Genomic DNA, 249,322 nt, shown 5'->3' with positions numbered 1-249,322 from the left:
CTTTTTCACCCGAAAGTGGAAAGAAATGCAGCATACGATCGGACGCAACCGACCCCTCCACCACGACGAGCGATGTTCGTTTCGCACTTGTTACTAATTCACGGAGCACATATACCCCTCTTATATAGCAACTTTGAAGCAAAACTTCGATTAACGCAACGCCTTTTTACCCGAAGGTGGAAAGAAAGCCAGCCATACGATTGGACGCATTTGACTTCCTCACCAACAGCAATGTTGATTTCGCACTCGAACTCATTCACAGAGCACATGCCCCTCATATATAGTAAAAATATTAACCGGAGAACCGTTCGCCGCAACATCCTCCTTGAAGATCGATGTTGACAATGTTTCACAAACCGCATTCCATCTTCCCAAACATCCTCCTTGGTCATGACCCGAGCAAGCTAACTTCGGCGACATCGTTATTTCGCTCGAATCGACCACAGCGAAATCGCGACCTTTTTTCGAGCATGTTCGAGATACCTCGACATTTTCCCCAACTACTGCGGGTCCAAACCGGGACTTTTTTGGACATGTTCGGGAGAATTCGATTTTCACCCGTCTTAGTGCTGGTCGAAATCGAGACTTTTTCGAACTTGTTCGAAAGACCTCGAGTTTTTCCCTTCTTGGTCGGGGTCAAAATCGCTACTTACCCGAACATGTTAAAGAAGATCTCGAGTTGTTCCCCTCTTCTGCCGTTCATGTTAGAGAGACTACGACTTGTTGGCCTCTTCTGCCGAACATGTTCGATCGACCTCGAGTTGTTGGCCTCTTCTGCGGACATGTTCAAGAGACAAGGACTTGTTCTGCTCTTAGGTCGACTTCGCCGAGGATGTTCGAGTTTTGGAAAAAAAAACAAATCGCAGAAAAAGGGTTTAATCTCAGCAGATCATAGCAACAAGGCTACTTTCTATTGCTTACATTACCCCGTTCTTTATTTAAGTCGTCTGCAAATGATTTAGCTCTGGAAAATTTAGATTTTGATCGTTGTAGTGCTTGGGAGCATGGTCCGCTCCGTGGGCACGTTGTGACGCAGGAGGCGCGAAAGATCGCGTCTGTTATTCGTGTTCGCTTAAGTCGTCCAGAGAAAAGGAATCGTTGCGTTCTAGCACGAATTCTGGTTTAGAGGCGTTCAATCATAATTTAACAGATGGTAGCTTCGACCATTGTCTTTTCAGGCAAATTGCATGAAAATCTCATGTCAATATCAACTAACACATTTCGCTAACTCGGCGTTCAGTTGATCCCGCCACACCAGTTCTGCATACTAAAAATGGCCCACTAAGAGCTTGCATTCGAGCGTCCGGCTTCAATCGAGCGAGTGGGACTTCTTACCAATTTAAAGTTTGAGAATAGGTTAAGGTCATTTCTACCCTAAGACCTCTAATCATCCGCTTTACCTGATAAAACTGCATGTATGAACTCCATCTTTCCTGATGGAAACTTCGGAGGGAACCAGCTACTAGATGGTACGATGAAGCAAAACATCGATTAACGCAACGCCTTTTCACCCGAAGGCAGAAAGAAAGGTGGCATACGATCGGATGCAGCTGACTTCCCCACCACGACAAGGCGACGTTCGTTTCGCTCTCGTACTAATTCACGGAGCAAAGGCCTCTCATAATTTATAGGCAACTTCGAAGCAAAACATCGATCAACGCAACGTCTTTTCACCCGAAGGCCGTAAGAAAGCCGGCATACGATCAGACGCAGCCGACTTTCTTCCCACGATTGGCGTTGTTCGTTTCGCACACGCACTCATTCACGGAGCACATGCCCCTCATTCATATATAACTAACTTCGAACACAAACTTCGATAAAAACAACGCTTTTTCACCCGAAAGTGGAAAGAAATGCAGCATACGATCGGACGCAACCGACTTCCCCACCACGACGAGCGATGTTCGTTTCGCACTTGTACTAATTCACGGAGTACATGCTCCTCAGTTATAGCCCAACCTCGAACACAAACTTCGATAAAAACAACGCTTTTTCACCCGAAAGTGGAAAGAAATGCAGCATACGATCGGACGCAACCGACTTCCCCACCACGACGAGCGATGTTCGTTTTGCACTCGTACTAATTCACGGAGCACATATACCCCTCTTATATAGCCAACTTTGAAGCAAAACTTCGATTAACGCAACGCCTTTTTACCCGAGGGTGGAAAGAAAGCCAGCCATACGATTGGACGCATTTGACTTCCTCACCACAACGAGCAATGTTGATTTCGCACTCGAACTCATTCACAGAGCACATGCCCCTCATATATAGTAAAAATATTAACCGGAGAACCGTTCGCCGCAACATCCTCCTTGAAGATCGATGTTGACAATGTTTCACAAACCGCATTCCATCTTCCCAAACATCCTCCTTGGTCATGACCCGAGCAAGCTAACTTCGGCGACATCGTTATTTCGCTCGAATCGACCACAGCGAAATCGCGACCTTTTTTCGAGCATGTTCGAGATACCTCGACATTTTCCCCAACTACTGCGGGTCCAAACCGGGACTTTTTTGGACATGTTCGGGAGAATTCGATTTTCACCCGTCTTAGTGCTGGTCGAAATCGAGACTTTTTCGAACTTGTTCGAAAGACCTCGAGTTTTTCCCTTCTTGGTCGGGGTCAAAATCGCTACTTACCCGAACATGTTAAAGAAGATGTCGAGTTGTTCCCCTCTTCTGCCGTTCATGTTAGAGAGACTACGACTTGTTGGCCTCTTCTGCCGAACATGTTCGATCGACCTCGAGTTGTTGGCCTCTTCTGCGGACATGTTCAAGAGACAAGGACTTGTTCTGCTCTTAGGTCGACTTCGCCGAGGATGTTCGAGTTTTGGAAAAAAAAACAAATCGCAGAAAAAGGGTTTAATCTCAGCAGATCATAGCAACAAGGCTACTTTCTACTGCTTACATTACCCCGTTCTTTATTTAAGTCGTCTGCAAATGATTTAGCTCTGGAAAATTTAGATTTTGATCGTTGTAGTGCTTGGGAGCATGGTCCGCTCCGTGGGCACGTTGTGACGCAGGAGGCGCGAAAGATCGCGTCTGTTATTTCGTGTTCGCTTAAGTCGTCCAGAGAAAAGGAATCGTTGCGTTCTAGCACGAATTCTGGTTTAGAGGCGTTCAATTCATCTAAATTTAACAGATGGTAGCTTCGCCACATTGTCTTTTCAGGCAAATGCATGAAAATCTCATGTCAATAACAACAACACATTTCGCTAACTCGGCGTTCAGTTGATCCCGCAACACCAGTTCTGCATACTAAATGGCCCACTAAGCTTGCATTCGAGCGTCCGGCTTCAATCGAGCGAGTGGGACTTCTTACCAATTTAAAGTTTGAGAATAGGTTAAGGTCATTTCTACCCTAAGACCTCTAATCATCCGCTTTACCTGATAAAACTGCATGTATGAACTCCATCTTTCCTGATGGAAAACTTCGGGAGGAACCAGCTACTAGATGGTACGATGAAGCAAAACATCGATTAAACGCAACGCCTTTTCACCCGAAGGCAGAAAGAAAGGTGGCATACGATCGGATGCAGCTGACTTCCCCACCACGACAAGGCGACGTTCGTTTCGCTCTCGTACTAATTCACGGAGCAAAGGCCTCTCATAATTTATAGGCAACTTCGAAGCAAAACATCGATCAACGCAACGTCTTTTCACCCGAAGGCGGTAAGAAAGCCGGCATACGATCAGACGCAGCCGACTTTCTTCCCACGATTGGCGTTGTTCGTTTCGCACACGCACTCATTCACGGAGCACATGCCCCTCATTCATATATAACTAACTTCGAACACAAACTTCGATAAAAACAACGCTTTTTCACCCGAAAGTGGAAAGAAATGCAGCATACGATCGGACGCAACCGACTTCCCCACCACGACGAGCGATGTTCGTTTCGCACTTGTACTAATTCACGGAGTACATGCTCCTCAGTTATAGCCCAACCTCGAACACAAACTTCGATAAAAACAACGCTTTTTCACCCGAAAGTGGAAAGAAATGCAGCATACGATCGGACGCAACCGACTTCCCCACCACGACGAGCGATGTTCGTTTCGCACTTGTACAAATTCACGGAGTACATGCTCCTCAGTTATAGCCCAACCTCGAACACAAACTTCGATAAAAACAACGCTTTTTCACCCGAAAGTGGAAAGAAATGCAGCATACGATCGGACGCAACCGACTTCCCCACCACGACGAGCGATGTTCGGTTTTTGCAGTTTGCCGTCACCTCCGCAGTTTGCCGTCACCTCCGTAGCCCAGTTTGCCGTCACCTCCGCACCTCGTGGTCGTGTGTAGACGTGTACTTTGCTCCGCTGAAAATATTGTGAATTCGCCAAGTAATTGCTGCTGTAAAAATTTCTAACTACAATTGGCTTAGTACATATTACGGTTTTAATTTGCCTACACCATGGCGTGTATAAATCAAAGCGAATCTTCGACTCAACCTACTATCAACAATCAACTCGTAGTCGAGGGATCAAAAATCAAATGGAATGGCTCCTTCGAAGATCTGAAAGCTTTTACCGAGCTGCGCTTGGGTTTAGGAGGCAACTGGACATCACCTGGTGGATCAACTAAGCTCTTTAGCAGCGATGAAATAACAATAAAATACTCGAAGAAATCGTCAGTATTATCATTCGAAGGCGAAGCTTCTCTGAAAATCAAAGACCTAGTCAAAGACATATATCTAACTAATAAGGCAGCATCTGAACACAAAGCGGACGGTGAACCCTTGACCGAAACGAGAGAGACTGTGCAAAGCGATTGCGAATTACTCGAATCACAAACAGGCGGCGAAGCCATTGCAAAACATCAAAGCTCAAAGATCGGGAATTTGCATTTCATCTCGGAGTCAACAGACACTGATTTGCATACAAACTCACGAGACTGTAACCTGAACACTGATAAGGTACAGCTAAATGATCAAAACTACACAAGTAATTTAAATAGTACAAACTTCAACAAAAACCCAAAAGAAGTTTACGAAATTGAATCTAAGCTAGAGAAATATACCCAGAGTGTTACTCAAAAACTAGAGGCTCTTGCTGATGAAATTTCAACAATTAAAGAAACCAAAGAGAACAAAGCATATGCTATCCTGGTCTTAGAGGACGTTGTTAACGAGTTAAGGAAGGAAAAACTGCAACTTAACCGGGAAAATAACGAGCTAAAAGAGAAAAATAGGAACTTGTTCCAATCTCTGTCCGAAGCTAGAGCTAAAGTTCTGGACCTCCAGGAAGAGAAATCGAGTCTGATGACCTCACTGAAGCTGGTCCAACGTGAAAAAGTTCTACCGGCAGAGAGGGAGAGAATTAAAGAACTGGAAATTGAGAACGATAGTTTAAGAGCAGCTGCAAGATCCCTACAAGAAGACCTCAATGATGGAAGCAAAACACAGAAACGGGATTATACCAAAGTAAAGAGCTCTAGTAAAGATACATCTGAAAGCGTTTTTGAGTCAAAGAATCGGTACGAAGTCCTCAGCATCAGTGATCAAGAAGACGATGCCAATGATTCTGTGAGCAAAGTATCTTTAGACAAAACCTTGGAAACTGGTCATCGGAATGAGAACACTAACACAACTCATAAAGGCACAAAATCCAAGCGAAACATCCTACTAATTGGAGATTCAATGATCAAGGATATTAATCCTCACAAGATATCAAAAAGCTCAGTTCGAAAGTTAATATATCCTGGGAAAAGAGCTGAGGAAATAGCAAATGAATTCCAAAAAGCTCATGTGCATTCCTCTCCCACAGATGTTATCATACACGCTGGAACGAATAACTTAATACAGAACTCGAGTAAAGAATGCTGCGACAATATTAAGCATCTAAGCTCCACAGTACAAAACAAGTTTAAAGATGCCAGAATCGCAATATCTGGCCTAATATCGAGAGGAGATATTGACGTAGCAACAAAGATTCATGAAACCAATAAATTACTATACAATCTATGCAAGAAAAAAGGATATACATTCATCGCAAATAAGAACATAGACGAATCCTGCCTCAATGGCTCTAAGTTACACCTTAATACAAAGGGATCAGCGCTCCTGGCTGTCCATTTTATCAAATTTCTTCGGCGACTTTCACATCCAACTGTTGAGGATTTTCCGAAGGAACTTCATCATCTGGGGAGCTTCTGAGGATGATCATACCACAGACGCCAAGGAAAAGAATTCATCGTTAGACAAATCGTTATATAACGCGGAAAAGAGTACTTATGCCACAAATAACAATGATCTGGCGAACACACGTCAATAATAGGTAGTGTGGACGACCAATCTGCTGTGCGGGAGTCTGAATCTGTACCGAGTGTAAATCGTAAGTGTACTAATATTAATTATAAACCATTTGGCAAAGGTCTAGTTATGGCCTCACTAAATATTAATAGCCTTTTTGCGCATATTGATGAATTTCGAATATTTATGAAAGAATCTGATATTGATGTTATCTCAATTAACGAAACAAAGCTTGATTCTTTAATTGGAGATAACGAAGTCCATATACCCGGCTATGAAATAGTAAGGAAAGATAGGAGAACAAATGGGAGACATGGGGGTGGTGTTTGTTTCTATGTAAGATGCAACCTTAATTACAAAATTTGCGATGATTTAAGCTCTGACGATTTAGAATATTTAACAGTTGAAATAACTAAGCCTCGGTCTAAATCTCTTTTAATTAGCACTTGGTATCGACCTCCAGATCTGCCAACGTATTACTTTGATTATTTTGAGAAAATAATACAGAAGGTAGATTTGACGAATCATGACTACTTTCTATTAGGTGACATAAATGTGGACCTTATGCCGGGAGCAACATCAGCCAATGCTAATAAAAAATGATATATTTGAAATTTTTGGCCTCACACAACTAATTAAAGAACCCACTAGAACTACACCATATTCCTCAACGCTAATTGATCTTTGCGTTACAAATGCCCCAACAAAGATCATAAATCAGGTATAATTGATCTTTCCATAAGTGATCATGTTTTAGTTTATATGACACATAAGGTTCATTATAAGAAAAGCGGAAGCGCGATTAGTTGAAATAAGGAGTATGAAAAATTTTCATAGAGGAAACTTTATAGGAGATTTAAAACAACAGCAATGGTTAGAATTAAATTTGTGCAATGAACCTAATGAAATGTGGGTAAGATGGAAAGGGATGTTACTTAATTGCATTGATAAACATGCTCCACTCAGATTAAAAAGAATTGGGAAAAAGAAATCCCCTTGGATAACTAATCAATTAAAACAAAAAATGCGCCAGAGAGATTTTTTGAAAAAGAAAGCAAAAATGACTGGAGACACATTGATCTGGCAACAATATAAATCATTAAGGAACTCTACGAATAATGAAATTAAAAAAGTGAAAAGTCAATATTTTACTGATAACCTTGAGACCAACCAGAACAATCCAAAGTCAACTTGGAAACTTATTAATGAATTAAGCTCTCGTAATAATTCTAGTCATAAGACCATATCTAATATTACAATTGGCGAAGAAACAATAAATGCGCCTAAGGACATAGCCGAAATGTTTAATTCTCACTTTGCAAAAGTAGGTGAGAATTTAGCATCTGATATACCACCATCTGCTGTGGAACCGGAGGTTTATATTGAGCCAACTGAAACCACATTTTCATTGACACCTCCCACAATAAATACAGTTTGTAGTAAATTAAGAACGATTAACGAAAAGAAAGCATCAGGTCTGGATAAAATACCCTGCAAACTTTTAAAACTTGCAGCTGAAATCGTTGCCCCATCATTAACTCTAATATTTGATAAGATTATAACTACTGGCATATTCCCAACGGAATGGAAGTTAGCAAGAGTTACGCCGATTTTTAAGAAAGGTAGAAAAGATGATATGGACAACTATCGACCAATATCCGTAATTTCATGTGTTGCTAAGATTTTTGAAAAACTGATTTTTGATCAGCTATATGAGTATTTAAATGCTAATAATTTGATATCCAAAATTCAATCCGGTTTTCGATCGTTGCACAGTACATTAACTGCCTTATTAGAAGCAACGGACAAATGGTCAATCAACATAGATAATGGCTTACTCAATGGAGTGGTCTTTATCGACCTCAAAAAAGCATTTGATACCATTGATCACACCATTCTCTTACGGAAGCTAAGAATATATGGTGTTGACCAAAGCGGCATCAAACTCTTTGAATCATATCTAAACAACCGAGGCCAAAGATGTTGCGTAAATGGTGAATTATCTGAGGCTGTTAAAATAAGTTGTGGTGTGCCTCAAGGTAGCAACTTGGGGCCACTATTGTTTTTAATTTACATTAACGATTTGCCTAATTGTCTGGAAAGAGCCTCTCCGAGAATGTTTGCTGATGATACTAATATAAGTATTGCGGCAAAATCTGTAACAGAGCTTGAATCAATAATTAACTCTGAATTGAAAAATCTTAATCAATGGCTCATAGCTAACAAACTGAGTCTAAATGTCGCTAAAACGGAATTTATGATAATTGGATCTCGTCAACGGTTAATGATACACAATAATGAACAAATAAACATCGAAATTGACGGGAAGATAATCAAGAGAGTTAAAGATACGAAATCATTAGGATTACAAATTGATGAGCACCTAGTATGGGCGCGACACGTTGAAGGCATTTCCAAAAAGGTTGCGTCGGCAATTGGTGCTCTTAAAAGGATACGCCAGTTCATAGATACAAGCACTGCCCTCAAAATTTACGGAGCTTTGATTCAACCGTATTTTGATTATTGTAGCTCAGTTTGGGATGGTTTAAATATCACGTTAAATGATAAATTGCAAAAACTGCAAAATAGAGCAGCGAGGGTAATTACCAAATCTGGATACGATGCAAGTTCCAGCGACCTTTTCACTAAACTAGGTTGGGACAATCTTTCGACACGCCAGAAAAAACACAAGGCTGTAATAATGTTCAAAATTCTTAACGATTTAACACCAAATTATCTCCGTAATTTATTTGAATTCCACAGCACAGGATACAATTTGAGAAACTCTGAAAATGCTTTATTTGTACCAAAACCGCGAACAAATTATGCTAAACGAAGTTTTAGTTATAGTGGCGCGGTGTTGTGGAATGAGTTACCTCAAAATGTACGAGCATTATGCTCTCTTAACCAATTTAAAAGGGAGATTGACAACATTTTTTCCCTATAAAACAGACTCTCGCACGGCAATCTTGTAAATCAGTTTATATATCTGTATTTTAAATTGTATTGTATTGTGTTGTATTTAGTAATTTTGTCTCTAAATATCTAATGAATGTATATAATTATAGCCCACTTTTTATACTGTAGATTTTACCGTGCTTAAATAAAGTTTTGATTGATTGATTGATTGCACTCGTACTAATTCACGGAGCACATATACCCCTCTTATATAGCCAACTTTGAAGCAAAACTTCGATTAACGCAACGCCTTTTTACCCGAAGGTGGAAAGAAAGCCAGCCATACGATTGGACGCATTTGACTTCCTCACCACAACGAGCAATGTTGATTTCGCACTCGCACTCATTCACAGAGCACATGCCCCTCATATATAGTAAAAATATTAACCGGAGAACCGTTCGCCGCAACATCCTCCTTGAAGATCGATGTTGACAATGTTTCACAAACCGCATTCCATCTTCCCAAACATCCTCCTTGGTCATGACCCGCGACATCGCTATTTCGCTCGAATCGACCACAGCGAAATCGCGACCTTTTTTCGAACATGTTCGAGATACCTCGACATTTTCCCCAACTACTGCAGGTCCAAACCGGGACTTTTTTGGACATGTTCGGGAGAATTCGATTTTCACCCGTCTTAGTGCTGGTCGAAATCGAGACTTTTTCGAACTTGTTCGAAAGACCTCGAGTTTTTCCCTTCTTGGTCGGGGTCGAAATCGCTACTTACCCGAACATGTTAAAGAAGATCTCGAGTTGTTCCCCTCTTCTGCCGTTCATGTTAGAGAGACTACGACTTGTTGGCCTCTTCTGCCGAACATGTTCGATCGACCACGAGTTGTCGGCCTCTTCTATAACGTCACACTCTCACCCTGCGTGGAGACCACGCATAACTTCGGGAAAATCCGACAGTTTTCGATAAATTAAATTGGTCTTCTTCCTCCTCTCTTGTCGTTGGCATGTATCGAGGTAAATCTGACTTATCCCTATCATATGTTTCTTCGTACGAAGCGGGCTCGGATAGGATAGCAATCCCCTCTCTTTCTATAAACAGTTCCTTGAATGGATTTTCCCGATGTTTCCTTTCGCAGCTTTGTTTATTGTTCATTTCGTAAGTCACTTCTGAACTTTCATCTAATGCAAGGTTAAGAATGCTTTTCAGCTCATGTTTTGGTGGTATTTTCCCGTTTAAAAGTTTTTTAGAATATCTTGTATTATCAGGGCCGTAACTACAACGATAATTGGGGGGGATGTTTATTCATATATTCAGTTCTGCCCTACGGATTTCTTTTGTAAGTGCAATAGCTCGCAATGGAAATCCGTCGGGCAGAACTGAATAATTATATTCATTGTTCATTACACCCCCCCAATTATCGTTCTAGTTACAGCCCTTTACACCCCCCCAATTATCGTTCTAGTTACAGCCCTGCTTGTATAGCGTACACATGCTTTCGCAATAGCTACCAGTTTCAAAATCCGTTTATATCATAACTTTGATCTTCGTCCGCCTCTAAGAAGCTCCACTTCAATTTGACTCGTGATAGACTTTTCTAATTTCGATACAGCTGTCATCCTGCTTCTCATATTTGCTGTTCAATTTCCTTATTGAGCTTATTTATAGATTGTCTTTCTTGCCGTAGTTTAGACATTTCTGCTGCGTGAAATTTTTCCTGCCCACCGCTGTAAAGTGTTTCACAACTATCGAAAGGACAAGTACGAGATGAATGCCCCAACCGCATGTGGCAATTATGACATATCGAACCCCTTTTGCCGTTTTTGTAATTTTACGTTCTCGATTCTTTTTCTTAACTTTGTTTCATCGTCCTCAAGTTTCTTCTTAGCCTGGCATTTTAATTTTCATTTATTTTCGACTGGCAATTAGAAATATACCTTTGCAGAGGTGTATCGGCGTTTCAACTTTGCCCATTGGGTTCTGCCCGTTCTCCAGATTTATTGACAGTGGCAGTCACTATATGACATGCAGGGAAAGTAAAGTTTTCTTTTACTTGCAGCGTTCTTTCCAGCCAGTGGCGTGGGTTTGTCCTCGTCCATTGTTGTGCATTGTTTTTTTTTTCGCTGGCGACTTTGACGTCAAGGAATCGACAACTCTGATACTTAGTCGGAAGATGTTTTCATGATTCTGCATTTGGGTTATGCAATGAAGAGCATCTTAATTCAAAAGCGTCATCGTTACTCGTTGTTACGTATTTATTTTCGTCGTCCTTTTCGATGTAGAAGAACTCTCATGACACGCAATTTGACGAATTCGATTCGCGAATGACGCAAATTTCATATCACAAAGTGTATCCCGAACAAAGTTGATAATCGTTCATAACCACCCCCGTAAAACACTTTCACTAATAGTAGACATTTTCAGTTCAGACGATATGTACTGACATCTATGCATGTGTAATATATAGCATATGTATGTGTAATATTCTATATTTTCGTTATATTCTATATAATTGCGTCTGTCAAGTCAGGGATATTTTCGACACTTTCGTAATTTTGGTAATTTTTGGGGAATTTACTAATCGTAAATCCATTCAAGATTGAGCAATGAGATGTCTATATCTAACATGCCTGTTTATCTTGAACGCCATAACAAAGCTACAAATTTTGGTTACAATTATAGGCAAAAGTGAAATGTTTTGATCATGAAACTAATTGTTTCGGCCCATCCCACAAAAAGTTTGAAAGTCAAAACAAATGTGTTTCCGTTGAAAAACGCATTAATTCAAACTTTTTAAAACCTTGTTTCGAGTGCACGGTTAATGGAAGCTCGCAAATGGTTGTAACTGCCATTTTCAAATTCGTAGTGCAGGAATTGCACATTTAGTCGGTAACCTTTTAATCACATACCCCGTGACGTTATAATGTTAACATTCTTGTTAATGATCGTTAATTCCGAACGCACATCACTAATCTGTGATTACTATACTAGTTTAATCCATTATACCTACTGTACTCTAGCTTATAATTTATCAAGTGGCCAATGCACTACAGAAGACACAGATTGCTCGCAGATTTCGAATGCATTGTGGAATATAATATGGATCCAACTGTATATGAAAACATTCACTGTTGATTGCTTTACTCGATTTGTCCAGTGGTTTTATGCATTTTCTTCCAGGCGCTTCCTTCCCCGCATCCTCCCCAAAATTCCCTGTGCGCTCGCTCACCTTAGCCACTGATCTATGTAAAGGCCTGTAGTGTGCCTACATTTATAGTTATTTAAAGCGCCTGGGTACGAGGCTGCCAGGAATGTCTTCTTGGCCACTGCCCCTGATATTATATATATATTGTATGCATGATCCAGGCCTCCACGCGGAAATTTGGTAGGTAAATAGTGGCAGTCCTCAGGTTTTTCCGCGTACTGTGTGTGCCTAGAGCATACCCAGTAGGCGAAAAAAACCAGGAACGAGGATGTGCATGGACAAATACGGGAACATATACCATATACATTTACTTTGAGATATAGAATCTAATCATTTAAGAGGAAAGGGTACCTTTGCCCCGCTTGCCACTGCTGGTAAAAGGCAAGGGGGGCAGTTGCCCGGTGAAGATGGCTTGTTTATCATCAGATTGGAATATAGCTGTCATCTGTGCTTTCGAACTGATTCCTAGTGTAAACAATCCAAATGTCTACTACCACATTCTATTAATTCCGTTGTTAAGGCAAATATCAGACGATTTGGAATGGAGTGGCAGTCATGAAAAGCGCCGTCGACTTGGTTACTTTGCAAGATTTGCTTGGCCGTGAAAAACCGGCGACAATTATCGAATTTGGCAGTTATGCAGGAGGATGTGCCTTATGGTATGCCGACACATTAAAATGTTTTGGTGTGAAATCCCACGTTTATTCTCTCGACATTACACCCGAATACTTGCACGAAACAGCGAAAAAGAGAGATGAGATTACTTTCATCACAGCTGATGTCTCGAAAGATATGGAGAAGGTCCTCCCGGAGAAAATGTTGAAGGTATGCTCACTCACGTTGAAGATTCACTCAACGTCATTTGCCGTGTGCACATCTCATTATCTACAGTTTGAATTGCATACGACGCGACCAAAGTGCGACGTATAACCTAAGCTTAACCTACGTAAAATGCTTCTCAAAATTTTAGATGAAATATTAATTACAATAGTTCACATGCATCATGCAGGGCAGCAGAGCTTTTCTGATCGTATATATGTTATATATTAACACGCGTAAATTTTGCCATGCCTTACAAAATTTCCTTACAACAACCCCTAGACACGATTAACGGGAGGTTTTTTTTCTTTTCACGTTTAATATTTTTGTAAAATCTCGTAAACGAATGATTCATCCTAGCCTCTTTAATGAAACAAAGCATTTGGCAAATTAACGTGGTGACAAAGTGCACAAAATATACTTAATGGCAAACTTTAGAATCAAATACAATTGTTCTACTTCAATTTATTCTACTTGCCTTTCAAATTTCAATGAAATAAAAAGCAAAAGAACAGTGATATACGCATAATGCGTACTGCGATTGAAGACCAACCACTATGTGCGAGCGCCTGGGGTTGAAAACCACCCCAAGCACCCCAGCGCGCTTTTTTTGGCCACTGAACTCTATGTATTAGCTGAATGAAACCTATATAACTTTTGTTTTTTCAAAAACCGCCTGGGTACGAGGCTATATTTGAAGACTGTCAAATGACGTGGAGGAAAATCCTGGCCCCAAGACTATAAATGATATAATTGATTCTACCTGTACAACACATGATCAATTAATCATGTCAATGGTGTAGTAGACAGTGTGTAGCTATGTCATTGTTTGCAATTGTTTACAACGAAATTAAATCAGTGAATATTTGGGATCATTCAATTCTTAACGATAAACACAATGTCAATAAGGGAAACAGTTGTATAGAATTATCAACCAGTAAATAAAATTTATTTATTCAGTGTTAATTGAAGTTTTTGAGTCATCACCAATCACACTTCATCTTTCAGTGAAAATAGTCGACCATATGCGTTTAGCTTTATCGCAGCCAGTGCTTTAGAGGCTACCACATGCACGCGTTGCGTACGTGTTTTTATCATTCGGCACGAAAAGAGTAAAAGTGCAGCAGTAAACATTGCTCGTTATTAAATTCTAATGCATTATTAAAGCAGACATTTATGAACTCTCGCAAATTAACTAAATGTTAAATATTGAAGCTTTAAACCATTAAAACACTACAAAATCCTCAAGGACTACTGACTGGACGTCAAATCTTATCTCCCGAATATTCAATGTAATTCCTAATCTCCAGGCGGTGTAATTCCTCATCTCCAGAATTAGTACCCTCGCACGGTGCACTCTGTACGACATAGTCGACAGATAAAACGACCGTATAGTGCTTTTAAACCGACGTGAACGGACTCTTTATGTTTTATTATCGCTTTCCATTGTGAAGATTGATGTAGTAAAGTGAATTTACTCCATGATCGAAGAACAATGCAGTTTTATTCATGCCGATGTTGTGCTCTCCTAAGGTTATCCTTTTGTTTACAGGAGTTACCACATCCTTGGTTTATCTCTGAAGATTGTCATGTTCGTCTGGAAAAATCTCTGGGCCATTTAGAGCCGTTCATGAAACCTGGAGATTACATGCTAGTCGAGGATACACACCCGTTATCAAATGCGAACTATCCGGGTCAAGGTATTACGTAATAACAATTGTAGAAACTGACAATCACTTTTATTATTAGCATACTAAAATTACTGGATTCTATTTGGTCCAGAAGAGTATACTCATATTTTATTGATTTTGACTGCAGTGCAATGATTTTTCGAAGTATGGAATGGCGGAAATTTTGGATACAAACTAAACAGCCCAGGACCTGGAAGAACTAAAAATAACGGACAAAAGTTTGGCAGGACAATTTTGCAAATTTGGGCTCGCCCCCCGGCCTTTCAAATTTTAACAAAATTTGAAAGAGAGTTATCCAATGTAGAATTTGTACATGTATATAATTTCTTGTTCAGAAAACGATATACAACATAAATAACTTGGGCGGGAATTTAAGCTAAAAGAAATTTCAAAATACTCCCGTATTTTTTGAAGAGAAAATGCATACATTCTGCCAAAGCATCCTGAATTTAGCCGCGAACATTTCCGGCGGCCATCTTGCAAATTGCCTAATTTCTCCCTTTGTTGGATTGATTGATATTTGCACGCTGAAAACAGAATCAATTGGACATCCGAATAGCTCAATTAATACCCAGTTTTCTTTTGTAATCGCAGAACAAATGAAATAATTTAACTATACATGGTCACCCCCTTGCACGTGAATAAAATACAAAAACTATAAATACTTCTGCATCACAACTATATAAGAGCGGTTTTCCACTAGGCGGAATAAAAGTCCGCCTAGTTAACGCGGGATATCGATCAAGCTCGTGAATGCATGCATAGCAATAGTTACGCAGATCATCGTAACTGAAACAGGAAAGGATTTGATTAATGATTATAAATTTTTCACAATATAGGTTCAACTTCAAGCGATTTCGACGAAGCTGGTCTTGGAAAACACGACGATTTGAGAAATTTTTTGAAAGCTCGTCCTGGAAAATTTCTCGTTGACTGCCATTACACAGATTTTTTTGGGTATAGTTTTTCAATTCGCAATTTTTTTGCGTGCATGCATGCTTTATACAACCAACCACGCGCAATTGCAAAAGCAAAGAAAAATATAATGCATGTATCATGTATATATACATTATATATATTATATATATAATTATATATATATATATATTAATATTATATATATTATATATATATATATATATAATATATATATATATATATTTATATATAATATTCTGTGGGGCAGCTATATCGCACTAATAGCATGCATTTAAAATGCACTGCGTTTTTTGGTAAAAAGGTTTTTAAAGCCCTCAAGAAAAGCTTTGTTACCCCATCTTCATTTTCGCTTCGGCCCTAACTCCACTTAAATTAGCCTATAACTGCCAAAGTCAAGATTATATAATTATGAGAACACAGAAGTGAGATATAACAATGCTTTATTCCACATCAAAACGCTTAGACACCGGATGGAGGACTAACAAAACTGAATCAAAACGAGGTAGCCTCGACATCACCAAACCTGTGTAAATCAGCGAGCAAGGCACTGAACAAACAAGTTATCATTTATCTGTAACGATACCCTGAACAAAATAAATAACGCAAAGTCTATAACCACATCGATAAGCGATCCAGAAGATGAATGTAAAACCGTGTCACACTAACCTGGAGAAATATCCTGCATAACATAACATTCGAAATTTCCGATTCACTCGCCGACGAAGAAGAGCTGCTAGAGCTCGAAGAAGAGGAAGAATAGTCAAATTTTGACCTTCTTGACTTCTTTGAAGGTTTTTTCATACTTCTGGAAGCCTTACGCTTCCCTTCGTGAGCCCGAACGCCCAGCGGTCTTTGGCCAAAGTTTTTCCTAGTCGCTTCGAGACCGGTTGTTTTGGTCGCAAAGGAACTTGTGGCGTTGACTGAGGTTGATTCTCTGACTCCTCAGTGACCGATTCAGGCACTGCCTGACCATCGGGTGCCATATATAACCTTTCAAAATTCGCAAGCAATTTTTTACTTTGAGTTTTATTTCGGACACGACGAAAACACGCGTCTGCTGTGAAAGCGAGCTACCTCGTTTTGATTTAGTTTTGTTGGACTTAGTCCTCCTCAATTGTGTCAGCGTTTTGATGTGGAATAAAGCGTTGTTATATCGTGCTTCTCTGTTCGAAATAATAATCAATGATCGCAGTGTCAAATATTATCAAATATATTTCAAAAACGTGATTATTATGTGTTAACATGCAGTTTTATCTGAACGTCTTTTTTGTAGATATAATGGTTCCCCGATGATGAACAGTTATTTAAAGCGGGTCTAATTTTTGTGTCGTTGAAGGGCAAATATAGCTACATCCAAATGATCCAATTATTGAATAATATTTGACTGATTTTGAATAAAATGTACCGAGTATACTCCGGCTATACCAGACTCTGTGAAGTTCTGTTCGTAAGCAAAAAACTGCTGTGAGGACGCATTTTACTTTTTTATAAGCTTGGTTTATCGTTTTCAAAGCCATGATTCATTACAATCGACAGTGAACGACAATAATAATACCATCGCATTAATTTCGAAAAGGAGTCGATTTTGAAAGTGTATATTTGATAAATTATAAAAATGCCACTTCAAAAATTCTGAAATTTTGGGATGAAATTCTGAGATGGAGCACTAGCTCTTGCATACTCTTCTAAAAAAGGCTTGAAAATTTAGAGTACAGCAGACCAAATTCTTCCGTTTTTTCAGTGGGATAAGATTTTTTATAATGATATTAACTCGGGCCATGACCTTGGGAAATATCATCACTTCAGGAATATTTCGCAAAATCCCTCTCACTCCATGGTAATAAAGACTATAAAATGATAAAAACTCACCTTATGAAGTTATGAGTGTGGCAGGCTCTGCTTGTTATACGAAACAAATTTGTATAGGGAATAATATCGCTATATCGAACACTCTACTCGTATATGATTCTAAACGCAAATTTAGTATAGTTTGTATTTTAAGAAGATATATAGTTTAGTTTACATTGTACCGGAACATGACGCCACATTTACACTTTAGTCATGCGACTTCCGCGATTCGAACAACTTCAAAATATCTTCAAAGAATCCCTTATGCATTGATCTAGAATATCATGCATGCAAAGAAAGAAAAAGTCCATTGTATATGGGAAGAAGCGGAGTTATTCCGCATTTTGTACGTCAGATACCCATGCAGGTATTCCCATTTATTCTATACCCAGGTATTCTAAATGTTTTTGTATACACCCTGTACGTATAGATATATTAATTTCGAGAAATAATTCCGAAAAATAACTTAATTAGCCTAATTCAATTTTATACGGTCGCGCGAGCGAATTTTTCCCAAACGTTCACCATCACGAATAGACAATGTTGAGTAGCCAATCAGAATGTAGGATTTGTATACTAAAACAAAGTTAGTGCATGCGTAATTCGAGACAGTCTCTAGTGACTAAGGAGAGACAACAACAACGGGGGACTGATGGAGTATTATTAGTATAAAATATAGAGCGATTGAGAGCCGGTTAGGAAAGAGACGGACAAATAAAAGTTATTAAACAGCGCATAGTTCTTGTGTCTTACAAGCTGAAAAGGACTATTGTGATACGTCATATACTGCAGGCTTTGCGGACACATTTAAAAAGCACACACTCGCAAAATATCATGTCAATAAAAGGCGAAGATGAAAGTTATTACGGTGGGGATGTGTTGTCTTTAAACAAGGCATTCAAAGTCCGGAATATTGAGGAAAATCGCTTCGCCAAGTTTGAGGAGCGAGAAACCCGAAGCATTCTGACAATCGAAATTAATAAATTTCTGTGCACTGGTGAGTTATTGGTTTAATCCAAAACGTGATAGATATGGAAATATGCATGATCGTTCCGTATTTTATGCAGAATAAGTTACTCCAAATATAATAATATAAACCTTGAATGACCGGAATATTCTCGTAAATCGAAGTGTATTTTCGTGGCTGTTTACATAACCCCGTTTACCTGTGTAGTAAAATATAGGTAAACATAGTCATGCTGGCGATGGCTTGCGCTTATTTCGCTTCATATACTCATATGTAGAACATTTCCGGGAAACTATAGTATAGAAGTCTAGCTCATTAACACTGAGACTATTATCTTTGGATTTTTGACTCATTAATTTTGATTCAAAAACCTTTAAAATATCTCTTATAGCGGCGTGGTTTTAACTTTATAGAATTGAGAGACGAAACGTTTACTGACATTTGCTTTAGTTTAGTGCAACCTTGTCAGACTGGGGCGATTAATCAACAGACTAATCAAGTAAATCAACTATCTTCCCCCGCAAGCGTTTCATAATGCTGCGAGCGGGCGGGAAAATTAGGGAAAAAGCGGGGCACCATTAGAAATGCGGGTAATGCGAAGAGAAACTTCGTTTCCCCGTCTTTTCACTCGTTTGGTTTCTCTTCGCATTACCCGCATTTCTAATGCTGCCCGCGCAGTATTATGAAACGCCTGTGGAGGAGGTAGATTAATAAACAATCTGAATTCAATGAATGCCAGAAATGTCTTCTTAGCCATGCGGCAATTTACCGGAAATAGTAAACGTGTGTTTACCCTGCATGGGCATAATTTGAGAACATGTACCAGGGTATAAAGGTGGTTTTCCACTAGGCGAAATTTTCGATCGAACGAAATTTTTCACTCAATCTTCTTTTCAATTTGACCGGTGAAAGGAATCCGCTACGGTTGAATTCTCATAATTAAAAGAATATCAAACGAAAAATTCCTTAAAGGCGGTATTCCACTTATTTCCCCATACGTCTGCACGCAGGCTGTATTCCACTAGGCGAAGAAATTTTTCGATCGAACGGAATTTTTTGCTCGATTTCTTTTCAATTGTGTGAATTCGACATTAGCAGTTTACTTTACCGGTCACAATTGAAAAGAAAATCGAGCGAAAAACTTCTTTCGATCAAAAAATTCCGCCTATTAGAAAACCGGCTTAAACCCTCGCGTTTACCCAGATGTTGGGTAATGGGTACCCTGAAATGGCCGACACGCATTTTTACGACTGGCAACAGATTGTAGGGACCGTGCAACTGCATGTTAAATTACGTGTTTACCACAGTGGAATATATAGCTGTGCTCTCGGATTCCCAGTGTAAACAATTCTTCTGAATCCTGATTTCTACCATGTTCCATTTGCTGTTTATAAGGTAAGTTTCGGACGACGTGGAATGGAGTAGAAGTTATGAAAAGCGCCGTCGACTTGGTTACTTTGCAAGACTTGCTTGGTCGTGAAAAACCCGCGACAGTCATCGAATTTGGCAGCTATGCAGGAGGATGTGCCTTATGGTATGCCGACACATTAAAATGTTTTGGTGTGAAGAGCCACGTTTATTCTCTCGACATTACATCCGAATGCTTGCACGAAACAGCGAAAAAGAGAGATGACATTACTTTCATCACAGCTGATGTCTCGAAGGATGTGGAGAAGGTCCTCCCGGAGAAAATGTTGAAGGTATATAATATTTGCTTCGATTCATTTCCAAGTACGAAAAAAATTGAATAGCCGACATTTTGTTATACGCGCAATTCGGGAATTTACTCGATTATCGACGAACAATCCAGCTTTTTCATGTTGATGTTGTGCTCTCCTGAGGCCATTCTTTTGTTTATGTACAGGAGTTACCACATCCTTGGTTTATCTCCGAAGATTGTCATGTTCGCCTGGAAAAATCTCTGGGCCATTTAGAGCCGTTCATGAAACCTGGAGATTACATGCTAGTCGAGGATACACACCCGCTATCAATTGTGAACTATGCTGTTCGAGGTATTACATAATAACAATTGTATAGCAACTAATAATCACTTTCAATAATAGCATCTTAAATTAACGGATGCTAATTATCGAGAGAAGTGCGGAAATTTTATTGCCGGGTTTTATTGTATTGCAGCATACAATTAATAGTTTTTCAAAATAAACAAAATGGCAGAAAGTTTTTTGCATACAAACTAAACAACGCTGGACCTAGAGGAACTAAAAAAGGCCAGAAAGGCAAACGACGAGACTGGCAAAAGTTCAAAATAACGGAGAAACGTCTGGCTGGACGTTTGAACGTTCCGCGATATTAAACCCGGCCAGTCGGTACAACGGGTTTTTGTAAAAAAAGGAACTCAAGGAATTCGCATTCGTAAAAAAGGAAGGAATTCGCACGGAAAATTGCAGCAAATATCGTCAGAATTTTATATAAACATGCATGCATACTTGCAAGGAGATGTGTCCAGGATTTGAGCATGTTGCCATCACAGTTAATGGAGAGGGGATGGTTAGGCTAGGCGTACCGCGTGACAAAATATGTTATTGTTCATATTTTGGTCATGTGAGGCGTATTGTGGTTATGGGTGGGGGTAATTGCGCCTTTTTTGGCTGCCCTACTAGCGGAAAACAATATTTCGCTATTTCGGATTCCGCGTGTGTCTGTTTGTGATAGTGATCCCCCCTCCATTAACTGTGCTGCCATGCACCGCGAGGAGATAGTATAGGCTGGCGTTTTTTTGACCGAATTTAGACGGAATGTTATCTATTTGTTAAATAGTGCATGCATGATTTGATTATTGTAATGATTATAAATTCTTTACTAGGTTCACCTTCAAGCGATTTCGAGTTAGCTGGTCTTGGAAAACACGACGACTTAAGACTTTTTTTGAAAGCTCGTCCTGGAAAATTTCTCGTTGACTGTCATTACACTGATTTTTTTGGGTATAGTTTATTTCAATTTGTAATATATAAAGAACTAATACTAATAAAATTATGCTCGTCTCTTAAAAAATCGCACTATCCTTCATATCGCAAAATTAACGCAAAAGATTTGTCCGCTATATATATATATATAACAAGTGTATATATATAAACATATATATATATATATATATATATATTTATATATATATAAAAAGGTTGCTTGTCAACTAGAGATATATTATTAGAACATAACCACTGCTTTGTATTTTTTAATATCACTTTATTCACAAACGTTTTCGCTCTCTTAGCTCTTCAGGTGATAAATGATGACAGTGGTTATTTTGTTTACTTACATATAGTGTAATATGATACATCCTATTTAGTGTGACTATGTTAAAGTTGTGTTATTTACAAAGATAAAATTAGCATGCATTAAGATTAGGTTCTAGTGTTCTAATTATTTGTTTCTCTTTGGTCTCTCTTATTAGTCTATTAGCGTTGATACACTTATAGATCGGCATAATGTTAAAGTATATATTTTTATATATATATATATATATATATATATATATATATATATATATATATATATATATACACCCATTTGCAAAAACGTTGGCCGCAGATAGATAGATAGATAGATACTCGAAGTCTAATTAGAATTGCATATGATTACATTTGCATGGGATTTCTATAATATTATACAACATATGCAATTCTAATTAGATTTCGAGTATCTATCTATATATCTATCTGCGGCCAACGTTTTTGCAAATGGGTGTATATATATATATATATATATATATATATATATTATATATTATATATATAATATATATATATATATATATATATATATATATATATGTATATATACACCCATTTGCAAAAACGTTGGCCGCAGATAGATAGATAGATAGATACTCGAAGTCTAATTAGAATTGCATATGATTACATTTGCATGGGATTTCAATCATATTACACAGCATATGCAATTCTAATTAGATTTCGAGTATCTATCTATCTATCTATCTGCGGCCAACGTTTTTGCAAACGAGTGTATATATATATATATATACATATATATATAAGTATTTTTATACATTTCCAGGTGACAACCTGAATGATAAAGACTGTATATATATATTATATATATATATATATTATACATGTATTTACACATGTTATACACACACATATATATATATATATATATATATATATATATATATATATATATATATATATATATATTTATATATATATATGTTCTCATTTGCATTCCAGGACGGACGGCTCTTTGATCTCTTTGTTTTACACAAAAAATACTTATAATAATGTAGCGTCTTCAAACAACTTAGTATCAACTGTGGTATAAATAAAACTGCCTAAAATAGACAAAACACTTCTCGACGTTTCGACCTGAGCTAGGGCCTTCGTCAGGAGATACTAACTCTCCTGACGAAGGCCCTCAGGTCGAAACGTCGAGAAGTGTTTGCTATAATATTTGAATAATAGACCAACTTTTGATTTAAGCGACAAAAATAATTTCTGAAAACAGCATACTAAATTAACTTTTAGTAAAATTGCCAGGTTTGGCTGCGAAACTTGTAAAGTATACGGAATATATATATATATATATATATATATATATATATATATATATATATATATATATATATATATATATATATATCCATTCGAAGTAGGCAAATATTGTATACTTTTGTGTATTACGCGGCAGACGTGTATAATAACTAAATTAGTTACACACTTTTTACGGTAATGCAAATTCGCAATTCAATTTTCCGGTCAGATTCAAAAATTTGTTCAGTTATTCCGTCAAATTGATACTTGCTATTTTTTAAGCTACCCCATGATTTTCTCTCAATTCAGCCCTAACCCAGATATAACTCAATGGTCAATCTCTTACATGCCGCTTGTATCGTTCACATAGTTATTATTTCTCGTATATTTCGAAAACGATGTACACAGTTTTATGTATTCTTTTTCTTGTAGATATAATGGATCCCCGATGATGAACAGTTATTTAAAGCGGGTTTAATTTTTGTGTCGTTGAAGGGCAAATAGCTACATCCAAATGATCCAATTATTGGACAATATTAGTGAATTATTGAATAAAATGTGCTGAGCATACCAGACTCTTTGAAGTTCTGTTTACTGCTGTGAAAGAGAATTAAAATACGTATAACAGATCGCTAGGCGAAGTTAGCCTGTCAATTAATCACGATTTGATCGCTCTAGAACAAGCAAAATAATTATTTTGCACATACTATATAATTAGACGGTTATATCCAATCAGTGGCGTAACTATAGAACGACAATTGGGGGGGGGGGTGAATATTCATGTATCCAGTTCTGCCCTACGGATTTTTTTTGTAATGCAATAGCTTACAATAGAAATCCGTCGGGCAGAACTGAATATATGAATATTCACCACCCCCCCCCCAATTATCGTTCTAGTTACGCCCCTAAAATCCAATGCTGCCAAAACACTTACAAGATTTCAAGAGAGTCCTTTTGAAATTGAAATTACGCGTAATCACCTGTAAATATAGAAGATCGCAACTTTAAAGTGACCTTGATAATCTTTTACCGTCGCGCATTGCGCGCTGCGAAACAGGAAATGTCTATATTTTATCATTTTTATGTTAACATTATGTCAAACGAACTTGTACTAAGTCATTTACACAAGAAAAGCACCAAAAGTCTGCAATTATACGCGGGAAGGCTTTGGTATCCGAGGTATAATAGTATAATTGCATCCTATGTTTAGTGCGTGTTATTGACGATCACGTCCAGTCACTTGAAGTCATCGGATGCACTTTGAAATTATTGGTTTATGTCTTGCTTTTTTTCTCCTTTAATTCTTTGAAATAAGCTAACAACAACATCCTCCCGTGTTGTTGAACTTAATCAACTTAATCAAATTATTAATTCAGTTATTGGACCTGTTTCAGGGACTATCATATCACATGCATATTATATATCAAGGGAAGATACGATTTGTAGTTACTGGCAAGTGGTGCAAATTAATGCAAATTAATTCAATCTTCTGCTTTCTTTATCCCAGCCTAAACAAACATTTGCAGGTGCCCCCAAGGATCTATTCTTGGATCCTCGCTTGAAGCTAACTTGTGCTGTGCAGTGCCTATACCATGCGATCTTCTGCTTTCACTTATAAACTTTCTCCGGCAAAATCACAAGCAAAAATACTCCTTTAGCTCGAGGTACGCGCTTAGCAAGCATCTTGTTATCAGTAGGGATATCAAGTATTTTACTGGAAGATGAGTCTCCGGAAATGAGCCCCTTTACAGCTTTACCATACATGCCACTTATTGCCTTATTACTATTTCTCATTTGTTGAGGGTTCTTAGTAGCTAACATCCCCTGGCATGAAATTTCCTCTGCTAAACTCTTGTTTACCACTAAAATTTGACATATGGACCAGCAAGGGTCTTTGCATGGGTTTTTGTCGTAGAACTGAGTTGTAAATCATTATCATTACTCATAGACATCAGAGATGGTATAACGCCTGTATTCTAGAAGCGTCCACTGAATCTCTCTCTTAAACTTAGAGAGTTAGTTATTTCCACTCTACTATAAGTCTATATAGGAGCATAATTTTCACAGTGTTTTACATTAAATCTTTTAATTGATTAAACAATAACTTTCACGTCAATCAATAACAACAGAATTTCTAAGCAACATGCTCATTCTCAAAGAGTATATGAATGCGAGTAAGCTTAATTTATGAACACAGCGTAATTCACCGGATATCGATAATTTACAACCCTGGGGCCGGTTGTATCAAGCCCGTTTAGCTTAAACGGTGGTTAAGTTCAAAATAGAAAGCAAGTCTATCGCTTTATTCTACAAGCAAACTAAATGTTTTTAACCCTAATACAAAGATACTGTTTACAACTACATATTCAGTGCATAATATTCAAGTTGACTCATTCAAGAGAGATCTAAGAGTGTTATCTAAACGGGCTTGATACAACCGGCCCCTGGTGACCGTGGTGACAGTTGGGTGACGTTTCGCTCTGTAATCTATTTCAGATTCCTTACATATATTCGTGCAATTGAGCACACCTTGCGGTGCAGTCAAACACACGTTGGTGTGTAATTCTACACACCTGTTTTTTGTGTGTGGGTGGCGAAAAAAAGCCAATCTGTATGATTGAGTATAACTTAAAAACTAGAAGGCCTGTTACACTGAAATAACTTCCTTTAGATTCGTGAATGTCGAGCTTAAAAATTGGTATGTACCATGTGTATTTGCATACAGTATTCCCCGAGATATCGGCGTTTTTTGAAGTACGTATCTTTGAAGAGTATACAAAAATTAGTCAAAAATGGTATAACAAATAAGAAAAGATATTAATGAGCGTTTTCAACTTTTTCATCATATGATTTCTTGAGCATTGTTAACCTTAGCCGGCATATTCTGTGCAAACCCGAACTCGCTGTGGTATCGTTAAGCGAGGCATATTAATAAAAGAACAAGCAGAATTCATGCGAAATTGTTTGTTAAATTTGCGCGCTTCCGAACCAATTTTATCTCCCATGGGACATGAAATATTTGGAACAAAGTCAAAACCAAAATAGTCAATTTTTGTTTTAACGCTTTTCAACAAATCATAACACAGACATTATCCATCTGTCAAATGTCTCTATTTAAACTTCATTGAAACAGACGAGTACGTGCGATAAAATACTAGGATTTGTCAACTCACAAGTTTAATATGCCATTTTTAGCTAACTTTTTACACTTTTGAATTTTGGAAAATGCATACTTAAATTGAACCGTGATATCTCAGTCAAAACTGCATGAAAAACCTCACGCTATATATCAAAATTTAATTTAAACATCAGAGAATATAAAAAACATAATATAATGTAATAACTCTTTTAAGTTATATACTCAATCAAACAGGTTAATGTTTTTAAACTTTCCCTCATATGACTCATTATAATCATATTAAATTAAAATTTTGGGAAAAACATGCATGTTTGTGAGAGATTATAAAGCACAAAAGAATATTGTTAGTTAAGGCCTTGTTTTACATCGTATACTATTTAATATCTATTTCTATTGCATCATTTGCATGTTAGAGTCTCTTTAAATGATAATCGAATCGATCGCCCCGGAACAAACACAATATTTCGCACATAATATATATAATTAAGCTAAAAGCACAAGCAAAAACACTCCTTTAGCTCGAATAAACGCTTAGCAAGCGTCTTGTTTATGATGGCATTCGTTTACGCAATTCATACCCATCGACTCGTGGGATGTTGTTGGGATCCACAAGAACAGTTCCTCCTTGGCAAAACTGTTCCTGTTTGGGTTTTTTATTTCATTTGCGTTGATTTGTGGGACATGCGTATAGAATTAAGCTCGTACTTGCTCGTTATTTCCCCTGTTTACAAGAGCTATGTTTAATGATACTTGTAATGGTAGCGGATTATACATGCGGTTACGCATTTATTATATCCCACTTGCGATTTATTATATCCGGTTGGGATTTATAGCGTAGCCATTATGTCGGAAATGTTAGCTATAAATAACAATTTTCTTTCGGAACCATACAAGACTTATATATAGGTCTAAATAACGCCAGAACAAACACAATCAATGGTAAGTAACAATATATTTTACAAACGGCGCCCCGAAGACCATAACATAGATTCACTTGAAGAAACCGGACGCACTTGGAAATTATACTCTGGCTTACTTATGCCTGGATTTGTTTCTATAACTACGAATAAATACGAATATATTGCGAACTAACAAGAACATCCTCCCGTCTAAGATCCTCTTCTGGCTAATTTCCCCCCTTGGAATAAAAGCGCTGGTTCTTCAGCAATTCACTCAATTCACATTTGGTTTGTTCTAAGCTTGGAGGATCTCGCCTTTGAAAACTTGCAGGTACGTTTATGCGTTGTTTGTAGCATGCGCGCGCAGCTAAGAACTGTCTCTGGTTCAGAAGGGAACGAGTTAGGACTAAATTATTTTAAATCATTTTAAATTTATCCCCTAAATGATTGCCCAAAACTGCATGACTTACTATTTCTATGAAGTGCGTGTCATCACCTAAAGACCTATTTAGAATACACGATAAGTTGTACTCAATTATATATCATTCTGACGAATATGCAAAAGAGGGCCTATGGCTATGCCACATCTTCATTGAATTTGGCTCAGGAAGCGATTAAGAGTGTCGTTTGTACGTTTGTACGTGTGTTCACACGTTCACATACGCCAGGGTACGAATCGTATACTACAAATCGCATCGTGTAAATGGGCCTTAACTTTATACTAAAATAGGCCCATATTGTCACTGTTTGCTTCCACCAGGAACAAATTGTACAGCTCTTTGCTGTAAATATATATGTGAAAGTTTGTGTCAAAACCAAAAACAGTATAGTGCTCACTCTTGCACCCGTGCATCAAATCCTGTTATTATAATTGTTAAGTGACCAGAACCATGAAAGGATACATGACCATTTTTGCCGTTTCGCTTGCTGTGGCCTCGTTATTGTTGGTCGATGCCGCACCTCAAGCTGAAGGTTAGTAAAAATATGTTCATGGCCACATTGGCGTGCTCTAAACAGTTAATTTCTCTGTTCACTCCAGACAATGACAAAAGAGCTTCCATTCCAAGCATTTGCTATTTGGGAACGAAATTAATGAAATGATGATGTATCTATCTTTACTATTATTTATACATAATTAAATTTTATCCCTCAATGCTTATACGACTTTGCCCTGCATGCGCATGAAATGTACTTCAGACCAGTTTTGTGCTGCAGTGCCAGTGGGTTTAGACTCAACCTAACTGGGACTCCCTAATTAATACATAACTAAAATTTTTCTCATTTTTTTAAGTACACTCGAGAGCGAAACGCGGTTTCAAATCGTATTTTGAGAATTACCTGGATGAAATGGCGACAAGCGCTTGTGTTGCGATGGGAAACTCTGGAAGTCTGTACTTCGCAGTTCGTCGAACTTGTAGTTCATCTAACACACAAAATTGTCATAGTCTGTGTACTTCGCATCAAGTCAGAAAGGAAGCCCAAATCTGGAATCCTAACAAGTAAGAAACGCCGAGAACCAATGAATACAAACAAAGGGCAGGGGCTAGTGGCCTTGCTCGGTCTTCCAGTTCCGGCGTCGCTGTATGAAAAATAGAAATGACCGACGAAAATGAATCATTTAACATCATCAGCTTTTTGCTTTCGAGTATACATCATTATTTTATCTGAAGTTCTAAATAATTTAGTCACCCTAGAGAAATAATTTGATATTTAGCAATAAAAATCGATCGACAGCTGTACTCCTCCCGACCAATCAGCACCAAGAAATTTTATCATGCTACTAATTATTGTATATTTTTTCGCTAAATTTCTAGGCTGCTTAATACAAAATGTGTGGAATCACTTCATGTCTACAAGGGCCGTCCATCGTTGGCTGACAATAAGAACGCTGACACAGATGTAAATAAAGTTGGCTTAGCAATTTACCGTTACCATTCTTGCCATTCAAGCAGTTGTGGTCCCAATTACTGTTGCTGTTCAGGGCCGTACGAAGGCTAAAAAAATTTGAACAATTTCATTCCGTTTAAATCGCAGATGTTTAATTTGTAATGAGAATCATGAGAAAAAATCGTTTTGTCGAAAATTATATTTTGTGATTGTATAATTCCTATATTATGTACTTCCTATATATGTAAAACCTATATGTACTTCCAAATATATAATCCCTCGGGCTCAAAAGATTGTGGATTTGTGGTCAACAAACGTTTGGATTCTCGTGGGTTTTCGTCGCTATGAATGAATCCAAAAGCTAATTCATTATGATACGTATATACAGGGGCAAACACCAAATAAAAAAAATAGACAACTACCATCTCAAGGATTATAAACTACGAGTCGTTCCTATTTTACTGACTGTTTTTGTGTTCTTCTGATAACCTTTTCCCAGTATTTGCATAATTTTATTTGATTCCATATCTTTCATTTTGATTAAAGTTTACGAAAGGGATTGATGCACCATTTCCCTTTTTAACACTTAATATATGAATAGATTAATTAAATTAGTGCGTCCTGTACTATTTTTTGTACATAACACAACTTCCCTTTGTGAAATAAGGGTAGAAATATGCCGAAGGGTATGTGCTAATTAACGTGTGTGCATGTCATTTTAGGACAAAATTAAACACACAATAATGAATAAAGATTCGCGAGAAAAATCTTTTATTTCTTAGGTTACGCAATTTCTTAGGTTACAACATTTAGCATGCTTTGCACTGTTCGAGAATTCAGCATAATCAGTGAAGTAATATAGTTTAGGCACTCTTTGACCATTAAATATATAGTAATTTACGATGTGATTGTATTTAAACTTCGTAACTTGTAAATACAATTGATAAGTGAGTATATTTTATATATAGTGTAGAACCCTTAAGGTATCATCGATCTACCTGAATTGAACCGTTTTTAGTTTTCCTCCTGGACTTTTTAACCGTATGATAGTAAGTTCGAAATGTAATATGTTTGTAATATTACTCCTTTCAACTTGCAATTCAGCTTATGCTGCAAGAAGTTTTAAATAAACCTCAATAATAATAATAATTACTGTAACTCCTAAATTCTTCTAAGAGCTACGCTGCTTTGGTGTGCCGTTAACGCCACAAATTGAACTCCACTAAATTCACTAACCACGATGATAGAATAACACGTGCGCGGATGATGTTTATAAATGTATCTTTAATGATAAAGTTTATAATACTGTGCGGTTGAAGATATGGTGACTGATCGATCCGGTAACGGAATATCGTGTATAGAGTGTTTGCGGAATAGAAAATATAGTGGGTAACGTTCGAACTAAAAATACAAGAATTAAACCGCACTAAGTCATGCAATCTAGGCAAATTAAATACTATAACAGGCATGCACTAAATACGAATAAATCAACTAACGTAGCTACATATGTTTACAAACTATAATAACACAAAGATAGAGTCTTACTTTAGTTGGCGCACACACCAAACTGCTGCTGAATACCGTCGATAGAGTTCGAACATAAACGTAAATAACCAATTGTAGAGTAGAGTGACCATACTCTAGTTGACAGTGATATACAATACAATGAAACATTAAACTGTGTGCAGCTGCGCGTGTAGTCGCAGGAAGTAACAAAACGGAAATTAACGACATACGATAACGATAACAAAGTTAGGGTTTCAAACCTACAATTACAACTATAAGACGGAATATTAACCAAGCTTTATATAATAACGTTAAAATTCAAGCAATTTCATTGGTCGAGAGCCATGATCTATAAGAGGACAGGCGTATGGAATGACGTCACAGAATATTCGCCACTTTTTTAGTTCTTATCACAAATACGTCATACCGTGTATCTATAAACTAGGGTACCCATAGGGTAGGGAGTGCTGCCTGTGAGTAAGCCATGCAATGAAAACATTAAACTTTTAGAAGAACAGAAATCACAACCACCGTAAAATTTTTTTACGTTCAAGAAGAGATTGGAAATATAAAATATAGTACAAAGTGCTTAGCCTCAGCTTATTATCATTATTTAAGGAAAATGACAAAAACAATATTGTTCCAGAACAGAAATGTTCTACGAAACCTATCAATAAATTGTTTTTTATGCAACGGAGCCCCCAACAGAACTTAAATTTGTCAATTATATTTTTAAATCTCTCGATATAGTTATCAAAACGTTATGAAAATGTTGTTTCTGTTAAGTGCAGTTCTTCAGTGTCAATCATCTTTTGCTGTAACGGATACGACGAATCCAATGAGATACAAAAACACACATGAAATAAACTTTTGATGATCTAGTGAGTGTCTTAACAAGACACAAAAACGAGGCGCAAATACAGCAACAAAACAGAAGAGTCAGCAACTGATGACAGATGACTGACAAAAATTCAAAAATCAATGCATTCAATTACTGATGCAACTGAGAACAAAGACTCGATTATATAAGAGTTGAAGCCTCACCTTCGGACCAAAATATCAACCTGGAAAATATAAATGAACAGTTAATAAACACCGCGCGCTAAACAAACAAAACAGACGCAATTTTTAATGATATATTCAATGATCGCTCAAATAAATGCACTATCCTAGTATTTAAGTCATAATTCGGCATAAAAGGCTAAAAGCCTATAGTGAAGTATATCGTTTAACAATATGAATAAAATATCGAATAAATAGGAACTCGACAGTAAAAAACTCACCAAAATACCTTATACCTCTAATACTTCGCAGTACTATAATATGTAGCCAAAACGTAGAATTACGTAAATTTCACCTTCTGTCTAAAATATCAACTTATAAAATATAAAAGAACAGTTAAATATGAATAAAACATTGAATAAATATGAACTTGATCACAAAAAACTCACCGAAATAGTTTTCCTTCTTCGAAATAAATTCGCCAAAGTTTATGCAGCCAACACGTGGAATGGTATAACCTGACACCGAACTCCAACATGCAATGCGTCAAAAATTTTCACCGCAGGTGACAAGAGTATTATGTTTCGTTTATATCGAAAATCTACTGGCACCCGAATACGCTAATACAATGTTCCAAAGCACGTTTTCACCTTTATTCACAATATGAATTAACATACCATACACGTGGTATCGTGCACCGCACCGCGCAAGGTAAAAATCGTAGCCCTCCCCAAAATACATGAAAGAATTTCACAAACGTGTAACAATAAGGTCGTCAACAATAAGGTCGTCAAATTGCTGTTCGCCTGCTAAAATACAAAAGAAATATCCTACATTGTGTTCAGGTGAATGTTAATTATTTCTCTCTTACGCTACATAACATATGCTCTCAGCGTGTCAACTATGGCCGGAACTTAAATTCAGCCACCCCCAAAATAAAATATGTTCCTCCATCCCTGCCACTGGTACCGTCATGCAATGCGCCAAAGACAAATTTTGATTTGCGCCCCCATTTCTAAATTAGGATCTGCTGCCTTGCTCGCTCGCTTCAGGCTCGCTCGCTGCGGCAGCAATTAACAGGCAACGGTTCAATCATTATTTATTTGTTAAATAGTGCATGCATGATTGATGATTTGATTATTGTAATGATTTTAAATTCTTTACTAGGTTCACCTTCAAGCGATCTCGAGTTAGCTGGTCTTGGAAAACACGACGACTTAAGACTTTTTTTGAAAGCTCGTCCTGGAAAATTTAAAATTAAACGAGACTTACCGTAAGTTGAAGTTTGATTGTAATTCTATGAGTTCTTGGACACGGAAACTAAGGAGTCATGTGAGATATGCGCACGCAGATCGAGCAGTCAGTTTTTAACGCAACGAGAGATTACAACAGTACCTTCAAAGGGAGGGAACAGTGTAATATGGGCGGGTGACTCCTTAGTTTCCGTATCCAAGAACTCATAGAATTACAATCAAACTTCAACTTACGGTAAGTCTCGTTTAATTTTAAATTCTATTTCGTCCTTGGACTACGTCACTAAGGAGTCATGTGAGATGTTCAAAGTGTTGTAATCACGAGTGATAACAATTTACCACAGAACTCAAACAACGAAGTAACTTTATTCCAATTTTACTAGAATGCATAATTAACTTGTGAAAGCTTGTAATAACGATGAACCAAAGTCCTCTTCCAACCGTAATGTTTTGTTATAATATTTTTGAAAAGTTTGAGCGTTAGACCACCCAGCTGCTTCCAATATTGTATCAATAGAAATAGATGTGTTAGTTGCGGCTGACGACGATGCCGCTCTTGTACTGTGACCACAAAAATCATTTATTCCGGCCAGTTTTAGAACTGTTTTCAGCCATCTCGAGATGGTGTCTGTACTCACTTCTTGATGTGGTTTTTGGAAGCTAATCAACAACTGTCGGGAGTTTCCTCTTAAACTCCGCGTTCTTTCGATATACTCTGTTAGAAGCTTGAATGGGCAAAGCGTGGGATCTGGCTGATATGGTTTAACCATTAGGGGCGCCAGGTGTTTTCCGGGTCTAGATGTTTTTAACAGTCTTTCAAAATGGAAGACATATTTCCCGTCTGCGCACGACATACTGTCAAGTGACAAGGCTTTAAAAGTTTGACACCTCTGTGCCGAAGTAAGAGCAAGAATCATGACCAGTTTTAGCGTCAACGTTTTGAGGGTTAAATTTCTGGTTGGCTAAAGAATTCGTAGGTAGTCTAATACTATTCGAACATCCCAAATATCATTGTGCCTTGGTAAGGATGGTCGACTTTCAAATACCCCTTTCAGGAAACGACAAACTATCGGGTATGTGTTCCAAAGTTGGTGTTATTTGATAAAAGTATGATAGAGGACAGAGCACTACGTGCTGTGCTGTATTCAATGCACTGTAACCAAGGCCCTTTTTAAACAAGTCTGCGAGAAAATTTATCCCTTCTTCAACAGTGGGTGCAAAGGGATTGATATTCTGTTCACTACAATATTGTTTCCATTTTTCCAAGTATCCTTCATATTGTTTTCGCGTATCTGTTCTCCACGCTGCTTCAAGGACTTCTTTAGCTGTTGTCGAAAGGCCTCTGTTTTCAAACTGTTCCCTGATAAGTGACACACAAGTAGGACTAGTTTCTCGTGGTGAGGGTGCTTCTCCAATGGGTTGCTTGGGAGGTGCAATGTTGATGTTGTGCTGGGAAGTATGATGGGTGACTGTATCAGCATTCGGATTGCCACTAGCCACCAAGATTGGGTTGGCCATTTGGGTATAACAACTAGGACCTCGGATTCTTCCTTTTGGATCTTTTGTAGGACCTGGCTAATTAAACAGAATGGTGGAAAAGCATAAAAATCATATTCAACCCATGGGTGGTGAAAAGCGTTAACTGCTATTGCTTCAGGATCAGCAGTGTATGACATGTAGGGCTTAACTTGGTAATTTATACGCGATGCGAAAAGGTCAATGTTTGGCTTAAAATCAAGCTTTGCGCAAGCATTGTGAAACATGTCTTTGTCTAGGCACCACTCCGTGGTACACCTAGTTTGTCGAGACTCGTAGTCTGCGTCAACATTATCTTTACCAGGTATACGGGCAACTGTGATCCATACATCATTAATTTTGCAAAACACCAGTCCCATATAGTTTTGATAAGACTGTTCAGGGTTGGTGAGTGGCTTGTTCCCATTTTATTTAAGGTAATTTGAACAGTAGTATTATCTACTAATACTTTAACATGCTTTTTTGGGACAAGTTTTTTATGTGCTTTGAGGCTAAAAAATACTGCTAGCAACTCTAAATAATTGATATGATATTTGCTCTCTTCCAGAGTCCAAAGTCCTCCCGTTTTAAGATTTTCAATTGCACATCCCCAGCCAATTTTTGAGGCATCAGTGCACATAGTCACATTTGGTTCTGGTTTATAGTTCAGATTGTTTGCTGTTTCTATATTATCTGCCCACCACTGCAGTTCAGATTTTGCATTGTTGGATAACTGCATTTGTGTGTCAAAATTATTGTGATTAAGTTTTAGGGCCTGAGCTTTTTCGCCATCTGTAATTCTAAAATAAAGGGGTCCGTGCATAACCCCTGGAAAGGTAGAGATTAACAGACCAATAACCTGAGCAACCTCTCTTATAGAGCATATCCTAAGAAAGAAGGCAAATGACTGCCGACTTCAACTTCTTTGCCTTTTCTGGTGTTAGCGAGACAGTAATTGTTATAGAATTGAGAATGAACCCAAAATACACAATTATTTGCTTTGGCAAAAACACTGATTTATCAGGATGAGGCACAAAATTCAATTTGTCTAACACTGTTACTGTGTCAATGACATTGGATACACACTCTCTATTAGTGCTACCAATCAAGATGGAATCATCAATATATGGTGATGAAATATGTCCCTTGTTTCTTAAGAATGAGTATACTGGTTTTAATAACTTTGTAAACTTTCTAGGGGCAAGAGCTAGCCCATTGGGGAAGCAAGTAAATTTATACAATGCCCCATTCCAGCAGAATTTTAAATATTTTTGGTGCTTGGCACTTACACGCACTGAATAGTAGGCGTCTTTTAGATCTACAGATGCCATATAGCAGTAATAGCACTGAGGTTTAATAAGCCTAATGGCATTCCAAATGGAATCCATTTTGAAATGCCGGTAAACTACATGTTTATTCAAACTTTTTAGATTTAAAATCATCCTGTATGACCCATCAGGTTTGGGTCTTACAAAGATTGGTGAGATGAATTCATGCTCTTCGTGTGCAGAATGAACAATAACACCTTTATTTAAAAGCTTTTTAATTTCCAGTCCAATCACAAGTTGCTCAGCTCTGGAAAATATATGTTCGCTTTTGGTGCCTTAAGTTGATGAGGTAAGGAAGAAAATTCTATTTCTTCCCCCATGACTGTCTGTAAAACTTCCGAATCAGAAGTGAGTTTGCGCCACTCACAAAGTTTGTGACTTAATTGGCCAGCTTGAAAGTTATCTACTCGGTTAGTAAAATATTCCACCAATGATGGTGAAAATTACTAACCTGTAAATTTTTTAAAACTGTCACCTTTCTTTCTTTCTCCATAGTCATTGGTTCTGTTGATGCTTGGGATATATAACAAGTGTATTGATAAACATATAGTATATATATATATATATATATATATATATATATATATATATATATATATATATATATATATATACAGTCGTTATTATTAAGGTTGTCTATGACAATATATGTATAGTATTATATACAAATATATAAATATCAATTGCGCGACCATTAAACATGGGTTATTTCGTTCACTTTTTTCTTTTTCTTTCTCATATTTAATATATATGCATTTAAGTATATATACTGATATATTTCCAGGTGACAACCTGAATGAAAACGACTGTATATAAATGTTCTCATTTGCATTCCAGGACAGACGGCTCTTTGATCTCTTTGTTTCACACAAAAAAATTGCCTATAATATAACCAGGGGGCAGCGTGGCAGCGTCTTCAAACAACTTAGTGATCAACTGTGGTATAACAACTGCCTAAATTAGACAAAAGACTTCTCCACGTTTCGAACTGAGGGCCTTCGTCAGCTAGGAGAGTTAGTATCTCCTGACGAAGGCCCTCAGGTCGAAACGTCGAGAAGTGTTTGCTATAAAATTTTCATAATAGACCAACTTTTGATTTAAGCGACAAAAATTTCTGAAAAGAGCATACTAAATTAACTTTTAGTAAAATTGCCAGGTTTGGCTGCGAAACTTGTAAAATGTACGGAACATGTATATATATATATATATATATATATATATATATATATATATATATATCGAAGTAAGCAAATATTGTATACTTTTGTGTATTACGGCAGACGTGTATATAACTAAATTAATTACACACTTTTCAAGGTAATGCAAATTTGCAATTCAATTTTCTGGTCAGGTTCAAAAATTCGTTCAGTTATTCCATCAAATTAGCACTTGCTATTTTTTAAGCTACCCCATGATTTTCTCTCAATTCAACCCTAACCCAGATATAATCAATGGTCGGTCTCTTAGCTACATGTCGCTTTGTATCGTTCACATAGTTATTATTTCTTGCATATTTCGAAAACGATGCACACATGCAGTTTTACTGATCTATCCTTTTTCTTGTAGATATAATGGATCCCCGATGATGAACAGTTATTTAAAGCGGGTCTAATTTGGTGTCGTTGAAGGGCAAATAGCTACATCCAAATGATCCAATTATTGAACAATATTAGTGAATTATTGAATAAAATGTGCTGAGCATACCAGACTCTTTGAAGTTCTGTTTACTGCTGTGAAAGAGAATTAAAATACGTATGACAGATCGCTAGGCGAAGTTAGCCTGTCAATTGTCACGAATTGATCGCTCTAGAACAAACACAATAATTATTTTGCACATATTATATAATTAGACGGTTATATCCAATCAGTGGCGTAACTATAGAACGATAATTTGGGGGGGGGGTGAATATTTATAAATCCAGTTCTGCCCTACGGATTTTTTTTTGTAATTGCAATAGCTTACAGTAGAAATCCGTCGGGCAGAACTGAATATATGAATATTCACCCCCCCCCCCCAATTATCGTTCTAGTTACGCCCCTAAAATACAATGCTGCCAAAACACTTACAGGATTTCAAGAGAGTCCTTTTGAAATTGAAATTACGCGTATAATCACCATGACCCGCTTGCAGATGTGGCTAGGCCTCATGATCTCCGTTTTCACTTTTTTGCTGATGATGGACAACTTTACATTGCATTCAAAACAAATGATCCTGGTGAATTGATTTCATCTAAGATTCGTATGAAAAAATGTATATTTGAATTTAGAAACTGGTTGATGCTGAATAAATTGAAACTAAATAGTGAAAAACAGAACTTATATTAGAGTAATTAAAGTGACCTTGATAATCTTTTACCGTCGCGCATTGCGCGCTGCGAAACAGGAAATGTCTATATTTTATCATTTTTATGTTAACATTATGTCAAACGAACTTGTAGTAAGTCATTTACACAATAAAAGCACCAAAAGTCTGCAATTATACCCGGGAAGGCTTTGGTATCCGAGGTATAATAGTATAATTTCATCCTATGTTTAGTGCGTGTTATTGATTGACGATCACGTCCAGTCACTTGAAGTCATCGGATGCACTTTGAAATTATTGGTTTATGTCTTGCTTTTTTTCTCTTTTAATTCTTTGAAATAAGCTAACAACAACATCCTCCCGTGTTGTTGAACTTAATCAACTTAATCAAATTATTAATTCAGTTATTGGACCTGTTTCAGGGACTCATATCACATGCATATTATATATCAAGGGAGGATACGATTAATAGTTACTCGCAAGTGGTGCAAATTAATGCAAATTAATGCAATCTTTCTTTATCCCAGCCTAAACAAAAATACTCCTTTAGCTCGAAGTACGCGCTTAGCAAGCATCTTGTTATCAGTATGAATATCAAGTATTTTACTGAAAGATGAGTCTCCGGAAATAAGCCCCTTTACAGCTTTACCATGCATATACATGCCGCTTATTGCCTAATTATTACTATTTCTAATGTGTTGAGGATTCTTATTATGGCTAACATCCCCTGGCATGAAATTTCCTGTGCTAAACTCTCGTTTACCACAAAAATTTGACATATGGACCAACAAGGGTCTTGGCATGGTTTTTTTTTCGTCTAAAGAACTGAATTGTAAATCATTATTATTACTAACAGGCATGCGCATGCATCGGAGATGGTATAACGCCTGCATTCTTGAAGCGTCCACTGAGTCTCTCACTCAAACTTATAAGTGGAGAGTTAGTTATTTCCACTCTACTATAAGTCTATATAGGAGCATGATTTTCACAGTGTTTTACATTAAATCTTTTAATTGATTAAACAATAACTTTCACATTAATCAATAACAACAGAATTTTTAAGCAACATGCTCATTCTCAAATAGTATATGAATGCGAGTAAGCTTAATTTGAACACAGCGTAATTCGCCGGATATTGATAATTTACAAGCCTGGTGACAGTTGGGTGACGTTTCGCTCTGTAATATATTTCAGATTCCTAACATATATTCGTGCAATTGAGCAAACCTTGTGGTGCTGTCAAACACACCTTAATTGGTGTGTTCTACACACCTATTTTTTGTGTGTGGGTGGCGAAAAAAAAGTCAATCTGCTTAATTGAGTATAACTTTAAAACTAAGAGGCCTGTTACACTGAAATAACTTTCTTTAGATTCGTGAATGTCTAACTTAAAAATTGGTATGTACCATGTGTATTTGCATACAGTATTCCCCGAGATATCGGCGTTTTTTGAGGTACGTATTTTTGAAGAGTATATACAAAAATTAGTCAAAAATGGTATAACAAATAAGAAAAGATATTAATGAGCGTTTTCAACGTTTTTTATCATATGATTTCTTGAGCATTGTTAACCCTAACTGGCACATTCTGTGCAAACCCGGACTCGCTGTTGTATCGTTAAGCGAGGCATATTAATAAAAGAACAAGCAGAATTCATGCGAAATTGTTTGTTAAATTTGCGCGCTTCCGAACCAATTTTATCTCCCATGGGACATGAAATATTTGGAACAAAGTCAAAACCAAAATAGTCAATTTTTGTTTTAACGCTTTTCAACAAATCATAACACAGACGTTATCCATGCATCTGTCAAATGTATTTAAACTTCATTGAAACAGACGAGTACGTGCGATAAAATACTAGGATTTGTCAACTCACTACTTTGATATGCCATTTTTAGCTAATTTTTACACTTTTGAGTTTTGGAAAATGCATACTTAAATTGAACCGTGATAACTCGGTCAAAACTGCATGAAAAACCTCACGCTTTATATCAAAATCTAATTTAAACATCAGAGAATATAAAAAACATAATATAATGTAATAACTCTTTTAAGTTAATATATATACTCAATCAAACAGGTTAATATTTTTAAACCTTCCCTCATATGACTCATTATAATTATACTAAATTAAATTAACATTTTGGGGAAAACATGCATGTTGGTGAAAGTTTATAAAGCACAAAAGAATATTGTTAGTTAAGGCCTTGTTTTACATCGTATACTATTTAATATGTAGTTCCTCCTTGGCAAAACTGTTCCTGTTTGGGTTTTTTATTTCATTTGCGTTGATTTGTGGGACATGCGTATAGAATTAAGCTCGTGCTTGCTCGTTATTTTCCCTGTTTACAAGAGCTATGTTTAATGATACTTGTAATGGTAGCGGATTATACATGCAGTTACGCATTTATTGTATCCCACTTGCGATTTATTATATCCGGTTGGGATTTATAGCGTAGCCATTATGTCGGAAATGTTAGCTATAAATAACAATTTTTTTTCGGAACCATACAAGAATTATACAGGGTGTCCCAAAAAAATGTCCCCTCTATTGAAATCAAGCCTTTGTTCGAATCTGATTGCCTTAATATTATGATAAACCCAATTGAAAGCAAGACGCTTTATTTGAATGCCTCAACCTAATAAATATGCTATTTACACACTACTGCGTTGATCATGCATTCAAATTCCAACAAAAGCTTCATTTCAATAGCGGGGACTTTTTTTTGGGACACCCTGTATATAGGTCTAAATAACGCCAGAACAAACACAATAAATGGTAAATAACAATATATTTTAAAAACGGCGCCCCGAAGACGATAACATAGATTCACTTGAAGAAACCGGACGCACTTGGAAATTACTCTGGCTTATACTTATGCCACGAATATATTGCGAACTAACAAGAACATCCTCCCGTCTAAGATCCTCTTCTGGCTAATTTCCCCCCTTGGAATAAAAGCGCTGGTTCTTCAGCAATTCACTCAATTCACATTTGTTCTAAGCTTGGAGGATCTCGCCTTTGAAAACTTGCAGGTACGTTTATGCGTTCTTTATAGCATGCATGATCATGTATATTTTAAACTAAAAATGCGACAATGCCTGAATGATAATCAGTAAATCACGTCAAACGCTAATAAAATACCAACTCCGCGTAAAACACAGAAATTATAGACATGTCGTTTCGCGCCATATAATTCATGCATGTACGCGCAGCTAAGAACTGTCTCTGGTTCAGAAGAGAACGAGTTAGGAGTAAATTATTTTAAATCATTTTAAATTTATCCCCTAAATGATTGCCCAAAACTGACTTAGTATTTCTATGAAGTGCGTTTCATCACCTAAAGACCTATTTAGAATACACGATAAGTTGTATGCAATTATATATCATTCTGACGAATGCAAAAGAGGGCCTATGCCACATCTTCATTCAATTTGGCCCAGGAAGGGATTAAGAGTGTCGTTTGTACGTGTGTTCACACGTTCACATACGCCAGGGTACGAATCGTATACTACAAATCGCATTGTGCAAATGGGCCTTAACTTTATACTAAAATAGGCCCAATTATTAATATATATATATATATAGTCACTGTTTGCTTCCACCAGGAACAAATTGTACAGCTCTTTGCTGTAAATATATATGTGAAAGTTTGTGTCAAAACCAAAAACAGTATAGTGCTCACTCTTCCGTGCATCAAATCCTGTTATTATAATTGTTAAGTGACCAGAACCATGAAAGGATACCTGACCATTTTTACCGTTTTGCTTGCTGTGGCCTCGTTATTGTTGGTCGATGCCGCACCTCAAGCTGAAGGTTAGTAAAAATATGTTCATGGCCACATTGGCGTGCTCTAAACAGTTAATTTCTCTGTTCACTCCAGACAATGACAATAGAGCTTCCATTCCAAGCATTTGCTATTTGGGAACGAAATTGATGAAATGATGATGTATCTATATATCTTTACTATTATTTACGTAATTAAATCTTATTCCCTCAATGCTTACGATTTTGCCCTGCATGCGCATGAAATGTACTTCAGACCAGTTTTGTGCTGCAGTGCCAGTGGGTTTAGACTCAACCTAACAGGAGCTCCCTAATTAATACATGACTAAAATTTTTCTCATTTTTTTAAGTACACTCGAGAGCGAAACGCGGTTTCAAATCGTATTTTGAGAATTACCTGGATGAAATGGCGACAAGCGCTTGTGTTGCGATGGGAAACACTGGAAGTCTGTACTTCGCAGTTCGTCGAACTTGTACTTCATCTAACACACAAAATTGTCATAGTCTGTGTACTTCGCATCAAGTCAGAAAGGAAGCCAAAATCTGGAATCCTAACAAGTAAGAAACGCCGAGAACCAATGAATACAAACAAAGGGCAGGGGCTAGTGGCCTTGCTCGGTCTTCCAGTTCCGGCGTCGCTGTATGAAAAATAGAAATGATCGACGAAAATGAATCATTTAACATTATCAGCTTTTTGCTTTCGAGTATACATCATTATTTTATCTGAAGTTCTAAATAATTTAGTCACCCTAGAGAAATAATTTGATATTTAGCAATAAAAATCGATCGACAGCTGTACTCCGGCCTCCCGACCAATCAGCACCAAGAAATTTTATCATGCTACTAATTATTATATATTTTTTCGCTAAATTTCTAGGCTGCTTAATTCAAAATGTGTGGAATCACTTCATGTCTACAAGGGCCGTCCATCGTTGGCTGACAATAAGAACGCTGACACAGATGTGAATAAAGTTGGCTTTGTCGAAAATGTTGCCTTCGCCAATATGTAATCTTCGACACAATCACAAGTTTTTATAATATTTATTTAAATAACAGAAAATCCCAATCAGCGCACGGGCTGCTCACATCACACTTTACTATCACACACTCACTGCTTTATAACTCCCCACACCCTCGTCTTAAATCACAATTATGTTTCTGACGTCACGTGCAATTGAAACCCTATATAACCCTATATTAATAGCGCCAGTCTCCCACACACTCCCCCATATAGCTTGGAATCAAGGTATATGTCACTAATCGAGACTGGCTTAACTTTGTGCGAAATCAGCAAAATAATCAAGTAAACTATTGTCCTGGAATCGGTCATGTTGTTCCGAACCTAACTGTCTATATAAATGTATTTTTAAAGTTTAATTAGTGCGAACGACTATTTGTAACAAAGTCAATTTATCAGTTCTCTTCTTCTTCTCTTGCTGTCTGCTGAATCCTAACATTCGCAGCTGCGGCGGCGTCTCGTCTTGGTCTTGGTTCAAATGCCGGTGCAGTTGGATCCAGTTTCTTTGGTTCGACTTCATCACAAGACAACTCCATAGGAAACAGGTGCTGGATGGCTCTGTCGAGGCAACCGTTAGTTGTCCTCACCTTGGCCGCACGTACAACTCCATCACGGCCTCTTATCAGCTCGACCACAATCCCCAATTTCCACAGGTTTCGGTTCTTCTTCTCGTCTTGAATGATCACGGCGTCTCCGGCTTTGGGATGTGAGATATTCTTCTGGCTTACCTGTCGATGACGTTCACGTAAACTTCTAATGTATTCTCTTGACCACCGCCTCCACATAGTTTCTTTGCACTTCTTGAGAAATTTGGCTCGTTTGCGTAAGTCCTTTTCGTCGATGAGGTGAGTTCTAATCTCGGGTAAAACGCTTGGGTTGATGTTTAACATGGTGTTAGGGGTGAGGACGGGTAGTTCGATATCATCTTCTAAATACATCAGCGGTCTGTTGTTGAGTGCCACTTCGATATCAAGGATTACCTCGCTCAGTTCTTCCCATTTTAGGTTGCCGTTCCCAATGGTTTTGTAAAAGGCTCGCTTGAATAGCCCAATAAGCCGTTCAAACTGCCCCCCTCACCAGGGGGCCCGACTGAGGTTGAATCTCCATTTGATTGACCGATCTGTCAGGAACGCGTGTAGACTTTCTTCCTTTTATACTTTGCTCAACCACTTCTTCGCAGCTTTGAAGGTCTTTGCGTTGTCCGAATATATTATCTCAGGACGTCCGCGTCGTGCTATAAGTCTCTTTAGACTCGGTAGGAACTCCGAAACTTCCAGAGATCTCAACAGCTCGAGGTGCACTGCTCTTGTCAAGCTACAGCCGTACAGGACCAAATAGGCTTTTCTGACTGCGTTCGCTTTCGTCTTGTACTGAATTGGGCCAGCAAAGTCCACTCCGAGGACTTGAAATGGTGCAGAGCCGTCAGTTCGGGTAGGTGGGAGGTTTCCAGGTGGTGGGTTGTTGTAGGCTTGGGTTCGAAACTTAATACACCCGTAACACTTCCTCCTAATTCTCTTCACGAGCTGTCGTAGTTTTGGGATCCAATAACGCTCTCTAACTTTGGACATGGTTGTGGCTACTCCTCCATGGAGTGTGGAAAGATGCGCCTTCTCCACAAGTTTCTTCGTGTATACATGATTCTCTGGCAAGTATATCGGGTATTCCCCTTCGATTCTTCCTCTACACTCCAAGATTCCCGATGCGTTGGGTTGTAGGTTGAGTTGTATCTTGTCTTTAGCAATTTCCCCACTGCGTTGTGCTTCGCGTTGGGTTTTCTGGATCCACCATAAGTTTTGCACTTCGATCTCTTGTGTTTTGAGTGGGCCACTCACTTTGTCAGTTCGACTTCTACAGTTCGTAAGGAATCTGTGGATCCATGCTCCAATCCTCAGGGTTTTCCGTAAAGAGAATTTGTTGATTAGCTCGTCGAAACTATCTAGAGATTTATTAGATGTCGTCAGGACCTGGGGACTCCGCTCTCGTTTCGCTTCCTCTTTCACCCTTTCGTCGGCTGTGAGCGTCACTTGCGGGGGCCATCTGCTTGGATCACTAAGCCATGCTGGTCCACGCTGCCAAAGCTCGTTTTCGTCGATTGTTCCCCCACGACTCCCAAGATCTGCTGGATTCTCATGAGTGGGAACATGGTGCCATTTAACGCGCTCGTGCTCTTGGATCTTCTTCACTCTGTTGGCGACAAATTGACGGTACTCGCCTTGGCCATTGATCCAGTACAATGCCACGGTGGAGTCTAACCAGCAATGTACCTCGGATACCTTCTCAACGCCAATTGCTCTTTCGACATTAGACCCAAGATTGACTGCCATGTGCCCTGCTACCAACTCCAAACGTGGAATCGTAAGATCACGCTTCGCCAGTCGAGACTTGGAACACACTAACCCTTGTGTCGTCGTTTCCTGCTGTTCAACCACGGCATACACGGCGGCAGACACCCCATTCTTGCTTGCATCTCCGAATGCATGGATTGATATTGACAACACTGGTTGATAACGTGGTGCTAACGATCGCGGAACCGAGAAGTGTTCTGGCATTTGCGAGTACCATTTCATCCAACGTTTCTTCAATTCCTCTGGGAGTTCGCTGTCCCACGCAAGATGGGTTTCGCAGATTTCGCGATACAACATCTTTCCAACAACCGTAGCAGGTGATACCAAGCCGAGCGGGTCGTAAACCTTCGCCAGTTGTGATAGAGCTATTCTTTTGGTATTCGCGAACTCCTCCTTGTTTACCACCACGCTGAGTGTATCTCGCTTCTTGTCCCATGGTAGGCCAAGTAATTTCGTTTCCGTTTGCTCGACTCCGAGATGCTGCTTCGCGAAGGTTGTCTCTTCCCCGTCATGTGTCAACACTGGTGTCCTTTCTTCAAGATCTTCGACGTTAGAGTGCCATTTGTGCAGTTTAAAGGTGGCGTCTTCGAAAACTTCGCTTGTCTTCATCTTCTTATCGTTGACTTCTTCAACAGTTGCACCCCCCGTCATGAGGTCGTCTACATACAGCCCATCACGGATTTCTTTGACCACATCTGGGTATCTCCCCTCCCACATCTTTAAGTGTTCGTGAATCACACCACCAAGCAGGAAGGGGAACAGGTCAACCCAAACAACGCTCTTGTGAACCTGTAGATGTGAACTTCATTGTTTTCAGGAGCCTTCCAATGGAATCTCAATGCGTCTCGTTCATGTTCTTTAATCCTCACTTGCAAGAACGCCTTTTGGATGTCACTGGTGAGTAGTACCGGGTAGAATCGCGACCGGACAAGAACGCTCCAGAGTAGGTTCTGAAGTTGAGGGCCAGGGTGTAAGCAGTCATTCAGCGAAGGCTTGTCGTTCGATTCCTTTGCCGAGGCGTCGTATACAATCCTAAGTTTGGTTGTTTCGGCTGTGTTCTTCGTTACGCCCTTGTGTGGTATGTAGAACTCGTTGCCTGTAGGATTCGCTGGCGCTGGTTCAATGACTCCTTGCTCAAGTTGTTCCGTGATAATGTCGTCGTAACGTTGATAATCTCCGTCGCGTTTTAGTCGCTTTATCAAGTTGTTTAGTCTCCGCAGGCTTCCAGTCTCGTTAGTTGGTAGAGGTGGATGGTTGGGCTTCCAAGGTAGGTTCGTCTCGTACCAACCCCCCGGATTTCTGACAAGTTGTTCTTTAAAGTCGCCAAACACAAGGTCCTGGTCATTCTCCATTGTATCTGCAAGGCCCAACACGTCTAACCTACAGAGATCCTCGAAATCGGCCTGCGATGTCTGGGTCAGCAGCATCGTACTCTTGTCGAACTCGACCCCAGGGCTCATGATAAACCACCCGAGCTTTGTTTTCTCCGCCACTGGTTCGCAATCGTTTCCTACGAGGGGCCTGGTGCTGGTCTTAATTCGAGAGTACTCCCCGCTTCCAAGTATGACGTGAATCGGAAATTCCTTCTTCGTGTCGCTGTCGTTTATCTGTACTGCGTTCAAGTGTTGATAACGCTTAATTAGCTTGTCGTATCCTGGATTATTGATCGATAATAGTTCGTCTTTACCGACCTTCGTCAATCTCACGTTCATGACGTAACTTCCGTCGATCGAGGACACCGAGGTGTCATACATCTCCATTCGTGAGGTCTTCGTACTCATTAACATGTCGACTCGTTGCAATCTCGTTTCGTTTGGCTTCAACTTTAGGGCTTCGATTAACTTCGCAGACGCGTACGAGCCACCGGCGCCAGAATCAATCAATGCTCGACAAGTAACGCCATTGACTTTCACGACAACAACCGGAAAAATGCCATCACCACTTCCTCCATCTGTCAACAACTTTCTCTCGTTCTGCTCTTTGTCGCTCGTCTGGTCGCAAATTGACGTGTGGTGACGTTTGCTGCAGTTGCCGCAGGACACTTTGCTAGAGCATTCTGAGGCGCGGTGCGTTTTTGTCGCGCAATTGAAGCACAGCCTTTTCTTGGACAGAATCGCTTTTCGCTCAGCTACTGTTGTCACGTTAGTACACTGGTTAGCTTTATGCCCCGGGTCCCCACAGTATACACAACCCTTAGGCTTGTATTCGTCGCTTCGAGCATGAAAGAACTTCTTTCGATTATCGTCTCGATCTCTCTCGCTAGACGTAACTGGATTTCGTTTTACCCATTGTCGTATAGCCTCAGTTAACCTAATAAAGTCCCACGTTTCCCATTCTGGATCAGTTCGGACCAAATCCCCCCGAATTCCCGATAACTTTTCCAGGGTCATAGAGACATTGCCGTTTATTTGGTCAAGTTTGCCCATAGTCTCGAGCGCTTGCACGCAATGTGATAACGTGTCACTAAACTCTGAGATCTTACGCGAATTGGAACTAGGAATTTGTGGTAAATCTAGAATTTCCTTGACATAACACTTAACAATCTCGGGCTCCTTGCCGTATTTGTCCTGCAAAACAGCCTTTGCGCGGTTATAACCTTCGGGCGTGAATGGGAGAGCTTCTACACAACGTTTAACTTTCGGAGCGAGAAGTTCGCATAAATAAGTGAATTTACTTATCGGAGCGATAGAGCTTTTGTCGATAGCTTCGGTGAATTGGCCCCAGAACCTGGGCCAATCCATAAATGAACCTTCAAACTTCGAGATAACCAACTTTGGTAGTTTGGCCATTTTTTGAGTTATGTTCTCACATTCCTGTATTTCCGGTCGAGGTTTTGAAATTTTGGCAAGTTCTGCTTGCATTTTTAAACGTTTCTCATGCAGTTCCATTTCGAATCTAAATTGCTCCTCTTGAGCTACAAGCTTTTGCGCCTGCTCATTTTTCGCGAGCCATTCCTCAAGCTCAGCCACCGTCGCGTCTGCTGCTTCAAGCTTAGCATCAATCTCATTGCTCCATTCGCTAATTTCAGAGAGTTCTGCCTTCTCGGCAATCTTTGTCGCTTCGACAATGTTTTTACACTGGTTTGCGTCCTTCGCAATAGCTTGTATCGTCTCAAGATGCCGTTTAATAGTTACTCTCTTACCTGAGTCCAGTATGTTATTCGTTCTTTCTACTGTAATCTTCAGCTGCGTCAACTTCGTATCCAAATCCACGGTTCCCATACTCTCATACGTTGTACACTTCCCCAGAAAGGATGTTTTAAACTAGACGGTAACGCTATCCCGTCGGAGGTACCACTATGTCGAAAATGTTGCCTTCGCCAATATGTAATCTTCGACACAATCACAAGTTTTTATAATATTTATTTAAATAACAGAAAATCCCAATCAGCGCACGGGCTGCTCACATCACACTTTACTATCACACACTCACTGCTTTATAACTCCCCACACCCTCGTCTTAAATTACAATTATGTTTCTGACGTCACGTGCAATTGAAACCCTATATAACCCTATATTAATAGCGCCAGTCTCCCACAGCTTAGCAATTTACCGTTACCATTCTTGCCATTCAAGCGGTTGTGGTCCCAATTACTGTTGCTGTTCAGGGCCGTACGAAGGCTAAATGAGAATCATGAGAAAAAATCGTTTTGTCGAAAATTATATTTTGTGATTGTATAATTCCTATATTATGTACTTCCTATATATGTAAAACCTATGTACTTCCAAATATATAATCCCTCGGGCTCAAGAGATTGTGGATTTGTGGTCAACAAACGTTTGGATTCTCGTGGGTTTTCGTCGCTAGGAATGAATCCAAAAGCTAATTCATTATGATACGTATATACAGGAGCAAACACGAAATAAAAAAAGACAACTACCATTTCAAGGATTATAAACTACGAGTCGTTCCTATTCCACTGACTGTTTTTGTGTTCTTCTGATAATCTTTTCCCAGCTTTTGCATAATTTTATTTGATTCCATATCTTTCATTTTGATTAAAGTTTACGAAAGGGATTGATGCAACATTTCCCCTTATTAACTCACTTAATATATGAATAGATTAATTAAATTAGTGCGTCCTGTACGTACTATTTTTTGTACATAACACAACTTCCCTTTGTGAAATAAGGGTAGAAATATGCCGAAGGGTATGTGCTAATTAACGTGTGTGCATGTCATTTTAGGAATAAATTAAAACACAATAATGAATGATTCGCAAGAGAAATCTTTTATTTCTTAGGCTACGCAATTTCTTAGGTTACAACATTTAGCATGCTTTGCACTGTTCGAGAATTCAACATAGTCAGTTAAGTAATATAGTTTAGGCACTCTTTGACCATTAAATATATAGTAATTTACGATGTGATTAACTTTTTAATCTTTTAAGAAAAATCTTTCAGAAATACAAACTTTTTTCCTTATCGAATTAGGACGTTGCTTCAGTCTTCACTCGTTTAAATTTCGCGCATGCGCAAAACTAACAAACATGTCAAACGTCGACCGTCCATTACATAGAATTTGGACGACTTTGGACTCGGCCATGTTCTGTTTAAATAGCAGGGTGTAATGAATCACCCAGCGGAGTCAGTACACTCGACGCTTTGCGCCGGATCGGGCACTAAATTCTACAAACGATGAAACAAACTAAATTGGCTATGAAAACGCTTGGTTTAGCTTAATCGGGTGATTTCGAATCGGTTCTAAAAAAGTTCGTAATGATCTTTGACATTTTGCGATAATTTGTCCCCAACCTTGAGGCGATACGATTAAAATGTAAGATAAGAACACCTCTATCATATGGAGAAAAAGTATAAAAACCTTACTATCGAAAGAAAAAAGGCGAATAACTAAAGAAGGAAGTTTGTAGAATATATTTGTGATCAGTCAAGCAGATTATTGAGGATTTTGAAACAGGACAGTTGGTGAACGGGAGATGGAATTTGGGCAAAGAAAAATTAAAATGCTTATGGCAGTTATCATTTGAATGATTTGATGCTCTCATTGAAAATTCTTACACGAAGCAACTTAGAGGATCCTAATACTTTGACATAATATTATGCTGTCACCACAAAGACTCGTTGGAACTTATGTTCGAACAGCCTGGTAGCTCCGATGTTGATCCAATTTGAGTTGAGTTGTTCTGCAAATTTCGACCTCTATCACACCCAATACCAGATACGCAATCATTCCTTTGCCAAAAATTTCTGATGTTACCCTCCATCAAACTTCGTTTTCTAAGGTTTAGAGGTTGGGCTGTAAACATATTCCTTTCATTGTGGAATTGCAAAGACATATCTGACGTTTCATCAAACAAGCAAAAGTTTTGGTGATTACTGCCAGGGCTTTCTTGAAATAAGGAAACATTGTCAGGCGTTGTCACTCTGGAGCAATTTGAAGAAATATGATCATCAGATTCGTCCTCATTATTAACTGTTTTCAAACAATCTTTCACGATCCCGTCTGCTAAGTTTTGACTCTGTTGAGAAGGAATCGTCCTACTGCTGATGGTTTTAGAAGGCCCCATTCCAATAATTTGGTGATAATTGTTTTCCTTATAGCAAGGCTTAATCGGTTGCATGGATACTTCGTACATCAACTGTTTGGGGGGTTCATCACATTTGACATTGACATCGAACGGTGAGGTGTCTGGGGAAATTCCGCTGTCATAACTATCATAATCTTCCTTCGAGACGGGAATATCTATATTTTCTACTTCTATACAAACAGAATTAGAAGGACTTGTAAACCGATTTTCGTAATCATCTTGCCGAGAAAATTCGTCTTCTTGGTAGATAAAGTTAGGTGATTTTGCACAATTCTTTTTGTTATCATCATTGGTAACAATACAAGAGCTTTCGCTGACACTTGATGATTATTTTCTGGAATTGAATCGCCATTTTTATTGGACGAAGATAACGGAGAACAAACTGCATCATCTCCCGTTTTTTCTTCATCGTCTTCAAATGTTACATCAAAATCAGTGTTTTCATACATGTACGTCCGTTTTGCCATTGTGCAGGGAGCATCGGACAGGGTATGATTGTGGGATAACAAGTCCCGATGTTTCTCAAATTTCTCATTGCAAACGTCACACTCGTAAATTTGGTCTGTATTGTGTATCCGTCTACAGTGCTGTAGCAGAGCACCCCTTTGCGTAAAGTCCTGTGGGCAGAAAATACATTTGTAAGGCCTTTTCCCGTTGTGAGTCCTTTGGTGAACAGTCAATGAGCCTGGTGTTCGAAACGACTTGTTGCAGTCCGTACAATTAAGAGGATTCTTTTCAGTATGAGTTATGGCATGATTCTGCAGCACGTTTGCTTCGGGGAACTCTTCGCCGCAGACATCACATTTATGAGTCTGCTCATTCAAACTGTTTTTTTCATTCTGATGTATCGCTGGCGTGTGACTATTGGGAAAAGACAAGTCTCTGTAATTAATCGTTTTTAATTTTTCGGAAACCATTGTCGATAGTTTCTCTTTAACCAGGACAGTTTTCTCCTTCTGTATAGCTTCGGATTACGGCCTCTCCAACTGATTTATTTAAACGAATCTTGCGACGAGGAGAAGACTTGGCCTGAACCTTTCTTTTCCTTTTTTTGCTGTTAATTTCGCTACTAGGTTCGGGTGCATCTCTTTTACTGCTTGTGGGAGTTTTGACTGCATCTGGATCGGAATCTTGGTCTATTTTCTTCAATTTATCTAAATTTTGGCAACAAACGTTTGTTACATGAATCGAAGCGTTCACACGCTCAGTATTAGATATACCAACATCTCCACATTGAGAGTCAGTACAAGTTTCCAAATGTGTTTTCTTGTGTGAGGATAATTCCAGAAATTTCTCGAATTTTTCCTTGCAAACATCACATTCATAAATCCTGTCTGACTGATGTTCTTTTCTACAATGCGCCCTCAGTGGTCCCAACTGAGTAAACGACTTCGTACAGAAAATGCAAGTGTGAGGCTTTTGTCCAGTATGTGTTCTTTCATGGTACTTTAAGGTAACTGCTCCCCGAAACGTTTTGCCACATGTTGTACATGGATAAGGATTTTCGCCAGTGTGCGTTCTCATATGATAACTTAACAAATGTTTTTGCGAGAAGCGTTTGTTGCAGATATCACACTCGTGCCGTTTTTCAACACTACTTTTTTCCTTCCCACCTTGTTCATCAGTTTCGGCGCGACTTTCGCTAGAAGAGTTTCGTTTCAAGCAACTCTGGTGCTTCTTGTGGATCCACAGCCCAGCGGGCTGACTAAAGGCTTTGCCGCAAATGTCACATTTGTAGGATTTTTCACCATGAATCTTTTCGTGCAATACGAGATACGTTCGACGGCTAAATGTTTTACAACAGACCCGACATTTATGTAATTCTTCACTGCTGGTATTATTTGACATATTTCGACACCTATTGATCTTGTATCAACCGAGGAAAACGCGGATGAGAGGGGGGTACATTCAAGGACCTGAAATAAAAATAATACAAGTTAAGTGTGTTTCATTCACGTCCTATACTTAGAATTGTTTTCGCTTTGAAACTTTGCCATCCTTTCCCCGAATTACGTCTCATTAGCGGTATATTTTCACTATGAGCTTACATGGTTGGCTACGAGTGAAATTGGCCTTGATTTTCCTACAGCATGCAAGCTGACTTCGACTTGGGAACTCAGGACTTACGGAAATATAAACACTTCAACCTTAGCGCTTTCTCGTTTCCATTTGCAGCTATCTCAGCAGCAAGAGCCTATGCACAAAAATAGCAAAAACGCGCTTACGAAGTTGTACACAAATTCCGATTTTATTTCATTTAAAAGCAATGTCGGCTAAAGCTCTGAGTACAAGTCAACTTTTATGTAACGGACATTAATTGGTTGTTTTTGTGAGGAATTAAAAATTCCCATTTTAGTTTCCATCACATGGTCTATAGCCGTGAAAATAGTTTTTTTCCATTGCACGCGGTGGCTTTCACTAAATCCAATCACTCACAGTATTAATCGTGCTGATATGCATTTAATCACAAAACGAATAATATAGCCGGTGGGGAGATCATATGTAAACTGTTGTATATTTAAAAAATAACTCAACAGCATAGGACCTATTTTGGTGTTATATGGCTATAAACAAATTATGAATGCTTTCATTCGTGCAATGGAAAGAATACTTTATTTGCTAAAAGATGCAATGTCCTTATAAACATTCCACCTTTCATCCAAATCAAAGTATATTCTTATCATTGAGCTCATAAATATTTATTGCAATATAAGATCAGGGATTAAAAATATTTTTACCCGGCTATGGTGTTCTTCCATGTAACCGAGTTAAAGAACTCTACCACCAATTTTCATCATTTTATTACAGATAACGTCACAAAAATTCGCCTTGAAAAATTAGAACCGCTTCTTTATTAGTTCGCGCGAATAAAAACGTCTATATATAGTGAGGAACTGGGTTTAAAGAGTTTTCATAGAGTTTTAAAGACATTTTCGCTGATGTCCGTAACTACTTTTAACTTTTCTTTGCTTCAATCTTTACTGTAATAAGATAATAAGATCTTAAAAGGATTGAATTAACATCCTATACACAAGCGCCGGATTAAACGAACACACACGCGCTATAGGTAAATCGGTGTATTTTGTCTATTTAGAAAGGAGTGAGTAGAAATTACGTGCAAATTAATGTTTTGCCACGTACGTATAAATGAGGAACATCGAGACTACATTTCCATGCGATAACACAATAATGAGAGTCGTTCATAGACTTCCGGGCAATTCTCATGGATGTTCCTTTTTGGCGCGAAGACCCTTGCCATGCAAAGATGGTGACAGGGAAACAGAAGCCGCAGGTTCCGGCATTTTAAAGCAGATTTTTATGGTGTAAACTACGAACAGACAGCCAAATTGACAAAAAGACCAGCGTTAAAAATTGATCTCGCATTCATAGGACATGAGAGGCGAGTTATTCAATCTATTTCTGTGAAATATCGTGCTGCTGATATGAAAGACCTCGCTCTAACTAAATCCATGATAATCTGAAAAGGTGTTTTGTACAACTTTGCATGAAAGACCAACAACTTACAGGGTGAGGAGTGTTGCCAACAATATAGAGACCTTTATTTCAGGGTCACTTTTTAAAATAGTCTTTTAACACTTGTGGGACACAATATGTCTCAATGATTAGTGATTACTTTCATAATGTTTGAACATAATCTACTGTTATTCCGGCTTCCAAAACGCAGTGGGAAAGATTGGCGAATGGACATTCACCTACTAGAAAATACGAAAATCAAACGACGTCTTAAACCACCAACAACTCCTGTTAACTCGAGCCCCCGGTATAACTCGAACAATTTTTCTTTCCCCTTGGGAGTTCGAGTTAGCGAGGAACTACTGTATGTATGTACGTAACCTTTATTTAAAATCTGATCGATGTTATATAGCCTCATCAATATTTGCTGGTCTCCATAAGGGGCGTCGATGCACATGCAAAAAGAAAGTAAAAAATAACTATTTACAGACAATAACATGAAAAGATAAAGTGAAAATAGAAAGTTAGTGGAAAATATGTACATTTAAATTTTTACCTATTATATTGGTGTGACCCTATTTAATTAATAATTCGTTTAAAAACGTATGCTGATTCTGCTTATTTTGCTTCCGGAGAAAGGCTATTCCAAAGTTTCGTGCCACTATATTGGAAAATTTTTTTAAGGAAATCTCTTCTCGGAATAGGAAGAGCTAGAGTATTTCTTAGATTATGATGACCTTGCAATGTGCTAATCCTGGTGAATGAATTTTTCAGGTTTGGCGCGCTCAAATTATTTAAAATTCTAGACATTAATATAGATTGATTACGTATTTGTTTACGTGTTTAATTATCCTAGCCGCACGATTTTAACACTTTTGAATTAGCTTGTCTTTTAAAGCTCCACAGCAGTTTCCCCATGGAGGGAGAACATGCAGTAATGAAATTATGGCTGTATCAGAGCATTATAAATCATTTGCATAGTATGAAAGGGAATAAAGGCCTTGATTCTTTTTATAACAGCTATCCCAGCCCCTACTTTTTTACAATTTTCTTCAATATGCTTGTCCCAACTCATCTTTTCAAGTCGAAAGATGCAGAACTTTAACACTTATCGGATGCAAAGAAACGAAGGGTATGGCCAATGCTCTTATTTGAAAATGATTGTGGAAAGTGAGAATTGAGAATCTACTGCTAGAATGTACTGCTCACTTGTTACAGGCGGATCTCGTATAGCGCCATGCATTAGAGATACATCTTAATCACGCGATTAGAATTACCGTGAATTAACAGCAGCGGTTGTCTCGATAAGTCACTGTTAAACTTCAACACCATTAGGTGTATATAGTCTACACCTTAGAGCCATAATACATGACGGATATGAAAGTTGCATAAATACATGATTTACCAATAATGACGCACGTCGCTTCTACACGTATTCGTTGCTAGTCGCGTAGAGCAAATACGCGAGATCAGTCCTCGAAGGATCAGTGAAATTACGATGAGTGAAAATCTAGAGATATGAAACGAGTGATACGAGTGATCTTGCGACTCCGCCATTTTTGCACGAAGCGCATTTTTTATTATTAAAACCTTCATTTAAACACGCTTGCCTCGACAGCATATATAAATATAGCTGATTTCCACGAGGGGCGTCACACATATAGTAAGATATAGATATTTAAAAAAGGATAAAGTTTAAAAAATGTAATGTATAAAAACGTATTTGGCACGTGTGGCACAGCATCTTCCCTTAATTTACTGCAATTTCCCGTTTAAAGCAGGCAAAAGTGTCTGCCGAATTAGCTTCTTAAACATTCGGTTCTAGGTTTTAGGAGAATTAAGTCTATAGCACTTCAACCAATTAGATGACAAGGCCTGTGACAAGGCTATAGCCTCAACTATTTCTTTCTCATTATTGTTTGGTAACCGTTTAATTAATGGGGCGAGCAAACGAATCACGACAAACGTGGTATTTAAGTGACGTGTTCAGCGCCTTTGGCGGATGCGGAAGAGATACCCTACATTTTCTCTCCTTCCTTGGTGCGAAGCTAGCTGACAAGAATCATTCTCCATCTATATGGTGGTTAGCTGGTTACGACGAAAGATCGCCTTTGCTTTGCTTTGTTTTGCTTAGAGCTCGCGTGGTGTTCGTTCGTGGAAGTCGAAGTTGAAGGACTGCGTCCATCGCATCAACTAATGACATTACTTTGTCTGAATGGAACTCAAACATTAGCGAGTAGTCTAGTTAAGTTGTTCTTGTAAACTGTTATACTTAGAACTATTATACCTAGTTTTAATGCATGATCGATTATTGTAATTTTCCCTAACGACAGAGCTATATAGATATAATGTACGATTTTATTACAGTTCACTGAGGTCAACTTTAAGTGACGTGTAGATGTGTATTCAGGTAATTGCACGAGTAAATTGCACTGATGAAGGCCCGGGCTAACGGACCAAAAACCTCGCAGTATTAAATACTTACTTAGAGTAACATTGTTGGTGCGAACATGCACTGTATTGGTGTTTCAAGCAAATGCACAATAGATAAAATCAAATTTTGGGCACGATGGAATTTGTTCATGGATTGGCATAAATCAAGAGAAATCAAAATCGCTTTTGAAGTAAAAAAAACCCTAACCCTAACCCTAACCATATTGCATTTTGCTCTAATAGTCAACTTTATTTGGTGGTACATAGAAAAGTCCAGCCTGTAGTTGGTATTCACTCTCTATTAATAAAATTTAAAAAGGCGTTAAGTTTTTTTTAATTTACAGTTACGACGTCACATTTTATAACAAATTTTTACACCTTTGCCCTTCGCGTTGTTATTACAGTCACTAGTTTTTCATCAAATTATACACAAGCAGGTGTACAATTTTGGAGGATGAATCATCCTAGATTTTAATACTAAAAGATGGCAAATAATTATAGGAGAGGTAAGCTGATGAAGGATAGGCTGATGGTATTTGATTAATATACCTCACTTTCTATATATCTTGATGCATAAATATAGTTCTATCCAGCTGATCTGGGTATAAAAATCAACTAATCAGAAGCCAGATCTTCGACAAAACTGAATTATCATTTCCTTCATTGCATATGACTTTGACACTCGAAAATATCAAGTTATTTTTTATATTTATGTGAAAACACGTTTATTCTTTTCCCAACTGCATATTAGAATTTAAATTTTTCACCCTTTATACTATTAGCTCGAAAAATAAGGACAAATAACACCAGGCACATGATAACTCAGTTTTGTCAAGACGCTTTATGACGTCATGATCTCAGATCAGCTGGATATATATAAACTGTATAGTTTTATATGTGGAAAGTTGGTTGCCCACTTGATTATTTTGTTAACTCTAAATTTGGCGTTTCAATTCGGGATGACTGTTGGGGGTGCATATATTCCCAGTCAGTGGAGGTGTGCAGTGACTGTGCACCTCTTGCACACCTTTCTTAAAATGCAGGCATGAGAATGACAGCTTCCGCTTTGAGCACATGATTTTCTTATATTTAATTACTATACACCAGATTGGGATGGAAAATTTCATATTTCATGCATAAGAGTTATACAAGGTAAAAAAACTAAATACAATATGTGATATGTGGCCATTAAATACTATACTAAAATTCACAACCCCACTGTATCCTATTGATCTAGCTAGATTATTACACTAATAAATCCATCCCTGGATTTACCGGTAATCAAGATTATTATGCTCTTATAATAACATAATAGTTCATCTGGGGATGGTTGTATAAAAATTTAGTTAACTTTTAACTATTGTTAATGGCAGAATTGGCCAATGAGAATGTATTTTCCAGTTAGCTATGATTTAACTACACAAAATTTGGTCAAGAGTTTATTCGACCAGCCCCTGAATGTGAAATGTTGCTTAAAAAGAAACAGAATAATAATAAGAAGAATCGATCTTTATAGCATTTTCCTGGCACTACCAAACCAATTCACCTCATGTAAGCACTGGTGGCTCTAAATATGTTCAAATTAATTATCTGGCAATAAAGTGTGGACAAATTATGGTAAAATTGGGATAAACATTTATGAAGGCAGTTAAGATTCGTATTATTTCTGGTTGTGAACCATCTGATAAGCAGGCTAGGGCTGATCTAATAACACAAAAGTTTACCAGAGAGCTCTATCAAGCCAAGTTGTATGATTGAAATAAAGATTTTGCTCAATATGTGTTGTAATGCAACATAGAACTTCTTGATATTGTCAACATGAATTCACAATCTTGACTAACATATATATGGCAATGAAGATTTACTTTTCGCAATCAGAAACCATCATTGAATTTCACAAAATCTAGTAATTGCTAAAGCATCACATTAATGCTTTAACCGATAGGACTAAAATGCAACATTAAATTTGTAGCTTTATAGTCAAAAATAAAGACATAAAGTATCAATACAACCACACTGTATTCACACAGACATTTTAACAAACTTCCTATTCCTATTCTTTTTTATTCCTTAGTTTTTACCTCACTTACCTATCGTGTTCCCAAAAGATTACACTTTTACACACCGGCTTTCAACGCTATTTCATGGCGAAATGTATCTTCGGCAGTTCGGCTTGACAATAGAAATTCACAACAACTATAATAGCACAGAATATGCCCGTTCGCAGGCTAGCCTTTCTCGATATTCAATCACAGAGAAATTATGCATAAAGAGCTGGAACTAGTGTCCCACTTTTTAGTGCGCATGCTCGGCAAGTGCTTGTAATTTATCTTAAGTGCGTAAAATGCTATATAAATGACGATATTGTAAAGCTTCAATTAATCGAAAATGTTTGAGCAAGAAATCCAAGCAATTTAAAAATTTCAGTCACTTGCCAAGCATGCCCACTTTTAGCTCACGCGCAAAAAAGGGATAAAAAAACGCCATACTCAGTTTACAATACGCCACCTAGTTCCAGCTGTGCATCCATCAGCCATTTCCCGATCAAGCAGGGTACTGGGTCTAGTCGCGAACCGCAAAGCGTCTATGGGTTGTTTGGAGAGGCAAATCACAAATGATTTCAGACTTCTATTTCCTGTCCTTCCAAACATTCCATACTCCATAGGTGCTTTGCGGTTCGCGACCAGACCCAGTACCCTGTTCGATTGGCTAATTGTTTACTATATGATTCCATGATGTGATTCAATACTACGCCAATTCATATTAGACCTTTGGCATTAAAGACTACTTCCTGATCTATGCAAGGAAATGCAATCAAATCTGAAAAGAGCGTACTGAAATTAGTAGAAATGCAAAGTTTGGCTGCGAAATGTTGTAAATTGTGGAAAATATAGCCTTGCAAAGATGGCAAATCAAGTATACTTTTTCAGAATAAACAGAAATTGTTACCATTTTTGGCCTAAACGTGCTAACAATTTGCGTTTGTAGTAAAAAGTAAACAAATTTGCAAATTTTGCGAGGCTATATTTTCCAACATTATTTTATTTTACAATATTTCGCTACCAAACTTTGCCGCATTTTTTCTAATTTCCGTACGCTCTTTTCAGCTGTGGCGATTTGATTGCATTTCCTTACATGCCATTAAAATTAGTCTATAATGCAAAAGGTCTATTTGTACACACAGTAGCCCGCTAACAGGCGCGCACGTGTGTGCATTGAATTTTTCTTAAATAAATTTCAATTCCCAACTTGTTCTTATCGACTTATCATACATTGTCTCCCACGATATAAGTTGCAATACCATAAATATACGCCACAGAACTCTAAAACACTGATTGGAACGATGAAATGAAATGCATGACGTCTCTAAAATCCTATGATTGGATGAAACAAACTTTAATCTGATTTTAATTACTACCAAAGAAAAACACTCTCAAAAAGACTAAGGAAAGTGTCTAATAGCAAAAAAAGGGGAGATAGCAAAGAGATGTTTTCCGTCTGCTACCATTCATTTCCAAGCTGATAGTTGTTGAATAATAAACTCAAACTTTTTTATGACAAATGACAAAACTGCGACCACTAACATGGTCAATATGGAACAGAGATTATTTTTGCTTCAGAACCGAAGACAAATATTTACTGCCAAATGTATGCCTCATTTATATCATTGGTAATTGCATTTTAATCCCATTCATTACTGTCTTGTCTTTTAAACAAGCAAAGATCAATGCAAATAACATGCTTTTAATTGCTTTCATCTGTGACATATGCCAATAATAATTATTTGGTGCAATGGTGCACGAACAAAGTGCTAAAAATCCCGACTTCTGCATGGTCGAATATAATGAAAATATGAAATATGGACTCCATAGAGGTGTTGACGTATGGTTCAAAACAGTGCATCAGTTAGCTAAAATGCTGGATCTGCCCCTGCATTCAATGTAAAACTGATTACAACAGTGACAATTTATTGTCAATGAAACCTGTACATTCCTGCTGGATCTGTGAAATCATACTAATATCTCGAGCTAAAGGTGACAACGTATTCTCATGAACTTTGCAAAGCCAAGTGTATAATCCTGCTGAAACAATAGCCTCCCACCATTATTTTCCACGTATTAACATATATTACCAGCTGTTAACGGATATTTCAAGCTGTTTCAAACGAGCTGACAATTCTTAGAGAATCTATGATGTTTGGATGTCGGACTTTTCTCTGTGATTAATTAACAATGATGCACTGAAACTAAGTGAATTTAATCAACATGCATGAAAATGTCTGAAACTCTCCTACCAAACTAAGGAGTGCCACCATCCTGCAACCTTACTCCTTTCTTTTTTGTTCTGTCCAACTTTTGTATACTCTCTCTCTCTCAACGTGTCGTATGTATAATCTCTATTCCGTCGTTTAAACCTGTTTCGAAAAATATGCATTTTCCTATCTTTTGTAAATACACTTTTAATATATTCAGATTATGTCGTTAAAATGTATTTATTACAATGAAAAATATTGTTAAATTGTTTTGTTTAATAAAATCTACTTTATTATAACTACTGTATCCAACTAGCTAACTAGCCCATTTTTGCCTTTGCGTATGGCATTAGAACGTAAAACTAAGCATCACTTGATATTTCCCCGCCATTTTAGCAACCTGTCGTTTAGGAATGAACACAACTTGAAAATCTTTGCCAACGGATAACTTTATCGCAGCCAATGCTTTAGAGGCTACCCACATGTACGCATGACGTACCTATTTTTATGGAGCGTAGAGAAAGTTCATACAAAATAAATGGAATGCGCATGACCTATTGACACAAGGCATCACATTCCTCAACTTCCACAATATCAATATTTCATTTATCTGGTTCCGTGTTTGCACGTGAAGGCACGGGCTTCAGTCGCCGTTTTCCTGTATTGAACGACAGAAAGACTAACTAGAAAGGAATAGGCACTTAATTTTGTAATAAAAACAACCGCATATCGATAAGGACGAAACATGCAAACATGATCACTTGCTGTCTCGCATATTCGCCGGTAATTGTTTGACATCAAACCATCATATTTGTTCAAGAGTATTAAAACAACTGCAAAAGATGATTGGGTAAATCACTTGAAAATAATCCAAAGGGAACAGCTCTAGGGCTGTGAAATAATACAGAAATTAGAGTGAATGTCTCACAGGGTTGATACAATTATTCGCGTATGCCCCCTGGAAATATGAAATTGATACAATATTGAGCTTTAGTTGCTTGCCTAATTATGTATTGCTAAGGACCTTCAGAACGAAAGGTCAAAAGGTCAAGGAATGTTTGATAAAGTCCTAAGAATGGATAAACACGGCTAACGCTTTATCTGTTTGTTTTTCAACAGTCTGCTCGAATTCCTGCAGTACCAGTTAAGTCTGAACCAAGCTAAGCCGTATCAAGATGAGCGACCTAAATCACGACCCCGCGTACCCGAGTTACGTTGAGGAATACTTTGATAAATCCACCGAACGAGAAGTGTTCACGGAATGGGTGCTTGCAAATGCTAGCAAAATTGTTGTATCTGATTTCTCGAGTGGAAAATATGCAATTCTCGACGTAGGCACGCCAGACGGGGACACCGATTTGCAGATTCTGTCGCTAATATGGCGGAATTTGGAACCGGGCACGGAGACCTCTTTCAGAATTGTGAATGCTCAGGCAGCCGTGTTGGAGAAATACAAAGCTGCCTTGAGTTCCAGCAAGAAGCGGGAATACAAGAAAATTGCGTTTGACTGGCGCGCAGCGAGCTTGCCTGATTACCTCGGAGGAAAATCAGGGGAGTCTGGTGGATGCAAGATGAATTTGGTTTTCTTCATGCAAAGTTTATATTACGAAGAACCCGAACAAGTACTGGTCGATGTCTACGACAAGGAGTTGGAACACAACGGTGTGATCGTTTGCGTTGTACAAGATGAAGGCAATTTTGCAGTCAGAATGCAGAACGAACTTCGGGGCAAGGATTTTCCGAAGTCGAAGAGGAATGTCAGCGGTAAGGATATCGTAGCAGTGGCGGAGAAACACGAGTGGAAATGTGAGGTAGACACACTGGAGTATATCGTAGATGTTGGCGAATGCCTCAAACAAGGCTCGAGCAAAGGCGATATGCTGTTGGATATGATGTTCAATGTCAAAGATCTTCGGAAGCAAGCCCCAGCCGATGTTAGCGAGCACATCACGAAGTCCTTAGAAAAGGAAGCCGCCTCTAGCGGTGGCTCGAGGATTCTCCGCGAAAAGGTTGCAATAGTTATGATCTACAAATGACTGAGGACATTGGCGTGTTTGCTATATATGGCTACTAGACACGGATTTGTTGGTTTTAATAGATAGGTGAGAACTTAACATAACATGCTCAAATGAACATAGCGAATTATAGAAGTGATTGAATTTGAATATCGAAATTGTTTTAAAATGCAGTAACTTCTCAATTGAAACTTTGCGAGTAACTTCTCCACGTCTTTTGTATTTCTTTTATATTCCATAGCCAGAATTAAAAAAATCTTATTTGAACAAGTTTACCTAAATATTTCTATACTACATGCAAGTCGAACTTACATGAAACAAGACGCCGTTCTGGCGTTAACTCCGGCGCACGTACCAGTCTTCAATATAGAGCTTCTGAACATAAACAATACAGTTCGCGTATTGTTTCGCATACAAATTCGCATTTAGATGCCTTGCGAACCTAAATGTTCGATCGCGAAATTCAGAAGCACATCGCAGTATAGAAGTTCATTTGTTCAAAAATGTAAATAAACCGCATGATACATTCGCTTCGTCTTACACTTTGCCTTTGGAATTCGTGCTTATATAGTTATATTAAATCTTCGATCCTGTGCAAACTACGCGACGTGTCAACGCGCCCATACACGACCACACATCTTGTTAAACGGCGAAATAGCAACGATATTATTAAAATAGGACCGGAATCTACATGGATTAAATATATTCTTACCCCAATTCAATTTAATCGAACAGCATTTAAAAGAACGGTTTATTTGTTCCTCTTGGAGGAATTGCTGTATCATGCGAGCGAAATCGAATCGCGCATTAGAAAAGAACCAAAGCTGTGCACCACAACTCTTGGGAGATAAGACTGGGACGAAGATAAATCCGGTCACATACACATTTTAGATACTGGAGTGTTTCGCGCCATTTCTGACTTGCGACGACGAAAAATAAAAAAAAAACAAAAACAAAGCAAAACCTGGGCGAATTTTCAACTCCGTCGCTGACGCCGGAGTAATTAATAAATATATGGTCTCGAAATGGTGGCACTCGCCACTCGATACGTGTAGTTGAAATATATGCGCAGAACGGACTTTACCTCATCTTTAATGATGATTATTGCAAACACGCGGAATTTGTCGTCTGGCTACTTTCCATTTTGAATTGTCCGCTGTGCCGAAATGAACGTAAAATCAAGAGATGTCGTCAACGCACTTGTAGACAAAATGTAGTGTCTAATCCGGTATAATAATCAATACTTGCAAATCTTACTACTCTGGTCATCCGGTGAAAGAAGATAGAACAAAATATCCGTAACGAGCCTATTTCGGTGTGAGATTCTGTTGAAAGAATTCTACAGTCTAGTCTTATGATCACATTGAAGTATATTTTAAGTTTTTCCAACTGCACTGATGATCAAATACTTACTAATTTTAACCGTTTAGCTTGATAGAGGGGAATGGGAATGGTTAAATACTCTTCGAGAATTACGCAATCGGGGTATTTTTGGTCGTTGTGTCATGGTGTTTTCCGAATATTTTATGACATAGACTCGCAGGTTTCTCCTATGGCCAGCTCTGGCTATGTCTCGGAAGATCCCCCTCCCTATGCTTTGTTATTTGCGTACATCATAAAGGCGAAACAAATGTATGACGAAAAGTGGTCAAAAGCGTATGCAGCAGGGGTGGCGGAACAGGGGGAGCTAGCCCCCAGAAGTAAAAGTGGGGGGGAGGCTTAGGGACCAGTCATTATTAATGCCGGGTAGGGGGCTGGAGGAAATTTATGAAAACAGCAAAAACTTTTTATGACCCCTTATTTTTATAACAAAATTGTTTTAGGCCCCCCCGTTATTGAGGCAACGTATTTCATAGCCCCCCCCCCTTCTCCTCCAATTTGGAATTAAATGACTCACAGTTTCGTCACTATTTCTCTTGCCCTCATACTTGTTTACTTGCATATCCTTGTTTACTTCCATATCCTCTAGAACACAACTATATGTACACTGTACACTGTATATATCCATTATTACTTTTTTGATATTACATGTTACAAACTATTCCATAGAATTTACTTTTTGTTGTCCCCCCCTTCGTGTTCAAAATTTTTGCTAGCCCCCCCTTCACTGGTCAAAAATTTTTGGTGGCCCCTCCAAATTTCCTCCGGCCCTCTACCCGGCATTAATAATGACTGGTCCCTTAGCCGTTTTCAGTTCATTGGCGTAGCCAGCCTGACGATTTTTTCCCGCTATGTAAATTTCGAGTTAATAATAATTATTCATGTCTTTAGAAAGCTATTGTTTTCACAGTCAGTGAACACAAAAAAATTAGCATAGCGGGACAAATCGACAGGCTGGCTACGCTATTGTTTCAGTTTGTGTTTGCCCATGAAAAACTACGATGAAAGCGGCAAGTAACACTCTGAAATGGCTATTTCCGAAGATCTAGAGCATTTTAATTCCAAGAAAATTTCGCTCGGCGCCAAACATGGTGGCGCCTTGTGAAATTAGCCCCCCAAAATAGATTATGTTCCGCTGCCGCCCCTGGTTTGCAGGCATTAAAATAGCGTGTCGTTGTACACACGTTGTGTCCTTGTAAAATGCGAATGTGTTCTTCTAAAAAGTGTGTACTTGAAACTAATGGACACTGTGATTGTTTATAATAACAGGACAGAGAAAGACTCATGCAGTGAGAGAGTACGCCTATGAGAGTCAGGGGCTGTTTACATGAGCCCGGTTACCCGAGATTCAACGAAGCATGAGAGGACTTTGAGGTATTGAAATAAGTTTTTATGACACCAAACAAGCACATGCTATTGTTGTGGTGATTATACGACTGCCAGGATCACGTTATCTGCTCATTTCAATACCTCAAAATCATCTCACGCTTCGTTGAATCTCGGGTAACCGGGCTCATGTAAACAGCCCCTAAGACTATATAAGAAATAGCTATTTTCAAGGATCTAAAGGGATCAAATCTAAAAAATTTTCTCGCTTGTTGGCAATAAAATAACGCCTCGTGGGAGAGAAAAGTGTGCTTTCATTGGTTCAGTCGTTAAAATAGGGAAAAAATATTTTGCAAAGGGTGCCAAAATTTGGTTTCTGATGGACTCAATTTCAAAAATTCTCCATCGAAATTTCGGGCCCTCTAAGCCGGTATACATGAAAACATACGCATTGAATTCCATACTCGGTCCGGAAACAATTTTTTTGGACGTGCGTCCCTCCTCATTGAAAATCATGCAGGCCTTGTTCTAAATAAAACCAGGCATAGCGACAGTGCGCAAATTTGCCTCCACATATTCATTTTCCAAGCGATAGTTGATCGCGTCGCGTAGCGACAGCGATCTATAGTTTCGGCTTGGTTTTTGTTTTGATCGCGTCGCGTAGCGACAGCGATGTATAGTTTCGGCTTGTTTTTTTTTATCGCGTCGCGTAGCGACAGCGATCTATAGTTTCGGCTTGGTTTTTTTTTTTTTTTTTTTCCTCTCGGGTCGACCCCCAGCGTCGCTAGCTGCGGGCCATATCACCCTAATCGGGAACCTGCGCACAGGTAAGTTGCTAGTTATATCACGTGTTGTATTCACTTTGGGCATATTTCGTTTCACCTTCGAACTTCGAAGCAGTAAAGTAGAATCAATAAAGCGATCAAAATGCTAGCAAGTGTTATCTTTATCTTTACACTCATTACACATACAACTAACTGCACACGCCGAGCAGAGTAAGCCTGCACTGAAGGATTTCAAGCAGTTTCGAAATGGGCTGTTGTGTGTTTCTCCTGCTTTCAACATGCGACTATAGTTCGGTATATTGTTCATTTTTATTATTAAGAACATTTACGACACAAAATTTGCATAGCTGGGCTGGCTACGCCGCTGTGAACGACGCGATCATAACGCCTAGTAGGCGTCTTGTTTATTTTCCTCTCGGGTCGACCCCCAGCGTCGCTAGCTGCAGGCCGTATCACCCTAATCGGGAACCTGCGCACAGGTAGGTTGATAGTTATATCACGTGTTGTATTCACTTTGGGCATATTTCGTTTCACCTTCGAAGCCGTAAAGTAGAATCAATAAAGCGATCAAAATGCTAGCAAGTGCTATCCTTATCTTTAAGGCTGCTTTCCACTTACGCGTTTTTTATACGCACGTACACGTACGGAAAATTTTAAACGCTTTTAAATTTTTATTATTTAACATCTAGGTCAACTAATGCATACTAAAATATGCAGAAAACTAAGTTCCTTCGATTTATTCACTTAGTTTTTTCAAAGGTAACATGTATAAGGATTCAGACTTTTACGTGCGTGTACGTGCGTATGAAAAACGCGTAAGTGGAATGCAGCCTTTACGCTCATTACACGTACAACTGCACACGCCGAGCAGAGTAAGCCTGCCTATAGTTCGGTATATTGTTCATTTTTATTATTAAGAACATTTATGACACAAAATTTGCATAGCTGGGCTGGCTACGCCGCTGTGAACGACGCGATCATAACGCCTAGTAGGCGTCTTGTTTCCTCTGAAATGTGTCCTTGTGAAAAATCTTTATTTTAATGACTGAGCGTATGCAAAGCTGATTGCTACACGGGCAGAAAGATGGGTTTTGATTGGCTAACGTACATAACAAAGGATGTTTTGAAAGGTCGTTGGCAATCTTCAGCGAGTTAGGTGGAATCAACCGTGGTGAAGTATTTATGCTTTTTATATTTATTTATTATTTGAGTAGAGATTTACGAATCACAGAAATGAATAAGCTTGTCTGCTTGAATACGGCCGCCAGTGTAACGATATTCGCTTGCAATAAGTAGAATTCGGGCTGTGTCCTTAATTCGAATTCGTTTCATACAAAAGCAGAATCCGCACCATCAATGAAACTGTATATACATCCAACCCTTTTAATACAGCGACAATTATTATTATTAGTGAACACTTCTGTGTAAACTAACTAAAAATTACCGAAAAAAAGCACACTCGCTCGACATACTCTGTGAAAGTTTACAAGAAACAATAGTTTAGTTACGAAGGTCTGTGTTCAGGCTAGACATCCAGTGACCACTGAGCTATACAGGGTGTCTCAAAAAAAACGCAACAACTTAACTATGCAAGTATAATATACAGCTCTAAAGCTCAATAAATAAACACCTCTGGGAATTGAAAATGTTAATCCTTCATTTAAAATGCTAAAAGTCATTTTAGCTGAACTATGGTGCAAACCCGAACAATATTGATATTTTTGCATATTTAAGTGGTTGCGTTTTTTTGAGACACCCTGTATAGCTCAGTGCCAGAAGCCCAGAGCTTTTCTAAAATGACGTTACAGTTATATAAATTCTAATTGCGCTTTTTTGTGGTGACAAAATTTCCTTAAAATAATCCCTGCTATGATCCCGGATGATATTCGGTACTCTAGTCTAAACTACTTGATGCTTATATATATATATATATATATATATATATATATATATATATATATATATATATATATATATATATATAGATAATGAAAACCCACGAATGTTTTACATTCATTTTACTTTCAACTAGTATCTTCAAATGACTCTACAAGAAAAAGCGAGATTTATACCGTGCATAACAACCCAAAGCTACACAATGCTCTTCACTACAACACTAGCTCGCCTACTGCGATTCGCCTTCCATCTCTCGGGGGACGTCAATTTTTCTCATGGAGCATTCTGATAATGAACCTGCACAAGAAATGCGCAAACTTTAAGTGAACTGTGAACACGTCATCAAAGTTATCATGATTATTAATTTCGAATTTATTTACTTACATACATGCACAGACAAACACGCTAAAACCATTACAAAGATGCGCTACCAATTATGTTATACAATAGACCTTTTTCATAAGGACGTCAAACGCGAAAAGTCTGATGTTACACAAAGTTTGATTGGCTCGGTAGTTTTGTCGAGTCCATCAAATTTCGTGCAACAACAGGCTTTCCTCGTTTGACGTCATTATAAGAAAGGTCTATTATATTAACTTTGGCGGGCATTGCGGTGTATTTTACAGGTTAAAATGATAAATTTGCCAGGCTGAAATATCAGTTTAGCCCGCAAATTTAAGCCAATCAGAAGAATGACTAAACTTGTTTACCATTGCATAATATTATATTTTATACAAAAATTGCCCTTTAAAGTTAATATAAAAGTAATATAGTTGATGTTCTTGGGCATAAATGTGTATGCAAAGGACAATTAAGAGACACTGAAGTACTGTTCTATCAGTTTGCTGCGTGGGAGTCAAACCAAAACCTAAATAGGGCTGGTTTCTTAAGATCGACAATTTTTACGAACCACATTAAAATGTTGCGAATAATGCTAATATACCAACCTCTAATTGGCCTGATTTTGGAACTCCACACAACTTTTGTAGTTGACAAACTAACTCTGAAAATGTTGGTCGTTTCAAAGGACTTTTGTACCAGCAGCTTGACATAATATTTGTTCTGCATATATGCACATATATGAAAAGAATAAAATAATCTGTAAATTTGGCATTGAAACGATCCACTATATAGTGTGCAGGGAGAATTTACTTCGTCATTTCGACACACACCCTTCGCCTCGAAGAAAATTTCTAAGCTATAAGTTGAGACGTTTGGACCAGGAGGAATTATGGAAAGGTTGCGACCATTTGGGTATAATTCTAATTTTTTTACAGTCGCGGCAATAAAAGCGTTCCGAAAAATATCGAGTAATTCATTTGCTCAAATATATCAGTTAGCTTACTGAGTAAGGAATTATTTATATTGAACAAAATCATCTTGCCTCGTCTCGCCAGTAGGCGCATAAGGCCGTAATATATCTAAATGAATGAAATTCGGAGAGCGGTTCCTATAAAGGCCCACTCAGGTTTCCGAAGCATATTAATTAAATTCTGGAAGCAAAATTTGGAATCTATGGACGCTAAAGTGTAGTCAAAATGTATTATCATTAAGTAATCTACAAGAATATTATGATGGGTTAATATTTATTTGCTTTTGGAAAGTAAAAAATTGGAAAAATGGGGCCGCGTTGCCAAATCGCGTCCTGTCTGTGTGGGCTTAAAAAAAGTAAAAACGTACACCCCCCTCATCCTGTGGCACGTTTGCGCCCCTTCCTTGACGTGACCCTGGACGTGACCTCGTTATGTAAACATGCCACATCCGCATTCTCCCTACTTACAAATAATTAGCCGAAGCATTATTGGGCAAATTTATTCCGCACATTTCAGGTCAAGCCCAAAGTAAACAAGATAAAAAGTGTACTTTTCAATGGAAGTACATATTCAATGCATAAGATGCAGGTTCAGTATAATAAACTCACAAAATGTATGAGCTAGAGTATTTTTAAACTTTAGCTTATCCAACCTTTCAAGATAAACGCCTTTCGAACAACCGGTCCCTTGTGCATAAAAACTCGCAGAAAGGTTGTTTAACTGAGCATAATTCAAGTCAAGTTTATTTATGCTTACATTTCTTGAGGACAGTGCATTGGAGGTTCCATTCTTTTTTCGTCTAACAAAGTTTGAAGAACTGACGCAGGATCAAGGTTTGGATACGGTGTTCCACCTGAAGTGAGAAATTGTTAGGGATAACCTGGAAATCTCAACTACCTATTTACAGAAGACGAGAAGAAGTAAACATTTTGAGCGTTCCCCAAATCATCAGGTTTGCACACACTACGATTTTAGAGTTAAAGCATAGTGCATGCATACAGGTGTAAACTTACCTAGAGTGAACATTTCCCACAAGACAATGCCATAAGACCACCTAAATCAATATTTCAACCGATTTATGATAATTATGACTTATCATTCATTGAGTTATATTACTCTATGTAACTAGAACTAGGGAATAAAGTATAGCCTCGAACTAAACTGAACAACGTAAAGATTCGAGGCTAGAGCAGCGAGAACCTACACCAACAACACAAATATGACGAACATTATTGTAGTTAAAACCGTTGTATGTAAAGGCCGGTCCTATATATACTACCACACGCGTGAATAAAAATAAAACATCCGATAACACTTGTCATAGAAAACTTATACTTGTCCGTAACCGGCGTAAACCAAAACACGGAAGAGCGCATGCTTTTTAATTTGTAAAGGGAGTTTAACATGTTATGAAAATAGAAAAAACTACTTCTAGTCAAGACATTCCTGGCGAAATCCCTGATTATTTCCGGTCGAATGTAAGTTTCAACAGGTTTTCGGCACACACAAAACATGCAGGTTCAGTGGCGAATTGGCAAATCAAAGTTTGACTTTCCGTATAGAAGATTAGCTACAACAATGACTTACACGTCAGTTTTCTCGTTAAATACACGATCTTGTATCGCTTCAATAGCCATCCATTTGATAGGAAGTAACCCCTGAAAATTTGTATGCGGTGACTAAAGTTAATCTGCATGTGAAGTTAAAAATGTTTCCCGGTTGAAGATATGAAATTTTCTTTCTGCTAAGAAATATATATAACTTTTATAGAATTGATTTTATTGAACCGCAATATTAAATTAGCAACCTGCATGGCATCTAGAGATCCCACTCATCTGTTGGACTGATGTTCCTAAACGCGGTGAGGTCCTCAAGAGTTCTTGTTGGCAAAATTTAGCAACGATTTTAAATAGGACCTCTTGCGTAATAGACCAACTTTTGATTTAGGCGACAAAAAGGGAATTTCCGAAAAATGCATCATAACTAAACTAAAACTTAGTAAAATTTCCAAGTTTGGCTGCAAAATAATTTTTGTAAAGTACCGAATCCAAGAAGCCAAGCGAAGTTGCCAAATTTTGTGGTCTTTTGTATTAAGCTATAATAAAACCTGGAACGCTAACTCCTCATTTTGGCTGCAAAATGTCTCCGTACCACTTGACATTTTGCAGCCAAAATGAGCAATTCGCGTTCCAGTTTTTATTATAGCTCACGGTCGGTTTTGACTTGGACAAAAGCCCTACAGGGGGACATCTTGGTGCCATTTAAGAAGTTTTTTATTTGGCATAAATCTTTTTTACAACACTCACTGCATGTGTAGAGATCTATTATAGTGCGCTTGTTATATCGTATATATGATACCAACCGAAGTTTTCTTCACATATTCCAGGTCATAGTACACATCGCGTGCCAAACCGAAATCTGAAATCTTGGCAATATACTCCTGGCTTATCAACACATTGCGGGCTGCTAAGTCGCGGTGAATGCACTGAAAGGAAAAGTAACTTTAATATTAGCACAATTTTGAACTTCTTTATGATTTTCAGTAGCGTAGCCAGCCTGACGATTTTGTCCCGCTATGTAAATTTCGAGTTATTATAATTATTCATTTCTTTACAAATTCATTGTTTTTACAGTCAATGAACACCAAAATATTAGCATAGCGGGACAAATCATCAGGCTGGTTACGCTACTGATGATTTTATCTATAAAACAAGACGCCTACTAGGCGTTATATGATCGCGTCGTTCACAGCGGCGTAGCCAGCCCAGCTATGCAAATTTTGTGTCGTAAATGAACAGCCCATTTTGAAACTGCTTGAAATCCTTTAGTGCAGGCTTACTCTGCTCGGCGTGTGCAGTTAGTTGTATGTGTAATGAGTGTAAAGATAAAGATAGCATTTTGATCGCTTTATTGATTCTACTTTACTGCTTCGAAGTTCGAAGGTGAAACGAAATATGCCCAAAGTGAATACAACACGTGCATGATATAACTAGCAACTTACCTGTGCGCAGGTTCCCGATTAGGGTGATATGGCCTGCAGTTAGCGACGCTGGGGGTCGACCCGAGAGGAAAAAAATAACAAGACGCCTACTAGGCGTTATATGATCGCGTCGTTCACAGCGGCGTAGCCAGCCCAGCTATGCAAATTTTGTGTCGTAAATGTTCTTAATAATAAAAATGAACAATATACCGAACTATAGTCGCATGTTGAAAGCAGGAGAAACACAAAACAGCCCATTTCGAAACTGCTTGAAATCCTTTAGTGCAGGCTTACTGTGCTCGGCGTGTGCAGTTAGTTGTATGTGTAATGAGTGTAAAGATAAAGATAACACTTGCTAGCATTTTGATCGCTTTATTGATTCTACTTTACTGCTTCGAAGTTCGAAGGTGAAACGAAATATGCCCAAAGTGAATACAACACGTGATATAACTAGCAACTTACCTGTGCGCAGGTTCCCGATTAGGGTGATATTGCCCGCAGCTAGCGACGCTGGGGGTCGACCCGAGAGGAAAATAAAAAAAAAAAAAAACCAAGCCGAAACTATAGATCGCTGTCGCTACGCGACGCGATCAATTAATGACCTTATTTACAAAATGATCGAACCTTAGTTACAGACAAATACCAACAATAGGTAATATATAGCTAGAGCTAGTTAAAAGGATTCGATTTTAATTTCACTTTCCAAAGCAAGAAGAGCTTTTTAGTAAAATTCCGACATATTTGGCTATTTATACTTTTTGGTAAACGATATCATAACCCTTCAGCGTTGTTTACATTATAGTTCATTGACCGACGTGCTTTTCTTGCACGTAGTTTCAGGTTTTTAAGGTAGCTGCACTAGATGTGACACCATTCGTGCGCGCTAGCTTTTATATAATTATAGTATTTACCTTTCTAGAAAGTAAATATTCCATTCCTTTGGCGATATGTAGAGCAAAATTCGCAATATTTATGACAGTTAGTTGACCATTGTCAATCGAGTCCTTCCATTCTGGTTCGTAAATATCCCGTCTTGTTCTGAGAAATTCCTTGAGATTCCCATGAGGACAATATTCCAGGATAATAAGAGGTGCAAGGTCTGTATCAACTAAAAAATATAATATCCATTCCTTCAGTAACTGTCTTGTTGCCCTAATTTACCAGGATAGCTAAAAAAATGAAAAAGATGGAAATGGAACTGAATTCGAAAGTTCATTGTTTATCATCATAGATTCAACATGCATAACGAAGCTCAGTTATCAAAATGGATAGTATAGATCTATCAGTACCATGCATCTAGATAAAACTGGCCATGGTTTCATACAGTACTATACCTCAAAATTTTATTTCTCTATTTTGTAATTATAGAATATTTTGCTGTAACTATATTATATAGAGTGCCGACCCATTATGATCACACGACATTGAACACACGACATGGCGGAGTGCCAGGAGATTTTGCGCTCTTCGATTAACTCGAATGCCAACAGTAATTCCCAACCATCGGATGGAGATATCGATTCTACACAATCAAACAACGATAACAACGTCATTTGTGGTCAACTAAACTCCCACTTGAAACTCTCCTGGTCAGGAGATTTCGAATCTCTCAAACGATTTGTAGATTTGAATATTGATCTTAACGGTACTTGGAAATCACCGGGAGACGAGCGAAAATCCTACAGCAATGGCCAAACGACAATAATGTGGTGGAGAAAACAGAAGAAACTCCAACTCAGTGGCAGAGAAGCCAATAGAATCAAAAAGCAGTTTTGTAACATCCTAATGGGCGAAGCAACGCTTGGCCTTGGCCTACCACGCTTGAATGACGAGAGCGGAGCAAGTAGCGAGCCACCCAAAAAACTTTCTGATCAGTGTTCATGTACTCAAATCACAACTGATCTCGACGGTATTAGACTCGATATCGAGATATTACAATCAAAAACCGATGCCCTACAATCTTTAGCAAACGTACAAGAAGGTCGTTCATTCCCTGGCCACAACATTAACAAATTTGAATTGCAAATGCAAGAATTCTCAAAGGAAACAGGAAAAATAAAACAGATGGAAAGAGACCTAATTGAAATCAAACGTATGGTCAATAAAGGAACAGGCGAACGACAGCTAAATCCGGATAAAGATCAAATTCCTAACATCATATTACTCGAAGATACGATACCCTCAACTTGCAAGCCTAACGAGGCCGAGGAAAATCCGGCAATTACCGCCCCCACAAATCCAAATGTCAAACAGGCTAATGATAACGACCATATGCACAAAGAACCCACCCCTCTTTCATATAAAAACAAAGGCAATACTCGAGCGATTAAAGATCAAAAGATGCAAATCAGGTCATATAGACAACAACAAAGCAAAGAATACACCCACTACCATCTGAACGAACAGCTACGTTCATATAAAGCGAAACACAGAGATATACATAAGAACACATATCCAAAAGAAACCAAAGTATCCAGTAACTACACTCAAACCAATCGGCCCCACATTTCTACAAAAAACCCAAAATCCCAAAAGTCCTCCTTTGGCTCGAGTAGACAGGACAACCGGCGGACTTTCCCACCAAAAGCCAACACTAATAACAGCGCTAACCGCCGGAAATCTGATCGCAGAAACAGGCCTCCTTTTCACCGGAGATTGACAAACCATACACCGGCCAAATATCGGACACGTGTAAACAGCCCACCACCATATCAGGTAAAACACCTAAGGAAGTTACCATCGTACCAATCACATTGCCTAAACAAACCACTTACCTACCAGTCATTGGGCCAGAACCAATTCCCGCCTTTCCATGTACACCACCCACAGCAGTCAACTCTGAGCCAACGTCCCCAATCACCCATTTACAAACAATACTTCCGCCAAGCCTACCAACCCATCAATCGTACTGTAGACCAGAATGGAACATGGGTCTAGATAACGATGCATGCCACGTCGATCCCTCACGAAATCCTGATAAAGTCTATCCGATACCTGTGAGGATTACGAATCACAATGTTAAATTAATTAACAAACGAAATACCAAGCAAAACAAGCTTTTACGAAATCCCAATATGATCGACATTCCTACCACTGAAGGCAGGTCTTGGAATGAACACTCGACCCTGAAAGACCTTAGTATAGAACGGGACACTCCGCAAAATTATAACATTTCAAAGTCCCCCCATTTCCGTCTGGTACACTTAAATATAAGGTCTCTACGAAATACCTCCCATTGGATCCAATTCGCCGAATTTGTTTCAAAGACAAGGATTGAGGCAATAACATTATCAGAGACTTGGTTAAACACAACCATACCAAATGCCGAGATCAACTTGGAGGGCTATAAAATTTATCGCCAAGACCGCCTCCACAAAAGAGGAGGAGGGGTAGCTGCGTACATTCGGAGTGATATTAAGGTCACCGTACTGAAGGAAATATCATCAGTTTCCACCGATTACTTCCAGCAGCTTTGGCTCAAACTTCAGACTAAAAAGTTAAGATCTATCCTGCTCTGTGTATCATATAGACCACCAGACTGCCCGCCGTCCTGCCTAGAAAACAACCTAAAAGCAAGTTATATGCAAGCCGCCATGCAGGACAAACCCATATTTATTTTGGGAGACCTCAATTGCAACACCATGAAGGTCACCGCTGAGACCACAGCATTGGAAAACTTCATGTACGAGATGAACTTAAAGCAATTGATCACTTCACCAACCAGGATCACAAACACTTGTGAATCACTAATCGACGTAATCATAACTTCATCACCCAACCTTGTCCATCAAAGTGGTGTTATGGACACACTCATAAGCGACCACCTACCAGTATACACCGCGTTAAACATGAAACTTCCTAAGCCATCAGTACAGAGCATCCTGACGCGAAGCTATAAAAGCTATGATAGTTCAAAGTTCATTACCCATCTTGGTACAAGATCACAAGAACTCATTTCTATCTTTTTCGATTCCAATGTCAATTCAAAACTCAGAAAACTTAATGATGTCCTCTCTACTACTTTGGCTGTCCATGCTCCAATTAAAGAGGTCAAGATTCGACGTCGATCCTGTCCATTTGTTACTGCTGACATCAAAAAACAAATGATCTACAGAGACCAGCTACATCGTCGATACAAACAGACACGAGAAATGGAGGACTGGAAGAACTTTAAAACAGTCCAAAAATCAATCAAATCCACCTTAAAAGTCGCAGAGAAAGACTACGTCCGCACTGAAGTTAATACACATAAAGACAAACCTGGGTCACTTTGGAAAGTAATTCATAGCCGCATTCCGTCTAGAGACAAAACAACCCCAATATACAGCAAAAACCAGGAAGAGGTTGCCAACGATTTTAACAGTTTTTTCCAGTCAGTAGGGATAACAGCCGCCGAAACAGCTACGCAACTGGCCTTAGATAATAACATCAATATATCTTCCATGTCTGCCTGTGAAATCAAGAACCTACAATGTCCGATCGAAGAGTCATTCCACTTCATACCTGTTACCTGTGCGGAAATTGAACGCATACTAACATCTATGCCATCAAATAAATCACCAGGTCCCGACAAAATCAGTATGAGAACTATTAAAGACTGCCTCCAAGTAATCTTAGGCCCCCTGACGGATATCATCAACAGTTCATTTACAACTAATACGTTTCCAGAAGCCTGGAAAATAGCAGAAATCATACCAATATTAAAAGAAGGGGATCACGAAATAGCCTCCAACAACCGTCCCCTCTCAATGCTCAATGTAATCTCGAAGGTATGTGAGAAAGCGGCCTTAAATCAATTCACGAGTTTTTTAACCGGACCGGCCACCTTACGGCACACCAGAGTGGAAACAGAAAGTACCATTCAACGGAAACCCTCAATATATTAGTAAACGATTTTTTCCTGAACGCAATGGATAACAAAGAGCTATCTGCCCTTATTCTGTTAGATCTGTCCAAAGCCTTCGATAGCATCGACCACACAATATTGCTTCAAAAACTAAGCAATATTGGAGTATCTCGTAAGGCTCTAAATTGGTTTAGAAGCTACCTTTCAGACAGAAAGCAATACGTACGCATTGGCTCTGCAGTATCAGAAACTCTTTCAATCACTCATGGCGTCCCACAAGGGGCAATATTGTCACCTCTGTTATTTTGCATCTATATAAACGACCTTCCAACAGCACCAAAAACAGCTAAGTTAGAATCATTTGTGGATGATTCGAAATATTCATGTCCTTTCCAATCACGAATATAATCGATGCAAAAAGTAACATAGAAGAGGATCTTAAGAGGATTGCAACATGGTGTTTCGCAAATAAGCTGTTAATTAAAACCCTGAAAAGACAAAAATTAATGCTAATAGGCACTCGACCAAGTTAATCGGAAACCTTACTGAAGGACTGGTTATCTCGTTCCTAGGAAAAGAGATCACACCTTCCTCTTACGCCAAAGACCTAGGGCTATTCATGGACAGTTATTTAAGTTATGATCATCATATACGACACGTCATATCATCTTCAATGGCAAAAACTGTACCAAATAAATAGAGTAAAGGACAGCTTTGATAGCGAAACCCTCCACACGATTGTCAATTGCCCTAGTGATGAGCAGATTGTATTACTGCTCTACGGTGTGGTCGAATACATCGGCAACAAACATAAAAAAACTCGAAAAAGTACAAAATTTTGCTTGTAGGATCATAACAAATACAAGGAAATACGACCACATAACACCAGTACTACAGGCGATCGGTTGGCTCCCAGTCAAGGAACATTTACAGTACAGAGATACACTAATGGCTTATAAATGCATGAACGAACTTGCACCGCCGTACTTATGTGACCAGTTTTTAAAACGAAATGCAGTTCACAACAAGAACACCCGGAATAAAGACGACCTTGACATTCCCCCATGCAAAACAACATCAGGTCAAAGAAGTTTTTGCTATAGAGCAATAAAAATCTGGAACATTTTAGATAAAGATTTTAAAAAACTACCTTTTAAAACATTTAAGAAGCACTTAAAGAAAAATATGTTAGCAAATAACGTTAACGGAAACCTATCTTAGTTAAAGTATTAAAATCTTAGTATAACTATATAACTAGGATTTCTCTTAATTGTAAACATATTTTATAAACATAGCATAGTCAATAACGTAATTGTAGATAGAAATATACCTATTTTTAGCCTTGTTAGTACATACTGAAAAGCCCTATTGGGAGTATGTTTTATGTATAATAATAATAATAATAATTATATCTTTCCACGAATTCTAGTCTGAGTTTGGGTTTTTTTTTTGTTCACAGTATACTAAGAGAAAAATCGTGCCTAATATATTGCCATGTTCTTCTCGCAAAAAATGTGAAAATCTAAAATATCATTTTAGCCACAAATGGATCATGTCCGGTACGTTAGAGCGATAAAAACTCCGTTTATCTCAGTATCAATTTACTTCTACCTTTGGTAGATGCACCAAGTATCCGAGGTAGCTGCATTTTCATGTTCACCAACGTGAATTAGACTGAATTTTTATTTCAGTACGTTATTTTATTCAACGTGAATTAGACTGAATTTTTATTTCACTATACATAGTACTGTATACTATATACCTCAAAATTTTATTTCTCTATTTTATAATTATAGAATATTTTGCTGTAACTATATTATATCTTCCCACAAATTCTAGTCCGGGTTTGGTTTATTTTTTGTTCACAGTATATTAAAAGAAAAATCGTGCGTAATATATTGCCATTTTTTCCTCGCAAAAAATGTGAAAATCCAATCAAATCTAAAATATCATTATAGCCACAAATGGATCATATCTGGTACGTTAGAGCGATAAAAACTCCGTTTATCTCAGTATCAATTTACTTCTACCTTTGGTAGATGCACCAAGTATCCGAAGTACATTTTCATGTTCACCAACGTGAATTAGAATTTTTATTTCAGATATAAGATCTGAAAGTTCCGTTTGTGTGTAATTGCCTATACAATTTGAAAAACATTACAATGATTAATGTGCCTTAATAGTGAGCTTAAGCAAGTGACGTTTTTGACAACACGTACGTTGACCGGAAGTAAAGTTTTTATTTTTCACCAATCACAATCCTTGACCCAGTCTTTTGGCGTTACTCATGCCGTTTGTGTTGTCAAAAACGTCGCTTGCTTAAGCTCACTAATGTTTCTAAGTAGGGAGATAGGTAGGCAGGTATATATAGGTATATAAGTGGGTGGGTAGGTATATAGGTAGATAGGCAGGCAGGTAGGTATATAAGTAGGGGGGTAGGTATAGGTAGGTAGATACGCAGGTATATAGGTGTGTAGGTAGGTGGATGGGTAGGTATAGGTAGGTAGATAGGTAGGTGGGTAAGTATAGATAGATATAGGAAGTGAAGATTTAATCACGTTAACAAATAGTGCATGGCAAGCCAACGTGAATGCAGTTTTTCATTTTCCTACCTTTGAGTGTCTTGACTGCGGTGTCGACAACATCGCCATCGTTTATACTGACAGAAAAACTTGGTTTCTTAACACGTCTAAGTGAAAAGCGGTGTTTGCGTGGTGCATCCCTTAATGCATTTCTTTGCTTCTGAAAGTGTGCCATCCCAACCGCACGAGCGAAGTACACAACACCGAAAGCGCCAGAACCTAATTCGTTTTCTAAAATAGCATTTGCAAAAGACGTAGAACTGAGAAATTTTGCATGTGACGCGCGGAAGAGCGAACCATTCTTGCACGCACAATTTGTAACATATTTACACCCGAAATATTATCATTATTATGTCGACAAAAGCAAGGGTTTCAAGATTGCCACCAGTTTTGAAGCTTGTTATACCATCGACAACTAACAACATTCAAGAAAACTAAACATCTTGACTCGATCTTGAGAACATATATCTTACCTAAAAGGATATTCTCTCTTGGAAACTCCCACTCTGACAAGTATGGCAACTTGTTTGTTTGCTCGTGGATAAATTTACCTTGATCGAGTATCTGGATGTAATCTCTGTAATGCGGCATCGTGCAGAGGTAAAAGCCACCAAGCATTTTCTTTCTTCTGTAGAGAATGGCGCCGAAGCACAAGATGAGCAAAGCGACGATACCGGAAACGACGATAATCACAATCAAGTACGATTCTGAGAACGATTTACCACCACTTGTTAGATAAAGTGCTAGAATAGAAAAAGGTATAGATTAATTATTTCTAAATTTGGAATGCATTCAGTGGGGTTGCAAGACTTAAAGAGGGCCTGCCCTTAATATACACTGCTTCGGTTCTTCATTCTGTTTGTTCTGTTCAAAACATCCCAAGTGAATTCATCAACTCCTAAACTGTTGTTTGCCACACATTTATACAGCATCCTGTAAACCATTTGCCCGTTCACGCGCAATGTGTTTTTGCGTACAATAACGGCAGTCCTGAGGCGTGCAGTAACGTCACTCCATCCATGCTTCTCATTTCTGTATTTCCACCGAATGGTAGGTGATGGATGTCCTTCATCCACCTTGCACACCAGATTCAAAGGCGAGTTTTCATTTACGCTTATCGTCTTATTTCGGGATGGCTCATGAACGTTGATTTTTGGCTTCACTACATTGAATTAGAGTACGTATTAATGGGCAGGGTGCTTGCACTGTTGGATCAGCATTAATTTTGACCATTAAAACAGCGTGATTATCCATGGTCGAGTATACCGTTTTCCCGCACATTCGATCACCTTGGAGTATACCGTTTTCCGGCCATATTCGATGCTTGCAAGTTGCAACTTTATATAGATGCTTGTATATAATCACCAAACATTCTTGAAAGTTTACAAAGCACCAGAATTAGATCATTAAACCTGCGTGGTTATATATATCAAAATATATTATTTGACATCATAACCAAAGCATGGTTATATTGTTTAATGTTTGTATGTGAGCGCCAAACATGCTGGAAACTTTACATAGGACATTAAGCATTTGACCATTAAAACAGCGTGGTTCCTCTTATAATTTAATCCTCCGCTTAAGACATACGAAGAACAACTACAGCGCCATAGTCAAACTTGCAAGAGGAGCCTCTTTGCATGGTTGTTTGTATTTTCAATGTTTGCATATGAGCGCCAAACATGCTGGAAAGTTTACATAGAACAAGCATTTGACCTTTAAAACAGCGTGGTTATCCATATCAAAATATTTGACATCATAACCAAAGCATGGTTATATTGTTTAATGTTTGTATATGAACGCCAAACATGCTGGAAACTTTACAAAGTATCTACTATTTCGAAAGAAACCTAAAATTTAGAGGCATTTGCGGCCATTTCAGATTAATTATTTAATTAATTATTAATTATTAATTATAGGTTAATTATTTCTAAACTTAAAACGCATTCTGTGGGGTTGCAAGACTCAAAGAGGGCCTTGCCTTAATATACACTACTTCGGTTCTTAATTTCTTCTCGGTATTTTTGTCAAGATCTACTGTGGCATGAAGTTATCTCAAAGGCAAATGCGCAGGATTTCGTCTCCTACCTTCTCTGTTTGTTTCGTTCAAAATATTCCAAGTGAATGCATCAACTCCTAAACTGTTGTTTGCCACACATTTATACAGCATCCTGTAAACCATTTGCCCGTTCACGCGCAATGTGTTTTTGCGTACAATAACGGCAGTCCTGAGGCGTGCAGTAACGTCACTCCATCCATGCTTCTCGTTTCTGTATTTCCACCGAATGGTTGGTGATGGATGTCCTTCATCCACCTTGCACACCAGATTCAAAGGCGAGTTTTCATTTACGCTTATCGTCTTATTTCGGGATGGCTCATGAACGTTGATTTTTGGCTTCACTACATTGAATTAGAGTACGTATTAATGGGCAGGGTGCTTGCACTGATGGATCAGCATTAATTTTGACCATTAAAACAGCGTGATTATCCATGGTCGAGTATACCGTTTTCCGGCACATTCGATCATGGTGGAGTATACCGTTTTCCGGCCATATTCGATGCTTGCAAGTTGCAACTTTATATAGATGCTTGTATATAATCACCAAACATTCTTGAAAGTTTACAAAGCACCAGAATTAGATCATTAAACCTGCGTGGTTATATATATCAAAATATATTATTTGACATCATAACCAAAGCATGGTTATATTGTTTTTTGTTTGTATGTGAGCGCCAAACATGCTGGAAACTTTACATACGACATTAAGCATTTGACCATTAAAACAGCGTGGTTCCTCTCATAATTTAATCCTTCGCTTAAGACATACGAAGAACAACTACAGCGCCATAGTCAAACTTGCAAGAGGAGCCTCTTTGCATGGTTGTTTGTATTTTTAATGTTTGTATATGAGCGGCAAACATGCTGGAAAGTTTACATAGAACAAGCATTTGACCTCTAAAACAGTGTGGTTATCCATATCAAAATATTTGACATCATAACCAAAGCATGGTTACATTGTTTAATGTTTGTATATGAACGCCAAACATGCTGGAAACTTTACAAAGTATCTACTATTTCGAAATAAACCTAAAATTTAGAGGCATTTGCGGCCATTGGGGTTGCAAGACTCAAAAATATACACTACTTCGGTTCTTAATTTCTTCTCGGTATTTTAATCAAGATCTACTGTGGCATGAAGTTATCTCAAAGGTAAATGCGCAGGATTTCGTCTCCTACCTTCTATGTTTGTTTCGTTCAAAATATTCCAAGTGAATGCATCAACTCCTAAACTGTTGTTTGCCACACATTTATACAGCATCCTGTAAACCATTTGCCCGTTCACGCGCAATGTGTTTTTGCGTACAATAACGGCAGTCCTGAGGCGTGCAGTAACGTCACTCCATCCATGCTTCTCGTTACTGTATTTCCACCGAATGGTTGGTGATGGATTTCCTTCATCCACCTTGCACACCAGATTCAAAGGCGAGTTTTCTTTTACGCTTATCGTCCTATTTCGGAATGTCTCATCAATGTTGAGTTTTGGCTTCACTACATTGAATTAGAGTGCAAATTAATGAGCAGGGTGCTTGCACTGATGTCACGAATTTCTCAGTAGCAAAACCTTTTAGAAATGACAGGGACCGCGGGGCAGGGTGGCTCGCCGGGCTTTAGCCCCACCAATAATTTTTCCGTAATTAGTCTTTGATTACGAATATTTTTTAGTTCGCTCAAATTTCAAGGAATATCTTTATAGCAATTCAGTGTATTTTTTCTTACAAGTATATGCAGTGTATCTTATCTTGAATGCTATCGAAACTTTTACTTCTTCAAAGTATATTTTAATAACCAAACAAATGAGTATTTCAACGATATCTGTCATGATAAATCCGCCATGTTTACAAATGGATTGAAATTAGTTATGTTCAGCACATAAATATGTTTGGCCAAAGTAAAGAAAAAAACAGAGACAAAAAGGACAAGCATTTGACCATTAAAACAGCGTGTTTATCCATTTCGAAATGATTTGACATCATAACCAAACATGCATGGTTATATTTTCCGGTATATTCGACCATGGTCTAATATACCATTTATACCCTTTTCGGTTTCGAATATACCTTTTCCGGTGTTTCGACCATGGTCGAATATACCGTTTTCCGGCCACATTCGACCATGGTCGAGTATAGCGTTTTCCGGTGTATTCGACCATGGTCGAGTATAGCGTTTTCCGGCACATTCGACCATGGTCGAGTATAGCGTTTTCCGGCACATTCGACCATGGTCGAGTATAGCGTTTTCCGGCACATTCGACCATGGTCGAGTATAGCGTTTTCCGGCCATATTCGACCATGGTCGAGTATAGCGTTTTCCGGCCATATTCGACTATGGTCGAGTATACTGTTTTTCGGCTATATTCGATGCTTGCAAATTGCATTTATATAGATGTTTGTATATGAGTACCAAACATGCTTGAAACTTTACATATAGGACCAGCAATTGACCATTAAAACAGCGTGATTATCCATGGTCGAGTATATTGTCTGTGTACCGTTTTCCGGCACATTCAACCATGGTCGAGTACACCGTTTTCCAGCCTATTCGATGCTTGCAAGTTGCAACTTAAGTTGCAACTTAATATAAATTTATATCGATGTTTGTACATGAGCACCAAACATGCTTGAAACTTTACATATAGCACCAGAATTAGACCATTTAACCAAAGCATGGTTATATTTTTCAATGTTTGTATATGAGCACTATAAGCATGCTTGCAACTTTACATAGGACAAACATTTGACCATTAAAACAGCGTGGTTATCCATGTCAAAATATTTGACATCATAACCAAAGCATGGTTATATTGTTTATAGTTTGTATATGAGCGTCAAACATGCCGGGGGGGGGGAACTTTACAAAGTATCTACTATTTCCCATTAATCCTTAAATTGAAAGGAATTTGCGGTCATTTCAGAGGCCTATGTGTTTTTTGAAATTTTCCCGGACTCTCCTAGCAGGCGCGCAGTTCCGAGCCCCAGTAATACGAAAAACGCTCCGCGGTCCCTGAATGAGTTATTGTGATGACCTTTTTAAACAACCTATTAATATGGAAAACGTAATTACCCAAAATGTTAAGCGAAAAATTCGCAGTAGCTTTTCCGTTCAAGTTCTCAGCCACGCAATGAATCCTTATACCATCGTGAAGTGAATATTTCACATTGGAGATATAAATATCGGGAAAATGATCTTTTGAATTATTTACAATGTCATTGACGTCTGCATCACTCTTAACACTGTGAAGTTCGCATTTAACTCGAGGTTTAGGATATCCGATGGCCATAATTGTCATATTCCATGATTCTCCTTCTTCCAGTGTTACCACGTTTGATGTTACATTGCTTATAACGAATGTTGGTTTGACATACTCTATTAAAATCATAAAGAAATGATCGATTGAAGTTTGGAAAATTGGTGAAAAGGATAAGGATAATATTTTAGTTGACAGGCAGAATCCTAGCTATTGACGTTTGTGCGTTATATAAACGAAACTTTATTGATGGACAGTAATGATCATTGTGCATCCGAGACCGGTTGTACGATCGTTCTAAAATTGCCCTTTGTTTGGTATAACTTTATTCAATTAAACCTTATATTATATGGCAAGCGTCACTTCCGGTGAAATGGAGCTCAGTGATTAGCTGAAAAAAATTTTCAACGCTCCATTACTTTCCCGTAATGGACCGGCGTTACAAGCGTTACCGGCGTTACCGACGATCCATTACGAGATGAAAAACAGAGAAATTCTGAATGAAAAAGGCACAAATAAATGCTCAAGAGAAAATCTAATTGATTTTGAAATTAATAAGGCGTCTCCAGACAGTTAGGTAAACTAAATAATTCAATATTTCGTTTTTATTTTTTTAAATGCGTACCAGGCTACTAATACGAATTCATGCAATTCTTGTTTGTTTTAAGTGCAAATACATGCCTTATGCCATATAATAAACTTTTTATTAACCTCGCTTGCTCGGTCTTTACCGAGAAATATCGGACCTCGATGTTTTTGCACAAACCTCACTCTTTGACCTCGATCCGATATTTCTTGCTAAAAACCTCGCGCTCGGTTAATAAGAAGTTAGTAATCTTAAATTAGGCATCCTTCTTAATTATTTTTAACTCAGATGAAGAGCTGTAATTTTATTGCTTAGTTTTATAGATTTCACTCTACAACACACCGTTTTAAATATATAAAAAGACTAATGCCGCTTTTAGTGGGTGAAACAGTTACAACAGTCCACGTAATTACCTTTGCTCGCGAGAAAAACACTGTCTTCAGCAGTCCATTCCACAAGAGACCTTCCAGCAACACATACGTACAGACCGCTTTCACTTTTGCCGAATTTATTTATGGTCAAAGATCGTGTCAATCTTCCTTTCTCACGAAAATTTAGTCTGTCACTGGCAATCTTTTTGGGTTTACCACCTGTGGCGCTTCCTTTTAACCAAGCAAGACTGTAGCCTTTATCTGATATTTCACATATTAGTTTCACTGTAGCATCAAATTCAATAGAGCTGTTTGGTTTGTTTTTGATAATCGGATACAGGAACGCTTTTCCATCTGCGAAGAAGAATATACAAAGTAAGAATGAACGTGATAAACGAAGGAAAAGTATAACAAATTAGGTAAGGATAAATAACCATATATACTAATGTATTTCCATTTAATCGCAACTAGAAGCTATTTTTCATGCCGTGTGAAAGATTTTGGATGTAAATTTTAATCAACCACTTTTACATCGTTACGACATGCAACTACGCGACTAAATTGAAACCAGGCTTGACGAATGTTAAACGACTGAGGTGATGGAAAGAAGGTATTTGGTTGCGCGATAAATGTGAGCGTGAGGTGTAGTGGAGTTGATGGAAGAGGGTTGAGTTGATTGGTAGATGGGTGAGGTTTAGTGGGGGTGGGCGAAGAGAATGGAAACACTAGAGTGAAGGAATGGTTAATTTTTCTGAACATGTACAAGTCTAATCTAATAAATATAAGACACACGAGAGTAACTCACTCATGTTAACCTCGAGTCCTCCAACCCGCTTTGTTTTTCCACAAACATCGCAAGAATACGACCCAGCATCAGCAACGTTTATGTTTGTCAAATTAAACATATTGTTTTTCATTCTTAATTTATTTCCGTCAACGATTCGTTTTGTTTTCGAACCATCAAGAGTTGTTTGCCAAAGTGTCACATTAACGTGAGGGTTATTCACGCTACAATCGAACGTGTACCATTCTCCAGAGTATCGTTCATAACTTCGTGTAATTGCTTTTTTTTTCCATTCTATGCTATCTGAATAGAATATAAAATTATTTCTTATAAAAATAGTGGATGGGTACCCATAGATTTCGATCAGTGGTCGATATATTAAAAATGACTGTTAATAAAGCCCCGTGTGAAATGGCCACGGGTACCCATGCATGTTAGCCGTGTCGTGGTAATAAATCGATTGTAGTGTAACCATATTAAACATATTTAGAACATTTTAAACATATTATCATTCATAATTAATTTCTATCAACGATTCGTTTCGTTTTCGGACCATCAAGAGGTGTTTGCTGAAGTGTCACATTAACGTGAGGGTTATTCACCCTATATACAACCGAACGTGTACCATTCTCCGGAGTATCGTTTATAACTTCGTTTAGTTTCTTCATTTATCCATTCTATGCGGTCTGAATAGAAAATAATTTTTTTTTCACAAATTTCGAATAATCAGTGGTCGATTACGATATATTAAAAATGACTGCTAATAAAGCCCGTGTGAAATGGGCACGGGTACCCATGCTTTGTAGCCGTGTCGTGCCAATAAATCGAGTGTAGTGTAACCGGGGCTTAAATCTTAGTAGTCGCTTTCCTTTATCAAGTTTCTTTTATAATCAAGTACGATTCTGACAACGATTTACCACCTAGATAACGTGCTAGAATAGGAAGGGGACAGATTACAAGTTATTATCTCAAAGGCAAATGCGCAGGATTTCGTCTCCTACCTTCTCTGTTTGTTCCGTTTAAAACATCCCAAGTGAATGCATCAACTCCGAGACTGTTGTTTGCCACACATTTATACAGCATCCTGCAAACCATTTGCCCGTTCACGCGCAATGTGTTTTTGCGTACAATAACGGCAGTCCTGAGGCGTGCAGTAACGTCACTCCATCCGGATCCATGCTTCTCGTTTCTGTATTTCCACCGAATGGTTGGTGATGGATTTCCTTCATCCACCTTGCACACCAGATTCAATGGCGAGTTTTCTTTTACGCTTATCATCTTATTTCGGAATGTCTCATGAACGTTGAGTTTTGGCTTCACTACATTGAATTAGAGTGCGTATTAATGGGCAGGGTGCTTGCACTGATGGATCAGCATTTGACCAGTAGCGTAGCTAGAACGATAATTGGGGGGGGCATATTCATATATTCGTGATACGCAGAATTAATTTCTTTTTAAATTAATTGTCTTTACAGTCTATTAAAATGAATATATGAATATGGCCCCCCCCCCAATTATCGATGCTGGCTACGCCACTGCATTTGACCATTCATATCAAACTCTCGCTATACAAATAGTCTATATCGCGTTACAAGCGAGGTTACCCCCAGCAGTGCGCAATACAAACTCGTCCAAAATAAGCGCTTTTTCTGTTCGTGTGCCTTAGAAACTGAAGCTATCTTTCACTTACACACGGATTACTAAATTTAGACCTATGCCGCACATTCTTTATTGTTTTTGGTAAAGATTCGTCGTATTCCGGAGTCGGACTTTGGGGGTTGAATGTTGCGGGCTATATAAGAATATTGGTCAAAAATCGCCGTTTAGAGCGGAAGTTGCGGGAAAACTCCTCGTACTGCTTCCACTATACAATATTTCTTTTCCTTACATTCGGAATTGAAATCTACATGTTTTGGCGCGTATTTTGATATGAATTTCGTACATATTCAACGTGAATTAGCTTCGGACCGATGGCCATGAACTGTAGGTATTTTGCGACATTGGTCGGCATTTGCATATGTTGTTCACACATTAATGCAGTCTCTGCTGTTGGTGATGTGAACACAATCAGAATGGAGGCCCGCCGTTTACTTACGAGATAAGCAGGCAAGAGAATTTTATATTTTCACCTTGTATGCTTTAATATAGTACTGTTTAATACCACAGTTGTGTATATTTTGCGTCGGCAATAAATAGCGTCGGCAATAGCCTGCGCTGCTGCAGTACACATTAATGATTTTCTTATTGATATATTGTGTATATATTATACATATAATATGCTGGAATAAGGGACATTAATATCATTCACATCGGCTACCTGCGCGTGTAAGGGCGAATTTTAATCAAAAGGTTTTATTGTAATTGTTATTATCGGCTCTATCGTCTATATTGACGCGGCGGCCAAAACACAAGGCTTTTCATGCTGAAGAAACGGGAAATATATTATCTTTGCCATAGCCCATAGGGTCGCCATTCATCAAAATGCGAATCGTATCCTTTAAAATGCCTACGAACACGTTTATTTTCTTGATCAATCTCTTTAATCTCAACCTCGTAAAGGTTATTGTCTTTCGCCTCCCGTTTAAATGATTTTTTCCACATCGAACCGCAAATTCGTGGACAAAACGTTGAGGTTTGCATAATGTGCGCTTTGGTCTAGACACCATATTGTTTTACAAGGCGCGCATTTTGTAACAGAAAAAAACTGGACACTAGTTTGAGCAAATGTTCATCTCAATAGGGAAAGAGTTTGATATGTAAAACAGCGTGATGATACATGGTCGAGTATACCGTTTCCCGGGCACATTCGACCATGGCCAAGTATACCGTTTTACATAGCATCAGAATTAGACCATTTATCCTGCGTGGTTATCCATATCAAAATATTTGACATCGTAACCAAGGCATGGTTATATTGTATATGAGCGCCAAACATGCTGGAAGCTTTACAAAGTGTCTACTATTTCCCAATAATTCTTAAATTGAAAGGCATTCGCAGCTATTTCAGAGGCCTATGTATATTTTAAAATTTTCCGGCACTCTCCTAGCAGGCGCGCGGTTCCCGAGCCCCAGTAATACGAAAAACGCTCCGCGGTCCCTGAAGGAGTTATTGTGATGACCTTTTTAAACATCTTAATAGTATAGAAAACGTAATTACCCAAAACGTTAAGCGAAAAAACAGAGAAATTCTGAATGAAAAAGGTACAAATAAATGCTCAAGAGAAAATTTAATTGATTTTGAAATTAAAAGGCGTCTCCAGAAAGTTAGGTAAACTAAATAACTCAACATTTTGTTTTTATTTTTTTTTAAATGCGTACCAGGCTACTAATACGAATTCATGCATTTCCTGTTTGTTTTAAGTGCAAATACATGCCTTATGCCATATAATAAACTTTTTATTAACCTCGCTTGCTCGGTCTTTACCGAGAAATATCGGACCTCGATCTTTTTGCACAAACCTCACTCTTTGATCTCGGTCTGATATTTCTTGCTAAAGTAAAGACCTCGCGCTCGGTTAATAACAAGTTAGTAATCTTTAATTAGGCATCCTTCTTAATTATTTTTAACTCAGATGAAGAGCTGTAATTTTATTGCTTAGTTTTATAGATTTCATTCTACAACACACCGTTTTAAATATATAAAATGACTAACTGATGCCGCTTTTAGTGGGTGAAATCAGTTACAACAGTCCACGTAATTACCTTTGCTCGCGAGAAAAACACTGTCTTCAGCAGTCCATTTCACAAGAGACCTTCCAGCAACACATACGTACAGACCGCTGTCACTTTTGCCGAATTTATTTATGGTCAAAGATCGTGTCAATCGTCCTTTCTCACGAAAATTTAGTCTGTCACTGGCAATCTTTTTGGGTTTGCCACCTGTGGAACTTCCTTTAAACCAAGCAAGACTGTAGCCTTGATCTGATATTTCACATATTAGTTTCACTGTAGCATCAAATTCAATAGAGCTGTTTGGTTTGTTTTTGATAATCGGATACAGGAACGCTTTTCCTTCTGCGAAGAAGAATATACAAAGTAAGAATGAAGGTGATAAACGAAGAGAAAGTATGACAAATTAGGTAAGGAAAAATAACCATATATACTAATGTATTTCCATTTAATCGCAACTAGAAGCTATTTTTCATGCCGCGTGTGAAAGAGTTTGGATGTAAATTTTAATCAACCACTTTTACATCGTTACGACATGCAACTACGTGACTAAATTGAAACCAGGCTTGATGAATGTTAAACGACTGAGGTGATGGAAAGAAGGTATTTGGTTGCGCGATAAATGTGAGCGTGAGGTGTAGTGTAGTTGATGGAAGAGGGTTGAGTTAATTGGGAGAGGGGTGAGGTTTTGAGGGGGTGGGCTGTGGGCGAAAGGAATGGAAACACTAGAGTGAAGGGATGGTTAATTTTCCTAAACATGTACAAGTCTAATCTAATCAATACAAGACACGCGAGAGTAACTCACTCATGTTAACCTCGAGTCCTCCAACCCGCTTTGTTTTTCCACAAACATCGCAAGAATACGACCCAGTATCAGCAACGTTTATGTTTGTCAAATTAAACATATTGTTTTTCATTCTTAATTTATTTCCGTCAACGATTCGTTTTGTTTTCGAACCATCAAGAGTTGTTTGCCAAAGTGTCACATTAACGTGAGGGTTATTCACGCTACAATCGAACGTGTACCATTCTCCAGAGTATCGTTCATAACTTCGTGTAATTGCTTTTTTTTTCCATTCTATGTTGTCTGAATAGAATATAAAATTATTTCTTACAAGTAGTGGATTGGTACCCATAGATTTCGATCAGTGTTCGATATATTAAAAATGACTGTTAATAAAGCCCCGTGTGAAATGGCCACGGACACCCATGCATTTTAGCCGTGTCGTGGTAATAAATCGATTGTAGTGTAACCGTATTAAACATACTTAAATATTTATTTTAAACATAATTGTTTCCATTCTTAATTTATTTCCATCAACGACTTGTTTTGTTTTGGAACTATGAAGAGTTTTTTGCCAAAGTGTCACATTAACATGAAGGTTATTCACCCTACAATCGAACGGCTACCATTCTCCATGCAGAGTATCGTTTACTTGATTTAGTTCTTTATTGACTATTTATTAATTCTATATGTTGTTTGAATGGGAGAAAATACGTTTTCTTGCTAACAGTGGGTTGTACCCCCAGGTTTTAGCAAATTGTTCGATATATGAAGAATAAATGTTCAAAAAGCCTTAGTATAATTAGAAAGGGGTAAAAGATTTAAAAAAAATTATTCTGCGTGGCCAACGATGTGTGAAGCAACCTCAGATTATTGCACGATAAGCCCAAAACTGAAAATTATTCGATATAAAAATGACTAAAAATATACGCAGACAATTGCCAATACTAAAGATTTTGTTTTTGTGTAAATATTCTTCACAAAATAGGGTTCCTTGGAAGCTTCAGTTTTATATACAGCCCAATGCTCCTCGGGTTCAAGTATTTTGGCTTAAAACTCTGAAAAATAATTGGGCTCCGAGAAAACGTCAGTTGTAAAATCTATTAACACAAACAGTTATCATCACGGTAGTCAGCTGTTATCGTTCACTGGTGCTCATGCAGTGAGTTCACTTAAATACAAAAAATCGCTTGTTCCTGTTCCGTATTACTAAAGTACATTATTATCCATCATTTCATCAAATATATCATTTTTGAATGAATAGAGTGATGCATAATACATCTAAAGCAGAAATATAGTAACTTGCCTGTATCTCCTGTGCAAATGTTGTTTTGATTGGCATGCAGGCGAGAAAGAGCTGATAAATAAAGCAATACCAGTACAAGAATATGTAACCCAATTTCCATATTTCTTCTGCATTCGAATCTTTCTCTCTTTTTCTGAAAAGGTAATACCAAAAGCAACGGTCAATCGTGCATCACGCGCGGCAGTCGCTAAAAGATTAATTCGATAACGTAATACATACGATCATTAGAAAATACTCAGAAACAATAATAGCGCTTCATAATCGATATTTTAGCCAAGCTGTTTCGCAGCTTGATTAAACTAAGGTGTTTAGTGATTAAAGCTCTACTATATATGTGCTTATAAGCGATAAAACCAATAGAGCAAGGATCTAAAAACACTGAAACTTATACGACCCCAGCTCGAGTATCTCAACAAATTTAAATCCATGCTTCGTTAGTTTGTGAAAAAATTTGCTTGGTACATGCTGAAACATAAAAACAGGCAGGAAATGCTAAATTCTTAATTGTTTTTAGTTGTTTTGAGTATCCAAGAGATAAAAAAAGAACCGTACTTTTGGCTCATTTAAAGAATTAGTCAAAACGGCGGTCGCATGTGTGTCCACTAATTTGAAATATCTATGCATATACTGGCTTTTGACTTGCATTGAGTTGAAATATAAAATTCGATCCAGACACATATTAGAAAGACCGCTTTGCAACATTTCGGTCAACTGTTTTCTTTCACATTACATGCGAGCTATTTCAATAAGCCCGCCAAATATATAATTTTCCCCTACTTTTCTCTCGGTCAAAATTTCATCAAAAAAATTTCATTAAAAATATTACTCTGAACAGCTTTTGTCGCGTAGAAAACCATGTAAATGTTCCTAGGCCTGGAAAAATTATTTTTTCAATGAAATTATACTTTTTGAAAAGTCTTTCTCAAGTAATACATAACACAATTTACATAAAACAATTAAAATGCCTTGTCTGGCGTCGATATGGCGTGATAGTGCGTTCAAAGGACGCTCAATTAAGAACATTTGATCACGAACGAGGGCCGCGGAGAGGGGTAGGGCTAAAATGTGGATACGGATTGCGGCTGGCGGATTGAAAAATGCGGATCAGGTGATAAAATGCGGATGAGAGGATAAAATGCGGATGATGGGGTAAAATGCGGATGAGGGGATATATTTCGGATTGGGGGATAAATTGTGGATGAGGGTCAAAAATGCGAAAAAAAGGGAAACGATTTGTATATGTGAAAGCTGGAATTTTAAAGAAATAAATATATTGCCTTTCCGAAAATTTGTTTATCACCGCAATGACTGCCGCTGTGCCGCATGTGTTTTCGATTTCGTGCAAGAGAGAATCTGTGGATTTGGAAAGGCATTTCATTTCCATCGATGTCTGTTTCTTTGGATCATTTTGAGCGAGTTCGCTGCAAATGTTATGCTATGGTACTGAAATCTGGTCACCATCCAATATCTCCCTCAAGGTCAAAATATACAACGACGGGCGACAAGATTAATCCTAAAATAAAAAGTAGGTGAAATATCTTACAAAGAGACACTTTATATTTTGGACATGCTGAGTTGTGTTATGACAGAGAAATTCGAGACTTGTTCTTCTTTTATAAGGCGCTATATGCCTATATGGTTATAAGTAATTATGTTAGTTTTATAAGTCATGATCGTTCTCGACTATAATGTTCAATCCTAGTCTATTACTTCAAGTTCTGTTATGCAGAACACTACATTCAAGAACTCTTACTTTAATCGGACAGTTCATTTATGCAACTCAGTGAGTAGAAATGCTTGACCTATAATGGCTTTTAGACTTTATCTAGTTTTAAGAACTTTCTTCGTCAGACTTATTTACTGTTACGTAGCTCTGTTTTTAACCCAGATATGCCATTTACACCTGGTCTCTTGATCGTGAGTGCCCATGCCTCAGAAATTAGAATGTAAATTTCTTTGATTGAAGTAAAGTTCGTTTTGTCTATGCCTAGGTCTTTCAAACCAAGTTACAATTTTTCTAATACCTGTCACAAATTATGTATTTGAATGATTTTGTGGTTATTGCGCAAATCAAGCTTTACCTCAACAATAGTTATATAATGTAATGTAAATTGTAATTGTAATGTTTATAAGAGGGGGGGGGGGGGTGTGTGCCCCGTTCGCACTTTTCCTTTTGGGTAACCCCTTTATTGTTATTGTTAATGTTTCCCAATAAAGTAATAATAATCGTAAATGGACGGATGACAGTCAAACAATAAAGGTGATAAAAAGTTCGTTGACAAGGCGACAAGTTGTGAACTAATTCATTGTGTGAGTTTCATTGAAAAAGGAGACGTCATAAAAACAATCATGCATGATCTCAGTGCAAGTTAATATTTTCCGGGAGATTACAGATGAAATCCTCCTGGGTTGATTAATGAATTCAGTATTTTATTCATTTGTCGGGCGTGACATGTCGGGTTTTTCCTTGCTGTTTTGCATTTCTGCAACGAGATGACTGTTCGATGGCTGTAATCTGGTTGACTGTTAAAAGAAGGCAACGAACGCAATTATTCTCATTTGTGCGAAGCAAACCAACCAGTTTTGATTAGCGTACTTAGTACCATGCTGAAGCAGTTGACGCTTTCCCATTATGTCTCTCAGTCTATCTTCAGGATTCACTGACACTAGAGTGCCTTAATACTGCTCGATACGGACTTCCTCCGTCATATGGTATGCGAAACGAGGCATAGGGACCAAATATGTGCACGCTTGAGATCATTCTGGAAAGCAACGTTTAGTTGATATAACAGTATTTCTGGGGTCTGGGGAAATATAATACAGGAGTGCTACACCAAATAGGCGTCGTCTTGGATTTCAGAACAGACTTCGTTTGTGTTTCAACACTAGCGCTAACTCGACCAAAGTCAGTTAGTATGGACACAGAGCTCTTTGGAACATTCTTTATACGTTTTGGCTAACTGAATTTCGTCAAATTTAAGATTGGTCAAATGCTGATTAGAAACTTGGATGCTATTCGGCTTTAAATTGCATGTGGTGAGCTTTTGTTATGAGTATGTAGATAGTCTAGTCTATTGACGACATCTTTAAGACACACGGGTAACACACCCGAGAATGCGGGAAAATTGTATTTATATCATCGACAAATTGAACGGAATCTGCCAGAGAGCCGAAAGAGGTGAGATTTGTCCACGCCGAATAGGGAAGATTCAAAACACGAATATTGCGTCATAATGGAGTAAGAACTGTTACCGAAAACCACAGAAATTCAGAAATATTTCGATATCCATAGTTTGTGATTCAACGGATCCGCTCTTAAATTTTTTCACTACAACATTTATGGGATGACAATCTTACCATCGTCTTTATATCTCGCAAGGTACACAGAACCGAAACTGCCGCAGCCAAGTTACTTTTGCATGCTTGTCTATGTTTCTCCATTCAAATTTAGGAGCCGGGCTTCCAGTTCTTTTATTGGCTTCTTTAAGTGAGCTATGGGAGTTTAAAACTTCCCTCCATATCAAATTGCCACAATACGGTAAAAAATTAAGGATAATATATGGCTTAAAATTTTGTAATTGTTTTGTTTGCGTACATTTTATCTATAAATTACACACTTGAATATACTGCTTTGGATGCATGTCAAGGTTATAAACAGCTAGTGGAACTGATGCGTATGATCTGTGGACATCTTATACAATCGTTAACTAAAGACGTAAATCAGCGATGTGATCATAACTGCATGGTATGCCTAGGTTCAAAATGATTGTCATTCAGTCAAAAGTTGCAGAAAGCCTTTATGTTTGTAAAGCCGTGGCGGACATCCAATACTCAGTTTTGTTTTTCCTGTATAACGGCAATGTAAATTAATATTAACCGCGAACAATAACCTTAAATAGTGCCAAAAAACCTGAATACCTGTTCAATCATAAAACAAATTCGCAACTCGGTTGGACACACAGCCATATTTTTACCCCCTATCCGCATTCATGCAGTTATCCCCTAATCCGCATTTTATCCTCTTTTCCGCATTTTCTATCCGCATTTTATCCCTACCCCCACGGAAGATCGTTAAAGGGGGTTACAGTCGCTTTGCATCGGTTCTGCTCATAACGGATTCAAAATGTAAGCAAAACGTTTCATTAAATTACGAAATGTATCCCGGAAAAAGTATACAAATGTGCAAAGTTTGCAAGGCTATATTTTCCACATTTTACAACATTTCACAGACTAGAAACTTTGTGTTTCTACTAATTTCAGTATGCCCTTTTCAGCTGTTGTGCATTTCCTTGCATGGATAAAAAAGTCGTCTATAATGCAAAAGGTCTATTGAAAAGGTCTCTTTAATCGATCTTGGGTATTTTTTTCCCTCCGAAATATATCAAAGTGCCACTAAATTGATGTGCGAACAAGGGAACGATGTTGTTCAATTATCTTCTCCTTCTTGTTCGCGATATAGTTTCTGCGTATTGATATAAATTTCGTGCGTGATATTGATCTCGATAAACGTCGAAGTCCATAATCTATACAAACATGCAAATTTTACAAGCTACAGACATCACTATACCTTTTCAAAAGGCAAACTAAGGGTTGCTTTCCACTGTCACATTTTTTAATATACGTACACGCACGCAAAAGCTTGAAACCTTCATGAAGTTGTTGTATATAAATTAATAGATAAAACACACGAAATCATCAACAGAATCCAACCTGATCTATTCAATCGTTGACTTTATAAGTATCATTGAAATTATGACATGATAACTCAAAATTTAGATAGCGGGACGAAATTGTCAGGCTGGCTACGCCACTGCGTGTAAGTACGTACAAAAAACGCGACAGTGGAAAATAGCCCTAACTATGAACGGCATTAATTAGTACGGAACGGTCGTTTAAAATGGCGTATGCCCAGACTAAATCGATGTTGCCGATGCTGTTTTATGACTACAGTTTGTTTCCTGTTTCAATACCTTATAATTTCTACACAACAAATAGGAATTTTTAACGAAAATATTAGTTTATTTCATTATTTCCCTGCCGATATCAATCTCGATAATAAATTCTGCCGTCGACTTCCTGTCATTTTCCCCAGCCAAGGATTATCAGCAAGTTGTGTGAATTTTGAAGTAATAATCTACTCTGCAAATATAGTTGAGTTTTGCCTCTTTGTTTTACCCCTTTTTCCGCGTTTTATCCTTCTTCTACCCTTTTTTGTACGTTTTATCCTTTTTCCCGCGTTTTACCCTTTTTTCCGCTTCCGCGTTTTACCCCGTTTTCCGCTTCCGCCATTCCACTTCAACGTTTTACCCTTTCTCATTTAAGACCTCCTTCACATTTAATCGTAAGTGTCATTATGAAGATGTCAAGATGATTGATGTGATAGAATATTTCTATATGTTCGTGCTGTCGTGCTTGTTCTGAATATTAAAATAAAAGCAAATCGACGTCCGGACTATTTCTAGCTGAAAATGACTTAAAATTACGACTAAATGAAAACCATGCAGAATTTCACAATTCTCGTGAAACGGTGAAACGTCACATGTTTTTCAATTAAATTTAGGACGTGATCCGAATTCCGGCGTATTTATCCCCTTAATTTCAAATTACTGGACGTTTGTTTGAAGTGCTTTAGCTACAATACTGTCCAGAAATCCACTACGCGCGGTTGCGGTTCGTTCGCGGTTCTATTGCGGTCGACCTATAGAAATCGCAGACGACCGTCGACCGCAAAGGAGAAAATACGATCGCGGTTGCCGTTCGCTTCCGAACGGAATGTCATGAACAGCTGAGAACGACAACACAATAGTTAAATCGAAAAAATGTCTGTCAGACCGAGTTAGGCCGAAGTTAAACCTCCGTCTCACCGCGGTTCGTCCTCTGTCTGCATGACCTCTGTTCAACCGCGATCAGACAGAGGTTTGACCTGGGTTAACCGCGGTTTTTGTTAGGTTATTTCTGGGCAGTACAGTATCTTTATAGTAGTAGGTTAATTTTCCGCCGATGCCTGTTAATTACTTTAAGCAGGTGTTGAAGCAACGTATACGGTGCGGGTTTGGCTTTTGTGCCAATTCGGGAAAAGTGTCCATGCTGGACCATGCACGATTAACCCGTTTGTAGAGTATAATGTATTGTTCAACATTTTAGTCGCGAAATGCAAAAATTCCGCGGAAACTTTGCCAATGTTTATACATTTTGCGAACCTTATATGCATTTCGCCGCCTTCATGCATATCATTTGGAAATAAGACACATTTTTGAAAAACTTTAAGCTTTAAGATTTCCGAAACAACAAAACGGCCGTTTTGCGTCGAATCAATCAAACGAGTTTTCCGGTTGTCCTAGTCTGAAACATTCTCGAAGATGCCAGCAAATCGGCAGATGCATGCTTTAGAGTTTCGCGCCGCAAAGGATTATTTACACCGATCAGTGCGCACAAACCCCGTGACGCCTCACAATTACGGAAAGCAAATATTCCTCAGCCGCAAGGTTAAAGGTACGACTTAGCTGTTAAAGTGATCCCATATATTAGGCGGTAATCAAGTTTATAAATGTGATCAATTTTAAAAAGAACCTCACAATAAGAATTTCAAAATACTTTCAATTACAATACCTCTTGATCACTTGCAGTTTATCCAGTTTGTTCTCTTTTTGTTTGTAAAGTAATATACGGTTCTAGTCATGGAGTCTTGACCTAGCCGCCAAGGCGGTGAACTTCATCTCTTAACATCAAAGCAAATACACTATAAGTCTTCTAATATGCGACGTGCATTACTTTAAGTATAACATTAATTTTTAAAGAGCTCCATGTGCACACTCATTTCCATTTTGTCTTTGATTCGACTCGTTTAATTTATATCTTCCGCGTTATAATTATAATAATAACAAGCACCTGCATATGCAAGACTGTTTTTAACCTGGGCCGACAGTACGTCTCACAAGAAAATCAAACGTAGTAAAGAAAGATACATGGCTGTTTTCCGTGTAATGCTCTCGAATCTGGCAGAAGTAATATCATGCCTATACAGTATTGTCCAGAAAAAAACTAACAAAAACCGCGATTAACCTTGGTCAAACCTCGGTCTGATCGCTGTTGAACCGAGGACAGACCGAGGTTGAACCGCGGTGAGAGGGGGGTTTAATCTCGGCTTAACTCGGTCTGACAGACATCTCTTTCCGAACCGCAACTTAACCCCAACCGCAGCGTTAAGTTATTTCTTTACAGTACTGTAAGTCATTTTGATCAGTTGATTAAAAGAAATTTAAAACTGGGAAATGGGCTCCAGATGTCAACTTGAATTGTCTGTCATCCAATTTTACACAATCATCCAACTCCTGATATTGCAAGAAAAGGGTCCTTTTGATCGAGACAGCTAGAGCGAATATATTTTTTTCGCTAGCTGTATGATTGGCAGGCTAAAATACATTTTGTCTGGCAAATTGTTCGGTTTTACGGCACGTGAAATACTTATTGTCGATTTCACATAACTTTTCAAAACATGGTTGCGAAGTTCGTTGCGAAGTTCGTTGCGACGTTTCGAATGTTCAAAGTTTAAAACGAAGCATTAAAATATACTGAAGTGTAAAAAATATGACTTATCAACGTAACTGCCTACGATAAGACCATTTTAAATGAAACAAAACTGTTTTAGCAGCAGTAAGTTCTGTTCAGTTTACTGAATAATAAGGTATTAAAATATGTGAAATTGACAATAGCCGAATTTATATTAGAAGACGAATTTCCATCTGAGACGCAAAAAGAGCAAAATTCGACGCAGACGGGCAACTCTCTTCTCTGTGCTCTCTTCTTGGACGACATTTTGTATCCCAATATACACCGCGAAGCTTAATTACCAATCTTTTATTTCGATTTATTCGTCATATATAAATTTAGGATGACTTTTCCGTCAAAGACAGGAAATTCATCCAATTTTTCCGTCGTTTGAACGGAGAAATTAAGACGAAGAACCTATAGTTTACCGAATTTATATCAAGACGAGTTACCTGTCTGCGTCGAGTTTTGCGTCTCAGACGGAAATCCGTCTTCTAATATAAATTCGGCTAATAAAGGTGTTGGTGAAACAGACATTGTCAGATATTTTGTTGAACAATGTGGTGCTGATGTAAATGACAATTAAGGATAAAGGAGGGTGGACAGCGCCAAACTATGCTGTTACTAAGATAGGTACGCTAGAAATGGTAAAATATCTTGTTGAACATGACGCTGATGTAAATGGCAAAATTTAAAGTGCTCTCGGGTGGGCAGCATTTCGTGTTGAAGGAGGGCAAAAGAGTCTTCTTGAATGCATGGAGTGTTCACCTTCTTCATAGTCTACTGATTGTAACTATCCTCAAACAGTCCGTAATTCGTAAATCATCGTGATTCAGATGTTGGAAACAATGAATTACAACCAGTTAGAAGAGGTAAATATTAAAAAAAACATGTTAAACAGTATATGAAGTTGTTTCAGTGAGCTTGGGCTGTAATCAAGAATCAAGATTAGCATATAGGACGTTTACGAACCACGACGCGGTAACTCGACAACGAGCATTTATAGGTTCCGTCGTCAATCGGTCTTTAATGGTTCGCTATAGCGAACTTTATAATTCGCTGCACGACTGCAACTACACAATTGTGTTTCGTCCCCCTTTAGCCATGCAGGCTCGCATTATGTGCGAATATTGTTACTCATTTATTTCCTTCATTTATTTAAACACTCAAACGTTTCTTGCTTTTTTCTTCTCACCACAGAAAACTTATTGTATTTTAATTATACGTTTTCTCCCCATAGACTGGAACAGCGATGCAGACTTTTGTTGCAAGAAATCAATTCGAAATTGCATGGCAATGGTGGTTTTTCTGGTGTCTATGTTGGCCTCATGAAGGATGGAAGTGAAGGCTGTTAAGAGAATTTTGGTACCAAGTGAGGATAAACTTGTTTTGAACATTTGACGTTTAACACGATATGGATTAATTAATATGAACATTTAAATAATTATCATTGTTGTGTTAGTAAAAATTAACTAATAGTTGCCCATAGTAACCGCGCGTTATTTGTAAACTGAGAGAAAAAAGGAGAAAGTTAGGCTGAGGTTGATGCGCCTCTATAGAGACTGAATATTTGAAGGAAATTGGTTCGAGCGTGAGGAGATTCACTTATCAGGTACCAACGCTATAGTTTATAAGTCCGTGAACTTCTCATATATTATTTGTTTTATTAGTTGATTTATAGTTGATTTAAGTGAACTTTATTATCGCGTATAACCATTGTACTTGTGAAATATGATTGGAATGAGCCACATGTAATCTTTGTAAATTTGTGATTTTAGGAATTAAAAAATGCTTAAAATTAAAAGGAAATCTCCTTCAAGTCGCAGTTCGTCTTCGTGGCATGTGTCTTTACCAAAACTGACAGTTGAAAACGAAAAGGAAGTCACGCAGTAAACAGCGATCTCAGCATGGCGAACAAGAAAAAACAACGTCTGATCAATTCTTATTAGGTGATCTAAACTGGCGGGAAAGGATTGGGTATTGTTGCCAAATAATTTCGCCAACACTTGGAAAATTGTCAAAGTAAAAATTCTGCAGATATCATGTGTACATGGCTAGCTTAAGACACGTGCTAAAATGTAATTGACAAAATACAACAAGAGATGACTGATCGAATTCGTTAAAATTACCTGTGACGTCATTCCGTGCGTTTGTTCTCGACCAATGACATTGCTTGAATTCGTATTATATAAATCTATATAACACCCTTGGAAGAGATAAATCCCATTTTATTTCATGCAATTTTAATCGGACATTCTTCGTTGATTTTCTGAACAAGGTGTACTGCCTTCGATACAACAGAAGATCCTCTTCAACAACGCTTTGCAATCATTACGAAACTCTGAACTATAAACACCGTAAAGAATAGGATTGACTGAGCAATTGGCGAACGTGAAGACAACCAGCCAGAAATGTGCGAGTCCATTAGCGTCGTTGAGGTTTATAGCTTGCTCAACGTAAAACTTACACGACCGGGCAGTCAACCAATGATAAGGGCAGTCGAGGCAGCCAGCGCTAGGATTGAAACTCGTTTTCTGATGGTTGCCCCACGGCCTTGCAGCAGATGTGGCATCTTCTTCACCTTGTAGAGCATGTGACAATACAAGCAAACCATTATTGAGAAAGGAATGATGCATTGGAGAATGATATCAATATACGGGAATGGACCTTCACCGATGCTCAATTTCACCCATTTACAAGACCCTGTCAAACAAAAAAATCGGTCGGGCTAAACTGATTTTCCCTACGAAATATCTCCCAAAATATAGCCAGTGAGCAGAGTGGAAGCGTTTTCAGGTTTAATAGGCACTTTTAGGACCGGTTGTTCAAAGCTATAGGTTTGCGCAAATCCTGCGGGATTAACAAAGAAGACTTATAAAAGAACACTTCTATATTGAGAATACTCATGAAAAAATATTCAAGTTAATGTAAAAATTTCTGTTAACCCTGCTCGGCCGGGTTACGGACTGATGTCCTTATATCCAATATATAAATATGTATAGGCATTTTAGGCAGTTATACCACATTTGATAAAAAGTTGCCTGAGAAACATGCGATTGTAAATAATACTGAACTGTACGCCGAACCCATAAGGGATTTCGCCCAATAGCCAATACTAAATTTTTACAAACCTTTCTCGAAATCAGGTTTTGCACGAAAAAATGTTGTCGCCTGAACCAAAAGCCCCCAGAACCAAACCATTCCAACCACCGCAACAGCGTGCTTCGGTTTCGCCTTTCCGGCGATATATGTTCGGCTTTGCGATTGCCAACCATCTTTCAATCGTTAGAACGAGGCAGGTGTAAATAGAGACATAACCCAGGCCGAATAAGACGCACGCGTTCCACATTGTTCTACAGAAGAGCGATGCTGCAAACTCATTTTGAGGCATGTCAGGAAGATACAGATAGCGGCTGAATATTAGGAATAGTGCTGTAACAACATCTGTACAAGCCAAACTACAAATAAATATGTTGTACGGTTTTTTGAGAGCGTCTCGTTTCGAAACCATGACTCCAAATACTAACAAGTTTCCAAAAAATGAGGCGATCACGATCAAAGAGAAAGCAAAGTATGTGCCAGGGTTATTGCCTTGAAGACCCATGCTGTAACAGAAATATTGCATTTTTTATACTCCAACAAGACGCCTGATCTGGCGTTAACTCCGGCGCACGTGCCAGTCTTTAATATAGAGCTTCTGAACATAAACAATACAGTTCATATTCGCATTTAGATGCCTTGCGAGTTGCGAACCTATAAATGTTCGATTGCGAAATTTAGAAGCACATCGTACTTTAAAAAGTGTAGAAGTTCAATTGTTCAAAAATGTAAATAAACCGCATGATACATTCGCTTTGTCTTACACTTTGCTTTTGGAATAGGCGTTTATACAATATACAGTTATATTAAATCTTCAATCCTGTGCAAACTACGACGTGTCAACGCGCCCATACACGACCACATCATCTTATTAAACGGCGAAATAGCAGCGATATTATTAAAATAGGAACAGAATCTACATGTATTAAATATATTCTTACCCCAATTCAATCTAAACTTAATCGAACAGCATGAAAACAACGGTTTATTTGTTCCTCTTGGAGGAATTGCCGTATCATGCGAGCGAAATCGAATCGCGCATCGGAAAATTAGCCAAAGCTGTACACCACAACTCTTAGAAGATAAGACTGGGACGTAGATAAATACGGTTACATACACAATTCAAATACTAGAATGGTTCCCGCCATTTCAGACTTGCGACGAAGAAAAATAATAAAAAAAAAAAACCAAAAACAAAACAAAACCGAGGCGAATTTTCAACTCCGTCGCTGACGCCGGAGTAATAACGAATTTGAAATACAAGCTAATTCGTATACTTATAATTCATCATTTGTAAGTTTCTTTCCCAAGCACATTTGTTACTATAGTTAACAATTTTTCGGACCGAAGGCGAGGTGAATATTGCTGAACAAAAATCGCATAAAAATTAAAAATTAAAATAATAATTAAATAAAAATTACATTTAATTTGTAAAAATAGTCGGTTCTCACTGCTTACATGCTTCCTTTAGACACTCTTATAGTGCCACGTGTTCGTCGGTAAAAGAGTAACCCCCTTGCGGGCTGCATCCCCCCCCCCCCGCAATTAAGATAGTCACGCTACGCCCCTGACAATGTTTATTGTAACTTGACAACATTTTACTTTTTATATAATAGCAATCCTTAGTAAAATTTCACAGCATTGAATAGGCCGACTATGCATGAAAGACTATTGAACATATAAAAGAAATCCGTTGGGCAGAACTGAATACATTAATAATCCCCCCCTCCCCCCCCCCCTCTTCCCATTGTAACATGAACAACAGTGAGAATCTGTTATGTCAATTAAAAAGCTATTTTATCAACAGACGAGGGAGACGACTTGTCAAATTAGCGCAAACTACTAGGCAAGTTGAGCAAAACGATCCTTTTATACCGACCGACGGCCTTGCCAAAAACCTGGGGGTGCAGCACAAGAAGCCAGAAAATTCTAAATTCGTAGCTTATCAAAAAGATAAATATGAGTTTGTACGAATTCCTTTAAAACTCAATTAAAAACATTTTTATTTAGGAAGGCATTTGAATAGACAAACTTCCTATTAAGTGTAAATATCGTGTTAATTTCTAGTAGGATAATTTTAGAATGGTTTTAGAGCATATTTATAACTGTAACTTTTAATTGTACAGCGCTTTAGAATATTTTTAACATAATTTAAGCGCTATATTTAAATGACTATATTATTATTATATTATTATTATTATTTGATTGCATAGACATCGATTGAAGTATATTTATATAAATGTCGTGAACTTTTATTAGATAGCTGTTGCTTATAATGTTGCGCGATTTAATTGCACAAATTAATATCAAATAAATATATAACCCAATAATATAGAATAAATAAAATAATATAACCAAAAATTTGCTCTAAAGGCCACAAAAATCTAATCAAGTTAATGCGTGGTTCCCATTTAATCGTAGCTGTGTGCAAGTGTCGTGAACAGGTCATGATGGCTGATGATTAATTTATATGTGCATGTGTGCTGTCAACAACGACTGTTCTAAATACAGAAATAAAGACAATCTGCACAATTTCTCATCGGTGAAAATGACTTGTTCAGGATAATCAAAACCAAATGGAAACGAGGCGTAAAGAAACGCTTCACAATTCTTGTGAAATGGTTAAATCGAGCTGACGCGAAACGTGACATGTTTTTCAATTAGATTTGGGACGTGATCGGGTTTCCCCGCCCATTTTGCACCCCCTCAATTTAAAATTATTGAACGTTTGTTGGAAGTGTTTTAGATATCTTCCGCCGATGTGTGTTGAGGCAACGTACAGTGCAGGTTCGGCTTTCGTCTTGTGCCATTTCGGAAAATTAACCCGGTGTAGCATTTCTAGTACTTGATTTCTTGTTCAGAAAACGAACATTTTATACAGTCGCGAAATGCAAACATTCCGCGGAAACATTGCAAATGTTTAACATTTTGCGAAGAATATAAGCCGCTTTTACACAAGGCATTACACAAAGCATCGTGAAGTACTGGTCAGTTAATCAAAATTGAAATTCTTGATAAAATATACTCGATTAAAAACCTTCTATATTCACATTAAAGCGACGCATTTTTGAAAAACTTTAAGAGCTTTAAGATTTGGGAAATAAGATCAGACGACAGCAGTTTTCCGGTTGAAGTATAGTCTCAAACATTTTCGAAAAAGGCAGCAAACAGCAGATGCTTTAACGCCAACACACGCCGGGCGCGATTCGGGAACGCGACGCGTTGCTTACGAATTTTTCAGTTTTCAAAAGCTGCTTTGAGATTTGACAATCTTGTGATATTCTTGGTAATACTGAATGATAATACATTTTGACTAGCGTGGTACCCATATCTCTCAAAATTTTCTTTCATAATTGAAACTATTTGCTTCTGAAAATGGAAAACTCGCGTCGCGTTAGCGAATCGCATCCAGTTTGTGTGCGCCTTTAGAATTTCGCGCCGCGACGCACTATTTACACCGATCAGTGCGCACAAACTCCGTGACGCTTCACACTTACGGAAAGCTATTATTCCTAAGCCGGAAGGTAAAAGGTACGACTTAGCTTTTAAGGTGATCCCATATATTAGGCGGTAATCAAGTTATAAAGGTGAATATTAAAAAGAACAAAAAATACTTTCAATTAGAATACCTTGCAGTTGATCCAGATATCCAGTTTGTTAATTCTCCTTTTGTTTGTGAAGTAATATAGTTCTAGTCATGCAGCCAGTATTGCCGTGAACTTCATATTTGAAGATCAAATTAACAAGCAGTGAACTTCAAAGTGCAAAAGCAAATTAATCTTTAAACTGAGAGCTCCACGCTCATATCCACTTTGCCTTTGTCTCTGATTCGACGCGTTTAATTTACATCTTCCGGGGTATATATAATAATAATCAGCACCTGCATGTAAGACTGTTTTTTTACCTTGGCCAACAGCACCTCTGACGAGAAAAGCAAACGCAGCAAAGTGAGACATATAGTGATATAGACCGTAGGGCATTCTGATCAGTTGACTAACAGAAATTTACAACTGGGAAATCAACTTGGATGATCTGTCATTCAGTTTTACACAATCTTCAAACTTCTGATATTGCTAGCAATAAAGGCAGAGAACTGATGTTCGCCTGCATTCCTTAATTTAGTTGCCCCCATAAGTTCACTTAAATGAATACACCAAGAGGGTCTCGGGTCAACAAAACACACTGTTTCCCTAGGCGTAGTGTTTGAAACTCGCGCGTCAATCGGGTTCCGTAGTATGAGTGATGGTAATATAAATGAAGGTAGTATGAGTGAAGGAAATACGAACGAAGGTACTATGAATGAAGGTAATATGAATGAAGGTACTATGAATGAAGGTTGTATAAATGAAGGTAATATGAATGAAGGTTGTATGAATGAAGGTTGTATGAATGAAGGTAATATGAATGAAGGTAATATGAATGAAGGTAATATGAATGAAGGTAATATGAATGAAGGTTGTATGAATGAAGGTTGTATGAATGAAGGTAATATGAATGAAGGTTGTATGAATGAAGGTTGTATGAATGAAGGTAATATGAATGAAGGTTGTATAAATGAAGGTACTATGAATGAAGGTTGTATGAATGAAGGTTGTATGAATGAAGGTAATATGAATGAAGGTAATATGAATGAAGGTAATATGAATGAAGGTAATATGAATGAAGGTTGTATGAATGAAGGTTGTATGAATGAAGGTAATATGAATGAAGGTTGTATGAATGAAGGTAATATGAATGAAGGTAATATGAATGAAGGTTGTATGAATGAAGGTTGTATGAATGAAGGTAATATGAATGAAGGTTGTATGAATGAAGGTAATATGAATGAAGGTTGTATGAATGAAGGTAATATGAATGAGATGAATATAATGAATGAAGGTTGTATGAATGAAGGTAATATGAATGAAGGTTGTATGAATGAAGGTAATATGAATGAAGGTAATTTTATTTTTATTAAAAATTATTATTATTAAAAACTTTATTTACCCACGCTAGCCTCGACAGCATATTTATATATAGCTGATTTCCACGAGGGGCGTCACACAAATAATACAATGTAATATAAGTACTTTAAAAAAGATAGAGTTAAAAAATAATGTAAAATACATAAACGTATTTGACACGTGTGGCACAGCATCTTCCACTAGTTTACTGCTATTTCTCGTTTAAAGCAGTTTAAAGTATCTGCCGATTTAGCTGCAGGTGAAAGGTTGTTCCATAGCATGGCGCCGTTCTGGGTTTTGGAAGAATTAAATCCTTTTCACTACTTCTAAGATTATAAGTATTTTGTTTCACACTCTTTTTACAGAAAGATTCTTTTAGACTTATGGCGGCGTAGCCATTTAACACTTTGTACATAAATACAGCCTTGGATTTTTCCCTTCTATTTTCGAGTGTTTCCCAGGACAAGGTATTAAGAATGTCTAGTGACCTTTCATCGTAGGTGGCACTAGTTATTACCCTTGCTGCGCGGGACTGAAATTTCTGCAGTTTATCTTGAAGCAATTTACCGCAGTTTGACCACAAGGTAGAACAATAGTCAAAATGCGGCTGGATCAGTGCTTTATAAATAGTTTGTAACGTATTAGGGTTGACGTACGGTTTAGCGCGCTTTATAGCTCCGATACCAGAACTTGCTTTCTTGCATATTTTATCAATATGTTTTACCCAACTTAGATTTTCATCAATTTCTACTCCTAAACTTTCAAAAGAATGAATTAATGGTACTGGTTTGTCGTCAAAAATTACAGCATTTTCACCAACCTTATTTTTAAGGTTATACGGTGATCCAATAAACATCAATTTGGTTTTAGTTGGGTGGTGTTGTAACTTATTTTTGAAAAGCCAACTATGCAAGTTTTTTAAGTCCTCATTTAGATTTTGGACAAGAGTATCATAGTCATGTGATGATGCAGAAATTACAGTATCGTCAGCATAAAGATAGGGAGTTGTAGATTTTAGGCACTTTGGCATATCATTAATATATAATAAAAATAGCAACGGGCCAAGCATTGAGCCCTGTGGAATTCCACATATTATTTGTTTAGGTGACGAAAACTGACTATTGACAAGGCACACTTGTTCTCTCTTGTGATAAGATTCAAACCATTTTAGCTCAGCCCATTAATTCCAAATTGCGTTTTCATCTTTTTTAGTAAAATAGAGTGATCAATTGAATCAAAAGCTTTTCTGATATCAAGAAAAACAACGCCATATAGCATGCCATTGTCCATATTCTCTAATCATTGATCGCACATTTGGATCAGTGCTGTCATGGTTGAGTGATTTGGCCGGAAACCTGATTGATGTTTGGAGAGCAAGAGATTTTGAGATAAATGGTCATATAACTGATCAAAAATTTCCTTCTCAAATATCTTACTTATTATCGATAGAATTGAGATAGGTCGGTAATTGTCACACTTTTGTCTGTTTTCAGATTTAAAAATTGGTGTTATCCTAGCCATTTTCCATGCATCAATATAAATACATGTGTTGAGAGATAAATTAAAAATGGCGGTTAATGATGGTGCTATTATATCTGCGGATATCCTAGGTATTTTAGCAGTTATATTATCCAAACCCGTCGCTTTTGAGATTTTGAGTTGCCTCAGACTTATGGTAACATTGATTGGGCTAATTAAGGAAAAAGCAAATCGAGGGCCAGAAAAACTATCGGAGCAATCCTGAGAATCTAAACTGTTTGTAGGTTCACACATTTCAGCCGCTAATTTAGGACCGATTTGTACGAAATATTCATTAAAAGCGTCAGCTATTTGTTTGTCGTCTACGATAACTGAATTATTGATATGAAGTTCGTTAACATTGGATGATTTTTTACTTCTATTTAATAGGGTGTTTATCAGATTCCAACTTTTTTTAACATCTTTACTATGTGAGCATTCTTCAATTTTGTCTCGAAAATAAGTTTTTTTAGCGCTTTTCATTGCAGCATTAACCCTGTTCCGTTCTGATTTATACTTATTTCAATGTGCCGTAGATGAATGTTTTATTGCATGCTTTTTATGAAAATCTCTGGTTCTCATTAATCGTTTAACGTCAGATGTTATCCAAGGCACCGAGCTGCCTCTTATTCTCTTGCACCGAATAGGCGCGTGCCTATCAAGTATCTCGAGAAAAAGGGATCTCCAAACATGCCAGGATACATTAGGATCGTCAAATTGGTGTACAATTTCCCAAGGGATTTGCGATATTTCTTCTATAAAATCGCTTTCAACAAAATTTTTGTAGTCACGGATTTCTTTATAAGTGTGCCTTAATTTCGGTACTTTAATACTTTTAACTGCAAAAATCAAACTGTGATCCGATATTCCAAGATGGATCACGCCAGAATTTATTATATTTTCAGATCTGTTTGTTAAAAAAAGGTCGATTAAAGTTGCCGATTCTGCGGTCACTCGTGTTGGTTCAGTGATTAATTGATCCAATTGGTATAAAGAACATGACAGTTGGAGTCTCCGCGTATGGGAGTCTGGAACTGCTTTAACAAGATCACAGTTCATATCTCCAACAATCATTAGTTCTTTATTTTCAAGATCGCATTTACACAGAAATAAATCGAGTTCATTAAAGGCGTCGTTATTGGAATTAGGCGGCCTATACCAAACACTTACTAAGAAAGCCACTCTATGTGGTCTACGTACTTCAATACATATTATTTCAAGCGTTTCTGGAAGGAGATCTTTCCTTTCAGAATATGAATGAAGGTTGTATGAATGAAGGTTGTATGAATGAAGGTAATATGAATGAAGGTTGTATGAATGAAGGTAATATGAATAAGGTAATATGAATAAGGGTAATATGAATGATGGTAATATGGATGGTGACAGCACGACTCCTCGAATGAAGGTAATAAGCATGAGAGTTCTTTGCTTTTCCGACCTGAATGTCCGATTCCTCAAGGTAATACCCGGATATTTGGGTATTCGTATACCCCCTGGCCGCGCTTGTATTTTGTCAAATTTCAAGCAGTGAAAAGACCTCATATAAGTCATATAACCTTGGTCCGCAGTCATTATATATAAATTATATTTACGTTGCGATCCTCGGTAAATAACTTACATATAATGTAATTAACTAACATTAACGGAACATTTCATTAAAAGTAAAACTTAATTTTTATTTTTAATTTCTTTCGCCTATAGGCTATTTTAACAAAGACATTTTCAAATGTTCTTGATAACTAAAGGACTTCTTGCTTTATATTACGTAGATTTCGTTAAATTTATAACAAGCAAAACTTAATATTAAACTATCAATTTACAGAAATACTCGATAATGACGGACTTCAATAAAATCCGTCTAAAAATAAGCCAGTTTGAAATAAAGATTCTGCACACATCCACCCAAAGGTGGACAAAAACGGAAGGAGCAGGTTCTGAGTAAATGAAATAAAATTCAAACAAAAAACGCATGAGTGAAGAGAATCAAAACTTCAAACTGGCACATTTACATGCAAGATATCAAACCTAATTCAAGGTAATATTAGTACGCCCCTGCGCAAACGAAGGCGAGATCTGAGTTTACAAGAGGATGTTCGAGTTTTAAGCAAGGGTCATCATGCATGGTGATCAAAGGTGCAGTGTTGCTTAATTCTCACTATAAATCTGAACAAATGCAAAGTTGATGGTCACATAGTTAACGAGTGGATCTTTATAGTTGGACAACTAGCACTCGTTTGCTGAAAAATATTTCGGCTGTGAACAATATATTAAGTGTTATATATTATATGCCAGATTAACGGGTAGACATTTAAGGATATTTTGTCCGCTTTTACGGCGTATCAACGTTTAACATTTGCACTTTCAGATATATCTCAATATTAAGTTTGATAGAAATATTCCTAGAGCGTATTTTTTAATAGTTACGGACGGAACGCAGGTTTAGTGGGGGGGTGCAACTTACATGACGTGTGCTCTTATATATCAACTCTCGTCTTCGCCTGGCAGAGGTTTGTGTAGTTTTGTAAAACAGAAGAGAGTACCCGATCGTCCTCTTCTATTTCAAAGTAGCGTATGCGCATCTCTTATATACATACATAGCGTTCACATATAATAAATATTTCGAGCCTCATTCTCTTGCAATGAGCAAACGCTCGATTCAAATTTATAGCCTACAGAATTAAATTACCTTGGAATATTTCTACCTATCTGTACAAAACCTTAGGAATATTTATAGTTCTATACAGCATCCCTATGTATATATCTATATAAATCGGTGCTGAGCAATGCAGCCGTTCTATATACCTAATCTCTTTTTCACTTGCGGTACCAATGAACTCGCTGGTGCGCTGCGAGCATGCAGTTACTGCATGCAGCCGGTAATGAAATCTTTAAACGGATTAGGTCTGGGTTGATTTCGACATCCAGGTGATCTCGTGCACATGCTTTAGCCAAAAAGCGCTAGTGTGTCGGAATAGAAACCATTCTGCTGTATTTGATCAATTACAGCTTTTGTCATTCTTTATGAAACAGAAATTTCGTGATTATGTTTAGTTATCAGCTATATAGCACTGTCGTATATTTGAAAACGAAATAAAGCATATTTCAAGAGACATTAAGTTTGCTTCAACCGAGAAATGGACAACTAGTTCCAGTCCTTTCCCGCCATTTTATATCACCTGGTTTACTATATCGAAGAAGTGAGGAAAATAATAAGTTTTTTTTCACTCTGGGGCGCTTGCAGCGAGTTGGTTTTGGTGTGACTGGCGGAAAAGAGCTTCTAAAATGCTTACACCAATCTTGCATAAGTTAAACATCGAATATTTATATGATAGGTTCTACGATATATAAAATAATTGCACACATGTGCATTGATACAAAAAAAGCCGCTCGAGTGACTCGACATGTGTCGGCCATCATGGAAACCGCTTCTGGGAATTCACAAAGCCTTGCTATTGACCGCGTTTTATTTCCCAAATTCGTGACGCAGAAATAAGCAAGGCGGGTGGCCAAGTTGAAATGTCAACAAAGCATCCATACAGCGGAATCGAGCAACGAAATATATTGAGCATGCATGAAGAAATATTTCACGTACGTGAAGGTATAATGGACAAAATATTTGATGTGGAAAGTTGGAAAAATTTTGAACTATATACTAGCAAATATGTGCAGATGCCGTTCGCACATATTGTAATTATGTGTTTTGAGTTTCAGTTTGAACTAATTGCCGTGAGTATATGTCATGGTGGCTGATGTAATAGAATGTTTGATTTCAGAATATTAAGACATATGTAGTTCCTTGTTCACAACAATTACGATCAAATTTATGGAATACTTGCATGGGATTAGTAATGTTTGGAACATTTTATGAATGCTTCATTTAAAGCAATGAAAATTGCTAATAAATCCACAAATATTTATGATCGTAAATATTTCTCTATATATTTGAATCATCATTTTAACAAATGTTTTAATACCCCCGAAGGGTCTCATTTCTCGATGAAAACAATCCTTTTGGTAATACGATGGTCAAATAAATTTGAAAATTTTAAATTGAACTAAATTGTCGAGTTGTCACTGCTGTGAAAATGTTTCAAACATTACGAAAGTGTATGTCTTCCTTGTCCTAATGTGCGTAATCTCCGAAAGCTCGCAAGATAGGATTGTTGTCACTAGGCCGATTCAATTATCGGTAGATGATTCAGTGCAGGGAAAAGAATTAACAATGTAGCATTTTAATGTAAACTCACAACTGTCCACTTAATTAATATGTACTATGAAATAAAATATACTAAACAGAACAAAAACCTCAAATGCACGCGTCGGATATGACATGAGTGGAAAACGGCAATTTCATAGGCAATTTCAAGCAGATATATGCATCGAAACGGCAATTTCATAGTTCTTTTTTGTAATTTTCCTAAACTTCTTTCATTCCTGCCGTATCTGCCTTCGTCGCAATGCAAACGTTGATCTTCTATCAAACTTACTTGTTCTTCTTTTAACAAAGGGCAAACAGCTAATCACTGGATTATCTCGATCAACATTTCAAAAGACGAACTGCCATCACGTCTCTCCACTTGTATCTTTGGTTTTGCCACCGCCACCGTTCAACTATAAGTTCCGTAAATACCAAACGTATTTCCAAGAGATTTTTATTCCGGAGACTTCAGAACGATCCATTTCACATTTTCGCCACTGTTATTTAAGTTTTTTTTTCAAACAAGAGCAAGAAGAAGTCCTTCGAAAACTGCAATGTCCACGTTATCAAGATTCAAACGTATAACTGAACACATTAACCCAAGTTAAACTGAATAATAAATGTTAAAGATGAAACGTGACACTGAAATACTTGTTATCAATTCCACCAGTCGTTCGAGCGACCGCCCATGTTGCCAGGATTACCACGTGGAGCATAGCCACCATAACCTCCATAGCCACCATAGTTTCCGCCACCTCCGTAAGGCGCACCGCCGCCATAGTTTCCGGCACCATAACCTTGACCATAGCCTTGCCCATAACCAGGGTTGCCCTGCATGTAACCGCCGCCACCACCACCGCCGCGGTTGGCTTGTTGACGATAATCACGCGAACCGAATGCGCTGTTACCGGTGCTGCGGAGAAAAGAGTGATGAAGATTATAAAATCAACCGAATTTGGAAAAATTATTCTACATCGGCTGAAGTGCAACTGATTTATCATCTGATTTTTTTGTCTACATTGCACGACTACATAATTATAATACGACCAAACGTTGCCTTTGGTAAGATTAACACCGTTTTGGTCAGTCCGGGTAGAAAAATATTTCCCTTCGGTCTCAAAGCACTAGGGGAAAATATTTTTCTCTATCTGGACCTCCAAGCCGGCGAATAATACGTATATATTGACAAAAGATCACTGATAATCCTTCAACCACAATGACAAGATATTTATAATTCACAGGCCTCTTTGGGTCAAACAATGACCATATTAGTGTGACCTTGATATTCGGATTACAGTGTGAACACATACCGTCGGTAGTTCTTGTTGCGAGAGCCGCCGCTGTGATACTCTCCTGCAATCGATTCCAACCAAGTGGGCACTTCTTGTTTTGCTTCAGTCAATATCTGCACAAGAACTTTGCTGATGTTCCTGTTGCGATCATTGAAGAATGAGGTCGCCAAACCTATATGTATATAAGCGGAAGGGGGGAGAAGTTTGAGTTTCACCGAAAAATGTATTGCATATGCCGCACCTATAAACAATGCTTGACCGCGCGGTTTCCCATTAAAGCGGAATTTTAGATCGAACGAAATTTTTCGTCTGATATTCTTTTCAATTGTGAGGATTCGACCGCAGCGGATTTCCTTCACCGGCAACAAAATTCCGCCTAGTGGAATACCACCTTAATGGGAATTTTTCGAACAAAAATTTCTTCGCATCATTTTCTTTCGTACGTTTCAATTCAACCGTAGCGGTCGAAACCCTTGACCCCCACAATTATTAAGAAAAAAAATATTTTTCGATCGATATAATTCTGGCTGGTGGAAAACCGGCGGAAGACGAACATAGAAAGTGTTACTTAAATCAAGCAATTTAGAAGAACTTATGCTTTAAGTTTGGCAACTGAAATCAGCAACGCATTGATTGGCGTACGAAGTCACAGGGGTTTAATTCTCGTTCTTGGTTTGCAAGTTATCCTGATCAGGCATTAATAGTTTGGTCGCAGGAGAGAACAAAATTAAGTGGATGAATAAATCTCTAAAAGAAAAAACTGTCCTATGTGAACTTCCATATGAAGGTATGGTATTAAAAAGGACGATGTGTAAACATTGTACCTGTGTTACCCACACGACCAGTACGACCAATACGATGGACATACTCTTCAATATCACTGGGCATGTCAAAGTTGATCACGTGCTTCACATGTGGTATATCCAAACCACGAGCAGCGACCTACAATACAAGAGTGGAGATCATGAAACTTTTTCATCATACAACTCACAGCAGAACATCTTTGACCATATTAAGTACAGGGGCTGGCTTTACTGTAGCTGATTAACTGTTATGCACACGCTGTTGTGCACTCCCCCGCTGACGAGAGTTCAGATAAAATGAATCTGGCGTTTTTTTCAAAATTGAAATTTTCGGTGGTTCCGACGGGCTTCGGAGAGTCGGCTTATATGCAGAGTATAATGATGCAACGTACATTAAGTCACTGTACTGAGTTTACTTACCGCAGTTGCCACGAGGATTGGGGTTCTGCCACTACGGAACGAATGCAACGAATCCTCGCGTTCTCTTTGGGAGCGATCGCCGTGAATGGAAGTTGCGGGATACTTTTCCCGGTACAAGAAATCTTCCAAGGCGTCTGCTCCTTTCTTGGTTTCCACAAAGACCAAAGTCAAAGACTCTGGACCTGGTTGAAGCAACGTTAAAAATTGCGATTAATGGATGATTTTACAGCCGATGGCTATAGAATACATTTTGGTCTGGGGGCGGAGCTCTAACAGTCGTAGAAGATTTTGTAACCGCAGCAAAACTAAAATTCCCGAGTACTAATATAGGAGCTGAAGGTTCGCGTGGGTCGCACCCTAGCTTTGTGAACATGCCCAAATTACTTTCTTTTGCAGTTTCTTATACTAACAACTGTGCCTAAAAACTCAAACTGAATTAACCTGCAGTGTCGTGAAAAATACCTGAAGCATTGAGTAAATCCAAAAGGAATGATCTCTTGTCGACATCATCAACCCAGACAATCTTTTGTGTGATATTTTCACTGGTGGAGCCAACGCGTCCGACGGCCAGGAAAATGTAGTTGCTTAAGAAATCGCGAGCAAGTATCTAATAACGTGCAAAAGAAAAGCAGTGTAACTAATATGATCATTGGCGATAACTTCATGTCCAATGTTAAAGTGGAAGATGTAACCATTTTAAGCTTCAAGAACATTTTAAAAATCGATGTGCTATGTGAAAACAGCACTGAAATATGTGGACCGTCACTACTCCACACTACGAAAATCATTGTCAAAATTGTTGATACAACTTGGCGAAGCATTAATTTTTTGTCGTTGTTTTTTACTTAAATTTAAAAATACCTCTTATTAAGATTTAACCTACATGTAAGTCACTTGAGACTTTGCGTCCTAACTTTTAACAAATACACTCAACATTATATACCTGTATTTCCTTCGGGAAGGTTGCACTGAACATGAGCGTTTGTCGATCACCAGTCTTTGGCATCGTATCTTGCTCCACAATTCGTCGAATCTGTGGCTCGAAACCCATGTCCAGCATTCGATCAGCCTCGTCCAACACTAGAAATCTGAAGAAGAGACACCAGACACCAGATCAGTCTGAGTAAAATTTAGTGGTTTCAGATTCAACGACCGTTTCCAACATGGTAAAAATTTCCATGCCTCATACAAAAGTACATATACAAATTTTGCAAACTTTGCAAGGCTATATTTTGCTGCAAATTTTTGCAATTTACTGACGATAGTCGTTTCTGGGAAGCCCATTCTGGGAATACACCTCTTTATACGTAAGACAAAGATTTAGTGAAATGATACAATTGTCCAGGTAAGCCGAATCATACGAGGTGAGCGGGCCCTGGGTTTCCCCAAGCGACTTTTGATAACGAACAGAGCAAATACACCTGAGCATAACATGGCGAAGTTAATTTTTTTCTCTTACTTGCAGACATCGAGACCGATTTTGCCGCGATCCAACATGTCCACAAGACGACCAGGAGTGGCAACGAGTAGGTGACAGCCACGGTCCAAGTCACGCATCTGCTGGCCAACGTCTGCACCGCCATACACTACTGATGGCCGTACGTGAGACCGGTAGGCAAACTGAAATAAGTGATTAAGCAGTTAGTCCTGTACACCTTTCTTAACCTGGCGTATGTGACACATACGGATTAACACATAGCTAGGTAAAACACGTCAGATTTCAAATTTCGACATCAGACAAAGGACGTTAATGTGGTATTGGCACTCGATTTAACTGGTCATAGTTGTCAATTGTAGACAACTATATACGTACTGTTTTTCTATCGTGCAAATGAGCCTTAACACATTTCAAACCAGGAATAAACCTTTGAACTAACGGGGGGAACAAGGTTAAAAAAGATGGAAATGGTGAACAATTATGTCAAGTCTTTGTGCACAAGTTCCTATAACAATGAACAAACTCCAGCCGAGTTCCCACGATCATGTCGTTCGACCATAGTTACATAAAACAAGCAGATAGGCCAGTTCTCTTTCATACCCGGTAAACTCTAAGGGAAACATTGTTGTGCAGAGCATTGTGTTTCCTTGTTCGCCCACTAGATAAAATCATTGTGGTGAAAACAAATTTGCTTCAGAAGAGCAGACATTCTTCTATTAAGTTATCAAAAGTGTTCAAACATTCGTATAATGAAAACATTCATACACAAGATAAACCGCCATGGACACTTTTCTTTTCACTCTTGTTCTCAATGTTTTAAATACAGTACCCAATATTTGCGATATTGTCTCTGCAAGAATGATTCTGCATGCAACCATAGTCGAATTCATATTAGAGACGGGAAACTCATCGAAGACGGGAGACTTGTCTGATATTTTCCGTTAAGACGGGAAAATTCCGAATTTTTCCGTGTTAACAGTCTTCCGTCTAAACAGACGGGTACGTTTGACGGGAATCCCGTCTGGGCGAAAAACGGGTTGTTTTGCAACAATATTTTGCCGCAATAGACTGCCTGAGCATGCTGTACAAAAGTATTACATTGCATGAACTCCAACCTTTTTAGCTTCATCCAGGATCTGAATGGCAAGCTCGCGAGTGGGAGCAAGAATAAGACCGATAGGGAACTGCTTTCTTCGGCCAAGATGTTTCATCTGAAAGAAAAAACCAAACTTTTTAATTTAAAACGAGGTTTCAAGGGAACGTGATTCCGAAACGCGACGCAAGTTTAAAAAATTCCAGTTGTCAGAAACCAACTGTAATGTACCCAGAGTACTTGTTGACTTGTTTGGTATCAACAGTTCTAAAATCCTGGGACGGGTAATTTCAAGATTCACGCACGCAGTAACCCGATGAGCCTAATTGAGGATTTCTTGAGGATAGGAACGAAACTAATTAAAAAAACCCCAAGAAATGTACAGGTACAGTGTGTTGAAATGTCTTCGTGCAATCGAAATCAACACTTTTATAAACTGTGAAGCCTTTTCCTTGATTTAATTGTACTAGAACTCTCGGCAATTTCCAAGGGTAAGCACCTTACGCAACTCAAGCTTGATTCCAAGGGGAGCACCCTGTACATATATATACGTAGGATTCGTATCGGGAGGAAATCAATGCAGGTTATCATTGTATACAGAAGCCTGTGCTCAAGCGTAATTTGGTCGGAATTTTCCCTGCATAGTAGCTACAATGAATCGTAACGACATACGTCTGGTGGAGCTGGCGGTCCTTCTTCAAATATTCTACTCAGAATTGGAATAAGAAACGCGGCAGTCTTGCCAGAGCCTAGGAGGAAAAACGAAGTTATTTAATTTTTACACGCTCCTCGAGGTATACCACGCTTTCCTAACGGATCAATGCGTAAATGCTATTGGTAATGAGGTGGAAACGATACCTGTCTGGGCACAGGCCATAAGATCACGCGAATTCTTGATGATCGGGATAGCATGCTTCTGCACCGGAGTTGGTTTGGAATAATGGCACAACTGGGATGAAAAAATATGCACTAAAATTAGCTATGACCCGTGCAGGGTAGAGAGCTTATGGCGGGCCGGGTAAGACACGACTGCGAGACGGGGTGACAACAGCAGGTTTGCATGTGTCTTAATCTAATCATAATAGCTTAATCTGGAAATCTTAATCTTATCGTGAAAACAGTCAAAAAAAAAGTTCCTCTAAATATTTCGCAGAAAAAACCCCAAGAAAGTATCGACTCGTGCTGCTTTTAAAATATCACGTAGTAAGGACTACGAAGTTTTCTCAAAATGCTGTAGTCAGATGAGGGACGAGTCTATGGCGTCAATATCACGAATAACACGTCAATATGACAAATCTTGTAGCGGTAGAGGTAGACATAATCAAATCTAAAAGTTGTTTTTTTTGGGGGGGGGGGGAAGACGTGGCTCGTGTCACGTTATATAGACACGCGGACGAGAAAGCATTATAGCCTCCCAACTAAAGACATACTGTAGCCTACATTAGGACGAATTTTAACATCCCACAGCTTGAAAAACGGGTACTTACACCAATGTTGTGCGTGATAACTTCCCCAAGATCTGCACAATCACCAAACTAAATGTGAAACAAACGATGCACTGGATTAAAATTGATGTTTGTCACTTGCGTGTGTTATTTACAGTCCCAACAAATGTTGTGAAAAATAAGTACTGTTAATTTCGAGACGATACAATGCACACTATCAAGAATTCGCAAGCTAAAAACTGAGACGGACGCAGAGTGCAGCAGGGGGGAAAGATGCTCTTTCATATCTTTCAAATTTTATATCTTAAGTGTTGAAATGCAACGAACGAGCCTCAAGAATAGCACATTTTAACAATAGTATAGTTTCTAGTCTTCAAACTTCGTAGGGGACCTCGTGTCCTATGTTTTTTCGCCTAATGTAGCTAGCTCATGTCCTATATCTATGCTAAATTCGAACAATAAATAATAAAATGTATGTAATGTACATGGTGAACTTACGTTATCAATATGAGCAGGGCATTTGTCACCGGTCGCTTCTACTGGGATATCCTCATATTTATCGAAGTTGATGCCGGTGTTGGATGCCGCAAACAGCTCTCTATAATACAAAAAAGTATCATTATCTGTGTGATCCAATAGCAAATATTAGCTGAATATCTAGGTCAGTCACACTTTCTTTCAAACTGACGTTTTTTTCAAACTGACCATAAACATGGGTAAAGTTTGTTAGCTGGCATACATCTCAAACAGATCTAAATTACCTTTCCAATCGGTCATTCCTCGGCAATAACTTTCCCCACTCTTCTGCGGGGGGAAGAGACGTCCAAGAATCTGCAAGTTAACACATTACAGTACACTTAAGTTTTGAGAAATTTGTGAACATTGAATCACGTGATTGTACGCAGTAGAAAGTTGCCTGCACAACATTCTGTAAAGCACACTGGGGTGAAATGGATCTCCAAAGTACCTTTGGGGGAGTCATAGTTCCTGTCTTTGAAGCCACCCCCACCACCACCACGTCGACCATACCCGCCACCATAACTGTTTCTATTTCCACCACTACCAAAGTTGTTGTAATGGTTGCCAGAGTAGCCACCTCCGTAACCACCACCACTATAACCACCATAACTATTGCCACCATAGCCGCCACCACGTTCATAGCTGGATGAACGGGAATAGCCTAAACGAAAGAATGTAAATATTCTAAACATTATGGGAATTTTTATTCAATAAGCAAAATTCTCTGTTTGACACATACATACAGTACAGTAAAACTTTAAGCGTAAGTTGGACAGGTTAAGAAGTAACAATTTTATCTCTGAAAACTCAATTTTCAAAGTTTGAGAGAAAGGAAGTTAGAACTTCTAATGTTTGAGCTGTTGGTCCAGGGATGTTAAGAAGTCTAGTGGCAATAAATGTCCAACTCTATAAAGTTTGAAAAAATTGTTCTTTTGCACTTTGTGAGAAAATTTCAATATCCTTAGACTGACTCTTCTGGCCACAAAAACCAGTTACCAAAATTATTAACTTTATAAATAACAAAATTATTATTTTAAAATTGTGAGGTGCAAGCCATCAATCAATAAACTGTGGTGAAAAGTAAACATGTTAAAAACTTCAATCATGTTGTAACATACCTCGGTTTCCACCTCTACCACCATGATAATTTTCCTGAAAAGAATCTGCTGAACGTTGATTGCTTCCACCTCCTCCACGGAGATGAGGAGGGATGTAAGCTGTGAAAAAAATATAATTGAATGTCATGTGAAATAGCCGGGTTCATATTATGTAGTAGAGAGATGTTTATTGCAGGCCTGACTTGCATTAGATGAAAAGGCTTAGTTGCTTATTGCTTGGATAGAAAAGTTTTATAAAATAAATGTTTTTTACCAAATTATAAAAACAAGTCTTACTACCAATATGCAATTTTAAATACAGCAAACCATTAGAAGTCCAAATCCACAAATAATTTTTTCATGAGAGTGGTGCAGATTATAAGAATATTTTGTGCAAAACATGGCAATATAACATTTCATAGGCATTTTAAATGTCTTGTTACATAAATCTGTCGGAAAATTTTTATACAAGGCTAAAAACTGTGAGCCTACAGTTTATCAGCATGGAACAATGCTGTGCTGCCAATATTGTTCACACATCAGGTGTAACAATATTGTTCGCTGTTGATAACAACTCTGAACAATGTGTGCAGCACAACATTGTTCCATCCCGTTCATATCAATATTGCATCAACTGTTTTTAGGTGTGTAGTCTAAAATGATTAAGTACATGCACTTTGCATGCTGTTTTTGAATTAATACACGGTATATTATACAGATGAAAAAACACAGATGAAAAGAGGAGTGCAATTACATTTGAAACTATGCAATCATCCATAATTGTTGAAATGCTATAAATTCTAATGAAGTTCTTCTAATAGTTTGTAAAAAAACTATTTTTTGACTTCTTAGTTATAACATTTTGACATTATAACTACACGTGTAACTACAACATAATATTTCAAATATATAACTACAAGTACTGGTCATTGAAATTACAAATCACACAATAGCAGAGTTTCTTTCACAAAAAAAATGAAAATAGACTTAAGTGGAGCATGTGGCAATAAATGTCGGCTGAAAAAGGCACACCTTGAAGCAGCATGTGTTCGGGCTACTTCTACCAAATCTGGATAGTTATAACTGTCAGATAGGGATTCAAAATTTCCCAAGATTTGGTACAACCCCTGATTACAAGTTAATATTTGTCAGGTTCTTCTAATAAAGTCAGGTTCTTCTTCAGTAATTCTCAAGTCTAAATCTATAATTTTATGGTTGTCAAACATTATCACATGGTTGATAAAAATACATCTAAATGTGATGGACAATGTTATCTCTACTTTGTACACCTTGCCTTTGTTGGCTAGCAAGGGGAAAATCTTAAAATAAGTTGATAGGCTTTCTATGAAGATTACAAGCAGGGAACCAGCACATGTTGTCAAGGACTGATACAATTCATTTCATCACAAAACTAAGTATAAGAATTACTGACTATGTTGTATTAAAATATATAGCTGTTGATGCTCAAAACATTTCAGGCTTTAATAAAAACACTCAAGAGATAAGCCCTGGCCATGTTGCAACACCATAAATGGCTAAATGAAAAACAATGAATACTATAAACGATTTTCTATTACATAAACGGTGCTCGTATAAATTTAGTTATGTAAAGGAATTCTACAAAACCGCTTTCTATGAGATTTCACCATTTTTTGTCGTCTAGATTATAGTCTCTCTACGCTTGATACAACAGGCAACACACTTAGAAGACATTCCAAGCAAAAAACTACCGATAAAACTACACAATAACTTACTGTTTTGTGGTGACTTTTGTGTGCCAGGGGTCCGGCTTTGCGGATCTCCGGCGTTCAAGTCTAGGCCAGCAAACTGTAAAATCGAGACGATGAAACATGAATATGAAACGTAAAATTTTCAAGGTATTGATAAATAGGGCGGCAGGCAACTCCAAACAGCCAGCTAGCTAACAGGGGGATATCTATAGCAGTCTATCAGTGAATTTTAACGATGACAAGGCTGTTTTATAGCACTGTATTCAATGGGGCAATTCTGCCAGCGAACGACGAGAATCGCGTTCATAGTTGGCCGACAAGATACTTACTTGCTGATCTAGACTTCGGTTAGAATCTGGGGCACCATGACTCATAACGGTAGAGATAATATTGTGAGAAAATTCAACTGTCGCTCCTCGTTGTTTAAAACAAGTGAAATTGTGAAAAGTGAAAATTATTCACTGAGCCTTCGAGCTTCGCTGACGTCACCTGCTTGGCATGCGCCAAATTTTTGCTAAATCACTGACCTCAAAACTGTGGCATGATCACAGTTGGAGCCGGTAGTACTTTAGCCTTTAGGTTGTACTGTGGTTGTACGAAAGCCGGAAAAGATATTAATTGTTTTCAACCCTTTTAAGCATACTTAAAAAGCAATGAAATTACAAATTTGGAGCTGACGGTTATGAAAGAGTAGTTTCCCAGTAGCCCAATAGATTGTTCTCAGCAGATTTTTGGCACCTTTTCGAACAAGGATTAGAACGAAACCGATCAGTAGACTTTTAAACTTTAAAGTATTTTTTCACTGTATTACTATTTTATTATATTAGACACCTTTAGGAATTTTTAACGGCAACATTTCGGCGTTTTTGATGCACGATCTTCTTCGCTTCGGGGCCGTTAATTCAACTTAATTGCATTTGCGCGTGTGTGTTTCCGGTTGCGCTGATCATGTCAATTTAACGGAAAGGCGCTGTAGTTTCCGAGCGGACTCAGAGACTGTCAGACTTTAAATGTGGTCAGTAGTTTGTTAGTCTAAAATGAGTAAAATCGGTACGTCACACAGTACGTCCGTACTCCAAAAAACATCATCTTAAGAACACAAGAGTTGCCTACGATCCGAGACAACGAATTTTACGGCGGGTTTCTAAAGTCCTAAACTATAAAAGGGAAGTTATCACAGCTAACTTCTTGTCTTATTTTGTCAAATCGTGGTTTGATCGACTGACGACGTTGGATTGCGAGCCGCTCAACACGTCGATCTCTCGTCGCATTCAAATCAATTAGCTATAGGTTAGCCACAGTGGTTAAGCGCATCACGCATACATATAGGTTTAACGTTATGTTAATAATGAAGTCGGACTTTTTAGACATCCTTTTTCTTGTTATTTGGCGGAATGAAATTAAATAATACATGAATGCGCACCATACTCTAAAGAATATAGAACGATCCAGATAAGTATGTAAAAATCCATCTTTTCCAGGTCATGATAATAAAACAGAAGACTTTGTGTGACTTGTATCACAAAAAATAGTGATACATTGTATGTCTTATTTGCATATTATTATACAGCAGGCTGCTCCATTTACTGTTCGGAGTACTCCAGATTTCAGGAGCAGTAATGGAGTGGAACAGAACACTGTCACATGAAAGTTCGGAACTGTTCTGATTACCCCTACTTTAGGGGTAGCTAGAACACAACACGTGACAGTGACACGTACAATTTTTACGTGTTTAAAAGTGACGGTAACAAATGTGTTTAATCGTAATGTTGTGTTGGCCTTATTTTAAGACTTTATCTTCATCCATGGACATACATCTATTGTCAGGAATGTGATGGCTATAGTTGTGTGAGATTCGATTTGTACAAGTGTCTAAAAATGTCTTAAATAGACACGAAAATACATGAAATCATTATACTGTTTATTTTTTTGGGAACAATTATAAAACGCATAGTAGAACACATATGTAATAGACTGAAACTGTTCCAAAAAAATGTGTGCTTTCCATTACACACACTTCTCGCAGAGTGTTTTAAATTATCAAGAACAGTAAATGGCGCACCCTCAGGGGAGTAAAAAAAGTGATGCCTTTTATATTCAAATGAGCCGCGAACTTATGACAGGCCTATTGTGACAATTCCAAGTGATAACCTTCAACATGACACGTGTGCTATAAAAACAATTTGATAAATGGTTTATTATTATTTACAGAGATTATAATAAAAAATGTTCACAAGCTATACCCCATGTCCTTCAACGTGACCACCGTTTCTTTCAGCACAAAGAGTTGTTAAAAATAATTTCCAAAGAGAGCACAATTTACGTTTTGGATTAATTAATGTTCACTTATTTGACATGCTTCGTATACTCGGTATACCCATGGGTTATTTAGGCAACTTCTGCTTAATTATGTGCCTAATTTGAATTTGAAAGGAATCAGCTTTTTTTTAATAGCTCTGTAGTATTAAATATTGCTATTTACATAAATTCATATTATATATATAAATGCACAACTGTGCTAGAATCCAATCAGGTCCTCAATGGGTTTGTACTTCCAGGCATCGGTTTTAATGTAATCAAGTTCCTGCCGAAGTTTTTCTAATCTTTGCTGATGAGCTTCTGCAGATTAAAAGGAAAAAAGTGTTCAGTAAGAATGTTAGATGGTCAACTTCATTTTAGCTCAGTCTAAATCGGCTTTATGACCACTCTCTAGTATATATACAAATTGTAATGTTTTTTTACCAAATCGAAAACCAAGTTGTATACATAGTTTTGAGATACATACCTTGTTGAGATGATGAGAGTATTGTGTCCACCTGCATGTCAACTTGGAAACTGTTACATTTTTTAACCCATTGGTCTGGTGAAAAAGTAAAACAATATAGTAACTTGAGAAAAACCTGTAGGAGTGTCTCGACAGCTTATTAGTGATGCTTGTCTGATTTGTTGCTGGTCAGTCTTAGAGGGCTGTGGTTATGTTTTGCCTTCTGAGGATAAGTTCTTATGTACAGTTCTTACAAAATTGATGTTGTTGATCTATAAATGTCAGAAATATGTGCCTAATTAACAGTTGGTGACAGACTTACAAGTGCTAATTCCATGTCCTAACTTGGCAACCAGGGGCCGGTTGTTCAAAGCTAGATTATCGCTAACCCTGAGTTAGATTTTCATCATAGGCAGCCCAGTCAATTCTGGGACAGTATACTATCTTATGTATATAATTATCCTAGGATACCCGCATTGACTTTTCAAAACTTTACAAAATATGATTTCTATTGAACCAGAAAATACTCTAAAAATATTCAACTTTTACAAGTGATGAAAAAAATTGATGTAAAAATTTGTGTTAACCCTGAGTTAAGTTAAGTTAGTTAACCATGAATACCACATTGTCTATTATAGTATTATTGGTACCAGCAATATATAAATAAATAAGTATAAAAAATAACAACTATCTTGTATATCCAAATATTTGAGATATTAAACAAACGATATATTGTACAGAGATGGCGGCACGACAATAGATAATCTATTACGTTGATAAGGGCTTATCTTTTCAATCATCGCATCTTCATAATCAGGTTTATAATCTACCCACACTAGTTGAAATCCCTTTATTAAATCATACAGTTTTATTGCTACCTGATTCAGAATCCTTTGATGTGTTCGAGAAAGGCGAATTAAAAAGACTCTTTCGAGAGTTATACAATCTCGCATATCTAAATAACGTCGTTCTACTCTCGTTTCTTGTGTCGTTTTCTGGTCTCTGACTGCTTTCCCCTTCGGACGCCATTTTTATGTGGTTTGAACTTTGAAATTTGAATAGTTGCTATCAGTGGTATAAATTTTTCCTTACAGACAGGAATGTCGTTTAGGGAAGTTTTCTTGATCGAATTCAGAAATATAAATTAGGACTTATCTGGGACTTACCGGATTGCCCTGAGCACTTTTTAATCACTTTTTTCATTTTGGAGCACTATTTTGCACGTTGAGCAACTTTGAGCACTTTTTAGCAATTTCGACAGCATCTGAGCAACATTTCACATTTCAAAGGAGTTTCGAGCAACAAAAAGTTAGCGATTATAAAATTCGATTCGTACCTCGATTACTGATTGGGTCTAAAACTCCTAGACAGTAGACAGACTAACAAAATAATACCAACGCCTGCCTTCAAAAAGATTCACCTCAAAATCATTGAGTAGACTGTTACATGATGGGGGTATTTTCCCTTAGCTGAGGCCTGAGGGTTTGATTTTAAATGTTTTACCATTGAACAATGTTTTACCCAAAATCTTGCTATTATTGGTTAAAATAATATAATCTCTCTCATTGATCAGCATGAACGAGTGCAAGTGCGCATGAGTAAGCTTTTAGTATATCGGTTCCCATTTTTGGCCTGAATGTGGTAACAATTTCCGTTTGTAGTAAAAAGTAACAAATTTGCAAACTTTGCAAGGCTATTTTTTTCGTATCAGTTTACAATATTTCGCAACCAAACTTTACATTTCTACTAATTTCAGTATGCTCTTTTCAGCTGTGGTAATTTGATTGCATTGCCTTCCACTAGATAAAAAACTAGTCTATAATGCAAACGGTCTATTGTCGACATAAATAGAAATGATATGTTATGAAATCTTTTATCTTGTTATTTCTTGCATTTTGTTCTATTATATTCAAAAATACTGACTTTTGCGTATTTAGCATGAACGCTGAACGAATATCCAAACAGACCCTTTCGATAATTACGTCACAACATTATCGTTTTAAATTTGAAACCACCTTACATGAGATTGATTTCAAGTTTTGCTCTCACAAGCTATGTGAAAAGATGCAAAACATCGTTCTCAAACACATACATGAAAAATTTTTTTATTTTGAAAAATAAGTGTGGAATTAAGTCATTACTCTGGAAACAGGCTCCCGGTCATGGCCTAGTAGCCTCGACTTGGTGTTACCGCTTATCCCCACATTTATTGGTGAAAATGCAAAATTCTTTCTCATGCATGTGTTTAATTAAGAACGATGTTTTGCATCTTTGTACATAGCTTGTGAGAGCAAAACTTGAAATCAATCTCATTAAGATGGTTCTGACGTTGTTGTGACGGGATAATTTTGTAGGAATTCTAGGAGAACTGAGGAGTTTCTTGAGCATGAAGCGAGGCATTCTCAGATTTAGGTGTAAATAAGGCGCCATGTTTGAAAAATGCTGAGCAGTTGTCAGGAAGCGATAATATTCAACGTTTTAAACTCTTCACTCATATATCCATATTTGACATGGAGTTTAAATGAAAACAATGGCTCATTGGTATTCAAATTCATTCGTACAGTTCACTTTTGGTGTTGTGGCTGGCGCAGGGGCAATCGTTTTGGCTTCGAGAGGGCTAGGAATTTTACACGCATTTCCTGAACGAACTGCCGGCATCGGAAATGAAAGGGTTGGTTTTTCTCAAAGCGAAAGAGAAAACCGTGATAGTGTTCTTGACAGACTTTCGCCAACTATTCCTAACGATGACCCGGGATATAACTTATCTGATGGAATGTTGTTTTCCCCCCCGGATACCGAGGAGAATAATGGACTTGTAGACATGCTATTTCAAATTGCAAAGGACCAGGCACACAGGGACTGCCTTATCCACCGTGGTATTACGTGCAACATTTGCAATGCAAGTCCAGTTTGTGGAACTCGTTATAAATGTGCTAACTGCCTTGATTATGATGTCTGTGAGGTCTGTGAAACGAATGATCATCACAATAGAACTCACGTTTTCTTAAAAATTAAATACCCAATACCACCACTGGCAAATCCAAAGGCAGTATGTCTGAAGCCCTTTTATACTGGTATGTGTTTGGGCCACATAAAAAGGTGTTTGTTTTGTGGGGTGTTAACTAATCCAATAGTAATTAAATAACAATTGGTGTATAATTGTATAAACAGACTTATTATTAACTTCCAGATGCCCCTTGACCGACACATAATTTTCACTCTTGACAAGTAAACCAATTATCATCTGGAATTCAACAGTTGAAGTTGCATCCTAGGTGATAATTAATTTACTTGAGAGTTAAAAATTATAGCTACTTGTAGTTGATGCATTGCATTTCAGCTAACATGATTGATATAAAAATTGTCTCATTTTTGATATTATTTTGTATCACCAAATCTGTCTAGTTAGAGTGAGCTTTTTGACACTTAATTTGGAATTTTTTGGATGTTTATTTAAACATGACATATATACAGTGGCGTAGCCAGCCTGACAATTTAGTCATGCTATGCAAATTTTATGTTATAATTCTTCATTTCTTTAGAAATTCATTGTTTTCACAGTCAATGAACACCAAAATATTAACATAGCATAAATAAATTGTCGGACTGGCTATGCCACTGTATATATACTCAAAATCACCAATTAGCATTAACTACACTTAACACTGCACCACTCAAAGCATCACATAACCCTGTCTCAAATACCTTTTTCTTGTATGTTGGATGCATTATAGATTATCTGAGGTCTGTTCTGTGCATATTCTCTGCTCACAGCAAATGAGCAACATTCCAGGTGTTTTGTTTTTGCGATTATATATTTCAAGTGCCAGTTTGGAATGTTGCTAATGAGCAGAGAAAAAGTGCAGAATAGAGTTTACATCATCTATAATTTGTTATATATTGTTTTGACAAATGCGTTCAGCACACGAAAAGCATCAGCTTTGAAACAAGTGAAACTTAACTTTCAGGCACAAATTTGGACCACGTGGCACTGTGTTGGGATGATATAAATTGTCTTAAAGACAAGACTCATTTTGATGAAACTGAAATTCAGACCCTACACGAACAATTTAAGACTTTGGCACCTCAGGAGCAAGGAATCTCAAGAGAGGCGTTCAACCTCAGTTTGGGACCTCTTGGCCGGCAAAGCAACCTGGTTATGGACAGAATGTTTTCTTTCTACGATCAAAACGGAGACGGTGTCATTTCGTTCGAAGAGTTCATCTCAGCTCTTTCAGTTTTGGTGAAGGGCAGCAAAGATGAAAAACTACGGTTTGTTTTCGAAGGTTACGACCTGGAGAAGAAGGGTTACCTTGTGTACAAAGACTTTCACGACATGTTCAAAGCGTATTTCAACGTGAGCATAGAACTGGTCAGGGATTACATAAAGACGCGGGAAGAAGAGATGAAGGCCGCGTTCGATGAGACCGCAGATAAGCCAGTCTCATCTGTATTTCATGCTCCAATTCCCAACGACGTTGGCGGCGCATCTGGTGGGGATATCAAATCCGTGCAGCAGCCACGCTCCGGAGCGGGCGGGAGCGGCGGTGCCAGACCCTTGATGGAGGCCATGTCACAGGACGCCATTGACGAGATGGTCGCGAATGTTTTCAAATGTGCCGACTTGGACCGTGATGGAAAGATCACATTTGACGAGTTCAAAACGTGGGCCGTTTTAGATAATACCGTGTTGGCTTGGTTCGATGCTCTTGGAACTGTCTTTTAGTTTTTTTTTTAACATTCCCTATTGCCTTATCAATAGCGACTTTGTAAACGATAGGATCTGAACTGTAGATTCATAATTTTTCAGTAATAATTTTTCAATAACTGCAGTCAGGCGCTACAAACACGATTTCTCGTTGTCTGTTTATATGATCCCGCTTAGCCGAGATTAGCCCCAAGGCCACAGTTACCGCGGATACCGAATTATGTACTTTTGTGCCGGACCGTTCCAGTGAACTCTACAACTGAAAGGATAAACTCATCCTGAGGTATATAGTGATATTGAAGCCAGTACGTTTTAGTTTTACGCTGAAAGCTGAACGGTTTGCTTTAGATGAAACTGAAACTATTAGGGAAACCTCATTATACCAAATAAAGATTTCAACGCTTTAGTTTAGCTGGCATGGGGTGATCGGGAAATTTGTTTTAAACAAAACGAAAGCAATTGCCTATATTGGTCCGTATATACAGTTACAGTGTAATCTTCCCTTTGAATCGCAATTGTTCATTATTTTATTTTGCGACGTCTTAATTAAAAATAATAATGTTAGCTCCATGAAGATATAGCTGTGTTTTTCATTTCATTTCATTTCATTTCATGTATTTTTTTATTTTGTTCATTTCGTTCCATATTTGCCTTAGAGTTCACTGGTGTTCATACTTTTTCACAAGTGATCCATCAAAGAGTTATGAAAGAAATTCTTAAATATCTAGGACTAGGACCACTTAATTACGTTATTTGAAGAAATGTGGGAGCTTTTAGCTAATGTTTCATGACGTACATATATGCTACAATACAATATAGAGACCTTTTAAAAGATTAACGTAAACGACAAAACGGAAACGGCAAGTTAACCCTACAGGTTGGTAAACCCTACAGCTTAAGCCCGTTTTCCATTAGGCGAATTTATTCGCGCGACGCAGAGCGATATTGGCCTTCGAAAAAGTAGAATCGCGAATAAATTCGCAAGTGGCGGATCTAGGCCTAGGGGTGAAAAAATGAAAATTAAAGGCCAGAAACTGACTTTCAAACACGAGATAACAATATGTAAAAATTTACTGGCTAACTTTTCGTTGTATTTTTTACAACAATTAATTAAACCTATTTATTCAAGGATGGGTTACATCAAACCGTCTAAAAATAATGTAACAACATTAAATAACATTAAAAAATACTACAAAAACTACATTAAAAAATAAATTAAGGGCACAACCAAACACTCTATTCATGCTTTAATAGACATCTTACCATGACGTTTTGCAACATTTAATAACTAAACCAAGAGTAGCATATGCTAGCAAATATCATTTTGCAATCACTGCCGGAGGCGTGAATGGCCACGCTGACATTTTGCTATGGTTTTCGTGCCTATGCCACCACGGTTAACAATAATTATCGCCCATGGTCTTCTAGTAATGTTATGGAACGGTATGATAAAATTAATAAGGTCTATTGATTTAAATTTTATATAATTCATTATGCAATCATTTGTGAGTGGATTTGCAGTTTAATATTTGTAGACTATATATTTATATATAAACCGAAAGTTATGCACATGCATATTTGCAATGCCAGATCAGATTCCAATTAACAGAAGGCTTATAAAAAAAAACATTGTGTCCGGGGCTTTTTCACGAGCCCAGTTACGGGGGGTTCAACGAAGCAAATCCTTATAAACAGCCTCTGAAGGCCGCATTATACGATGCAATTTCTCCTGCAACTTGCAATCCAATTCAACTTTTCAGAGATGAAAATCTGACAGCTACAAAACTTTTGTGCTACACTCCCGGGATGTTTTCTCATACATATACATTTCGAAAACTCTCCACTAATTTACATCTCTCTAAAGTAGAATGCAAGTTGCAAGAAAAATTGCTCGTGTAACACGGCCTTCACTCAGAGCAGCACCCAATCATGATCCGAACACATTCGGGCGACCCTGCCCTCCAACTGACGAATCTCCTCTCTTGAAACTTGGGCTTGTTCCTGTCCGCTTCCGCAAGCGATAGTGCTCAGCAAGTTCACGAATGCCTTTTTATTCGGGACTATCTCCTTAACACCCTTACACATTAGATTGGAGCCGCTTGTAAACAGCGTAAGAGCGAACGTCTTTGCGGCCAGCGAGAACCAAACAGCCAGCACGCCCTCGGCGAGTCCCGTAACCGTCGACAGCAGGAACACCAGGAGTGCTGCGCCCATGACAAACAAACCGATGCGCCCAGCACCTGTGCTACAAATCCGTCCTGCCACATGGAATATGCGCCATAACATGGCCAGAAAAGTTTCTTTATTCGTTATCCTCGACGCCAGCTGTTTCATGTTGCAAAGAAGTTTTCTTCCCTCCTCAGTTCCGACAAGCTCTTCCACGTATCGGCCGAGCCCTTCGACGACACGAAGTACATTTTCATTTGCTTTCAGTTTGCCAATTTTCATTATTCCTCTGATGAATTCACAAATCATCTTTGCCACATCTGTCTTTGCGAAACCCATATCGGCCGTAGTATCGCCACTTGTACTCCGTCTTGTGCTCCCACTGGAAGCCATAGTACCGGCTATAGCGTTCAATGGCAGATTGCAATTGCAATTAATTAGGATACATGAGCATATAACTTAGCGTGTTTGTATGTTTTGCAGACATATATGACAGCATACAGTATCAGAAATGAGCAAAATTTTAGTGATTGCGAAACTGAATTTCGGATTCGTGAGGATTGCTTACGCGAGACTTTCGATTTCGGATAATTTCAAATATAGCACTCCACGTAGTTGCATTCATACTTGCCATGTTTGATAATATCGTGATGTATGAAAGGTTATAGGAAGATGGAGTAACTGAGGTGTTATAATCAAAGAAAAATCGACAACAATATCTAGCCTCTAGGTGATTTTGGGCTCATATTTTAGTTAATCAGCACTCAAAAAGATTGTCGAAATAGAAATCCAAATCTATATTCAGTATAAGAACTGTAGTTCTAATGCACTTTAAAACCGAAATACAACACATTTTAAAAATATTACGTTGCCTCAAACGTAAAATGGCTTTTCTTCTCACCATTTTAGATCACCTGGATTGGCTGAACATTGTCAGAGGACGCAGCTCGCCCGTTTTGTGCCATCGGATTAATTTGAGTATATTGAAAAGTAAATAAATCACATATGTGTCAATGTAATTTCATCAATTAGCGGTCGCTTTGTTCAAATAAACCATTTGCTGTTGGGCTGCTGGTGGTTATGCTAAACGATTTTGAAGTCGTGTAAATTTTTCGCGAGTAAACAGTCCCCGCGAAAGCTCCGGGCCAGTGAGAAGCCATTAAACTACATTTAAGAAAAGTATATTTTCTCATTAGAAATTCAAATTTACTACCACTAGGTCTCTTCGGCTGCGAAGTGCAACCTCAAATGTACTAAAGCCTTTTTAGTTATTGCATGCTCGTTCCTTTCCTTCTCAAGGCAAGCCTCGCTTGTTTCCAACCTTTCAAGAAGATCGGTGATTTCCTTTTCATGGAGTGATCGTAGAGCAACATTTTGATTCTCTAAAAGTCTCCTCTCCAAGGCTTTTTGCTTTTCTAATTCCAACTGCAAAACCTTGTTTTGTTTCCCAACTTTCTCCAATTCGTGTTTGATTCTCGCCAGTTCAAGTTCTGCTGACTTTCTGTCCTCGATGGCCTTCTCCATTCGATCCTGACAAATCTCAAAGTTTTCTTGCGAGCTCTTCGCATCTTCTTTGAAAGCCTTGCAAGCTATTTTCATCGCTTTGTTCTGCTTTCTAACATCGCTATACTTCCTGTTCAATTTCATAATTTCGCTTGCTTGTTCTTCGCATGTTTTTCTCAAGCGCTCGCAGTCTTTTTGCAACGCTTGTGCGAGGACGCTCAAGCGAATATTGTGCAATTTCGAACGTTTTAAAAACTTACGAAGAATCTTTAGTTCGTCGGCGTTCCATATGCACTTATCCTGGATGTCCTCAGAACCGTTTTCTTCTTCGTTATGATCTCGATTTGCTTCTGTAAAATTACCCTAAAAAATCCAAAATTTGCTTTGTCAGCGTGTTTCCCCCTGGTCGTGTTAAACTAAATTGGTATATATGGCTACTAGGGACGAGGCAAGATTAGATAAACCAAATTGGGAGAGGTGAAAAAAGGTGCAGTTGTTATATATAGGCTGTCAATATACTATATTTTCAATATCAAAAGAGCATTATTGATCAGCATCTGTGCAACTCGATTGCAAGAACTTTAGCAACTCTGGGGGAGGAGAGAGATTCTTGGGGAGATGTGAATATTTCCAAGATGAATGCAAAACAATTCCAGAGCAAGTGTGGAACACCCTATGCTCTCTGAAGGGTCTATCGTTAAGCCAAGGGGCACAAAAATGTCTTGTGGTGAACTTTCAAAGTAAGTCACCTTTTCTTGTGCTCTGTTTTCCACAACATTTGTACATTTACTGTACTTAAAAGCATGGTATATGGTATGGCAAGTCCAGTAGGCAGTAGCTTCATATGTATAGACTCTAGAGCAAACAATTGGTATGTATACACTAGAGCAAATATGCTTTTATTTCAGCGCTGTTGAAATCACCATCTATTACACAAATTACCATGTATGTTAACTTTGTGTCTGAGCCGGTACATAAAACATAAATATACATTCATTGAGAGACTATAATTGGTGAAAACAACCAATTGGCGTTTTTATACAACCTCCTGTCCTCCAGAAGCATCTTCTTGTGAATCGTGTCTGTGTTCTGATTTGTCCTTCTCCTTACTAGTCGAGAGTATTTCTTCAAAAACCTTTTCGTATACCTCCTGAAAACTCTCGTTTAACCGAGCACGGGTTGGCCTTGTTCCATCATCGCGAAAGAAGTCGTTTACTTTAAATTTCGGAGGAAATAACTCTTCAATCCAAGCCGCCATATTTACAACGGCGAAACAGCAACACTCAGTGTTACATGAAGTATTGTCTACAGCCTACTACCGAATTATTTTTAGATTTGATGCCATAAAATTGGTGTTAAAAATACGCTTTTGATTTCTTTTCGAAGTTCTACTCCATAAAAAATGTGTGATTTAAAAGATGTTCAAGGGTTAGATTATTTTTGAGGTAGTGTATTAAGCCCCGCCCAACTGCCCACTCGAATAATTCTGGTAGTATTTTAATTTTAAAAATTTAATATTCACATGTCACTCAAAGCACATGTACCTAAGAACGCTAGTTAGAGACACAGCAAACAAGACATGAAAAGTTTCATGAAAAGTTCTCGAAATTTCAGGTTGGTCGATATCGAATATATTCCTACCTAATTTAATAGGATCACCGTGTTTCCCATGTTGACATTTACACCGGTAAATCGGTTGGGGCAGAGAAAAAAAGCTTTTGAAGGCGATCAGGAAGAATATGACAGCTGCAGTTTATGGAATTATTCATGTGTCCGTCTAGTCAACTTAGTTCTTTGTATCGTATATATCGCACAGCTCTTTCTAATTTGTATTGTATATTTGCCTTATTTGCTTTACGACATCTGCCTTAATTACATCTGGTACATTGGGTATATATTTTGTTTATATTATAAAAGCCTTCGTCGAAACAAATGGGAAAAGGAAAAGCCTTTGAGTGCAGGAAATCAGGAATGATTCCAGCCACTGAGCCACAATAAATGCAATTGATTTAGTCTACACTTTCGAGCTATGAGCAATGAAACTAAATGTTAGATAATCGTATTCTAATTTAACATTAGGCATTTCTAAGTTACAATTACAAGCCTGACTGTGACTGCAACCCCTCTGGCTAAGATATCCTTGGTGTAAATGTGCATTGGTCCCAGCAATGTAGGTGCTAATGAAAGTAAATTTATCAACTGAATTTAATGCTTGGCTGATATAAATATTTCGACCAACCAAATTGGTAAGGAGGGCACATGGGATGATGGAAAGCAATGTACAAGTTTGCAGTAATTGCTCTGTTCATTCAATTTATCAGTATGCATATTTGATCCTGCATGGCCTAAAAATTTTTATTTTATTATCTAATGGCATGGCACTGTTAAAAATGTACCTTGAATTGTTTTATGTTGAAGCATGCAGTCTCAGCATTACAGTTAGCTAATATAGTTCATGGTAGATGTTTCGCATGTTTTCTGAATAACCACATCATTAATCTCTAATAGTGACTATATATAGGCCAGTTTTGCTGGCAGCAGCCAAATGTTCCAAGGATATACCTGGCTCTAAGTTGAAATGTTACTGTTTTCTGGCTATAATTCCATTTCACATTGCGATGGGTGATGGAAATATTATATACTTGTTTTGTTATCTCGACAAACCATATACAAACAATGCATCCAATTAATAGTGTCATGTCTCTGAGGTGGAAAAAGAAGGCATGACAATTATGGATATTATATAATTATATAGACAGCCAGTGCTTGAGAATACCTGATAGACTGGATAAAACCAATGTTTATAAGGCCTGATTGACAAAATTTCAATACTTGGCTCACCAAGCAGGGCTTTAAAATTGTGCAAAACTGTACTGCACCTATAACCTATTACTCAGAGACATACCAAATTTTGCAAAATACAAAAGGCAGGTTTCTGCCAACTTCTCCGTTCTAGATACATATCTGCTGCACGCCTTCTTTAGCACATGTTCGTTTTCGGTCGATTGAGCCGCTGGCATTTATTTTCTTACATCCTCTTCCCTCTATAAACAGACGGGGCGGGGCACCCCCCAGATTGTGCACATTTGTTAATAAACAAGAGGCCTGCTCAGGCATGCACTCGGGCTACCGTTACCTCGCTTGAGCTTGTAACACCTAATTTTTGACACCTGCGCGAGAAACGATCCTAGGACGATTTCGATTCCTTCGAAGACTTCGTGCCGCCCACGCGAAATTTTCGTAAACTCGCGACGCAAAAGGAAAAACCGGGCACTATTTTCAACTCGCTCTAATGGGCGATTTATACCTGCAGGTCGGGCAATTTTTACCAAAATCCTCGAATGATCAAACAGTTAATTTGTACTCGAGAGTAGAGAAATTGTATCTGATATCATTTGTGATTTGTTCCCCCCTCAAATGATTGAACACGTACGTCTTTCTTTTGCCTATCTACCAGGGATGATGCTCGATTCCGTATCGGAAATCAACGAAACGTGCCTTACTTTTTTAATTCCTTTTAGATTTTTAGTGTGCTACCCATTATCGCGTTTGCAATACATTTGGAGAATTTAGATTGTCCGAGCAAATGCCATCGTCGTTTTTAGCCGTGTTGTCTTGCTTCTGCACATGGACAATTTCCTATAATTTTCTCTGCGTCTATAATAACAGACGCAGTCGAGAATGGAACTGTCGCTTGGTAACTGTTTTCCACGGTCTGCTTAGCTGCGTCATTTCGCTGTGCTGTGCGTTCTACACCGGACCGTGGCCGTTCGACGCCCTGGGGGAGCCGAGCACCCCCTTGCAGACCCTTTGCATTACCATAACCCTCGGGTACTTTTTATTCGATTTTATCTGGTGCGTTTTGATGGGAAGCGAAGGGATTGACATGTTGCTACATCACGTGACGTCGATATGTGGCCTGGCCCTCTCTCTCTATCTCGAGGAGTCTGGTGCCGAGCTCATCGCAACCATATTTGGCTCGGAGATCTCAAATCCCTGCCTGCAGGTCAGGTGGTTCCTCCGGGAAACGGGCAAATACGACACACCGCTTGCTAAACTTAACGACGTTATTTTTATTCTGCTTTTCCTGTGCATTCGCATCGGACTTGGGGCCTGGTTATTTATGGAAACGATGGCCTCTTCGAAGACATCTGGACTTATGAAACTTGGAGGTGTCGCCCTGTATTCGCTTAGTCTCGTGTGGATGGTGTTGATTTTACGTTTTGCGAGAAAACGATTTTTTGCCAAGAAAAGAAAACAGAAGTGATGTTGCTCACTTTTACTATTAGGATCCCATTTCGTACACATATAGTCCAGTTTAGGTAGGAATTAAAATTTGTCGCTATAATGCCTTCAAAAACGAAGATTTGTAATTTTTATGAAATGAATAAGTCTATAAAAATGTTAAAAAATTATAATCTTTTCAAAACCTGTTTCAAATTTGAGATTACTCGACGTGCTCGTATATTTAACAATAGATCTTCGTTCGAGTTTCGTGAAAGTATAAGCCGGCTTTCCGATTGGAACATGTCAATGTGGCTGACGTAATAGAATATTTCATGTTTCTGAGCATGTTTCGTCAACAATGATCAGTAAACTTACAATGACTGATTTGAATATAGAAAACTATAGACAACTGCACTAAATTTACAACTGCACTATTTTTGATCGGTGGCAATGCCTTGTTGCATGACGAGCCAATAAAGACAAAATGGGAACCAGGCTATAAAAAATTCGCGCGCCATACGGTCACATCATTCGTGTAAGATAGAAGACATCAAGTCATCATTTTATTTTTCAGTAGTTCATTACGTAAACTAGACTATTTCTATTAACTTTGGAAATCACTATTTTATTTCAAACACTGCCAGTTTCTATATATAGGTTCAGGAAACCATGATGGCTTTGGCAGTTTATCGTGACTAGCTTTCAAGCCTGGTTCTCATAAATGATATAAATCACCGACCGGTGACCTCTGGCTCTGACAAAGGGAATCCCAATTCTAGATTCTTACGATCCCTCACTGATGGATTTTCGATGTAAATGTAGCATTAAGTAGCAAATATCAAACTTGTGTTTATTCTCTTCCTGGCAATCCACGGAAATTTTCGTGTGCATACATTTCGAAAACTCTTCACTTATTTACATCTTAAACAGAATTGCATTGCAAGCTGCAAAAAAATTGCATCGTGTAACACGGCTTTTAAATGTACAAGAGGTGGCGCTTGAGGGGGAACTGGGAGCGTGCAACTATCATATCGGGTGACTCTAGCCCCCAACTAGGAAGGATATAATAGATTTGTCGGAAAAATAAGGAATTCTGAAAAGCATAATCCAGTCGCCATTCTTCACAAAAAACCACCTCCCCCCTACCCTTACACTAAAAACAAAGCTTTCTCACATATTGCCACTGTTCAACGACAACGGGTATTCTTTCATCTGCATTTTCACTTTCGTTTTACCATGTTAAAACGCTTAGCTTGGTTCTAAATACCAATTAACATCGTCATATTATACTAAAATAAAGAGGAAACAATCCGACATTAAGCGATTTCTTTCATGTACCCGTCAATTTTTAAAATGACCTGTATTTTGTTTTACTTATAAGTACGTGCGTTTATTTCTTTAAATATCTTTAATTATGTTGTTCACCTGTTCCCCGCGTATTCCACCTGTCGTAAATGGACTTTCTGATTGGCTTGCTATAGCCCGCATGCTGACATCGGTTGGGGCAACGAAGTATTGCCATGGCACTTTACTGTTGACATAATTCGAAAAATAAACATTTCAGGTTTAGTTATTAAATAGCAAGTTCAGCCAAACACAGGTATAATAAAGTTTCGACGACGGGCTTTGAGTGAAAACAAAACAGGTCGCTCTGTTTGTAATAAATATTAGACCGTATATATATACATCGTGCTGTCCTAACGTTGTCTTTACCAAAAAGTGTTGATGGAAAGTAGGTCTAGATAAGAAGTAATAAAAATACAGGTCTGAAGAAGCGTGGCGGAAGCAAACTGATAGCTGGGCAAATAGAATCGAAAATGAATGAATCGAAAATGACGAAGAAAAGGCGAGTGTCAAGAATAAGAAGACTGGAAATTCAAGAGGCAAAGCTAAGACGCGAACTGAAAGGCACGCTCAAGGACATAAGCAAGGACACGAAGTCAAAGAAGGGTGGTGAGGAAGGACACCTAGATGGAGTGGAACGCCAAAAACTTGCCAACCGCTCCGTGGATATTCGCTCAAAACTTCTCCGATTACAAGACGAAATCGGTACGCGCGAGGTGATCAAGCAGGACAAAATCACCAAGGATGTAAGGACGAGAATTCAAGAAAGCTATTCGACGGCCGCAAGGAAACACAGCAAGTTGCTATGGACAACAATCAACTTGGAGCGTATGAAAGAGGACGAGAATGCGATTCGGGCAATCGCAGGTGCCGATGCCGGATTGGAAACTCGAAAACGCAAGGTAACGTCGCCCGTTGAGAGGTACGTCCTCGACAGACGTGAGATATCATCGGCTACGAGCAGAATATCCGCTTCAAGTATGAGGCACTCTACGGAGGATCTCGATTACAAGGCTCTGGATAGGAGGGAACACTTGGAGCACGTTCGAGAGTCCTTGTCCACGTTGGGATTGCACAGCACGCGAGATCAACTCCAGAAAGCCGACGGTTTGCAGAACAAGTACGACGCGACTCGCGAAATGAGAAACCTGACGCTTGGTCAGATGATCTCGAGATCGAATAAGAATTCCTACTGGAGAATCAATCCACCGTACAGGCGAAAACGTGGCAAGGTGGCGCACGTACGCAGGGCTTACGCCAAAGACTTCTACGAGAACAAGATTGATATGACGGAAGCGAGGGACAAGAATATCGTTACTCCTAGAACGGAGGTATTGAAGGATTTAAGGCAAAAAGAGGAGGATGAACTCGGACGATTTACGATGAGTTCAGGACGAACAATGTCGATGCGAAAAATGAAAGGTTTCACCCCTCCTGGAATGAAGTTATCACCGCTTGTCGAGGGCGTCGCACAGTAATGACGCATGTCGGCATGATACAACTTTTTTGTCCTAATTTTTGTCCATGTGGAAATTGGGAGAACATTGCATGTCAATCGTGTATAATACGAAAGTATATATAAATTTTTAAGGGAATGGAAAATGCCCGGTTTTATAGGCAAAAACAGACAATATTGACACGTATACCCGAGGACTGAAATGTTATTAACCCAATTCGAAATGAATTTCATTTGCCTTTTTTACGATGCTAAAAAACATACTTTCAAATTCTATTAAAATAAAGCCAGTATCGCTCATGCATATGTTTTGTCCTTATCCATTAGTCAAAGAGGCCAGCATAAAATTGGATGAAAACTCATGAGTTTGTCAAATAATATAAAAACTAACGTCAATTTTCCTATATACGGCGGGTAGCTTTCCACTATATCCATTTCAACGCTTTGTATGATACAAAATCGACCACAACACTCGGACCATTAACATCTGTGGAAATGCCATGTTAATGTTGACAATACGAAAATAATAATTAAAAAGTTTGACACCGCCGGATCACAAATTGGCACTTGTCAGCATTAAGGGGTGTCATGCACTCACACCCTCTTTGAAAGAGGGTGTCAAACATCGCAGAATCGTAATTGCATGCAACTACTCATGGGTTTACTGCACAGGACCAGAGTTGCGCTTTACGCGGCGTGAAAATAAAGGGAGGAGGGAATCGATAAATTTTGTCAGAAGTGCTCTGTTAGAGCTATTTTGAGCGTGGATATTTCGGCCACTAAAACAACCATGCATGCCAGAATTGAAAATTATCGTGTTATGTTACATAGCTAGTAACAAATTTTATTTCAAATCTATAACATGCGTGGTAAAATACTAAACGATTATTTAAAAAATAAAGAACTATAACGTTAAAACTTAGCAGAGTAAAACTTAGCTAAGTGGAATATCACATATATTACATATGCATAAATATACTAAAAACTATTTCAAGTTCGCTGGTAAAATTCCAGTAAAAATCCACACAAAGGGTAAAAATCGCATCACATAGAATGAAAAGTCTCATGCAACGACGAAATACAAAAAGAAACTTAAAAGAAATCGCCCTTTTTTGTCTTTGTTAAATGCATCTTCGCCTTAACTCGTCTTAAAAGTAACAACATGGTCTGATTTCATTATTCTATATCAGTGTTGTTGATTGCTATACCTGTGCAGGGTCTTCGCATTGAAATAGCTCAATCTTCATTTCCAATATCTTACATTTATGGTCCGTCACAAAGATCTCGCTTCTAATAGAATCCTTCTTCAACTCTCGAGCGATCTGAAATTTAAGGGTCGTGGTATAGTAATACCCCGCATGCGCAATCATAGGCATACGGAACCAAATCCCACGGGATAATATAAAAAAAGAAAAAAATTACCCGACTCACGCAAAAATCAACAAACTTATCACTAATTACGGCAAAAATTTCAAAATTTTGGTAGACCAAATTTCTTAGATTTAAATGTTTGGGGGGGAAGTTTCCACTCTACACCATCCCCCCCCCGGCCTTGTACGCCTATGTGTGTGCAATGGAGCATCTTTCTAGCCCGAGGACACGCGGTATGGGGAAAAACTGTTTCGCCCTTTCACATTCTTGAGCACCTTCTAAACTAGGTTCTGAATATAGTGCAGTCCCGTGGCCTCTATAATCATCGTCCCAAATGACGATGAATGAAGGGGGAAATTTTCCTCAATCTTTTTTACTCTGTAGTTATAGCATTATTTTCGTCTTCCTTTATACAATGAAGATAAATACAATAAAGATAATATCCTTAATTAATCCTTAATTGCCTCTCGTGTGAGCCTGGCCATTTAGCCTTGAACAATTACATAGAATGACTAAACTACTTGGGACCGCATTTACTTTCTCAGTTCTAGGCACGTTTTTTTGACGAAAATGGCGAATAATTTTACCTGATTCATGAGTGGGTTATCATCCACGGAATGAAACACCTCTTTCTCGTAGGCAAGTTCTCGTTCGCTTGATCTGGCTGCCTGCATTTCCTTTCTCTTCTCCAATAATATCTCGGCATCATGAATTTTTCGTTCCAATTCCAAGCTTAAAAAATAACGGTGGCGTTTGTTTATAAGTTTATTATTTATTCAAGTGTCCACGACACATCTTTTCCGTGAAGAATTTATATCAATATATTAGTGGAATATCTAAGTTTTAATAATCACTGCTTTCCCCTCGAATATTTTAAAGCAAAGACCTTTAAAGCAATGTTATCACGATACACGATAAACAATTATTTTCATGCTAAACCCGTTGTGATTCTCATGCACACATGCTTTCTCACCGCTATATAGATATTTACAAAAAGCAGGGATGAACAGGTGTAATCGTTGTGTACATCAAGATGTCATAGTGTTCAATGAATGGTATGAAACGAAACGAGGAGAGTCGTAAGTACACTGTCGTATAGTTTCTGCGAAGCTTAGGTTCGTAAACACGGGCCTTCATCAGCTTCGTGTAGAAGCAAATACACGCGTGGTTGTACCTACTACACGTGATGCGTTTTCCATATATATATATATAAATATAAACAATTTTTAAAAAACCTTTGTACTCACCCTCGTGGATGATGATCAAACAAACAAAGTGATCTTTTGGGTCTGCGTTGTGGGTACTTATCCAACGTTCGTTGTAAATTTTCAAGCTTTAAGACGTGTTCATTTAGTTGGTCCTAGTCAATCGACATAAAAACATGGATTGAGGCAAGGTACATACAATGCCATGCATAAGAATTGGAGCTTCCATACAATTATTGGTCCGTGAGAAAAAATGGATTTTTTTAGAATTAAAACAAGGCAACTTAAATGAGAAAATGCCTTGCGTTTTATGGTTGGAAAGAAAAGTACTATATGTAGCACGGTTAAATTTTCATTGTATAATAATGTTGCGATGAAACATCTTAAGGATTACTTTAGACTCGATTGTATAAAAATGTTTCTACTTAAACTGTATAAAAAGGTAGTTAAAGATAGTTAAGTATAGTTAGTGATGTAGTTAATGCACGGCGATGGAGGTTGACTGAAAAACCGCGACTTTTAACAAGTTTTACGACCGGCACTGGATGTCTAACCATGTACAACTAGAATTGGAATAAAAGGGTTCAAGCCACATCAAAATTTTACATTCACTTTAATTTCTTCTGAACAATTCTTAGTCCCTAAGTTATCCACACGTCGGAGATACATGACTGGCAGGAACGTGAAAAACATTGTTCAATATTCCAGTAAAATAAGCTTTATATAAATGAGGGTATACCTTCAATTTTATGGTTTCAATATCGTCACTAGGGCACCTGGAATCCAACAAGCTTCTTGATTCAGATGCCGGTTTCTCCACTGGAGATGTCGAACCAGCTTCACTGTTAAATCCAAAATCGAATTCTGACGAGCAAAACGATGGATTCCATTTCTCGTTTTCAGAGATGTGAACAATGGCATTGTCTTCTACCATAACGTTAGCTGTCTCCTCGCTCCAGGGTTTCTCTGTTCCATCTGCAGCAGAAGAATCACGAACCGAAGATTGCTCAGTATGTTTAATTCCATCTTGGGTACAAGCTGTTTCACTGTTGTCGTTGCCCTTCACTTTCAGACATTTTCTTTGCGACAAGAACGAAAATGAAGGTGCAAGACGCCGTCCACGAGAGGACCTGACTCCGTTTGCATTTCCAAAATTGTGATCGTTGCCGGAAAGACGTTCGATTTCAGTCCCTTTCTCGTTGTTGCTAGAGCAAAACTTATCAAAAAGTTTTTGCACCGAGGGAGTTAGATCTGATTTCTCAGTATGGCATCCATTACTCGACGCTGAAACTTTAGTATTGTTCACCGACTCACCAGATGTAAGTAGGTTTAATTGTATCGAAGATAACCGATCGTTTGGTGGTAGCAAACTCTTCGTAGTAGTAATATTTTCAGGGGTCTTGAAATTTTCTCGCGTGTCTACGTTTACAAAGCTTGAAGATTTTCCTGTTTCGTACAATCCTGTTGAGACTTGTAAGAATTTGGGTTGAGCCCTATGGGACAGCATTGTGCTACATAATTCGCTTGGGGACTTCTGCTGCCGTTCCAACATCGATTCAGCATTAGCCGCCAAAGAAATGGATTCCTTTTCGCTCTTACCTTCAAATTTCGTACAATTCTGTGAATTGAACGGTTGTGGTTGTTCAAGAAATGTCCTGTTGGTCGAAGTTAGTTCTTTCATCTCCTCAGTATTTTGCAGAGGGAAAAAACACTGTCTGTGTGAATCAATCATTTCAACATTACTGCTTGTTAAAGAGGGAGACTTCTCATTTTTTCCCGCCTCGTCAACAACATTTTTACAGCGCATCGAATTCTTGCCGGTAGGGTTTGGGAAATCTGGGGGAGGTAACGCTTGATTTCGCGAAATCGAAAGGTCCTCCACAGCTTCTATTCCCTGGGATGAACATTGATTCAGAGGGAAATCCCCCCTATTCGACAGGGGTGGAATATCACTCACGAAACGAAGCGGAGCGTCTTTGTTGTATGACAAATTCTTCGCTATCGAAGGTGGTTTATCAATTTTTGTAGCCATTTCTTGTTTCGGTGATGCGCTGCTCAGATTACTCAAGGGTGACGGGTAGTAAGAACAACCTGCGATGGAGCTCGGCTGATTCAACATGTCGAAAGTCGTACCACGTGGAGGAGTCGAGTTGTTTTCAGGAATATCTGTCATTTCCTGGAGATTGGTATTTTCCGACAAACACTTTTCTTCAGAAAACGTCGAAGTAATGTTACTCAAAGGAATTAGGTAGGAATTGCCACGCATTTCTCCGAGCGATGGTTTCAACTTGGACGAGGTGTTTATGTGTTGCTCGACATCGCTGGAACTCGCACTTAGGGTATAATTTGAGTCCAAAATTTTAGATCTACGAGGCAATACACTGTCTTCCCTTGAACTCAAAGCAACCAAGATATTATCCTGCAATGCATTATTTTCTCTTAAGCTTGATCTAGCTAACACATTTTCTTCGCCAGAATTTGAAGCAGACAGTGCGTTGTATTCTCTAAAACCCGACCCCGTCAATAGATTATCTTCTCCTGAACTTTCTTTCTCGCTTTCACAATCTAAAAGGCCACTCTTCATCAATAATGGCGTAGCTAGGTTAGGCAAAGTAAGAAGAGGTTTCGTACTGCAAGTTCTTGTAGATTTTGTAGGTTCATGTGTGATGGTTTCTTGCTTTTCCCTGACCTGATTTGTGATTGATGGGGGACCACCAGATTCAGGAGGCATGTTTCCACCAAGGGAAGAGTTCATGCAAGTTGTATTTTTTGCAGTGTCGAGTGGAGGTGATGGTAGTTGACTAGCTGTTTGACGGAATTGGCTGGCTGTTTGACGGAGTGGCATAGTTGTGTTTTGTTCCCCGAATTCATCTGTTAGTAGTAACTTAGTACGAGCATTTGGAAGATAGTCCTTGCCAACAGCGGCTGTATCTTTTGCAGATGATGCAAAAGATGGTAGATAGCTAGTTGTTTGAGAGCTGGCTGGATGGTTGTTTTGCAAGGTTTGCTGTTGCTTTGCTACCTTACCAAACGGAATTCCAGGCTGTTTTACCTCATCGATTTTAAGGCCACTTTCCAAGGAAACGTCATTCGACTCCACTTTGCCCATCTCAGCCACCGGTGCTGCGAGTGTCATTGGATAGTTAATCAATATCTTCAAAATAGCCTTAAAGTTCTCGAAAACTTCCTCCGGATTTTGATGACCTGGTTAAAAAAGAAAGAAATGTTGCAACAAGTTGTCTGAAGCTGCCCTCCCCCCTACACAAGACATTCTAAAACCTAGGCGAAAAAGGCAACAATACTTGAAAACAAGAGTGAATGATGAGCAAGCGCAACGCCAGTTCTGCTTACCAAAAATGGCCCACTAAGAGCTCGCATTCGAGTGTCCGGCTTCAATCGAGCAAGTCGGACTTCTTACCAATTTAAAGTTTGAGAATAGGTTAAGGTCATTTCGACCCTAAGACCTTAATTAATTCGCTTTACCTGATGACAAGATGTTGTGCTGTACCCAGTGAACAGTATTGTTAACAATGTTAAAGGGCGATGCCGATGGTTAGTAGTAAATGCTTATTAGGTTGATAGATTTGGTATATTTACTTTGATCTCTGACAGTAAAATTTTTACTGCCTTTTAATAGCTACAAAATTTGACCCACTCCGGAAGCAATCCGGTATAGTGTAAACCGGGCCTAAATATATACAGCTAGTATGGCGCAGCAAAAAACCCCAAAGAACAATAAACCGAATTTAAATTCAAAGTGTGTGTGTGTGTGTGTAGACAGTAACGTAGCCAGCCTGACGATTTGTCCCGCTATGCTGATATTTTGGTGTTTATTGACAGTGAAAACAATCAATTTCTAAGGAAATGAATAATTATAATAACTCGAAATGTACACAGTGGGACAAAATCGTCAGGCTGGCTACGCCACTGTGTATCATCGTCGATAGAATCAATTTTAGTATCATCACAAGTTCTGTTGATATTCAATACAGACACTCGAAGGCTAGTCTTAACTGTTTAGAAGCCAAATGACAATAACGACACAGGTTATTTCGCTTTGTAGTACAGCAGCGCTCGATATTCAGTCCTTAGAAACACGCTGTTTCAACTGATGTGATTTATGCGACTTGTGTCCATCCCCACACGGGAGAAGCGTAAACAAAAGAATCACGTGACCAGCCTTAACCAGGGTCTTCGAGGTTGCATGAAGTATCACCTTCCTTCATTCAACTGCTGACATATTATCGCAAGCGCTAATTCGTGCGGTGCAGTGTAATGTATTATGTATATGTAATGAAGGAAGGTGATACTTCATGTCGTTTTGAATAGATTGTATTTAATATTCAACTAAAAGCAAACCCAATAGCGGGCTACCTGTGATTGAACTATCAATAATACTGTTGCAACTTGTTGCAACAACCTGGCATCAACATGAATGTTTCAACAAGGTTCAACAACATTGTTAACAATACTTGTTCATGGGGTGTTCACTCCTGATGCAACAACCGGATGCATCAATAATACATACCAACTGTGGACAAATTACTGTTTAACCGACGAAAATTCGCTTTGAGTTTCTCTACCACTTGTTTTTCGTCTTTTTCCGAAGGCGATTGTCGATGAACTTTTGGATATTCTCTTTGCAGCAACGGCCTGTTGTCTGTGGAGAAGTTAAAAGCAAGAAAGAGGTTTATCAGGGGCGCGTATGATTTTTAAAACGTGCATGCGCGGCAAGCGTAAAAAATTGTCATTATCATCCATCATACTAGTAAGCAACATTTTACTTTGCATGCGAAGTCTATTGTTAAGGTACCTCGATAGGAATAAATCATGGGGAAAAGTTTTTTTTCTTTTAAAACGTTTGACAGCGTACAATTGTCCTTCATTTTAGGTCATTGCACAGCCACTACAAGACGTTTTTCCGATGTGGACAAAATAGAATCTTGTAGTGTCGACATATCTTATAGTGCTTTAGACAGCAATTATGTTCGCGATGCAGTGTTTTAATCGACTGGTTTGTAGCAATTATTTGAATTGAGACCGGAGAATAACTGTACTAGATAAAGAAAGATGGCGACCAAATAACTATAAGTTATCCCTTCAGTGTTTATAGAGTTTATTGCAACATGCTGATTCAATCAAACAGGAGCACTCGTAATGACCTAAAAACACCTACCTTCACTCGCAGAGTTATTCTGTAAATCACGCCTAGTGGACGCGGAGAACTCTACATTGATTTGTCTGTTTCCAATGACTTTCATGTTTTTTTGTTTCACAGCGTCCTCGGCTTCCTCCAAAGTTTGAAAACGCACAAAACTAAACAAAAAATCACCGTTTAAAACAACTAATAGAACAATGCAGAGTGAACTGTCGAAAACATTGCCATTATGCATTCCAATAATTAGCTCCCCAATCTCATTAAAGCTACTTTTTTAAGAAAAAAAATTGGCAAGAACTCTTCTCCCCCTCTTCATTACGTCGCCCTACCCCTCCTCAATATATGCAAAAAATGCGTGTTTGGTCGATGATCAGATATAGAAAATTTTTGGATTAAATGTTTATTACAAAAGTGAACAGTTAAATCAAATTAGAAGGGAAGTTAAATTGATAACAGCACTCGATTTATAATTACCCATAGGTGTAAGAGTGTCCATTCGATGGTGGGAAGACAAACGAATCAGCAACATCGCCAATGTCACTGAACAAATCTTCTAATTCACCCTATAAAAAAGGTAATGCTATCAGCTAAATAAACTATCAGCAAAATTGGATGTCACAAGGTTGCGAGTACAACAACTGTATTAATTTTAATGGTCGGAGTATATAGTGTTTACAGAACTCGGGATATTTAGTTCATTTTTCGAAAATCTCTTTTACAGGCAATGTCAATCTACCGAATATGTTTTCCACCAATTGAGTTGGAAAAAGGTATTACCTGTTCACAGACCAGACTAATAGCAGAAGACAATTAAGAAAGAGGCTGAAACCTCGACACAACTGGGCTGCCATTTTTGCTATTTTCCTGTACTTAAAACTTCCTTGGTTTTTTATTTTCGGTCAACTGCAAATATCCTTTGGTGTCCTTTAAGTTTTTAGAAATAGATCGGACACAAATGCTTCCTGGCACTTTTACAACTCGTTTTCGGTGGACGACTAACATTTCCTTTTGAATATCGTGACTAATTCATGCAATAACAAAGCGAATCTTTTGAAAATTTATATTTCAAACACTTTAATGTATAGGAGAGTCTGAAGACGGTGCTTTCGACTGGTTTTGTTTACGGAAAAACGAAGGAGATTATAAATATGACTAGTTATTCACAATGATGCAGAAAGTTGAGAGTTGTTTGCATGTCGTATTACCTTCGTGATATCCTTGGGAAGATGACCAACATAAACCGAGTAAAGTTTCGTCGTATCGAGACTAGAACGTCGTGGACCTTGCACATTCGGAAAATAAGAAGGATATATGAAATAATGACTGGTCACGTGTTCCTCCCGAGCCAACTCACTAATCACGTTTTCCTTTCTATCTCTCAAATAAGACTACCGTTCCTAAATTTGTAATGTTTTAAAACAAGGAGAGCTTAACTAAATCCATACTATGGCGCAAGTCACAATTTCCATCACTGTATTTAAAGCGGGGCACTGGTAATTAAAAATAATTTAGTTTTCCTTTTACAAAAGGACTCTCCGAAAAAATTATATTCATCTCTTATTAGTTCTAAGAATCTTCAGTATTTCACGACCGTTCACAAATTTCAAATAACAAGGAGGAATTTCGTGCAAAAAAATTCTATACTTCTGTAATCATGTACATTTTTCGTGCACTTGTCTGAAGTCATGCGCACATTTGTGTACAACTTGTGTAAACTAATCGTGAAATGGGTTTACATTTTTCACGCACAGCCAATCAAAATGCCTTTATTTTTAATATTTCATGTGAAATGGTAAATTATGTACCTTTTTACCGGAATTAATCAAAATTTACCGAAATCGTAATTAAAACAAAATTGTTGATTAAACAAAATTCCTCCCCGTTATTGCAAATAGCTTTCGAAGTGAATTTTTAAGGTTCAAAGGATATAAATAACTCGAACGGATGTCAGAAAAGCGAAAACACAAGAAATTCTCGATTTAGGATTATGGGGCATACAAAGATTATCCAAACATCAACCGGACCAGTATAAATTACCTACTGAAATTTTGCCATTTGTTAACATACCACTTTTTTTTCAAACAAGAAGACATTATTGGTTGATGACAGTGTTTTTCACTCATTGTTAAAAAAAGGGTCGATTTGTGTTATAACTTATAGAGGATGAGATCGCAAATAAGATATATGAAAGAAAAGAATGATTGTGTAAACATTACAGGAACTTACCAGGTTCGGAATCGCGCCATTGATAACGAGGTCTGCCAAGAGTTGAGTCAATCACATTGTCTTGATTTGTTGTTTGGGATCCTTTCTTTTCATCAGCAAAAACTGAATTCTAGTCAAAGCAATAAATACAAATTAACCACGTTGCACGCATTGATGAAGCTAATGGAGGCCATATAACAGGATGACCGCCGCAGTTCGAAATCGAAGGTTATATATAGTTACAACATGTTAGTTAGTTACACAGAGAAATTTTCACCAAACACACTTCATATTAATTAGGTTTTGGCAACAGTAACGTTAGCCTACGTAAGCCTTAACTGAATTGGGCTTTTATTATAATTCAAATCTGCCTTTCCGCACATTCGACCATATTTTTCCCTAAAAAATGTGCAGTACGTCTTTTTGGGTGCAACATATTTTACACGTTCAGATTTCATTGGTAAAAGTCGTCGTCATTGTAGCTATAGTTTTTATTATAATATTTTGTCCGAAATGTAGTTGTTTTCGTCTTGTAAACACATTTTTCACCAATTTTCCGGAGGTCTTTTTAAAGACATCCGAAAAATAAAAATACCAAACCGCACTTTTTTAACAGCTTCATTAATCATTATGATATACAGCCCCGACGCTTAAGCCTTAGGGTCAGGCGTTTCAGCTCAGAAACAAAAAAAATCTTTGCTTCAGGCAAGTATGGGGCATGCATATTTCCAACATTCAGTCATTCACTAGCTACCAAGTGCACCAGCCTCGTACCCAGGCGCTTTAATAGTAAAATATATAATGTTTCATTCAGTTATAGTATAGAGGTCAGCACCCCCGCGCGCTCGCCTTTATTCAACTGACCACCCCAAGCACCCCCGCGCGCTCGCCTTTATTCAACTGACCACCCCAAGCACCCCCGCGCGCTCACCTTTATTCAACTGACCTCTATACTATAACTGAATGCAATATTATATATTTTACTATTAAAGCGCCTGGGTACGAGGCTGCAAGTGCACTCCAAGTTACTTATGAGGTCAGCGTGGAACTGTGGAATGCATTTTAAACATGGCTGTCAACATTACAGCGAAGAAGACCAACTGGAACACGAAAGATATACCTGAGAAAAGCAAAACAGTGCAAATAAATACCGGGTTTACAGAAGAGCAAATGGCGAAAATAAAGCTTGGTTTTATTCCCCAAGCAATGGAGGAAAAATGGTTTATATATTATGCCGAGGAGGAGGAAAGCCTGTATTTACATCGCAGCTGGACAGGAAATTGCGTATACATTGTAAAATTTAAGAAAATTGACAGTGGTTATGCAGCGATGACCGCTCTGGTCAATGATGATCCAGAACAGTATAGGTCTCGTGAAGATCCAAAAGACGAAAGGGAGTTGTGTCTCAATATAATTGGAGCGGTATTGCTTGGTGAATACGGTGATGTTGGTTCACCTCTCGAAGCTTGGTCACTGCTTGGCGTACACAGCTTGCAATGACTCTGCACCCAATCACAATATCACATTTCGAAATAGGTATACTGGCCATTCAACTGGATTTTCACTTTCAGAGAAATATATTTTTTTTGAAATGAGAATAGTTTAAATAGACTAAAATAGTTGAACATTAACATCTATGCAGTCAAAATTAGTGTAAGTGCAATGATTTACAAACATGCATATAACTTTCATAAATGCAAAGTAAGGAATTGCTTTAGAAAACAATTAATTTATTCAACTAATAGATTTTGTATAGTTAATCATTTGAGAACTAGGAAATTCTGTGAATATTGCTGACACCATGGTTATACATTAAAACGAGGAGTATAATGATGTATATATAATTAAACACTTATATATATTTATATAAAACAATATAAAGGATAAAGTCCAAAAATATTGTACATTTTGAAACAATTTAATCTGCATTTCATGCGGAGTATGCAGAAATGAGCAATTAGGTGCAGGATTACCACAATACTCAGACATTCACATTAGATATCTAATTGATTTGTCAAAAAAGTAAATTATTTATTAAATATCTCCCTGTTAACTATAAAGTAAAACAATAATGAAAAGTTTCTTGATGGGGTTCCCCATCAATGATATATTCTCATTGACTATGCATTTCAAATATATTATGCTACTTTTACGCCTGCAACCAGGAAGTAGCTACACTAAGCCGTAATTTACAGTGAGCACAACTTCCAACTATAGTTACTTTATACTTAGCTTATCACTGCTTATCATTTGAAAACTACTCACATCTACATTTTCCTACTTTTTTTTTGTGTTTGTTGTGAAGATGCCCACTTCTCAATACAATGAAAACAAAACATCTTTTTGAAAACAACACTGTACATTTCAAAAAAAAATTGTCACAAAAAATAATCACTGCAAATTATGAGATAAATTAATTAACCATTTCAAGGAATTCACATGGTTTATCATCAATTTATTTGCAATTCCTGATTTTACATATTTTCGCATTTACAAACCTTAAATTTAGTTTTGTAAATGAAACACTATTCAAGTTGTCTTGCATGCAGGTTATTGTTCATGACGGACTACTTTATATATCTAATGTATAGGCCCCATGAGATGGTCAAAGTTGCGTGATGTATGTGCACATATGTGATCATGCAATACTGTATTTAGTATGGCTATAGTTGTTTCGTGTTCTCTAGTTCGAACCTACTATCTACTACGTATCTACATTTCTGCTACCTATATCTACCCACTGTGATAAACCCACCCTACAACCTTTGCTACCACGCTGATCTGATATGCAATTTGCATGGTCATTGGTCAACCAATCATTTCAATATTAAAGTAATCATTTATTAACTGTCTGTGTACGCATTGATTGCTAATTCTATTCTGTCGAGTTCGACTGAAATATCAGCGCACCACGCCACCACCTACATCTCGCGCGAGCCCGTGACTGCGAATTATCGTTCGGTCCGTGAGACGTACACTAACAATGGTATAGGCACTTTAGTCTTTAAGACACATTCAGACAATCATATGAAAATACATAATTATAAGGTTTACCAGGTGCCTCAAACGGGTATTAAAAAATTTTGATTTACGATGTTAATGTATGTAAGCATGCCTGCAGTAGTGAATGAGATGTTTTAGATTTTGTTTAAGAAGCGATTCAAAAAAGTAAAAAAATGCCAAAAATTACTAAAATCTGCAACACAAAACGCACGACATAAAGGTTGTCATTGGATGATTTATATTCATTTGTAAATGTGCTTAGACATTTTAGTTGATACAGCATTGCGTGCTTTATTACCATGCCATGGCCCGGAAATATAGTTTTGGATGATTTGTGAATCACATGTGTATCAGAAAGACTATATTTAAGAGGTTGCATAAGGAACATGAACTGTGATTGTTTTTACTCTGCAATAAACGATGACTTTCTTCCAAAACCCAAAGACTGCATGTAATCATGCACAAATATGTCGAATGTGAATCGAGATTGAAGCATTAAAACATTTGAATCTCGCCAAATATTGATTTAAAAAGAAAATGCCGCGCGTATACCAAAATTGAAGGTTGTCCTAAACACTATAAAGTCTATATACATAAAATCTCTGTAGTTTAAAAGTCATAAATTATAATTGATACCTCTGAACCTCTTAAATGATACATCAATTCAAAAACTATAATTAATTTTGAGACTCGGTATGAGCTAATTCACCATAATTTTATTATACATATAAGTGGAAAAGGAGGTGTAGAATGACGCATGACTGAAAAGTTAGACAAGACATATTAGAAGACGAGTTTTTTACAAACAGTAAAAATCACAGGGTTACGCAGAATTGAAATACTTTCATCTTGGATGGTAAGAGAATGTTTATGTTTAGAAATAACGAAGGCTTTCCTGAATCTAGCTAGTATTTCGGAAGATTCGGCTAACGGAAAGATGAAATTTTGATATCATCATAGCAAAGACAAAGTGTTAAGTGTCCTGAAGGCTGAAGTGTTATAATTAAATGCCTAAGGGCTTTTAAAACACTCGACAATTGTGGAAGATAACAGATTCATCGCCCCATGCATTTAAAAATTATTTCCCTATAAAAATTCGAATTCATCATAATCAAGAATCAGCGATAAATTTATTAACCACTTCTTGGAATTCACAAGGCTTATCATTGTGCACAAAATGACTAGCACCTGGGATGATTTCTTGTTTGGCTTTTGGAAAAAGTTTTCTTGCCTCGTTAAGGTCAACAGTGCTGGAACAAACAAAAAATAATATTTTCAAATATTGATCAACTTAGTCTTAGAAAATGGTCGGCTTGCTTGTAAAACAATAGGATTTTGAGAAAGCAGCAAGAAAATGTTGTAAATTTATGTTGTATATTGCAAGATACAGTGTATGTCTACTTTCAATACGGATATAGCTACTTGTTTCCCCAGCTCTTTTTCATAGATCTCTGTTTATAGACTGAATGGACCACTTGCATAATATACCAACTTTTCATTTAAGCGACAAGAACGGAATTTCCGAAAAGGAAATGCTGCGAAATATTGTAAAGTACCAAAGATATAGCCATGCGAAGTTGGCAAATTTTGTATACTTTTGCACTATTGCTGAAGGAGTGTAATAGTGTATATACACACCTCTACCCCTAATGCAAAAGTATACAAAAATTGCCTACTTTTGCATGGCTAAATTTTCCGTACTACTTCACATTTCGCAGCCAAACTTGGCAGTTCGCAATTGTACTATAATTTCAGTATGCTCTTTTAGCTGTCGTGATTTATTTCCTGCTTGTTACCTAGATCACAAGTTGGTCTATTATTCAAGTCAAGTGGTCCATTGCATTATCTACAACATGCATGCTCTAGCACAAAAGCCCGTGGAAGGGGCGGTGGAATAATTTAATGAAACAAAATAATATTTTCCTACGGAACATGAGATTCTCCTCCTTCGACAAAGAGTGTTTCGCCTGGATAAGGAGCCCTTCACATCCACAAAAACATCCAGATTATTGTACATATTTTCCAGATCCGTTAGCCAATGAAACATTCCTTCATTATTTTCATGTAAATTTTTTAGCAAGTAGGCACGGATAACTGCACTCTGAAAGAAAATGAGATGTAGAATGAACAGAAAATAATTGCTAATTCTATTAAATTCTTTAATGAGGTCTGACAGTCTAAACATTTTTTCTTTGACTTTGGATAACATTAAACTTTAGTCTTCCTATAACTAACCAGGTTTTCACGCTAGAACACAGAATTGGTTTTTATTCAGTTTAAATTTTTGCGTCAGAGCTGAACCTACAAACAAATAAAACGTTTACAGTATTAAACGCTTGGCCGACTATAGATATAAAACTTCTACGATCTATTCAAAACATTTGCTATTTTACTTAGACTGAAGTTACGGAATACAACTCTTTAGGTTCACCTCTGAGCCAAATATCTTCAAAGTCAACCATGAAAATTTTATCACTTTAGCTGTATTACTTTTTGAGATATCGCGCTAAGAAAAGCGACAAAAAACATTTTGCATGTATTCATAAATTATAGAGAACAATACAATAGAACAATGAAACAACAGAATAAACCAATCGACCCCTTTAGTTTGCGTTCGTTGTATATTTTTTGAGAGAAAATATTCCGGGATAGATTAGGGAGAGATTTAAGATTGCATGCCTTGAGATTTTTATAACAGCATAAATCATGATTTTTAGTGTCGTAGACTACCTTAATTAAAGAACAAGAATTCGGTCTTGATAAGAATTATTAAATTTACTGTAATGGTTTCTCTCGCATTATAAAATGTAATACACTGCATACCACACATAAGCCCCGTTTACACTACACTAAAATCATTGGCACGGCACGGCTAAAAATGGTACTCGTGCCTATTCATTACTGTTCTACCAATACAAAGGCCGAGCTATGGCTCGAGGCACACATATAGACGTAGCCCAAATTCTTAATACTTAGTCTTCAAATTTGGTGAGCAAAAAGATATATAAATGCTAAACACAAAATATGTCTTTGCATTGAAGATTTGAATACGGTATAGCGACTCACTTGAATAGACTCCGCCAACATTGCATCGGCATTGCTATTGTTAACTTTGGTTAAATCCAGATTTCTCATTGCAGAAAATACCATAGGTAAAGTGCCTAGAGACATAGTAGCAGGCGGTTGGTCTTCTACTATTAACTTCTCCACGCTATCTGGCTTGTTCAAAGCTAACTCCATTGCAACTTTACCGCCCAAACTGTGACCAATTACAATAGCTTTAGAAACGTTCAACTGCTTTAATGTTCTGATAACGTCGCCGACCATTAATTGAAGCGTCATTGTTTTGCTACGTGGACTGCGACCATGATTACGAAAATCAACAGAGATCATCTGTATTTGAAAATTAAAAACTTAGTTCAGTTAACACTGTGTTTGCTGAATTATAGTCAAGTACATTATTATATTTTTAGGCTAATGTGCTTTATAAAATTTTGAGGCAATATGCATGCTCATTTTTTAAAAAAAAGGGTTGAAAAAATTCTTAATATCTTTTAATATTATCCACACCCTCCCCCCGCCGAGCAAAAGAGAATACGCATGCATTTCAAGTCAATAAGCGTATCGCCAGCGAATTGCAAAATATTTCGCGCTTTCCGCCTTGGAAATGCCATGCACCACCGAAATAAATTGTTTCTACTTGGCTGCCATGGAGTTTCAAAAAAAACGAACAAAATATTCGGTAAGTGGTGGCGGCGAATTCGAGAGGCTCTAGATAATTTAAACAGGGAAGTGCAATTTACATAATCCATGAGTGACATGGATAAGTATTACAATTAGAAAGTATTAAATAAAAAAAGTATTAAAAGATTAAGCCATCTTATCCTGCACTATCGAGCCACCTTAAAAATGGCAGAGGAGTATACATGGCAATTACCGTACGAGGTATCGCCAAACATCTGTCTCGAAATGGATCTTAGTTTCTAGACCGGTCATAACTCATAACCTACCTTTCTTCCAGTCAAATCACGGTAGGATTTGCAGAATTCGTGCCAATTTACAGTCGATCCAAACATTCCATGAATTAAAACGATAGGACAAAATTCCTCTTGTCTTTCGTCCCCGTATATTCGATAGAATAAAGGAAATGTTCCGCTGGCGATGGACTGGTCAGAAAGTGACCCAGCCATACTATTGTATTGAAATCTCGTTTGGAACAAACTCTGATATTTATTGCAGGATAAAGCCGTAAAGATGTCGCGACAGCAATTTCATTAGCGATAGGCCTTTCCGGTATTCACGTCATACTACAATTAAAGCGCGACTGAACCGCGAAATCGACAATTGATTGACATCGCTTGTTTTTCAAAGTTGCATTGCCGTTGCAATTTTCTATAACATTAGCAAATATTTATCATTTATAGAGCTGGAGTGAGGGAGATTCGGCAAAATTCCAATGTCGGTGAAGCCGTGAAGCGATGGTATATAATTATAATTGTTATATAGGTGCTGTGTACTTTAAAAAAATGTGATTGGTTTATTCGTTTAAATAAATGCAATTTTTTTTCCGCCAGGAAAACAAGTCTTTTTTAAATAAAATTGTCGTGTAACATGTATGTTTTCGTTCCTATATAACAAAAAAGTTAACGTACTCTACCTCGGGGAATAGTGAGTTTTGTTTTCCATCGAGTCTCACTTTTAGGAAAACATTTAGACTCTTCGGAAAACAAAACTCACTATTTCCCTCGGGAGCATACATTAAGTGTATATATAATATTATTACTGCATGGGGGAAATATTTCGCCGAATCCCCCGAGCAGAGAGTTTATAAATGATATACTGTATTAAACCGAATTTAAGGATATAAGCTAATAGCTTGTAAAATGGCCACATACAGTACAAATCTTCATAAAAGTATTTCCAGTATAGTGGCAGAAATCTCGGTGGGGTGGCGGGAACAGTTGCTGATGAGAGATATTCACCGGTGAATATTAAAATCTTCCGGTACCACTGTAGTGAATACAAATGATGTAAACGCGAACGATAAAAAATTTTATGATCACGTAGCAGAAATCTAGCTTTCCCATTGGACAGTTTGAATTTAGAAAACGCTTTCATCTAACACTGCTTGACCTGACGAAAATATTAAATATGCAATCAATAAACCATCAAAAAATTTGTAAATTCACACATTGTGGAATCAAGCGCTTGAATATTATAACAAACAGAGTCACTTTTAATCATTTATGTTCAAACTTAACCGCTGAAAAGGAATCCCTAATCTTTAATAACTAGGATTGTTAACTTAATAACCCACATGGGTACATTTTTGCACAGGTAAATTTCACAAAGGTAAATTTTTGCTAGTTAACTCAGGTTAAATATAACAGCTAGAACAATCCACCAAATACACGGCAGGCAGCCAATTGTTATAATTGGCTAGATTTAACAGAATACACCACACTGGTACCATATATATGGTTGTGTGATACAGACTACAGGAATATATCAAATTGTGTTGTCAGTAAAACAGGTCCCCTACAATCATGATACAACAGCATGCACTTTCATTCCCTCCCCCCAAATGAACAAATTCCTTAAACCTCGTATCATCCTACCTTAACAAATCCAACATCATCACTTTGCCATATAGGTACAGATTTACAAACTGGTGAAGTTTCATCCTCATTAGAGTGTGCACATTTTTTTTCTTTTCTATCAGTATTTGTATCTGTGGGGGATGCTAGTTGACCAAGAAGTTCATATAACACCTTTTCCAATTGTTCATTATTTCCCAATGACTTAAGAATGTCTGTCATGTTGCCACATCCTGAAAGATTATGAGTGGAATATGGAGTCACTAACTCCCACGTAAACAGGGGCCAGGGCTTTTCTTACTTTATCATTTTCAAAGATAATTAGCTTAACTAATCAGTATGCCTTACCGCAGCTTAAATGGGCTATATACTATATTTAAATAGATGATTCCCCATAAACTCTAATATGAATATCCAACTCATAGTCCAAAACGTTTTTGCAAATATGATTTATGGCTCACCGAAGATTATCTGTCCAATTTAAAATGTCTAAGTCTGGTTTAAGTTACATGTAAACACAATTGGAACTTCAAATAGGAAATGTATACATTTTTAAGAATTTGCCAGCATCGGTAATAGGGGGGAGGGGGGCTATATTCATATATTTATGTCAACAGACTGTAAATTAAGACAATCGATTTCAAAAGGAATTGGTCAAGCAAAACAGAAATGGTATTTAAATATCTCCACCCTCTAATTATTGAATTTGCTGGCTATGCCACTATCTGAGATAAATTTTATTCTATCTTGCCCTGAAAAGACCCACCATGATATTTATATTTTCAACATAACATTAAACAAATATGCAAATTTATATAAACAATCAATCAATTGACCTGGTTGATCAATTGCAAAGCTAAAGTGTAAAACGAAATAGGCTATATGTCTTGCCTATAGGTATATCAGCATTAGTATGAAACATCGCACTATTACATAACCAGGTTATATAAGCCTATATTGGTGCCAATCACTTACCAATTAAAAACCACGTATTGGCGTCTGGCGATGGTATAAAAATACGTATCCAAACGTTTTTAACATTAAACCAACGGTTTTTCCCCTTTCGATAACTTCAACAGTTTAAAAACAGGACTGAAAACTTAGGTATAAAAAAGCAAAAAAAAACAACACATCAAGCACTATTCCACAATGTATATATGTTGGCTATGAAGTTTATATGGCAAAACATCGATCGTGCACACCATAGAGGCAAAGACCACTGAGCTATATAATAATTCCTGGAGGACCGGCTCCTGTCAAAAAAGTGAAGCAAAAAACATGGCGGATTTTGAGTTTTGCTGACGCCACATGGTCCCCTTTGCCCATGGTAATTACCACTGACATACCGCGATACAAAGTCAAAAACGTGTCCATCACCCTCCCGATTTTTATGAAAATATTTTCGGTTTTCGGTATTGTTTTCGGCATATATTTTCTCTGCATTTCATCTAAAGTCTCTTTTTCACTGTTCAACAAGTTATATGGAGAAGTGGTTTCTTGCTCTACTTATGATGCTGTGAATGGCCTAATTAATCTATCGGGATATTAATTTTTACCTCAGGTAAGCCGGTTTTCACAACATTTTCGTTTTTCGCCTTTGGTATAGACAACTACCAAAGCGTCTGTTGCAGTAATTCCTTTGAAATTAATGTTAAAAACGGCAAATATGCTTCAGCCTTTTTGATCAATGGTACATGACTTAGTTACGCTATGAAAAACTATATTTTATGAAAAAGGATCAATAACTGATCTTTTAAGTTTTGGCTATGTTGTTTTTTTATTAGAACTCTTATGGGATTTGAAAATGTCAGGCACTGGAGCTTTCACTCATATTTAATGCCAATTCATGAGTATTTTCATTCAAACAATTAAGATAAATCAATATTCAATCCTCCCAGTAAATCTACTAGTCTCTCTATTGATCCTTAGTCTATTTTAGATGAATTTAAAACATTAAACATGATGACTGTGTGAGTGCTGATACAAAATATTTCACTGTTAGATTTCAACAGTGTTTGTTAAAAGTCTAGTATGTTATCTTGTTTGCCAAGTCATGGCCTAATAGACTTTCTAGCTTGATTCAAGCTTGTTAATTTGCAATGATTTCTACTCCTCTCTGGTTCTGTCCTCTGGGTGTACTCTATTGAGTACAGTTAAACTTGGTCTGATCTCTCTTTTTTAGGATAAAGAGGTTATGGAATTTGGGGATGGCTTTTTGCAAATTATTGGAGCATTAAACTGTTAATTTTACCATGTTGACTTTGTTAGTTATAGTTACAATAGTTATCTAAATGAAAAATAAATTTATACAGACATGCATTGACTGAGCAGTTTGTTTTCAATTTGCTGCAACTTTTATAATTTTCTGGAAAGTTTTACCCTCCCTACCATTACAAGGAATATTATCATAGGGATAATCAGGAATTGAAGGTTAATAGATTATAGACTAATGGAGGAATGAATAGGCTCAGTTGCATTTTCATTAATTCATAAGACATTTGTTGATAGCACAACTAGTACCATAATCTTCTTGGTACCATATATAATCAAATTTTTGTTATTTACCATAGCCTTTCTTTGCATTATCTGGAATATGATTCCACTCAAATTCTTGAGTCAAGCAGGGAACAATTTGAAAGTGCATTACTTGGGATACAGTACTTAAGATATGGGTAACTTATAGCTATAATGACCTAAATGAAAATATCCTATGCGAATATATCTTGAAATACCATTACTAATCAGCCACCCAGCATTTTGCATGAGGTTTGGCCTTTGTTTCCTTGAGTTATGCATGGGCTGATATGCATAAGCATGATGTAACATCACATAACCACATATTTTCTGCCGGTAACCTTTAGTCGGCCATTGATATCCGAAAGATAATCGAAATTTCCGACAAGTCTCGAAAAATATTCAAGTATTTTAAAAATTTTACACAGAAAATATTTATGAATAATGAAAATAAATAATTAAATAAAATAACCTGTCAGCTAATCGTATAAAAATCCTTCGTCCACAATTTTTTTTGCGTTTTAATATTTATTATTTCTGGCATTGGCAAAACAGCGTCAACGACTTGTATATAACTGAAATAAACGCCTTATTGCAAGCCTTTGTAGCAGAAAAATAAATCGAAAAATACAAAACAACAAGGTTTCACGGCAAAAACAAAAATATTCATACAAAACCAGGGGGGAGCATTCTCTTGTAGCGGGCTCATATTTGAGCCTGGTCAGTGGTAATTACCATGGGCAAAGGGGACCATGTGGCGTCAGCAAAGCTTCTGCGCAAGCGCAGAAGGGCGAAGTCCGCCATGTTTTTTGCTTCACTTTTTGAGAAAAAAACATTAGGAGCCGGTCCTCCAGGAATTATTATATAGCTCAGTGGCAAAGACACAGCACGTCAGCACGTGCTTTCGGTGAGCTCCGTACATATCTGGAGTGACAAGAAGATCCAAATACCCAACCCACTGAGCTATATTAAAATTCCTGAAGGATTATAGCTCAGTGCAGAGCTCAGTGCTCAGTGCTTGCTCCAGTGGCTTGCTCGCTTGCTTGCTTGCATTTTTCGGCCGCCATGTTTTTATGGGTTATGCAATAACCAGTGAACTCACTGGTGAACTCTAAATCAGGGCGCTTATATATAAGCGCCCTGCTCTAAATCCTCTAATGCATCTGCGATAACGCAGGGGGTGGACTTGAAGCCGACTTTGTGCTCAGTTTGCAGGTAGACCCAGTCTTTTTTAAATATGTTTGTAAAAAATAAACATTTCTAAATCGATGAAGTTTTCATATTAAATCTTGCACTAGCTTCGTATAATATACGTAAACCCGAAGAATTATGACTGAATTTCTCAAATATGCAATCACATTTAACAAAAATGCTACCGTTACGAAATAATATTGAAGTAAACACGAAAATGACAAAAAAATCGCGCGTTTTTTGAAAGAGTTTTTGAAAGTTTGAGGTACACCTAAATAGTGTAGATTGTTCTTAAATACACCTTCTTTCTTAGTTTGGGAAAATTTTGGCCCTTGTGGAGAGAAAAAAACGAAGTTTAATGGGGATAGGCTTGCTGATTTTAAAAAAGCAATCGAAGCTGACGAATGTGAGGGTATAAATAATAAATAGATACTGCTAATACATTGGTATCTATCGGTATCCACACCATAAATCGACATAGATGAACAGACGGACTTAACATCATCTTTAATGATATCTTAGGACGGAATCAGGATAAAAATGCAATTCATGAAATCAAATTATCTGGAAAATCTATCACCTCGACAGAAGAGTTAAAAGAGGTTTTTAATGATTATTTTACAGACATAGGTCCCAAGCTTGCTCAAACAATCAGTCATAATAGCGATAGTAACTTTGAGGACTTACACAAAATCGGCGCTTACTCTATTGCGTAATTATCTGACTGGTCGAACTTCAAAATGCCATCTTCATGGTATGTTTTCTAAACAAAGAAAAATAACTAGTGGCATTCCCCAGGGAAGTATACTTGGCCCTCTTCTATTCTCTCTCCATATAAATGACTTGCCAAATTGCCTCAAACACACAACACCCAGGCTGTTTGCGGATGATACTAGTTTAACAGCGGCAGGAGAAACATTGGATGAAGTGGAGAAGGGCAAATGAGGACCTAGAGAATGTCCGAATTTGGTTGTCAGCAAACAAGCTTAATTTAAATATTGCTAAAACTGAATACGTTTTAATTGGATCAACATATAAGATAAACTAATTTGAATGTTGAACCATCAATCAAAATTGATAATCAATTAGTAAGAAGACTTAAACATACAAAAGTGCTAGGAGTACAAATATAGGGCGGTTAGAATAATTAAGAACTTTAAAAATGAGACTGGGCAATCTTTACTAGCACGCAATGCACTGGGTTGGATAATCTTTGAAGAGCGTAGAGCTCAAATAAAATCCATGCAGACTTATGTTTAAAACGATTAATAATCTAGTTCCTCGAAGATTGAGAGATCTATTTCAACATTCTAATACGATGCATCATTATGATTTGAGAGGGTCCTCAACTAGGTTATGTCTTCCCAAGTCCAGGACGGATTACTTGAAAAAAAGTTTTAGCTACAACGGTGCTCATGGGAACAAATCCGGTGGACATAAGAACGTGTCATCTTATATATAATTAATTTTGTGAAAAGCTTTCCCCCCGACCTTTCTTATAAATCCTCTTGGTTTTAAAAGTACACTTTTTCTCCATTAATCTCATATAATATACAGGGTGTCCCAAAAAACCCGAAAACTATTGAAATCACCCATAACAATGCAATTGTTAGAGTTTGAATGCCTAAGCACTCTGTTGGGCCCACAAGTGTATAAATCGGGGTTGCCATAAGCATTTTTATGCATGCATATGATGCAGTCAAATTTGCTAGTTCGCAAAAATGATATTTACTAACAATATTTACAATTTACAAATATGGATAACATTATTTAAATGTGCATCTCAAGGACCATGTCCTTCGACATGTCCCCTTTCTCTAGCAACACAAAGCATTTAGCATTTTATAAGTTGCATTAAATCCCCACGGGCTGAAATTCGTGAACACAGCATTCAAATTTTAACAATGAGTGATTTCAATAGTTTTCGTTTTTTTTGGGACACCCTGTAGTTTACACTTTCATGTTTATATTATATGTTTATAAGTATTCTACGCATATTGCATGTACAGGGTGTCCCAAAAAAACGAAAACTATTGAAATCATTCATTGTTAAAATTTGAATGCCGTGTTATCGAATTTCAGCCCGTGGGGATTAAATGCAACTTATAAAATGCTAAATGCTTTGTGTTGCTAGAAAAAGGGGACATGTCGAAGGTCATGGTCCTTGAGATGCACATTTAAATATTGTTATCCATATTTGTAAATTGTAAATATTGTTAATAAGAATCATTTTTGCGTAGAAGCAAATTTTATTGCATCATATACATGCATATATATGGCAAACATTTATACACCTGTGAATCTCAACAGAGTGCTTAGGCATTCAAACTCTAACAATTGCATTTGTTATGCAATTGCATCAGTTTTCGTTTTTTTGGGACACCCTGTAGTTAGATTAAGGAGGTGGGTGGGATTTGATTTGGTAAAGTAGTGCACACCTCTTTTGAAAACCAGCTTTATTGTTAAAAAGACTTTGTGTGTGTAAATAGTTTGAACGAATGAATGAATGAAATCCGAGTGGAACTTTATGCGCTAGCGGGGAATCGAACCGCGGTCTCCCGCGTGGCAGGCGAGAATTCTACCACTGAACCACCAGCGCAACGCCACATATAGCGGTCAATTTCGGCAATCATGTTACTCCGCTGTATGAAACATATTTTATTCTCAAATGGTAGAGCGCGCGCTTAGCATGCGCGAGGTAGCGGGATCGACGCCCGCATCCTCCAAAATTTTACGCTTTGGATCTGAAATCATTCTTCAGAAAACCGTTGCTTTGCATTAAAAGTTTTCGTATTATAATATGAAGCTGGCCGTTATCAGCCTTCGATAGATGAGTTAGTAGATTGGGGGACTGTAGATAAGTAAGCAAACATCCCTAAATCACTGGTTCAAAACCGGTTCGAAGGATAGTTGCATGGAAAATATTTTGAAAAATATTTTACTTGCCTATGTCAAATTGATATACTGGCAATGGAGTAGAAATTTATTAAATATTTGTATCCATATTTATCATATGCTGACATTTTGTATCCTCCGTTGTTGTGTGCAGCCAGGGAACTAGGTGGATGATCGAAAACGCCTGAAGAATATGAATAGTCGTTCTCTGCTGTATGCCGAAATAGCTCAGGTGGGAGAGCGTCAGACTGAAGATCTGAAGGTCCCAGGTTCAATCCCGGGTTTCGGCAGGAACTAATTTGAAATATTTTGCCGGTTAGCTTGGTGTGTCTGCAAAATTTTGAAAATAACCCTTTTATTTTGCGGTTTAGGCAAATAGTTTGTTTAGGAAACCAAATGTTAAAAAAAACGAAAATAGATATGTGTCATTGTAAAAATGGATTTCAATGCGTTACGGCGGTTATGAGAGATTAGATCAAATAAGAGAGCGCGCGCTTTGCATGCGTGAGGTAGCGGGATCGATGCCCGCATCCTCATATTTTTTTCCTATATGATCAATTAAAAACACATTAAATTCTGGAAAACGCAACTCAACTTTATTCGTTCAAATATCAATTTCCTTTTTGACAAACCCGATTCTTCCAATCCTTGTCAGTGTTTGTGTCCTGCAATAATACTCATTCAGGTGTTAAATGTACTGCCGTAAACGGCTCTTTTGCCGGGTATTTATGTAAACGGATTTCCCACGCCGGGAATCGAACCCGGGCCATGGCGGTGAAAACGCCAGATCCTAGCCACTAGACCACATGGGAACTTGCGATGCCTTACGTAACAGCGTCGTTTTTTTTTAAAATTACCTCTTTCTTTTGATAATTTTGGTACGCCACAGTAAGTGTGAAAAAGAAACCACATGATGGGTGTTATTGGTCAGGACAATGCATCCGAGGGGAATTTTATGCGCTAGCGGGGAATCGAACCCCGGTCTCCCGCGTGGCAGGCGAGAATTCTACCACTGAACCACCAGCGCAACGCCACATATAGCGGTCAATTTCGGCAATCATGTTACTCCGCTGTATGAAACTATTTTCAAATTACACCCATAAATTAGGTCCCATGCTACACGAATCAAACTCAGAAATTATATTTTTAATTTCGTAAAGAGTGATCTATCTTTTACCGATTGCTCGAAAAGATGCACGAAACGGCAGCAACTGGGGGATTAGCTCAAATGGTAGAGCGCGCGAGGTAGCGGGATCGACGCCCGCATCCTCCAAAATTTTACGCTTTGGATCTGAAATCATTCTTCAGAAAACCGTTGCTTTGCATTAAATGTTTTCGTATTACAATATGACAAATATTGATTGATCAACAATGAAGCTGGCCGTTATCAGCCTTCGATAGATCAGTTAGTAGATTGGGAGACTGTAGATAAGTAAGCAAACATCCCTAAATTACTGGTTCAAAACCGGTTCGAAGGATAGTTGCATGGAAAATATTTTGAAAAATATTTTACTTGCCTATGTCAAATTGATATACTGGCAATGGAGTAGAAATTTATTAAATATATGTATCCATATTTATCATAACCTGACATTTTGTATGCTCCGTTGTTGTGTGCAGCTAGGGAACTAGGTGGATGATCGAAAACGCCTGAAGATATGAATAGTCGTTCTGTGCTGTATGCCGAAATAGCTCAGGTGGGAGAGCGTCAGACTGAAGATCTGAAGGTCCCTCAACTTTATTCGTTCAAATATCAATTTCCCTTTTGACAAACCCGATTCTTCCAATCCTTGTCAGTGTTTGTGTCCTGCAACAATACTCATTCAGGTGTTAAATGTACTGCCGTAAACGGCTCTTTTGCCAGGTATTTATGTAAACGGATTTCCCACGCCGGGAATCGAACCCGGGCCATGGCGGTGAAAACGCCAGATCCTAGCCACTAGACCACATGGGAACAGCATCGCACAGTAAGTGTGAAAAGGAAACCACATGATGGGTGTTATTGGTCAGGACAATGCATCCGAAGGGAATTTTATGCGCTAGCGGGGAATCGAACCCCGGTCTCCCGCGTGGCAGGCGAGAATTCTACCACTGAACCACCAGCGCAACGCCACATATAGCGGTCAATTTCGGCAATCATGTTACTCCGCTGTATGAAACATATTTTCAAATTACACCCATAAATTAGGTCCCATGCTACACGAATCAAACTGAGAAATTATATTTTTAATTTCGTAAAGAGTGATCTATCTTTTACGGATTGCTCGAAAAGATGCACGAAACGGCAGCAACTGGGGGATTAGCTCAAATGGTAGAGCGCGCGCTTAGCATGCGCGAGGTAGCGGGATCGACGCCCGCATCCTCCAAAATTTTACGCTTTGGATCTGAAATCATTCTTCAGAAAACCGTTGCTTTGCATTAAAAGTTTTCGTATTATAATATGACAAATATTGATTGATCAACAATGAAGCTGACCGTTATCAGCCTTCGATAGATCAGTTAGTAGATTGGGGGACTGTAGATAAGTAAGCAAACATCCCTAAATCACTGGTTCAAACCGGTTCGAAGGATAGTTGCATGGAAAATATTTTGAAAAATATTTTACTTGCCTATGTCAAATTGATATACTGGCAATGGAGTAGAAATTTATTAAATATATGTATCCATATTTATCATAACCTGACATTTTGTATGCTCCGTTGTTGTGTGCAGCTAGGGAACTAGGTGGATGATCGAAAACGCCTGAAGAATATGAATAGTCGTTCTGTGCTGTATGCCGAAATAGCTCAGGTTGGAGAGCGTCAGACTGAAGATCTGAAGGTCCCTGGTTCAATCCCGGGTTTCGGCAGGAACTAATTTGAAATATTTTGCCGGTTAGTTTGGTGTGTCTGCAAAATTTTGAAAATAACCCTTTTATTTTGCGGTTTAGGCAAACAGTTTGTTTAGGAAACCAAATGTTAAAAAAAACGAAAATATAGATATGTGTCATTGTAAAAATGGATTTCAATGCGTTACGGCGGTTATGGGAGATTAGATCAAATAAGAGAGCGCGCGCTTTGAATGCGTGAGGTAGCGGGATCGATGCCCGCATCCTCATATTTTTTTCCTATATGATCAATTAAAAACACATTAAATTCTGGAAAACGCAACTCAACTTTATTCGTTCAAATATCAATTTCCTTTTTGACAAACCCGATTCTTCCAATCCTTGTCAGTGTTTGTGTCCTTCAACAATACTCATTCAGGTGTTAAATGTACTGCCGAAAACGGCTCTTTTGCCGGGTATTTATGTAAACGGATTTCCCACGGCGGGAATCGAACCCGGGCCATGGCGGTAAAAACGCCAGATCCTAGCCACTAGACCACAAAGGAACTTGCGATGCCTTATGTAACAGCGTCGTTTTTTTTTAAATTACCCCTTTCTTTGGTAATTTTGCCACGCCACAGTAAGTGTGAAAAAGAAACCACATGATGGGTGTTATTGGTCAGGACAATGCATCCAAGGGGAATTTTATGCGCTAGCGGGGAATCGAACCCCGGTCTTCCGCGTGGCAGGCGAGAATTCAACTCTGAACCACCAGCGCAACGCCACATATAGCGGTCAATTTCGGCAATCATGTTACTCCGCTGTATGAAACATATTTTCAAATTACACCCATAAATTAGGTCCCATGCTACACGAATCAAACTCAGAAATTATATTTTTAATTTCGTAAAGAGTGATCTATCTTTTACCCATTGCTCGAAAAGATGCACGAAACGGCAGCAACTGGGGGATTAGCTCAAATGGTAGAGCGCGCGCTTAGCATGCGCGAGGTAGCGGGATCGACGCCCGAATCCTCCAAAATTTTACGCTTTGGATCTGAAATCATTCTTCAGAAAACTGTTGCTTTGCATTAATAGTTTTCGTATTATAATATGACAAATATTGATTGATTAACAATGAAGCTGGCCGTTATCAGCCTTCGATAGATCATGCAGTTAGTAGATTGGGAGACTGTAGATAAGTAAGCAAACATCCCTAAATTACTGGTTCAAAACCGGTTCGAAGGATAGTTGCATGGAAAATATTTTGAAAAATATTTTACTTGCCTATGTCAAATTGATATACTGGCAATGGAGTAGAAATTTATTAAATATATGTATCCATATTTATCATAACCTGACATTTTGTATGCTCCGTTGTTGTGTGCAGCTAGGGAACTAGGTGGATGATCGAAAACGCCTGAAGAATATGAGTCGTTCTGTGCTGTATGCCGAAATAGCTCAGGTGGGAGAGCGTCAGACTGAAGATCTGAAGGTCCCTGGTTCAATCCCGGGTTCGGCAGGAACTAATTTGAAATATTTTGCCGGTTAGCTTGGTGTGTCTGCAAAATTTTGAAAATAACCCTTTTATTTTGCGGTTTAGGCAAATAGTTTGTTTAGGAAACCAAATGTTAAAAAAACGAAAATAGATATGTGTCATTGTAAAAATGGATTTCAATGCGTTACGGCGGTTATGGGAGATTAGATCAAATAAGAGAGCGCGCGCTTTGAATGCGTGAGGTAGCGGGATCGATGCCCGCATCCTCATATTTTTTCCTATATGATCAATTAAAAACACATTAAATTCTGGAAAACGCAACTCAACTTTATTCGTTCAAATATCAATTTCCTTTTGACAAACCCGATTCTTCCAATCCTTGTCAGTGTTTGTGTCCTGCAACAATACTCATTCAGGTGTTAAATGTACTGCCGTAAACGGCTTTTTTGCCGGGTATTTATGTAAACGGATTTCCCACGCCGGGAATCGAACCCGGGCCATGGCGGTGAAAACGCCAGATCCTAGCCAGTAGACCACATGGGAACTTGCGATGCCTTACGTAACAGCGTCGTTTTTTTTTAAATTACCCCTTTCTTTTGATAATTTTGCTACGCCACAGTAAGTGTGAAAAAGAAACCACATGATGGGTGTTATTGGTCAGGACAATGCATCCGAAGGGAATTTTATGCGCTGCGGGGAATCGAACCCCGGTCTCCCGCGTGGCAGGCGAGAATTCTACCACTGAACCACCAGCGCCACGCCACATGTAGCGGTCAATTTCGGCAATCATCTTACTCCGCTGTATGAAACATATTTTCAAATTACACCCATAAATTAGGTCCCATGCTACACGAATCAAACTCAGAAATTATATTTTTAATTTCGTAAAGAGTGATCTATCTTTTACCATTGCTCGAAAAGATGCACGAAACGGCAGCAACTGGGGATTAGCTCAAATGGTAGAGCGCGCGCTTAGCATGCGCGAGGTAGCGGGATCGACGCCCGCATCCTCCAAAATTTTACGCTTTGGATCTGAAATCATTCTTCAGAAAACCGTTGCTTTGCATTAAAAGTTTTCGTATTATAATATGACAAATATTGATTGATAACAATGAAGCTGGCCGTTATCAGCCTTCGATAGATCAGTTAGTAGATTGGGGGACTGTAGATAAGTAAGCAAAACCCTAAATCACTGGTTCAAAACCGGTTCGAAGGATAGTTGCATGGAAAATATTTTGAAAAATATTTTACTTGCCTATGTCAAATTGATACTGGCAATGGAGTAGAAATTTATAAATATATGTATCCATATTTATCATAACCTGACATTTTGTATGTTCCGTTGTTGTGTGCAGCTAGGGAACTAGGTGGATGATCGAAAACGCCTGAAGAATATGAATAGTCGTTCTGTGCTGTATGCCGAAATAGCTCAGGTGGGAGAGCGTCAGACTGAAGATCTGAAGGTCCCTGGTTCAATCCCGGGTTTCGGCAGGAACGAATTTGAAATATTTTGCCGGTTAGCTTGGTGTGTCTGCAAAATTTTGAAAATAACCCTTTTATTTTGCGGTTTAGGCAAACAGTTTGTTTAGGAAACCAAATGTTAAAAAAAACGAAAATAGATATGTGTCATTGTAAAAATGGATTTCAATGCGTTACGGCGGTTATGGGAGATTAGATCAAATAAGAGAGCGCGCGCTTTGAATGCGTGAGGTAGCGGGATCGATGCCCGCATCCTCATATTTTTTTCCTATATGATCAATTAAAAACACATTAAATTCTGGAAAACGCAACTCAACTTTATTCGTTCAAATATCAATTTCCTTTTTGACAAACCCGATTCTTCCAATCCTTGTCAGTGTTTGTGTCCTGCAACAATACTCATTCAGGTGTTAAATGTACTGCCGTAAACGGCTCTTTTGCCGGGTATTTATGTAAACGGATTTCCCACGCCGGGAATCGAACCCGGGCCATGGCGGTGAAAACGCCAGATCCTAGCCACTAGACCCACTGAGCTATAATATAATTCCTGGAGGACCGGCTCCTAATGTTTTGAAATACAAAAAGTGAAGCAAAAAACATGGCGGATTTTGGCCTTTGCTGACGCCAGATTGACGCCACTGGTTCTTATTTGCAATGGTAGTTACCACTGACCAACCGCGATCCAAAGCATGAAAAAATGCGAGCACCCTCCTGGTTTTCGATAAAAACAGGATTTGGTTTTTACGAAATTTTTTGTTTTTGAACAAAAACATGGATTTTTTTCCTTTTTTGCTGGTTCTTTTCAACTTCAACAAAGAAGCAGCTATTTTCTGCTTGTTCCTACCGCAATTTACTCATTAAAGAGGAAATTTTTGGCGATTTGCACTCAGGTAAGAGTTTTTCGCAATTTTGATGTTTGAACTCTGAACGTCAAGTAAAAAATTTAGCTTCGTAGTTCGACGGCTATGAAAGATCTGAAAACAGAAATGATATATTTACTAACATTTAATTTGTTTACCTACAACATATTTCTATTAATATTTGTTTATCCATTATATTTTACACTGATTTAAATCCATGTAGTTGAGCCAAAACTCAGGTCTAACCAGATCAATCATCAATGTGTCTATAGCCCATCTTTTCATGAAAAATCATACAAGATATATTAGATCAAAGTATATAAGGATGCAATAGGAACAAAAATATAATCTGAAGGAGCGAGGTCTGAGAATAACTTGCCTAAATTCACCCACACTTCCAACTGAGGCATCATCATGGCCTCAGAAGCTGACACTAAATTATCTGTACTAATTTTGTCAACACTTACAAGGTGTATTATACATGCAGTTAATCTCTGACATATCTTTCTTTTTGCAGGGATAACATAGGGTTTGGTAGATCAAGTGGAGGCATGTTATGCAAAATTCTGGAGAATTAAATTGAGACAACCATACTATTATACCCAGGAACTACACACATTCTTAAATACAGAAACTGTTTTATTATTTTTACAAATTACAATGTTTTATTAAAAGAAAATAAATATTACAATTGGTAAGGCTTTGTTTATTTCATTTCCAAAGAACCTTTCCAGTCATTGCAGGCTAATCTGGGAGAAGCTGGTAAGTGGTAAGCCCCTTTTGCATATAATCAATAATAATTACCATGGCTATCTTGGCCTATAAACATCCCTGGTTCTAATCTTCCTTAATGCAGCCTCTGCATTATCATTTGCAAATATAGAAAAGCATATGACCTGCACAGGGGCCATAATTATTGGTTTTATACCATGGAAAGAGCATGGCCTGTGCAGTCAGACAATTATAGTGCTGACCACTGCATGGTGCTGACTGCTGGAAGCTTTCAATTTAATAGTTCATCCTTATAGGTTTAAGCTAATAAGCTCATCAATATACATGATATATGCTGATATAGTTCAGTACAGAAAAACTATTTCTTCTGGCTAATGAAATCCAGCTAAACAAATAGGCAGGCTACCCTTGGTTGAAATTGCACATCTTCATCCTCCCAATGATTCTTAGTCTCTGTTTCTTTGGATTTGAATTTACATCATGTTACCTTCTAGCGTTCTTTGGAAGAAAATGCCTGTAATATGTATGTAATATGTAAAATAAATTACTTCCAAAGTATAGGGTAATCTTTTTAGTAGTTGTTCAAACTTCAAACTATACATTTCACTTCTCGTGCCGCCGTCTTTTGGTCAAATATTAAAATATACAATGAAAAAAATGGTGAAATTTTATCTAAAAAATGAAATTTATGAATAATATATTTACCTGTCAGTCAACTGCATTTTCGTTTCGGCAAATTTCTTGAAGCTTTATTATTTATCTGTTATTTGTTTCCTGTTTTTGACAGAAGTAACGTGTACGACTTTGATATCTTCACAAAAACGTCGAACATATCTGATCAAAAAGTTTTCAGTTCAAAAATATCGACTGACGTTTAAGTTTTTTTCGTAAAATATCATAATGAGAACTGAATACTATTTTTAACAAAAACCAGGGGGGAGTGCATTTGTAGCGGGCTCAGAATTGAGCCTTGGTCAGTGGTAACTACCATGGCGAATAGGAACCAGTGGCGTCAATCTGGCGTCAGCAAACGCCAAAATCCGCCATGTTTTTTGCTTCACTTTTTGGTCGCGGGCCGGTCCTCCAGGAATTATATTATAGCTCAGTGCACTAGACCACATGGGAACTTGCGATGCCTTACGTAACAGCGTCGTTTTTTGTGGGTAGCCTGCGCATGCGCGGCTAACCACTATGTAGTCGAAAAAGTGTCCGGATGTGTGTGTGTGTGTCTGTGGCAATCTTCGGCAATCGTCGGATATACGAAAGATGACGAACGGTACGTTCTACTTCCGGAAAATTTCGTTGTTTTCGAAGGACGGAAGCAACCGAGGTTACGTTAATACGTTTGTCAAATTTTAAAGCGAAGTTGAGTACTTTAAAGACGCAAAAGCGGTGATCGGTGAGCGTTGAATCTACAACTACAAAGTTACACTAATAGGAAATAAATAGTAAAAAGTTGCCCTGTTTTATAACTTATAATGCAATATTTCACCTGTCAATTTCTTGCTTGTGGACATGCAGCTATTAAACCAAATACATTACCTTATTGCAAATGGAAGTCACAAGTTGCCCTGTTTTATAAATTATAATGCAATATTTCACCTGTCAATTTCTTGCTTGTGGACATGCAGCTATTAAACCAAATACAATTACCTTATTGCAAATGGAAGTCACAAGTTGCCCTGTTTTATAAATTATAATGCAATATTTCACCTGTCAATTTCTTGCTTGTGGACATGCAGCTATTAAACCAAATACAATTACCTTATTGCAAATGGAAGTCACAAGTTGCCCTGTTTTATAAATTATAATGCAATATTTCACCTGTCAATTTCTTGCTTGTGGACATGCAGCTATTAAACCAAATACAATTACCTTATTGCACATGGTAGTAACAAGTTGCCCTGTTTTATAAATTATAATTTGGCAAATGGTAGTAACAAGTTGCCCTGTTTTATAAATTATAATGCAATATTTCACCTGTCTTTCTTGCTTGTGGACATGCAGCTATTAAACCAAATACATTACCTTATTGCAAATGGTAGTCACAAGTTGCCCTGTTTTATAAATTATAATGCAATATTTCACCTGTCAATTTCTTGCTTGTGGACATGCAGCTATTAAACCAAATACATTACCTTATTGCAAATGGTAGTCACAAGTTGCCCTGTTTTATAAATTATAATGCAATATTTCACCTCTCAATTTCTTGCTTGTGGACATGCAGCTATTAAACCAAATACATTACCTTATTGCAAATGGTAGTAACAAGTTGCCCTGTTTTATAAATTATAATTCGGCAAATGGTAGTAACAAGTTGCCCTGTTTTATAAATTATAATGCAATATTTCACTTGTCAATTTCTTGCTTGTGGACATGCGGCTATTAAACCAAATGCTTTGGAGTTCAAAAACAATTAAACAAAGCTGTTAACAAAAGTGCATTTCAACTGATCAAAAATATTTAAAATATTGTTCAGATACATAGATAAGTCCTTAAAAAATGTTAATGCGAAACGTTTGAAACAATTTTGGACTCTTTGTTATGTGACTGTAAAATGATCTGGCAAATCAAGTAGTTTATCCTCAATGAAATCTTTGTTAAGATCTTTCTCCTTCTAAACTAAGCTTTATGTTATCAGACGATGTGTGCCACCATCCCGGAACCTTACTGTCTTTTTTGTTCTGTTCACCTATTCTGCTTAAAAAATTTCATTTCCTATCTCTTGTAAAATGCTTTTATATATGTTTTGATCTGTCCTAAAATGTATTTAATACAATAAAATATTATAATATATAGATTGCGTAATAAATCGACTTCGTTATAACTGTATTCAACCAGCTAATTATAGGGCGTTTATTCCGTTGTCTATGGCGTTAAAACATAAGACTAGAAAATAATATTTTATTGCATCAGTTGATATTTACTTGCCACTATAGCAGCTTTATCGCATTAATAATGTTTAACACACCACATGTACGCAATGCGTACCTATTTTTTTTTTAAATTACCCCTTTCTTTTGATAATTTTGCTACGCCACAGTAAGTGTGAAAAAGAAACCACATGATGGGTGTTATTGGTCAGGACAATGCATCCGAAGGGAATTTTATGCGCTAGCGGGGAATCGAACCCCGGTCTCCCGCGTGGCAGGCGAGAATTCTACCACTGAACCACCAGCGCAACGCCACATATAGCGGTCAATTTCGGCAATCATGTTACTCCGCTGTATGAAACATATTTTCAAATTACACCCATAAATTAGGTCCCATGTTACACGAATCAAACTCAGAAATTATTTTTTAATTTCGTAAAGAGTGATCTATCTTTTACCGATTGCTCGAAAAGATGCACGAAACGGCAGCAACTGGGGGATTAGCTCAAATGGTAGAGCGCGCGCTTAGCATGCGCGAGGTAGCGGGATCGACGCCCGCATCCTCCAAAATTTTACGCTTTGGATCTGAAATCATTCTTCAGAAACCGTTGCTTTGCATTAAAAGTTTTCGTATTATAATATGACAAATATTGATTGATCAACAATGAAGCTGGCCGTTATCAGCCTTCGATAGATCAGTTAGTAGATTGGGGGACTGTAGATAAGTAAGCAAACATCCCTAAATCACTGGTTCAAAACCGGTTCGAAGGATAGTTGCATGGAAAATATTTTGAAAAATATTTTACTTGCCTATGTCAAATTGATTACTGGCAATGGAGTAGAAATTTATTAAATATATGTATCCATATTTATCATAACCTGACATTTTGTATGCTCCGTTGTTGTGTGCAGCTAGGGAACTAGGTGGATGATCGAAAACGCCTGAAGAATATGAAGAGTCGTTCTGTGCTGTATGCCGAAATAGCTCAGGTGGGAGAGCGTCAGACTGAAGATCTGAAGGTCCCTGGTTCAATCCCGGGTTCGGCAGGAACTAATTTGAAATATTTTGCCGGTTAGCTTGGTGTGTCTGCAAAATTTTGAAAATAACCCTTTTATTTTGCGGTTTAGGCAAATAGTTTGTTTAGGAAACCAAATGTTAAAAAAACGAAAATAGATATGTGTCATTGTAAAAATGGATTTCAATGCGTTACGGCGGTTATGGGAGATTAGATCAAATAAGAGAGCGCGCGCTTTGAATGCGTGAGGTAGCGGGATCGATGCCCGCATCCTCATATTTTTTTCCTATATGATCAATTAAAAACACATTAAATTCTGGAAAACGCAACTCAACTTTATTCGTTCAAATATCAATTTCCTTTGACAAACCCGATTCTTCCAATCTTGTCAGTGTTTGTGTCCTGCAACAATACTCATTCAGGTGTAAATGTACTGCCGTAAACGGCTTTTTGCCGGGTATTTATGTAAACGGATTTCCCACGCCGGGAATCGAACCCGGGCCATGGCGGTGAAAACGCCAGATCCTAGCCAGTAGACCACATGGGAACTTGCGATGCCTTACGTAACAGCGTCGTTTTTTTTTAAATTACCCCTTTCTTTTTGATAATTTTGCTACGCCACAGTAAGTGTGAAAAAGAAACCACATGAGGGTGTTATTGGTCAGGACAATGTATCCGAAGGGAATTTTATGCGCTAGCGGGGAATCGAACCCCGGTCTCCCGCGTGGCAGGCGAGAATTCTACCACTGAACCACCAGCGCCACGCCACATGTAGCGGTCAATTTCGGCAATCATCTTACTCCGCTGTATGAAACATATTTCAAATTACACCCATTAATTAGGTCCCATGCTACACGAATCAAACTCAGAAATTATATTTTTAATTTCGTAAAGAGTGATCTATCTTTACCCATTGCTCGAAAAGATGCACGAAACGGCAGCAACTGGGGGATTAGCTCAAATGGTAGAGCGCGCGCTTAGCATGCGCGAGGTAGCGGGATCGAACGCCGCATCCTCCAAAATTTTACGCTTTGGATCTGAAATCATTCTTCAGAAAACCGTTGCTTTGCATTAAAAGTTTTCGTATTATAATATGACAAATATTGATTGATTAACAATGAAGCTGGCCGTTATCAGCCTTCGATAGATCAGTTAGTAGATTGGGGGACTGTAGATAAAGTAAGCAAACAACCCTAAATCACTGGTTCAAAACCGGTTCGAAGGATAGTTGCATGGAAAATATTTTGAAAAAATATTTTACTTGCCTATGTCAAATTGATATACTGGCAATGGAGTAGAAATTTATCAAATAATGTAATCCATATTTTCATAACCTGACATTTTGTATGTTCCGTTGTTGTGTGCAGCTAGGGAACTAGGTGGATGATCGAAAACGCCTGAAGAATATGAATAGTCGTTCTGTGCTGTATGCCGAAATAGCTCAGGTGGGAGAGCGTCAGACTGAAGATCTGAAGGTCCCTGGTTCAATCCGGGTTTCGGCAGGAACGAATTTGAATATTTTGCCGGTTAGCTTGGTGTGTCTGCAAAATTTTGAAAATAACCCTTTTATTTTGCGGTTTAGGCAAACAGTTTGTTTAGGAAACCAAATGTTAAAAAAAACGAAAATAGATATGTGTCATTGTAAAATGGATTTCAATGCGTTACGGCGGTTATGGGAGATTAGATCAAATAAGAGAGCGCGCGCTTTGAATGCGTGAGGTAGCGGGATCGATGCCCGCATCCTCATATTTTTTTCCTATATGATCAATTAAAAACACATTAAATTCTGGAAAACGCAACTCAACTTTATTCGTTCAAATATCAATTTCCTTTTTGACAAACCCGATTCTTCCAATCCTTGTCAGTGTTTGTGTCCTGCAACAATACTCATTCAGGTGTTAAATGTACTGCCGTAAACGGCTCTTTTGCCGGGTATTTATGTAAACGGATTTCCCACGCCGGGAATCGAACCCGGGCCATGGCGGTGAAAACGCCAGATCCTAGCCACTAGACCACATGGGAACTTGCGATGCCTTACGTAACAGCGTCGTTTTTTGTGGGTAGCCTGCGCATGCGCGGCTAACCACTATGTAGTCGAAAAAGTGTCCGGATGTGTGTGTGTGTGTCTGTGGCAATCTTCGGCAATCGTCGGATATACGAAAGATGACGAACGGTACGTTCTACTTCCGGAAAATTTCGTTGTTTTCGAAGGACGGAAGCAACCGAGGTTACGTTAATACGTTTGTCAAATTTTAAAGCGAAGTTGAGTACTTTAAAGACGCAAAAGCGGTGATCGGTGAGCGTTGAATCTACAACTACAAAGTTACACTAATAGGAAATAAATAGTAAAAAGTTGCCCTGTTTTATAACTTATAATGCAATATTTCACCTGTCAATTTCTTGCTTGTGGACATGCAGCTATTAAACCAAATACATTACCTTATTGCAAATGGAAGTCACAAGTTGCCCTGTTTTAAATTATAATGCAATATTTCACCTGTCAATTTCTTGCTTGTGGACATGCAGCTATTAAACCAAATACAATTACCTTATTGCAAATGGAAGTCACAAGTTGCCCTGTTTTATAAATTATAATGCAATATTTCACCTGTCAATTTCTTGCTTGTGGACATGCAGCTATTAAACCAAATACAATTACCTTATTGCAAATGGAAGTCACAAGTTGCCCTGTTTTATAAATTATAATGCAATATTTCACCTGTCAATTTCTTGCTTGTGGACATGCAGCTATTAAACCAAATACAATTACCTTATTGCACATGGTAGTAACAAGTTGCCCTGTTTATAAATTATAATTTGGCAAATGGTAGTAACAAGTTGCCCTGTTTTATAAATTATAATGCAATATTTCACCTGTCTTTCTTGCTTGTGGACATGCAGCTATTAAACCAAATACATTACCTTATTGCAAATGGTAGTCACAAGTTGCCCTGTTTTATAAATTATAATGCAATATTTCACCTGTCAATTTCTTGCTTGTGGACATGCAGCTATTAAACCAAATACATTACCTTATTGCAAATGGTAGTCACAAGTTGCCCTGTTTTATAAATATAATGCAATATTTCACCTCTCAATTTCTTGCTGTGTGGACATGCAGCTATTAAACCAAATACATTACCTTATTGCAAATGGTACAGTTGCCTGTTTTATAAATTATAATTCGGCAAATGGTAGTAACAAGTTGCCCTGTTTTATAAATTATAATGCAATATTTCACTTGTCAATTTCTTGCTTGTGGACATGCGGCTATTAAACCAAATGCTTTGGAGTTCAAAAAACAATTAAACAAAGCTGTTAACAAAAGTGCATTTCAACTGATCAAAAATATTTAAAATATTGTTCAGATACATAGATAAGTCCTTAAAAAATGTTAATGCGAAACGTTTGAAACAATTTTGGACTCTTTGTTATGTGACTGTAAAATGATCTGGCAAATCAAGTAGTTTATCCTCAATGAAATCTTTGTTAAGATCTTTCTCCTTCTAAACTAAGCTTTATGTTATCAGACGATGTGTGCCACCATCCCGGAACCTTACTGTCTTTTTTGTTCTGTTCACCTCTGCTTAAAAAATTTCATTTCCTATCTCTTGTAAAAATGCTTTTATATATGTTTTGATCTGTCCTAAAATGTATTTAATACAATAAAATATAATATATATAGATTGCGTAATAAATCGACTTCGTTATAACTGTATTCAACCAGCTAATTATAGGGCGTTTATTCCGTTGTCTATGGCGTTAAAACATAAGACTAGAAAATAATATTTTATTGCATCAGTTGATATTTACTTGCCACTATAGCAGCTTTATCGCATTAATAATGTTTAACAGGCTACCCACATGTACGCAATGCGTACCTATTTTTTTTTAAATTACCCCTTTCTTTTGATAATTTTGCTACGCTACAGTAAGTGTGAAAAAGAAACCACATGATGGGTGTTATTGGTCAGGACAATGCATCCGAAGGGAATTTTATGCGCTAGCGGGGAATCGAACCCCGGTCTCCCGCGTGGCAGGCGAGAATTCTACCACTGAACCACCACCACGCAACGCCACAATAGCGGTCAATTTCGGCAATCATGTTACTCCGCTGTATGAAACATATTTTCAAATTACACCCATAAATTAGGTCCCATGTTACACGAATCAAACTCAGAAATTATATTTTTAATTTCGTAAAGAGTGATCTATCTTTTACCGATTGCTCGAAAAGATGCACGAAACGGCAGCAACTGGGGGATTCGCTCAAATGGTAGAGCGCGCGCTTAGCATGCGCGAGGTAGCGGGATCGACGCCCGCATCCTCCAAAATTTTACGCTTTGGATCTGAAATCATTCTTCAGAAAACCGTTGCTTTGCATTAACAGTTTTCGTATTATAATATGACAAATATTGATTGATCAACAATGAAGCTGGCCGTTATCAGCCTTCGATAGATCAGTTAGTAGATTGGGGGACTGTAGATAAGTAAGCAAACATCCCTAAATTACTGGTTCAAAACCGGTTCGAAGGATAGTTGCATGGAAAATATTTTGAAAAATATTTTACTTGCCTATGTCAAATTGATATACTGGCAATGGAGTAGAAATTTATTAAATATATGTATCCATATTTATCATAACCTGACATTTTGTATGCTCCGTTGTTGTGTGCAGCTAGGGAACTAGGTGGATGATCGAAAACGCCTGAAGAATATGAAGAGTCGTTCTGTGCTGTATGCCGAAATAGCTCAGGTGGGAGAGCGTCAGACTGAAGATCTGAAGGTCCCTGGTTCAATCCCGGGGTTCGGCAGGAACTAATTTGAAATATTTTGCCGGTTAGCTTGGTGTGTCTGCAAAATTTTGAAAATAACCCTTTTATTTTGCGGTTTAGGCAAATAGTTTGTTTAGGAAACCAAATGTTAAAAAAACGAAAATAGATATGTGTCATTGTAAAAATGGATTTCAATGCGTTACGGCGGTTATGGGAGATTCGATCAAATAAGAGAGCGCGCGCTTTGAATGCGTGAGGTAGCGGGATCGATGCCCGCATCCTCATATTTTTTTCCTATATGATCAATTAAAAACACATTAAATTCTGGAAAACGCAACTCAACTTTATTCGTTCAAATATCAATTTCCTCTTTGACAAACCCGATTCTTCCAATCCTTGTCAGTGTTTGTGTCCTGCAACAATACTCATTCAGGTGTTAAATGTACTGCCGTAAACGGCTTTTTTGCCGGGTATTTATGTAAACGGATTTCCCACGCCGGGAATCGAACCCGGGCCATGGCGGTGAAAACGCCAGATCCTAGCCAGTAGACCACATGGGAACTTGCGATGCCTTACGTAACAGCGTCGTTTTTTTTTAAATTACCCCTTTCTTTTGATAATTTTGCTACGCCACAGTAAGTGTGAAAAAGAAACCACATGATGGGTGTTATTGGTCAGGACAATGTATCCGAAGGGAATTTTATGCGCTAGCGGGGAATCGAACCCCGGTCTCCCGCGTGGCAGGCGAGAATTCTACCACTGAACCACCAGCGCCACGCCACATGTAGCGGTCAATTTCGGCAATCATCTTACTCCGCTGTATGAAACATATTTTCAAATTACACCCATTAATTAGGTCCCATGCTACACGAATCAAACTCAGAAATTATATTTTTAATTTCGTAAAGAGTGATCTATCTTTTACCCATTGCTCGAAAAGATGCACGAAACGGCAGCAACTGGGGGATTAGCTCAAATGGTAGAGCGCGCGCTTAGCATGCGCGAGGTAGCGGGATCAACGCCCGCATCCTCCAAAATTTTACGCTTTGGATCTGAAATCATTCTTCAGAAAACCGTTGCTTTGCATTAAAAGTTTTCGTATTATAATATGACAAATATTGATTGATTAACAATGAAGCTGGCCGTTATCAGCCTTCGATAGATCAGTTAGTAGATTGGGGGACTGTAGATAAGTAAGCAAACAACCCTAAATCACTGGTTCAAAACCGGTTCGAAGGATAGTTGCATGGAAAATATTTTGAAAAATATTTTACTTGCCTATGTCAAATTGATATACTGGCAATGGAGTAGAAATTTATCAAATATATGTATCCATATTTATCATAACCTGACATTTTGTATGTTCCGTTGTTGTGTGCAGCTAGGGAACTAGGTGGATGATCGAAAACGCCTGAAGAATATGAATAGTCGTTCTGTGCTGTATGCCGAAATAGCTCAGGTGGGAGAGCGTCAGACTGAAGATCTGAAGGTCCCTGGTTCAATCCCGGGTTTCGGCAGGAACGAATTTGAAATATTTTGCCGGTTAGCTTGGTGTGTCTGCAAAATTTTGAAAATAACCCTTTTATTTTGCGGTTTAGGCAAACAGTTTGTTTAGGAAACCAAATGTTAAAAAAAACGAAAATAGATATGTGTCATTGTAAAAATGGATTTCAATGCGTTACGGCGGTTATGGGAGATTAGATCAAATAAGAGAGCGCGCGCTTTGAATGCGTGAGGTAGCGGGATCGATGCCCGCATCCTCATATTTTTTCCTATATGATCAATTAAAAACACATTAAATTCTGGAAAACGCAACTCAACTTTATTCGTTCAAATATCAATTTCCTTTTTGACAAACCCGATTCTTCCAATCCTTGTCAGTGTTTGTGTCCTGCAACAATACTCATTCAGGTGTTAAATGTACTGCCGTAAACGGCTCTTTGCCGGGTATTTATGTAAACGGATTTCCCACGCCGGGAATCGAACCCGGGCCATGGCGGTGAAAACGCCAGATCCTAGCCACTAGACCACATGGGAACTTGCGATGCCTTACGTAACAGCGTCGTTTTTTGTGGGTAGCCTGCGCATGCGCGGCTAACCACTATGTAGTCGAAAAAGTGTCCGGATGTGTGTGTGTGTGTCTGTGGCAATCTTCGGCAATCGTCGGATATACGAAAGATGACGAACGGTACGTTCTACTTCCGGAAAATTTCGTTGTTTTCGAAGGACGGAAGCAACCGAGGTTACGTTAATACGTTTGTCAAATTTTAAAGCGAAGTTGAGTACTTTAAAGACGCAAAAGCGGTGATCGGTGAGCGTTGAATCTACAACTACAAAGTTACACTAATAGGAAATAAATAGTAAAAAGTTGCCCTGTTTTATAACTTATAATGCAATATTTCACCTGTCAATTTCTTGCTTGTGGACATGCAGCTATTAAACCAAATACATTACCTTATTGCAAATGGAAGTCACAAGTTGCCCTGTTTTATAAATTATAATGCAATATTTCACCTGTCAATTTCTTGCTTGTGGACATGCAGCTATTAAACCAAATACAATTACCTTATTGCAAATGGAAGTCACAAGTTGCCCTGTTTTATAAATTATAATGCAATATTTCACCTGTCAATTTCTTGCTTGTGGACATGCAGCTATTAAACCAAATACAATTACCTTATTGCAAATGGAAGTCACAAGTTGCCCTGTTTTATAAATTATAATGCAATATTTCACCTGTCAATTTCTTGCTTGTGGACATGCAGCTATTAAACCAAATACAATTACCTTATTGCACATGGTAGTAACAAGTTGCCCTGTTTTATAAATTATAATTTGGCAAATGGTAGTAACAAGTTGCCCTGTTTTATAAATTATAATGCAATATTTCACCTGTCTTTCTTGCTTGTGGACATGCAGCTATTAAACCAAATACATTACCTTATTGCAAATGGTAGTCACAAGTTGCCCTGTTTTATAAATTATAATGCAATATTTCACCTGTCAATTTCTTGCTTGTGGACATGCAGCTATTAAACCAAATACATTACCTTATTGCAAATGGTAGTCACAAGTTGCCCTGTTTTATAAATTATAATGCAATATTTCACCTGTCAATTTCTTGCTTGTGGACATGCAGCTATTAAACCAAATACATTACCTTATTGCAAATGGTAGTAACAAGTTGCCCTGTTTTATAAATTATAATTCGGCAAATGGTAGTAACAAGTTGCCCTGTTTTATAAATTATAATGCAATATTTCACTTGTCAATTTCTTGCTTGTGGACATGCGGCTATTAAACCAAATGCTTTGGAGTTCAAAAAACAATTAAACAAAGCTGTTAACAAAAGTGCATTTCAACTGATCAAAAATATTTAAAATATTGTTCAGATACATAGATAAGTCCTTAAAAAATGTTAATGCGAAACGTTTGAAACAATTTTGGACTCTTTGTTATGTGACTGTAAAATGCTCTGGCAAATCAAGTAGTTTATCCTCAATGAAATCTTTGTTAAGATCTTTCTCCTTCTAAACTAAGCTTTATGTTATCAGACGATGTGTGCCACCATCCCGGAACCTTACTGTCTTTTTGTTCTGTTCACCTATTCTGCTTAAAAAATTTCATTTCCTATCTCTTGTAAAAATGCTTTTATATATGTTTTGATCTGTCCTAAAATGTATTTAATACAATAAAATATTATAATATATAGATTGCGTAATAAATCGACTTCGTTATAACTGTATTCAACCAGCTAATTATAGGGCGTTTATTCCGTTGTCTATGGCGTTAAAACATAAGACTAGAAAATAATATTTTATTGCATCAGTTGATATTTACTTGCCACTATAGCAGCTTTATCGCATTAATAATGTTTAACAGGCTACCCACATGTACGCAATGCGTACCTATTTTTTTTAAATTACCCCTTTCTTTTGATAATTTTGCTACGCTACAGTAAGTGTGAAAAAGAAACCACATGATGGGTGTTATTGGTCAGGACAATGCATCCGAAGGGAATTTTATGCGCTAGCGGGGAATCGAACCCCGGTCTCCCGCGTGGCAGGCGAGAATTCTACCACTGAACCACCAGCGCAACGCCACATATAGCGGTCAATTTCGGCAATCATGTTACTCCGCTGTATGAAACATATTTTCAAATTACACCCATAAATTAGGTCCCATGTACACGAATCAAACTCAGAAATTATATTTTAATTTCGTAAAGAGTGATCTATCTTTTACCGATTGCTCGAAAAGATGCACGAAACGGCAGCAACTGGGGGATTCGCTCAAATGGTAGAGCGCGCGCTTAGCATGCGCGAGGTAGCGGGATCGACGCCCGCATCCTCCAAAATTTTACGCTTTGGATCTGAAATCATTCTTCAGAAAACCGTTGCTTTGCATTAAAAGTTTCGTATTATAATATGACAAATATGATTGATCAGCAATGAAGCTGGCCGTTATCAGCCTTCGATAGATCAGTTAGTAGATTGGGGACTGTAGATAAGTAAGCAAACATCCCTAAATCACTGGTTAAAACCGGTTCGAAGGATAGTTGCATGGAAAATATTTTGAAAAATATTTTACTTGCCTATGTCAAATTGATATACTGGCAATGGAGTAGAAATTTATTAAATATATGTATCCATATTTATCATAACCTGACATTTTGTATGCTCCGTTGTTGTGTGCAGCTAGGGAACTAGGTGGATGATCGAAAACGCCTGAAGAATATGAATAGTCGTTCTGTGCTGTATGCCGAAATAGCTCAGGTGGAGAGCGTCAGACTGAAGATCTGAAGGTCCCTGGTTCAATCCCGGGTTTCGGCAGGAACTAATTTGAAATATTTTGCCGGTTAGCTTGGTGTGTCTGCAAAATTTTGAAAATAACCCTTTTATTTTGCGGTTTAGGCAAATAGTTTGTTTAGGAAACCAAATGTTAAAAAAACCGAAAATATAGATATGTGTCATTGTAAAAATGGATTTCAATGCGTTACGGCGGTTATGGGAGATTAGATCAAATAAGAGAGCGCGCGCTTTGAATGCGTGAGGTAGCGGGATCGATGCCCGCATCCTCATATTTTTTTCCTATATGATCAATTAAAAACACATTAAATTCTGGAAAACGCAACTCAACTTTATTCGTTCAAATATCAATTTCCTTTTTGACAAACCCGATTCTTCCAATCCTTGTCAGTGTTTGTGTCCTGCAACAATACTCATTCAGGTGTTAAATGTACTGCCGTAAACGGCTCTTTTTTGCCGGGTATTTATGTAAACGGATTTCCCACGCCGGGAATCGAACCCGGGCCATGGCGGTGAAAACGCCAGATCCTAGCCAGAGACCACATGGGAACTTGCGATGCCTTACGTAACAGCGTCGTTTTTTTTTAAATTACCCCTTTCTTTTGATAATTTTGCTACGCCACAGTAAGTGTGAAAAAGAAACCACATGATGGGTGTTATTGGTCAGGACAATGCATCCGAAGGGAATTTTATGCGCTAGCGGGGAATCGAACCCCGGTCTCCCGCGTGGCAGGCGAGAATTCTACCACTGAACCACCAGCGCCACGCCACATAGCGGTCAATTTCGGCAATCACTTACTCCGCTGTATGAAACATATTTTCAAATTACACCCATAAATTAGGTCCCATGCTACACGAATCAAACTCAGAAATTATATTTTTAATTTCGTAAAGAGTGATCTATCTTTTACCGATTGCTCGAAAAGATGCACGAAACGGCAGCAACTGGGGATTAGCTCAAATGGTAGAGCGCGCGCTTAGCATGCGCGAGGTAGCGGGATCGACGCCCGCATCCTCCAAAATTTTACGCTTTGGATCTGAAATCATTCTTCAGAAAACCGTTGCTTTGCATTAAAAGTTTTCGTATTATAATATGACAAATATTGATTGATCAACAATGAAGCTGGCCGTTATCAGCCTTCGATAGACAGTTAGTAGATTGGGGGACTGTAATAAGTAAGCAAACATCCCTAAATCACTGGTTAAAACCGGTTCGAGGATAGTTGCATGGAAAATATTTTGAAAAATATTTACTTGCCTTATGTCAAATTGACATACTGGCAATAGTAGAAATTTATTAAATATATGTATCCATATATTTATCATACTGAACATGATGCTCCGTTGTTGTGTGCAGCTAGGAACTAGGTGGATTGATCGAAAACGCCTGAAAGATAATAGTCGTTCTGTGCTGTATGCCGAAATAGCTCAGGTGGGAGAGCGTCAGACTGAAGATCTGAAGGTCCCTGGTTCAATGGTGCCCCGGGTTTCGGCAGGAAAGCTAATTTGAAATATTTTTGCCCGGTTTAGCTTGGTGTGTCTGCAAAATTTTGAAAATAACCCTTTTATTTTGCGGTTTAAGGCAAAAGTTTGTTTAGGAAACCAAAAATGTTAAAAAAAACGAAACGATAGAAATATGTGTCATTGTAAAAAGGATTTCAATGCGTTACGGCGTTATGGGGATTAGATCAAAATAAGAGAGCGCGCGCGCGTTGAATGCGTGAGGTAGCGGGATCGATGCCCGCATCCTCATATTTTTTTCCTATATGATCAATTAAAAAACACATTAAATTCTGGAAAACGCAACTCAACTTTATTCGTTCAAATATCAATTCCTTTTTGACAAACCCGATTCTTCCAATCCTTGTCAGTGTTTGTGTCCTGCAACAATACTCATTCAGGTGTTAAATGTACTGCCGTAAACGGCTCTTTTGCCGGGTATTTATGTAAACGGATTTCCCACGCCGGGAATCGAACCCGGGCCATGGCGGTGAAAAACGCCAGATCCTAGCCACTAGACCACATGGAACTTGCGATGCCTTACGTAACAGCGTCGTTTTTTTTTTAAATTACCCCTTTCTTTTGATAATTTTGCTACGCCACAGTAAGTGTGAAAAAGAAACCACATGATGGGTGTTATTGGTCAGGACAATGCATCCGAAGGGAATTTTATGCGCTAGCGGGGAATCGAACCCCGGTCTCCCGCGTGGCAGGCGAGAATTCTACCACTGAACCACCAGCGCACGCCACAATAGTGGTCAATTCGGCAATCATGTTACTCCGCTGTATGAAACATATTTTCAAATTACACCCATAAATTAGGTCCCATGCTACACGAATCAAACTCAGAAATTATATTTTTAATTTCGTAAAGAGTGATCTATCTTTTACCATTGCTCGAAAAGATGCACGAAACGGCAGCAACTGGGGGATTAGCTCAAATGGTAGAGCGCGCGCTTAGCATGCGCGAGGTAGCGGGATCGACGCCCGCATCCTCCAAAATTTTACGCTTTGGATCTGAAATCATTCTTCAGAAAACCGTTGCTTTGCATTAAAAGTTTTCGTATTATAATATGACAAATATTGATTGATCAACAATGAAGCTGGCCGTTATCAGCCTTCGATAGATCAGTTAGTAGATTGGGGGACTGTAGATAAGTAAGCAAACATCCCTAAATCACTGGTTCAAAACCGGTTCGAAGGATAGTTGCATGGAAATATTTTGAAAAATATTTTACTTGCCTATGTCAAATTGATATACTGGCAATGGAGTAGAAATTTATTAAATATATGTATCCATATTTATCATAACCTGACATTTTGTATGCTCCGTTGTTGTGTGCAGCTAGGGAACTAGGTGGATGATCGAAAACGCCTGAAGAATATGAATAGTCGTTCTGTGCTGTATGCCGAAATAGCTCAGGTGGGAGAGCGTCAGACTGAAGATCTGAAGGTCCCTGGTTCAATCCCGGGTTTCGGCAGGAACTAATTTGAAATATTTTGCCGGTTAGCTTGGTGTGTCTGCAAAATTTTGAAAATAACCCTTTTATTTTGCGGTTTAGGCAAATAGTTTGTTTAGGAAACCAAATGTTAAAAAAACGAAAATAGATATGTGTCATTGTAAAATGGATTTCAATGCGTTACGGCGGTTATGGGGAGATTAGATCAAATAAGAGAGCGCGCGCTTTGAATGCGTGAGGTAGCGGGATCGATGCCCGCATCCTCATATTTTTTTCCTATATGATCAATTAAAAACACATTAAATTCTGGAAAACGCAACTCAACTTTATTCGTTCAAATATCAATTTCCTTTTTGACAAACCCGATTCTTCCAATCCTTGTCAGTGTTTGTGTCCTGCAACAATACTCATTCAGGTGTTAAATGTACTGCCGTAAACGGCTCTTTTGCCGGGTATTATGTAAACGGATTTCCCACGCCGGGAATCGAACCCGGGCCATGGCGGTGAAAACGCCAGATCCTAGCCACTAGACCACATGGGAACTTGCGATGCCTTACGTAACAGCGTCGTTTTTTTTAAACCCCTTTCTTTGATAATTTTGCTACGCCACAGTAAGTGTGAAAAAGAAACCACATGATGGGTGTTATTGGTCAGGACAATGCATCCGAAGGGAATTTTATGCGCTAGCGGGGAATCGAACCCCGGTCTCCGCGTGGCAGGCGAGAATTCTACCACTGAACCACCAGCGCCACGCCACATATAGCGGTCAATTTCGGCAATCATGTTACTCCGCTGTATGAAACATATTTTCAAATTACACCCATAAATTAGGTCCCATGCTACACGAATCAAACTCAGAAATTATATTTTTAATTTCGTAAAGAGTGATCTATCTTTTACGCATTGCTCGAAAAGATGCACGAAACGGCAGCAACTGGGGATTAGCTCAAATGGTAGAGCGCGCGCTTAGCATGCGCGAGGTAGCGGGATCGACGCCCGCATCCTCCAAAATTTTACGCTTTGGATCTGAAATCATTCTTCAGAAAACCGTTGCTTTGCATTAAAAGTTTTCGTATTATAATATGACAAATATTGATTGATCAACAATGAAGCTGGCCGTTATCAGCCTTCGATAGACAGTTAGTAGATTGGGGGACTGTAGATAAGTAAGCAAACATCCCTAAATCACTGGTTAAACCGGTTCGAAGGATAGTTGCATGGAAAATATTTTGAAAAATATTTTACTTGCCTATGTCAAATTGACATACTGGCAATGGAGTAGAAATTTATTAAATATGTATCCATATTTATCATAACCTGACATTTTGTATGCTCCGTTGTTGTGTGCAGCTAGGGAACTAGGTGGATGATCGAAAACGCCTGAAGAATATGAATAGTCGTTCTGTGCTGTATGCCGAAATAGCTCAGGTGGGAGAGCGTCAGACTGAAGATCTGAAGGTCCCTGGTTCAATCCCGGGTTTCGGCAGGAACTAATTTGAAATATTTTGCCGGTTAGCTTGGTGTGTCTGCAAAATTTTGAAAATAACCCTTTTATTTTGCGGTTTAGGCAAATAGTTTGTTTAGGAAACCAAATGTTAAAAAAACCGAAAATATAGATATGTGTCATTGTAAAAATGGATTTCAATGCGTTACGGCGGTTATGGGAGATTAGATCAAATAAGAGAGCGCGCGCTTTGAATGCGTGAGGTAGCGGGATCGATGCCCGCATCCTCATATTTTTTTCCTATATGATCAATTAAAAACACATTAAATTCTGGAAAACGCAACTCAACTTTATTCGTTCAAATATCAATTTCCTTTTTGACAAACCCATTCTTCCAATCCTTGTCAGTGTTTGTGTCCTGCAACAATACTCATTCAGGTGTTAAATGTACTGCCGTAAACGGCTCTTTTGCCGGGTATTTATGTAAACGGATTTCCCACGCCGGGAATCGAACCCGGGCCATGGCGGTAAAACGCCAGATCCTAGCCACTAGACCACATGGAACTTGCGATGCCTTACGTAACAGCGTCGTTTTTTTTTAAATTACCCCTTTCTTTTGATAATTTTGCTACGCCACAGTAAGTGTGAAAAAGAAACCACATGATGGGTGTTATTGGTCAGGACAATGCATCCGAAGGGAATTTTATGCGCTAGCGGGGAATCGAACCCCGGTCTCCCGCGTGGCAGGCGAGAATTCTACCACTGAACCACCAGCGCCACGCCACATATAGCGGTCAATTTCGGCAATCATGTTACTCCGCTGTATGAAACATATTTCAAATTACACCCATAAAGGTCCCATGCTACACGAATCAAACTCAGAAATTATATTTTTAATTTCGTAAAGAGTGATCTATCTTTTACCGATTGCTCGAAAAGATGCACGAAACGGCAGCAACTGGGGGATTAGCTCAAATGGTAGAGCGCGCGCTTAGCATGCGCGAGGTAGCGGGATCGACGCCCGCATCCTCCAAAATTTTACGCTTTGGATCTGAAATCATTCTTCAGAAAACCGTTGCTTTGCATTAAAAGTTTTCGTATTATAATATGACAAATATTGATTGATCAACAATGAAGCTGGCCGTTATCAGCCTTCGATAGATCAGTTAGTAGATTGGGGGACTGTAGATAAGTAAGCAAACATCCCTAAATCACTGGTTAAACCGGTTCGAAGATAGTTGCATGGAAAATATTTTGAAAAATATTTACTTGCCTATGTCAAATTGACATACTGGCAATGGAGTAGAAATTTATTAAATATATGTATCCATATTTATCATAACCTGACATTTTGTATGCTCCGTTGTTGTGTGCAGCTAGGGAACTAGGTGGATGATCGAAAACGCCTGAAGAATATGAATAGTCGTTCTGTGCTGTATGCCGAAATAGCTCAGGTGGGAGAGCGTCAGACTGAAGATCTGAAGGTCCCTGGTTCAATCCCGGGTTTCGGCAGGAACTAATTTGAAATATTTTGCCGGTTAGCTTGGTGTGTCTGCAAAATTTTGAAAATAACCCTTTTATTTTGCGGTTTAGGCAAATAGTTTGTTTAGGAAACCAAATGTTAAAAAAACGAAAATAGATATGTGTCATTGTAAAAATGGATTTCAATGCGTTACGGCGGTTATGGGAGATTAGATCAAATAAGAGAGCGCGCGCTTTGAATGCGTGAGGTAGCGGGATCGATGCCCGCATCCTCATATTTTTTTCCTATATGATCAATTAAAAACACATTAAATTCTGGAAAACGCAACTCAACTTTATTCGTTCAAATATCAATTTCCTCTTTGACAAACCCGATTCTTCCAATCCTTGTCAGTGTTTGTGTCCTGCAACAATACTCATTCAGGTGTTAAATGTACTGCCGTAAACGGCTTTTTGCCGGGTATTTATGTAAACGGATTTCCCACGCCGGGAATCGAACCCGGGCATGGCGGTGAAAACGCCAGATCCTAGCCACTAGACCACATGGGAACTTGCGATGCCTTACGTAACAGCGTCGTTTTTTTTTTAAATTGCTACGCCACAGTAAGTGTGAAAAGGAAACCACATGATGGGTGTTATTGGTCAGGACAATGCATCCGAAGGGAATTTTGCGCTAGCGGGGAATCGAACGAACCCCGGTCTCCCGCGTGGCAGGCGAGAATTCTACCACTGAACCACCAGCGCAACGCCACATATAGCGGTCAATTTCGGCAATCATGTTACTCCGCTGTATGAAACATATTTTCAAATTACACCCATAAATTAGGTCCCATGCTACACGAATCAAACTCAGAAATTATATTTTTAATTTCGTAAAGAGTGATCTATCTTTTACCGATTGCTCGAAAAGATGCACGAAACGGCAGCAACTGGGGGATTAGCTGAAATGGTAGAGCGCGCGCTTAGCATGCGCGAGGTAGCGGGATCGACGCCCGCATCCTCCAAAATTTTACGCTTTGGATCTGAAATCATTCTTTAGAAAACCGTTGCTTTGCATTAAAAGTTTTCGTATTATAATATGACAAATATTGATTGATCAACAATGAAGCTTGCCGTTATCAGCCTTCGATAGATCAGTTAGTAGATTGGGGGACTGTAGATAAGTAAGCAAACATCCCTAATCACTGGTTAAACCGGTTCGAAGGATAGTTGCATGGAAAATATTTTGAAAAATATTTTACTTGCCTATGTCAAATTGATATACTGGCAATGGAGTAGAAATTTATTAAATATATGTATCCATATTTATCATAACCTGACATTTTATATGCTCCGTTGTTGTGTGCAGCTAGGGAACTAGGTGGATGATCGAAAACGCCTAAAGAATATGAATAGTTGTTCTGTGCTGTATGCCGAAATAGCTCAGGTGGGAGAGCGTCAGACTGAAGATCTGAAGGTCTCTGGTTCAATCCCGGGTTTCGGCAGGAACTAATTTTAAATATTTTGCCGGTTAGCTTGGTGTGTCTGCAAAATTTTGAAAATAACCCTTTTATTTTGCGGTTTAGGCAAATAGTTTGTTTAGGAAACCAAATGTTAAAAAAACCGAAAATATAGATATGTGTCATTGTAAAAATGGATTTCAATGCGTTACGGCGGTTATGGGAGATTAGATCAAATAAGAGAGCGCGCGCTTTGAATGCGTGAGGTAGCGGGATCGATGCCCGCATCCTCATATTTTTTTCTATATGATCAATTAAAAACACATTAAATTCTGGAAAACGCAACTCAACTTTATTCGTTCAAATATCAATTTCCTTTTTGACAAACCCGATTCTTCCAATCCTTGTCAGTGTTTGTGTCCTGCAACAATACTCATTCAGGTGTTAAATGTACTGCCGTAAACGGCTTTTTTGCCGGGTATTTATGTAAACGGATTTCCCACGCCGGGAATCGAACCCGGGCCATGGCGGTGAAAACGCCAGATCCTAGCCAGTAGACCACATGGGAACTTGCGATGCCTTACGTAACAGCGTCGTTTTTTTTTAAATTACCCCTTTCTTTTGATAATTTTGCTACGCCACAGTAAGTGTGAAAAAGAAACCACATGATGGGTGTTATTGGTCAGGACAATGCATCCGAAGGGAATTTTATGCGCTAGCGGGGAATCGAACCCCGGTCTCCCGCGTGGCAGGCGAGAATTCTACCACTGAACCACCAGCGCCACGCCACATGTAGCGGTCAATTTCGGCAATCATCTTACTCCGCTGTATGAAACATATTTTCAAATTACACCCATAAATTAGGTCCCATGCTACACGAATCAAACTCAGAAATTATATTTTTAATTTCGTAAAGAGTGATCTATCTTTTACACATTGCTCGAAAAGATGCACGAAACGGCAGCAACTGGGGGATTAGCTCAAATGGTAGAGCGCGCGCTTAGCATGCGCGAGGTAGCGGGATCGACGCCCGCATCCTCCAAAATTTTACGCTTTGGATCTGAAATCATTCTTCAGAAAACCGTTGCTTTGCATTAAAAGTTTTCGTATTATAATATGACAAATATTGATTGATCAACAATGAAGCTGGCCGTTATCAGCCTTCGATAGACCAGTTAGTAGATTGGGGGACTGTAGATAAGTAAGCAAACATCCCTAAATCACTGGTTCAAAACCGGTTCGAGGGATAGTTGCATGGAAAATATTTTGAAAAATATTTTACTTGCCTATGTCAAATTGATATACTGGCAATGGAGTAGAAATTTATTAAATATATGTATCCATATTTATCATAACCTGACATTTTGTATGCTCCGTTGTTGTGTGCAGCTAGGGAACTAGGTGGATGATCGAAAACGCCTGAAGAATATGAATAGTCGTTCTGTGCTGTATGCCGAAATAGCTCAGGTGGGAGAGCGTCAGACTGAAGATCTGAAAGGTCCCTGGTTCAATCCCGGGTTTCGGCAGGAACAATTTGAAATATTTTGCCGGTTAGCTTGGTGTCTGCAAAATTTTGAAAATAACCCTTTTATTTTGCGGTTTAGGCAAATAGTTTGTTTAGGAAACCAAATGTTAAAAAAAACGAAAATAGATATGTGTCATTGTAAAAATGGATTTCAATGCGTTACGGCGGTTATGGGAGATTAGATCAAATAAGAGAGCGCGCGCTTTGAATGCGTGAGGTAGCGGGATCGATGCCCGCATCCTCATATTTTTTCCTATATGATCAATTAAAAACACATTAAATTCTGGAAAACGCAACTCAACTTTATTCGTTCAAATATCAATTTCCTTTTTGACAAACCCGATTCTTCCAATCCTTGTCAGTGTTTGTGTCCTGCAACAATACTCATTCAGGTGTTAAATGTACTGCCGTAAACGGCTCTTTTGCCGGGTATTTATGTAAACGGATTTCCCACGCCGGGAATCGAACCCGGGCCATGGCGGTGAAAACGCCAGATCCTAGCCACTAGACCACATGGGAACTTGCGATGCCTTACGTAACAGCGTCGTTTTTTTTTAAATTACCCCTTTCTTTTGATAATTTTGCTACGCCACAGTAAGTGTGAAAAAGAAACCACATGATGGGTGTTATTGGTCAGGACAATGCATCCGAAGGGAATTTTATGCGCTAGCGGGGAATCGAACCCCGGTCTCCCGCGTGGCAGGCGAGAATTCTACCACTGAACCACCAGCGCCACGCCACATGTAGCGGTCAATTTCGGCAATCATCTTACTCCGCTGTATGAAACATATTTTCAAATTACACCCATAAATTAGGTCCCATGCTACACGAATCAAACTCAGAAATTATATTTTTAATTTCGTAAAGAGTGATCTATCTTTTACCCATTGCTCGAAAAGATGCACGAAACGGCAGCAACTGGGGGATTAGCTCAAATGGTAGAGCGCGCGCTTAGCATGCGCGAGGTAGCGGGATCGACGCCCGCATCCTCCAAAATTTTACGCTTTGGATCTGAAATCATTCTTCAGAAAACCGTTGCTTTGCATTAAAAGTTTTCGTATTATAATATGACAAATATTGATTGATCAACAATGAAGCTGGCCGTTATCAGCCTTCGATAGATCAGTTAGTAGATTGGGGGACTGTAGATAAGTAAGCAAACATCCCTAAATCACTGGTTAAACCGGTTCGAAGGATAGTTGCATGGAAAATATTTTGAAAAATATTTTACTTGCCTATGTCAAATTGATATACTGGCAATGGAGTAGAAATTTATTAAATATATGTATCCATATTTATCATAACCTGACATTTTGTATGCTCCGTTGTTGTGTGCAGCTAGGGAACTAGGTGGATGATCGAAAACGCCTGAAGAATATGAATAGTCGTTCTGTGCTGTATGCCGAAATAGCTCAGGTGGGAGAGCGTCAGACTGAAGATCTGAAGGTCCCTGGTTCAATCCCGGGTTTCGGCAGGAACTAATTTGAAATATTTTTCCGGTTAGCTTGGTGTGTCTGCAAAATTTTGAAAATAACCCTTTTATTTTGCGGTTTAGGCAAATAGTTTGTTTAGGAAACCAAATGTTAAAAAAACCGAAAATATAGATATGTGTCATTGTAAAAATGGATTTCAATGCGTTACGGCGGTTATGGGAGATTAGATCAAATAAGAGAGCGCGCGCTTTGAATGCGTGAGGTAGCGGGATCGATGCCCGCATCCTCATATTTTTTTCTATATGATCAATTAAAAACACATTAAATTCTGGAAAACGCAACTCAACTTTATTCGTTCAAATATCAATTTCCTTTTTGACAAATAGCTCGGGTGGGAGAGCGTCAGACTGAAGATCTGAAGGTCCCTGGTTCAATCCCGGGTTTCGGCAGGAACTAATTTGAAATATTTTGCCGGTTAGCTTGGTGTGTCTGCAAAATTTTGAAAATAACCCTTTTATTTTGCGGTTTAGGCAAATAGTTTGTTTAGGAAACCAAATGTTAAAAAAAACGAAAATATAGATATGTGTCATTGTAAAAATGGATTTCAATGCGTTACGGCGGTTATGGGAGATTAGATCAAATAAGAGAGCGCGCGCTTTGAATGCGTGAGGTAGCGGGATCGATGCCCGCATCCTCATATTTTTTCTATATGATCAATTAAAAACACATTAAATTCTGGAAAACGCAACTCAACTTTATTCGTTCAAATATCAATTTCCTTTTTGACAAACCCGATTCTTCCAATCCTTGTCAGTGTTTGTGTCCTTCAACAATACTCATTCAGGTGTTAAATGTACTGCCGAAAACGGCTCTTTTGTTGGGTATTTATGTAAACGGATTTCCCACGGCGGGAATCGAACCCGGGCCATGGCGGTAAAAACGCCAGATCCTAGCCACTAGACCACAAAGGAACTTGCGATGCCTTATGTAACAGCGTCGTTTTTTTTTAAATTACCCCTTTCTTTTGATAATTTTGCTACGCCACAGTAAGTGTGAAAAAGAAACCACATGATGGGTGTTATTGGTCAGGACAATGCATCCGAAGGGAATTTTATGCGCTAGCGGGGAATCGAACCCTGGTTTCCCGCGTGGCAGGCGAGAATTCTACCACTGAACCACCAGCGCCACGCCACATATAGCGGTCAATTTCGGCAATCATCTTACTCCGCTGTATGAAACATATTTTCAAATTAACCCATAAATTAGGTCCCATGCTACACGAATCAAACTCAGAAATTATATTTTTAATTTCGTAAAGAGTGATCTATCTTTTACCGAATGCTCGAAAAGATGCACGAAACGGCAGCAACTGGGGGATTAGCTCAAATGGTAGAGCGCGCGCTTAGCATGCGCGAGGTAGCGGGATCAACGCCGCATCCTCCAAAATTTTACGCTTTGGATCTGAAATCATTCTTCAGAAAACCGTTGCTTTGCATTAAAAGTTTTCGTATTATAATATGACAAATATTGATTGATCAACAATGAAGCTGGCCGTTATCAGCCTTCGATAGATCAGTTAGTAGATTGGGGGACTGTAGATAAGTAAGCAAACATCCCTAAATCACTGGTTAAACCGGTTCGAAGGATAGTTGCATGGAAAATATTTTGAAAAATATTTTACTTGCCTATGTCAAATTGACATACTGGCAATGGAGTAGAAATTTATTAAATATATGTATCCATATTTATCATAACCTGACATTTTGTATGCTCCGTTGTTGTGTGCAGCTAGGGAACTAGGTGGATGATCGAAAACGCCTGAAGAATATGAATAGTCGTTCTGTGCTGTATGCCGAAATAGCTCAGGTGGGAGAGCGTCAGACTGAAGATCTGAAGGTCCCTGGTTCAATCCCGGGTTTCAACAGGAACTAATTTGAAATATTTTGCCGGTTAGCCTGGTGTGTCTGCAAAATTTTGAAAATAACCCTTTTATTTTGCGGTTTAGGCAAATAGTTTGTTTAGGAAACCAAATGTTAAAAAAAACGAAAATAGATATGTGTCATTGTAAAAATGGATTTCAATGCGTTACGGCGGTTATGGGAGATTAGATCAAATAAGAGAGCGCGCGCTTTGAATGCGTGAGGTAGCGGGATCGATGCCCGCATCCTCATATTTTTTTCCTATATGATCAATTAAAAACACATTAAATTCTGGAAAACGCAACTCAACTTTATTCGTTCAAAAAATCTATTTCCTTTTTGACAAACCCGATTCTTCCAATCCTTGTCAGTGTTTGTGTCCTGCAACAATACTCATTTAGGTGTTAAATGTACTGCCGAAAACGGCTCTTTTGCCGGGTATTTATGTAAACGGATTTCCCATGCCGGGAATCGAACCCGGGCCATGGCGGTGAAAACGCCAGATCCTAGCCAACCACATGGGAACTTGCGATGCCTTACGTAACAGCGTCGTTTTTTTTTTAAATTACCCCTTTCTTTGGTAATTTTGCCACGCCACAGTAAGTGTGAAAAAGAAACCACATGATGGGTGTTATTGGTCAGGACAATGCATCCGAAGGGAATTTTATGCGCTAGCGGGGAATCGAACCCCGGTCTCCCGCGGCAGGCGAGAATTCTACCACTGAACCACCAGCGCAACGCCACATATAGCGGTCAATTTCGGCAATCATGTTACTCCGCTGTATGAAACATATTTTCAAATTACACCCATAAATTAGGTCCCATGCTACACGAATCAAACTCAGAAATTATATTTTTAATTTCGTAAAGAGTGATCTATCTTTTACCGATTGCTCGAAAAGATGCACGAAACGGCAGTAACTCTGGGATTAGCTCAAATGGTAGAGCGCGCGCTTAGCATGCGCGAGGTAGCGGGATCGACGCCCGCATCATCCAAAATTTTACGCTTTGGATCTGAAATCATTCTTCAGAAAACCGTTGCTTTGCATTAAAAGTTTTCGTATTATAATATGACAAATATTGATTGATCAACAATGAAGCTGGCCGTTATCAGCCTTCGATAGACAGTTAGTAGATTGGGGGACTGTAGATAAGTAAGCAAACATCCCTAAATCACTGGTTCAAACCGGTTCGAAGGATAGTTGCATGGAAAATATTTTGAAAAATATTTTACTTGCCTATGACAAATTGATATACTGCCAATGGAGTAGAAATTTATTAAATATATGTATCCATATTTATCATAACCTGACATTTTGTATGCTCCGTTGTTGTGTGCAGCTAGGGAACTAGGTGGATGATCGAAAACGCCTGAAGAATATGAATAGTCGTTCTGTGCTGTATGCCGAAATAGCTCAGGTGGGAGAGCGTCAGACTGAAGATCTGAAGGTCCCTGGTTCAATCCCGGGTTTCGGCAGGAACTAATTTGAAATATTTTGCCGGTTAGCTTGGTGTGTCTGCAAAATTTTGAAAATAACCCTTTTATTTTGCGGTTTAGGCAAATAGTTTGTTTAGGAAACCAAATGTTAAAAAAAACGAAAAGATATGTGTCATTGTAAAAATGGATTTCAATGCGTTACGGCGGTTATGGGAGATTAGATCAAATAAGAGAGCGCGCGCTTTGAATGCGTGAGGTAGCGGGATCGATGCCCGCATCCTCATATTTTTTTCCTATATGATCAATTAAAAACACATTAAATTCTGGAAAACGCAACTCAACTTTATTCGTTCAAATATCAATTTCCTTTTTGACAAACCCGATTCTTCCAATCCTTGTCAGTGTTTGTGTCCTGCAACAATACTCATTCAGGTGTTAAATGTACTGCCGTAAACGGCTCTTTTGCCGGGTATTTATGTAAACGGATTTCCCACGCCGGGAATCGAACCCGGGCCATGGCGGTGAAAACGCCAGATCCTAGCCACTAGACCACATGGGAACTTGCGATGCCTTACGTAACAGCGTCGTTTTTTTTTAAATTACCCCTTTCTTTTGATAATTTTGCTACGCCACAGTAAGTGTGAAAAAGAAACCACATGATGGGTGTTATTGGTCAGGACAATGCATCCGAAGGGAATTTTATGCGCTAGCGGGGAATCGAACCCCGGTCTCCCGCGTGGCAGGCGAGAATTCTACCACTGAACCACCAGCGCCACGCCACATATAGCGGTCAATTTCGGCAATCATGTTACTCCGCTGTATGAAACATATTTTCAAATTACACCCATAAATTAGGTCCCATGCTACACGAATCAAACTCAGAAATTATATTTTTAATTTCGTAAAGAGTGATCTATCTTTTACCGATTGCTCGAAAAGATGCACGAAACGGCAGCAACTGGGGGATTCGCTCAAATGGTAGAGCGCGCGCTTAGCATGCGCGAGGTAGCGGGATCGACGCCCGCATCCTCCAAAATTTTACGCTTTGGATCTGAAATCATTCTTCAGAAAACCGTTGCTTTGCATTAAAAGTTTTCGTATTATAATATGACAAATATTGATTGATCAACAATGAAGCTGGCCGTTATCAGCCTTCGATAGATCAGTTAGTAGATTGGGGGACTGTAGATAAGTAAGCAAACATCCCTAAATCACTGGTTAAACCGGTTCGAAGATAGTTGCATGGAAAATATTTTGAAAAATATTTTACTTGCCTATGTCAAATTGACATACTGGCAATGGAGTAGAAATTTATTAAATATATGTATCCATATTTATCATAACCTGACATTTTGTATGCTCCGTTGTTGTGTGCAGCTAGGGAACTAGGTGGATGATCGAAAACGCCTGAAGAATATGAATAGTCGTTCTGTGCTGTATGCCGAAATAGCTCAGGTGGGAGAGCGTCAGACTGAAGATCTGAAGGTCCCTGGTTCAATCCCGGGTTTCGGCAGGAACTAATTTGAAATATTTTGCCGGTTAGCTTGGTGTGTCTGCAAAATTTTGAAAATAACCCTTTTATTTTGCGGTTTAGGCAAATAGTTTGTTTAGGAAACCAAATGTTAAAAAAAACGAAAATAGATATGTGTCATTGTAAAAATGGATTTCAATGCGTTACGGCGGTTATGGGAGATTAGATCAAATAAGAGAGCGCGCGCTTTGAATGCGTGAGGTAGCGGGATCGATGCCCGCATCCTCATATTTTTTTCCTATATGATCAATTAAAACACATTAAATTCTGGAAAACGCAACTCAACTTTATTCGTTCAAATATCAATTTCCTTTTTGACAAACCCGATTCTTCCAATCCTTGTCAGTGTTTGTGTCCTGCAACAATAGTCATTCAGGTGTTAAATGTACTGCCGTAAACGGCTTTTTTGCCGGGTATTTATGTAAACGGATTTCCCACGCCGGGAATCGAACCCGGGCCATGGCGGTGAAAACGCCAGATCTTAGCCACTAGACCACATGGGAACTTGCGATGCCTTACGTAACAGCGTCGTTTTTTTTAAATTACCCCTTTCTTTTGATAATTTTGCTACGCCACAGTAAGTGTGAAAAAGAAACCACATGATGGGTGTTATTGGTCAGGACAATGCATCCGAAGGGAATTTTATGCGCTAGCGGGGAATCGAACCCCGGTCTCCCGCGTGGCAGGCGAGAATTCTACCACTGAACCACCAGCGCCACGCCACATATAGCGGTCAATTTCGGCAATCATGTTACTCCGCTGTATGAAACATATTTTCAAATTACACCCATGAATTAGGTCCCATGTTACACGAATCAAACTCAGAAATTATATTTTTAATGTCGTAAAGAGTGATCTATCTTTTACCGATTGCTCGAAAAGATGCACGAAACGGCAGCAACTGGGGGATTAGCTCAAATGGTAGAGCGCGCGCTTAGCATGCGCGAGGTAGCGGGATCGACGCCCGCATCCTCCAAAATTTTACGCTTTGGATCTGAAATCATTCTTCAGAAAACCGTTGCTTTGCATTAAAAGTTTTCGTATTATAATATGACAAATATTGATTGATCAACAATGAAGCTGGCCGTTATCAGCCTTCGATAGATCAGTTAGTAGATTGGGGGACTGTAGATAAGTAAGCAAACATCCCTAAATCACTGGTTAAACCGGTTCGAAGATAGTTGCATGGAAAATATTTTGAAAAATATTTTACTTGCCTATGTCAAATTGACATACTGGCAATGGAGTAGAAATTTATTAAATATATGTATCCATATTTATCATAACCTGACATTTTGTATGCTCCGTTGTTGTGTGCAGCTAGGGAACTAGGTGGATGATCGAAAACGCCTGAAGAATATGAATAGTCGTTCTGTGCTGTATGCCGAAATAGCTCAGGTGGGAGAGCGTCAGACTGAAGATCTGAAGGTCCCTGGTTCAATCCCGGGTTTCGGCAGGAACTAATTTGAAATATTTTGCCGGTTAGCTTGGTGTGTCTGCAAAATTTTGAAAATAACCCTTTTATTTTGCGGTTTAGGCAAATAGTTTGTTTAGGAAACCAAATGTTAAAAAAACGAAAATAGATATGTGTCATTGTAAAAATGGATTTCAATGCGTTACGGCGGTTATGGGAGATTAGATCAAATAAGAGAGCGCGCGCTTTGAATGCGTGAGGTAGCGGGATCGATGCCCGCATCCTCATATTTTTTTCCTATATGATCAATTAAAAACACATTAAATTCTGGAAAACGCAACTCAACTTTATTCGTTCAAATATCAATTTCCTTTTTGACAAACCCGATTCTTCCAATCCTTGTCAGTGTTTGTGTCCTGCAACAATACTCATTCAGGTGTTAAATGTACTGCCGTAAACGGTTCTTTTGCCGGGTATTTATGTAAACGGATTTCCCACGCCGGGAATCGAACCCGGGCCATGGCGGTGAAAACGCCAGATCCTAGCCACTAGACCACATGGGAACTTGCGATGCCTTACGTAACAGCGTCGTTTTTTTTTAAATTACCCCTTTCTTTTGATAATTTTGCTACGCCACAGTAAGTGTGAAAAAGAAACCACATGATGGGTGTTATTGGTCAGGACAATGCATCCGAAGGGAATTTTATGCGCTAGCGGGGAATCGAACCCCGGTCTCCCGCGTGGCAGGCGAGAATTCTACCACTGAACCACCAGCGCCACGCCACATATAGCGGTCAATTTCGGCAATCATGTTACTCCGCTGTATGAAACATATTTTCAAATTACACCCATGAATTAGGTCCCATGCTACACGAATCAAACTCAGAAATTATATTTTTAATTTCGTAAAGAGTGATCTATCTTTTACCATGCATTGCTCGAAAAGATGCACGAAACGGCAGCAACTGGGGGATTAGCTCAAATGGTAGAGCGCGCGCTTAGCATGCGCGAGGTAGCGGGATCGACGCCCGCATCCTCCAAAATTTTACGCTTTGGATCTGAAATCATTCTTCAGAAAACCGTTGCTTTGCATTAAAAGTTTTCGTATTATAATATGACAAATATTGATTGATCAACAATGAAGCTGGCCGTTATCAGCCTTCGATAGATCAGTTAGTAGATTGGGGGACTGTAGATAAGTAAGCAAACATCCCTAAATCACTGGTTAAACCGGTTCGAAAGATAGTTGCATGGAAAATATTTTGAAAAATATTTTACTTGCCTATGTCAAATTGACATACTGGCAATGGAGTAGAAATTTATTAAATATATGTATCCATATTTATCATAACCTGACATTTTGTATGCTCCGTTGTTGTGTGCAGCTAGGGAACTAGGTGGATGATCGAAAACGCCTAAAGAATATGAACAGTCGTTCAGGCTGTATGCCGAAATAGCTCAGGTGGGAGAGCGTCAGACTGAAGATCTGAAGGTCCCTGGTTCAATCCCGGGTTTCGGCAGGAACTAATTTGAAATATTTTGCCGGTTAGCTTGGTGTGTCTGCAAAATTTTGAAAATAACCCTTTTATTTTGCGGTTTAGGCAAATAGTTTGTTTAGGAAACCAAATGTTAAAAAAACGAAAATAGATATGTGTCATTGTAAAAATGGATTTCAATGCGTTACGGCGGTTATGGGAGATTAGATCAAATAAGAGAGCGCGCGCTTTGAATGCGTGAGGTAGCGGGATCGATGCCCGCATCCTCATATTTTTTTCCTATATGATCAATTAAAAACACATTAAATTCTGGAAAACGCAACTCAACTTTATTCGTTCAAATATCAATTTCCTTTTTGACAAACCCGATTCTTCCAATCCTTGTCAGTGTTTGTGTCCTGCAACAATACTCATTCAGGTGTTAAATGTACTGCCGTAAACGGTTCTTTTGCCGGGTATTTATGTAAACGGATTTCCCACGCCGGGAATCGAACCCGGGCCATGGCGGTGAAAACGCCAGATCCTAGCCACTAGACCACATGGGAACTTGCGATGCCTTACGTAACAGCGTCGTTTTTTTTTAAATTACCCCTTTCTTTTGATAATTTTGCTACGCCACAGTAAGTGTAAAAAAGAAACCACATGATGGGTGTTATTGGTCAGGACAATGCATCCGAAGGGAATTTTATGCGCTAGCGGGGAATCGAACCCCGGTCTCCCGCGTGGCAGGCGAGAATTCTACCACTGAACCACCAGCGCCACGCCACATGTAGCGGTCAATTTCGGCAATCATCTTACTCCGCTGTATGAAACATATTTTCAAATTACACCCATGAATTAGGTCCCATGTTACACGAATCAAACTCAGAAATTATATTTTTAATTTCGTAAAGAGTGATCTATCTTTTACCCATTGCTCGAAAAGATGCACGAAACGGCAGCAACTGGGGGATTAGCTCAATCAATCAATCAATCAATCAAAACTTTATTTAAGCACGGTAAAATCTACAGTATAAAAAGTGGGCTATAATTATATACATTCATTAGATATTTAGGGACAAAATTACTAAATACAACACAATACAATACAATTTAAAATACAGATATATAAACTGATTTACAAGATTGCCGTGCGAGAGTCTGTTTTATAGGGAGAAAATGTTGTCAATCTCCCTTTTAAATTGGTTAAGAGAGCATAATGCTCGTACATTTTGAGGTAACTCATTCCACAACACCGCGCCACTATAACTAAAACTTCGTTTAGCATAATTTGTTCGCGGTTTTGGTACAAATAAAGCATTTTCAGAGTTTCTCAAATTGTATCCTGTGCTGTGGAATTCAAATAAATTACGGAGATAATTCGGTGTTAAATCGTTAAGAATTTTGAACATTATTACAGCCTTGTGTTTTTTCCGGCGTGTCGAAAGATTGTCCAACCTAGTTTAGTGAAAAGGTCGCTGGAACTTGCATCGTATCCAGATTTGGTAATTACCCTCGCTGCTCTATTTTGCAGTTTTTGCAATTTATCATTTAACGTGATATTTAAACCATCCCAAACTGAGCTACAATAATCAAAATACGGTTGAATCAAAGCTCCGTAAATTTTGAGGGCAGTGCTTGTATCTATGAACTGGCGTATCCTTTTAAGAGCACCAATTGCCGACGCAACCTTTTTGGAAATGCCTTCAACGTGTCGCGCCCATACTAGGTGCTCATCAATTTGTAATCCTAATGATTTCGTATCTTTAACTCTCTTGATTATCTTCCCGTCAATTTCAATGTTTATTTGTTCATTATTGTGTATCATTAACCGTTGACGAGATCCAATTATCATAAATTCCGTTTTAGCGACATTTAGACTCAGTTTGTTAGCTATGAGCCATTGATTAAGATTTTTCAATTCAGAGTTAATTATTGATTCAAGCTCTGTTACAGATTTTGCCGCAATACTTATATTGGTATCATCAGCAAACATTCTCGGAGAGGCTCTTTCCAGACAATTAGGCAAATCGTTAATGTAAATTAAAAACAATAGTGGCCCCAAGTTGCTACCTTGAGGCACACCACAACTTATTTTAACAGCCTCAGATAATTCACCATTTACGCAACATCTTTGGCCACGGTTGCTTAGATATGATTCAAAGAGTTTGATGCCGCTTTGGTCAACACCATATATTCTTAACTTCCGTAAGAGAATGGTGTGATCAATGGTATCAAATGCTTTTTTGAGGTCGATAAAGACCACTCCATTGAGTAGGCCATTATCTATGTTGATTGACCATTTGTCCGTTGCTTCTAATAAGGCAGTTAATGTACTGTGCAATGATCGAAAACCGGATTGAATTTTGGATATCAAATTATTAGCATTTAAATACTCATATAGCTGATCAAAAATCAGTTTTTCAAAAATCTTAGCAACACATGAAATTACGGATATTGGTCGATAGTTGTCCATATCATCTTTTCTACCTTTCTTAAAAATCGGCGTAACTCTTGCTAACTTCCATTCCGTTGGGAATATGCCAGTAGTTATAATCTTATCAAATATTAGAGTTAATGATGGGGCAACGATTTCAGCTGCAAGTTTTAAAAGTTTGCAGGGTATTTTATCCAGACCTGATGCTTTCTTTTCGTTAATCGTTCTTAATTTACTACAAACTGTATTTATTGTGGGGGTGTCAATGAGAATGTGGTTTCAGTTGGCTCAATATAAACCTCCGGTTCCACAGCAGATGGTGGTATATCAGATGCTAAATTCTCACCTATATATATATACTTTTGCAAAGTGAGAATTAAACATTTCGGCTATGTCCTTAGGCGCATTTATTGTTTCTTCGCCAATTGTAATATTAGATATGGTCTTATGACTAGAATTATTACGAGAGCTTAATTCATTAATATTAAGTTTCCAAGTTGACTTTGGATTGTTCTGGTTGGTCTCAAGGTTATCAGTAAAATATTGACTTTTCACTTTTTTAATTTCATTATTCGTAGAGTTCCTTAATGATTTATATTGTTGCCAAATCAATGTGTCTCCAGTCATTTTTGCTTTCTTTTTCAAAAAATCTCTCTGGCGCATTTTTTTGTTTTAATTGATTAGTTATCCAAGGGGATTTCTTTTTCCTAATTCTTTTTAATCTGAGTGGAGCATGTTTATCAATGCAATTAAGTAACATCCCTTTCCATCTTACCCACATTTCATTAGGTTCATTGCACAAATTTAATTCTAACCATTGCTGTTGTTTCAAATCTCCTATAAAATTTTCTCTATGAAAATTTTAAATACTCCTTATTTCAACTAATCGCGCTTCCGCTTTCTTATAATGAACCTTATGTGTCATATAAACTAAAACATGATCACTTATGGAAAGATCAATTATACATGAGTTTATGATCTTTGTTGGGCCATTTGTAACGCAAAGATCAATTAGCGTTGAGGAATATGGTGTAGTTCTAGTGGGTTCTTTAATTATAGTTGTGTCAGGCCAAAAATTTTAAATATATCATTTAATTTATTAGCATTGGCTGATGTTGCTCCCGGCATAAGGTCCACATTTATGTCACCTGATAGAAAGTAGTCATGATTCGTCAAATCTACCTTCTGTATTATTTTCTCAAAATAATCAAAGTAATACGCTGGCAGATCTGGAGGTCGATACCAAGTGCTAATTAAAAGAGATTTAGACCGAAGCTTAGTTATTTCAACTGTTAAATATTCTAAATCGTCAGAGCTTAAATCATCGCAAATTTTGTAATTAAGGTTGCATCTTACATAGAAACAAACACCACCCCCATGTCTCCCATTTGTTCTCCTATCTTTCCTTACTATTTCATAGCCGGGTATTTGGACTTCGTTATCTCCAATTAAAGAATCAAGCTTTGTTTCGTTAATTTAGATAACATCAATATCAGATTCTTTCATAAATATTCGAAATTCATCAATATGCGCAAAAAGGCTATTAATATTTAGTGAGGCCATAACTAGACCTTTGCCAAATGGTTTATAATTAATATTAGTACACTTACGATTTACACTCGGTAGCACCGATTCAGACTCCCGCACAGCAGATTGGTCGTCCACACTACCTATTATTGACGTGTTCGCCAGATCATTGTTATTTGTGGCATAAGTACTCTTTTCCGCGTTATATAACGATTTGTCTAACGATGAATTCTTTTCCTTGGCGTCTGTGGTATGATCATCCTCAGAAGCTCCCCCAGATGATGAAGTTCCTTCGGAAAATCCTCAACAGTTGGATGTGAAAGTCGCCGAAGAAATTTGATAAAATGGACAGCCAGGAGCGCTGATCCCTTTGTATTAAGGTGTAACTTAGAGCCATTGAGGCAGGATTCGTCTATGTTCTTATTTGCGATGAATGTATATCCTTTTTTCTTGCATAGATTGTATAGTAATTTATTGGTTTCATGAATCTTTGTTGCTACGTCAATATCTCCTCTCGATATTAGGCCAGATATTGCGATTCTGGCATCTTTAAACTTGTTTTGTACTGTGGAGCTTAGATGCTTAATATTGTCGCAGCATTCTTTACTCGAGTTCTGTATTAAGTTATTCGTTCCAGCGTGTATGATAACATCTGTGGGAGAGGAATGCACATGAGCTTTTTGGAATTCATTTGCTATTTCCTCAGCTCTTTTCCCAGGGTATATTAACTTTCGAACTGAGCTTTTTGATATCTTGTGAGGATTAATATCCTTGATCATTGAATCTCCAATTAGTAGGATGTTTCGCTTGGATTTTGTGCCTTTATGAGTTGTGTTAGTGTTCTCATTCCGATGACCAGTTTCCAAGGTTTTGTCTAAAGATACTTTGCTCACAGAATCATTGGCATCGTCTTCTTGATCACTGATGCTGAGGACTTCGTACCGATTCTTTGACTCAAAAACGCTTTCAGATGTATCTTTACTAGAGCTCTTTACTTTGGTATAATCCCGTTTCTGTGTTTTGCTTCCATCATTGAGGTCTTCTTGTAGGGATCTTGCAGCTGCTCTTAAACTATCGTTCTCAGTTTCCAGTTCTTTAATTCTCTCCCTCTCCGCCGGTAGAACTTTTTCACGTTGGACCAGCTTCAGTGAGGTCATCAGACTCGATTTCTCTTCCTGGAGGTCCAGTACTTTAGCTCTAGCTTCGGACAGAGATTGGAACAAGTTCCTATTTTTCTCTTTTAGCTCGTTATTTTCCCGGTTAAGTTGCAGTTTTTCCTTCCTTAACTCGTTAACAACGTCCTCTAAGACCAGGATAGCATATGCTTTGTTCTCTTTAGTTTCTTTAATTGTTGAAATTTCATCAGCAAGAGCCTCTAGTTTTTGAGTAACACTCTGGGTATATTTCTCTAGCTTAGATTCAATTTCGTAAACTTCTTTTGGGTTTTTGTTGAAGTTTGTACTATTTAAATTACTTGTGTAGTTTTGATCATTTAGCTGTATTTTATCAGTGTTCAGGTTACAGTCTCGTGAGTTTGTATGCAAATTACTGTCTGTTGACTCCGAGATGAAATGCAAATTCCCGATCTTTGAGCTTTGATGTTTTGCAATGGCTTCGCCGCCTGTTTGTGATTCGAGTAATTCGCTATCGCTTTCCACAGTCTCTCTCGTTTCGGTCAAGGGTTCACCGTCCGCTATGTGTTCAGATGCTGCCTTATTAGTTAGATATATGTCTTTGACTAGGTCTTTGATTTTGAGAGAGGCTTCGCCTTCGAATGACAATACTAACGATTTCTTCGAGTATTTTATTGTTATTTCATCGCTGCTAAAGAGCTTAGTTGATCCACCAGGTGATGTCCAGTTGCCTCCTAAACCCAAGCGCAGCTCAGTAAAAGCTTTCAGATCTTCGAAGGAGCCATTCCACTTGATTTTTGATCCCTCGACTACGAGTTGATTGTTGATAGTCGGTTGAGTCGAAGATTCGCTTTGATTTATACTCGCCATGGTGTAGGCAAATTAAAACCGTAATATGTACTAAGCCAATTGTAGTTAGAAATTTTTTAACAGCAGCAATTACTTGGCGAATTCACAATATTTTCAGCGGAGCCCAAAGTACACGTCTACACACGACCACCTCCCAGTTGACCGCATCCTCATATTTTTTTCCTATATGATCAATTAAAAACACATTAAATTCTGGAAAACGCAACTCAACGTTATTCGTTCAAATATCAATTTCCTTTTTGACAAACCCGATTCTTCCAATCCTTGTCAGTGTTTGTGTCCTGCAATAATACTCATTCAGGTGTTAAATGTACTGCCGTAAACGGCTCTTTTGCCGGGTATTTATGTAAACGGATTTCCCACGCCGGGAATGGAACCCGGGCCATGGCGGTGAAAACGCCAGATCCTAGCCACTAGACCACATGGGAACTTGCGATGCCTAACGTAACAGCGTCGTTTTTTTTTTAAATTACCCCTTTCTTTTGATAATTTTGCTACGCCACAGTAAATGTGAAAAAGAAACCACATGATGGGTGTTATTGATCACGACAATGCATCCGAGTGGAACCTTATGCGCTAGCGGGGAATCGAACCCCGGTCTCCCGCGTGGCAGGCGAGAATTCTACCACTGAACCACCAGCGCAACGCCACATATAGCGGTCAATTTCGGCAATCATGTTACTCCGCTGTATGAAACATATTTTCAAATTACACCCATAAATTAGGTCCCATGCTACACGAATCAAACTCAGAAATTATATTTTTAATTTCGTAAAGAGTGATCTATCTTTTACCGATTGCTCGAAAAGATGCACGAAACGGCAGCAACTGGGGGATTAGCTCAAATGGTCGAGCGCGCGCTTAGCGTGCGCGAGGTAGCGGGATCGACGCCCGCATCCTCCAAAATTTTACGCTTTGGATCTGAAATCATTCTTCAGAAAACCGTTGCTTTGCATTAAAAGTTTTCGTATTATATAATATGACAAATATTGATTGATCAACAATGAAGCTGGCCGTTATCAGCCTTCGATAGATCAGTTAGTAGATTGGGGGACTGTAGATAATTAAGCAAACATCCCTAGATCACTGGTTCAAAACCGGTTCGAACGATAGTTGCATGGAAAATATTTTGAAAAATATTTTACTTGCCTATGTCAAATTGATATACTGGCAATGGAGTAGAAATTTATTAAATATATGTATCCATATTTATCATAACCTGACATTTTGTATGCTCCGTTGTTGTGTGCAGCTAGGGAACTAGGTGGATGATCGAAAACGCCTGAAGAATATGAATAGTCGTTCTGTGCTGTATGCCGAAATAGCTCAGGTGGGAGAGCGTCAGACTGAAGATATGAAGGTCCCTGGTTCAATCCCGGGTTTCGGCAGGAACTAATTTGAAATATTTTGCCGGTTAGCTTGGTGTGTCTGCAAAATTTTGAAAACAACCCTTTTATTTTGCGGTTTAGGCAAATAGTTTGTTTAGGAAATCAAATGGTTAAAAAAACGAAAATAGATATGTGTCATTGTAAAAATGGATTTCAATGCGTTACGGCGGTTATGGGAGATTAGATCAAATAAGAGAGCGCCGGCGCGCTTTGCATCCGTGAGGTAGCGGGATCGATGCCCGCATCCTCATATTTTTTTCCTATATGATCAATTAAAAATACATTAAATTCTGGAAAACGCAACTCAACCTTATTCGTTCTAATATCAATTTCCTTTTCGACAAACCCGATTCTTCCAATCCTTGTCAGTGTTTGTGTCCTGCAATAATACTCATTCAGGTGTTAAATGTACTGCCGTAAACGGCTCTTTTGCCGGGTATTTATGTAAACGGATTTCCCACGCCGGGAATCGAACCCAGGCCATGGCGGTGAAAACGCCAGATCCTAGCCACTAGACCACATGGGAACTTGCGATGCCTAACGTAACAGCGTCGTTTTTTTTTAAATTACCCCTTTCTTTTGATAATTTTGCTACGCCACAGTAAGTGTGAAAAAGAAACCACATGATGGGTGTTATTGATCACGACAATGCATCCGAGTGGAACTTTATGCGCTAGCGGGGAATCGAACCCCGGTCTCCCGCGTGGCAGGCGAGAATTCTACCACTGAACCACCAGCGCAACGCCACATATAGCGGTCAATTTCGGCAATCATGTTACTCCGCTGTATGAAACATATTTTCAAATTACACCCATAAATTAGGTCCCATGCTACACGAATCAAACTCAGAAATTATATTTTTAATTTCGTAAAGAGTGATCTATCTTTTACCGATTGCTCGAAAAGATGCACGAAACGGCAGCAACTGGGGGATTAGCTCAAATGGTCGAGCGCGCGCTTAGCGTGCGCGAGGTAGCGGGATCGACGCCCGCATCCTCCAAAATTTTACGCTTTGGATCTGAAATCATTCTTCAGAAAACCGTTGCTTTGCATTAAAAGTTTTCGTATTATAATATGACAAATATTGATTGATCAACAATGAAGCTGGCCGTTATCAGCCTTCGATAGATCAGTTAGTAGATTGGGGGACTGTAGATAATTAAGCAAACATCCCTAGATCACTGGTTCAAAACCGGTTCGAAGGATAGTTGCATGGAAAATATTTTGAAAAATATTTTACTTGCCTATGTCAAATTGATATACTGGCAATGGAGTAGAAATTTATTAAATATATGTATCCATATTTATCATAACCTGACATTTTGTATGCTCCGTTGTTGTGTGCAGCTAGGGAACTAGGTGGATGATCGAAAACGCCTGAAGAATATGAATAGTCGTTCTGTGCTGTATGCCGAAATAGCTCAGGTGGGAGAGCGTCAGACTGAAGATATGAAGGTCCCTGGTTCAATCCCGGGTTTCGGCAGGAACTAATTTGAAATATTTTGCCGGTTAGCTTGGTGTGTCTGCAAAATTTTGAAAACAACCCTTTTATTTTGCGGTTTAGGCAAATAGTTTGTTTAGGAAATCAAATGGTTAAAAAAACGAAAATAGATATGTGTCATTGTAAAAATGGATTTCAATGCGTTACGGCGGTTATGGGAGATTAGATCAAATAGAGAGCGCGCGCTTTGCATCCGTGAGGTAATCGATGCCCGCATCCTCATATTTTTTTCCTATATGATCAATTAAAAATACATTAAATTCTGGAAAACGCAACTCAACCTTATTCGTTCAATATCAATTTCCTTTTCGACAAACCCGATTCTTCCAATCCTTGTCAGTGTTTGTGTCCTTCAGGTGTTAAATGTACTGCCGTAAACGGCTCTTTTGCCGGGTATTTATGTAAACGGATTTCCCACGCCGGGAATCGAACCCAGGCCATGGCGGTGAAAACGCCAGATCCTAGCCACTAGACCACATGGGAACTTGCGATGCCTAACGTAACAGCGTCGTTTTTTTTTAAATTACCCCTTTCTTTTGATAATTTTGCTACGCCACAGTAAGTGTGAAAAAGAAACCACATGATGGGTGTTATTGATCACGACAATGCATCCGAGTGGAACTTTATGCGCTAGCGGGGAATCGAACCCCGGTCTCCCGCGTGGCAGGCGAGAATTCTACCACTGAACCACCAGCGCCACGCCACATATAGCGGTCAATTTCGGCAATCATGTTACTCCGCTGTATGAAACATATTTCAACACCATAAATTAGGTCCCATGCTACACGAATCAAACTCAGAAATTATATTTTTAATTTCGTAAAGAGTGATCTATCTTTTACCAATTGCTCGAAAAGATGCACGAAACGGCAGCAGCTGAGGGATTAGCTAAAATGGTAGAGCGCGCGCTTAGCATGCGCGAGGTAGCGGGATCGACGCCCGCATCCTCCAAAATTTTACGCTTTGGATCTGAAATCATTCTTCAGAAAACCGTTGCTTTGCATTAGAAGTTTTCGTATTATAAATGACAAATATTGATTGATCAACAATGAAGCTGGCCGTTATCAGCCTTCGATAGATCAGTTAGTAGATTGGGGGACTGTAGATAAATAAGCAAACATCCCTAAGTCACTGGTTAAACCGGTTCGAAAGATAGTTGCATGGAAAATATTTTGAAAAATATTTTACTTGCCTATGTCAAATTGACATACTGGCAATGGAGTAGAAATTTATTAAATATATGTATCCATATTTATCATAACCTGACATTTTGTATGCTCCGTTGTTGTGTGCAGCTAGGGAACTAGGTGGATGATCGAAAACGCCTGAAGAATATGAATAGTCGTTCTGTGCTGTATGCCGAAATAGCTCAGGTGGGAGAGCGTCAGACTGAAGATCTGAAAGTCCCTGGTTCAATCCCGGGTTTCGGCAGGAACTAATTTGAAATATTTTGCCGGTTAGCTTGGTGTGTCTGCAAAATTTTGAAAATAACCCTTTTATTTTGCGGTTTAGGCAAATAGTTTGTTTAGGAAACCAAATGTTAAAAAAAACGAAAATAGATATGTGTCATTGTAACAATGGTTTTCAATGCATTACGGCGGCTGTGAAGGATTAGCTCAAATGGAAGGGCGCGCGCTTTGCATGCGCGAGGTAGCGGGATCGAGCCGGCATCCGGCATATTTTTTTCCAAAATACAATTCCAACAATACCGCTCAGTAACCGCTTTAGTTTTCTTCCTGATCAACATACTAAACATACTAAAGAAGACCAATAAACTATATGAGCAACTCCGCGATAAAAGAAAGAGGAAATCAAAAACGAAAGAATAAGCTTTGTATGAACGAATCAAATGGGAATTTATCAGACGACAAAGCACAACTACCGATACTGCAAGATGAACAGCAACAATCAAAAACCAAAACATCGGTCGTCGTAGCAGATTACTCGATGTTAAAATATATCTAAGGTTAGGAGTTATAAACTGGTCAGCGAAATGTATCGGTTAAATCGTTTTCGGGAGCGAGAGTTGATGATATGAGCGATTTTCTGAAACCAACTTATCAGGATAAGTTGATTGTACATGGAACCAACGACAGTCGTTGTCGGAACCAACGACATACGCAAGAGTCAACCTATAAGCATATAGCAGCTAAAAGTCTCCGACCTAGCAAAGCAATTCAAGAAAGATTCTGGTGGTACGCCAGTTGTTTTCTCGTCCTTGGTAGAGAGAACTGATGGCCCTGAACTTGCAAAGAAGGTAAAACAGACAAATATTCTGTCAAAGTCACATTGTATTTCAAACGATTTAGTGTTTCTAGATAATAGTAATATTAATAGCTCACACTTAAATTATCGAAGATTGCATCGTAATCGAGATGGAAGTGCATTATTGCAAAATAATGTATCAAATATTCCAAATCCTAAGGATTGAATCGAGGAAAGGTTCGGGAATAAAGACTCCCAAACATGGCAGAGCTCAAAAAACAAGGGGATTCAAAATGGCTATGCTTAATATAGCTATATAGCCTACCAAATCACCTTGATGAAATACGCTTGCTGTTATTTCATTTTGTAATACGCTTGCTGGATTTCATTTTTTAAAGCAGTGCACACCTCTTTTGAAAACCAGCTTTATTCTTGAAAAGATTTTGTGTGTGTAAATAGTTTGAATGAATGAATGTTTGTCAACGTTATCGCAAGAGATGCACGCCATGCACGAGAACGAAAACCTTGCTGGCCTGCCTGGAAATACTAGCTACATAAGGAACAAGGGGGAGGAATGTTGACCATGCAACGATCGCGTTTTTTACATTTTGGTCTTTCCGCTAATCGGAAATTGGCAAAATGTAAACAGAGGGAGTGGTAAATTACACGTTTTTCTAAACTTTCTGCTGCAATGCTTTAACCCGTGTTCTTATATTAACTTTTTAATCTGAGATGTAAGAATGTCGGGATTGATTTGAATGGATCTATGAAAAAAATACTCGAATTTATTGCCTCAACATGCATCACTTTCTTTACCTTGGCTTTCACTTCTCGAGCAAAAAAGGTTCATCTTGTTTACCTTCTTCGAAGAACGACATCTCCTAGTTTACTTTTAGACAGTTGCCGAGCACATTTTATGAGATATTTGATATACTGCTCCAGGAGTTTATGGTGTAATGTGTTGTATCACGTTAAATATTACAATATGACAAATTCATATAGCCAGTACAAAACGTTTCTTTATTCGTGATCCATTAGGTTTTTGAAGGACGTTGGAAGCATGCGTAGGTTGATATACCAATTTGAACATTATTGACGATTGTCATCTTGAATATTTCTGAATTGGTGTCTAATATTGGGTTAAGTATGTGAAACAAAATATTTAAAAACTGTAAAAACTACCGGACAGTCACGAATTCTTAGAAAAGGCAATCAAAAACTACTTCCAACGTCCTTAAACCATTTTCCATATGACGCCGACGTCGGCAAAGTGTTACTGTCGGTGATTATTGATGAGTGAAATCTTTTGTCTTTCTGAAGTCATTTTCTCCTTGGATGATTATACAGACAATGAGTCGGCGACAGGTCGGCGTCATATGGAAACCAGGCTTTAATTCGTTCACGACTCTGTCTTCGGATATAAATGAGCGGAAATTGTTTTGTCTTTCTCATGAAACCGACACGGGCGAATCGTAGCCCATCGCCGATCTACGACCGATGACGAGGCGGCGACTGTGTAGCATTAAATGCTGGTTAATTATTATTTCATAAATAGGATAATTGTGCAACTGATATCGTATTCAGGCGTTTTTTATAGCTTCAAGTCTTCGCTCTAATTCCTCTTTCTCCCTCAAAAGTTCTTTGGTCTTCCTCTCATTTCTATCCAATCTGTTTTCAAGTGTCTGCATTAGTGGACCACACATGACTTCGATCACACGACACAGTGACTTCGTGAAAACTACAATAACGACAATAATTTAATCAAGGAAATTGGAAGCACGTACCACTTGCACAGGTAAATGTAACTTATGGTTATGGAATCTTTCTTTCAAAAGTTTTAACGCGGTCAATTTTCAGTGTTTTCATATCTTCCAAATTTTTAAGAAATTGGTTGCGTGATGTTGTAAAATGCGGGAGATGCGGCGTAGGCCGTGGAGCGTAGGTAGAAAAGCCTGGCTTGCAAGGTTGGATATAGCCTTGCAAAGTTAATAAACAACCACGTAATATTCTGTTTATTACATGAACAAATTATAAGCAAACGACAATTCTTAGTAACTCTAAAACAAATATGTATTGAAGGGCACACATTTAAAATAACAATGTTCAGTAAAATGCGCTTATATAGTTATAGTCTCTTGAACGTGTATATAAATATGGTATGGTAAATAAAACGAACGGAAACTCTGAGCTAGAAACATTCTTTGATTGGTCAAACATACTTCCTACGCGGTTTTTTATTGGCTTGCATGTAAAATTTTGATTTTTACACGTAAGATATCGTATTTTTACGTGTGTTTAAATACGATTTTTCTCGGTGCATGGCGTAAAACTCTATACAACACTCATGTTCATATAATAGAAAAGCAGTCCATAATCCAAAAGGTCAATTACTCTGCATGGATTAGCTATAACAGAACTTACTCACCTGCACCGTTGTGTACAATAGTCAAAAGATCATTTTTCTTAGTTGCTTTCTCCGGCTTGACTTTGCTAAATACAGAGAAAATTGCAACGAGTTAAACCTAAATGCCGACAAGTATTTTGTTATAAACTGAAATGCCGATCATGACGTTTTGAGATTGAAGATTTAGTACTGTTTATTATAGGTGGAAGTCGCGTAATGTAAACTAACGGTTCAATTCTCCATATTTTAAACTTCTAAACTTTTCAAGAAACAATGTGCTTTCGGAGTATCTAACACCAAACATGAACTATAGAGTTTATGATCAGAACAATTCGAAACATGCGAAATTTGGGCAATTTTACATCATCAATAATGATTTTTTTCGATTATTACTTGAGTGTCTTTTGATATACTTCTTCTTCCTCCTATAATAAAGTAAAAAGTGATCATTGAAAATTCGAACGAGACAGGTTACGAGACACGTTGCAAGACAAACATATAGGCTTCCACGTTCTAGGATCTTCGGCATTATAAATATGTAACGCCGATTTTTAATAGTTATAAAGTTTGTTCTCGAAACTACAAAAGCTCGCGTTCTTTAATGTCAGTTCCTTTGGTAGTGTATTTGGTAGATCCAACATATCTATATAGTCTCTGTGTGTGGGTGATTCCGCGGTGACATAAACGGCAGATGTAGAATGAATTTGCTCGCGCGTCGTTGTATTCGTTCCAAACGTTTGATGTTCTCCACAGATTGTGGAGCCCAGACTTGAGAAGCGTAGCATAGTTTCGAGCGTACAAAAGCCAAATATAGGGTGCGACGAACTGACATAGGCTTAATGTCTGGAGTAATTCTTCTTATGTAGCCTAACATTGTTGTTGCTTGAGCACAAATTTAGACCATGTTAGATTGGATGTGGTCCGCACGCCCAAATCACGTTTGTGATCAGGTCTTTCTCGGACAGAGTTATGCTTGTAAGGGAAATCTATTTTGTTGAGCTTTCTTTTTTCGTAAGACTTTCACGGTTCACATTGCTAAAGCTTTCTTGAAAGTTTGTCAGATCTTGCTCTAGCGACGATGCGGTTTCGTATCGTCCGCAAAGGTTGCAATGTTTGAGATGCTCACGGTTTCAGAGAGATGATTTTCATATAGAAGAAACAGCAAGACAGCAAGGAACCGAGAATAGAGCCTTGTGGCACACCAGATGTCACGGAAAGTGGTCGTGATGTTGCACCAGCGACAGTTGTCTGTTGGTAACGATTGCTGAGATATGCATGACGAAAACCAGTTAAGGAGGTTACCTTGAAAACTGAACTCACGTAGTCGGTGCATTAGCTTAGTGTGACTAACTTTATCGAACGGCTTCGACATGTCGAAATAAGTCACTTAGAACTATCTGTTTACCGTTATCTAATTCCGACCTATATGATCGAATACTTCAATCAACTGTGTTACACAGGACTTTCGTGGGACAAACCCGTGTTAATAAGGATTGATTTGATGGAAAACGTGATATTCGATGTTTTGACGCCGCGTTTATACGTACAACATTCGGCAATTTCCATTCGTCAGGAAGTACACCACAACGTAAGGATTTGTTAAAGAGGGCGCAGAGCGAAGAAGCGATGACGTTTCCGTTAATAATCGTGCCGGGATTCATCCGGACCAAAAGCTTTGTTATTGTCTAAATTAGCCAAAACCGCTATCGCTTCGTTGTTTGTCAGTGTCACGCCTTCAAGAATTATGTCCGGTTCCAAACGTTCTTCTGTATCGAGGTATATTTTACGCGTAAAAATTGATCAGGTTGTTCCTGGTTGATGAAAACAACACTGAACAATGATGTGGTGTATCGAAGGAACATGGTTGTTCTCAAGTTGAGGCAACTGGTTGAAGCTTAAAATGTTGATACAACTTGAAAACATCCATCACCTCGCGTTCGTTGAAAATGTAATAAAAATATTTCTCCGGTACTTCCTAGATTAACCATTAACCACAATCATAAAAAAAATAGCCGGGGAGCACCATACTGATGTTGGATTTAAAACGTCTACCCTGGCTTCGGAAAGGCTTTGGAGGCATTTGATTTGAAGCATATTATATATAAAGTTTATATATCATACCTAAGAATTTATACAGGTATGCTCTCTCTTAATATAAAATACAGTAAAATTCATTATAACTGATTTGCGATTGATAATACCTGTCCTAATATATCAGGAAGTTGTTCCAACGCTTCAAGACAAGCGTCGCTTATGGTTTCACTAGGGACGATCCTCACAGGAACTTCGACCCGCCTGTACCTAATAAATAATCGAAATACATTGGTGTAAGAGGGGGAAACTGAAATTAGCGAGTTAAGCACAGGGAAGGGTGTAGACGTATATGCGTTGGCTATTTGCAACTGCATGCCGACGCTCGTGCGAGCACAAAACCTGACCACGACCTGCACTGAAAACATGTCAAAATCATACCCAAATTTATCTTTCAATTTAATTTGCTTTTTAGATGGAACATGTAACGTTGCATTCAGCTACCATTTAGAGATCAGCTGACGAGTACTGTAAATCTCGTATACCCCAAATGTAACTTAATGCGATTATGCCACTCTACCAGACCAGCTTAAAAGTTAGCTCGACCCCGGTAGGATTGGAACCCGCGACCTTTGGTTTGCTAGCCCAGTGCTCTTTCAACTGAGATACTGGATTTGGACGGTTGGAATGATATTCCGGAATTCAATCTAAATCCATTTTGTGTCTTAAAGATGCACCATCACATTATTAATTTACCTGAGCCATGCACTATCACAGTTTATGACATTCTTATCCTGGCAATAATTCGACATACACAAGGAATATAATGTTAAGAGATATTACTTACTCCATTGATGAGTTTACATGCGACTGAAAACAAGTCAATTGTATCTGACCACGCTGCATATAAACAAACAAAGAGAAAACCGAAATTAGTCCCGTTTCAGAGACGTCAAATTTTTCATGTACCGAATCGAATGCATTGGAACATATACATACAAAGACTTCAGCTTATCAACATCAGGTCTGGTTTACACTGTCAAAGATCCTGTGTTCAGAGCAGTGAATTGTAATAAAAAACTGTAACGATACCTCTTCATTGTTTTTGTGAAGCCAAAGAAGCCAGACACGCGTGACACAAAAACAATGAGGAGGTATCGTTCCAGTTCGGTTCAATGGTTCAGAGTTAAAATTTTGCATTGGTAAATCCAATTGATAAATTACCTATAAAATTGTGAAAGTGCATGGGGCATGCAGTTTGTGCTGAACCTAAGGTATAGTCTCTGCATGCATTGTCTGAAAAGGATCATAAACGTTCCAAGCCATGGTGGTTGGTGTTGTATTATGAGTGCGAGGTTTCTTTGCTTTCAAATACTGATATAAATTTGCACGGTTATTATCTGTCATTATCATGTTTTATGACAGTAAAAATCATTTGGGAGGACGATTTGAGGATGACGAATCCACTTGAGACACAGCTGAAATGTATAGTACTCACCGACGAAGCAGTATCATCGTTAAAACATGAGAAAATCAAACCAACAAAACCTGGATCCATCATCTGGTACATGGCCTGAGTCTGAACGTCTGCAAGGAAAGGACGGCTTTGTGTGTGAAATATTTTGACTGTTCTTGATATTTTAAGAAATAGACAATTTCCCTTTAAGAAATTATCGGTACTTTGTTGCACAGTTGATCTGAACAGAGCAACCCCAGTGCAGTGATAGCGCATATGACTCGGGTGTTTAAATGAATATTAAAATGGTGCTACTCTAAAACCGGGTAGTCTAAAAAATTAGCTTGACCATATTGGCAATCGAGACCGCGGCCTTTGGTTTGCTAGCCCAATGCTCTTTCAACTGAGCTACTAGCTAGGTCAAGACATTCGAAAAGGTGATATTTCGATATGTAACTCGACCTAGTCCCGTCCCACACACAGATACGGAAGGCAAGGGGGGGGGGAAGCTTTGTTGCATGACCATGATACAAATTTTCAACTTGCATCTGTTGCTTACCAACATGAGATGGCCACACGGTTATGTGGGGATGCGAATGATACCAGCCTAGAATCCTCATGGGACACTTTCGGGTCGTTAGCATTCCTAACTGGTACTTGATCGTTAAGAATTGAAACTTGGCGAAGTGTTGAAGAATTGTTAATAAATGAGTAAATACAAGTACTATCATTATCGTATTTTACCATTCTTGTCACGTTGTTCAATACTAGGCAGCTTAAGCAGCTTGGTTATTTTTAGCTTGCTTACTAATGTAGTTAACTACTTAACTTTGACATGAGCCAGAGGTGGAAAACTATTTGATTTTAAGGTCTTTTAACGATCCAATTTTGTCGGATCCAATTCACTTCTGATGGATGCTTCATAGTCTGTTGACTTGCAATATACATACAGTATATGACAAACAAATGAACTAAAGCCAATGCAGCACTACTTTGTTAATAACAAGCTACATTCCATATGTCCAAAGTGAATTGGATCCGACAAAGTTGGATCGTGTGAACGGACCTTTAATTAACCAAAGTTTTTGCTAGAACTACTCGCTGTACATTAGCTATGCTGCACTCTGATTGGTCGAGATAAGTGGAGATAACCGCATGCAATACACTTCATAGTATAATTGTTAATTATTCTCGTGAAAAAGGATATTTCTGCTTGTGTTGAAGCATGAGATAGTTGTTCTGGCGATATTTCGACACGATCCTTTCTTTTATCAGATCGCCGCAGCATAAAAACGGTGAACACGTGAGATACGTTGAATTCGTCGATCTACGAGGAGAAAGTGAAAATTTTAATCACAAAAACTAAAAATATAAATACAGTTTTAATACCTTACCACGATAGACAGGTTGCATTGTGGCTTTCTACTACGCGGAATGTTTCAATCGAACAAAATTATTCGCTTGATTTTATTTTCAATTATTTGTGAGTCAGTTTATAAAAAAATCACTGTTTTGGTGGTGTATTCAAACAATTTTTAGTGCACCTACCACTTATCGCTCTAGTTACACCACTGGCTTGGTGGGTGAATATTTATATGTCCAGTTCTGCCTGATGGATTTTTTTTTTAAGTGCAATAGCTTACAATAGAAATACATCTGGCAGAACTGAATATATAAATATTCACCCAGTACCAAGCACAGTCCCGGTTGTAAAAAGTTTGCAGCAGGAATGCTTTGGACTTAATTTACAGGTTTTACAGGTCACCATATTTAAAAATGGTGCTATAGGGGACTGTTAAAGGGTAAAATCTTGTTGCCAATTTTTTTTGCAAGGCTAATATAAAGCAAGGTCATCAATGGCAATTAATTTCAACTTGTGACTCATGGATTCAATACACATCCTTAGATTCAGTTGACTTTGAAAAAATCAGAAAAAATTATCCCATCTACGTGGTTTATGTAATTGGCCTCAGATTGAGCCCTTTTCACAAGGCTAAATATCAGATTCATTTATCAGCCTCTGTGGTTAATTCAAACATTGAAATTTCACCCTGGTTTGAGCTACCTGAACTAAAGTGACAATGCTGCAAATGTAATATTTTCATCTTGGGGCTGAAACAATAAGTATAATAATAATAAATATAACAATGAAGCAATATTTGCTATTTGTTTATATATTTCCCTTGCATTTTTGTTGTCATCTGATTCTCCAAGGAATCACAGCAAAGTTAAAGTTCAGCCAATGAATATGTAAATGTAACAATTTTCTTCTCAATCAACAAGTAATCATGTAGTTGGCTCATAGGAGGCTGTGTTTGTGATAATGTCATGTTTATTGTGAGAAATCACGTTGGCCAACCAAACAAAGCTAATCCTTAATACTGTACACTCAGGAAATTCCATATAATGCAACTATAGTGGTTTCAGTGTTTGAGCTCCTCAGGGTAAAAGAATACACTTTAGATCTTTTTCATTTAGCGGCCAAAGCTCTAGGAATTTCTTTAAATTTAAACTAACCAAAAAAACCTCAATATATATTAGGGCCTATATGAAACAGCTATATATATAACCCCAAATATGTCAACCCTGGAGGCTTAATAATCAAACCAACAGACTTATTTTAGTATTGATGTTAATCATGTTAATGTGTTGATATCATGAAAGATTATTCCACGTATTTGTCTCTTGTTGATAAAAAATAGTCAGCACAGTAGCCCTAATTAACCCATTACCTAAAGGCTATATAAAGTCCATTAGTTCTGATATTATTATTATCTCCAAAGTATTAAATCATCGTTACTTCGATATGCAACATATTGGGAGAGTCAGAAGCTTCTCAAGTTAATTTTTTCAATTCAAACAAACGTGTATGATCAACAATAACTTGGACAGTCGGCAAAAGGAAAGAACGAACATGTATGCTCAGTATGGAAAGGGACCCCAAGATCTTTATAAATAAAACATCTTATTTAATCAGGGAGAATGTTTCATATTGAATATAAACCTACTTCGCCAATCAATAGTCCCATTATTTCCTCTCTGTCGGTAGAAAAAGCATGAGTTAAGCAAACCATGAAGGCATCAGCCTGAAATTTTACTTCCGAGACAGCCGCCATATTGTTTTGATAAGTGAAAGGGGGGGAGAAAGGTATTCTGAGAAGTGGGGGGAATTACTGTACTAGCCACTAGGCCGTCTTCGCCAACCAAAAACCATTATTTTCCTTTCTGAAAAAGTTGTTTAACGAAACCTTTAGCTCAACGTACGTAGCCTCAGAGCGACTCATTCAATGATTCGAAATAAAAATCAATGATAAATTACCCTCCCTCCATTTATTTTGACGATACGAGGTTATCTAATCTAGTGAATAGCCTGAAAATCCTTTGCCGGCTTTTTGAAATTAGTACAGAATTGCCAACTTTTAACGTTGAAACGTTGATAGCCTCATTGTGTTGCTTTAATTAGTTTAATTGTTTCTAAACATAGGAAATTGGATTTTATGCAGTGAAATCACCTCGCAGGTACACCATACAGATACCTGTTGCAATGACATGTAGTATATTGTCAATTGTCTGGGATATTAAAATAATATTATTATAATAATGTAACTATGACACGTGCGCTGGATAACTTTTTTTCAATTTATTTTCTCTACCGTTATGAGCATATGCCTCAGATGTCTACGTCTTTTACTCAAACGAGCGTGGTGTCTCATAGTAATTAGTATTGTATTTATAAGTATAAAATTTTGCCGTGTCTGGTTTCTACCTGAAACCACGTTTATGGATAATGCACTGATTACTACAAGATCAATGTAAGTATATTATTACCGAAATGTTGCCCAGTGCTCCTTACTATCATATTGTGATATTACTGCATGTTTATATACTAATTAAAAAGAGATCGGTTTCAGACCCTAAAAAAATGATACAACACAATATATGGATATTGAACAGGGTAGATTTTCATGGCTGGAAATTAGCCGGGAAGTTGACTCAATAATTTCTATCATTCTTAATATGCATGAATGTAGCATTCTTTGGTTGAATCATGCAGTAGCGTGGCCAGCCTGACATTTTTTCCGCTATGCTAATATTTTGGGGTTCATTGACTGTAAAATTTTTCAATTTCTGAAGAAACCATTCGATAGTTATGACAACCCTGAAATTTGTATAGCGGGACAAAAGCTTCACACTCGCTATGCTACTGTGGGCGATAAAGCATTCTAATCGATTTACCGCTAATTCCGCTTATGTTTGAATTGAACAGAACGAAAAAGATCAAAGCGAGAGAAACGTGCAGTTCAGCTCAAAAAAACATAATGTTTCTGAAGACGCACAAAACTGGAAGCAGCACAATCACGAACATTCTCAATAGGTTTGCCGATCGGCACAACTTAACCGTTGCGCTGCCCATGGACGGATTTTATCACTTCCTGTGGCCTCTGCCATTCCAAACTGACTTTGTACAGAACCGGGTTCCTCGACCGAATATACTCTCAAATCACGCGCGCTTTGATGCCAAATCGCTTGCGGAACTGTTGCCAGATACAACAAAATATATTTCAATCTTGAGGCATCCTGCTACGCAGTTTGCCTCCCTGTTTCAGTTTATGGATTTGGGCGGGTTGCTCGCTGCAAATGGAAATCGAAAATCCATTTCCTTGGAGTATTTTCTCGATAATGCCTTCGAGATACTCAGTTCTCTAAATCGACGGTATCCACAGATACTCATCGATAACCCAAGCCTGCAGCTGTTGCGTAATCCCCAACTGTTCGATTTTGGATTCGACCAGTCAAATGAAGCCATGACTCGCGAGCAGCTAGAAGTCATATCGAGAAAATTTAACTTGATTCTCATAATGGAGCACTTCGACGAATCATTGATACTTCTTAGAAGAAAGCTGTGTTGGACTTTAGACGATGTTGTCTACTTTAAACTCAACCAGCAATTGGGGAAGAACGAGCCCACGAGTGCGCGTGTTCGGGGAAAAATCCTCCATTGGATCAAAGAAGACGTGATGCTTTACGAATATTTCAATGCCTCGCTGTGGGATGAGATAAAAAGGGAAGGAGAGAGCTTTTGGAACGAAGTCGCGATGCTCCGTAAAAGGAACAGGGAACTGAGTGCGGAATGCCTGCGAACAGGTATTTTCATTGACAGACCGTACAATAGTTCCGCAGCTGTGATATATGGCTATTCTCTCAAGCCGAACATCTCAACTGCTTTAAAGTTAACCTGCGAACGCATGGTGCGTCCTGAAATAAAATATCTGGAATATTTTAGGACCATCTCCAAAAGATTATAACCAGGTTAAGTTTGGTTCTGAATTGTGATTTTTGTATAATAGAGGGCAGGAACTCAAAAGACTGATAATTGAATTATCAATTTCACGAAAATTAAGAAAATTATCAATGTTTTGCAATTAAATATTTTTTCCATTTTTTTTTCCTGTACATGGTAATTTTTGTATTTGTTTACATGGTTATTTTGTAGTCCCTAGGGGGTGCCTATTACTCAAATAGGATAATTCGAAGGGAATTTCAGTACCCTCAAATTTGATTGTACTTTTCATGTTGGAATTCATTCTACGTTACATCAATCCAATCGAAGTTCTCTACCGATTTATAACGGAACACATGCATATTGCAAATATAATAATTTAGGCAATTTTTATTGTATTCCATACATTTTTCTAATACATAATACGACATTGTGATTTCCCTCTTCGGGCTTAAATATTTTTTATCTAATTTTACACATCCTTCAAGTAATGATTACATACTTTGCGTTTTTTTTTAAATACATCGTAAAGTAGCTATTTTTGAAGGGAGTTCGCAGCTGAATTAAGAGACCCGTACTAGCACTAGTTCTCTATCCACCTTTAAAATTGGCATGAATTGCGGTCTCCAATTATATATAATTCTGGTCTAAATAGAGTTCATTCGCTTTCCCCAAACCTTGATAGAAAATTGAGTAACCGAGCAACTTGATTCCAGATAAACATGGCCTAGCCTGCACTGCAGTGTGCTTTATGCATTTGAATCAGATCCTTTAACCGCAGCCAGTTGTCGCTCGGCATGATTATTACTGGTTGTCCGGTTCCGTATGTCCCTCACGCGTTAGCCTTGCAAATCATCGACGCGAGTTCCTTGGCATAGTGCGCAGAGTTGCTCAGATCAATGGCCAATACGTCTTTACGATGCGTCGCAAGCCTTCTCAGCTCCTCGGGGATATAGCCAGAGTCGCTCACAGCCGTGGCTATGATTCGCACATCTTTTTCTTTCATGTAGCCTGCCTCTCGGTATGCCCGCGAGATATCGTGTGCTCGACCGTCACTGAAGATGACGAGAACATTTTCCACGGTGGAACGATCACCAGCTTGTCCGTTGAACACCTGTGAGTGAAACATCAATTAGTAACGCGGTGAGTAGCGATTTATGGAGATTGGAGAACAATATGTAGTAAGGAGGAAAGAAGAAGGGGGTTAGAGGGAACTTGGGAAAGACGCGGAGGGAGGAAAGAGGTGGTTAGAGAGAACTGAAAGAAAGATGGGAAGGGAGGGAGAAGAGGGTTGGGGAACTTGGGGAAAAACGCGGGGGCGGGGGGTAAATGGTGAACGGAATAACCCTGGAGGCTGTTCAAGAAAGATTTACTTTGTCATAGAAAACTTGTCTTCTATTTGTTAATAACATTTTTCCCCTAAATGATTTTTGGGGGAATATCGGTAAGAACGTTCCTCTTTTTGTTAATAAACTTAACGTATGTGATAGGAAAAAGGGACGTGAAAATTTTCTAGCATGGTCCGATACTTTCAGTTGTTTAATTTTAAAAAAGGGAAAATTTGAAAGAAAATCACTGCATGCGTACCTCGTTATTTATCTGGCTCAAAGCGTCTCCCAACATTGTATTTCTTCCAGAGTGATATTGCATATTAATAATTGCGTTCAGTTCTTCAGGCAAGGTGTGTTTTTGAAGTTGGAATAAATGTTCTGTTTTCTCGACCGTACTGAACTGCATCAACCCCGTATGCAGATCTGACGGTGGCGACTCTATTAAAAAGAACACGTCTTTCAGGAACTTCCGCTTCTTGTCAAACTCTTCTTGGTTGATGCTTCGAGATCCGTCCAGGAGGAATTGAACGTCGACTTTTTTGTTTCGACAAAGTGATACGACTAGATGAGAGAAAACTAAATGTTAGCACACTGAAGAGAAAATGCTTTGAAGCTGGTGTCCAGTCGTAATGTAAACGAACGTTTTGTTAACATTTTTAGCTGCTGTCATTTGAAAAACGACAAAGTGTCTGCGAATCTCGCAAATTATTGGTTCGCTGTGATCTAGAATCATGAATCACTAGAATCATTCGAAACCAAAGAGTTATTGCAAAGCTGTCAATCATAGATCTAGAATTCGCCTATTTAAGTAAAGGGCCCTTCAGAAAACTGTATTACATCCACTGTAATGACGTACTAAGTCAAGTAAAATTGTGCTCATCATCAAAATATTATTATCGATTATCGGTTCTTGACTGACCTCCAGGTAAATTGACTGACGTACAAATCTTCTCGAGCAGGTCCATTTTCTTGTCGGCTAGTTCGCTGTACTTGCACGTGATAGCATCATGCTTGAACGATGACATTTTTCCAACGGATTGCGCCAAATACCAGGGATATAGGCTCACTCCTACAGCAACGACTTGAACCCCCTTTCTTTTCAGCATGTCAGCCTCTGCCACCGCTTGCGCCCTATCCGTCGGCCTGTCACGCGTGATAAGAACGACAACGTCCTGTGCATCTTCGCGGTCGTAGATCGTGTTGAATTCATAGAACTGAAATATTTGTTAAAAGTTAGGATGTTTCAACATATTTCAACAAAGTTCATCCAAAAAAACTCGAAAGACAGCATGTGAGATGATATTTTCAAGCCTTCAAGGTTCAAACATATATATTGGTAGTATTTTTGTACGAAAGTCACCCACCTTATTACCGGCAAAAGCTAATGCTTCTCCGGCCCTTTTTTTCGTCCCACCAACTTGTTTCATATCATCAATCTGACGTTTCAAACTACTTGTATCAACTCCATCCGAAAGTTCAACTTCCATCCAGGGTTTGCCATATCCACCATATTGCATCACACCAATTCTGAACCTGTCCCCTTCCAACTCCGAAATCATTTCCTTGACAAAATGTTTCACTTGTTTCCATTCCTTTCGCCTGGTCGCTCTATGTTGTTGGTAACTATATGCACTGTCAATGATGAAGAGAATATCCTTTGCTTTGCTGTGACCGCATGCAGACGGACCCGGAACAAACTCCGTTGTCGGTGCAATTGTTACAGCTCGCGTTGTCGGTGCTGTGGTTGATGGCAAATTCGTGGTCGATTTCTCAGTTGTTGTCGATTCGGTCGACGTTGGGATCTGGGTTGTGGTAGGACGTTCAGTTGTAGTGTGTTTCAAAGTTGTTGTTACAACTGTCATCGGTTTTGAACTCGTCGTTGATCCCAAAGAAGTCGTTGCTTCGGTGGTACTTGGCATCTGAGTTGTGGTCAGACGTTCAGCGGTGGTAGGTTTTGAAGTTGTGATTTCCACTTCCTCCGTAGGTAACCCGCTGCCACTGGTGGATGTTTGCTCCGTTGTAATTCTTGCTGTCGTTCTTGGAGCTGTAGGACTTGGTTCTTGTGTGGAAGAAGGCTTTTCAGTACTAGTTGCTGTGGAAACAACCGTCGTAGGCGCCTTCGTGCTTGGTACAGTGGTAGGGGGGTTAGCGGTAGTTGGTTGCGGTACTGTAAAAGACAAGCATATATATTGAAGGCCAAAGGCACATCAATAATAATGTACTAATTTACAAGCCTATACTGACGTGGGGCTGTTTCAAGTTTGGATAATTTTCAGGTATTGACTATTGAAGTATATAACAATAATAACATAATCCTTTCAATTATATGTAATTATCCCGACAATAGCATGCGCTTATTTAGTTTCATATAGTTTCGTTTAGTTTCAAGACCTAGTGACCTAGTCGACTTCAAAATCATCTTATGTTTCGCTGAATCTCTGGTAAACTATCATCTTGCAACCAGACGGACATTCTACTCGGCCGACAAATTTTGGGTAGATTCCTCGTGTATAACGATATTCCTAACATTTCACTTACCGTTAAAATCAATGCAAATTTTTTTTCCTTTACACACATGAGGACAACATAAATGTACCCTCGATCCCATGTTTAAATGACTGCATTCGGCATCGTTCTTGCATGGTTCCTCGGGATCTCCTCGGCAGAATCCAGTAGGACGAGGACACGTGATCTTTGCAGCTATACAAAATAATTAAAGTTGGATTAAAGTTGTGTCTACTGATTGGTCAAGCGTTAAAGTGACCGATGAATAAATAAGCAATTTTAGAAAAAGATTCTGTATGTTAATGAACGGAATGCAAGTGGCTTGAAATTTTTTCGAGGTAAAAAGTAAGTTGTAGAATTCTGCCTAACTTTAACTCCGCTTGAAATATCGTTTTATTTCATTTGTCCTACAATTCTCGAGATATTTGTTTACGTTTGTAAAAAGTGTATTTTCTCTAAACCGATTAGTTTTTTTAAATATTAATTAACATAGCATTTAGCTAAAGTCTTTGGGACTAAACGCGATAATGACTCCATCCAGATTGGCCAATCATAACGTAGCTAGACTGCGGGGAAAATCCCTTAAGATGAACAACGGATGTGTTCTCTTGTCACAGCAAGTTAATTTATACTATTCCGCCCCGGAATATCTTAATACACTAGCTGTTTCACCGTTGAGACCCATACTGGGTAAACTTTGTCTTTTTCATCATAATTAGGATGATTGTCGAAATCAAACGCTAAATAATCAATATAATTTTCCCTCGTACAAACCTCTGTTATTCGAAACTGGTGCGCTTTGAATCTCCGCAACAATTTCCAGAAATACCACCAGAAATACGACAAGTTTTGATGTGATACCCTGTGTTTGGAGAAAAGATAAGAAAAGTATAAGAATATTTAATTTATCATCTCGAAGGTCGAATGTCAATGACCCGAATGTTTAACTTCTACTTGCATTAAGATAGGTAAAACAATTGACGCGGCTATATAGGTCAATTTGAAAGATTTGTTTCCAGAGTTGTATAGGTTATTTTAATGAATGACCTGCCCAAAATCAGTTAATAACGCCGTGTTTCGAATTTCTAGTAGGAAGTTAACAACTTATTTGCAAGCAGTAGAAAACTTCAATTATATAGCTTCTTTATCTTCCTATGTTCACAATGAAAAAAGTTATGCGAAAAGGCAATCGATTAAATGAGTTTGGCAGAGAAATATTGTAGCTTCAAATCCATGTGTCAGTGCCGGTATATTTCCCAATTGCCAGCATGCGCACTGCTTATCGAGTTAATAGTATAATTCATGACCCACAGTACCTTGTTCATTTTTAATATTCTTTATACAGCCTTGCTTGTGAATTATTCCCTTGCTTGTTCTTGTAGATGTATCTATGTCGATGCAAACTTGTGGATACAGTTCGACCATGCAACATCGCGATATTTATATACGCGCGCCGTCCAAACTTTTCCCAGTATGTAGGTTACGTCACCAATTGAATCCTGACCTCTTGACCCAAACAATATGCCAGGCCCAAAGATTTAATGAGTTTAACTGAACATTAATATACACCCCGGATATGCATTCCTTTACAAGTAGTGATATCATATCGAGTGCTTCACATGCATAACATCTATAAGTACATACATGTTTTGGTCCCAATCGCTTCTGGTCGATCGCTTCAAGAAATATCTGTGATTGTGAACTATTTGTATATAGATGCCTTTTATTAACCACTAATATAAAGGAAACCGCAAGGTCGCCTGGGACGTTCATATACGATACACGTCCCTGGCCCCTCTGATGAACAGGCGTGTCAATTTGCCACATATGTGCATGGAAGACAGGAAATAAAGTGTACACGGCAATCGTCCGACCTAATCGGACCGCTGTCATGCTGGGCCTTTTTAGAAACTATTATCCGAAAATAGAACGAAGTAAATAGCCGAAAGGTTGGCTGTTCTTAAATTTATTATCTGACTCACAAAACGTCGTAATCCTATTAACCACAGCAGACTGGAACAAAAGCGCAACCTAACACATACAAATAGGAAAGGCAATATTGCTCGATCCTTCTCCAATGTACAAAATGTTAAACAATCTCTCTTTGTTTCACATAATTCGTGATATGGACTTGATGCTGCCTAAACGAAAGACTAGTGAAAAACTTTTTTTTATAATATATTGGTGCATCTCACTCTAAGAAGTATTTTATCCTTCATCCGGAAGAAACCGAAAGTTAATGCATGGGCTGACTTCTGTTTAACTTATGTTTCAACTTTGTGTGCCTATATATGAAGGATTTCCCTGATATATAACAAATAGACGAGTGGTTTCATACCTAAAATGCATGACTAGCTAAAATTTGTAATTATAGCGGAGTTTCTTTTCTTTTCGACTGTCTGAAAGTAAGGGCGCCGGCATATTCCCGACACTATAATTATCAGTAAAATTAAGAACATGTGTGAATATATTGGTAAGTCTGTGTATGAAAAAGGTAACCAACTTAGTGCCAATAGAGCTATCTAGATAGAGAGTTCAGAATTAATGAAAATACATGCATAATATAGTATAGTAAAAAACCACAAAAATTTGAATTTTTTCACAACATTATATCACATTGACATAAAACGTTGGTGACATCAATCAGTTGCTTTATAGAATTTAATGATCGTACAAGTGCATTGCAATGTCTGGCTCGCTGCATGGGGCTTGTAACGCCCTGACCTAAATTGACCGTTCCTTGGACCCCTATAAAATAATAATTTATTAAAACATCGTATTGCTGTATTTCTATTATAAGTATTATTTAAGTCCAATGCGGTTGAATTCCGGCGTTAATTAAGGTTTTTTTCACGACATCTATAACGATTTCCGATGAAAAATATACGTTCACGCTGAGTGATGGCTTTCGCTATTAAACGATGTTTTCTTAGCAAATGAAATACACGCAGTGTCATTTTCCATATGGGAATTAAGAAGGCAACTATAGTGTTATTAGTGTATCAAGGTAAGACGGTAAGTGATTACGAATTATAGATTTATTGGGAGTTTTGCTTCACTGAAGTCTGCAAAATGTTCGATCACGCAATATATTTAATATATTTATATTAATTTTTATATTTACCTATCCAAGAACTAATTCTAGTGTATATATATAACACTCGATAGAAATATATACAGACAATATATAATATACTGACAGCTTTCGATCTTACTCATCTCAGGCTACAGGCTAAACATGCGGAAACTCAAAGCATTGAAGTAAACTATGCATGTCAATGCATGAGCCTAATTCGATATATCTTGTCTTGTGCGTAATGATGACATGACGCGAATGAAAGGTGTCAGCCTCTTTACAAACGCGCAAATCACGTAACTAACGCATAGATCGTATATGTAAGAACAGCAACTTTAGAAATAAGAATGACGAAACAGGAGTAGTTTGGAATTATCGTGTTAATGTTATCCTATTTTACTCCCTGTTAAGTAAATATTTCCGGCGCCATGCCCCAAAATACTGAATGACGGTATCTCTTTGTTCGGCAGATTATTCCACTCACACATGAATTGATTTGAATTGCTGGCCAAAAATTTTAAATTTTGTCGAAGACTGTCTATATTAGGCCGTGCATTGTGCAAAGGGCATTTTATTTAAGTATGCTCACTTATATATGGACGCGATCAACTCGCAAGTCATCTATTTTAATTTTTTTTTTATTAAGGGAAGGGCTATAAGCCTGTATGCTAGGTTTATATATATTACACACGTACGAAGAAGCTGAATTAAATCTTTCCAAATTGTTTTCATGACTTGTTACTCGATACAAATGATCGCGTGTTCCGGCATTTGATGCCAAGCCAAAGCCGAAAGCAAAGCTTTTTTCTTCTGCTGAGTGAAGAGTGTTAAGACTTAAGGGCTTATTGGCATTGCTTTTATGATTTGCTTCCCCCGACGTAGCTCAATTTTAAAAAAGATCGCGTGACATGTGGCGATCGCTGTAGCCACTTTATAGTTTTTCTTCGGTGTTTGTTTCAACTCTACCCATGCAGACGTATTACCTGAAACGTTCAGACCATTTATAAAGAAAAAATGATAATTATCGTTGTCTAATTATATATTTATGTTAATAGGTAGTTTGACTTCCATCTCGCACGTCAGGGTAAAAATCATACGACTTATGGTGGCTATCAATATAAATTGCTTTTAATATGAACCGTGTTTCGTGTTTAAAATTATTTAAAATGATCATTTCCTTGCTTGACCATGACGTTAACTCATATTAACTCATCATATATGACCCGAAGTGCTTATATATTCATTTCAATTTTCATATCACACGAGGCCTAGCTCAGGAAACGGGAAAGGCTGTGATGCAGGTAGCTATATGATTTTTTGATAGCGTCGGAAAAAAACCTGATTGAACCCCAAAGGCAAAGCACGCGGATGCACAGCACGACTGCACGTTTGAAATTAAATAAGACATTAATTTTGAATACTCTGAACCTTGATACCGAATACCATCATTTAACACTTAGCAGTTAGGGAGGAAATATGCACAGATAGATTGAGATACATATGTAGATATAGATATAAAACGTGGGAAAAGTATATATATATATATACATATTTTATATATCTCGGCAGAAAACCTTTTCCAGCTGAAAATGTAATTTATGAATAAGAATATAAACATAATCCGGAAAACATTATCTTGTAAGGTTATAAGATATTCGCTACTATCATAAACATTGTGCGATGGTATTATTCCGAACTCTTTTTAAGTCATTTGACAAATTTGACAAAAATTATTATATGTGATTCAATAGCGCGTTCCTTGATTTTACAAGATTTTGCTCTCAGAGAACATTTTTTAATACTGTTCGGGCAATACGTATAGGTAGAGAACACACGCTTGAGAAACGTTCTCTGGTGAATGAATTTATTTCAAGCTTTCAGCTATCAGTTTATAGCCTTCAATGGGTAGAATACAATTTTTTTGTTATTGACGTCCTGGCCTAGACGTTTACATGTTATTGCTTCCGATTGAGGCCCGGCAAGCGTGATGGTTCGCGTGACGCGAGCTAGCCTAAAATATTGAAAGAATCTTTGGTATTTGGACGCACCCATGCATCCTTTTTAATTTTGTTGAAATGAACAAGTGGCTCGATCATTCAAGGGCTTTTTTATACGGTACAGGCTGACCACTGTCCTCTCGAAACATGAGCGGACGAGAAAGATCGATCGCCGTAAGACAAAAGTTTTATTTGTTTAAAGGATTAATAATCGCGGTGGAAACGGATATTTATAACCGTGACTACGAGCTTCTTCCGACCGCATCGTTTAGGGTCACTGAGTTCGGGTCGCCTTGAAATTATACAATATTCAAAAGGAAAACATGCCCCTTCTCAATGACCAATGTTGGATGGATTTGATTAATCATGACCAGAAATTGCGGACATGGAATATGCAGATTGCCGTACTGAACAAATTTGCATATTTGTTCAAATTATTCGTTTGCAGCTATAAATAATATTGCGCATTATAAGTTACTAGTCAGCTATACATACACGACATCCATTTATTCTCCATTGGATTTTTTTCAGTTCGTAAGCGAGTTAGCATGTTTTTTAAAACACTTTAATTGTTGGCAGTTTCAAGCATTTGATACTTATGATCCTTCTCAAGCCTCACGGATTACTTCAGAGGTTACGTTTTTTATCTATTTGTATTTATTGTGAAGAATATAAAATAAAACTTATTAAAGCGTGTAGTATGAAAAGGATTGAGACAAACTACGGCGAGAAATCACCTCGATCCACAACAAATTAAACAAGTTTCTGAACGTGGAAAATTTGTGCAATTAAGGTTACGTCAAATGTTTTTAAAACTGTAGTGAATGCAATCTAGTACTTAGATCTATCTAAAAAGTTAATTGTTTCATTTGAAAAGGTACACTTTTAATAACTCTAGGAATTTTCGCCTAAAACACGATTTTGTCCAAATTTCCCACTCCTCGATAAATTCAAATCGGCTTTATCCAATGGCAATGATTGGACTCTTTTATGGAAAACTAAAACATGCGGAGTTTGCAGGCGTAGCCAGTCTGATGAGTGGATAGAAAAGGACCCCCTTAACCTTTATCAAATTAAAAAGAACTGCACGTCCGAAAAAATCATTCACATGTGGGTAAAAATATGAAATCATAAAAATCACGGCAAGCATAAATAAAACACACAGAATCAATGATTAAAGACTATATATAATCGAGGCATTATTACCATTATAGCAAATGGAACAGTCTACTACAACTGCTCATGAGAATTAATTTACTCAAACAAATTATTTTCAGGCAATTAATTAAAATTATGCTTTATATATATATATGCAACTAAAAACTGTGTATATCATTACCGTTATCTAATTTTAGGTATATATATGCAAAACGTATTTGAAACGTATTCAGTAAAAATCATCGTGTTGATAAACTAGTATTGAGAAAAGATTGAAATTAATTCGTTTCTTTTAAAGTGCCTATATCAAGTTCAGGGAGTCGATCAAATTTCCCGCCGGATTGAGAGAAGAAAAAATAGATATATCTCATATGCAACTCCCCTAGCTTTATTTCAATGGAGGATCTAGGGCCAGTCAGAGTAAATTGTACAGCTAAATTTCAAACTCAAAACACCTTAATAACAGCGCTATTGCTTATGAATTTCAAAGGCAATATTAAATAAAAATCTATCAATGCGATTTTAAGCTGTACGAATTTATTCTGACTACCCCTAGATCTGCCACTGCTTTATGTGTAATTTCAAAATTTACCTATAGTTAAAAGCCCAAATTATATAAGTATGTGCAATCCCTAACGTTGATATGGGCACTTCAACCATGTTTGCACTTGATCATGAGTTTAAGTGAGGCATTTCATTTCACTGAATATTACTGATCTGTATTGTTATTCATCATGCTTAGCTATGGTTCTGTCGGGTGATAAATTTGACATGCATTAGCTGTATGATAAAATTTGAATCAAAACGTACGATAACCAGTGTTATTAATATTGACCATTCTGCTGTCATCACCACTATCACTATCACTGTGACTGTCACCTTCACCATCACCATCACCATCACCATCACCACTATAGCGGTCACTGCCGACTCCAAAATGCTCCTTGCGGGATTTAAACTTCTGCCATGGCATAAACAAGATATAACAGAAGACGCCAATTGTAAGTATCACTGATTGAGCCCAAATTGTTTGCGGTATCTGTCGGAACGCTGATTCCACTTCGTCCAGAAAGAATCTCAAAATGAGTGGTACATTCATACACAAGGTAAAGAATAACCATAGTAACAGCTTAAATCGAAGCAACGTTTTCCCCTCCCATTTCTTTGCCATCCAAAGCATGATGTAGGAAACGATAAAAAAGCCAAAATTAAGCATTTTGAACAACAAATATGCAGCTGCCGCGGCAATAAAAGCTCTTTCGGGGTCAAAAAATGAACAGTTGACGGGTGATTCGTGGTAAGCATAAGTATCAGTTATCTTCAAGTCATCTTTTTTTTTAAAGCAATCGATTTCTGGATCGTTAATACAATTGTAAGTCTGATCAATGATAGCAAGGAAGAAAAATAGCTGGATGCACATGGCAATTTGATAAAGGGAGATGATACAAAAGACAAATTTGTAAATGTGGCCAGATGGAAGTTTCCTTCCACAGAAAAGGTAGGTCAATTTCCCGTTAATATTCATTCTAGTGAAGGTTTTCATCACCATCAGCATCAAGCTTAAGCTGGCATGCCTTCTTCGGCACCAACACCAAATTGACCCTCCAATGAAGAATATAATGCATGGCAAAAGGCATGCACATAAAATAATTTTGGTGTACTCGCCGAGATCCATTGCTTTTTTTGTACTTTGTTTTGTCTATGTATTTGTATACGATCAATCCACAAGGAACTCTGAAAGATAATTTGCATTAAGGGTTAGGAGAATTCGATTTCTGGCTCTTGCATACAGCCCAGCCGCGTGTATTTTTTTTAGGATCATAATAAATATCCATGTTATGCATGTGTACAAATACAGTGGGAAAAAGTAAACGAACTGATATGTGAAAAAATTTTGTTAGTTGAACAGACGAGCATGGCAAATGCACAAAAGAGTATATATAAGTTAAAATAAAGTTATATATATAATACTATTTAATGACTTGGATGTTCAACACACGCATAAGCAGTCGAAGAATAGGGGAAAATAATACTCGGAGAAGAGGCGAAATGCCAAGGAAAAAGACATTAAACCAAGATATCACCTTCTAGTTGAGAAGAAGGTTTAAACTGACGATGAAATTTACACGAGGTTTAAACTGACGACGAAATTGACGATGGCATGGTACAACCATCAGCACCACGTCAACCCGATGCAGTAGAAGAAATACCCCTACCTATCCCATCAAGAGGATCATCATGTAATCGTTAAGAAACTGTAGTTTTAACAAGTTAAAGCTAAGTTTAGACAATAAAGCCATGAGCAACAAACGATAATGCAAGAACTAGAAAGGGTGGAATGTATTATGATTATTTGTGGTTATTTAATGGAATTGGACATTATCAGAATTAAAAGACATCCTGGGAAATAATAATACTCACAGAAAAAATAAACGATGCCTTTGTCATTCCACATTTAAATCATATGCTCCAGATAGCACAGATGAGCAGTCAGAAATTTTACCCGAATTTATAATCAGCGAGATCGACGTTTATAAAAAGTTAATACGGCATGGCCAGAAATTGCGCAAAATAATTATGCAGATTGCTGAAACAAATGTGCATATCTTTTCAAATATTATTCATTTCTGCAAAGGTTGTATGAAAGCCGGATAGAGCCATCCACCGGATCTCGTATGAGTCAGCATGCAGTAATAATTTTCGCGGCTCGGTTTTTTCACTCTTACGTATTCGCCACAGACTGTTACCCCAAACCATCGAACAATAATCAAAGTGTGGTAGCACTAAAACTTGATAAAGATATGTAAGAGTTCTGGCGGAAACATAGGTTTTCGCACGACGTAACATGCTCTTTGGGGCTTTTTTACGAGGGATTTTTTGGTTTCAATTTTATAAATTTTATTTAAAGCTTTTCCAATCAATAAAAACATTTATATTTTGAAAAAGGCTATTTAATCTTTGTCGAGTTGCAATGATCATATATTCCGCCTTAAGTTAATTTCTTTAAAAGACTGAGCCAGTGATGAATGTTTTCCAATTCATTATTATTAATTCGGTACTTAGTGAAACGTTAAAAATCAGTGTTAATAGGAGGCGACGATATCCTTCAAGTTCGAGTCCTTGACAAGTTTAGTTGGAATATTCAATATCGTCACTTGTCAGGGCTAACGATGACAAGATATTCAGCTCCGGGTTCGTGGCTCCGGGTTCGCGAACCCGGAGCTGGCTCCGGATTCGAGCGAACCCGGAGCTGGAGTGGCTAGTTTTTAAACAAACCGATCTGGCCGCTTCCCTTTTAATGGAAATCGAAAAATTTAAAAAGGCCATTTTTCTTTGTTATATTATCAAGAACATGGCCTAAAATGAGAGTTTTATTTTATTTACTTTGCTCGCAATAGCTCCGTGAAGTTGGCCATTTTTTTCGCAAAGTTGACTGGTCAGCGGCACGGGAGACCGCCAGGCTTTATAAAAGTTTGATTTACTAGCTTTACGACGAGCTTTTGTGAAAACTAAAAGATGGCCATTCGAGAGAAAGCTTATGAGAATATCCTTATAGTTCTAACCTTCTTCTAGCTTGCGAAACCACGACAGGCAACTTCTGTAAAGTCTAGCTGTCTGATTTAAACCACGCACCCGTGGCATAAATTTAATCCCTTCGCGAAGGCAACTAACCCGGTTTCTGCAAATTTTCGTTTTTCCACATTGGTTTATTGAACTGTAAATGTCATATCATCAATGCTAACAATTATTCGAATACTCTAAGCAAAAAAAGATCTCTTCTACCTGTAATATGCTACGGAAACAACACCGTCAAACAAGTGTACACAAAGCGGCTCAAATCGACAAACGGCCATTGCATGTTAAGTACGCTTTTCATCGCCGAGATTTTTTCGCTGATTTCTTCGCTAATTCGACTTTAAATAAAATTCTAAAAGATGGCCATTTGAGATATACATTCATACTCTTCCACCACAAAGATTTGAGGTTCTAGGATTCGTATCCAGTGAGCACAACTCCTGAGAGTACAAGCCGTCAGAATTCTGTCACGACCCGACATCATTAACATTACAACCCGATGGACACAACCGCCGTGTTTAAAGCAAATTCACGCTTTAGCGGACAACGCTGGTAAATCATAAACCCCATATTATTATTGTTAGCCATCATTCGAATGCTTTACGCTAAGAATATCTTTTCTTCTCTTACTACACGGCGCAAACAGCATCGCTAAACCATGGTCTTAAAAACGGCTCAAGTTCTCAAACGTCAGAAATATGTCATATAAGCTGAACATCACTCGAATTGTTTCGCAGATTTCGTCGCTGTTTTGACTTGATATAAAATTCTAAAAGATGGCCATTTGAGATTTATATCCATACTACACCATGAAAGTTTTATAGGGCTTCGGGATTCATATTCAGCGCCAACAACTCACGAGAATACAAACTTTGTTGACAACAAGCTCACGGGCGATGATAATTCACATTGTTTTGATCTCAGGGAAAACCCATCAGGAAGATCGGGTGATACTCGGGTAGTAGCGCCTTTACAACCATGTGTTCTTGTGTATATTTACATAGATGACCTCGGAGAACTCTACCACTTAAGCTTAGACCTTTAAACTGATTATCACTAACCTTTCTTGAAAAATATAAATATCACTGATAAATATACACAAGAACACATGGTTGTAAAGGCGCTACTACCCGAGTATCACCCGATCTTCCTGATGGGTTTTCCCTGAGATCAAAACAATAAACAATTATTGAATGATGTTGAGCAGGATATGAGGAATTATTAAGGCCGAGGTTTGTGTTATCTGCCGAAGCCGAAGGCTGAGGCGGATAACACAAACCGAGGCCTTGATAATTCCTCATATCCTGCGAGAACCGAATTCAATAATTGTTTTATTATTTATTTGCAAAAATTTACCTTTTCTTTGATTTAGCCATTCGTATTTTCCCGCTTTTAGGTTTTGGCACAAGCCGCATAAATTAGCGTGACGTCATACCGTGCAATAATTTTTTTCATATCTGACGAAGTGACGTCAAACGTGCAATAATTTTTTTCATATCCGACGAAGTGACGTCACTGTCCGAATTTGGGCAGCTGCCGAGCGGATATGACGATTTCGCCAACAGCTGCTGGCCAATCAAAACTCTTGACTCATTTTCAATAAATAATAATGTGAATTATCATCGCCCGTGAGCTTGTTGTCAACAAAGTTTGTATTCTCGTGAGTTGTTGGCGCTGAATATGAATCCCGAAGCCCTATAAAACTTTCATGGTGTAGTATGGATATAAATCTCAAATGGCCATCTTTTAGAATTTTATATCAAGTCAAAACAGCGACGAAATCTGCGAAACAATTCGAGTGATGTTCAGCTTATATGACATATTTCTGACGTTTGAGAACTTGAGCCGTTTTTAAGACCATGGTTTAGCGATGCTGTTTGCGCCGTGTAGTAAGAGAAGAAAAGATATTCTTAGCGTAAAGCATTCGAATGATGGCTAACAATAATAATATGGGGTTTATGATTTACCAGCGTTGTCCGCTAAAGCGTGAATTTGCTTTAAACACGGCGGTTGTGTCCATCGGGTTGTAATGTTAATGATGTCGGGTCGTGACAGAATTCTGACGGCTTGTACTCTCAGGAGTTGTGTTCACTGGATACGAATCCTAGAACCTCAAATCTTTGTGGTGGAAGAGTATGAATGTATATCTCAAATGGCCATCTTTTAGAATTTTATTTAAAGTCGAATTAGCGAAGAAATCAGCGAAAAAATCTCGGCGATGAAAAGCGTACTTAACATGCAATGGCCGTTTGTCGATTTGAGCCGCTTTGTGTACACTTGTTTGACGGTGTTGTTTCCGTAGCATATTACAGGTAGAAGAGATCTTTTTTTGCTTAGAGTATTCGAATAATTGTTAGCATTGATGATATGACATTTACAGTTCAATAAACCAATGTGGAAAAACGAAAATTTGCAGAAGCCGGGTTGGTTGCCTTCGCGAAGGGATTAAATTTATGCCACGGGTGCGTGGTTTAAATCAGACAGCTAGACTTTACAGAAGTTGCCTGTCGTGGTTTCGCAAGCTAGAAGAAGGTTAGAACTATAAGGATATTCTCATAAGCTTTCTCTCGAATGGCCATCTTTTAGTTTTCACAAAAGCTCGTCGTAAAGCTAGTAAATCAAACTTTTATAAAGCCTGGCGGTCTCCCGTGCCGCTGACCAGTCAACTTTGCGAAAAAAATGGCCAACTTCACGGAGCTATTGCGAGCAAAGTAAATAAAATAAAACTCTCATTTTAGGCCATGTTCTTGATAATATAACAAAGAAAAATGGCCTTTTTAAATTTTTCGATTTCCATTAAAAGGGAAGCGGCCAGATCGGTTTGTTTAAAAACTAGCCACTCCAGCTCCGGGTTCGCTCGAATCCGGAGCCAGCTCCGGGTTCGCGAACCCGGAGCCACGAACCCGGAGCTGAATATCTTGTCATGGGCTAACGCCAATCTTCCCCCGATGGATCGCGGGCTCTGGTTTCGAGATTGCAACAGACCTTACCCTGCCCATGTCCGTGGTTGTTTTGTAGTTTCCAGTCCCTATCTTACTTTCGAAAACAAAGATGGCGGAAAGGGTAAAGATAAAAGTGGCAGAAGGAGGGAGAGCCGAAACACCATACTTTCGCTAAGAGAAAAAGGAAATATACTGCAACGTTACCGCAGCAAATAGCCAAGAGGACATGTTGCCAGGTATTCGCGAACAAGGAAGATGTGATAATTCGTCACCTTTGTCATCAACAAACCTGGTTGACAACATGCTAAGAGAGCAAGTATGGTTGATATAACACAATTTTAATATAAAAAGTTTATCTCGTATGAAATAATGTTGCACATATACGTACGGTACTATATTTTTAGTAATTAGAATAAATATATAATCTTAAGATACTTTTCCGTCCCTAAATTATGCAAGGTTGCTTATTTTTGTTGTTTGGTAATGAGTAAAAAGATTTTAATAATATTTTAATAAAGTACAGTAAAAGCTTGAAGGATATTTGTGGCTCAAATTTGAAGTCCATGGTCCTAATATATACTATAAAATTATTATTTATCATATTAACATTCGTGGGTATGCTGCCATGCTCCTTTGCAAGATTCTGAGATTCCCTTTGACGACAAGCCATTATATGTTCAAAATGTATTGAAACAGACTTTGTCCTGTTCAGTTTTTTGATAATTGTATTTACCCCTCTTACTTAAACTATTACAGATCATTTCAATGCCTGGAGGGAGCACGTTTTTGTTGTAATCCCCTTTAATGCTATTCCCCATGAGAACATGCCCGCAGTACTTAATTTCAGAGGCAAACAAAGACAGAACAATGCAACTCCATTTTCCATATGCAGAAATAGACTTAAGGTGCAAGGGCGTAAATCCATGTTGGAAAGTGAGGGGGGGGGGGTGGGACGCCTCAGTTTGCATATATTAGCTACCTATGATTAACTACCACGTATAAGTATGACATACGGTGCCGGGTACAGGCGTTAACAAACGTTTTATATGGAATTGTGGAATGTTAATAGTTTGGACTTTCGAGTTGACATTTGTGAAGACCATTTCTTGATTTCTACTCCGAGTTGAAAATTCGCCCCGGTTTTGTTTTGTTGTTTTTTTTTTATTTTTCGTCGTCGCAAGTCTGTAATGGCGCGAAATTCACTAGTATTTGAAATGTGTATGTGACCGCCGACCGGATTAATGTACGTCTCAGTCTTATCTCCTATGAGTTGTGGTGCACAGCTTTGGCTAATTTTCTGATGCGCGATTCGATTTCGCTCGCATGATACGGCAATTCCTCCAAGCGGAACAAATAAACCGTTCTTTTCATGCTGTTCGATTATGTTTAAATTGAATTGGGGTAAGAATATATTTAATACCTGTAGATTCTGGTCTTATTTTAATAATATCGCTGCTATTTCGCCGTTTAACAAGATGATGTGGTCGTGTATTGGCGCGTTGACACGTCGTAGTTTGCACAGGATCAAAGATTTAATATAACTATACAAGCGCGAATTCCAAAGGTAAAGTGTAAGACAAAGCGAATGTATCATGCGGTTTATTTACATTTTTGAACAATTGAACTTCTATACTTTTTAACGTACGATGTGCTTCTGAATTTCGCGATCGAACATTCAGGTTCGCAAGGCATCTAAATGCGAATATGAACTGTATTGTTTATGTTCAGAAGCTCTATATTGAAGACTGGCACGTGCGCCGGAGTTAACGCCAGAACAGGCGTTTTGTTTTTATTTAACATACCTTTAATAAGACACTATCAGTATGGTATAAAAAAGTGGGGGAGGCAATTACATATTCGTCCCCTCTGCCATCCGCTCTTGTTAAGGTGAAGGTGTACATTCAAGGCTATATTTGCATCCTTTGTATATATATGAATTTGATTCTATAATATTCGATCATTCTTTGAAACATAATGTGCAAAAAAATATCTGGCACTAGCTAATAGCAAAACAAAAAACTTATATGCTAAAGGTAAGTGAAAAAAACACTGGCCATGAATTGATTGAATTCCTTTCCTTTAAGTGCAACAAACCCTTAGCATTTAATCCAAATTTGGATACAATGGCCAGAGAATTTCACACGCAATGAGAAAATAATACCAAACTTCAGTAAATAATCTGAATATTAGAATTATTTTATGATTATACACCCATGAATCTTTATACTGTATATGACCCAATTATACATATATACTAATTATAAGGCAACCAATTACGTTGGCTCAGATCATGAATCATCAGGCATTGTGGTTGGATCATCAGCTGTTGGCAAAATTGATTCTTATTGCATGGAACTAATTGACTATTCTAAGAAAATATTGTATATGGCTAAAATCATATATGGCTATACCATTTGTTTACCGAAGCAATTTAAACAGATAATGTTTGAAACTGCAGAATGCCAAATCCTTATGATCGATGGAAGAGTACGTTTAACCCCTATACTTCACCGGACGTCAATAGTAAACTTACTGCCTGTCCACCATCCGAAACCTGCAACCTTATTTTAAGATGAGGGTAAATCAATTATGATTTTAAGCACTTCACTCGACGTAGGGAAATTCTTGAGGTTGAAAGGATCTTAATTTCGAGTGGAATTAAATTAAATTAAATTAAAGTGTGTATAATTCCACTCGAAATTAAGACCTTTTTTAATAAGAAGGTTCATTCTGAAATGTTTTGGTGAGTACATAATTAATTACAGTAAGTACTCTGTACATTCAACTTCATAGCACCATATGTACCCCACTGAAATCTTGGCCGAAATGGAGGTCAGTATAATCATTCCTGATTGAGCTGATTGAGACTAAATTGTGCGATTTACATAAGGCCAAAATGCTTTATGCATTAAGTTTACATATTTGTATATTTATGCTTTTCAGTGTATTACCGTCCCTGTTTCAACACTTTGTGTGGCGAACGTCTTGAATACGATGGCAGTGAGATTGCCATTTTGAATATGGGTAAATTTGTCATTTCGTATGACATTTTACGGGACCTCATGTCTCATTTTTTGATTGGAAGGTATGTTATTTGCTTTTTAAAATATATATCAATTATCGACTTATATTAACATTGTTGTCATTTTTGTCGTTATCAACAAGGGTCGAGTCGAATTAGTCAGATGTGAAGTTATGTTTCAAATGATATTGAATATAACTTATTAATTACTAGTGTATGCCTTTCTGTATCTTTTATTGTAGATGTACAATGTATACCTGCTATAACGTTTGGTCCGTAGTGATGAATGATGGCGGAAAGGCAGCCGGATTTGCGAGAGATAATTTCTCCGAAGCAAGGGCAAGCAAGCTGGTACTCATTTCTGCAACTATTGGATATCGACTATAACGAGGGTTTTGCTGTCCAATATAACTTATAAGGATTGAATAAACTGTATATAAGTCATATGGTCTTCCCATATTAATATAACTGCCTTCTTCCCTTCACGATTTCGTAGATTTCCACTGCTCGTCGGTATAACCCAAGCTTCGTGACTCTGTGTATAACAGCATATTAACACAGCATTTTACATAAAAGATGTGAAACTGAAAGAATGACCATCGACCACAAATTCAAATGCTTTTTGGTTACATACAAAACCTAGTCGAATTACACTAACGATTTTGCCGACAGTATAAACGAGTATAAAAAATATGTTTTCACTTTCCTCCTTGTCTTATCAGCTTATGCTAATTTATTCAAATGACTGGACATAAAACAAACATAATTTCGTCGCAATGTTGATCTACTTAAGACGAAATGCCGCAATGCCGAGAGCATGGACATGCGCAATCCATGGTTGTTTTTCGTGATTGAAAACGACATTTTAGCCACGGATATACCTCCAGACTGAGATGTATTTAATTTACTAATTTCACTAGCACTTCCTGAATATGTATTTCTGAGAAACTAAACTTTTTATCAGCCGTAAATTTCATACACGTATCAAAATTACTCATTACTACTCATCGAGAGTGACAGAGAAATTTTCTTACTAGTGATCAATGTAAAATTGCATTACAATAATGCAGTTCAAACTCTTATTCGAATGGAAATACCGTTATGGTGTCGTTACGACGAGATTAAAAACTTCCGCTAAATGAGTCTGAGTAAGTTTTTAACCTTTCAGAATACAGGCGTTAGTCTCTATGATATAGAGTTTAATGCTTTTATGTTTTATAATGAATAGCATAAAACTGATAAAAGCGTTTAGGGACACGCTTTGTCGTTTTGGAGAAATACAGCATTAGCCATTACGTTCGCGACAAGCCTGGCAATTGGTCCAGTTTCACACGTCGTGTGCGGTGATGTGCCAATCCTAAT

The 249,322-nt window shown here is 38.1% G+C and overlaps 17 protein-coding genes, 2 long non-coding RNA genes, 78 other non-coding genes and 1 pseudogene across 100 annotated transcripts; 41 read left to right on the top strand and 57 right to left on the bottom strand.

The window, feature by feature from the left end:
- Window positions 1–12,614: 12,614 nt before the first annotated feature.
- LOC114536835 (rhamnosyl O-methyltransferase-like) lies at window positions 12,615–17,239 on the top strand. Its single transcript, XM_028558173.1, has 4 exons — window positions 12,615–13,196; window positions 14,743–14,890; window positions 15,721–15,838; window positions 17,094–17,239. The coding sequence occupies exons 1-4, from the start codon at window positions 12,927–12,929 to the stop codon at window positions 17,137–17,139; spliced, it is 582 nt and encodes a 193-aa protein (XP_028413974.1). The 5' UTR covers window positions 12,615–12,926; the 3' UTR covers window positions 17,140–17,239.
- A 978-nt stretch (window positions 17,240–18,217) lies between these two features.
- LOC114536834 (rhamnosyl O-methyltransferase-like) lies at window positions 18,218–23,869 on the top strand. Its single transcript, XM_028558172.1, has 5 exons — window positions 18,218–18,665; window positions 20,031–20,335; window positions 20,500–20,647; window positions 21,460–21,577; window positions 23,579–23,869. The coding sequence occupies exons 1-5, from the start codon at window positions 18,503–18,505 to the stop codon at window positions 23,622–23,624; spliced, it is 780 nt and encodes a 259-aa protein (XP_028413973.1). The 5' UTR covers window positions 18,218–18,502; the 3' UTR covers window positions 23,625–23,869.
- A 2,736-nt stretch (window positions 23,870–26,605) lies between these two features.
- LOC114536836 lies at window positions 26,606–43,061 on the top strand. 3 transcript variants are annotated; one of them, XM_028558176.1, is made up of 4 exons: window positions 26,606–27,515; window positions 41,702–41,794; window positions 42,115–42,322; window positions 42,642–43,061. In XM_028558176.1, the coding sequence occupies exons 2-4, from the start codon at window positions 41,713–41,715 to the stop codon at window positions 42,772–42,774; spliced, it is 423 nt and encodes a 140-aa protein (XP_028413977.1). In that variant the 5' UTR covers window positions 26,606–27,515; window positions 41,702–41,712; the 3' UTR covers window positions 42,775–43,061. The 3 variants fall into 3 exon arrangements, with proteins under 3 accessions (XP_028413977.1, XP_028413975.1, XP_028413976.1); XM_028558174.1 differs by lacking the exons at window positions 41,702–41,794; window positions 42,115–42,322; window positions 42,642–43,061 and adding exons at window positions 28,064–28,156; window positions 28,476–28,683; window positions 28,999–29,364 and having other exon boundaries at window positions 26,808–27,515; XM_028558175.1 differs by lacking the exon at window positions 26,606–27,515 and adding an exon at window positions 40,921–41,013.
- Window positions 31,391–32,619, bottom strand: LOC114536837. Its single transcript, XR_003688491.1, has 3 exons — window positions 32,029–32,619; window positions 31,861–31,953; window positions 31,391–31,641 (listed from the first exon to the last, which is right to left on the bottom strand). It is a non-coding gene; the product is annotated as an uncharacterized LOC114536837 (long non-coding RNA).
- Window positions 43,062–43,920: 859 nt separating the features above from the next.
- On the bottom strand, window positions 43,921–45,852 carry LOC114536833. Its single transcript, XM_028558171.1, has one exon. The coding sequence runs from the start codon at window positions 45,842–45,844 to the stop codon at window positions 43,934–43,936; it is 1,911 nt and encodes a 636-aa protein (XP_028413972.1). The 5' UTR covers window positions 45,845–45,852; the 3' UTR covers window positions 43,921–43,933.
- Window positions 45,853–45,861: 9 nt separating this feature from the next.
- On the bottom strand, window positions 45,862–48,348 carry LOC114536864. The gene has a single exon (XM_028558202.1). The coding sequence runs from the start codon at window positions 48,346–48,348 to the stop codon at window positions 45,862–45,864; it is 2,487 nt and encodes an 828-aa protein (XP_028414003.1).
- Window positions 48,349–51,609: 3,261 nt separating this feature from the next.
- Window positions 51,610–58,766, bottom strand: LOC114536863 (zinc finger protein 182-like). Its single transcript, XM_028558201.1, has 2 exons — window positions 58,674–58,766; window positions 51,610–52,592 (listed from the first exon to the last, which is right to left on the bottom strand). The coding sequence occupies exon 2, from the start codon at window positions 52,522–52,524 to the stop codon at window positions 51,610–51,612; it is 915 nt and encodes a 304-aa protein (XP_028414002.1). The 5' UTR covers window positions 52,525–52,592; window positions 58,674–58,766.
- A 2,836-nt stretch (window positions 58,767–61,602) lies between these two features.
- On the top strand, window positions 61,603–63,057 carry LOC114536842 (histamine N-methyltransferase-like). The gene is made up of 2 exons (XM_028558180.1): window positions 61,603–61,618; window positions 61,955–63,057. The coding sequence occupies exon 2, from the start codon at window positions 62,011–62,013 to the stop codon at window positions 62,869–62,871; it is 861 nt and encodes a 286-aa protein (XP_028413981.1). The 5' UTR covers window positions 61,603–61,618; window positions 61,955–62,010; the 3' UTR covers window positions 62,872–63,057.
- Window positions 63,058–68,375: 5,318 nt separating this feature from the next.
- On the bottom strand, window positions 68,376–87,060 carry LOC114536862 (fibroblast growth factor receptor 1-like). Its single transcript, XM_028558199.1, has 14 exons — window positions 87,027–87,060; window positions 86,264–86,575; window positions 85,081–85,383; window positions 83,197–83,508; window positions 80,432–80,701; window positions 79,989–80,189; window positions 79,407–79,514; window positions 73,442–73,638; window positions 71,913–72,035; window positions 71,138–71,208; window positions 70,564–70,604; window positions 70,307–70,403; window positions 69,185–69,299; window positions 68,376–68,534 (listed from the first exon to the last, which is right to left on the bottom strand). The coding sequence occupies exons 1-14, from the start codon at window positions 87,028–87,030 to the stop codon at window positions 68,511–68,513; spliced, it is 2,178 nt and encodes a 725-aa protein (XP_028414000.1). The 5' UTR covers window positions 87,031–87,060; the 3' UTR covers window positions 68,376–68,510.
- Window positions 87,061–87,154: 94 nt separating this feature from the next.
- LOC114536850 lies at window positions 87,155–90,764 on the bottom strand. Of its 2 annotated transcripts, none has more exons than XR_003688492.1 (3): window positions 90,708–90,764; window positions 88,007–88,324; window positions 87,155–87,308 (listed from the first exon to the last, which is right to left on the bottom strand). It is a non-coding gene; the product is annotated as an uncharacterized LOC114536850 (long non-coding RNA). The 2 variants fall into 2 exon arrangements; XR_003688493.1 differs by lacking the exon at window positions 87,155–87,308 and adding an exon at window positions 87,608–87,691.
- Window positions 90,765–111,539: 20,775 nt separating this feature from the next.
- On the bottom strand, window positions 111,540–124,342 carry LOC114536838 (ATP-dependent RNA helicase DDX3X-like). The gene is made up of 17 exons (XM_028558177.1): window positions 124,237–124,342; window positions 123,932–124,004; window positions 122,199–122,297; window positions 121,529–121,741; window positions 121,323–121,392; window positions 121,060–121,159; window positions 120,604–120,651; window positions 119,975–120,065; window positions 119,789–119,865; window positions 119,139–119,234; window positions 118,045–118,205; window positions 117,529–117,673; window positions 117,048–117,192; window positions 116,586–116,767; window positions 116,187–116,304; window positions 115,381–115,534; window positions 111,540–114,983 (listed from the first exon to the last, which is right to left on the bottom strand). The coding sequence occupies exons 1-17, from the start codon at window positions 124,279–124,281 to the stop codon at window positions 114,728–114,730; spliced, it is 2,073 nt and encodes a 690-aa protein (XP_028413978.1). The 5' UTR covers window positions 124,282–124,342; the 3' UTR covers window positions 111,540–114,727.
- A 1,766-nt stretch (window positions 124,343–126,108) lies between these two features.
- On the bottom strand, window positions 126,109–127,709 carry LOC114536851. Its single transcript, XM_028558188.1, has 3 exons — window positions 127,550–127,709; window positions 126,693–126,767; window positions 126,109–126,526 (listed from the first exon to the last, which is right to left on the bottom strand). The coding sequence occupies exons 1-3, from the start codon at window positions 127,698–127,700 to the stop codon at window positions 126,426–126,428; spliced, it is 327 nt and encodes a 108-aa protein (XP_028413989.1). The 5' UTR covers window positions 127,701–127,709; the 3' UTR covers window positions 126,109–126,425.
- A 1,492-nt stretch (window positions 127,710–129,201) lies between these two features.
- On the top strand, window positions 129,202–131,504 carry LOC114536861. The gene is made up of 2 exons (XM_028558198.1): window positions 129,202–129,745; window positions 130,640–131,504. Exons 1-2 carry the CDS (start codon window positions 129,202–129,204, stop codon window positions 131,395–131,397), a joined length of 1,302 nt encoding a protein of 433 aa, XP_028413999.1. The 3' UTR covers window positions 131,398–131,504.
- A 2,949-nt stretch (window positions 131,505–134,453) lies between these two features.
- LOC114536844 (coiled-coil domain-containing protein 160 homolog) lies at window positions 134,454–136,306 on the bottom strand. The gene is made up of 2 exons (XM_028558183.1): window positions 136,094–136,306; window positions 134,454–135,411 (listed from the first exon to the last, which is right to left on the bottom strand). Exons 1-2 carry the CDS (start codon window positions 136,304–136,306, stop codon window positions 134,761–134,763), a joined length of 864 nt encoding a protein of 287 aa, XP_028413984.1. The 3' UTR covers window positions 134,454–134,760.
- Window positions 136,307–136,576: 270 nt separating this feature from the next.
- Window positions 136,577–139,481, top strand: LOC114536848 (annotated as a pseudogene).
- Window positions 139,482–140,884: 1,403 nt separating this feature from the next.
- LOC114536846 lies at window positions 140,885–142,627 on the top strand. The gene has a single exon (XM_028558186.1). It carries the CDS (start codon window positions 141,093–141,095, stop codon window positions 142,095–142,097), a length of 1,005 nt encoding a protein of 334 aa, XP_028413987.1. The 5' UTR covers window positions 140,885–141,092; the 3' UTR covers window positions 142,098–142,627.
- A 285-nt stretch (window positions 142,628–142,912) lies between these two features.
- LOC114536845 lies at window positions 142,913–161,765 on the bottom strand. Its single transcript, XM_028558185.1, has 11 exons — window positions 161,590–161,765; window positions 160,636–160,847; window positions 152,036–152,144; window positions 151,015–151,091; window positions 150,284–150,372; window positions 149,828–149,967; window positions 149,180–149,311; window positions 145,391–147,855; window positions 144,694–144,806; window positions 144,034–144,178; window positions 142,913–143,397 (listed from the first exon to the last, which is right to left on the bottom strand). Exons 2-11 carry the CDS (start codon window positions 160,834–160,836, stop codon window positions 143,278–143,280), a joined length of 3,591 nt encoding a protein of 1,196 aa, XP_028413986.1. The 5' UTR covers window positions 160,837–160,847; window positions 161,590–161,765; the 3' UTR covers window positions 142,913–143,277.
- Window positions 161,766–166,847: 5,082 nt separating this feature from the next.
- Window positions 166,848–166,918, bottom strand: Trnag-gcc. Its single transcript has one exon. It is a non-coding gene; the product is annotated as a tRNA-Gly (tRNA).
- Window positions 166,919–167,431: 513 nt separating this feature from the next.
- Trnaf-gaa lies at window positions 167,432–167,504 on the top strand. Its single transcript has one exon. It is a non-coding gene; the product is annotated as a tRNA-Phe (tRNA).
- Window positions 167,505–167,954: 450 nt separating this feature from the next.
- Window positions 167,955–168,026, bottom strand: Trnae-uuc. The gene has a single exon. It is a non-coding gene; the product is annotated as a tRNA-Glu (tRNA).
- Window positions 168,027–168,170: 144 nt separating this feature from the next.
- Window positions 168,171–168,241, bottom strand: Trnag-gcc. Its single transcript has one exon. It is a non-coding gene; the product is annotated as a tRNA-Gly (tRNA).
- An 855-nt stretch (window positions 168,242–169,096) lies between these two features.
- Trnae-uuc lies at window positions 169,097–169,168 on the bottom strand. The gene has a single exon. It is a non-coding gene; the product is annotated as a tRNA-Glu (tRNA).
- An 81-nt stretch (window positions 169,169–169,249) lies between these two features.
- On the bottom strand, window positions 169,250–169,320 carry Trnag-gcc. Its single transcript has one exon. It is a non-coding gene; the product is annotated as a tRNA-Gly (tRNA).
- Window positions 169,321–169,507: 187 nt separating this feature from the next.
- On the top strand, window positions 169,508–169,580 carry Trnaa-agc. The gene has a single exon. It is a non-coding gene; the product is annotated as a tRNA-Ala (tRNA).
- Window positions 169,581–169,989: 409 nt separating this feature from the next.
- Window positions 169,990–170,062, top strand: Trnaf-gaa. The gene has a single exon. It is a non-coding gene; the product is annotated as a tRNA-Phe (tRNA).
- A 452-nt stretch (window positions 170,063–170,514) lies between these two features.
- Window positions 170,515–170,586, bottom strand: Trnak-uuu. The gene has a single exon. It is a non-coding gene; the product is annotated as a tRNA-Lys (tRNA).
- Window positions 170,587–171,469: 883 nt separating this feature from the next.
- On the top strand, window positions 171,470–171,541 carry Trnaf-gaa. The gene has a single exon. It is a non-coding gene; the product is annotated as a tRNA-Phe (tRNA).
- Window positions 171,542–171,988: 447 nt separating this feature from the next.
- Trnae-uuc lies at window positions 171,989–172,060 on the bottom strand. The gene has a single exon. It is a non-coding gene; the product is annotated as a tRNA-Glu (tRNA).
- A 143-nt stretch (window positions 172,061–172,203) lies between these two features.
- Window positions 172,204–172,273, bottom strand: Trnag-gcc. The gene has a single exon. It is a non-coding gene; the product is annotated as a tRNA-Gly (tRNA).
- A 662-nt stretch (window positions 172,274–172,935) lies between these two features.
- Window positions 172,936–173,008, top strand: Trnaf-gaa. The gene has a single exon. It is a non-coding gene; the product is annotated as a tRNA-Phe (tRNA).
- A 4,690-nt stretch (window positions 173,009–177,698) lies between these two features.
- On the bottom strand, window positions 177,699–177,769 carry Trnag-gcc. The gene has a single exon. It is a non-coding gene; the product is annotated as a tRNA-Gly (tRNA).
- Window positions 177,770–177,955: 186 nt separating this feature from the next.
- On the top strand, window positions 177,956–178,028 carry Trnaa-agc. The gene has a single exon. It is a non-coding gene; the product is annotated as a tRNA-Ala (tRNA).
- A 408-nt stretch (window positions 178,029–178,436) lies between these two features.
- Trnaf-gaa lies at window positions 178,437–178,508 on the top strand. Its single transcript has one exon. It is a non-coding gene; the product is annotated as a tRNA-Phe (tRNA).
- Window positions 178,509–178,952: 444 nt separating this feature from the next.
- Window positions 178,953–179,024, bottom strand: Trnae-uuc. The gene has a single exon. It is a non-coding gene; the product is annotated as a tRNA-Glu (tRNA).
- A 143-nt stretch (window positions 179,025–179,167) lies between these two features.
- On the bottom strand, window positions 179,168–179,238 carry Trnag-gcc. The gene has a single exon. It is a non-coding gene; the product is annotated as a tRNA-Gly (tRNA).
- Window positions 179,239–179,423: 185 nt separating this feature from the next.
- Window positions 179,424–179,496, top strand: Trnaa-agc. Its single transcript has one exon. It is a non-coding gene; the product is annotated as a tRNA-Ala (tRNA).
- A 411-nt stretch (window positions 179,497–179,907) lies between these two features.
- Trnaf-gaa lies at window positions 179,908–179,979 on the top strand. Its single transcript has one exon. It is a non-coding gene; the product is annotated as a tRNA-Phe (tRNA).
- A 448-nt stretch (window positions 179,980–180,427) lies between these two features.
- Window positions 180,428–180,499, bottom strand: Trnae-uuc. Its single transcript has one exon. It is a non-coding gene; the product is annotated as a tRNA-Glu (tRNA).
- Window positions 180,500–182,476: 1,977 nt separating this feature from the next.
- Window positions 182,477–182,547, bottom strand: Trnag-gcc. Its single transcript has one exon. It is a non-coding gene; the product is annotated as a tRNA-Gly (tRNA).
- Window positions 182,548–183,218: 671 nt separating this feature from the next.
- On the top strand, window positions 183,219–183,291 carry Trnaf-gaa. The gene has a single exon. It is a non-coding gene; the product is annotated as a tRNA-Phe (tRNA).
- Window positions 183,292–183,740: 449 nt separating this feature from the next.
- On the bottom strand, window positions 183,741–183,812 carry Trnae-uuc. The gene has a single exon. It is a non-coding gene; the product is annotated as a tRNA-Glu (tRNA).
- A 143-nt stretch (window positions 183,813–183,955) lies between these two features.
- On the bottom strand, window positions 183,956–184,026 carry Trnag-gcc. Its single transcript has one exon. It is a non-coding gene; the product is annotated as a tRNA-Gly (tRNA).
- A 187-nt stretch (window positions 184,027–184,213) lies between these two features.
- Trnaa-agc lies at window positions 184,214–184,286 on the top strand. The gene has a single exon. It is a non-coding gene; the product is annotated as a tRNA-Ala (tRNA).
- A 410-nt stretch (window positions 184,287–184,696) lies between these two features.
- Trnaf-gaa lies at window positions 184,697–184,769 on the top strand. The gene has a single exon. It is a non-coding gene; the product is annotated as a tRNA-Phe (tRNA).
- Window positions 184,770–185,217: 448 nt separating this feature from the next.
- On the bottom strand, window positions 185,218–185,289 carry Trnae-uuc. The gene has a single exon. It is a non-coding gene; the product is annotated as a tRNA-Glu (tRNA).
- Window positions 185,290–187,277: 1,988 nt separating this feature from the next.
- Window positions 187,278–187,348, bottom strand: Trnag-gcc. The gene has a single exon. It is a non-coding gene; the product is annotated as a tRNA-Gly (tRNA).
- A 664-nt stretch (window positions 187,349–188,012) lies between these two features.
- Trnaf-gaa lies at window positions 188,013–188,084 on the top strand. Its single transcript has one exon. It is a non-coding gene; the product is annotated as a tRNA-Phe (tRNA).
- Window positions 188,085–188,752: 668 nt separating this feature from the next.
- On the bottom strand, window positions 188,753–188,823 carry Trnag-gcc. Its single transcript has one exon. It is a non-coding gene; the product is annotated as a tRNA-Gly (tRNA).
- A 1,193-nt stretch (window positions 188,824–190,016) lies between these two features.
- Window positions 190,017–190,089, bottom strand: Trnak-uuu. The gene has a single exon. It is a non-coding gene; the product is annotated as a tRNA-Lys (tRNA).
- A 143-nt stretch (window positions 190,090–190,232) lies between these two features.
- Trnag-gcc lies at window positions 190,233–190,303 on the bottom strand. Its single transcript has one exon. It is a non-coding gene; the product is annotated as a tRNA-Gly (tRNA).
- A 183-nt stretch (window positions 190,304–190,486) lies between these two features.
- On the top strand, window positions 190,487–190,559 carry Trnaa-agc. The gene has a single exon. It is a non-coding gene; the product is annotated as a tRNA-Ala (tRNA).
- Window positions 190,560–190,968: 409 nt separating this feature from the next.
- Window positions 190,969–191,041, top strand: Trnaf-gaa. The gene has a single exon. It is a non-coding gene; the product is annotated as a tRNA-Phe (tRNA).
- Window positions 191,042–191,489: 448 nt separating this feature from the next.
- On the bottom strand, window positions 191,490–191,561 carry Trnae-uuc. The gene has a single exon. It is a non-coding gene; the product is annotated as a tRNA-Glu (tRNA).
- Window positions 191,562–191,699: 138 nt separating this feature from the next.
- Trnag-gcc lies at window positions 191,700–191,769 on the bottom strand. The gene has a single exon. It is a non-coding gene; the product is annotated as a tRNA-Gly (tRNA).
- Window positions 191,770–192,433: 664 nt separating this feature from the next.
- On the top strand, window positions 192,434–192,506 carry Trnaf-gaa. Its single transcript has one exon. It is a non-coding gene; the product is annotated as a tRNA-Phe (tRNA).
- Window positions 192,507–193,170: 664 nt separating this feature from the next.
- Trnag-gcc lies at window positions 193,171–193,241 on the bottom strand. Its single transcript has one exon. It is a non-coding gene; the product is annotated as a tRNA-Gly (tRNA).
- A 183-nt stretch (window positions 193,242–193,424) lies between these two features.
- On the top strand, window positions 193,425–193,497 carry Trnaa-agc. Its single transcript has one exon. It is a non-coding gene; the product is annotated as a tRNA-Ala (tRNA).
- Window positions 193,498–193,903: 406 nt separating this feature from the next.
- Trnaf-gaa lies at window positions 193,904–193,976 on the top strand. The gene has a single exon. It is a non-coding gene; the product is annotated as a tRNA-Phe (tRNA).
- Window positions 193,977–194,424: 448 nt separating this feature from the next.
- Trnae-uuc lies at window positions 194,425–194,495 on the bottom strand. The gene has a single exon. It is a non-coding gene; the product is annotated as a tRNA-Glu (tRNA).
- A 120-nt stretch (window positions 194,496–194,615) lies between these two features.
- On the bottom strand, window positions 194,616–194,690 carry Trnag-gcc. Its single transcript has one exon. It is a non-coding gene; the product is annotated as a tRNA-Gly (tRNA).
- A 667-nt stretch (window positions 194,691–195,357) lies between these two features.
- On the top strand, window positions 195,358–195,430 carry Trnaf-gaa. Its single transcript has one exon. It is a non-coding gene; the product is annotated as a tRNA-Phe (tRNA).
- A 451-nt stretch (window positions 195,431–195,881) lies between these two features.
- On the bottom strand, window positions 195,882–195,953 carry Trnae-uuc. Its single transcript has one exon. It is a non-coding gene; the product is annotated as a tRNA-Glu (tRNA).
- Window positions 195,954–196,096: 143 nt separating this feature from the next.
- On the bottom strand, window positions 196,097–196,167 carry Trnag-gcc. Its single transcript has one exon. It is a non-coding gene; the product is annotated as a tRNA-Gly (tRNA).
- A 187-nt stretch (window positions 196,168–196,354) lies between these two features.
- Window positions 196,355–196,427, top strand: Trnaa-agc. The gene has a single exon. It is a non-coding gene; the product is annotated as a tRNA-Ala (tRNA).
- A 410-nt stretch (window positions 196,428–196,837) lies between these two features.
- Window positions 196,838–196,911, top strand: Trnaf-gaa. Its single transcript has one exon. It is a non-coding gene; the product is annotated as a tRNA-Phe (tRNA).
- Window positions 196,912–197,357: 446 nt separating this feature from the next.
- Window positions 197,358–197,429, bottom strand: Trnae-uuc. The gene has a single exon. It is a non-coding gene; the product is annotated as a tRNA-Glu (tRNA).
- A 143-nt stretch (window positions 197,430–197,572) lies between these two features.
- On the bottom strand, window positions 197,573–197,643 carry Trnag-gcc. The gene has a single exon. It is a non-coding gene; the product is annotated as a tRNA-Gly (tRNA).
- A 187-nt stretch (window positions 197,644–197,830) lies between these two features.
- Window positions 197,831–197,903, top strand: Trnaa-agc. The gene has a single exon. It is a non-coding gene; the product is annotated as a tRNA-Ala (tRNA).
- A 408-nt stretch (window positions 197,904–198,311) lies between these two features.
- On the top strand, window positions 198,312–198,384 carry Trnaf-gaa. The gene has a single exon. It is a non-coding gene; the product is annotated as a tRNA-Phe (tRNA).
- Window positions 198,385–199,242: 858 nt separating this feature from the next.
- On the bottom strand, window positions 199,243–199,314 carry Trnak-uuu. The gene has a single exon. It is a non-coding gene; the product is annotated as a tRNA-Lys (tRNA).
- A 143-nt stretch (window positions 199,315–199,457) lies between these two features.
- On the bottom strand, window positions 199,458–199,528 carry Trnag-gcc. The gene has a single exon. It is a non-coding gene; the product is annotated as a tRNA-Gly (tRNA).
- A 666-nt stretch (window positions 199,529–200,194) lies between these two features.
- On the top strand, window positions 200,195–200,267 carry Trnaf-gaa. Its single transcript has one exon. It is a non-coding gene; the product is annotated as a tRNA-Phe (tRNA).
- Window positions 200,268–201,666: 1,399 nt separating this feature from the next.
- Trnaf-gaa lies at window positions 201,667–201,739 on the top strand. The gene has a single exon. It is a non-coding gene; the product is annotated as a tRNA-Phe (tRNA).
- Window positions 201,740–202,187: 448 nt separating this feature from the next.
- On the bottom strand, window positions 202,188–202,259 carry Trnae-uuc. Its single transcript has one exon. It is a non-coding gene; the product is annotated as a tRNA-Glu (tRNA).
- A 143-nt stretch (window positions 202,260–202,402) lies between these two features.
- On the bottom strand, window positions 202,403–202,473 carry Trnag-gcc. The gene has a single exon. It is a non-coding gene; the product is annotated as a tRNA-Gly (tRNA).
- Window positions 202,474–203,140: 667 nt separating this feature from the next.
- Trnaf-gaa lies at window positions 203,141–203,213 on the top strand. Its single transcript has one exon. It is a non-coding gene; the product is annotated as a tRNA-Phe (tRNA).
- A 449-nt stretch (window positions 203,214–203,662) lies between these two features.
- Trnae-uuc lies at window positions 203,663–203,734 on the bottom strand. Its single transcript has one exon. It is a non-coding gene; the product is annotated as a tRNA-Glu (tRNA).
- Window positions 203,735–203,876: 142 nt separating this feature from the next.
- Trnag-gcc lies at window positions 203,877–203,947 on the bottom strand. Its single transcript has one exon. It is a non-coding gene; the product is annotated as a tRNA-Gly (tRNA).
- A 187-nt stretch (window positions 203,948–204,134) lies between these two features.
- Trnaa-agc lies at window positions 204,135–204,207 on the top strand. Its single transcript has one exon. It is a non-coding gene; the product is annotated as a tRNA-Ala (tRNA).
- Window positions 204,208–204,614: 407 nt separating this feature from the next.
- Trnaf-gaa lies at window positions 204,615–204,687 on the top strand. Its single transcript has one exon. It is a non-coding gene; the product is annotated as a tRNA-Phe (tRNA).
- Window positions 204,688–205,136: 449 nt separating this feature from the next.
- Window positions 205,137–205,208, bottom strand: Trnae-uuc. Its single transcript has one exon. It is a non-coding gene; the product is annotated as a tRNA-Glu (tRNA).
- Window positions 205,209–205,351: 143 nt separating this feature from the next.
- Trnag-gcc lies at window positions 205,352–205,422 on the bottom strand. The gene has a single exon. It is a non-coding gene; the product is annotated as a tRNA-Gly (tRNA).
- A 190-nt stretch (window positions 205,423–205,612) lies between these two features.
- On the top strand, window positions 205,613–205,685 carry Trnaa-agc. The gene has a single exon. It is a non-coding gene; the product is annotated as a tRNA-Ala (tRNA).
- Window positions 205,686–206,092: 407 nt separating this feature from the next.
- Trnaf-gaa lies at window positions 206,093–206,165 on the top strand. Its single transcript has one exon. It is a non-coding gene; the product is annotated as a tRNA-Phe (tRNA).
- Window positions 206,166–206,614: 449 nt separating this feature from the next.
- On the bottom strand, window positions 206,615–206,686 carry Trnae-uuc. The gene has a single exon. It is a non-coding gene; the product is annotated as a tRNA-Glu (tRNA).
- Window positions 206,687–206,829: 143 nt separating this feature from the next.
- Window positions 206,830–206,900, bottom strand: Trnag-gcc. The gene has a single exon. It is a non-coding gene; the product is annotated as a tRNA-Gly (tRNA).
- A 5,543-nt stretch (window positions 206,901–212,443) lies between these two features.
- Window positions 212,444–212,515, bottom strand: Trnae-uuc. The gene has a single exon. It is a non-coding gene; the product is annotated as a tRNA-Glu (tRNA).
- Window positions 212,516–212,659: 144 nt separating this feature from the next.
- On the bottom strand, window positions 212,660–212,730 carry Trnag-gcc. The gene has a single exon. It is a non-coding gene; the product is annotated as a tRNA-Gly (tRNA).
- Window positions 212,731–213,402: 672 nt separating this feature from the next.
- On the top strand, window positions 213,403–213,475 carry Trnaf-gaa. The gene has a single exon. It is a non-coding gene; the product is annotated as a tRNA-Phe (tRNA).
- Window positions 213,476–213,929: 454 nt separating this feature from the next.
- On the bottom strand, window positions 213,930–214,001 carry Trnae-uuc. Its single transcript has one exon. It is a non-coding gene; the product is annotated as a tRNA-Glu (tRNA).
- A 143-nt stretch (window positions 214,002–214,144) lies between these two features.
- Trnag-gcc lies at window positions 214,145–214,215 on the bottom strand. Its single transcript has one exon. It is a non-coding gene; the product is annotated as a tRNA-Gly (tRNA).
- Window positions 214,216–214,885: 670 nt separating this feature from the next.
- On the top strand, window positions 214,886–214,958 carry Trnaf-gaa. The gene has a single exon. It is a non-coding gene; the product is annotated as a tRNA-Phe (tRNA).
- A 429-nt stretch (window positions 214,959–215,387) lies between these two features.
- Window positions 215,388–215,459, bottom strand: Trnae-uuc. The gene has a single exon. It is a non-coding gene; the product is annotated as a tRNA-Glu (tRNA).
- A 143-nt stretch (window positions 215,460–215,602) lies between these two features.
- Window positions 215,603–215,673, bottom strand: Trnag-gcc. Its single transcript has one exon. It is a non-coding gene; the product is annotated as a tRNA-Gly (tRNA).
- Window positions 215,674–216,334: 661 nt separating this feature from the next.
- Window positions 216,335–216,407, top strand: Trnaf-gaa. The gene has a single exon. It is a non-coding gene; the product is annotated as a tRNA-Phe (tRNA).
- A 1,718-nt stretch (window positions 216,408–218,125) lies between these two features.
- LOC114536859 (lys-63-specific deubiquitinase BRCC36-like) lies at window positions 218,126–226,188 on the bottom strand. The gene is made up of 9 exons (XM_028558197.1): window positions 226,081–226,188; window positions 224,280–224,399; window positions 223,632–223,725; window positions 223,115–223,203; window positions 222,464–222,516; window positions 221,787–221,886; window positions 219,979–220,010; window positions 219,607–219,671; window positions 218,126–218,919 (listed from the first exon to the last, which is right to left on the bottom strand). The coding sequence occupies exons 1-9, from the start codon at window positions 226,186–226,188 to the stop codon at window positions 218,762–218,764; spliced, it is 819 nt and encodes a 272-aa protein (XP_028413998.1). The 3' UTR covers window positions 218,126–218,761.
- Window positions 226,189–227,322: 1,134 nt separating this feature from the next.
- LOC114536858 (galactose-3-O-sulfotransferase 2-like) lies at window positions 227,323–228,378 on the top strand. Its single transcript, XM_028558196.1, has one exon. The coding sequence runs from the start codon at window positions 227,323–227,325 to the stop codon at window positions 228,376–228,378; it is 1,056 nt and encodes a 351-aa protein (XP_028413997.1).
- Window positions 228,379–229,185: 807 nt separating this feature from the next.
- LOC114536857 (collagen alpha-1(XIV) chain-like) lies at window positions 229,186–230,090 on the bottom strand. Its single transcript, XM_028558195.1, has 2 exons — window positions 229,941–230,090; window positions 229,186–229,467 (listed from the first exon to the last, which is right to left on the bottom strand). Exons 1-2 carry the CDS (start codon window positions 230,088–230,090, stop codon window positions 229,186–229,188), a joined length of 432 nt encoding a protein of 143 aa, XP_028413996.1.
- Window positions 230,091–249,322: the final 19,232 nt, after the last annotated feature.

The sequence above is a fragment of the Dendronephthya gigantea genome, unplaced genomic scaffold (genome assembly GCF_004324835.1).
Source record: "Dendronephthya gigantea isolate DGI-Jeju-01 unplaced genomic scaffold, DenGig_1.0 000149F, whole genome shotgun sequence".
Taxonomy (NCBI): domain Eukaryota; kingdom Metazoa; phylum Cnidaria; class Anthozoa; order Malacalcyonacea; family Nephtheidae; genus Dendronephthya; species Dendronephthya gigantea.
This window is presented reverse-complemented; position numbering and strand designations above follow the sequence as displayed.

Excerpts from the sequence above, each read along its gene's own strand:
- LOC114536842 (XM_028558180.1), top strand. The coding sequence starts at position 62,011 with ATGAGCGACCTAAATCACGACCCCGCGTACCCGAGTTACGTTGAGGAA.
- LOC114536859 (XM_028558197.1), bottom strand. The coding sequence starts at position 226,188 with ATGGCGGCTGTCTCGGAAGTAAAATTTCAGGCTGATGCCTTCATGGTT. Across the intron at positions 224,400-226,080 it reads TGGGACTATTGATTGGCGAA|ATCGACGAATTCAACGTATC; the intron begins GTAGGTTTATAT and ends TTCTCCTCGTAG. Across the intron at positions 220,011-221,786 it reads TTCCTGATATATTAGGACAG|GAGGAAGAAGAAGTATATCA; the intron begins GTATTATCAATC and ends ACTTTATTATAG.
- LOC114536835 (XM_028558173.1), top strand. The coding sequence starts at position 12,927 with ATGAAAAGCGCCGTCGACTTGGTTACTTTGCAAGATTTGCTTGGCCGT. Across the intron at positions 13,197-14,742 it reads TCCCGGAGAAAATGTTGAAG|GAGTTACCACATCCTTGGTT; the intron begins GTATGCTCACTC and ends TTTTGTTTACAG. Across the intron at positions 15,839-17,093 it reads CATTACACAGATTTTTTTGG|ATATAATGGTTCCCCGATGA; the intron begins GTATAGTTTTTC and ends TCTTTTTTGTAG.
- LOC114536864 (XM_028558202.1), bottom strand. The coding sequence starts at position 48,348 with ATGGGAACCGTGGATTTGGATACGAAGTTGACGCAGCTGAAGATTACA.
- LOC114536838 (XM_028558177.1), bottom strand. The coding sequence starts at position 124,281 with ATGAGTCATGGTGCCCCAGATTCTAACCGAAGTCTAGATCAGCAA. Across the intron at positions 122,298-123,931 it reads ACAAAAGTCACCACAAAACA|CTTACATCCCTCCTCATCTC; the intron begins GTAAGTTATTGT and ends TTTTTTTCACAG. Across the intron at positions 121,160-121,322 it reads AGGAATGACCGATTGGAAAG|AGAGCTGTTTGCGGCATCCA; the intron begins GTAATTTAGATC and ends TTTGTATTATAG.
- LOC114536863 (XM_028558201.1), bottom strand. The coding sequence starts at position 52,524 with ATGTCAAATAATACCAGCAGTGAAGAATTACATAAATGTCGGGTCTGT.
- LOC114536857 (XM_028558195.1), bottom strand. The coding sequence starts at position 230,090 with ATGCAGTTCAGTACGGTCGAGAAAACAGAACATTTATTCCAACTTCAA. Across the intron at positions 229,468-229,940 it reads TGAGCCAGATAAATAACGAG|GTGTTCAACGGACAAGCTGG; the intron begins GTACGCATGCAG and ends TTTCACTCACAG.
- LOC114536851 (XM_028558188.1), bottom strand. The coding sequence starts at position 127,700 with ATGGCGTCCGAAGGGGAAAGCAGTCAGAGACCAGAAAACGACACAAGA. Across the intron at positions 126,768-127,549 it reads ATCAAAGGATTCTGAATCAG|ACCAATGGGTTAAAAAATGT; the intron begins GTAGCAATAAAA and ends CTTTTTCACCAG. Across the intron at positions 126,527-126,692 it reads ACTCTCATCATCTCAACAAG|AAGCTCATCAGCAAAGATTA; the intron begins GTATGTATCTCA and ends TTTAATCTGCAG.
- LOC114536844 (XM_028558183.1), bottom strand. The coding sequence starts at position 136,306 with ATGGCGGCTTGGATTGAAGAGTTATTTCCTCCGAAATTTAAAGTAAAC. Across the intron at positions 135,412-136,093 it reads ATGCTTCTGGAGGACAGGAG|GGTAATTTTACAGAAGCAAA; the intron begins GTTGTATAAAAA and ends TGGATTTTTTAG.
- LOC114536846 (XM_028558186.1), top strand. The coding sequence starts at position 141,093 with ATGAATGAATCGAAAATGACGAAGAAAAGGCGAGTGTCAAGAATAAGA.
- LOC114536845 (XM_028558185.1), bottom strand. The coding sequence starts at position 160,836 with ATGACAGACATTCTTAAGTCATTGGGAAATAATGAACAATTGGAAAAG. Across the intron at positions 151,092-152,035 it reads ATGGCGCGATTCCGAACCTG|GTCCACGACGTTCTAGTCTC; the intron begins GTAAGTTCCTGT and ends CGAATGTGCAAG. Across the intron at positions 150,373-151,014 it reads TTCCCAAGGATATCACGAAG|GGTGAATTAGAAGATTTGTT; the intron begins GTAATACGACAT and ends CCTTTTTTATAG.
- LOC114536858 (XM_028558196.1), top strand. The coding sequence starts at position 227,323 with ATGTTTGAATTGAACAGAACGAAAAAGATCAAAGCGAGAGAAACGTGC.
- LOC114536836 (XM_028558174.1), top strand. The coding sequence starts at position 28,075 with ATGAAAGGATACATGACCATTTTTGCCGTTTCGCTTGCTGTGGCCTCG. Across the intron at positions 28,157-28,475 it reads TGCCGCACCTCAAGCTGAAG|TACACTCGAGAGCGAAACGC; the intron begins GTTAGTAAAAAT and ends CATTTTTTTAAG. Across the intron at positions 28,684-28,998 it reads CAAATCTGGAATCCTAACAA|GCTGCTTAATACAAAATGTG; the intron begins GTAAGAAACGCC and ends CTAAATTTCTAG.
- LOC114536861 (XM_028558198.1), top strand. The coding sequence starts at position 129,202 with ATGGCTCATTGGTATTCAAATTCATTCGTACAGTTCACTTTTGGTGTT. Across the intron at positions 129,746-130,639 it reads TCTGAAGCCCTTTTATACTG|GCACAAATTTGGACCACGTG; the intron begins GTATGTGTTTGG and ends CTTAACTTTCAG.
- LOC114536862 (XM_028558199.1), bottom strand. Across the intron at positions 85,384-86,263 it reads TGTTTTTCTCGCGAGCAAAG|AGTATGTCAAACCAACATTC; the intron begins GTAATTACGTGG and ends TGATTTTAATAG. Across the intron at positions 70,605-71,137 it reads TTTAACGAGAAAACTGACGT|GTGGTCTTATGGCATTGTCT; the intron begins GTAAGTCATTGT and ends ATATTGATTTAG.
- LOC114536834 (XM_028558172.1), top strand. The coding sequence starts at position 18,503 with ATGTCAATAAAAGGCGAAGATGAAAGTTATTACGGTGGGGATGTGTTG. Across the intron at positions 18,666-20,030 it reads TAATAAATTTCTGTGCACTG|GTAAGTTTCGGACGACGTGG; the intron begins GTGAGTTATTGG and ends GCTGTTTATAAG. Across the intron at positions 21,578-23,578 it reads CATTACACTGATTTTTTTGG|ATATAATGGATCCCCGATGA; the intron begins GTATAGTTTATT and ends TTTTTCTTGTAG.
- LOC114536833 (XM_028558171.1), bottom strand. The coding sequence starts at position 45,844 with ATGTGGGAGGGGAGATACCCAGATGTGGTCAAAGAAATCCGTGATGGG.